The sequence below is a fragment of the Pleurodeles waltl genome, chromosome 11, assembly GCF_031143425.1.
Source record: "Pleurodeles waltl isolate 20211129_DDA chromosome 11, aPleWal1.hap1.20221129, whole genome shotgun sequence".
In the NCBI taxonomy this organism is placed as follows: domain Eukaryota; kingdom Metazoa; phylum Chordata; class Amphibia; order Caudata; family Salamandridae; genus Pleurodeles; species Pleurodeles waltl.
In genome coordinates, this window is record NC_090450.1 from 394,553,988 (window position 1) to 394,842,345 (window position 288,358).

Sequence of the window (288,358 nt, forward strand, 5' to 3'; positions counted from 1 at the left end):
GATCAGGAAAGTGGGGATCTTTCAATCTAGCCACATCCTCCGCCACTGCTTCTCTAGGAACTCTTGCCTGTTCCACCACAATAAGGCTCTCTATCACTGACTCCTGAAATTGAATGAATTTCATCCTTGACTCAGGGGAACAATCCTTGAACACAATAAAAGCATTAAAAGTTGTCAAATGAAATAAATGGATAGCCAACATTTTATACCACACGTAAGACTTGCGAAGAGCAGTGTAAGGTTCCAACCTCTGATCTACTCTATCAACACCACCCATGCGCTTATTGTAGTCCAAACTGCACACAGGTTTGTGCACTTCGGCAACCTGACCCCAAACAGTCACAGGGGAAGAACTCTCATCATGGATGGTACTTAGCATGTACACATCCCTCCTGTCTGAAAATGTCAGAGCTAGCAGCTCATCATTCCGCAAGGCACTTCACTGTCCCCTCTCAAGTTTTTTTACAGACAAACTCCCTTGGATAGCCTTTCCGGTTAGAACAGATTGTGCCACAAGCAACAGTGTCCACTCCCAACAACTCCTTGAACTACGGCACTCCAGTGCAGAAATTATCTACGTACAAGTGGTGACCTTTGTTAAACAGTCATCTACCAAGTTCCAACACAATTTTCTTGCTACAACCAGGGGGTCAATACTAGAATCCCTACCAGTGTAGACCCAGAAATTATACACGTATCCTGTTTTTCTTTCTGACAGCATATACAATTTAATTCCATACCGTGCCCTCTTGCTAGGAATGTACTGCTAAAAAACCAAACGCCCCTTGAACAGGACCAAAGACTCGTCCACACTTTGGCGGTCACTGTGAACACTGACGGTCCGGACCGCCATATGATGTTCATGGTGAGACAGCCACAAGTGGAACTCCACTACCGCCAGACCACTGCTGCCAGGAAGCCTGGCGATGGTGGAGTTCCTTATCCGACAGGGCAGCGCTGCTTGTTTTCTATCACCGAAATGTTGGGAAAAGGTGTTTTGTTGGCCAACTTTTGAGGTTTGCTGAGGATTCCGGGTAAGAAAACACTTGGGGATCCACACAAGTCACACCGCCCTGGACTCCCTCAGGTGTCTAGTTTTCAGAAATGTTTGGGTTTGGTAGGTTTTCCTATATGGCTGCTGAGCCCAGGACCAAACATGCAGGTGCCCCCGCAAAAACAGATAGTATTTGATCATTTTGATGTGTCCACATAGTGTTTTGGGGCATTTCCTTTTGCAGGCACTAGGCCTACCCACACAATTGAGGTACCATTTTTATCGGGAGACTTGGGGGAACGCTGGGTGGAAGGAAATTTGTGGCCCCTCTCAGATTCCAGAGCTTTCTGTCACTGAAATGTGAGAAAAAAGTGTTTTTTTCCAAATTTTGAGGTTTGCAAAGGATTCTGGGTAACAGAACCTGGTGAGAACCCCACAAGTCACCACATCTTGGATTCCCCTAGCTGTCTAGTTTTCAAAAATGTACAGGTTTGGTTGGTTTCCCTAGGTGCCAGCTGAGTTAGAGGCCAAAATCCACAGCTAGGCAATTTCCAAAAATGATGTCAGTTTTCAATGTAAAAATGTGATGTGTCCAAGTTCCGTTTCCCGTTGCAGGCATTGGGCCTACCCATGCAAGTGAGGTAACATTTGTATCGGGAGACTTGGGGGAACACAGAATAGCAGAACAAGTGCTATTTCCCCTTGTCTTTCTCTGCATCGTTTCCTTCCAAATGTAAAACAGTGTGTAAAAAAGACATCTATTTGAGAAATGCCCTGCAATTCACATGCTAGTATAGGGGCCCAGGAATTCAGAGATGTGCAAATAACCACTGCTTCTCAACACCTTATCTTGTGCCCATTTCGGAAATACAAAGGTTTCCTTGACACCTATTTTTCAGTCTTTATATTTCACCAAATGAATTGCTGTAACCCATTGCAAGTTGCAGCTCATTTACTGGCTCTGGATACCTAGGGTTCTTGATGAACCTACAAGCCCCATATACCCCACAACCAGTAGAGTCCAGCAAACGTAACAGTATATATTGCTCTAAAAAAATCTGACATTGCAGGAAAAAGTTACTGAGTAAAACGTGGAGAAAAATGGCTGTTTTTTTCACCTCGATTTCAATATTTTTAATTCAGCTGTTTTTTTTCTGTAGGAAACCCTTGTAGGATCTACACAAATGACCCCTTGGTGAATTCAGCATTTTGTCTACGTTTCAGAAATGTTTAGCATTTCAGGATCCAGCATTGGTTTCACACCCATTTCTGTCACTAACTGGATGGAGGCTAAAAGCACAGAAATAGTAAAAATTGGGTATGTCCCAGTAAAATGCCAACATTGTGTTGGAAAATGTGGTTTTCTGATTCAAATCCACCTGTTCCTAAAAGCTGGAAAGATGGTGATTTTAGCACCGCAACCCCTTTGTTGGTGCCATTTTCAGAAGAAAAAAAACCACATGCCTTCTTCTGCAGCCCTTTTTTCGTATTAAAAAAAAAAACGAAATGTTTGCTGTATTTTGGCTAATTTCTTGGTCTCCTTCAGGGGAACCCACAAACTCTGAGTAGGTCTAGAATCCCTAGGATGTTGGTAAAAAAGGACGCAAATTTGGCGTGAGTAGCTTATGTGGACAAAAAGTTGTGAGGGCCTAAGTGCGACATGCCCCATATAGCTAAAAAAAGGCCTGGCTCCTGAGGGGGAAAAGGCCTGGCAGCGAAGGGGTTAAGAGCACCTTTTGCTTGCCCAAGCCCATCTCTTGTTGGGGTCCAACATCAGTATACTGCCTTTCATCACCCAAGATGGCCTCCGGGCCAGTGAAAATGTTACTATTCTTCCTCACTTTGAGCTTGACCATTTTGTCCCGTATGTACAATCTATCAGATGCTTGCGACGGCTGGAATTACTTTTCGATTTTTAATGTTCCCAAAGATCTTTGGATTCTTTGTGGCCTTTGGATTCTTTGTGGCCTGGAAATCTGTCTTTGGGCTACAGAGACTCTATGTGAGACCTGCCAACAGGTGTAGAAAGGCAGAGAGCACCCTGTGAAACTTCTGTGTCTGAGCCACAGCCCTCGCCCCAGGCCCACACCTGAAAAAGCTGCAGAGGACCAGTATGTATTTGTTGGAGTTATCTGAGCCATAGAGACTTTGACACCTCCCATGATTCGGAGCTTCTCTCATTCCTTGGACCTACCACAAAGTTCCTGACCTCCAACTCCCCACCTTGGAGGTCAATACTAAGGGTCCTTCAGAAGTCCTTCAGCTGGGGCAAACAATCACTGAGCCCATCTTACATTTTAACAGTGTTCTCACAAATGATCTCAATTCAGAAGTCAGAAGTGTTGTTATATATGTAATACTTTATTTTGGTTTCCTAAAAACCATAAAAGCGATACACGCATAGTGAACACTATTATTTAGATCTATAAAATAAGCTGCTTTAGATAAAGAAGAATACCCATCAACTAAGAAACAGAATACTATAAAAAACATTAGATGTAACTATTCAATACAGCCATCGCCCATAAAATAAAAATATGTTAAAACTATCGGCTAATACCAGGACTAAAACCATGGCTGCCCCAATTCTCTCCCTGCCAACCTTTGTGTGGGGATTCTCCATGCCCAAGTTAGAACTCTGGCAACAGCAAATATAATATTTTCTGTAGTGTCATATTTAAAAATTCTGCTTGCTACCCCCAGTTGACACATACCTAGTAGTTTTCAGACTAGGATAATCCACCTCCTTCGAGGAATAACATAAATTGGGCAAAAAAGTGGTCTTCTTTTTCTACAGTTGTCGAACAAAGTAGACAGTTCGAGAGTGTGGAACGTTCCTTATTGTATTTACTTGTAAGGTAATACAGGAGCTGGATGCCAAATCATCTCTACTTCATATATAATGTTTTCATTTTGGGGGGCTAATCCTATCCAGATACATTTCAAAACCATGATACCATTTATATAATAAGATTTTTTTCCTGCCCTATTTTTGCTCATTCCATATTTGTCGCATTTTGTAATCCCAGAAAGCTTGTTTCAATTTAGGGTGGATACTTTTCTTTAAGGCAAAAGGTGGTTCCCACACTTCTCCGGTACCCAATTTCCTTACTTAGATGTTTGATTTTGCTCAGCCAAGGGGTTCGAGCATGTGTATCAATTCCAATATACTCAATCATTGCTTCCCTGTATGGGCCCAGTTTCTCCACAGACCACAAATGCACCCAATCGGAGAATTTGAGATGGATGACATGATCTATTCTTTGTAGGGAGAGGACCATACGAAGGGAAATGAGAGGAGTGCTCTGAGGAAGGGTGAACAGTGACCTTAAAAATGTATTTTCAGTAACAGTAAGTGCGGACACGTCAACCCATCCCCAGAGTTCAGTCCCATACCTTGAGAGCAGGGGAAATGGCGCCACTGGAGGTGGACTTATACTTCCTTACTTTAGTGGAAGATTTTTGAAGGAGAGCTGCCCTGCTATTCTCAGCCTGAGGGGCCCAGGACAGATTTGCAGCAAGTCTGACTCATAAGTGTTTTATTAATGCTACAATTTAACATATTATCAGTCATGTAATATGAAAGGGTATAAACTGTGCACGGAGAAGGCGCATACTATAGTTAATGTACTCTGGCTAGCAAGTTGAGAACATTGTGTACGGAGGTGCACAAATTACAGTAATTTAAGGTGTTGTGTAAATTGTGAATGTAAGGTATAGCTTTAGAATTTGAAATGTTTGTGTAGTTTAAGTTTGTAGCGAAAAAATAAAGTTTTCCTAACTATAACTAATGTTTTATACTGAATTTGAATGAGTTTTATTTTGTAATAAAAAAGTGTTTTAAATCGTAGAGTGGAGTGTTGTCGAGTGGAGTCTTGTTAAGTGTACTGTCAGAGTACAGTTGAACAGAGTATAGTGTCATACAGTGGAGTGCCGTGGAGTGGTGTAGAAAGGAGTCAAGTGGCATTGAGTGTATTAACATTGAGCAGAGTGACGTACAGTGATGTGGTGTGGAGTGGAGTGGCATACAATGGGGTGGCATGCAGTGGAATAGCGTAGAGTTGCGTGTTATAGAGTGGAATAGTGTAGAGTTGAGTGGCGTAGAGTAGTGTGAAGTGGCATAGAGTGGAATAAGTGCTGAGAAGACAGAAGTAGAGTGTTTTGGAGTGATGTAGAATGTAATAATGTAGAGTGGAGTGGGATAAAGTGGAGTATTGTAGAATCAAATAGCATAGGCTTGAGTAGGGTAGAGTGAATTTGTATACAGTTGTGTGACATACAGTCAAATATCATAGACTGGAGTGTCATAGAATGGAATACCGTCGTGCGGAGTGGCGTAGAGTAGAGTGACATACAGTGCAATAGCATACACTGGAGTGGCATAGAGGGAGTAGTGTAGCATGGAGTGACATAGAGTGAAGTGGTGAACAGCGCAATAGCATACAGCTGGAATCAAAGGGATAGCAGATTAAGGCCCTCATTATGAACATGGCGGTGGCGGTAGAAACTGCCAATATAGGAGCGGTCCGGACTGCCAAATAATGAACCAAACGAAACTCACGCATCCCGCGCACCAGCCACCGCCAGGAAAGGAGTCCCGCTGACGACGACAGAGACCGCCCACAGGCCGTCGGAAAAGCCCAACCAGCCCATCAAATAATGAACCACCATTCCGCCGCCAGTTCCGGGGCGGGAACCACCGCCACACAAACCAGGCGGAAAAGAAAAAAATAGAAGGAAACACTCACCGGAGCTCAACAAAACGTGCAGGAGCAGGCATGGACAGAGAGCTGCAGATCATGCCAGCCTTGCTCCTTGCCATATATCTACACGACCGAGACCGCAGACGAAGACGATGGCGGTAAGTACGCAAACTACGACACAACAGAGGAAAGGGCAAAGTTACAACCCACCCACACCACCCCCCCAACCCTTCCCAGCAGCAATAGTCAGACACCCCACACCAAGAGGGACGTACCCGACCGAAGGCCACGGCAACTGGGCCATAGGGCATACAATAGCACCACAGGCATAAATTATTTAAACAAACACCAAGGTGGAACTGCGTGCCGCCCAAACACAGGCCACACAGAAACTTTATTCAGTAGCTCACTGAGCTAAATGATGATAACAGGGCCAAAGGCCAGTCCATAAAAAGTCAATTTTCCTTGGCCACAACTGGCCACACCTGACTCCCACAAGTGCTGGGTACTCCACTCAACAGGGCACCATAGGGGGATCCAGGCAGGTTGGAGGGGGGTGGGCTTCTCCTTTGAAGGGGGTGGGGGCTGTTTGGCTCGGGAGGAGCAGGATGCCTTAGTCTCTGAGCAGGCCTTCTTCTTAACTGGAGAAGGGGCACGGGAATGGGAAGGCTGGACCGGGGTGGGCTGCGATGTGGAAATAGCGGAAAGGGCAAGGAGGTGGGCACGTTTCGGGACAAGGCGGGGTGGGCCAGTGGGTTCAAACAGGTCTATACGGGAGAGGAAAAGTTTCTTGGGAGCATTTGGGGTGGGCGTGGATGAGGGCGTGGGAGTGGAGGCAGACGGAGTTGATGTATGGGGTGTAGGTGTGCGTGTAGTGGGTGCAGGTGACTGCTCAGTATGCTGTGGTGTGGTGGATGTCTAACGGGTGGGTGTATTGGTGCGTTTGAGTGTTTTGGGAGGTGGGGGGGTGGACACAGTGGGAGAAGACAGACAGCTAGTGTGGCTGTATGTTGGGTGGGTGTCTCCAAGTCAGGTGAGTGTGCTGCATGTGTCAACTACAGTGGAGGTGGTGAGTGCAGGTGTGGTGTATGGGGTGCATGTATGGTTGTCTGCTATTGTGGTGAGTGCAGGAAGAGGAGCAGTAACAGTGAGTGAAGGTGCAGTGCATGAGGGTGTGCATGTAGAGGGGACAGACAGGGATGCTGAAGAGGCGGGCACACTGGGGAAGTGGACGTTGTTGTGTGTGCAGGTGCCTGTTGGCTGTGTGAATGATTGTGGTGGGAGGTGTGGTGCTTGTGTTTGGAAGAGTGTTTTTTGTGTGTTGATGTGCTTGACTGCATGTCTGAATATGTGCCTTGGACGGGTGAAGGGAGTGGGGTGCTGGAAGAGGTAGAGGAGGTTGGAGGGGGAACGGAATGGCCAGGGAAACTGGCTGCCGTCCAAGAGGAGGCCAGAGCCTGAAAAGATCTCTGTAGGGCAGACACACACCGTGAATGTCATCCAGATAGGCATTAGTCTGCTGCACCTCTGATGCTAGCCCCTGGATGGCATTGACAATGGTTGTCTGCCCTACAGAGATGGTTCTCAGGAGGTCAATAGCCTCCTCTGTGAGGGCAGCAGGGCTGACTGGGGCAGGGGAGGAGGTGCCTGGGGCGAAGGAGATGCCCACCTTTCTGGGTGGGCGGGCACGGCCAACTCAGTGGGGAACAGAAGGGAGGGCGCTGATGGTATGGGTGGTGGCGGAAGATCTCACAGTCGTGACTTGTCCACTAGTGTCCGACACCGCTGGAGGACCCCCATCAGGGGAGGTTTCAGAGTCACTACCCCCTGTGGTAGTAGCCTCCCCCGTGGAAGTCCCCTCGCCCCCCCACCCACTGGTCCCCTGGTCGCCCGTTGTCTCTGCCCCCGAGGATCCGTGGGCCGCTGTCTCCCCACTAGCCGGGGCCTCAGCTCCCTAGCCTGATGTTGATGCTGTACCAGACACACAAAAGAGGACAGGGATGGGGAGACAAAACAGGAGAGACACTTGTAAGTAGCTGAATGCTGATACACAATGGCCAGACATACACCTACCCAGCAGACACACCCAACAGGCAGCACCGTTCACTAGGCCCATGACAATGGCCCTGACTACTGTGCAGTATAGTGACCTACACCCATATCCTGTCATTGCATTGAAGCTGAGGTAGGTAAAACCTGACAGGGACATCCCTACACCCTTTGGGGAGCAGACAGAAGCTGGACACCAGTCAAAATCCCTGCTTTAAGCACCATGAGCCCTATCGCACACACACTCTTCCTTCCAGGCTGAAGTATGAGCTGTGAGTACTCACTCCCTTGTGACTGCTGTGCAGCCTTCAAGCGCCCATCCAGGTCTGGGTACGCCACCGCCAGGATCCTTCACATGAGGGGGGTCAGTGCCCAAAGGGCACACCTACCAAGTAGGGAGGACTTCCCCAGCTGGGCCTCACTGATCTTCCACGCCCAGCACTGCAGGCCCTCCCACCTCATACGACAGTGGGTTCTCCGCCGGTTGTAGACCCCCAGGGTCCGTACCACCGTGGCGATGGCATGCCAATGTGCCCTCTTCTGGTGGGCACTGACCTAGTAGGGAGACACAGAGAAAAAACACAGAGGTCAGGCACCTGCACGATGGCAATAGCTGGTGGATTGTTAGACATAGGACAGACAGTACTCCCAGACATGCAGGACAGTGGCACGCAGCATTCCATGCACCAAGCCCCCTCCTGGCTCACAGGAACACACATCTGTGCAATCCACTCCATCCATCACTCACACAGTGCCCCCCAAACCCGGACTCACCTGTACCTCTGGCCGGCCATAGAGTCTGCCGTACAGGGGCAGGACCCCTTCCACCAGTTTCTCCAGTTCTTCCTGGGTGAAGGCCAGGGCCCTTTCCCCTGCACCACGTGGAACATCCATAGCGAGATGCAGGCCACAGCAGTACACAGAGTGGAGTACTTGTCCGCTCAGGATCAGGGTGTCAAGTGATCACACAATGACGAACGCGCTTACGTTCCGCGGCGAAATGCCCCGTCACCACCGGCGGTGATCATGATACGCCAGGATTCCCCATTGGCATCCATGTTATCCAATGAGGGTGCAGACAGTGGTCAACACCGCCGTACGTTGTGACGTCAACCGCTAGCGGTCCTAGGTCACTTCCACAACGAAGGGGCAGAACTTCATTGGGCAGACATTTTGCCATCACCTACGCATATTGAAATTCAAGTTAGTCACAATGCTGGGCCTACTAGCCACATGAAGCACCTATGTCTCTATCCATAGAGTATATAAGCACACATAATTTACTCCGTTCCCTCTTAGTGATGTCAATGTACATCTGTCAGGTTGCAGTTATTGTACAGACACTACTATGAAGAATGAAGTGAATGTGTTTAGCAAATATGCCGGTGTATGTGTGCACCTGACTCGCAAATATGCCAGTGTATGTGGGCACGTGACTCCTTGTTCTTAACCCTCACAGGTACCGACCCTTGTGGCGAGGAAGGGCACCATCTGTGTACAGACCACTTGTGGATATAGGGACCATGGTGGAGCGTCAGATCATTATCACTTACAGACTCACACGTGCAACTATTCAGGACCTATATGCATTACTGGATCCTGCACTGACTCTCGGAAATCGTAATCAGCATGCCATTCCAACTGAGGTGCAGGTGCTTTCCGCACTCCATTTCCTGGCTACAGGCTCATTTCAAGTGACAGTGGGCATCAGTGCTGGTTTCTCACAGCCAATGTTCAGCCAGGTACTTACAAGATTTGCAATCCTATGTGTGATTCCCCCAAAGTGCTGAACTCCCTGCCATCAAGTCAGACTTCTATGCCTTTGCAAACATTCCCCATGTTATTGGTGCCATTGATGAAGCCCACTTACCCATCAACCCCCCAAGAGTGAGTGAACAGGTTTACAGAAACAGGAAGAACTTTCACTCCATGAACATCCAATTGGTATGTACAGCAGATCAGTACATATCCCATGTGAATGCCATGTTTCCGGGTTCAGTCCATGATTCATTTGTTTTGAGGAACAGTAGTGTGCCACAAAAGATGGAACAACTCCAAGAGGGCAGAGGGTGGATCATAGGTAAGTGTGCCTGTCACTAACTGACACATTGCAGAAAAACAGCCTGTCAGACTAAGGACATTCCAATGACGACTCTGTATTGACCATTTCTCTAGGTGATTCTGGCTATCCAAACTTGCGTTGGCTCCTGACACCAGTGAGGAATCCCAGGACGGATGCAGAGAGGAAATACAATGAGGCCCATGGACGTACTAGGAGGGTGATAGAGCGTACTATAGGTCTCCTGAAGGCTAGATTCGGGTGCCTACATATCTCTGGGGGTTCCCTGACCTATGGGCCTGATAAGGTGTGTAGGACAGTGGTGGCGTGCTGCATGCTGCACAACGTGGCAGTGAGACATTCAATCCCCCTTTTGGAGGTGGAGGTTGCTATAAGTCCTGATCTGTTACCTCAGAGAGGTGAGGAGAGTGATGGGGAGGATGAAGAAGGGGAAGATGTCAATTCCAGAAACCAACTGATACAACTCTACTTCCAATAACTGTCTGTGACTTCAGCCTGTATATGTGGTTAGTGACTAATACTGTAAGCGTGCCATGTCAACTAGGGGGAATTGGTCATGATATGCGAGTCATTGACCTCTTCAGCATAGTACAGACAGACAATATAAGCATTCCCTTCTTGACTATTTTAAAACACACTGTACCACCAGTATGCACACTTTGACAATAAAGTTTATCACTGCCTGTTGCATCATTACTCCACTTTGTTCAACATTGAAGACAGGGGACAGTGTTACAGGTGAGATATATTGTTTATTGGTAGAATACAGTGAAATGTGCTATGTACAGTGATGGAAGTCGTTATGGTTGGGTGTCCTCAAAACCGGCTTGGTGGTAGGCCTGTTTGATATCATAGGTGGATCTTATTTGTAGTTTAGTACATTATTTATCCCTCAGCTAAGTGCAGTTGGTGAATGGGTGGGATGGTTGCTTGGCAGTAGTAGCAGTGTCAATTGTTGGAAGGGGGCTTGTTCTTAGCTGGTTTTCTAGTGCCATATCTTGGCCTGAGACTATGTTTGGGCGCCTGCTGTGGAGCTACTTGGGGTGACATGGTTGGCCCTTGTGATTCCTGGGAGGTTATTTCCTGTGCTGTTTCAGCTGCTTGGTACAACTGTTGCTGGTTGTCCAGGGCTGTTGTGGGGGCCTCTTGTCCGGTGTGGGTGTCTGAGGGTTTGTTGACCAACTGCAGCAGTGCTCCAGCAATGGTGGCCATTGTGGCATTGTGTTCTTTCCACTGCTCCAAGGCCTGTTGGTGGTGTTCCAGCTGCATCCTCTGACTTTGCTCCAGGGCAGTTACAATCTGGGCCACCCTGTGTTGGGTATGTTGGTATACCCCCAATACCTCTGCAATGACATCCTGGGCTGCTGCATCTAGCCGGTGCCCTACCCCCTGAGCCACTGGGGCACTTGACCTTGCCCGGGCCCCCTGTGCCTGTGTCCCCTGCGCAGGTTTTGACGTGCCACTAGTACTGGGGCCCTCGTCTTCCCGCATGTTGGGGGTGGGAGACTGTGGCCTCTGTTGCTGTGTTCCACCTGTTTGTGCCCTGGGTCCACTGGTGTGGGCACGCCTCCCCTGGCCTCCTGGTCTTGACTGGGTGCTAGGGGTGACAGTGTTTTCCTGGGTGGGGCTGCTGCATGGTGAGCATCCAGGGCTGTGTGAGGGGCCTGCCTGCTCATCAGTGTCCATGGATCCTTCACCAGTGTCCTGTGATGTGCCTCTGTCTCCCTGGAATGCTGTGGCAGTCCTAGTCCCCTCCATTAGGGTTGCATGGGTGGTGGTGCCCGTTGGGGGACATAGATATGTTTGGCACATATGCAGGAGGGTTTGAGCTGGGCTATACTGTGCAATTTAGTGCTGGTGTGCCTTACAGTGGCCTTCAGGGGTGCCTTTGTGAGGTGGACATTGCATTTAGTGGCAGTAGTGGGGTTACATTGTGGGGGGGGTTATTATTCTATTGTGGGTACGTGCAGGTGTGGGTGGCTCTGCACAGCGGGAGTGATGTGGGCCTGGTAGTGAGTTGTGGGTGATGCAGGGTGGTGGATGTGGTGGGTAATGGCTGGGAGGGGTGTGGGTCTAGGTTGGTGTGGGTGGGGTGGGGTGGTACATGCATTATAGGTATGGTGTATATGGGGTAAATGTAGACAACTTACCCGAGTCCATTCCTCCAGTGAATCCAGTGAGTCCCTCTAGATGCAAGATGGCAAGTACCTTCTCCTCCCAGTCGGTGTAGTCGGGTGGTGTTGGTGCGGTCCTCCCCCAGTCTTCTGCACTGCGATGTGGTTCCTGGATGCCATGGCCCGGACCTTCCCCCGCAGGTCGTTCCATCTCTTGCGGATGTCATCCCTGGTGCGTGGATGGTGTCCCACTGCATTCACCCTGTTGACAATGGTCTGCCACAGCTCCATTTTCCGGGAGATGGGTGTGTGCTGCACCTCGGAACCAAATATTTGTGGCTCCACTTTTAGGATCTCGTCCACCATGGTCCTTAGCTCCCTTTCGGTGAAGCGTGGATTTTTGGGGGAGGACATGGTGAGGATGGTGGATGGCGTCGGGACTGGGGATGGTGTTTGGGTGCTCCTGTGTGTGTCGCTATGCATGTCCTGTCTGCTGGCGCTCTCTGTCTGGCTCTGGTGCTCTCCGTCTTCTGGTCCTGGTTTCCTTGCAAGGGATTGTGGGGTTTGTGTGGGGGTGTTTTATGGTGTTCTGGATGTGTGTCAGGTGTGTGGGTGCTAAGCCTATCCAATGTGTGCACTGGTTGCTGTTGGGCCCACTTGCCACCCGTGGCGGTCGCAGCCGCCAATGGTTGTCCGGCCTCCACTGTCCGATAAGGTGATTTGTGCAACATTATTTGGAGGGCGGGATGTGGGTGTGCTTGGCGGTGGTGGGGTGGGACGGGATTCCCGTCGACAGGGTCCTGGAGGGAGTGGTGGTGTGGGAATGTTTGGCGGGTTGTTTTTTTTTTTCATTATATGGCGGGTTTCCATTCGCCGGCAGCGGTGGCATACTTGTCACATTTGCAACATGGTGGGCCATTGGATGCAAAAAACGAATACAAAACAAATCCAAATCAAATTAAAAAAGATATTCAAATGTCAAATATGAATGTAATGCCAATGAGGAATATTCATGTATAAAGGTCATATAATGCTTATATGCCTCAAACCTCAATGATACAACAAAACATGGGACTAATATGCCTCAGGCCCTAATGATGCAATAAAACATGATAAACTGAAGGTGCAGTTTAAAACCAAACTCCAAGATTCAGCAGAGCCCTTTCATAGTTGGTGATCAGCTCCAACAGTTCCCAGATTTTGACAGTCTCTTCAGACTGAATCTTGATGAATCACAATGATTGTTGTTGGAAAGACGGGAGGATTGTGTGCTTGGCACAGCTCCAGAAATAGACCATTTTGGGCTATATTTGGATGGAGAGATGAATGGTCACCCCATATCATCTCTGATTGATACTGGAGCTACATGCTCTACTGTGAGAACAGTAGAGGTCCATAAGCTACCCCTCTCATGAAAACAAGTCCAAGTTGTAGGCATCTGCAAAAAAGCAGAGTACAAACACAGTTTCAGCAAAAGTCCTTGTAAAAATAGATTCCATGGAAATTGACTACCAGTTTGTAATATGTGACTCAGGTCCAGTTGATCTATAGGGCAGGGATATACTCTGCAAATTTGTTTAACCTATTGCACTCCAGCTGGTGTGGAACATCAAACACACAATGAGGTTATAGACTTTAAGTAAGCATTAGGAGAAGCAGCAGTTAGGTTGTTCCCAGCCCTAACCAAGGAAAAATTACCTTCTGCCTTAAGATGTACGATGGATGCTGAATACTGGGTCTTTAACAGCAAAAACATTGGCTTGATTAAAAATGTAGAACCAGTAAAAATCTAAGTAAGACCTAATGTAGAGTATTCCGGTTGCTTCAGTACAACTTCGCACCTGAAGCAGTAGCAGGAATCCTTTTGTTCATCGAACCCTTGTTAGAGCAGGGTATTTTGAAGGAAGTGCTAGGGAGTCCTTGAAAGTTACTGTTAGAAATGTGCTCTCTAGTTGGCAGTCAGTTTACACCCTGTCCAAGTAGGAACCCTTACTCTAGTCAAGGTAAGGGAGATACACAGCTCAGATAGTCCCTGCTCACCACATTGGTAGCTTGGTACAATCAGTCAGGCTTATCTTTGAGGCAATGTGTAAAGTACTTGTACAAACACAGACAGTAATGCAGTGAAAACACAACCAAAGGACTCCAGATCAATTTGGAAATATAGCCAATATTGTCTAAATCAAACAAGACCAAAATGACAAAAAGCCAACATACACAAGCAAAGATATGAATTTTTAAAATAAAAAGAGTCTTAATCCATAGAAATCATTAGATGCGTTGTTTTAGCGCAAAAATAATGCTGCATGTGCGAACGTGCGTCAGAAAACCAAGCAATGCGCAGATTCCTTACTCGCAAGTGAGGCCGTCTGTCAATTCTTTCTCCGCTGGGCAAGCAATACGTTGGTTTCCGGACCAGCAGCCTCGGGTCTGTGTGGTGATGTTGAAGATTTTGATGCCCGGGGATGATGCGTGGAAAATACGGATGCACTGCAGCAATGAATCTACGCTGATCTTGCAATGTGTTGATTTTACCAGTGATACATCGATTTATGAGCCGCAGTGCAGGCGCTGCATCAATGTTTCTGCCACTCATACAGCGGTACATTAATTTTCCCCCACAGGTTACCAACCTCCACTTCTAAGGGCCCAGGGACAGGATTTGGCACCACTTAGCATGTCAGACTCTAAGCAGAATAACCCAGACACTGGCAGATGAAGTCTTTGATGTCCCTGAGACTTTGGACAGGGGGCAAGCTCAGTTCAAGCCCCTCTCAGCAGAATAACCCAGTGACTGGCAGATGAAGTCTTTGATGTCCCTGAGACTTTGGACAGGGGGCAAGCTCAGTCCAAGCCCAAGGAGAAACTTCACAAGCAGGATTTCAGAAAGCAAAGTCCAGTCCTTTCTCTCTTAAGGCAGAAGAGGCAGCAGCAGGCCAGCACAGCAATGCTACAGGCTGAGTGGAAGGTTCTCCTAAAGCATCAAGCTCTCCTCCTTGACAAAGGTTCCTCTTGGTTCAGAACTACTCTAAAGTTGTGAGATCAGCAGTCCAATACTTATACTCATTTCTGCCTTTGAAGTAGGCAAACTTCAAAGGAAAGTCTTTGTAGTACACAAGACCCTGCCTCTTTCTTGCCCTGCCTCAGACACACTAGTGGGTCGGAGTCTGTATTGTGTGAGGACAGGCACAGCCCTTTCAAGTGCAGGTGTCAGCTCCTCCCTCTCACTCTAGCCCAGGAAGACTCATCAAGATAGGCAGGACACACCTCAGCTCCCTTTGTGTCACTGTCTACAGTGAATTCACAAACAGCCCAACTGTCAGTCTGACCCAGACGTGTATTCCTCAGCAAGACAGAGGCACAGACATGGACAGGACATGTAAAACACAACAGTACATTTCCCATTTTTCAAATACACTGTACCCTGCCCATGGGATTTCCTAGGGTCTACCTTAGGGGTGACGTACATGTAGTAAAAAGGAAGGTGTGGGCCTGGCAAGTGGGTACACTTGCCAGGTCTAATTGGCAGTGCAAGACTGCTGCACACACAGACATTGCAGTGGAATGCCTGAGACATGTATACAGGACTACTCATATGGGTGGCACAATCAGTGCTGGGTGCCCACTAATAGCATTTGATTTACAGGCCCTGTTCACCTCTAGTGCACTTTACTAGGAACTTACCAGTAAATCAGATATGCCAGTCATGGATAAACCAATCACCAATACAATTTAGACAAAGAGCATAGGCACTTTAGCACTGGTGAGCAGCGGTAAAGTGCCCAAAGTCCTAAAGCCATCAAAAACAAATACGGAAAAATAGGAGGAAGGATGCAAAAAGTTTGGGGATGACCCTGCAGAAAGGGCCAGGTCCAGCAGTCACCAATGATGGGTTTGCAGATCAAATAAGAAATGGAGGACAGTTCAGGACCTCAGAAAGGTGAACCAAATTATGGTTTCATTTTGTCCCATTGCACTGAATCCTGCAGTAATACTTTTCCAAATTCTGGCCCTGATTTAAGAAAAGAGGTGCTGCACCCAGTGCAGCGACACTTTTCTTGCACCCATTAGCACCCCTTGATGGCACCATGTGTGCGCCATATTTAATATACAATGCACCATGGTGGTGGTTAGGGATCTAGCGTCAGATTTTTTTACGCTAGTTCGGAGCATTGCAGGATTTGCTTCAAATATTTTGACGCTAATGCTGCAAAGCCCAATGAGGCCCGTGGTAAATAATGATGTGCCTCCTTGTAACACCTGCTCTGAGCAGGTGTTAAAAGTGCTGAAAACAATGACACAAAGTAATCTTTTAGATTTCTTTGAGCCATTTTTTCGGCCCCCCTAATGGGGGAACACCCCATTTGCATGCATTATGCTTGGCACAGGCATAATGTAGCACAAAGGGTTACAAAGTTGCGCAATGCATACATTGTGCCACTTTTTAAATTTGCCACTGCGATTTTTGCCTTGTTGGGCCACATTAGCATCAAAGGAAATGATGCTAAGATCACTCAAGGATGTGCTAGGGGCTCTTAAATCTGCCCCCATGTATTTCCGAGGGGTTATCGTTCATTGATCTTTGTTGAGTATTCTTTTCCATTCCCCTATATCAGGGTAACCAATTCCATTGAATTTTCTGATTTTGGGGGAAAATCCTTGTGTAATGTTAGCCCCATGTGAGTATAATGAGAGTCCCTCTAGCTGTAATCAGATACTGAAGAAAAATCTGGAGACCTTACTGCTGCCTTGCAGTTCAGTTCTGGTCCAGTGCATTGACAACCCACAGGTGAAGTCAGTAACTTGAGAAACACGTAAGCAGGATTGCTTTGTTGAAAAACCTTGCAGAGGACGGAAACAAGGTATCCCCTACAAAACTACAGCAAAGTCAGAGGGAATTTCTTTACTTGGGACACCACATTGAGAAGTGAGTTAGGAGAGTGTCCCAAGAATGTACCTCCACAGTTTTGAGAATGAATGCTCCCATGGCACAGAAAGAGAAGTCAGGATGCTTCTGGAAATGATAGGTTACTGTGGTCTGTGGATTCCCAACTTTTCCCTAGAAGCAAAGCCCTGTAGAGACTTACACACAATGATGTGACTGATCTGCTACCCTAGGACTAAGAATGCATGAATGACTTCTTAGTGCTCAGAGAAAACCTCTGCCATGCTTCAGCACTGGGAATGCCTGATTGCAAGACTTTTATTTTGTACTACCTCAAGCATACAGGAAGCATACGATCTGTGTTGACACAGACCTATGGGAAAGCAATACGGCCAATGGGTTACTTCTGTGCTTCACTTGATCCAGTGACTGCAGCACTTCCTGAGTGCCTAAAAACCAAAGCCACTGTTGGTGTTAGCATCCAGCAGTCTGAGGGCATAGTAATGGGCTATTCACTTACTATGATGGCACATTTATTGGAGATCTTACACATGCAAACTCAGCACATGACAAGCAGCAGGCTCACTAAATATGAGATAAATGCTTTTGGGAGCATAAAATGTTTTTCTTAGGAGGTACAATTTTTTTTAACTCTGCTACTCTTTTGCCTCTTCTGGAGAGTGGTTCACTTCACTATGCCTTGTTTGCCTGATTGCCTTGTTGTTACCGAGTGGTGCACAAAGTCAAGATATGACATTTGAGATGGTCCTCTGGAAGAGCCCAATTTTACTTTGTTTGTGGACAGCTCTTGTTGAAGAGATGGGCGAGGGATTTTGAAAGCAGCTTAAGCTGTTTTCCCCATTGAAAGTGTGGTGGAAGCCTCCTATTTGTGCAATGTAACATCCACATAGGGGGCTGAACTAATCATACTTACTAGAGCATCCAGTGGTTCCTATAGTTTGAGTAGTCCACCACATCGGGTAGTTGTCATAGTGGGGTTTCCTGACCTCTTCTGCTTCTTCAATCAGGAATCTGAAATGTACCATGGACTTGCTTGAAGCACTGCAGCAATAGCAGTTGTGAAATGTGTAGCGCCCAAGAGTGGGGTGGGATTGTGTTCCTGCCAGAAAACGCTATGCAGGAGAAATGGCTAGGTATTGCACTTTTGAGCCCTGTACATTTAGCCAGAATGGGCAATGAGAAACTGACAATGACACTGTTTCTAACATTACTGAATTCTGTAAATACATATCTGAAGTTGGGAGAGTTACAGAATGAAATGCCAGAACCTGAGAAAGAAAAGTGAGTGAGCACTGGCGGGTAGAGCATCAGAATGAGATTTTGGTTTCATGGGTTGGATGACCTGTTTTACCTGATGCTATTCTGTCCCCAGTGGCCAGGGATTTCCATGGCTCTACCCATGAAGGAAGAGACACCATGGCTCTAACTCTGTAATTACTGGTATGATTCCGATTTCCATGGCATCCCTGAGAATTTGTCTCACAGGTGCATTACTTGCCAGTAGCTAAATGCCGGCAAAAGAACAGTTGTGACCATGAGTCACATAGAGAAGTCCAATTGGCCCTTTCATCACATGCAGTTAGGCTTTATAGAGATGTCCATCTACAATGGACTTCAGTACATTTTTGTATTAGTTTGCCTCTTCTGATGTTGGGTTGAAGAGTACTCATCCAGGAACTGTGATAGCATCATAGTTGACAAATTATTATTGATTCAACTAGTCTACCTTACGTTTTTTTTAGAGTAAGATTCAGGATACTTTTCAAGGATAAGGTAATAAAACTTTTGTGTGTAACTTTAAAGATTGACTAAAGATTCTACTGCAGTTATTGACCAGAAGCATCCGGCATTGTAAAGCAAATCAATGGTGCCCTGAAGTCCAAAATGGGCAAGGTGTGCTCTCTACCTCTTTAAAATGCCAAATGCTCGTCCTCTTGTTCGTATGAACTTTCAAAGCACTATCAATCGAAAGTCTGCACTCCTCTACCCCACCTCTCAACATCCTGATATGGAGACCCATGAGAATTTCATCAGTGCCTTCAGCTTCGCTTGTGGAACATAACTGATGATATGGTTCTTGACTACTGCAAAGGATGAGCTGATGTGGTGCTTTCTGTTTTTTATCAGTTGACTTGGTGACCACATCTTCGAGACAAGAGTTGCATCATGACGTAAGTGCAGGCGGCTGCGTCCAGGTGTAGAACACATCAGGAAAATGTGCCTTGAACCCCGTTGGAGAGGACCCTTTAAAGTCATCCTTATGAGGAAAACTGTTGTTAAGTGTGGCGGATTACTGACTGGATCCATGCATTCCTTGCCAAGAGAGTGAGACAAGTGGGTGAAAAAGTGGTGACAACAGCTGCCAATTTCGAAGAGTCAAACTCAAGCTCAGAACAGATGTTTAGAGGGAGGAGACGATTGAACACAAGACTCCCAAAATCAGACTGTAGCAATTCAACAGAGAATACCAACAAGAATCAGTGAAGCAGCTGAGATTGACAGTGTGCATCAGTAAGAAGACATTGCAAACACTTCAGATGGCAAAGTGCAGGGGGAAGAGAAGTGGCCAAAAAGTGGAGCGAGACTGAGAAAAGTCTTGACTGAAGAAAACATTCCAGAGGGGATTGAGGAAGAACCAAAGCCAACAGAACAGCTTGCTAGTGATAGGGAACAACTAGAAGTCCTTAGACCTAAGAGGAAAAAGGTACCAAATCAAAGATATTCAACACCGGATTGGGCTTCCTTTGTCAAACGCAATTCTGATCTGAGGAGTTATGAAACTGAAACACATGCAAGTGCTTTAGAAGAGTCCCTATGACCAATACTACAGAGCTAAAGATTGAATAATTTGAGTGATGAACTCAGTGGCATACATCCTTATGTTTAAAAATTCCTGTTTTGTTGTGACTCCATAATCAGCTGATATCCTATATGTGTTTGAGTGCAGTGACACTTCTTTTCGGCCTACATATCCAAAATGTTCCAGCCTACCCTGTCTCATAACATTCGATTTTACTGCATTGATAAAACATTAGCGAAGAGTCCATGGAACGCTCAAAAGAAAAATGTGAGCTTCTCCCTACTGTGCTTAAATTACATACAGTTATATGGCCTGCAGTCAACATTCAGTAGATTTGCTAATGTCTGTTTGCTGTTAGTTTGACGGTATGTTTATGGAAGGACTGCTCATGAATAGTGTCTTTTAAGCTTAGAAAATACACCATGGGAGACCCAAGATCTGTTGATGCAGTCTCATGATGACCGCGGAACCAACTGAGGCAACTAAGACCATTCCCAGTAACTGAAGAATGCTTTTTCTTATGAACCAGAGAGCCTTTAGAATTGAAGTACCTCTTCCCATATGCTTAAACCAGCTCCCCTTTTAATTTGGTGGCATTGGATTTTCTGCTTCATATTTGTCCTATGTGCCTACTGTGGGACCCAAGTAAAAAGTTGCCATCTTTGTTACAGTTGTGTATCCTGTGCCTTCCATGCCACCTGAGTCAAGCTACCCTGGCTGATGAGGGGTGATAGCCCAAAACCGGACCCAGGATGCTTATTTCTGGCCTGGCAGTTCAGTCTGGACTGTTCCCAAAGGGAGCAGGGTCAAGATTGATTTGCAAATGGCTGGGTCCAAACTGGAATGGCATGGCAAGCAAAACAACTGATGGATTAATCCCAGGTCTGTGACTTGGGATGAATGTTTGATTTGTTCCACATTATGTCCATCATCTGTTCGTTTTGCACTTGTCGCCCCAAGTTGTCATCTTTGTTACAGTTGTGCAACATTCTCTCCACAGAACCTAGGTCTAAAACACTACAGGTTTTCTCCAAACTTCATGACGGTGCTCTCCATTGAACCCACTCTCTGAAATGTCAACTGAATTCAAGATCTCTGTTCATCCACAAGTAAGAGCAGCAGGACTTCCTCATTTCTGAAAAGCCAGGTATTTATTGCTTACTGAAAATATTGCTCACTTCAAAATCTCTAATAAATAAAGTTTTATAAGAACATTGCTTCTTGCTTAGGGGACAAATAGTTATGAGTTACAAGATGGCTGCAGAGATCATAATACTAGTGACAGAATGAGAGAGAAAATAGGCCAAAGCCCCATTAGTGAATCATATAGCTAAAAATGGGGCCCATGTTTGCAAATCAGGGCAGTTTTTGAACTTGTAAGGATGTTCTGAATAAGTGTTTTGCGAGGGATGAGAGACTGCATGCATTTGTGATTGCTGTTGGTAGTGATTGTGGCAGTATTAGGGGAATCAACAGTAAAACCAACCCACCAGACCATAAAAAGACCCACAAGCGAAAAGGTCCACGTACCGCCCTTTCAGGCAAGCCCTTCTGGCACTGCCAGATTGCCCATTAATTCAGTCCAACCCTGTAAAAAGCACTAAGCTCACTCTGACCTAAGGCTAAGGATTTCTTGGCAATGTAGAAACAGGGAATTAGGAAATAAATAGTTATATGCGTTTTTACACCTAGGAATTCTGAGTAAACAATTTCATGGATCTGCAGCTTTGATAATTTTCCATCAAACTGCACCATTTGAATTTAGAGATTACAAGTGTCATGTCTGAGGAGAATGAACACAATGGCTGATTCAGCTGGTATCAGGTGAATATTTTATACTGACAAAAAAGCTCATTTGTAATGGTTTGTAGTCACACGGTAACGTAATGGGTCCATCCTTTGAAGAGAAATGTTTAGGCCTTGAGAAAATTCCTGTTGCACCTGCATAATCCTAGGTAATTATAGTAATTGAGCATTACGCTTCTTACTCGAAATTCCTGAGATTTTGAAGTAAGAGCCAATATGGCAGAACAGGAGGTTGAAGCCACTGCACAGACTGGGTGACCTGCTCGTGTTTGGAAGAAGTAATGCAGGCTCCCTCTGCACAGTGTCACATGTTTTTTGACCGTCAGTTGTCAGAGACTTTTCTGATTGGCTCAAAGAAAGCTAGCTCCCATTAGCTGCAGCTGTTTCTAGCTCCAGGGAGGAAGACTCTGATTGGTTAAACCATGTACAGCCATGATTGCTGTCCTGGAGTGGGGGTAGGTTTCAAACTGGCACTCTTTTAGGAAAAACAAAGACCTGAATACAACATTACAACATTTTGAAAGCTGCATCAGCATAGGTTTAAGTGAAAAGGTGAGTACATAGGGGTTCAGTGATCTAAGGGGGATGAAAAGGATTACCCTATTGAGACAGGGGTGTTTAGGGTGCCCAGACCATCAAAGGAGTTGGTTAGTAGTGTAAGGACAAGTAAGGGGTTACTTCATGGGGAAAGGTTGTGGAGGGACCTCAATTTCTGTAATAGTTGTCACTCTAAATCCGGTGCATAGCAGTGGCTGTTGGTGGGATATTTAAATGGAGGTGCACAAAAGGCAAAACAAACATTATATATAAAAATAAGTTACACTTATCTTTCATATCTTTCATTGCCGGCCACACGTCCCTGATGTTTAGCAGCACATCCTCGGTGTTGTGTTGCTTGCTCCGGACTCCAGTCCGAGCTCAAGGTCTCACAGACAACAGCTTTTTCCAATCCAGATGCTGCTCTCTTGCTGTTAAGCTGCATGAGTGAAATGTCTGGATTGGCTGGAGCGGGCTGCCTCAATGCTCTGAAAAGCACTGGTGGCCTCTGTATGACAGCTGTACTGGAGTAGTTTGAATTGCGCATGTCGGTTTGGTCATAGCACGGTAGCCAGCCAAACCAACATGCACACTTCAAACTGAAGTGACCACTCCTCACTGCTGCCAATCAGCAGCAGTGACACACTGGCCCTGCCCTCACAGTCTGTTTGTTGATAAAGAGTAAAAAATAAAATAACAATAAAATAATTTTGTTGCTATTTTATTTTCACACTTTCTGTGCAGCAGTGTGGGGGTGCAATGCTCCTCCGTTCCTATGGCGGAACCGCAGCTGGTTAGTTAGCAATATTCCAGAAGGTTCAGTGTCACAAGGGCCCAGGGAAGGAAGAGCTCACTGCACTCTGACTGCTTATTTGCTTTATTATTACTGAAGCAGGGTTATTCGTAGAAGTTTTCTGTTACAAAACCAAGGATTTAGCCTCAATATCCATCCTTTCTGCTCAGCCCCTGAGTCACAGGCTATGGGCTGCACTGAACACCAGGCTCACTCAGCTTTAGACTCTATGCATACCTCCCAAAGTTTGTACCTCCAGGTGTGGTGAGATTTAGAGAGATTCTGGTAGATAGAAGCAGGGTTGGGAGCACACTGCCTAACAACCCAGCAGAGTTCGCCATTCTGTGTTATGGTAAATGTGATACACAATTAGCGCTTACTTCAGATTTGTCTGTAGTTTTTCAACAAAGTTGGTGCAGGTAGTGCAGTATATATCAAGATGCATATGCGTGTTCCTGGATTTCGTCCTTCATCTATAGATGGCAGTGAAATTTAATGTTGGGTTGCTGGAAAAGCTTCCTAAATCTTCACAGGTCACAGTGCCACTCACAGGCACACAGGTGCATCTCCAAAGCTCATCAGCTTGCTGGCTCAGGTGAGCCTTTTAAACAGAATGGGGGGGTCAGGGTACATTGCCTCACAAACCTTCACAGGGACCCTCAGCTGTAAAGACTTTGGCAGCATTTCCAGCAACCTCAGATGAAAGTTTGCTTCTCTCTACAGATGAAGGAAGAACTCCAGAAACATATGCACGTGTCTAGAGACATACAACATTACCTGCACCAACATTGGTAAAAAAATACAGTTATTATTGAAATGAGTGCTAATTTTGTACCACATTTACCATAATGCATTGGGGGAACTGTGCTTGGATGGGAGACAGTCTGCTCCCAAACCTTTCACTTTCTCAAACTGCACACCCTTCGTATACCAAGACCTTTTTTAATTGAATTCTTGCCAAATATCACTATTTTGATTTTGTTTAAGTTGATCTTAATTGCATTGTCATTACAGTATTGTGCCAGGGCTTTGAGAAAACTCTGTAAGCCTACTTCAGTGTGAGCTAGGATAACCATGTCATCTGGTTATTGGAGTATTTGAACCTCCCGATTGACCAACCATGGTGGGCATGATCTGGGGCTGATCAGGTTGCTTTCCAAATCTACCACAAAGAGGTTAAATTACAGGGATGCTAAGATATATCCTAACTTAAGACCTTTATCTATGGGGATTTTCTCTGAAGTGGACCAGTTTGGTGTCAGTTTGATTTTCAACCCAAATCCCACGGGACAGAAAGTCAATTGCTTTCAGTAGTCGAGGACCAATTCCCCAGCTGTGTAATTTGCCCACAGCCTGCCCCTTGGAGCATTGTTGAAGGTGTTAATGAAATCAATAAATGCTGTGTACAGTAACCATGCTTTTGGGCAAACAGCATCCTAAGTTAAACAGGACAAGGTGAGCAAATTGTCCTCATTGTGGCAGTTTCTTTGGAACCATAGGATCAATTATTATTCATAGGCCCACGCTTCTAATTCCTAATTCAGAAGTTGTGCATAACATTTCCCCTGTACATCCATTAACACTATCATTTCATAGCTACTCTGATTGTTGGCACTCCTTGTTATGAATTGGAACCAATCTTGAGTGACTGACTATGCACAAAACTTGCATCCTCCCAGCCATTAAGTGATTGTCTGTTTATAGTTGTTAGAAATGGGTTCTTTGGTTGGCAGTCAAGTTACCCCATGTCCAAGCAAGGACCCTCACTCTAGTCAGGGTAAGTCACACACAATCCAAATTATCCTGTGCCCACCCTCCTGTAGCTTGGCACTGAGCAGTCAGGCTTAACTTAGTAGGCAATGTGTAACGTATTTGTGCAATAAATCATGCAATATCACAGTAGAACACCATAGAAATACACCACAGTTTTTAGAAAAATCTATAATATTTATCTGATAAGATGCACATCAAAATGATCAAGATTCAAAAAGTATACGTTGAGATATCACTGTAAAAAAATTATAGAAAGTGTCTTTAGTCTTTGAAAAAGCAACAAGTGTCTCTTTCAAGCACAAAGCACCTGGTTTGCTTTCAAATCCTCCGCAAGGGACCGCAGAGGAGTTGCGTGGAAAACAGGGAGGTGTGCGTCAACTTTTCCGGTGAACACAGGCGATGAGTCATTGAGTTTTCATGCAGGGCAGGGCGTTGAAGTCCTGGGTGTGCAGGACGAAGTCACAGGGGCTGCGTCCATCCGGTGGACATTGCATGGAAATTTCTGCTCTGCAGCAGGAGCTGCATTGATTCCTCTCAGGAAGTCGGGCTGCGTCGTTCTGATTCGGCTTTGCGTTGATCCAGTGGGCCATGTGTTTAATTTTCTGTCGCAATGCTGGCGCTGTGTTGTTTTCCTCTTCGGGAAGTCGGGCTGTGTCGATCCAGTTTCTCACAGCGATGCAGGCTGTGCGTCGTTTTTTGCAGGCTGTGCGTCAATTTTCGCCACACAAGGAGTTTTTTTGCAGGAATGAAGTATTTTTGGTCCTGAGACTTCAGGGAACAGGAGGCAAGCTCCATCCATGCCCTTGGAGAGCATTTCTCAGCACAGCCAGAGAGCAGCAAGGCAGCAGGGCAACAGCAAGGCAGCAGTCCTTCTCAGAAAAGCAGTCCAAGTGAGTCCTTTGGGCAGCCAGGCAGTTCTTCTTGGCAGGTTGCAGGTTCTGGTTCACGGATTCTTCACTAGTGGTATTTTGTCCATAAGCATCTGAGTTGGTAGGGTTAGAGACCCTGCTTGAATACCCAAATGTGCCTTTGAAGTGGGGAAGACTTCAAAGAGTGGCTTGGAAGTGCACAAGGTCCCCTTTTAGTTCCATCCTGTCTGCCAAGGTCCCAATAGGGGGTGTGGCAGTCCTCTGTGAGAGGGCAGGCTACTGTCCTTTGACATGTAAGTGTCAGGCCCTCCACCCTCCCAACCCAGGAAGACCCATTCAATATGCAGGTGTATGCAAGTGTGACTGAGCAACCTGTGTTTGGGGTTGTCAGAGTGAATGCACAAGGGAGTTTCAACTAAACCTAGCCACATGTGGATTGTAAGGCACAGGAGGATTTAAGTGCAGAGGAAGGCTCACTTTCTAAAAGTGGCATTTCTAAAATAGTAATATTAAATCCAACTTCACCAATCAGCAAGATTTGGTATTAGCATTTTGGCCATACTAAATATGACCTTGTTACTCTTTTCAGATCAGAATCTACCACTCAAACAGTATATGAGGGTAGGCCTATTGTTAACCTATGAAAGGAGCAGGCCTCACAGTAGTATAAAAACAAATTTAGGAGTTTTACACTACCAGGACATATAAACTACACAGGTATATGTCCTGCCTTTTATCTACATAGCACCCTGCCCTATGGGTTACCTAGGGCCTACCTTAGGAGTGACATATATATAGATAAAGGGGAGTTTAAGGCTTGGCAAGTACTTTTAAATGCCAAGTCAAAGTGGCAGTGAAACTGCACACACAGGCCTTGCAATGGCAGGCCTGATGCATTGTTAAGAGGCCACTTATGTGGGTGGCACAATCAGTGCTGCAGGCCCACTAGTAGCACTTAATCTATAGGACCTGGGCACATGTAGTGCACTTTTCTGTGGACTTACAAGTAGATTAAATAAGTCAACTGGGTATACACCAATGTGACCATGTTTTAAGGGAGAGAGCATATGCACTTTAGCACTGGCTAGCAGTGGTGAAGTGCGCAGAGTTCTAAAACCAGCAAAAACAGTGTCCAAAAAGTGTAGGGAGGCAGGTAAAAAGTTAGGGGGGACTACCCTAAGGCTGTCAGGTCTAAAAGTAGTCCTCGCCCTCTTTGGCCAGCAGTAAGCAGACTCCAACACCCCAGTTTCTCAAGGGGCAAAGTAAGAATTTGCTTGAGCACATTTTTCCAATGAGTGACTACCTCATATTGACAACCCTCATTCCCACTAATAATGTTTGGATTCCCAATCCAATGGATAATTGGGTTGATAATAAGTTTTGGACAGTCTTCACCCAAGATTGACACGCCAAAGGCAGAACTCATACCAAGGTGACAGGCTGTCGACCAACCTTCCAACCCTGGTAACAGGTTACAGCAGGCATCATGCCTGAGTGACATGATATGAGCAGGTCTCACAACTAAGTGGCAGACTATGGACAGGCCTTCTACACAACACATAGGGGGTCATTCTGACCGCGGCGGACGGCGGTCGCCGCCCGCCACGCGGTTCCCGCCGAAAGACCGCTCCGCAGTCAAAAGACCACGGCAGTCATTCTGGCTTTCCCACTGGGCTGGCGGGCGACCGCCGAAAGTCCGCCCGCCAGCCCAGCGGGAAACACCCTTCTCACGAGGACGCCGGCTCAGAATTGAGCCGGCGGTGTGGGAAGGTGCGACGGGTGCAGTTGCACCCGTCGCGAATTTCAGTGTCTGCTAGGCAGACACTGAAATTCTTTTTGGGGCCCTCTTACGGGGGCCCCTGCAGTGCCCATGCCATTGGCATGGGCACTGCAGGGGCCCCCAGGGGCCCCTGCAGTGCCCATGCCATTGGCATGGGCACTGCAGGGGCCCCCAGGGGCCCCGCGGCACCCCCTACCGCCATCCTGTTCCCGGAGGGAGAACCGCCAGGAACTGGATGGCGGTAGGGGGTGTCAGAATCCCCATGGCGGCGGAGCGCGCTCCGCCGCCATGGAGGATTCTCAAGGGCAGCGGAAAGTCGGCGGGACACCGCCGACTTTCCGTTTCTGCCCGCGGCTGAACCGCCGCTGTCAGAATGCCCAGCGGTGCACCGCCAGCCTGTTGGCGGTGCTACCGCCGACCTCCGCCATGGCGGTAATTACCGCCAGGGTCAGAATGACCCCCATAGTCTGTAGACAGGCATTGTTCCCTGTACAAGCCTCATACCCTTGTGACAGGCTAGGGATGAAGAAGAGGACTAGGATGAGGAAGAACAAGAGGAGGAGGATGATCAGGAAGAGTAGAACCAAGGGGAAAGAGGACCAGAATTAGATTCAGCTGAACTAGGAGGAGAATGAGGCAAACCATCAAAAGGAGGACCAGGATCCCAGGGAGGACCAGAAATGTCAGGGGGAGGAATCCAGGCAGAAGAGGACCAGAGGGACATTTAAAAAAGACAAGAAAAACCAGCATGAGAAGTAAGAGGATAAGCAAGTCGAGTATTCCTAGGACTAGGAAGATGACCAACAGGTGGACCATAATGGAAGATGCACCCATTGCACAAGAATATAAATCAGCAGCAGTCCTGTTGCTGACTGTATTTCCCCAAGGCCAACCCTGTAGTCTGGTAGTTGAGTCCTCGGGTCTGCCTGGTGGGTTGTGAGATCCCCACATGAGAGTCCTGAGGTCTAACACAGATCCTGAGGTCCAACAGGGGGTGCAGCAGACAACAATAATAAAAGTGTGGGTTATCTTCTGGGCTACAGTAACTAGCTAAAGCAATCTGTATTGCCCCAGGAGCAGACGCAAACAGTAGCAGTCACAGCTGCCCTTGAAGTAGTGTATGGTGACATAGGGACTGAAGATGTTAGCAATGGCAGTATTTGCTGAGATAAGGCCATTATCAAGTATCCATTAAAGCGGGTGCTGGCCAGGAGAAGTTACCAGCTGTTACGGTTGTGGCTGAAGGAGGAGCATAAATGGCAATAACATAAATAGCATAAAGAAAGGCATGCCCTAAAGACTTCAATGTCCAACTATAAGAGTGTGTGTGTAACTGTTTACTGCCATGTGAACAGCAGTCACCAGCAATAGCACTGCATGCTGTTTTTGGGGCAGCAGTCCCCTTCAGCTGTTATGATAACTGTCCTGGGGGCAGCAGTCACCAGCACTGGCAATGGTCCTGGAGGCCGGAGTCTACAGCGATAGTATTATATGCTGCTTTGAGAGCAGTAGTGCGAGCCGTTATTGCAGGTTCTGTCCTAAGAGAAGCAGTTGCCACACTTGGCAGAGGTAACTGCCCTGGGGGCAGTGGTTACCAACTATGGTTGTGATAGCTGCCCTGCAGGCAGTATCACCGACCACATCACTGCATGTTGCCCGGGGCACCAGACACCATTCCTGGTAATGGCCTTGGGGGTAGAAATCATCAGTTATTGTTACAGATCTACCTGGAGCAAAATAGTTACCAATTATGGCGGGGTAACTTCCCTGCTTCTAAGGGCTGCCTTGGAGGCACTAGTCACAAACCATCACTAGGGGGAAGCTGTCACTAATCATTGCACTGCAGGCTGGTCTGCCGACAGCAGTCATCAATCATGGTTGTGGTGACTGCCCAGGGGCAGAAGTCACCAGCTATAGCACGTACCCGGGGGCCAGCAGCCACCAGCCATTATTGCAAGTACTGACTGCCCTTGGGATGGAGTCAACACCCACAACACTGCACGCTGCCGTAGGGGGCTGCAGTCACCAATTATTTTGGGGGTACATGCCCTTGGGGCAGCAATCAACAGCCATAGTACTGCATGCTGCCTTGGGGGCAGCAATCCATACGCACTGCTGAAGGGTCTGCCGAGGGAGCAGCAGTCTCCAGCTTTGGTTGTAGTAATTGCTCTGGAGACAGTGGTTATCAGCCATGGCTGTGGTAGATGCCTCGCCAGTCAGAGCACTGAATGATTCTTTGGGGGCAGTAGTCAGTACCCACTGTTATAGGTTCTGCCCTGGGTGCAGCAGTTACCAACAATAATTATGGTAGTTGTGCTGGGAACAGCACTCACCAGTCATAGTGCTGCATGTTGCCCTGGGGGCAGCAGTCATCAGCCATTGTTATGGTAGCAGCCCTCAGGGCAGGTGTCACTGGGCTTTTCGTTGAATGCTGCCCTTGGGGCACCAGACAACAGCCATTATTGCAGGTTCTCCTGCAAGGGCAGCAGTCTCCAGTCATGGGTGTGATTACAACGTGAGGGCACCAATTATCAGCTGTAGTTGTGGTAACTGGCCTGAGAGCAGCAGTCACGAGCCATACAAGTGCAGGCTCCCTCAGGGGCAGCAGTCACCAGCAATAGCACTGCATGCTGCCTCGGGCCAGCAGTCACCAACCATAGCGGTGGTAACTGCCCTTGGGGCAGCAGTCACCAACCATAGCGGTGGTAACTGCCCTTGGGGCAGCAGACCTCAGTTAATATTACCGGTTCTGCCAAGGGGCAGCAGTCTCCCCTATGGTCGCAGAAAATGTCCTGGATACCCCAGTAACCAACCAAGGTTAGATAGGTGCCCTGGAGGCAGAGGTCACCAGCAATAGCACTGGTTGCTACTGAGAGGCAGCTGTTACCAGCCCCTGTTGCAGGTCCTGTCCTGGGGCAAGTGTCACAGTTACAGAGCTGTGTGCTGCCCAGGGGGGGCACTACTCATTAGGCATTGTTATGTGAGCTTCAATAAGGACAGGGGTCATCATTCAATGTAAAGGTGCTGCTCTTAAATCATAAGTTATTTACAGGCCTGTTGACAGCCCCTGCAGTTGCAAGTGAATGCAAGAAAACAAGCTTTGGAAACGCGAATAGGAATGGCATTAGTCGTTAGACATTAGGCAATTCTTGTTATGTTTTTGAAAATTATTATTCAAGAAGCTGCCAGTCCTTCATCAATCTAAATAAATGGCTAAAGGCAAAAATGTTTTTGGTCTAAAAAAAGCACACATTACCGTAGTACTCCCTAGCACTGAAGGGGTACTTTGTGTGAGGATGTGCTCCTTCTGAAAGGGCAGTATGCCGCAATTCATGGTGCAGTCAGCCAACGGCTAAAGTGGGTTGACGCAGTGCCCCCTGATGTATGCTGGAGGGGATGGGAGAGAAATCGAATGAAACAACCACAGACGAATGAATGACATGTGAATGAAGCCCCCTATAAGTAATTGTGTTACATTTATAATTTTATTAAAATCCAAATGTTTTGGCTAACGCAGACCTAAAAAAGCCGATCATTCTATAGCCTCTTGGCTTTGAGAAAGAAAGACTGCAAGAGAAAGAAAGAACATGAAAAGAATTAAGGGGAAAAAAAGAACTCAAAAGTAAAAGAAAGAGAAAGACAGGCAAAGCGTTACAAGCGCTGCAAATAAAACACAATGAAGGCTGTTTTCTCTGTGAGCAAAGTTTATTAAAGAACCTTTGGTGAAACTGTGCAGATTAAAAGTGTTCTGAAGAATTGTTCGCTTATGAATTCACGTGGTATAATATTGAAGCTTTCGGTTTATGTACTCCATAGGTAGTGAAAAGCGGATAAATTAATACAGAACAGTTTCAAGTGGCTGCAAACTGTTATTCATTGGCTTGAGAAAGAAACTGATAAAGATGTAATGTGCCCTGTACTGTCATCTGGAAGAAAGTGCCCTGCTATCACATCAGGCTCTAAACACAATTGCAGCATTGAAGTAATTACAAAGTACAAACCAAAAACGTGCACTGAAGGGACCTACCGTGTCTGTGGATGTGCTCATTGGGAGAGAGCAAAATGCAGTCACTCAAAGTGGAGTTAACCAGTAACTTTATTAATCTGACCCACTGCCTCCTGCTGTATGCTGTACTGAGTATGAGTGACACAACAGACTAATGGATGAAGAGATGTGGCTGAAAACCCCTTTAAGTAAGTATATTAGACATATAATTTTAGAAAAGTCAAAGGTTCTTGACTAATGCTAAAAAGTGAAACTTCAGTATCTCAGGCCTCAGCCTAATGGCTCAGCATACCTACGTGGCCCAATGACAGAAGGGCTGGGCGAGTTTGCGAGGTTGCGAGGTTGCGAGGTTGAAACAGTCAGTAAGAGACACCAGGCTGCAGCCAATCCGAGCCTGCGGTGCTCCCAGGGCACAACTGAGGGAAAAAGACCCCAGCCCCTACCCTCACAGAGTCAAAGAGTTGGTGTAGGAGGCTGGCCTGGCTTGTAGTGGGTACCAAGGGGTACTTACACTCTGTACCAGGTCCAGTTATCCCTTATTAGTGTAGAAGAGGTGTTTCTAGCAGCTTAGGCTGATAGAAGGTAGCTTTAGCAGAGCAGCTTAGGCTGAACTAGGAGACATGCAAAGCTCCTACTATACCACTGGTGTCATATGCACAATATCATAAGAAAACACAATACACAGATATACTAAAAATAAAGGTACTTTATTTTTATGACAATATGCCAAAAGTATCTCAGTGAGTACCCTCAGTATGAGGATGCCAAATATACACAAGATATATGTACACAATACCAAAAATATGCAGTAATAGCAAAAGGAAGTAATGCAAGCAATGTATATGTTAGACCTGACAGCCTTAGGGTAGTCACCCCTAACTTTTTGCCTGCCTCCCTCCACTTTGTGGATACTGTTTTTGCTGGTTTTTAGACTCTGCGCACTTTACCACTGCTAACCAGTGCTAAAGTGCATATGCTCTCTCTCTGTAAACATGGTAACTTTGGATCATACCTGATTGAACTATTTAATCTACTTATAAGTCCCCAGTAATGTGCACTCCAGGTGCCTAGGGCATATAGATTAAATGCTACTAGTGGACCTGCAGCACGGATTGTGCCACCCACTTAAGTAGCCCCTTTTCCTTGTCTCAGGCCTACCATTGCTAGGCCTGGGTGTGCAGTTTCACTGCCACCTCGACTTGGCATTTAAAAGTACTTGCCAAGCCTAGAACTCCCCTTTTTCTGCATATAAGTCACCCTTAATGTGTGCCCTGGGTATCCCCTAGAGCAGGGTGCGGTGTAGGTAAAAGGCAGGACATGTACCGGTGTAGTTATATGTCCTGGTAGTGTAAAACTCCTAAATTCGTTTTTGCACTACTGGGAGACCTGCTCCCTTCATAGGCTAACATTGGGGCTGCCCTCATACACTGTTGAAGTGGCAGCTGCTGATCTGAAAGGAGCAGGGAGGTCATATTTAGTATGGCCAGAGTGGTAATACAAAATCCTACTGACTGGTGAAGTCGGATTTAATATTACTATTCTAGAAATGCCACTTTTAGAAAGTGAGCATTTCTTTGCACTTAAATCCTTCTGTGCCTTACAATCCACGTCTGGCTAGGTTTAGTTGACAGCTCCTTGTGCATTCACTCAGACACACCCCAAACACAGGGTACTCAGCCTCACTTGCATACATCTGCATTTTGAATGGGTCTTCCTGGGCTTGGAGGGTGGAGGGCCTGCCCTCACACAAAGGACTGCCACACCCCCTACTGGGACCCTGGCAGACAGGATTGAACTGAAAGGGGACCTGGTGCACTTCTTAGCCACTCTTTGAAGTCTCCCCCACTTCAAAGGCACATTTGGGTATAAAACAGGGCCTCTGCCCTACCTCATCAGACACTTGCTGGAGAAGAAACCGGAACCAGAAACTACATCCTGCCAAGAAGAACTGCCTGGCTGCTCAAAGGACTCACCTGTCTGCTTTCTACAAAGGACTGCTGTCTTGCTGTTGCCCTGCTGCCTTGCTGAACTCTTGTCTGGCTGTGAAAGTGCTCTCCAAGGGCTTGGATAGAGCTTGCCTCCTGTTCCTTGAAGTCTCAGGACCAAAAAGACTTCTTCCTTTCACTTGGACGCTCCGTGCGCCGAAAATTTCGACGCACAGCTTGTTTCGCGGCAAGAAAAACGCCGCACACCGACGCTGATCGACGCGACGCCCTCGGGACGATCGAGACTTCGACGCACAACCTCGCAAGGACAAAGCCGCCCGACTTTCCAGGAGAAATCGACGCGACGCCTACCGTGAGTGCGAAACTTTGACGCACGGCCTCGCAAGGACAACGCCGCCCGACTTCCAAGGAGAAATCGACGCGACGCCTGCCGTGAGACCAAACTTTCGACGCACGGCCTCGCAAGGACAACGCCGCCCGACTTCCAAGGAGAAATCGACGCGACGCCTACCGTGAGATCGAAACTTCGACGCGCAGCCCCGCAGAACGACGCGCAGCCGGAAAACAAGCAGGAGAATCCACGCACAGACCCGGGACATCTGGTAATCCCCGCGATCCACAAAAAAGAGACTGTCTGCGCGCCGGAAAACGACGCCCGACTTCCCCGCGTGGAAAAGAACGACGCACGTCTTTGTGTGCTGAGGAGAAATCGACGCACACACCCTTTTTCCACGCATCCCTTTTCCTGTGGCCCTCTGAGGAGATTTTCCACCAGAAACCAGGTACTTTGTGCTTGAAAGACACTGTATTGCATTCTAAAGACTTAAGACACTTTATATCACCTCCCTGTGATATTTCTACAATTTTCCATTGCAACGTTATTCTTTTTGACCTACAATTATCCTGATAAATATTATATATTTTTCTAAACACTGTGTGGTGTATTTTTGTGGTGCTATATGGTGGTATTGTATGATTTATTGCACAAATACTTTACACATTGCCTTCTAAGTTAAGCCTGACTGCTCGTGCCAAGCTACCAGAGGGTGGGCACAGGATAATCTTGGATAGTGTGTGACTTACCCTGACTAGAGTGAGGGCTTTTGCTTGGACAGGAGGTAACCTGACTGCCAACCAAAAACCCCATTTCTAACATTGGTGATCAGCGGTGAGGATAGGACTTGTATTTGTGCAGTGACATACAGTAGCTAAGTATCTCACTACCTACCCACAGTTGAAGGTCAACTTGGTTTTTATCTCTTTTTGAAAATCCGTTTTTTTTTCCTGACAATTTTCAAAAACTAAATCCTCACTCAACATGTCTCTGACTGGGTCTCAGACAGGGGACTTTGACCTAGTCCAGTTGGATACATACACGGTCAAACAACTAAGAGGATTCTGCAGGGCATTGAGGGTACCCACCCAAGGGGCCTCCAGAAAGGAGGACTTTCAAGTGGCGCTGAGGGCCTGGGCAGAAGCCCATTTAGAGGATGATGAGGAAGGGGAGCCAGAAAATGGCCCCTCAGAAGGATTTTCACTATCTATGGATGGTGTTACCACTGCAATTGTGCACCCTTCCAGACCAGGGAGCAGTGTCTCCATGCAAAGCCTGACCGCAGAGGAAAGGAGAGAGGAAAGGGAGTTCCAATTGCAAATGGCAAAACTGAAAATTGAGGCGCAACAGGAGGAGAGGAGGGCAGAAAGAGAAGCTAAACAAGCTGAGGCTGAAAGAGCAGCCAAACAGATTGAAGCTGAAAGGACAGCCAAACAGATTCAAGCAGAAGCTGAAAGGGCAGCCAAACAAGCAGAAGCTGAAAGAGCAGCCAAACAAGTGGAAGCTGAAAGAGCTTTGGCTGAAAAGAAACTATTGTTGGCTCATGAACTGAGTCTCAAGGAGCTGGAGATCAAGGCAAGACAGTCTGAATCCAGCAATAATGGTGGCAGCATACAGACAGGACCTGCTGGAGAAAAGAAGGTTTGTATACCCAAAAATGTGGTGCCCAGTTTTGTGGTGGGAGATGACATAGATAAATGGTTAGCCGCTTATGAAGTTGCACTAAGGGCTCATGAGGTTCCTGAAGGGCAATGGGGGGTAGCTATGTGGGGTTATGTGCCGCCATTGGGGAGGGACACACTTCTCACATTGGATCCACCGGATCAAAACACATACCCACTCCAGAAAGCCACTTTACTTGCCAAGTTTGGGCTGACCCCTGAGGGATACCGTCAGAGGTTCAGGGACAGCACCAAACAAACCACACAAACATGGGTAGATTTCTTTGATTTCTCTAGTAAGGCACTGAATGGATGGGTGCGGGGCAACAAAGTAGCAGATTATAAAAGTTTATATGACTTGATCCTGAGAGAGCATATGCTTAATGTTACTTATACAGATTTGTGCCAGCACCTAGTGGATAGTAAGCTGACTGATCCCAGGAAGCTTGCTGAGGAGGCGGACCTCTGGGTTAGCACCAGAGTGTCCAAAAAGGTACCTGGGGGGGACTCCCACAAAGGTGGTCAGGGTTCCCAACAGAAGAAAGAGGGGGGAGATAAACTTACAGATAAGGAACTCTCTAAAGGCCCCCAAAAGAATTCCCAGGGAGGGGGTGGCAACCCTTCCTTTTCCAAATTTGGGAGAAAGCCAGGGACATTTGACAAGTCAGGAAAATCTAGCCCCAAATGCATGGAATGTTACCAATATGGTCACTACAAAGGCGATCCTCAGTGCCCCAAGAGGGCACCGTCCACTACCGGACAGGCACCTGGGTTGACTAGTGTAGCACTCGGGGGGGAGATGGACCCAACTAGCTTTGGGGAACAGGTAGAGATTTCCCTAGTGTCCCTGGGAGAAGGAGAAATGGTGCCCAAGGCCCACATGCCTAGAAATACTTCCAAGTACCGGCAGTGGGTCACCATTGATGGGCAGAGGGTGGAGGCTCTGCGTGACACAGGAGCCAGTATGACTACTATCAAGAGTCAGCTGGTGTCAGCAGAGCAGATAATGCCTAATACATTCCACCAGGTCAGAGTAGCTGACAATCGCGAGAGTCACCTACCGGTGGCTCTGGTTCCCTTTGAGTGGGGGGGGGTCTCTGGTACTCTGAAAGTAGCTGTGAGTCCTGCCATGCCTGTAGATTGTCTGTTAGGCAATGACCTTGAGCACACTGCTTGGAAAGAAGTGGAGCTCAGGTCTCACCTGGAGATGTTAGGGTTACCTGAGTGGGTCTGCATGACCACACGGTCCATGGCTGACCGAGAGGGAAGTCAAGGGCATCTGGAGCCTGGAACGATGGCCCAGAGAGCTGCCAGGAGGAGGGACCAGGGGTGCGGGAAACCGGCCCCCGCTGTTCCCACAGTGGCTGACGGGGCTCCTGAGGAGGAGGCTTCCGAGCCAACTGGGGAAGACATCGCCGCCCTAGGTGACTTACCTGAGCTTGCTGGTTGGCAAGTTGAGGGTGGACCCACCAGGGAGGACTTCTGCAAGGCGCAGAAAGAATGTCCCACTCTAGAAGGTTTGAGGAAACAAGCCTCAAACCAAGCAGCCGGCGACGCCTCTGGCGATCACCACCTATATTGGGAGAATGATCTCCTTTACAGTGAGCCTAAGGTTCCGGGCTTTGGGGCAGCACGTGTGCTGGTGGTCCCCCAATGTTACCGAACCTTCCTACTGGGTCTGGCTCACGACATTCCCCTGGCAGGACATTTGGGGCAGGGCAAGACCTTTAACAGGCTTGTCACCCACTTTTATTGGCCCAAAATGAGGACACACTCAGACAAGTTCTGCAGATCCTGTCCTACCTGCCAGGCCAGTGGTAAAGCAGGAAAAAGGGTTAAAACCCCCCTGATTCCACTTCCTGTCGTTGGCACCCCCTTTGAAAGGGTGGGCATCGACATTGTTGGCCCCTTGGACCCCAAAACTGCCTTAGGCAACAGGTTCATCCTGGTTTTGGTGGACCATGCCACCCGTTACCCAGAGGCAATCCCTCTAAGGACAGTAACTGCACCGGTGGTGGCCAGAACCCTGATGGGGATATTTACCCGTGTGGGGTTCCCAAGGAAATAGTGTCTGACAGAGGCACTAACTTCATGTCCGCATACATGAAGTCGCTGTGGGATGCGTGTGGTGTAACTTACAAGTTCACCACACCCTATCACCCCCAGACGAACGGTCTTGTGGAGAGATTCAACAAGACCCTGAAAGGCATGATTGGTGGCCTTCCTGAGGCCATGAGGCGTAAGTGGGACGTCCTCTTACCATGCCTTCTCTTTGCTTACAGAGAGGTCCCCCAGAGAGGGGTAGGGTTCAGTCCCTTTGAACTTCTCTATGGGTACCCTGTCAGGGGACCCTTAAGCATTGTCCAGGAGGGATTGGAGAAAGCTCCAAAGGCACCCCCTCAGGATGTGGTCAGCTATATGTTGGCCCTCCGCAACCAGATGACCCGCTTCTGGAAAGAAGCCCAAGATAACCTTGAGGCCAGTCAAGAGGTGATGAAACAATGGTATGACCAGAAGGCCACCCTGGTAGAGTTTCAACCTGGAGACAAAGTGTGGGTAATGGAGCCAGTAGAGCCCCGAGCTCTCCAGGACCGCTGGTCTGGCCCATTTGAAATAAAGGAGCGGAAAGGGGAGGCCACTTACCTAGTGGACCTCAAAACCCCTAGGAATCCCCTAAGGGTGCTCCATGTGAACCGACTAAAAGCTCATTGTGAGAGGTCGGAGATCAACATGCTTCTGGTCACAGATGAAGGAACGGAAGAGGAGAGTGAACCTCTCCCCGACCTCCTCTCTGCCCAAGAAGGTGATGGGTCAGTAAGCGGGGTCATTCTGTCTGGCACCCTGACTCTAAATCAGAAAGGAGACTGTTATGAGCTGTTGGAGCAGTTCTCCCCCCTGTTCTCCCTTACTCCTGGGCTGACCCACCTCTGTGTTCATGATATTGACACCGGTGACAGTCTCCCTGTGAAAAACAAAATTTACAGGTTGTCGGATAAGGTGAAGGCCAGCATCAAGGAGGAGGTCTCCAAGATGTTGACTCTAGGGGTCATTGAGAAATCCAGTAGTCCCTGGGCCAGCCCAGTGGTATTGGTCCCTAAGGCTACTGCCCCAGGTGCGAAGCCAGAGCTCCGGTTCTGTGTGGACTACCGGGGTCTCAACTCAGTCACCCGGACTGATGCTCACCCCATCCCCCGAGCTGATGAGCTCGTGGACAGGCTAGGCGCTGCCAAGTTCCTGAGTACGTTTGATCTTACTTCAGGGTACTGGCAGATCGGCCTAACTGAGGGGGCCAAGGAAAGATCCGCATTTTCAACCCCGGATGGCCATTACCAGTTCCGGGTGATGCCGTTTGGGTTGAAAAATGCCCCCGCTACCTTCCAACGGTTGGTTAACGGGGTCCTAGCTGGCAAGGATGCCTTCTGTGCAGCCTACCTGGATGACATAGCTGTCTACAGTTCCAGCTGGGAGGAACACCTGCTTCACCTCAAGGAGGTGCTTCAGGCCCTGCAACAGGCAGGCCTGACCATCAAGGCCAGTAAGTGCCAGATTGGGCAGGGTTCCGTGGTGTACTTAGGACACCTAGTGGGTGGTGGCAAGGTGCAGCCACTCCAGGCCAAGATTGAAACTATCAAGGCCTGGCAACCACCCCGAACACAGACGGAGGTGAGAGCCTTTCTAGGCCTCACAGGATACTACCGCCGATTTGTCAAGGGCTATGGTACCATTGCAACACCCTTGACAGAACTCACTTCCAAGAAGCAACCTAGGTTGGTGAATTGGACAGAGGCTTGTCAGAAAGCCTTTGACGCCCTGAAGGAAGCCATGTGCACGGCCCCCGTGCTCAAGGCCCCTGACTACTCCCAGGAATTTATCGTGCAGACAGACGCTTCAGAGCATGGCATAGGGGCAGTTCTAGCACAGCTAAATGAGGAGGGCCGAGATCAACCGGTAGTCTTTATTAGCAGAAGACTATTACCACGGGAACAGAGGTGGAGTGCTATTGAAAGAGAAGCTTTTGCTGTGGTCTGGGCACTGAAGAAGCTGAGACCCTACCTGTTTGGGACTCACTTCCTAGTTCAGACAGACCACAGGCCCCTCAGATGGCTCATGCAGATGAGGGGTGAGAATCCAAAACTCTTGAGGTGGTCCATTTCCCTACAGGGGATGGACTTTACGGTGGAACATCGCCCAGGGGTTGACCACGCCAATGCTGATGGTCTCTCCAGGTACTTCCGCCTTAGCGATGAGAGCTCCCAAGAGGTCGGGTAGCTCTCCCCACTTTCAGCTGGGGGGGACACATGTTAGACCTGACAGCCTTAGGGTAGTCACCCCTAACTTTTTGCCTGCCTCCCTCCACTTTGTGGATACTGTTTTTGCTGGTTTTTAGACTCTGCGCACTTTACCACTGCTAACCAGTGCTAAAGTGCATATGCTCTCTCTCTGTAAACATGGTAACTTTGGATCATACCTGATTGAACTATTTAATCTACTTATAAGTCCCCAGTAATGTGCACTCCAGGTGCCTAGGGCATATAGATTAAATGCTACTAGTGGACCTGCAGCACGGATTGTGCCACCCACTTAAGTAGCCCCTTTTCCTTGTCTCAGGCCTACCATTGCTAGGCCTGGGTGTGCAGTTTCACTGCCACCTCGACTTGGCATTTAAAAGTACTTGCCAAGCCTAGAACTCCCCTTTTTCTGCATATAAGTCACCCTTAATGTGTGCCCTGGGTATCCCCTAGAGCAGGGTGCGGTGTAGGTAAAAGGCAGGACATGTACCGGTGTAGTTATATGTCCTGGTAGTGTAAAACTCCTAAATTCGTTTTTGCACTACTGGGAGACCTGCTCCCTTCATAGGCTAACATTGGGGCTGCCCTCATACACTGTTGAAGTGGCAGCTGCTGATCTGAAAGGAGCAGGGAGGTCATATTTAGTATGGCCAGAGTGGTAATACAAAATCCTACTGACTGGTGAAGTCGGATTTAATATTACTATTCTAGAAATGCCACTTTTAGAAAGTGAGCATTTCTTTGCACTTAAATCCTTCTGTGCCTTACAATCCACGTCTGGCTAGGTTTAGTTGACAGCTCCTTGTGCATTCACTCAGACACACCCCAAACACAGGGTACTCAGCCTCACTTGCATACATCTGCATTTTGAATGGGTCTTCCTGGGCTGGGAGGGTGGAGGGCCTGCCCTCACACAAAGGACTGCCACACCCCCTACTGGGACCCTGGCAGACAGGATTGAACTGAAAGGGGACCTGGTGCACTTCTTAGCCACTCTTTGAAGTCTCCCCCACTTCAAAGGCACATTTGGGTATAAAACAGGGCCTCTGCCCTACCTCATCAGACACTTGCTGGAGAAGAAACCGGAACCAGAAACTACATCCTGCCAAGAAGAACTGCCTGGCTGCTCAAAGGACTCACCTGTCTGCTTTCTACAAAGGACTGCTGTCTTGCTGTTGCCCTGCTGCCTTGCTGAACTCTTGTCTGGCTGTGAAAGTGCTCTCCAAGGGCTTGGATAGAGCTTGCCTCCTGTTCCTTGAAGTCTCAGGACCAAAAAGACTTCTTCCTTTCAGTTGGACGCTCCGTGCGCCGAAAATTTCGACGCACAGCTTGTTTCGCGGCAAGAAAAACGCCGCACACCGACGCTGATCGACGCGACGCCCTCGGGACGATCGAGACTTCGACGCACAACCTCGCAAGGACAAAGCCGCCCGACTTTCCAGGAGAAATCGACGCAACGCCTACCGTGAGTGCGAAACTTTGACGCACGGCCTCGCAAGGACAACGCCGCCCGACTTCCAAGGAGAAATCGACGCGACGCCTGCCGTGAGACCAAACTTTCGACGCACGGCCTCGCAAGGACAACGCCGCCCGACTTCCAAGGAGAAATCGACGCGACGCCTACCGTGAGATCGAAACTTCGACGCGCAGCCCCGCAGAACGACGCGCAGCCGGAAAACAAGCAGGAGAATCCACGCACAGACCCGGGACATCTGGTAATCCCCGCGATCCACAAAAAAGAGACTGTCTGCGCGCCGGAAAACGACGCCCGACTTCCCCGCGTGGAAAAGAACGACGCACGTCTTTGTGTGCTGAGGAGAAATCGACGCACACACCCTTTTTCCACGCATCCCTTTTCCTGTGGCCCTCTGAGGAGATTTTCCACCAGAAACCAGGTACTTTGTGCTTGAAAGACACTGTATTGCATTCTAAAGACTTAAGACACTTTATATCACCTCCCTGTGATATTTCTACAATTTTCCATTGCAACGTTATTCTTTTTGACCTACAATTATCCTGATAAATATTATATATTTTTCTAAACACTGTGTGGTGTATTTTTGTGGTGCTATATGGTGGTATTGTATGATTTATTGCACAAATACTTTACACATTGCCTTCTAAGTTAAGCCTGACTGCTCGTGCCAAGCTACCAGAGGGTGGGCACAGGATAATCTTGGATAGTGTGTGACTTACCCTGACTAGAGTGAGGGCTTTTGCTTGGACAGGAGGTAACCTGACTGCCAACCAAAAACCCCATTTCTAACAGTATAGTTACAGTAGATTGCAATAGGAGCACATAGGTACAGGGGCAACACAAACCATATACTCCAAAAGTGGAATACGAACCACGAATGGACCCCAAACCTATGTGAGCTTGTAGAGGGTCGCTGGGACTGTAAGAAAACAGTGAGGGTTAGAAAAATAGCCCACCCCAAGACCCTGAAACGTAGGTGTAAAGTGCACCTATATTCCCCAGAGAGCACAGAAGTCGTGATAGGGGAATTCTGCAAGGAAGACCAACACCAGCAATGCAACCAAAGTGGATTTCCGGACGAGAGTACCTGTGGAACAAGGGGACCAAGTCCAAGAGTCGCGACAAAGTCGAGATTGGGCAGATGCCCAGGAAATGCCAGCTGAGGGTGCAAAGAAGCTGCCACCGGATGGTAGAAGCTGTGGATTCTGCAAGAACGAAGAGGGCTAGAAACTTCCCCTTTGGAGGATGGATGTCCCACGTCGTGAAGAAGCTTGCAGAGGTGTTCCCACGCAGAAAGACCACAAACAAGCCTTGCTAGCTACAAGGGTCGCGGTTAGGGTTTTTGGATGCTGCTGTGGCCCAGGAGGGACCAGGATGTCGCCACTTGGATGAGGAGACAGAAGGGGCGCCCAGCAAGTCAGGGAGCCCTCACAGAAGCAGGCAGCACCCGCAGAAGTGCCGGAACAGGCACTACGAAGAGGAGTGAACTGGAGCTCACCCGAAGACACAAAAGGGAGTCCCACGACACCGGAGGACAACTCAGGAGGTTGTGCACTGAAGGTTAGAGTGTCGGAGACCCAGGCTTGGCTGTGCACGAAGGAAATCCTGGAAGAGTGCACAGGAGTCGGAGCAGCTGCAAATCACGCGGTATCCAGCAATGCAGTCTAGCGTGGGGAGGCAAGGACTTACCTCCACCAAACTCGGACTGAAGAGTCACTGGACTGTGGGAGTCACTTGGACAGAGTTGCTGAGTTCCAGTGACCACGCTCGTCGTGCTGAGAGGGGACCCAGAGGACTGGTGATGCAGTCTTTTGTTGCCTGCGGTTGCAGGGGGAAGATTCCGTCGACCCACAGAAGATTTCTTCAGAGCTCCTGGTGCAAGAAGGAGGCAGGCTACCCCCAGAGCATGCACCACAAGGAAAACAGTTGAGAAGGCGGCAGGATCAGCGATACAAGGTTGCAGTAGTCGTCTTTGCTACTTTGTTGCGGTTTTGCAGGCGTCCTGAGCAGTCAGCGGTTGATCCTTTGGCAGAAGGTGAAGAGAGAGATGCAGAGGAACTCTGATGAGCTCTTGCATTCGTGATCTAAAGAATTCCCCACAGCAGAGACCCCAAATAGCCAGAAAAGGAGGTTTGGCTACCTAGGAAGGAGGATAGGCTAGCAACACAGGTAAGAGCCTATCAGGAGGAGTCTCTGACGTCACCTGCTGGCACTGGCCACTCAGAGCAGTCCAGTGTGTCAGCAGCACCTCTGTTTCCAAGATGGCAGCGGTCTGGAGCACACTGGAGGGGCTCTGGTCACCTTCCCTGGGAGGTGCAGGTCAGGGGAGTGGTCACTGTCCAGTTTTGCGCCAGAGCAGGGTTGGGGGGGATCCCTGAACCGGTGTAGACTGGCTTATGCAGAGATGGGCACCATCTGTGCCCATCAAAGCATTTCCAGAGGCTGGGGGAGGCTACTCCTCCCAGCACTGACACCTTTTTCCAAAGGAAGAGGGTGTAACACCCTCTCTCTGAGGAAGTCCTTTGTTCTGCCTTCCTGGGCCAAGCCCGGCTGGACCCCAGGAGGGCAGAAACCTTTTCTGAGGGGTTGGCAGCAGCAGCAGCTGCAGTGAAACCCCGGGAAAGGCAGTTTGGCAGTACCCGGGTCTGTGCTAGAGACCCGGGGGATCATGGAATTGTCTCCCCAATGCCAGGATGGCATTGGGGTGACAATTCCATGATCTTAGACATGTTACATGGCCATGTTCGGAGTTACCATTGTGACGCTGTACATAGGTAGTGACCTATGTACAGTGCACGCGTGTAATGGTGTCCCCGCACTCACAAAGTCCGGGGAATTTGCCCTGAACGATGTGGGGGCGCCTTGGCTAGTGCCAGGGTGCCCACACACTAAGTAACTTAGCACTCAACCTTTACCAGGTAAAGGTTAGACATATAGGTGACTTATAAGTTACTTAAGTGCAGTGGTAAATGGCTGTGAAATAACGTGGACGTTATTTGACTCAGGCTGCAGTGGCAGGCCTGTGTAAGAATTGTCAGAGCTCCCTATGGATGGCAAAAGAAATGCTGAAGCCCATAGGGATCTCCTGGAACCCCAATACCCTGGGTACCTCAGTACCATATACTAGGGAATTATAAGGGTGTTCCAGTATGCCAATGTGAATTGGTGAAATTGGTCACTAGCCTGTTAGTGACAATTTGGAAAGCAGAGAGAGCATAACCACTGAGGTTCTGGTTAGCAGAGCCTCAGTGAGACAGTTAGTCATCACACAGGGAACACATACAGGGCACACTTATGAGCAACATATATACAGTGAAATATGGGGGTAACATGCCAGGCAAGATGGTACTTTCCACCAGTTGGCAGGTCTATTTTATATTCTCAACTTTAACAAAATGTGTCTGAGAATAAATCATGATTTTAAACTTTAATATAATGTGTTAAATATATGAGCTTTTTGCTTCCAGGGACACAGCAATGCCGCCCCCAGTGTCAGTGGAATGTGTCCCTTGGATGGAATGCTCACAGCTGCGTCACAAAGGCGCCATGGCATTAGCCTCAAAACACATTCTGTTGTGAGGTCACCAGCTTCCTGCACACACTGAAGCCTCCCAGGGGGATGACGTCACAAGTGACATCACAATGGCTGCAGTTTTTGAAAGCGCTCAGAAGCAGCAGTTAGTTCTTGGCTTTTCCTGAGCGGAGCTGGTCAGGAGAGGCGACTCTTGTGGCTGGTGACCGGTTATTTCTGTTTCACGTAAGTTTTATGACCCTTGTCTTTCCTTTTCTGTGTCTTTTGAGTTGTAGGGTGAACTCCTACTTTTAGTCTTATTTTGATTTTGATTTCGCCTTCATTCCATCTCTTTCAGCTTTAAATCTCTAAAAGCAATAACCAAACCAGAGCAAAAGTAAGAGAACTCGACAGATAGTGCGAGGAGGAGAGACAGGAAGGAAAGAGTGGGGTGGTCCCACGTGTGGGGCGGTCCCACATGTGGGGCCCACGACTGAGTACAGAAGAGGAGCAGGCCAGTCAGAGCATGTGAGTGGAGGGTTTACTAGAAGCTGGTTAGTGCTTGGAGGGGAGAGGGTGTTGTTAGAAAGAGAGATGTGGCCGGTCTTTTGGTAAGTCAGGCGGATTCTCAATTAATCATAATTGCTATAGAAAAATAATATGGAAAAATAAACCAATATTAATCCACACAGTACAAATGTGTATCGTAGATATTCTTCCACATACTGAGAAAATGATACTCTCAAATTGTTGTCAAGCAGTATCTGTAGATGTTAAAAACATGGCCACTCTATACACAGAGAGTGACTAAAACATTGTGCATAAACGAACTAAGCGAGGGTGTTAGACAGCTGTGTTAGGGCCATCGAGACTGGAGACCGATTACATCTCCACTGCAGATCTTTTCACAGGGGAATAGAGATCTATCTCCGTTGAACAACTGGCGCTCGTGCACCGGAAGGCCCATTGCACGGGCCAACACTTACACCACACAACCACCTCTCTTACAAAAACTATAGGTGGCTATACATAACTGAAAATTGCACTATCGAACTCCTGCAAAGCAGAAAGTCTCATGTTAGTAAACAAGTTTGTAATAATTAGATACCGCGTGTCAGAAGTATTGCGAATCACGCAGAACTAAACTCAAAACGAGAAAAAAATCAACAGAAACGGAGAGAGCCTCACAACAATAAAATATTTAGAAGTAACCAGGTGCCTTATACCGAAAGTATCGTTGTTCCCGCAACCTTAAACTCAGGGGAAAAGTCAATCAACAGTAATTGAGAAACCTCTCACCCGGAAAGGCCGAGCGAGGAGAAAAGTCCTTCTATATCCAGCTAATACGCGTCCGAAGACAGGCCGGCAGACATACATTAAATACCGTCAGGAGCAGGATCCTCATTTCTGGAGTATCCGGGGTGCCGCCAACCTCTGAAAGGAGAGGGACGGGGTAGCGAAGGTACAAATGAATGCTCGAACGGGAAACGTCCAATCAAAAAACAGTAGGGGCAGGACTACCGCGTCAGCTCATGGTTCTGTTCTATGTCCTGCTGCGCCAACTTTTTTATTACAGTAATAGTGAAAGGTAGAAAATGAATCTCTAATATTGTAATAAAAATTGAGCATAAAAGGAGGCTGAGGCCTGAAGTTGGTAATGCGAGTCATAACTGTGTTTTTGGCACCAATTATTCCACTTCTGGGCCAGGGGTCGCAAAGGGCAAGCAAGGGGTCACAGGTGTGACCCCTAAGTGACGTCCATGCACCTGCCTGGTTGCCATAGTACCAGGGGACGACTGCAATTTGCTTGGCTGCACTCAGCACCGCCATCGCCAAGACTTTTGCCCCTTGGCTTGAGGGACGTACTTGTTTCGGCAGAATCACCAGTTCTAGGGTGACAGCCACAGTCGGGCCCCTACCCGCATCTGCTCGGAAACTGGGCCTGGTACTCTGAAAACTGGGTCTGACAGGAGACACATGTGGGACAGGACAGGTGAGGGATGAAGCCCAGAGGAGGTGACAGAGCACATTAGGTAATGATGGCAATAAAAACACAGAAACACAGCAAAGAAGAGGTCAGACGGGGCTGCGGGTGGACGGAGACTAGAACTGGGACAGGACTACTGGAGGGGGCAAGAGAAGACGGCATGAAACCAGGAAAGGGCCACAGGGGAGGCAACACTGCAGGAGAAAGATGGGACAGTGGGGTGTGATGGGACAGTGGGGTGTGATGGGACAGTAGGGTCTGATGGGACAGTAGGGTGTGATGGGACAGTGGGGTGTGATGGGACAGTAGGGTGTGGTGTGAGGGGACAGTGGGTGTGATGGACAGTGGGGTGTGATGGGACAGTAGAGTGTGATGGACAGTGGGGTGGGGTGTGATGGGACAGTAGGGTGGGGTGTGATGGGACAGTAGGGTGTGATGGGACAGTAGGGTGTCGTGTGATGGGACCGCAGGGTGTGATGGGACAGTGGGGTGTGGTGTGATGGGACCGCAGGGTGTGATGGGACAGTGTGGTGTGGTGTGATGTGACAGTGGGTGTGATGGGACAGTGGTGTGTGATGGGATAGTAGGGTGTGGTGTGATGGGACCGCAGGGTGTGATGGGACAGTAGGGTGTGATGGACAGTGGTGTGTGATGGGACAGTAGGGTGTGGTGTGATGGGACCGCAGGGTGTGATGGGACAGTAGGGTGTGATGGGACAGTGGGGTGTGGTGTGATGGGACAGTAGGGTGTGATGGGACAGTAGGGTGTGATGGGACAGTGGGGTTGTGGGGGCGGGGGGAGTCAGAGATGAACCATGAAAGAGGAGACGTGGGACAGCGGAGGGGCATCCAGTGGTGATCAGGGCTGCGGAGGACCAGAGCTGAGCTAGATGAGAGGGGGGCGAGAGGCAAGAAAGGGCTGATGGCGGGAACCAGCCCCAGAGACCAGGATCTGTGGGTAGAGGAGGCGAGGCACAGAGGCAGAGGTGGTGCCTGGAAGGAGGGGCTCAGAGGTGAGGAGAGGAGAAACAGCAGGGACGGGGGCTACAGTGACACGGGACAGGGTAGAGGGGCTAGAGGGGCTAGAGGGGAGAAAGGGCAGCAGGAAGTGGGGGTTCAGAAGGAAGACAGAGCAGTGCGGGGTCATAGACTAGAGGGGCAGATGAGAAGGGGCAGATGTGTGGCCGGGCAGCAGAGGGAGAGGTGCTGGAGTTGTGCGGGGCAGTCACGGGGAGAGGAGAAGAGGTTAGATGAGGCCACAGTCGGAGGCCAAAGGAGACACCAGGCGATGGCCGAGATGGACACGAAGTGGCATAAAGGTCGGGGGTCTGGCGACTAGCAGGGGGCGGGGGGGGGGGGCGAGAAGAAATACTGCATTATCGGGAAATTCACCATCAAAACATATCTGAATCCGAATTCGAGGATGTAGAAGACACTGACGACAGCACCACCGCCGATCCCAGACCACAGCACAACCCCACCAGGTGATCAGAGATGCCCCAAACCCCCCGAGACTCATTGCAGGAATGTGATTCACTAGAAGGATGAGAAATCTCATGGGCCATCGAGGGGAGATGTGATGGCGCCAGCTGAAAGACACTAAGTGCTCCACCTGATCAGAGGACACAGCAACAAAGGACAGCAAACAAGCGGGGGACAAATGTCAAGGTGGGGTGGACCCCGAGAGGAAGGGTGAAGGCACAATAGAGGAAAGGCGGTGGTACGATAAGGGGTGGGCACGAACTGCACATGGAAAACTGTATTCTGAAGATCTCAGAGTGACGTCCCCATACCTGCTCAGTCTGGTGTTCAAGGTATCAGAGGTGGGGCATTGAGGGGACCACACCGGTGTGATGGTGTAGCAGGGGGAGTGGTAAAGAGGTGCGATGGGACAGGGGACAGAGGGGAGAAGGGACAGTGAGGCAGACGAGGGCCAGAGGCAGCAGGGCACAAGTCGGGGTACACGTGGGTGGGCAGCATTCACCCACTAATTTCACAGCGAAGATGCCGCCCACTGCTAAGAAGTTGGCCAGTGCTTAATTTGTGCTTGTTATTTTCCGGTGCTGAGCACCGGCTCTTATTTTTTAGGGCCGGCGCTTATTCTTCTGCCTCAAGCCTTTGCTGCGAGCAAAAGAGACATATGGCAAAGACGAGGAAGAGAAAAACCAAAAAGCGTCAGAAAGGTAGAAAGCAGAAAGCTGCAAGAGTGAGCTGAAGGGGCAGGGAGTGGCTTTAAATGGACTGAAGAGGCTTCAGGATTACGCTGCCTCAGTATTCCGTGTTCGCACATTTAAGTGCAGCAGCCACGTGTTTAACAGGAGGGCTTTGGGCACCGGCACGTTTTTATTTACAAATTAAGCACAGGTTGGGGCTCAGTAAAATAATTGTCCAGGTGTAATTTGCAGACGCCGGACCCAACAGCATCTGCACCTTGTCTGTTTTCCCTTCACAACAGCAACGTACTGGCAGGAAGGGGGCGCCCATGTTTAAAATTCCAGCTGGGCCCAAGCCAAAGATGGCATTTAATGGGCCATAAGCTCTGCTGCTGTTTCAGAGTGATCCTGGATGGGAGCTACCGGGACCTCACACATAGGTGCCACTGCAATTTAGAGGAAACAGAGGCACAGGATATCTTTTCACAAGTAGTTCAAGAAGCTGCGATTTGGAGGCAAGCTTTTGACTTTGTTCAATTGCTGTGCATATCCATGTGCATGCACCTTTAGAATATGCAATGCATTCCACTGGACCAGTATTTACACACACACCCCAAAAATTTAAATAGCACTATTTTTTTACATTATCTTTCTTACATACCTACTCATCCCACCGAGAGTGTCTGGCTGCTTTACTTCACGCACACACACACTTTAAATTATCAATAAATCATACAAGTATGTAATTCAATGTGTAGAATGTAATTGTAATTATATTTATATAATAATGCTTACTACTCCTGACAAGGCGTCAATGTGCTTTTCAGGGAGTAGCACGCTCCTGTGGAACCCCAAAAGGATTAGTGGTGGATTGGTATGGGGAAATATCACAATGTTACAGACTGTAAGGATCACAATTTGAACGAGTCACGTCATTCATAGACCATTGGGCTATATTAGAAGGGTTGCAATTTATGAACTGCAGGTAACACAAGGATCTGTGTTAAATTCAGTAACCCACTTACCTTTTTACATAAAATAAAAATCTGTCATCTGCATTTACAAGGTATGCTTTGCAAAAAACACATGAACGCTATACGCTGCTTTGAGTCAAAACTGTGACTTGACAAACTTTGATCTCTCCAGCAAGTGCATTAACCACCAGAGTTATCTTACCATTACTATTATGCCATTAGATTTACCGGACACACAGATCTCTGCGAACCCAACAAGATATTTTAAAATGTAGTCTTTGCCACCAATTAAGCCAGAATTGATTTACTGTCATGTTTCTTCTTGTTGCCATTTTTGTTGTAGCAGTTTAAAAAAAAAAAGTTGAATGTTAGACTCCATTCCATGACTCTGCCACTTGTGATTCTACCCCGTTCCATTGCCACATCTTGATCCCAAACATATGGGTTTCCAAATTAAAGATTTTCAAACTCCAGCTCTGCTGTAAGAATTGCTCGCACAGCAGTCGCAAAGCTGCAAAGCCGTTTCAGCAGCGGGACGTAGCTTCAGGGGATGGAGTGGGGTACTCCTTTCATTTGTTTTTAGTCAGATCTTGGCCTGATAGTAAAAGTGGGATCCACCGTGCGCTGCAACAGTGACAACAGTGACCTCAAATTACTATAGACCGAGTATTGATGGGCGAGTCACTATATTAAAAGGGACAGCTGAGCAAAAGGTCTGGCTTGGCTCTTGGAGCCCAGCATGAGCAGAGCCATGAAAATATTTGCCATGTAAATAAAGCAATATAAAATTGTGACAAAGTTGCCTCAAAATTTCAAAACAGTGCATTTTTGTAACATGTGGATGCTTTTCACCTTCATATTCAGATTAGATTAATTAAGTTCTTAACAGTAATAGTTTAAAAACTTGAACTTAGACATATTGAGGCATCCCCACATGCTGATAATGCCATTAGTGAAATCACACTGAAGTTTACGAAAAAGTGATGGATGGAATGAATGCTTGTGGGTATTCTGGTGGTACAGATTACAGGGAGAGCTATCCTTTGGGTGGATTAGTGAATGTGAGTTTGGTTTACCTATAGTTCTGCCGAGAATAAGAACAAGATAAATATCTGCTACTAGTTGTGGGTGACAACCTTTTGGGGGCAGTGTGTGTGCCTAGCTTGCAGCACTTAGTGGTTTATCTACTGTAGGTAGTGAGACACCAAATGTCATCCCAATGTGAGATGTTATTTCCTTTAGACAGGGAACTCAAGTCACAGGCTTAAGTAGTGATCAGCTTTCATTTGTTGCATCTTGTGGGGGACTCAAATGTACTCATGACATACCTTCTAAAGATATGTGCGAGGTCTTAAGTTTTGACGTCACTTCTTATGATATCACTTCCTCTGAGGTTATGGGTTGTGATGCCACTTCCTGTAATGTCATGCTCGATGTAGCAGGACCAGAGGTGACACAGAAGAGCGGGGGAATGGTGAGACAGGGCTGGTGATGGGTGAGGGGCTAGAGGTGAGGCAGGACTACTAGGACCAGTGTGCAAAACCCGCCTCAGACCTATTGGAGGAGCAGGGCCAGTAACAAGATGGAGCTGTAGGGGCCTGGGAGTACATGGAGGGGTGGGGGTCAGAGGAGTGACAGGGCAGTGGTTGGAGGGTGGATAGGATAGGAAGCAGGGGAGGGGCCCTCACATGATATAGGACAACACTGGAGGTGCCTAGAACTGAGAGGGAGCAGCAGGAGTGGACAAGAGTTGTGATTGGGCATCAGATGTAGGAAGGCTACATAGAAATGGAGACAGTGTAAAGAGGGGCCCGAGGTGAGACGGGCAAAAGGGTGAGTGGGGTCAGAGGTTTGACAGGTCTGTGGGTGTGCTGATCAGACAAGGCGGAAGGCTATGATGGGTGGGCAATAGAGGTGTGACAGGACTATCGGGCAAAAAGGGACCAGCGATGGAAAGGGGCAGTGGGGGAGGGGCACAAAGGTGAAATGGGTGGGAGAAGCTGGCAGGAAGGGAGGACAGTGGGGGAGAGGGCACTCATTGGTGACCAAGGTCTGGAGAATTTCTGAGGTGAGAGAAGGCAATGGTGGGAGGGGCCTAGATGGGGGTGTAAGATACGAGGGGAAAAGAGGGCAGAGGAGACACAGCACTATGGAGGCGGGGGCAAAGGTGTGATAGTCCCGCTGGGGCAGGTATTCAAGAGGTGACCTAAGGGGAGGGGTCTCAGAGTTTTGATTGGTCATTAAGGGGTGGGGGCCCAGGTGAAATTGGACAGTGGGGAGATGGGGACACCGGTGACAGGACAGAATTTGGAAGTGTCTAGACATGAGAGGGCAGGAGGAGGAGGAGGAGCACAAGATACAGAGTGCTCTTGGGGGGCAACACCAGTGGGGAGAAGGTGCTGCTATAGGAGTGGGGCAGGGGGAGGTGGACTAAAGGAGACAAGGGATGGAGGGACCAGAAGCTAGATGGGACAGAAGTGTGACGGGGCTCCAGGTGGATCAGTGCCTGAGGTGACATGGGACTGTGAGTGGAGGGGTCGGAGGCGACACAGGCAGGGGATGGACTGGGAAAGAGTTCAGAAGAGGCTTCAGGTGGAACACAAGCACTAAGGAGCAGATGCCACAATGGGGAGCTAGACGTGAGAAGGGACAGTGGTTGGATGGTGAACAGGACTGGTATGGAAAGGTGGAGAGGGGGCTAAGAGAGGAGGTAGGACAGAGCGGCCATGGTGGGGTGGATGCCAGTCAAGACAAGGTGCCAGTCCTTTTCCTTCTTGCCAGTGCAGGCTTGGAGTCACACCCACCTCAAGCTTCATAGCATCAGCAAGGAACATCTATTCTGCAAATGGAGTAGTTGTGGGCTGTGTGCGACATAAATTATATTCATTCATGCATTCAATTATTCATTCATTCATTCAGTGAGAGGTTAAGACCAGAAGTGAAACAGGACCGTGTTGTGGGGGGGGGGCAAATATGAGAAAGGTTATTAGAGGGAGTGGGCCAGAGGGGGCATGGGGCAGTAGAGAAATGGTAGCCAGTGGTGACCTAGGGCAGTGGTGGATAACTATGAGACATGACAGCAAGGTAATGGGGAATCTAGAGGTGAGACAGTACTATGGGGGAAGGGTAGATAGAGCAAGGTAGGGGCTACTGGGAAGGGGGCAGAGGTGACATACGGAGGGAGCTAGAACTTAGACAACACAGCGAGGGAGAGGGAACAGTCACAAGATGGGTCACCAAGCGGGGACAGATTTGAGGGGAACCAGGAGATACACTGAGAGGAGCGGGGGAAAGTGGAGACATTCGATGTCGGACACTGGGGAAGGGAGAACACATTTGAGACAGAACTCCAGAGCAAGAGGAGCGATGGGGCAAAGGGAGGTGGAAGCAAAAGGTAAAATGGGACAGTGGGGAAATGCAGTGAGGATGTGGATTGGGGCTGCAGTGGGACAGGGTCCAGAGGAAAAACAGGGCTACAGGCACCAGAGGTGAGACAAGGCACGGTGCACAATCACAGGTGACACAGCACAGCAGGGGGCCAAGGAGAGGCAGATCAACAGAGCCGTGGGCTCTAGCAACGAGATGGGGTGAGAGGGGAAGGGCCACACTAGACACAGTGCTCCAGGGGAGGAGTCAGAGTGGGAGGGTGAAGGGGGCAAGAAGTGGGACAGAACAGAAGGATTAGGGTGGCAGAAGCAAGGCAGGAGCTAGGAAAAAGATCCAAGATGTGAAATGGGAGAGCAGGAAGAGCCTGAAGTTGAGACAGTGCAGCGAGGGCTGGTGGGGGGTCAGACATGAGGTGACGCTGTGAGTGAGGTGGAGCCAGTGGTGGGGTGGGACAGCAGAGCAAGGGGTCCAGAGATGATGCAGGACGGCATGCAAGGAGATCGGATTGGTGGCAGCGTGCAGCATGGGTAGGGGCTGCAGGTAACAGGACAGTCGAACCGCCCAGAGAATAGATCATCCTATGTGAGAGACGCCCCAAGAAGAAGCAGTGTAAGAGGGAGAGGGGCCGGAGGTACGACAGGGTTACTGGTAGGGCAGGACTAGAGGTGAGAAGGGGTTGAGAGGGGCCAAAAGTTAAATGGGACAATGGGGAGGGGCCAGGTGTGAGAAGTGAAAGCGGAAGGAGGGGTCAGATGTGAGATGGTGCAGTGGGTGGGGGGACCAGATGTGAGCTGTGACTTCCAGGGGAGGGGACAGAGGTTGATACAACAGTGGTTGCAAAGGGTGGTAGAAGTGACGCAGCCCACAGGGATGGGCCCAACATGAGATGAGACAGTGGGTAGAATGGAGCTGAGCTGGGAGAGGCTTCAGAGGGACAGTCACACCTCCCCCTGCAGGAACTGTAACACCTAGCAGTGAGCCTCAAAGGCTCAGGCTTCGTGTTACAATGCCCCAGGGCACTCGAGCTAGTGGAGATGCCCGCCCTCTAGACACAGCCCCCACGTTTGGCGGCAAGTGCAGAGGAGATAATGAGAAAAACAGGGAGGAGTCACTGGCCAGTCAGGACAGCCCCTAAGGTGTCCTGAGCTGAGGTGACTCTGACTTTTAGAAATCCTCCATCTTGCAGATGGAGGATTCCCCCAATAGGGATAGGGATGTGCCCCCCTCCCCTCAGGGAGGATGCACAAAGTGGGCGTAGCCACCCTCAGGGCTAGTAGCCATTGGCTACTAACCCCCCAGACCTAAGCACACCCCTAAATTGAGTATTTAGGGGCCCCCAGAACCTAGGAAACTAGATTCCTGCAACCTAAGACGAAGAAGGACTGCTGAGCTGAAAAACCTGCAGAGAAGACGGAGACACCAACTGCTTTGGCCCCAACTCTACCGGCCTGTCTCCCCACTTCAAAAGAACTGCTCCAGCGACGCGTTCCACAGGGTCCAGCAACCTCTGAAGCCTCAGAGGACTACCCTGCATCTAAAAGGACCAAGAACTCCCGAGGGCAGCGACTCTGCTCCAAGGAAGAAGCATCTTTGCAACAAAGAAGCAACTTTGAAAGAACACACGTTTCCTGTCGGAAGCGTGAGACTTTGCACTCTGCACCCGACGCCCCCGGCTCGACTTGTGGAGAACAAACACTACAGGGAGGACTCCCCGGCAACTGCGAGCCCGTCAGTAGCCAGAGTTGACCCCCCTGAGCCCCCACAGCGACGCCTGCAGAGGGAATCCAAAGGCTCCCCCTGGCCGCGACTGCCTGCTTCAAAGACCCGACGCCTGGTAAGGACACTGCACCCGCAGCCCCCAGGACCTGAAGGATCCGACCTCCAGTGCAGGAGCGACCCTCAGGTGGCCCTATCCCTTGCCCAGGTGGTGGCTACCCCGAGGAGCCCCCCCTTTGCCTGCCTGCATCGCTGAAGAGACACCTTGGTCTCCAATTGAAACCTATTGGAAACCTGACACCTGTTTGCACACTGCACCTGGCCGCCCCCGTGCCGCTGAGGGTGTACTTTTTGTGCTGACTTGTGTCCCCCCCGGTGCCCTACAAAACCCCCCTAGTCTGCTCTCCGAAGACGCGGGTACTTACCTGCTGGCAGACTGGAACCGGGGCACCCCCTTCTCCATTGAAGCCTATGCGTTTTGGGCACCACTTTGACCTCTGCACCTGACCGGCCCTGAGCTGCTGGTGTGGTAACTTTGGGCTTGCTCTGAACCCCCAATGGTGGGCTACCTTGGACCCAACTTTGAACCCTTTTACACATGGAAACAACCACAAATGATGAACGGAATGCGGAACTTATCAAACATTCACCCCCAGTCACAGATCTGGGTTTAATCCGTCAATTCTTTTGCTCACCATGCCACCCTAGTTTGAACCCAGCCATATGCAAATCAGTCTTGACCCTGTTCCCCATGGGAACAGTCCAGCGTGAACTGCCAAGCCAGGTCGTCCCTGAACCAGAAACAAGCATTCTGGGACCAGTTTCAGGGTATCACCCTTCATCAGCCAGGCTAGCTTGAATCCAGTGTTACAGTGAGCCTGGGACCCACGTCTGGGCATATCCGGCGCACTTATGGCGATAGAAGCAAAGAAACATAAATGAAGGGTCACAGCTTTACAGTTCTTTGGAGACAGTCCGATTCCCACAGCACATTAAATAGTGGCAACTCCTCCTGCCATTTGGGGTTGCTGCAGTATTTCCAAATGAGGCACGCGCCTTTACCGCATGGGAGGCAGGGTCGCTGAAATGGTGCCTCACAGGCTTCACTCTCCCTGCATGGCAATTAGTTCATGGCTATGTTTAGGATGCCCTCTCCTGGCATATGAGGCTTGCTGACTTGGATTTGCCCATGTCCATTTACCAAATTGGTGCAGCAGGCCTCTACTCACACCTCACACCAGGAGTCCTCTTAATAGGGCTCCCCACTGGACCTTGCTCCCTTCCACACTCTCCTCTTCCTCGCAGGGCACACTAGTGTTGGAAAATAGACACTGGTGCTCCAGAGCAGGTAGTCTCGGTTTCCCAGAGTGGCGTCCGCTCACCCACCAGGAATACTAGCAGGCCTTAACCCCTTAGTCCTGGTATCAGGCAGAAGTCATGCAGAGCTATCCCTCCTGACACAGCCCCTTTGGCTGCTTGGCGGATGGCCAATTCTTGGGGTCTCAACCTCCTGTTCTTATAGCCATTTCCAGACACCAAATGTATTTTAGAGTCTGGGTCTATATAGGTTTATGGTGGGGTTCTGCTTCCTTTGAAGTGTACACTTCTCCTCTCCCTCTTCCTCTTAAAATGCCTTTTGTCATAGCAGGAGAGATTCTGAAGCTGATGGTCTCACAACACAGGCCAAGAAAGTGACTAGAATTCACATCTTGATGTCAGCCACAGTAATATGTGCATCAAAATGTTAATCCCGGGCTCCCAGCCCTACTCTTTACGATTTCCATATTACACAAATCTTCCTGAGATGTGTGCATGCAGCTTTCCTCAGTGAAGCAAAGAGGACCCTTTGAAGTGAAGGGACGTCTCTCTCTCCCTTCTCCAGTGTGCCCCACCGAGCTCACAAGAATCCAGCTATACACACACCTGTCTGGGGGATTCCTCTGCCTCCTCATGTTTTCATCAGGCAGGCTTGGGCTTCTCAAAATTGATCCCAGGGTCCTCCCTGTAATATACTATTACAGGCACAATTGCAGTCTGTGTATGCACAAGGCATTCACAAAGTCCAGCACTGTTACCTTGATGTATTGTGCCACCTCATGCACATATACATTTTACACACACACTCACTCTGCACACACTGCTCTGTACTGTAACCTTTCTGCATTGTGTCACTTGCAGGTACACATACAGTCAGCATGCACATTCCCCTTGAAGGCGCTGCACAACACTACACTCATCATGTATTTACTCCTCGCAAGTATACGTACACCTCGTACTAGCGCTCACCATGCATGCACCGCCTAGCTTTACATCTGTCATGCACTTCTTGCAGGTTCACATATACCCAGTGCATGTCTTCATCATGCGTGCACTGCACAGCAATACATCTCTCATGTATTGTACTTACCCCTGGTACACATACACCCAGAATGAGCACTCACTTCAAGGGACTGCTATAACTCTCTACTGTACAATACCTGGGCACACATACAAGCCACCTCTCCTGCACTGCGAAGCACTTCACATCTAACTGATGTAGACCTAGGGTGAGTTAAATACACAGCAGCAAAACTTTAAAAAGTTGAGTGATCCCTTGGGCGCCACTCTAGTGACACAGGTTAAAAAGGACCTATTCACTTTACACCGTATGCTGCCACCTTTGCTCTTGTGCTGCTTAACTCCTGGTGAAGGTAGTGTCCTTCCACCACTTTTAGGGTAGAGCTTTGGGCGCCACTTGTGGTCCAACAAGACCACAATCCATGAGACGAGCATATGTCATGGCTCACACGCACAATCCATGTTAGCCTATGAAAACAAAAACCAGCATAAGGGATGCAGACAATAGTACAGTGGGGCACTCAGGAAGGGTGAACAGGTCCATAACCATGCAGAGGACTTTTCCATCCCAACACCTGGACCTCTCCTGTCCCTTGCTCAGGCTATGTGGTCAACCCACTGACCTGCAAAGAGGGGTGCCCCAACTCTGCAACAGGCAATGCAGGGTGGGAGGAGAAGTGACACACCACACATCACATGAAGGAATCCCAACCTTTGGGGCCATGTGTCCTCACCAGCAGCAACAAAGGGACTTCTGAACACAGATGCCAACTGATAGAGACAAAAGCGCGGCTCAGCTTGGTCACCATGCCTGAACTGAGATCTTAATCAGATGCAAAAGCATGGGGAGCCAGGCTGATCCTCTGGACACATGTGCTCCTGTGTGGAGGCGGCAAAACCTTTTGCAGGTTAGAGGCCAAGGACCATGGCTGGCCCGAGCAGAAGCAGACACCTAAGACCTGTGCATTCAGACAGTTCTGCGAAACTACAGAAGTATGCTACTGATCCAGGCATACCTCTTTCAGACAGTGAAGCTTGATCATCTGCTTGGTGCTCTGCAAGGTCCTCTGTGGACCCCTATTTAGGCTGATCTGAGGGCCTCACTAAACTATCCAATTATTAGTAGCTATGGGAAGTGCATACAAACTGCAGTGACTTCATCAATGAGAGCTTATAACCCCCACACACTGGGAATTCTTCAGTCACGAGAAATAATTGTAATCCTCAAGCCCCTATCATGAATGGGGGTCAACAGGATACCCAGACCTGTCTGTTAAGGGTAGACTTGTGTTAATCCATCCAATTAAGGCATTGCAGAGCCCTAACATGTAAGAGCATCATAAACCTATTGTTGCGTGATTACATATGGCTAAATGCCTCTTGTCCCTCTAAGACTTTCAACGTCAACCACTTTGGGGTCGCATAACTTGTTAGCCTGGAGGATTCTCACTTGTTATCGGAATTAACCAGACACATTTTTCCACCATCTATGAACAGCCATGCACACCTCCCACAGAACTGAGAAAGAAACACTAATCTGCTAACACTTCTATGTGCAAGTGTAGGAAAGTACCATCTTGCCTGGCATGTTACCCCCATATTTCACTGTATATATGTTGTTTTAGTTGTATGTGTCACTGGGACCCAGCCAGCCAGGGCCCCAGTGCTCATAAGTGTGCCCTGTATGTGTTACCTGTGTTATGACTAACTGTCTCACTGAGGCTCTGCTAACCAGAACCTCAGTGGTTATGCTCTCATTTCTTTCCAAATTGTCACTAACAGGCTAGTGACCAATTTCACCAATTTACATTGGCATGCTGGAACACCCTTATAATTCCCTAGTATATGGTATTGAGGTACCCAGGGTATTGGGGTTCCAGGAGATCCCTATGGACTGCAGCATTTATTTTCCCACCCATAGGGAGCTCTGACAATTCTTACACAGGCCTGCCATTGCCGCCTGAGTGAAATAACGTCCACGTTATTTCACAGCCATTTACCACTGCACTTAAGTAACTTATAAGTCACCTATATGTCTAACCTTTACCTGGTAAAGGTTGGGTGCAAAGTTACTTTGGTGGTCATTACGACCCTGGCGGATTACTTCCGCCAGGGCCGCGGGACGCGGTGGCACCGCCGACAGGCCGGCGGTGCCCCGCGTGGCATTCTGACCGCGGCGGCTTAGCCGCGGTCAGAGAAGGGAAACCGGCGGTCTCCCGCCGGTTTCCCGCTGCCCCCAAGGAATCCTCAAAGACGGCGCAGCTTGCTGCGCCGGCTTGGGGATTCCGACTCCCCCTCCCGCCATCCAGTTCCTGGCGGTTCTCCCGCCGGGAACCGGATGGCGGGAGGGGGAGTCGCGGGGCCCCCGTAAGAGGGCCCCAAAATGTATTTCACTGTCTGCCTTGCAGACAGTGAAATACGCGACGGGTGCAACAGCACCCGTCGCACCTTCCCACTCCGCCGGCTCGATTACGAGCCGGCTTCATGGTGGGAAGGTCGTTTTCCCCTGGGCTGGCGGGCGGCCTTTCGGCGGCCGCCCGCCAGCCCAGGGGAAAACTTGGAATACCCTCCGCGGTCTCTGGACCGCGGAGCGGTATTCCTGACGCGCAACATTGACGGGCGGCCTCCGCCGCCCGTCAATGTTGGAATGAGGGCCTTAGTGTGTGGGCACCCTGGCACTAGCCAAGGTGCCCCCACATTGTTCAGGGCAAATTCCCCGGACTTTGTGAGTGCGGGGACACCATTTCACGCGTGCACTATACATAGGTCACCACCTATGTATAGCTTCACAATGGTAACTCCGAATATGGCCATGTAACATGTCTATGATCATGGAATTGCGCCCTCAATGCCATCCTAGCATTGTTGGCACAATCCCATGATCCCCCGGGTCTCTAGCACAGACCCAGGTACCGCCAAACTGCCTTTCCCGGGGTTTCACTGCAGCTGATGCTGCTGCCAACCCCTCAGACAGGTTTCTGCCCTCCTGGGGTCTAGCCAGGCCTGGCCCAGGAAGGCAGAACAAAGGACTTCCTCAGAGAGAGGGTGTTACACCCTCTCCCTTTGGAAAAAGGTGTCAGGGCTGGGGAGGAGTAGCCTCCCCCAGCCTCTGGAAATGCTTTGATGGGCACCGATGGTGCCCATCTCTGCATAAGCCAGTCTGCATTGGTTCAGGGATCCCCCAGCCCTGCTCTGGCGCGAAACTGGACAAAGGAAAGGGGAGTGACCACTCCCCTGACCTGCACCTCCCCTGGGAGGTGCCCAGAGCTCCTCCAGTGTGCTCCAGACCTCTGCCATCTTGGAAACAGAGGTGCTGCTGGCACATTGGACTGCTCTGAGTGGCCAGTGCCAGCAGGTGACGTCAGAGACTCCTTCTGATAGGCTCCTTCAGGTGTTGCTAGCCTATCCTCTCTCCTAGGTAGCCAAACCCTCTTTTCTGGCTATTTAGGGTCTCTGCTTTTCGGAATTCCTTAGATAACGAATGCAAGAGCTCATCAGAGTTCCTCTGCATCTCTCTCTTCACCTTCTGCCAAGGAATCGACTGCTGACCGCGCTGGAAGCCTGCAAAACTGCAACAAAGTAGCAAAGACGACTACTGCGACCTTGTAACGCTGATCCTGCCGCCTTCTCGACTGTTTTCCTGGTGGTGCATGCTGTGGGGGTAGTCTGCCTCCTCTCTGCCCTAGAAGCTCCGAAGAAATCTCCCGTGGGTCGACGGAATCTTCCCCCTGCAACCGCAGGCACCAAAGAACTGCATCACCGGTCCTCTGGGTCTCCTCTCAGCATGACGAGCGAGGTCCCTTGAACTCAGCAACTCTGTACAAGTGACTCCCACAGTCCAGTGACTCTTCAGTCCAAGTTTGGTGGAGGTAAGTCCTTGCCTCCCCACACTAGACTGCTTTGTTGGGAACCGCATGTTTTGCAGCTACTCCGGCTCCTGTGCACTTTTCCAGGATTTCCTTTGTGCACAGCCAAGCCTGGGTCCACGGCACTATAACCTGCACTGCACTACCTCCTGAGTTGTCCTCCGGCGGCGTGGGACTCTCTTGTGCAACTTCAGGTGAGCATCATTTCACTTCACTTCGTAGTGCCTGTTCTGGCACTTCTCCGGGAGCTGCTTGCTTCTGAGTGGGTTCCTTGTCTTGCTGGACACCCCTTCTGTTTCCTCACGTAATTGGTGACATCCTGGTCCCTCCTGGGCCACAGCAGCATCCAAAAACCCTAACTGTGACCCTTGCAGCTAGCAAGGCTTGTTTGCAGTCTTTCTGTGGGAAAACACTTCTGCACAACTCTTCACGACGTGGGACATCCATCCTCCAAAGGGGAAGTTTCTAGCCCTTGTCGTTCTTGCAGAATCCTTAGCTTCTACCATCCGGTGGAAGCTTCTTTTCACCCACAGCTGGCATTTCCTGGGCATCTGCCCACTCCCGACTTGATCGTGACTTTTGGACTTGGTCCCCTTGTTCCACAGGTACTCTCGTCTGGAAATCCATCGTTGTTGCATTGCTGGTGTTGGTCTTTCCTGCAGAATTCCCCTATCACGACTTCTGTGCTCTTTGGGGAACTTAGGTGCACTTTGCACCCACTTTTCAGGGTCTTGGGGTGGGCTATTTTTCTAACCCTCACTGTTTTCTTACAGACCCAGCGACCCTCTACAAGGTCACATAGGTTTGGGGTCCATTCGTGGTTCGCATTCCACTTCTAGAGTATATGGTTTGTGTTGCCCCTATCCCTATGTGCACCTATTGCATCCTATTGTGACTATACATTGTTTGCACTGTTTTATATTGCTATTACTGCATATTTTGGTATTGTGTACATATATCTTGTGTATATTTGCTATCCTCATACTGAGGGTACTCACTGAGATACTTTGGCATATTGTCATAAAAATAAAGTACCTTTATTTTTAGTATATCTGTGTATTGTGTTTTCTTATGATATTGTGCAAGTGACACTAGTGGTACTGTAGGAGCTTCACTCGTCTCCTAGTTCAGCCTAAGCTGCTCTGCTAAGCTACCTTTTCTATCAGCCTAAGCTGCTAGACACCCCTCTATACTAATAAGGGATACCTGGCCCTGGTGCAAGGTGTAAGTACCTCTTGGTACCCACTACAAGCCAGTCCAGCCTCCTACAGCAAGCTCCAGGAAGCTGCTTGATGGGTCACAAATATAAGACCACTGGATTTCTTTGTTGTAGGAGGCTGGCCTGGTTTATAGTGGGTACCTGATGGTACTTATACCTTGTGCCATGTCCAGTTATCCCTTATTAGTAGATTAGTAGTGTTCTAGCAGCTTGGGCTCATAGAGGTAGCTGTAGCAGAGCAGCTTAGGCTGGACTAGGAGACATGCAAATCTCCTACTATGCCACTTAGATCATATAGGTACTATATCATAAGAAACACAATACTCAGGGTTACTAAAAATAAAGGTACTTTATTTTAGTGACAATTTGCCAAAAATATCTCAGAGGATTTACTCCCTTAGGAGGTAAGTAAAATACACAAAATATACACACAAACCAAAATCAGGTAAGTAAACAGTTAGAAAAATAGTGCAAACACTGTAGAATAAAGTAGGATGCAATAGGCCTAGAGGCAACACAAACCATATACCCTGAAAGTGGAATGCAAACCACAAATGGACCCCTAGGCTAGCGTAGTGTGTAGAGGGTCACTGGGAGTGTAATAAAACACTAAGGGTGTCCAAGATACCTGTAGGAAGCTGGCTCTGTATGCACTATTTCAAAGTAAGGAATAGTATGCAAAGAGTCCAAGGGTTCCCCTTAGAGGTAAGATAGTGGCAAAAAGAGATAATTCTAATGCTCTATTTTGTGGTAGTGTGGTCGAGCAGTAGGCTTATCAGAAGGCAGTGTTAAGCATTTGTTGTACACACACAGGCAATAAATGAGGAACACACACTCAAAGACAATTCCAGGCCAATAGGTTTTTGTATAGAAAAATATATTTTCTTAGTTTATTTTAAGAACCTATTAAGTAAGTTGACAACAGAACAAAACCAAACGACTACCGCACATTCCTATATTTGAGAGTATGGTTGTGGTGCTCAAACATTCTAAACACGTCCGTTGTCAAACGTGTGTATAGGTACAGGAAAAACCTGTGCCAACAAGTTAATATTAATTAAAAAAAGAATGGAGCACACAGGGCATCAATTAATATATCAAACAAATTGCAACATTTTTGACCCAATAAATGTATAAAAGTGACAAATAATATGTACCTATCAAGGTGATATCAATATAGTGCCTAATCAATTTGACAGATTGTCAATGAGACTCATGATTGAATGATTGAATATATCATAAATGTAAGATTTAATGTGAACGTAGAAAAATATAGAAAATATTAAGAATAGAAAGGAGAACAGTGTCACAATTGACAATCAAAATATTCAGTGGTACATGACCTATTTGTAAATCAAATGTAATCACCAACAAAAAATTGTCACATCAACCAATAAGTACTGAATCCCCTCTTTGGAGAAAAAATATACAGATCTCATATAGTAGTGAGATGAGCAAAAGATGTCCATTCCAAAGAAATAACTGAAAGATGATGTCTTCATCCAGTTTGAGGAAGGAAGCTGAGATTCATCCGTATTCAGCCCCAAATTGAAAAGGAGTAATAGAGTTCATCCGTATTCAGCCAATAATAAAGTTCATCTGTATTCAGCCAGGCTATTACTCCTTTTCAATTTGGGGCTGAATACGGATGAATCTCAGCTTCCTTCCTCAAACTGGATGAAGACATCATCTTTCAGTTATTTCTTTGGAATGGACATCTTTTGCTCATCTCACTACTATATGAGATCTGTATATTTTTTCTCCAAAGAGGGGATTCAGTACTTATTGGTTGATGTGACAATTTTTTGTTGGTGATTACATTTGATTTACAAATAGGTCATGTACCACTGAATATTTTGATTGTCAATTGTGACACTGTTCTCCTTTCTATTCTTAATATTTTCTATATTTTTCTACGTTCACATTAAATCTTACATTTATGATATATTCAATCATTCAATCATGAGTCTCATTGACAATCTGTCAAATTGATTAGGCACTATATTGATATCACCTTGATAGGTACATATTATTTGTCACTTTTATACATTTATTGGGTCAAAAATGTTGCAATTTGTTTGATATATTAATTGATGCCCTGTGTGCTCCATTCTTTTTTTAATTATTATTTTAAGAACCACAGGTTCAAGGTTTACAAGTAATGCTTTGAATGAAAGGTACTTCACTTAGGAACTTTAGGAACTTTGAATTAGCAAAATAGCATATACAGTTTTCACATAAATGACACATAGCTATTTTAAAACTAGACATAGTGCAATTTTCAACAGTTCCTGGGGGAGGTAAGTGTTTGTTAGTTTTTGCAGGTAAGTAAACCACCTACGGGGTTCAAGTTTGGGTCCGAGGTAGCCCACCGTTGGGGGTTCAGAGCAACCCCAAAGTTACCACACCAGCAGCTCAGGGCTGGTCAGGTGCAGAGGTCAAAGTGGTGCCCAAAACGCATAGGCTTCAATGGAGAAGGGGGTGCCCTAGTTCCAGTCTGCCAGCAGGTAAGTACCCGCGTCTTCGGAGGGCAGACCAGGGGGAGTTTTGTAGGGCACCGGGGGGAACACAAGTTAGCACAGAAAGTACACCCTCAGCGGCACGGGGGCGGCCGGGTGCAGTGTGCAAACAAGGGTCGGGTTTGCCATAGAAATCAATGGGAGACCAAGGGTTCTCTTCAGCGATGCAGGCAGGCAAGGGGGGGGGCTCCTCGGGGTAGCCACCACCTGGGCAAGGGAGAGGGCCACCTGTGGGTAGCTCCTGCACTGGAGGTCGGATCCTTCAGGTCCTGGGGGCTGCAGATGCAGAGTCTTTACCAGGTGTCGGGTCTTCGGAGTAGGCAGTCGCGGTCAGGGGGAGCCTCGGGATTCCCTCTGCAGGCGTCGCTGTGGGGGCTCAGGGGGGTCAACTCTGGCTACTCACGGTCTCGTAGTCGCCGGGGAGTCCTCCCTGGGGTGTTTGTTCTCTACAAGTCGAGCCGGGGGCATCGGGTGCAGAGTGCAAAGTCTCACGCTTCCGGCGGGAAACGTGTGTTGTTTCAAAGTTGCTTCTTTGTTGCAAAGTTGCAGTCTTTGGGGAACAGAGCCGCTGTCCTTGGGAGTTCTTGGTCCTTCTAGATGCAGGGTAGTCCTCTGAGGCTTCAGAGGTTGCTGGACCCTGGGAACGCGTTGCTGGAGCAGTGTCTTTAGAAGTGGGGAGACAGGCCGGTAGAGCTGGGGCCAAAGCAGTTGGTGTCTCCATCTTCTCTGCAGGGTTTCAGTTCAGCAGTCCTCTTCTTCTTAGGTTGCAGGAATCTTCATTACTAGGTTCTGGGGAGTTCTTAAATACTAAATTTAAGGGTGTGTTTAGGTCTGGGGGGTTAGTAGCCAATGGCTACTAGCCCTGAGGGTGGCTACACCCTCTTTGTGCCTCCTCCCTGAGGGGAGGGGGCCACATTCCTATACCTATTGGGGGAATCCTCCATCTGCAAGATGGAGGATTTCTAAAAGTCAGAGTCACCTCAGCTCAGGACACCTTAGGGGCTGTACTGACTGGCCGGTGACTCCTCCTTGTTTTTCTCATTATCTCCTCTGGCCTTGCCGCCAAAAGTGGGGCCGTGGCCGGAGGGGGCGGGCAACTCCACTAGCTGGAGTGCCGTGGGGTGCTGTAACAAAGGGTGTGAGCCTTTGAGGCTCACCGCCAGGTGTTACAGTTCCTGCAGGGGGAGGTGTGAAGCACCTCCACCCAGTACAGGCTTTGTTACTAGCCACAGAGTGACAAAGGCACTCTCCCCGTGTGGCCAGCAACATCTCTGGTGTGTGGCAGGCTGCTAAAACCAGTCAGCCTACACAGGTAGTTGGTTAAGGTTTCAGGGGGCACCTCTAAGGTGCCCTCTGGGGTCTGTGTTACAATAAAATGTACACTGGCAATAGTGTGCATTTATTGTGCTGAGAGGTTTGATACCAAACTTCACAGTTTTCAGTGTCGCCATTATGGTGCTGTGGAGTTCGTGCATGACAGACTCCCAGACCATATACTCTTATGGCTACCCTGTACTTACAATGTCTAAGGTTTTGCTTAGACACTGTAGGGGCATGGTGCTCATGCACTTATGCCCTCACCTATGGTATAGTGCACCCTGCCTTAGGGCTGTAAGGCCTGCTAGAGGGGTGACTTATCTATACTTCATAGGGATTGTGAGGTTGGCATGGCACCCTGAGGGGAGTGCCATGTCGAATTAGTCGTTTTATCCCCACTAGCACCCACAAGCTGGCAAGCAGCGTGTCTGTGCTGAGTGAGGGGTCCCCAGGGTGGCATAAGACATGCTGCAGCCCTTAGAGACCTTCCCTGGCATCAGGGCCCTTGGTACCAGGGGTACCAGTTACAAGGGACTTACCTGGATGCCAGGGTGTGCCAATTGTGGAAACAAAGGTACAGGTTAGGGAAAGAACACTGGTGCTGGGGCCTGGTTAGCAGGCCTCAGCACACTTTCAAATCATAACTTAGCATCAGCAAAGGCAAAAAGTCAGGGGGTAACCATGCTAAGGAGGCATTTCCTTACACAACCCCTCCCCAAACGAAAGAGGATGAGACTAACCTTTCCCAAGAGAGTCTTATTTTTCTAAGTGGAAGAACCTGGAAAGGCCATCTGCATTGGCATGGGCAGTCCCAGGTCTGTGTTCCACTATAAAGTCCATTCCCTGTAGGGAGATGGACCACCTCAACAGTTTTGGATTTTCACCTTTCATTTGCATCAGCCATCTGAGAGGTCTGTGGTCAGTCTGAACTACAAAGTGAGTACCAAAGAGGTATGGTCTCAGCTTCTTCGGGGACCATACCACAGCAAAGGCCTCCCTCTCAATGGCACTCCAACGCTGCTCCCTGGGGAGTAACCTCCTGCTAATGAAAGCAACAGGCTGGTCAAGGCCATCATCATTTGTTTGGGACAAAACTGCCCCTATCCCATGTTCAGAGGCATCTGTCTGCACAATGAACTGCTTGGAGTAATCTGGAGCTTTGAGAACTGGTGCTGTGCACATTGCTTGTTTCAGGGTGTCAAAGGCCTGTTGGCATTCTACAGTCCAGTTTACTTTCTTGGGCATTTTCTTGGAGGTAAGTTCTGTGAGGGCTGTCACTATAGATAAATATCCCTTCACAAACCTCCTGTAGTACCCAGTCAAGCCAAGGAATGCCCTGACTTGAGTCTGGGTTTTTGGAGCTGCCCAGTCCAGAATAGCCTGGATCTTAGGCTGGAGTGGCTGAACTTGGCCTCCACCTACAAGGTGACCCAAGTCAACCACAGTTCCCTGCCCTATCTGGCATTTGGATGCCTTGATAGAGAGGCCTGCTGCTTGCAGAGCCCTCAAAACCTTCTTCAGGTGGACCAGGTGATCCTGTCAGCTGGAGCTAAAGAAAGCAATATCGTCAAGATAAGCTGCACTCAAGGACTCCGAGCCAGCAAGGACTTGATTCACCAACCTTTGGAAGGTGGCAGGGGCATTCTTTAAACCAAAGGGCATAACAGTGAACTGATAATGCCCATCAGGTGTGGAGAATGCTGTCTTTTCTTTTGCTCCTGGTGCCATTGTGATTTGCCAGTACCCTGCTGTTAAGTCAAAGGTACTTAAGAATTTGGCAGCAACTAGTTTTTCTAACAATTCATCTGCCCTTGGAATGGGATGGGCATCTGTCTTGGTGACAGGATTAAGTCCTCTGTAGTCCACACAAAACCTCATCTCTCTCTTTCCATCTTTGGTGTGAGGTTTGGGGACTAAGACCACTGGGCTAGCTCAGGGACTGTCAGAGTGCTCAATGACTCCCAATTCCAGCATCTTGTAGACTTCCAACTTGATGCTTTCCTTAACTTGGTCAGACTGTCTGAAAATTGTGTTTTTGACAGGCATGCTGTCTCCTGTGTCCACATCATGGGTACACAGGTGTGTCTGACCAGGAGTTAGGGAAAAGAGCTCAGCAAACTGTTGCAGGACCTTCCTACAGTCAGATTGCTGTTGGCCAGAGAGGGTGTCTGAGTAGATCACTCCATCAACTGAGCCATCTTTAGGGTCTGTGGAGAGGAGATCAGGGAGAGGTTCACTCTCTGCTTCCTGGTCCTCATCTGTTACCATCAACAGATTCACATCTGCCCTATCATGGAAGAGTTTTAGGCGGTTCACATGGATCACCCTTTTGGGGGTCCTGCTAGTGCCTAGGTCTACCAGGTAGGTGACCTGACTCTTCTTTTCTAGCACTGGTAAGGGCCACTCCATCTGTCCTGAAGTGCCCTGGGAGCCACAGGCTCCAGAACCCAGACTTTCTGCCCTGGCTGAAATTCAACCATTGCAGCCTTTTGGTCATACCAAAACTTCTGGAGCTGTTGGCTGGCCTCAAGGTTTTTACTTGCCTTCTCCATATACTCTGCCATCCTTGAACGTAGGCCAAGTACGTAGTCCACTATATCTTCCTTAGGCTCATGAAGAGGTCTCTCCCAGCCTTCTTTCACAAGAGCTAGTGGTCCCCTTACAGGATGGCCAAACAGAAGTTCAAAGGGGTAAAACCCTACTCCCTTCTGAGGCACCTCTCTGTAAGCGAAAAGCAGACATGGCAAGAGGACATCCCATCTCCTTTTGAGTTTTTCAGGGAGCCCCATGATCATGCCTTTCAACAAGACCATTGGTTTGTGGATGGTATGGTGAATTTGTAAGTCACCCCACACTCATTCCACATATGTTTCAGGTATGCTGACATAAAGTTGGTACCTCTGTCAGACACCACCTCCTTAGGAAAACCCACTCTGGTAAAAATACCAATGAGTGCCTTGGCTACTGCAGGGGCAGTAGTCGACCTAAGGGGAATTGCTTCAGGGTATCTAGTAGCATGATCCACTACTACTAGTATGTATTGGTTCCCTGAGGCTGTGGGAGGTTCAAGTAGACCCACTATGTCCACACCCACTCGTTCAAAGGGGATCCCCACCACTGGAAGTGGAATGAGTGGGGCCTTTGGGTGTCCACCTGTCTGACCACTGGCTTGACAGGTGGCACAGGAGACACAAAACTCCTTCACCTTCTGGGACATGTTGGGCCAATAGAAGTGGTTGACTAACCTCTCCCACGTCTTGGTCTGTCCCAAATGCCCAGCAAGAGGAATGTCATAAGCTCAGGTTAGAATGAACTCCCTAAACTCCTGAGGCACTACCACTCTCCTAGTGGCACCAGGTTTGGGATCTCTTGCCTCAGTGTAAAGGAGTCCATCTTCCCAATAGACTCTATGTGTTCCTGTTATTTTTCCTTTGGTCTCTTCAGCAGCTTGCTGCCTAAGGCCTTCAAGAGAGTGACAGGTTTCTTGCCCCTTACACAACTGTTCCCTTGATGGTCCCCCTGGGCCTAGGAGCTCAACCTGATAAGGTTCTAACTCCAGAGGCTCAGTTCCCTCAGAGGGCAGAACTTCTTCCTGAGAAGAGAGGTTCTCTTTTTCTTGCTGTGTTAAAGCTGGTTCCCCAGTCTTCTTTCCTTTTCTCTTGGAGGGTTGGGCCCTTTTTCCAGGCTCCAACACCACTTATTCACCCTGAGCCTTGCACTGTGCCCTTGTCTTGACACACACCAGTTCAGGGATACCCAGCATGGCTGCATGGGTCTTTAGTTCTACTTCAGCCCATGCTGAGGACTTCAGGTCATTTCCAAGCAAACAGTCTACAGGGATATTTGAGGAGACCACCACCTGTTTCAGGCCATTGACCCCTCCCCACTCTAAAGTTACCATAGCCATGGGATGTACTTTAGTCTGATTGTCAGCGTTGGTGACTGGATAAGTTTGTCCAGCCAGGTATTGACCAGGGGAAACCAGTTTCTCTGTCACCATGGTGACACTGGCACCTGTATCCCTCAGGCCTTCTACACTTTGCCCATTAATTAAGAGTTGCTGGCTGTATTTTTGCATATTAGGGGGCGAGGCAGCCAGTGTGGCTAAATCCACCCCACCCTCAGAGACTAATGTAGTTTCAGTGTGAAACCTGATTTGCTCTGGGCACACTGTTGATCCCACCTGGAGACTGGCTATTCCAGTGTTAGCTGGAGTAGATTTAGAAGCGGAACCTTTCTTGGGACAGGCCTTGTCTCCAGTTTGGTGTCCTGGCTGATTACAGCTACGACACCAGGCCTTTTTGGGATCAAAGTTTTTACCCTTGTACCCAAAATTGGATTGTGAAGAGGCTCTGGGCTCACCCTACTGAGCAGGTTGTTGGGGCCCTGTAGAAGACTCTTTACTATTTTTCCCTTTGGATGTCTCAACACTCTTCCCCTGGGGAGGCTTTGTGAGCCCTTTCTTTTGGTCACCCCCTGTGGAAGTCTTGGTCACCCTAGTCTTGACCCAATATTCCGCCTTCTTTCCCAATTCTTGGGGAGAAATTGGTCCGAGGTCTACCAGATGCTGATGCAGTTTATCATTGAAACAATTACTTAACAGGTGTTCTTTCACAAATAAATTCTACAGCCCATCATAATCATTTACACTACTGCCTTGAATCCAACCATCCAGTGTTTTTACTGAGTAGTCAACAAATTCAACCCAGGTCTGGCTCGAGGATTTCTGATGGATACAACTACCTGTGTATTTCTTACCTTATGAATTCGTTCCTTGCGCCAGCATCCGATGGAAAGTCTTCTTCCTAGCTGTCTACGTCGACGAGGACGTCATAATGGCAGGACTCCACGTGACTCCGTCTGATGTCAACGTGCCAATAAGAGGTCCTCGTTGGCGTACTGACGTCAGTTTTTCCTTTTTCCGTGCCTTCGACGCCAACGGTTTTTCTTCCTGGCTCGTAGATAACTGTAACGATTTTTGGAGGTTACAATGTCGCCTCCGAAGAAGTCCGGTTTCAAGCCGTGTAGAGAAGGGGGGTCGAATGTCAGTGACCGACCCCCACTCGGACTGTATTTGGTGCCTTAGTTCGGAACATGATGTGGAAGGTTGCTCTTTGTGTCAGAGCATGAATCTAAAAGCTCTGAAGGAGCGCGAGGTGAAGCTCTTCTTAGCTAAAGCAAAGAAGAAGGGCCATAAAAAGGTTTCCTCCCATGCTTCTCCCAAGAAGCATAAGAAGCGGCGTCATCATGACTCTCTGCGCCGTTCGGAGTGGGGCCGATCGAGGAGCCGATCGAGGTCGAGGTCGAGGTCTCGTTCTTCACGATGGCAGAGGACATGGGAGATGAGTCCTACTGTTACGCCTCAGCAGGAGAGTCCAGAGTTGTCACCGGCGCCTTCAGTTTTTGAGGTCACTCAATGTAGCCCTCACTTTTCGCCAGCGCCAAGGGATCCTGATGTTCAGCAGACATCTGAACAACAGTACCCGGCTTTCCCGACTCCAGGGACGGATCCAGCCGCATTTTTGAACACGATGTATGCTGTCTTTCAATCCATGGCCCCTGCTGGTGCACCGGCGAGTCCCAGGGGGCCATTGGCATTCAATTTGGGCTCACCGGCATTCTTGCCCTTCTGCCCTACAGAGACTGGCGGTTCGGTGCCTAGGGTCTCCCCTGGCAGGAGTCCTCCACCTGTGACTGTGGATCTGCCTGCACGTCAACCGACTCCTTCTCCGCGCCATCCGGCATCGTTGTTGTCTCCATCCAGACCGGCTCCATCACCTTCCGGCCAGTCGACTTCGAGAAGGTCATCAGCCGACTTTGTGTCGGCGCCGGCACTGGCGCCGGATGAGCCTAAGAGCCTTCCTGGTCCTGTTCGGGGTTCGAGATCATCGGCGTCGATGGATTCTTTGTCGACGCCGGCCCTGGAAACACATCTTAGATCTCGGAGGAAGGCATTGAGACTTCTGGAGGAGGAGGAATACAGACAGCTTGAGGAAGGCGAGATCGAGCCTTCTGATGACTTCCAGGGTCTTGCCACTGCAAGTGGTTTGGATACTTCCCCGGAGTGGGACATTGCGTCTCCGGGGGAGTTTACTGAAGAGGCCGCTTCCTTCCATGCAGTGGTGAGAAAGGCAGCTGAGTATCTGGATATGCCGTTGTCTGTGGCAGAAGTAAAAACTAACCTGCTCACAGAGGTACTTCATCCCTCTTCCTCCAGTGCTGACCTTTTGCTGCCTTTCAATGAGGCTTTGACTGACCCTATTTTGGACCTGTGGAAAAAGCCAGTGACATCTCCTGCTGTGAACAGAACAGTGGCGAGGAGACATAGAAGCCCCAGGAGATCTGTTTTTGTTCTGTCTCGTCACCCGACTCCGGAGAGCTTGGTAGTTCAGGCGTCATGTTCTGCATAGACTGCCCCTGGAACATTCCCTGGAGTTCCGACTGATAGGGAATCCAAGAGGATGGAGATCCCTTCAAAGAAGATTTTTTCATCTTGCAGCATGGCCCTTAAAGCTACTAATTTCACCTGTGTGCTAGGCAGATACATCCATGCCCTAATAGACTCTGCTAAGGAAATGGCGAGGGATCTGCCACAGGAGATGCAGAAATCATTTGGGTCCCTTTTCTTGGATGCTCAAGCTGCTGCACAGCAGATTATACAATCTGGCCTGCATACCTCGGATTCCATTGCCAGGGCCATGGGAACATCAGTGGCTACAAGGAGGCATGCCTGGTTAAGGTCCTCTGGTTTCTCATCAGACGTACAATCCACCTTAATGGACCTTCCGTTTGACGGGGAAAAGCTGTTTGGGGACAAAGCAGACTCTGCCCTTGAACGGTTTAAGGACTGTCGGGCTACAGCTAAATCCCTGGGATTACAGACCTCTTCTACAACGCCTTATAGACCTTTACGTAGGTTTCGAGGGTTTATTCGAGGCTCTGCCTTTCGAAGGTCACAGTCTTACGCCCAGCAACCTGCCAATCCGCCCTATCGTACCTTTAGAGGGCGGGGTAGGGGCAGGGCTAGAGGTCCAGCCCAGCAGCTCTCTTCTTCTTCATCCTCCTCTGGTGGACAACAGCAGAAGCAGCCCTAGTTTTCCCCACTTCATCATCCATACTTCTCCTGTGGGGGAAGATTGAGTCTTTTTCTGCAGAAATGGAGGTCAATTACAACAGACTCGTGGGTGCTAGGAATTGTAGAAAAGGGCTATGCTCTCCCCTTTCAGGAGTTCCCTCCTCCCTTTACCCCCGTTCCCTCCTTTTGTTCAGAAGACCATCTTCTGTTGTTGCAACAGGAGGTTGTCACCATGTTGTCAAAGGGCGTATAGAGTTGGTGCCATTGCAGGAAAGGGGTCAGGGGTGTTATTCAAGATATTTCCTGATTCCCAAAGTGGACGGTTGGTTGCAGCCGATCCTAGACTTGAGGATTTTGAATTTGTTCCTCAAGCAGGAAAAATTCAAAATGCTGACCCTAGAGCAGGTGCTATTGGCGTTGAACGAAGGAGACTGGATGGTGTCTGTCAACTTGCAGGACGCGTACTTTCATGTTCCCATAATCAAGTCGCACAGGAAGTATCTCCGTTTTGTGGTCGGATTGCAACACTACCAGTTTGCTGTCCTTCCTTTTGGACTTATTTCAGCACCTCGGGTTTTCACGAAGGTGATGTCAGTTTTGCAGCACATCTCAGAAGGAAGGAGGTAGCAATCTTTCCCTACCTGGACGATTGGTTGATCAAAGCCAAGTCTCCAGAGCTTGTGTTGTCTCATCTGCGAATGACAACCCAGTTGTTGTTCGATCTGGGTTTTTCTGTAAATGTGCCCATATCTCACCTAGAGCCCTCTCAACGCCTCCTGTTCATAGGGGCAGTACTGGACACGACAATGTTTCGGCCTTACCCCCCGCCTCAGCGGGTTCGGGACATTCAGGCGCTGATTCCGTTGTTTCAAATTGGAGCGGCAGTTCCAGTCCTCAAGGTCTTACTCCTGCTAGGTCTGTTTGCTTCTTGCATTCTGTTGGTCACTCATGCTCGCTGGCATATGAGGGCTCTTCAGTGGTGCCTCCGCAGACGGTGGTTCCAGCACAAGGGGGATCTCAGGGATTCAATAAAGATCTCCAAGGACGCTTTAGCGGATCTGCTTTGGTGGGCAGAGGACGGCAACCTTTCCCAAGGAAAACCGTTTTCACTGCCTCCTCCAGTGGCCACAGTGATTTCGAATGCTTCAGGACAATCAGATTTGCTTAATAGCAAATCATTTGGCCGGGGTGCTGAATGTACGAGCGGAGGGTCTCAGTAGTCACTTCTCAATAGATCACGAGTGGCGTCTCCATCCGGATCTAGTCCTCCACATCTTCGGGATGTGGGGTGCTCCTCAGGTGGATTTATTCGCCACTCGGGAGAACGCGCATTGCCCGTTATTCGGCAGCCTCCAGTATCCGATGCAAGGGGCGTTGGGGGACGCGTTGCAGATGTCCTGGAGCGGCCAGTTGCTTTACGCGTTTCCTTCCATACCCTTGATTCCTCGAGTTCTGAGGAAAATTCGTCAAGACCGGGCCCGAGTCATCTTGGTGGCTCCGGACTGGCTGAGAAGGGTATGGTATACAGACCTGCTTCAACTCTCTCAGTGCCCTCCGCTCCGTCTCCCTCTCAGGGCAGACCTCCTCTCACAATCGCAGGGGCAGGTTCTACACCCCCACCTCCAGAGCCTGCACCTTCATGCCTGGAGATTGAACGGGGCAACCTGAGTTCCTTTTCTCTCCCTCCGGATGTAGTGGATGTTATTCTCTCATCCAGGCGACACTCCACTAAATCTATTTATGCCGGTAGGTGGGCAAAATTTGTGCTTTGGTGTGGAGAGAACCAAAAAGATCCCTTAAAAGCCCACCCTTCAGATGTACTTTTGTTTGCTCTTAGTTTGGCAAAGAAAGGCTGTGCGATAGCTACAGTTAAGGGCTATTTGGTGGCTCTGTCGGCGTTTCTTTGCCTTCCGGACCAGCCGTCTTTATTTAAGTCTCCAATTGTAAGGAGACTTATAGGTTCCTTAAGGGTTTGGTGAATAGATTTCCTCCTACTCCCTTTCATATGCCTCAGTGGGACTTAAATCTTGTTTTGACATTCTTAAGGGTTCGCCTTTCGAGCCCATGCATTCATGTCCATTAAGATATTTAGGCGGTCATTACAACCTCGGCGGTAAAAGGCGCTTACCGCCGGTCAGAAGACCGCCATGGCCGCGGTAAACTGCCACAATCATTCTGACCCGCAACAGGCAAACCGCCAAAATACCGACATCCACAAAAGTCCGCCACACCAACGGCCAGTGATAAACTGGCGATGACCAAACCTCCACCGTCACGCCAACAGAAATACGCCCATGCCATTACGACCCACGAATCCACGCAGCGGTCTTTCATTCCATTGGCGGTACACACCGCTGCGCTCAATATACACACACGCTTACAAAACACAGCCACATTGGACAATTTGAAATACACACACCTGATACACATACACCCACCCCTCCCACACACTCAATACAATATAAAACACACACCCACATCACCCACAAACCCCTACGACCACAAATTCAGAAAGAAGGCCAGAGAGAGACACCACCAGCTAGTACAACAGCATTCACAGGCACATAACACCATCACCCACACAACATCCACGCACAAAACACCACACACCACCACACTCACCACACTCATCACCACAAACACCACCCCATACCTCATCCACACCACCCCATGGCACCGCAAAGACACCCCAGGTTTTCAGACGCTGAACTCAGGGCCATGGTGGAGGAAATAGTTCGGGTAGAGCCACAGCTCTTCGGGACACAGGTGCAGCACACCACCATTGCCAGGAAGATGGAGCTATGGAACAGAATAGTGGACAGGGTCAACGCTGTGGGACAGCATCCAAGAAATCGGGACGACATCAGGAAGCGGTGGAACGACCTACGTGGGAAGGTGCGTTCCATGGTATCCAGGCACAACATCGCGGTGCAGCGGACTGGCGGCGGACCCCCACCTCAACCCCCAGAATTTACAACATGGGAGGAGCAGGTCTTGGCGATCCTGCATCCTGAGGGCCTCGCAGGAGTAGGCGGAGGAATGGACTCTGGTAAGTCAAATCTCAACTACTTCATCCCCCCCACCCACCAGCATGCCAACTCATACCCCCACCCTCCCCCCCACCCCCATCACACATCCTCCTTGCTAATGTCTCACCATCACAACCCACCCATCCCAACACCAAGCCCTGCATGCGACCACAAACCATGGACACCCATCACCTAAGCATGCCCACTGCACATACCCATCCCCCCCAAACCACCATCACAACAGCCCCCACAAGGGAATGCTAGCACTGGGGTACACGGGCACCCACCCATTGCACGCTATGGCACACACAGAAGCAATAACCATACTCTTATACCCCTGCAGGACCCGAATGCCACGACACCGCACAAGAGGGTCCAGAAATGTCCATTCCACCCCCAGAAGAGGCCCACAGTGATGACAGCAGCTCTGTCTCCCTGGACCTAGATGACCAGCCCGGCCCATCGGGGACCTCGGGACAGTCCGTTCCCCTCAGACAGCCACAGGCCACAGCAGACCTACCCCCCTCTGGGAACACCAGCACAGCACCCACCCAGCGGGCCCATACCTCTGTCCCCAGAACACGTCAATCAGCGGTGTGTCCACCACTACAGGGCACCCAGGTTAACCCACCACCCCAACAACAACAGGGACCTGGGGGCAGTGGTAGTGGGCACACGGTCCAGGGGACAGAGGCCCAGGGGAACTGGGAGGGCTGCTGTGCGACAGGGGGGACAGGCCCAGGGAACCCACTCTCCACGAGGCACTATCCTCCATCATGGGAGCATACCACCGCTCCCAGGAGACGATGGCGACGGTCCTGGCCAGGTTCCAGGAGATCCAGCTTCTGCAGGAGGAACAGTACATGGGGTTCAGGGAGGAACTAAGAAACATCAGTTCCGCAATGGGCACCATCGTAGTGGCTCTCAATCAGATAGTCACCACATTGCGGGACCATGTGGCACCACAAAGGGCCCCTGTCACTAGCATGGACCAAGAACAGCCTACCACCTCCGCCGGCGCTAGTGGACAGGAGGCCCCGACACAAGACCAACAGGCCACCAGAACCCCACCCCCTGCAGAAGGAGAACCACCCCGCAAGCGGGCCCTGAGATCCAGGAAGAAGACAGAGTAAGATGCCAAGACCCCCGCCAGGAAAGGATACCTCCCTGATTGTCATCCCACAGTCCTACATTGTCACCCTGTCCAATCTTAAACTGCCCCTGCTCCACTTTCCACAGGCATATGGACAATGCACCTGTGAGACTGATAATCTGGACTCTGCCATGGACATTCCTCCACCATCACCCCTCACCGAATTGCAACCACTTACCAATTTTGAGCACTTTAATAAACACACTTATTGCACAAAACAATCTGGAGTATGGCTGTAATTTTGAACAAATGTATTAGACATAACCGTGCCAAAATGTTCAGTTACATTGTGATGACAACATACCACTGTCACACAGTTGTAGTCCATGGGAAAACAAAGCAGATGTCACGCAGTGGGGCCCACATCTCTGAAATTGGAAGGGAAAGTCACAACTCAGTTACCAAACACTGGGGGAAAAGGTCAGACAGTAGAGAGGTAGTAGTCTTTAAGTAAATGTAAAATGCCAGTGTTGATTCTTACCTGTGTGTCATTGAAAATACTGCTGTATTACTGTGTTCCTGTTGTCTATGTCGTCCTCTTCGTCTTCCTCCTCTTCACTCTCCGCAGGCTCCACAGCTGCTGCAACACCACCATCTGGACCATCCTCCTGCAGGAAAGGCACCTGGCGTCGCAAAGCCAGGTTGTGAAGCATAAAGCAGGCCACGATGATCTGGCACACCTTCTTTGGTGAGTACATTAGGGATCCACCTGTCATATGGAGGCACCTAAACCTGGCCTTCAGGAGGCCGAAGGTCCGCTCGATCACCCTCCTAGTACGCCCATGGGCCTCATTGTACTGTTCCTCTGCCCTTGTCCTGGGATTCCTCACTGGGGTCAGTAGCCACGACAGGTTGGGGTAACCAGAGTCACCAATTAGCCACACACAGTGCCTCTGGAGTTGACCCATCACATAAGGCATGCTGCTATTTCGCATGATGTACGCGTCATGCACTGACCCAGGGAACTTGGCATTTACATTGGAGATGTACTGGTCAGCCAAACAGACCATCTGGACATTCATGGAATGATAACTTTTTCTGTTCCTGTACACCTGTTCACTCCTGCTGGGGGGGACCAAAGCCACATGTGTCCCATCAATGGCACCAATGATGTTGGGAATATGTCCAAGGGCATAGAAATCACCCTTCACTGTAGGCAAATCCCCCACCTCGTGGAAAACGATGTAGCTTCGCATGTATTTCAGCAGGGCAGACAACACTCTGGACAACACCTTGGAAAACATAGGCTGAGACATCCCTGATGAAATGGCCACTGTTGTTTGAAATGACCCACTTGCTAAGAAATGGAGTACTGACAGAACCTGCACTAGAGGTGGGATCCCTGTGGGTTGGCGGATGGGTGACATCAGGTCTGACTCCAGCTGGGCACACAGTTCCTGTATAGTGGCTTGGTCAAGCCTGTATCTCAGTATGACATGTCTTTCTTCCATTGTCGACAGGTCCACCAGCCGTCTGTACACGGGAAGATTCCTCCATCTCCTCGCATTTCCCAGCGGACGGTGCCTATGTAGGACAACAGCGAGCACAGAGTCAATCAACTCACAGGTACGTTCCCACAGCTTGCACATAACACGATTCCCAATGCATTGTATGGCTTGTATGAGTGTCGATGCAAGGCCTAGGTATGTGTGACGCAGTAGAAATTAAGCCATGTGGGCCCTTGAAATGGCGGCTGCCTGACCTGTGAAGTGCGACAGTGGGATGTGAGGTCAATGCACTGGTGTGGCACACCGTGGCGGTAGGCGGTCGAAGACCGTGGCGCAAAGCCGCATTGGTTAACATTGATCCCTATGGGTTTTAGGAGCCAATGACTATGTGCGCCGGCGGTCGCGGTACGCCATTTTCTATCTGCTTAATCACTCGATACCTGATCTTCGACAGGAGAGGACCTACACTGCAAGTGCTGCTGTGACCTCGGTCTGGAAGAGACAATGGCTCATGCGACTGGGGAAAGGGCCCCTGCCTTCACTGTGGAGGAGTTGGAGAAACTTGTGGATGGGGTCCTCCCCCAGTATGCGCTACTCTACGGTCCTCCAGACCAACAGGTAAGTACACTGGGACCATGCTTTGTGGGCAATGCCTGTGTTGAGTGGGGTGGATGAAAGATGGTGGGGAGGGGAGCGATTGAGGCATGCATCAAACGACAGATGAGAGCATGTGCCACATGGCAAGGGTGGGGATGGGGGGGCCACTCACATCGAGTATGCAGAAGGTGATGACAATTTTTCTCTCCCTGTACATGTCACATAGGTCAGCGCCCACCAGAAAGTCGCTAAGGACGTCCGGACCCTGGGGGTCCACAACAGACGGGGCACCCACTTCTCCAATTATCCATCAATTGTCTTTGTCCATCAATTGTCATCCATCAATTGTCAATTGTCTCAGTCATGGGCCAAATGGTGCTGGCCAGGACAATCATGCTTCCTATGGTACCTGAGCTTGTTGCTGATCTAGATCCCAAGCCCCTATTTGAGGGAATTAGACATTTTGCTAATCACCCTGACCTAACTCCAGAAAGAGAAAGCTTGAGAGGTAATTATTGTGGTACTTCATTTGAAGGATGAAATTATACAATTGTTATGAACAACATTGTAGGCTACAAGGAGAAACGGCTGCAAGACAGAATTATGCAGTCTATACAGATTCATTACACTATGATCAGGACCAATGACCTTGATCTGATAGAGACTTCTAGCTGCAGCTTCTTTACCCTAGAATTCCCTGGCGTCAGCTTCGAATCCGGAGTTTTTTCTGAGCAGTACCCTGCGCGCGCACCGTCAGACTGCATCGTTCGGATCCGTGTGCGTCGACCAGCTCTGCGTGTGTCGTCAGCGTCGTTGGAGCCGTCTATGACATCACGGTTGTCTATATAGATGCCATCTCGGCGCGTGTACGTCAGTTCTTTTCCTTCCGCGCCGGTTAAGTGCAGTTTTGGAAGAGCTACCCTGCTTCGACGGTTTGTCTACGCTTTTTTGGCTGTTTGGAGTCATGTCTTCGAGAAAGACAGGATTCAAGCCGTGTGGTGCATGTCATCGCACCATGTCGGTGACGGACCCGCACCGAGTTTGTCTTTGGTGCCTGGACAAGGACCACAAATCCACCTGGTGCTCCGATTGTCGGGCCATGGCGCCGAAGGCCTTGAGGGAGAGATCCCTTAAGATTCTTGCGGCACGACATTCGTCTTTGGTTGGCGCGACTCCGCGGAGGTCACGGTCTCGCAGTAGGAGGAGGTCGCGGCACCGCTTCCGGAGCCCCAAGTCCTCTTCCTCGCATTCAAGGTCATTGGAAGGTAAGAGGCACAAGAAGAAGAAGAAGTCCAAGCAGACTTCGTCTTCGCCACGCCCGTCGACTGACGAGGCGTCTAGGGAACGTCGAGGTTCTGAGCGCGGTTCTGCGGAGCCGTCGCCAGGGTCGACTCTGCGTCTTCCCCCCTTTCCGGGGACCGGATTGACCCCCGCTCAAATAAAAGAATTCTACGAGGCCATGCGTCTCGTTTTTGAGCGGGCTGTACCCTCGGGTGGGTCTTCGGGCCCTGCGGGGTCAGCAGGGTCCCCTTCGGATTCGACGCCAGCGGCTTCGGCCTCAGCGTCGTTGGGGACCTCAGGATCCGATAACGGATCTGGACCGGTGCCGGTCTCTCACAGTCGACCTCCTTCGGCGCCGGGTCCGACATTGACGATTCCGCCACCGGCGCCCACCGGTGGCAGTCCCATCCTTATTCCGGATGATCCGGAGCCGGAGCGACGTCGTACGACGTTGACTCCGACTTCGACGGAGCCAGTTCGGCCCAGATCATTGTCTGATACTCTCACCCAGGCTGTAAAGGATGGGAGAGATGCAGCCAAGTTTACAATCCGGTGTGGCTTGGACATGACCAACTCGCTGGGCAGAGCGATTTCATCATCAGTGGCCCTACATCGCCACGCCTGGCTACGTTCTACTGGTTTTTCAGGGGATGTCCAGTCCAGCTTGTTGGACATGCCCTTAGATGGCTCTCGCCTTTTTGGCGAAAAGGCAGACTCCGCGCTTGAGAGGTTCAAGGATTCTCGAGCCACGGCCAGATCCTTGGGCCTTTAAACACAGCAGTCTGTCTTTCGCCGCTTCCGAGCTTTCGGGAGGGGCATGGTACCACGCCAGCCACAGTTTAGCCACCGTCCTCAGGCTTCACAGCATCCCGGAAGAGGACGTGGTCATGGTACCATCAGACCCAGAGGGTCTGGCCAGAGGTCTGCCACCACACAGCCCCCCTCCACTGCGCCCAAGTCCTCCTAGTGTGGTTCTGTGGGATCATGTCCATCCAGTTGGAGGGAGGATTCGTTTTCATCTCCCTCACTGGCTTTCCATCACCATGGACAAGTGGGTCCTGCAGATCATACGGAAGGGCTACTCCTTTCCCTTTCAGTCTTTTCCTCCTTCTATCCCTCCGACAAAGGAATGGCTGATGGAGGACCATCTGGCTTTGCTCAGTGAGGAAGTTACAGCTCTCTTGGCCAAGGGAGCCATAGAAAGAGTCCCGATATCAGAAGTAGGCAGTGGTTGTTATTCCCGCTACTTTCTGATTCCCAAAAAGAATAAAGGCCTTCACCCTATTTTGGATTTAAGGGACGTCAATCTCTTCCTCAAGAAGGAGAAATTCAAGATGCTCACTCTTGCTCAGGTTTTGCCTGCCCTGGACCAAGGGGACTGGATGGTAGCGTTGGATTTGCAGGATGCATATTTCCATATTCCTATCCTGCCAAGCCACAGGTGTTACCTGCAGTTCAAGGTGGGCCACAAGCACTTTCAGTTTACTGTGCTTCCTTTCGGTCTCACCAGTGCCCCTCGGGTGTTCACAAAGGTGATGGCGGTGGTGGCAGCTCATTTGCGCAGGTCAGGGATTTCAGTCTTCCCCTGCCTGGACGATTGGCTGTTGAAGGCTCCTACGCCCCAGGCTCTCGTCACCCACCTCCAGACGACGGCGGACCTCTTGCATTCGCTGGGGTTCACTATAAATGTGCCGAAGTCACACCTGACTCCCTCTCAGAAGCTATCTTTCATTGGAGCTGTTCTGGACACAGTGCAGTATCGGGCTTATCCGCCCGATCAGCGGGTTCAGGATATTCAGGTTAGGATTCCGATGTTTCGGCCTCTATCCTGGATGTCATTGAGACACTCTGAGGCTGCTGGGACTCATGGCTTCCTGCATCCTGTTGGTCAAGCATGCCAGATGGAGCATGAGGGCTCTGCAGTGGGACCTGAAGTTTCAATGGGCACGGCATCAGGGAAATCTTTCCGACGTGGTTCAGATCTCGGAGAGGAGTGCGGAAGATCTGCAGTGGTGGTTAGTGAACTGCGAGTGGGTCAAGGGCAGACCCCTCTCCCTTCCCCAACCAGATCTAACGGTAGTGACAGATGCGTCCCTTTTGGGATGGGGCGGCCATCTGGGGGAGGTGGAGATCAGAGGTCACTGGTCTCTGGCGGAATCCGGGCTCCACATCAACTTGTTGGAGCTTTGGGTGATCTGGCTAGCATTAAAAGCATTTCTTCCTGTTGTGAAAGGGAAGGTGGTGCAGGTGTTCATTGACAACACTACTGCAATGTGGTACTGCAACAAGCAGAGTGGTGTGGGGCCGTGGACCCTTTGTCAAGAGGCTTTACGCCTCTGGACATGGCTGGAACAGCAGGGCATGACCCTGGTGGTTCAACACCCGGCAGGTTCTCTGAACGCCAGAGCAGACGAACTCAGCCGAAAATGCTTAGAGGATCACGAATGGTGTCTCCATCCGGAGGTGGCGCAAGGACTCTTTCAGCAGTTGGGAGAGCCTTGGTTAGATCTGTTCGCCTCCGCAGAGAACGCACAATGTCAGCAGTTTTGCGCGTTGGAGTTTCCAAGGGGGCTATCGCTAGGCGACGCTTTTCGTCGTGAGTGGAGTTCAGGCCTCCTGTACGCTTTTCCGCCTATACTACTTCTGCCCAGAGTGCTCAAGAAAATCAAGAACGACAGGGCCCAAGTAATCCTTGTGGCTCCGGATTGGGCACGGAGAGTTTGGTATCCAGAGCTTCTCAAAATGAGCAGCGGTCCTCCAATCAGGCTGCCTCTTCGGGAGGATCTTCTGTTGCAGCAGCAGGGGAAGGTTCTCCACCCAAACCTGTCAACTCTGCGCCTTCATGTGTGGAGATTGAGTGGTGACAGTTGATGGTTTATGACCTCCCTCCCGAGGTCTGTGATGTCATTCTGGCAGCCAGGCGTCCCTCTACTAAGTCGATCTACGCCTGCTGTTGGAAACGTTTTGTTTCTTATTGTTCAGAGAGGTCTATTGATCCTCTTTCTTCTTCTCTGTCTAACATCCTTTTGTTTATTTTGTCTCTCGCCCAGCAGGGTTCCTCCTTGGGGACTCTCAAGGGCTATCTTGCAGCCTTATCAGCTTTTCTTCAGTTGCCTGATCAACCATCTCTGTTTAAATCACCTATAGTACAGGTTTTTGAAAGGGCTTGTACATCTGTTCCCGCCTGTGCCTTTCGTTATGCCCCAGTGGGATCCTAATTTGGTTCTTACCTTCCTTAGTTATGCAAGGGCTCGAAAGGAGCACACATGTCTTCTCCGGCTGCTCACTATTAAGACAGCCTTTTTGGTGGCAATTACATCTGCCAGGAGAGTGAGTGAGCTGCAGGGTTTATCTTCTAAGCCACCTTATCTCATGATATATCCTGACAAGGTGGTGTTAAGAACTCGTGCCTCTTTCCGCCCCAAGGTGGTGACCCCTTTCCATCTGGGTCAAAATATCACCCTGCTCACCTTCTTTGCACCACCGCATCCCTCCAAGGAAGAGGAGCGTCTCCATCGACTGGACCCAAAAAGAGCGTTATCGTTCTACCTTGACCGCACTAAAGAGTTCCGGGTGGACGACCAACTCTTTGTGGGGTACGTTGGTGCAAAGAAGGGTCGGGCAGTGCAGAAACGATCCATTTCGCATTGGGTCGTTCTCTATATAATAATATGCTACGCTTTGGCGAAGAAGCAGCCTCCCGAGGGCTTCAGAGCTCATTCTACTAGGGGGAAAGCTGCTACCACTGCGTTAGCACGTGGCGTACCGGTGGTGGATATCTGTCAGGCTGCAATGTGGGCTTCTTTGCACACGTTTGTGAAACACTACTGCCTGGATAGCCAGGTGAGAAGAGAGGGACATTTTGCCCGTTCTGTCTTGCAGGACTTCCTAGTATAAAAAATAAAAAAATCTCCTTCAGACCCACTTCAGCTAGAAGTCTCTATCAGATGAACAAGTTACTTACCTTCGGTAACGAGGTATCTGGTAGAGACTCTATCTAGCTGCAGATTCCTTACACCCGCCCAAGCCTCCCCGCTCTGGGGAAATTTTTTCTCATGTGGATATGTGTATATATATGTATATATGTTTCTATGTGTACATATGTATACTTTTGATTTTGGCAACTTTTGCCTTTCTTATAGGCATGAAAGTGTTTTTACTCCAAACAGTCAAAGAGGTTAAATGTGTATTGGTTGGTTCTTCCATGACTCTGCGCTTCTGGCGCGGGAAGTTGTGGAAAAGAACTGACGTACGCGCGCCGAGACGGCGTCTATATAGACAACCGTGATGTCATAGACGGCTCCAACAACGCTGACGATGCACGCGAAGCTGGTCGACGCAGCCGGATCCGAACGACGCCGTCCGACGGCGCGCACGCAGGGTACTTCTCAGAAAAAACTCCAGATTCAAAGCTGACGGCAGGGAATTCTAAGGTAAGGAATCTGCAGCTAGATAGAGTCTCTACCAGATACCTCGTTACCGAAGGTAAGTAACTTGTTCTTCTAGTGCTCTAGGCTGTGGCCAAATGTATCTTATTTTGTGTCAAACCTCAGACATCACCACTGTTTCAAGGACTGTGATGTAAGGAATTACAGGCTGCTCGGAACAGAGAAACGTTTTCCTTTTACAAACCTTTTTTCAGTATACTGACATTTTATTAAATATTGGGACTTTCTAAAAATAAGTTGTCCAAAAAATATCTTGTTTCCTGAAAACTTTGTAATCTTCAGCACTCTAGTGATGTGTGAAATCAAGTCATATTTTTCTCCAGAAAATTGGCTAAATTCCATGAATCCTTCACAAAATGGTGCTATTGTAGTGAAATGCCATCATCATTATTATAATTTTTATTTAGAATTAAAACATCTTTAAAAACACATCATCAAATTATATTTGAATTAGGACCAAGTACAGTCATCATCAGTTCATATATACAAGTCTAAAGCCAATGATAAAATATGAACATTTTAAACAGTGAGTTCATCAATTCTCCATCCAGATAAATGTAGCTAAAGTACAGGTTCCCTTCTCTTTACATCAAGTATGAGTGTATAAGATATCTGCAATAAATGTGTGAATTTTCCATCCAGATAAATTGCCCTCTCAATCACATCTTGTATGAGTATTCTAAGAGATCTGCAATATTATTATTATATAGCATTTGTAAAGCGCACTGTGACCAATTCTGTTATCCTGGCACTATCGCACAGCTAATTCAGTATGGGAAGTACCTCAATAAGCCACTAATTATCAGAATTTTGGAAAAAGCCAGATTTTAAAGCTTTTCTAAATTTAAACATATCTGTGTGCAGCCTTGAGGACTCTGGAAGCGTATTCCACAATCGAGCAGCAGCAATAGAAAAGCTCAGCCTCCTTGTCGAGTCTTGTAGATAGATCCTGGGTACCTGCACCAAGCTACCCATAGTAAATCACAGATGTCTACTAGGAACATACTGTTTTAGTCTGTGCCACCACAACAAGGGGACCACCCCGTGAAGCGCTTTAAACACAATACAGAAGGACTTGAACTGAATCCTCTGCTCCACTGGAAGCCAAGGAAGCTCCCTAAGAGCGAGGGAGGTTGATGATCTTGTATGCAGATTAAGGCCCTCATTACAACCCTGGCAGTCGGTGTTAAAGCGGCGGTGAAACCGCCAACAGGCTGGCAGAGAAAAAAATTGGATTACGACCGTGGCGGAGACCGCCAACATAGACAGCCACTTTAACACTCCGACCGCCACGGCGGTACAAACAAACAACTCGGCGGACACCACCAACAGACAGGCGGGAGACAATGTACCGGCCACCCTATCACAACAGGCCTATCCGCCACCTTTTACGGGGCGGAATCAACGCAAATAAAAACATGGCGGAAACAGTACACAGAAGAAAAAACACTCACCTCTCCACACCTCACGAGGAACCAGGACACCATGGAGCCCGAATTGCACATACTGCCGGCGATGGTCTTCCTGCTCCTCTATCAGGAGCTCCAACGACGGTAGCGACGACCACGGTGAGTACTGCACCTACAACACAGGGGAGGGGAGAGGAAAAAGAGAGTGACACACACACGCAACACACAACACCCCCACCCTCACCCACAACACCATACACACAAACACATGCTGCAGCATTACATATACACCCACCCAACCCCCTGGAAGAACACAAGGACAAAAGGAAATGATTTGAACTAATGTAATCATGTGAAATATCATTATCAAAATGCAAAATCCAGTATACACAATTATGTACACCAAATACACAAGTCCGGATAGTGCACCAATCATTGTCCGTGGACCACTGGGCCCGCACTAGATACCTCACTCCAAACAGAGAGAACACTGGGGGCATCACATAGAAAATATACAGGCACCTCAGGGGGAGGGGGGACACCTCAGCCTGATGAACGCACGACGCCACTGCTCCACAAGGGGTTTCCATGCCCACAGTTTGGTCCTGGGGAGTGCAAAGCCACAGACTCTCAAGTCTTTCCAGTGGGTGGTTTGCCCACTGCTTTATCCTGGGGAGTGCAAAGCCACAGTCTCTCAAGACCTTCCAGTGGGTGGTTTACCCACTGCTTTATCCTGGGGAGTGCAAAGCCACAGTCTCTCAAGTCTTTCCAGTGGGTGGGTTGCCCACTGCTTTATCCTGGGAAGTGCAAAGCCACAGTCTCTCAAGTCTTTCCAGTGGGTGGGTTGCCCACTGCTGCATCCTGGGGAGTGCAAAGCCACAGTCTCTCTAGTGGATAACAGTCTCCACTGGTTCTGGAGGGGGCATGGTGCCCAGAGTGCTTCATCCTGCCAAGGACTGAGGTAGTGGATGTGATACTCCACTGGTTCTGGAGGGGGCATGGTGCACAGAGTGCTTCATCCTGCCAAGGACTGAGGTAGTGGATGTATCTCTCCACTGGTTCTTGAGGGGTCATGGTGCCCAGAGTGCTTCATCCTGCCAAGGACTGAGGTAGTGGATGTGATACTCCACTGGTTCTGGAAGGGGCAAGGTGCCCAGAGTGCTTCATCCTACCAAGGACTGAGGTATTGGATGTATCTCTCCACTGGTTCTGGAGGGGGCTTGGTGCCCAGAGTGTTCCACATGCAGTGTGGCTAGAACAATACACTCGCCTGGGTGTGTGTGCCATGAGATTGCTGAGGTAAAGGTAGCATGATACACCATGGAGGCAGCGACATACCCCACACTGCTGTGGCTTTGCATTCTATATGCAGGTGTCAACTGTGATGACAGTGATGCTTTGTGGAAGCTGCCCAGGGTCCTGGAACTCACCACCAGCCTCGGACGACTGACCACTGGGGATGATAGCCATGACAGCAGTGGTGCCACTGTCTGAGGACGTCGCGGGGCCACTGGCGGTGCTTGCGGCGGTGTCAGTGGTGGTGGTGCTTGTGGCGGTGTCAGTTGCGGCGGTGCTTGCGGCGGGGTCTGTGGCGGCGGTGCTGGCTGCGGGGTCTGTGGCAGTGGATTTGGCGGCGGGGTCTGTGGCGGCGGTGCTGGCTGCAGGGTCTGTGGCGGCGGTGCTGGCGGCGGTGCTGGCGGCGGGGTCTGTGGCAGCGGTGCTGGCTGCGGAGTCTGTGGCGGCGGTGCTGGCGGCGGGGTCTGTGGTGGTGCAGGTGGCGGTGTTCTCCGCCGTACAGGTTGGCGTCGACGTGGACAGAAGGCGTGACACTGGTCCCTCAGTCGGTGCCACCATGCCCTCTCCTGACCTGCCCTTCAGTTTTTGGCCCTTCCCCACCTTTGATGGTGGCGCAGCTGTCTTGCCACTATCACCTTTCGTTTTCCCTGACCCCTTGGTGGCAGGTGTTTTTGGCTTCTACCTCTGGGGTGTGGGCACCTTTTTCACCTTGGCAGGGGGCGGAATGTCCTTGCCCTTGCTCCGTGGCACACTGGCAGCCCTGATGGTTGGTGCACTCCATGATCCTGCAGTTGCTGGCACCACTGTGTCTGGGGATGTGGTGGCTGAGGTGCTGGGCTGGGACCTGGAAAGCCTGGCCCTAGGGGAAGGACGGGGGGGAGGTGTAGGGAAGAGGTCAATGTTAGCCAGTAAAAGTTTTTTAGACACACTGGGACGGGTAGATGGAGGGGATTTGGGAGTGGAGGTAGAGGTAGTGGTTGTAGGAGGTGTTCGTCGGGTGAAGGTGCATGGGCCGGAGGCTGTTGTGAGGTGGATGGCTGTTGGGTGGGTGTGTGCCTGCGTTTGTGTACTTTGGGAAGAGGGCTCACAGACACACTGGGACAGGACACTGGGGATGTGTGAATGGTAGTGGGGGTGGTGAGTGCACGTAAGCGGTGTGTGGTGATGGGCGTGCTGGTGATGGAGGTAGTGGCTCAGGATATAGTGCATGCAGGTATGAGTGGAGACGAGACTGGGAGGGAGGAGGGAGACGTGTAGGAAGGGGACACAGTGGAGGCAGTGGATGTTGGTATGGGTGCATGGGTATGATGCTTGTGTGAGTGCCTGTGAGATGTGTGGTGCTTATGTTTGCCTGGGCCACTCTTATGTGTTGATGTGTGTGCATGCTGGTCTGATGGTGTGCTTGGGATAGGCTGAGGTACAGGGGATTGGGTCTGGGTGGAGGAGGGGGGAGGCTGGACACAGGGACAATGGCTGCCATCAGTGCTGAGGCCAGAGCCTGAAATGCTCTCTGTTGGGCTGCCTGGCCAGAATAATGCCCTCCAGGTATGCATTTGTTTGTTGCAAATGCCTCTCAACATCCTGGATGGCATTCAGAATGGTAGACTGCCCAACAGTGAGGGATCTCAGGAGGTCAATAGCCTCCTCACTGAGGGCAGCAGAGTTGACTGGGGCAGGGCCTGAGGTGCCTGGGACAAAGGAGATGCCCACCCTCATGGGTGAGCGGGCACGGGATATACGCTGAGGGGCTGCTGGGAGGGGGGTGCCGGTAGGGGTGGTGGCAGCTGTACCTGTTGATGCGGTGGGCACAGAGGTGCCCGCCACCGCAAGGGAGCTCCCATCAGAGGAGGAGTCGCTGTCGCTGATCTCTGCTCCTGTCCCCGCCGTGGAGCTCCCCTCGCCCTCCGTCCCACTGGTGGTTTCAGACTCAGTTGTTTTGCCCTCCAGGGCCAAGTGGGATGCAGCTCCCTCCTGCTCCGGTGGCAATGCTACCCCGCCTGATGATGCTACTGCACACAAGAACAGGGAGACCACAAAAGGGGGGAAGACAGGAGAAAGACATGTTCAGTGCATGCAACACCACTACCATTGGCCCTCTGCACTACGCCATGCACTTACAGTTCCTAGATTAATCACATGCCCATGGGGTACAAGGCCTAAGCCCGATTGCTGCACACCACACCTGGAAGTCACAGGAGCCTGACTAGGTGTAGATGGCAATAACCACTAGTGGGGTTGGGGTGCCACAGACCCTGCCTCATAAGGGACCTTGCCTACCAAGATCGCCCTGGCCTAGGGGAACCCACTGCCCACCTCCCCCACCCAGACACCTCATAATGCGTGCAGAGTCAGCTGAATGAGAGTGTACTCACCCACTTGTCGCTGCTGTGATGCCCTCAAGCGCCCATCCAACTCTGGATACGCCGCCCCCAGGATCAGGAACATCAGGGGGGTCATGGTGCGACGGGCACCCCTCCCACATTGGGAGGCCATCTCCAGCTGGGCCTCCGCCATCTTCTTGCTCCACGGCGCAGCTCCTCCCATCTTTTACGGCAGTTGGTGCTCTGTCTGTGGTGGACCCCCAGGGTCTGGACGTCCTTGGTGATGGAACGCCAAATAGCCTTCTTCTGGTGGGCACTGACATAGAGGAATAGTACAGGGGGAAAGGAAAATCATTACCCGTCCGGACTGTCATACCCATTGACCCACGTTTCCACCCTTGCCTGACGCACATACACTCACCGTCTGCACATGCAGGCCTCAACCCCCCCATTTATCTTCCATCCACACCACTCCAAACAGGCATTGCCTATGCAGCATGCTCACAGTGTACTCACCTGTTTGTCTGGAGGACCGCACAGGTGTGTGTACTGGGGGAGGACCTCATCCACTAGTTTCCCCAACTCCTCCGAAGTGAAGGCAGGGGCCCTTTCCACAGACACATGAGCCATCGTCGCTTCCAGACACAGGTCACAGCAACACTTGCAGTGTAGGTGCTCTCCTGTTGAAGGTCAGGTATCAAGTGAATGAATAGACAGAAAATGGCGGTCAAGTCTGCAGCTGTGCGTACCGTCACCGCCAGCGTACATCGTCATTGGCTCCTCGGACCCATAGGGTCCCATGTTAACCAGTGTTGGATTGCGCCGGGTTCTTTGACCGCCCACTGCGACGGTGTACAATGCCAGCGCAGTTACCTCATATCCCCTTGTCCCACCTTAGAAGTCAGGCAGCCGCCATTTCAGGGGGACACATGGCATTAATATTAACTTTGTCACACCAATGTAGGCCTTGAATACACACAGTTACAGGCACATTGCGGATTAATAAATGCTTGCAAATGACATTTAGTGATGCCTCAGTGTTGGCTGACTCTCTGCTCGCTGTTCTTGTCCATAGGGCACGTCTGCTAGGGCAGGTGATGAGATGGCGGCATCCTCCGGTGTACAGACGGCTGGTGGACCTGTCGACAATGGAAGAGAGACACATAATAGTCATCTACAGACTTGATTGTGCAACAATGCATGAACTGTGTGCTCAGTTGGAGCCAGACCTGATGTGAGCTATCCGCCATCCCACAGGAATCCCCCCTCTAGTGCAGGCCCTGTCAAGTGGTTCCTTTCAAACAACAGTGGCCATTGCATCAGGGATGTCCCAGCCAATGTTCTCTAACGTGTTGTCCAGAGTGTTGTCTGCCCTGCTGAAACACATGCTCAGCTACATCGTGTTCGCTCAGGTGGAGAATTTGCCCACAGTGAAAGGTGAGTTCTATGCCCTGTTACATATCCCCAACATTATTTGTGCTATTGATGGGACACATATGGCCTTGGTACCCCCCGCAGGAGTGAACAGGTGTACAGAAACCATTCTATGAATGTGCAGACGGTGTGTTTGGCAGACCAGTACATCTCCCATGTTAATGCCAAATTTCCTGGCTCAGTGCATGACGCTTACATTTTGAGGAATGGCAGCATCCCTTATGTGATGGGGCAACTCCAGAGGCACCGTGTGTGGCTAATAGGTGAGGACAAGGACCCTATACAGTGTGAATAGGTGTCTGGATATGGGGTTGTCCCTACGGGTAGTGTGTGTCTAACAGTTGTCCCTCCATATTTGTCCATGGCAGAGTCCAGTCTATTTGTTTCACAGGTGCATTGTCCAAAAGTGCATAGGAAGTGGAGCAATGGCAGTTGAAGGATGAACAGGGTGACAAAGTGGGACAGAAGGTGACATTCAGGGGGGTCTCATTTCCTGGCGGGGGTCTTGGCAATGTTCTCTGTCTTGTTCCTGGATCTCAGGGACCATTTGCGGGGTGGTTCTCCATCTGCAGGGGGTGGGGTGCTGGTGTCGTGTTCCTGTGGAAGTGCCTCCTGTCCACTAGCGCCGGCGGAGGTGGAGGGCTGTTCATCATCCAGGCTAGTGTCAGGGGCCCCTTGTTGTGCCACATTGTCCCTCCTGGTTTTGACAAGGTCTTGCAGCACCCCTGCAATGGTGAGCAGGGTGTTGTTTTTGGACTTCAGGTCCTCCCTGATCCCCAGATAGTGTTCCTCCTGCAGCCGCTGGGTCTCCTAAAACTTGGCCAGTGCCATTGCCATAGTCTCCTGGGTATGATGGTAAGCTCCAATGATGTTGGAGAGGACCTCGTGGAGAGTGGGTTCCCTGGGCGTGTCCTCCCCCTGTCTCACAGCAGTCCTCCCAGCTTCCCTGTTTTCCTGTGCCTCTGTCCCCTGAACTGTGTGCCCACTGCCACTGTCCCCAGGTCCCTGATTTTCTTGGGTTGGTGCGTTTGCCTGAGTTCCCCGTAGTGGTGGACACACTGCTGATTGACGTGTCATGGGGACAGAGGGATGGGCCCGCTGGGTAGGTGCTGTGCTGGTGTTTACTGAGGGGGAGGCTCTGTGGGGCTTGTGACAGTGTCAGGGGAACCGACTGTCCTGAGGTCCCTGATGGGCCGGGCTGGTCATCTTGATCCGGTTGTGCAGAGCTGCTGTCATCACTGTGGGTCTCTTCTGTGGGGGGACTGGATATGTCTGGTACCTCCTGTCCAGTGACGTTGGGTTGGGGTCCTGCAGGGGTGTAAAGGCATGATTATTGCATCTGTGTGTGCCATCGTGTGCAATGGGTGAGTGACCCTGTACTCCATTGCTTGCATTCTTGGCTTGGTCCTTGTGTGATATTTGGTTTGGGGTCTGTGTGGGTATCTGTAGTGGACATGCTTTGGTGATGGGTGTCCATGCTTTGGTGTTGCATGCAGGTATTGGTATTGGGATAGGTGGGTTGTGATAGTGGGGCATATGTGAGATGTTGGAGTGATGGGGGTGAGGGTGGGAGTATGTGATGGCATGCAGGTAGGGTGGGGGGGATGAGGTAGTAAAGATTTGACTTACCAGAGTCCAGTCCTCCTGCTACTCCTGCGAGGCCCTCAGGATGCAGTATTATCCAGACCTGCTCCTCCCATGTTGTTAGTTGTGGGGGAGGAGGTGGGGGTCCACTGCCAGTCCTCTGTACAGCAATCTGGTGTCTTGAGACCACAGAACGCACCTTCCCCCGTAGATCGTTCCACCTCTTCCTGATGTTATCCCTAGTTCTTGGATGCTGTCCCACTGCGTTGACCCTGTTGACAATTCTGCACCATAGCTCCATCTAGACCGCAAAGCAAGGCAAAACATACACAAGCCACTTTATTTACCTGTTTTTTCATGAGAGATCTGGGCACCAAAAATGATGCCCACATTCGGCACCTCTTCCGAGGGGCACATTTTCCCTTCCACTGGAAGGGGCCAAAGCTTTTGAGGGAGTGCCAGCTGAATCTTATTGGATAAACAGTAGAGAACCTCTGTTTTGTCTCCATTTTGTTTTAGGGAGTTTGCATTCATCCAGTGTATAATGTCAGAAATACACTCCTAGAAGAAAGGTATCGCATCCTGCTGATTTTTACTACAGGAAAGGATCAGCTGCGTGCCATCTGCATAATTAATTACTGAGATATTATGCGCTGTGATCAAGGATATCAAGGGCTGCATATAGATATTAAATAGAGCCGGACTAAGTGCAGGTCGTTGAGGTAATTCATGCCGAATGAGTTGTAAGTCAGAACGAAAAGGAGGCAAAGCCACTGCCTAGCTGCAATAAATGTATCAATTCCCCATCCAGATAAATTGGGCTATAGCACAATTTCCCTTCTTGCTCACTTCTTGTATGAGCAATCTAGGATATTTGCAATAAATTTGTCTATTCCCCATCCAGGTGAATTGAGCTATAACACAGGTTCCGTTCTTGCTTATTAATTGTATGAGTATTTTAAGATATCTACAATGAATTTGTCAATTTCACACCCAGATAAATCGAGCTATAACAGAAGTTCCCTTTTCTCTCACTTCTTGTATAAGTATTTTAAGATATCTGCAATGAATGTGTCAATTCCCCATCCAGATAAATTCAGCTATAACACAGGTTCCCTTCTCTCTCACCTCTTGTATGAGTATTCTAATATTTCTACAATCAATTTGTTAATTCCCAGTCCAGGATACATTCTGCTATAGTACAGGTTTCCCTTCTTTGGAAGTTAAAAATGTTTACTTTGTAAACGATTACTCCAGGGCTGGATCTCAAAATTCTCCGCACTTCTTCAAACTGTCTAGGCCCTGATAGCCGGCATACAGGTAAAATCCATTCCCATCATGGGGCGATATATGCATTACAGAAAAAACACAAAATGTGCAACCAACTCAGTCTCTGTTCTGCACACTGGACAGCTGTTACTAGCATAGCATATATGATAAAGACTTCTAGCTGCAGATTACTTACCTTTAGAATTTCCTGATGTCACCTTGGAATCTGGAATTTTTGCTGAGCAGTATCGCGTGCGCTCCATTGGGTGGCATTGTTCATATCCGTGTGGCATTGTTGGAGCCGTCGGTGACGTTGCGGTTGCCTATAAAGGCACCACTCCTGCGCGCGTGCATCAGTTCTTTTCCTTCTGCACCAGGTAAGCGCAGATCTGGAATTGAGCTACCCTCTGTCTTTTTTGACAGGCCTTTTTCAACCTTTTTGTCGAATCTTTTTGAAGTCTGTGCAGGGTGACTTTGAGGAAGACGGGGTTTAAGCCATGTGAGCCTGCCATTGCGCCATGTCAATGATTGACCTCCCACCAGATATGTCTCTGGTGCATAGACCGAGACCATGACTCGAATTTGTGTTCTGACTGCCGGGCCATGGCCCCAAAAGCTTTGAGAGAGCGATCTCTGCATCTCATGGTGGCCCGGCAGTCGACATCTGTTGGCACGATTCCTAGGAGGTCACGGTCCCGATTGAGGAGGAGGTCGTGGGACTGCTCCTGGAGCCCCAAGCCTCTTCTTTGCACTCAAGGTCCTCCAGCCACTCAGGGAAGAGGCACAGTAAGAAGTCCTAGCAGACTTCGCTTCACCCGTCGACCGACCAGGTGACTCAGGAATGTTGACGTTCCAGGCACGGTTCCGCAGAACTGATGCAAGGGTGGACTTCGAGCCTCCACCCCTTTTCGGGAGCCGGAGCGCCCCCGCTCAACTCAAAGAGTTTTACGAGGCCAAGCGTCTTGTAATTGAATGGACTGCTCAGCCGGTGCGCCTTCAGCCCCTTGTGGGGTCGGCAGGGGCCCCATCAGATTCTACGCTGGCAGCTTCGGCACCAATGAGGTCTTTTGGATCCCAAACCAGATCCGGAACCCCATTGTGTGCACATACTTGGCCTCCTCCGGCTTCCTTCCTGACATCCCTGCACCACTGGTGCACACCGGTGGTGCTAGACCCATTTTGATACCTGATGGTACATACAGAGCGGGATTCTGACTTTCATGGCGCCGACAGGGGCCAGATCATTGCCTGAGTCTTACTATGATCAACCAGGCACAGGTGAGGAAAGGGAGAGGTCTCATAATCCTAAAGAGTACGGTTTGGAGAAAATTGACTGGTATGAGCAACTAGGAGAAGCCAGTGGACTGGACACCTCTCCAGATACTGGCATGCTCTCAGCTCCTACGATGGCTACGGAGGAGGGAGCTTTGTATGCTATGGTGGTGCGTAGGGCAGCTGAGGTCTTGGACCTGGATTTGCCTTTGGGTCCAGTCAGGACTAACCTCCTGATTGAGGTGCTTCAGCCAGGGTTTCTACATCGGAACCAATGTTACCCTTTAATGAAGCCATCACTGATGTCCTGCTGGGGGCATGGTCCAAACCCAACAGAGGGTCTCCTGTAAATAGGACAATTGGTCGCCGCCATCACTCAGCTCCAAATGATCCTAGCCTCCTCACCCAAAACCCCACCCGGTAGAGCTTGGTGGTCCAGGCCTCCACTTCCCATGGTGCCTTCCCTTCCGCTCCACTGCATAGGGAATCCAAGAGGCTGATTCAGCTTGGGAAGAAAATGTTTTCTTTCTCCAGCCTGGCACTAAGGTCTGTAAATACCTCATGCCTATTCGGCCATTTTCCCCATACTTTTTCTAATACGGTGCCACAAGTGCTGCCCCAGCTCCCGGAGGACGTGATGGACACTCTCTCACCAGCTGTCAAAGATGGGAGAGATGCAGCAAAGTTTACATTAAGGTGTGGTTTGGACAAAACTGACTCATTGGTTAGGGCAAATTCATTGATGGTGGTCCTTTGTCGCCATTCCTGGCTGCGTACAACTGGCTTTTCAGGTGATGTCCAGGCATACCTTATGGACATGCCCTTTGATGGCTCATGCCTATTCAGTGAAAAGGCAGATTCGGTGTTAGAGCGCTTCAAGGATTCTCGAAGTACGGCCAGGTCCTTGTGCCTCTCTGCACCACTTACCAGCAGTCTCCTTGTCACCCCTTTCGAGGCTTTGGAAGGGTTGGGGTACCAGACCAGCCACTGTGTCCTCCGTCACGTCAATATCCTGTGTGAGAACGAGGTTGTGGTACCTTTAGACCCAGATGGTCTAGCCAGAAGTTGTCCACCACCCAGCACCCCTTCTCCACAGCGCCCAAGTCCTCCTAGTATGATTCTGAAAGACCACACATGTCCAGTTGGAAGGAGGATTCAATTTCATCTCCCTCACTGGCGATCCATGACTTCGGACAAATGGGTCTTGCAGATCATACAGAAGGGCTATTCCCTCCCCTTCCAGTCTTTCCCTCCTTCTGTGCCTCCATTAAAAGAACGGCTGATGGAGGGTCACTTAATCTTGCACAGCGAGGAAGTTACGGCTCTCTTGGCCAAGGGAGCTACAGAAAGGGTCCTGATGTCAGAAGTAGGCATAAAAAGTATTGTGATACACTGTTCCAGGAGGAAAAAATGAAATGAAAACACACAAGAGGGTCCTCAATTGTAGGAGCAATTAACCTCACACATCCAAAGGATGTCATGCTTCATCATTGGTACAGCTCCTCGTCAGACCGGCGCTGCAATGTCTGACGGGCTCCACCTCAATTGGGGGGGCTCTTTGCCGGAGATCTTTTATGATGATGGTGCCATGCCCCAGAGTTGAGTGGGGGGAGGACAGAGTGTGTAGGAGATCAAAAAAGTGAAAGAGATAAAATTGGCTCTCACAACCCCCAATGGTTAAATACTTTATTGAGCCAGTTGGAAGGTAGGGACCAAGATTAAAAACGTGAAGTCAGACGAGTGAAGTAGAAACAATGATCAATCACTCTAATGAGATCTATGAATCAACGGGAGGCTTTTACACAATTTGCGAACCAACCCTTTTCATCGGTCAACATGTTTCGCATCCTAGTGGCCCATACGGGTCCATTGATGCTTCGTCAGGACCAAAATTGACTTGCTATATCTCCTAGTCAAGCAGAACTAATGTGTCTTCTAAATCGGAGTACCAGTAATTACAGGTAACTACACAGATCTATATAGAACAGGTATCAAATTACTTACATAAGTCAGGTAAATATGTTTCCTAACTAGAGCCCTGAAAATGAAACAAATCAATTAATTATTGAACAGTGTAACGCAAGACATCCACAGAAGACATGAAAACGTGAAGTAGTGAGACAAAGTGTCCGTGGTGGCAAATGACAAAAGTGCACATAAATATGTAAAAAAGAGCTTACCACCCGCATTAGGGAAAAGTGCTCCATAGGACTATGTGGACCAATGGTCGACCACAATTGCAAGTCTAAATGGAGAAACACACCCAAATAGGCAGGAAAACATAATGTTCATTGCGAGTCGTAGTAAGGATAAGTCTGATTAAACCATTTCAACAAATATTTTTCAATCGAAAAAATCAGGGACAAATAAATTCGGAAAAATCAATGCTGGCTCATGCTGATCATGCTCAGTCAATACACACTTATTTACAATTATTTACAATAGCGAGGATACCCTAGATCTCGGAAATTGCAAAACTATTCTTCTCAAGTATATGTAGATCAATGTAAAAATATATATAGTAATGTCATGGGACTAATGTGGCCAAAAAATATATATATCCACGAATATCAGACTCCCATATACCGGCTGCGTGCTGGTCAAATCGCCGGTAATTGTAAGTTAATTAGAAAAGAGTGACTCTCGAGTGAGAGAAAGCTGCCTGAAAACCGGCAGATCTAATCACAAATGTGACGCGTTCGGTAACAAGAGCTTAGTCAAAGAGAGAAAATTGCCGTCATTGACGGTACAGAGAATAAGTATAAAAGTTAATGAATTGTGTGTTATTAGCCCGTAAAGGTCGTGAGATACAACTAATAGCTAGTGAGAAAGGCAGTTATTTACACAAACGTGACGCGTTAGGTCACAACAGCAATGAAACCGAAAGAATTGCCGTCATTAACGATGCAAAGGACTTGTCTAAAAGTTGATGGGAAATACACTCGTAGCCCGTAAAAAATCAGTCCGCACTTACTACAAATGCTGCCGTGACCGGTAAGTAAACCTGCCCGTGTCCGCGAGTCCTGCATGTTACCATGGCGATGGCAACCGGGAATCTTAAATCATTCAGCCCGGAAAAGAGACTACGTGAAATCACGTGGAGGACGCGTGACCGTGCGTCCCAGCAAGTAGTGGAAATAAACAGAGGACCATAGTAACAAGACCCGAGGGGGCATAGAACTAGAAAAAGTGTAAAAGAGCAAACGTTTCTTAGTAAAGAAACGAAATGAATGTCAGATATGACAGGCTAGGGCACTTTAGCCTGTTTGATATAGAGATGCAAAAAATACAAAGAACGGGCATAATGGCCCAGATCAAGTCTAAATATCAAATATGTCGGGTTAATAAACCAGTATCTAATAGAAAGTGGCGGACAAGTCTGGATAATGCTAAACACTACAGTAGACACGGATATTGACCATGCTGATGGTTAGCTATGTGGTAGGAAAAGGAGGTAGTTGTTACAACTTAACAAGTAAAACTGGTCCAGGGAATGGCATCATTGAGTCCTTGAATATGGGTACGGAGTTTGAACACCCATCGTTGTTCTAGCTTAAAAAGGGAATTAGCAGTCCTGTGTGGATCTATCTGGAGGACCACCCACCACAATTCATCTGGGCTGTGTGCGATATCAAGGAAATGTTGGGCCAATTTGGTGGTGACACGGCGACATCTGATATTGCTACGATGTTCATTTATCCTAAGTTTAACTGGTCTGGTAGTCATTCCTATATACTGGAGCTCACATGGGCAGGTAATCATGTACACACAGTTCTTAGTATTGCAGTTAGTATGTTTGTCCAATCGCCAAATCCCGCTATGTTCGAAGTTAATAGACTTTAACTGTTTAGTGAACGTGCAAACATTACAGTGACCACAGGGAAAATGACCAGTCACTGGAGGGATGCCCCAAAGGGGTTGTTGACGTGATTGTTCAAGAGCTGGACGCGGTCTGGTGTGTACCAATAGGTCTCTAATATTGGTGTTACGTTTAAAAGCGAATAGAGGCTTGGGGATTTGTTTACCTCCACTGCATAAGATAGCCCATCTCTTATTCACGATTTTCTTAACAGAGTTAGAAAGAGGGGTAAAGGTTGATACACAAGTAAGCTTGGTGTCTGAGGGGCGTGGTGTATTGGATAACAGGATATCTCTGTTATGGGATTTCGCCCGCTTGTATGCGGTTTTGACCACAGTATGGGGATAGTGGCGTTTGTCGAGTTTATTAGATAAGTCATCTGCTTGAAGTTCAAACATATGTGAGGAACTGCAGTTACGTCGAAGGCGTAGAAACTGGCCAAAGGGTAAATTATTTCTAAGTGCCTTCGGATGATAGCTCTCATATAATAGGAGACTATTGCGGTCAGTGGTTTTCTGATAGGTGTGGGTGTACAGTTTTCCATCCTGTATACAAATCATGAGATCCAGGAAGGGGATCTGTGTCTCGGAAACAGATGATGTAAATTTCAGAAAAGGGTTCAATGAATTGACCCATGTAATAAACAGTTGTGTATCTGTCAGAGTGCCATGCCAGATGATCAGAATGTCATCAATATATCTCCGCCACAGTTTGATGTTAGTTTGAAACGGATTTGTGTCTGATAAGATAAACTGTGTCTCAAAATCAAACATGTAGAGACAGGCTAAGCTCGGGGCGAAAGTACTGCCCATCGATGTACCGCGGGTCTGGTGAAATAACAGATCTTCAAATTGAAAAATGTTTTCTTTCAAAGCAAGAGAGGCACAATGCATAATGAAATGGACTGGAGAGGTGAGAGGTTGATTAACCGCTACCAGCGCTGATTCAACAACTTGTAGGGTATCTTCTTGTGGGATGTTGGTGTAAAGAGCTTCAACATCTAAAGTTATAAGTGCATGAACCTGCACGGTCGAGTTGATATGCTCTACCAGGTTCAAAACGTCCTTGGTATCTTTCAGATAAGTAGTGGATGATTGGACAATAGGTTGAAGGAATTTGTCACAGAAGGTAGACAAAGGTTCGAGAATGGAACCTATGCCAGAGACTATTGGGCGGCCTGGTGGAGGTATTTTACCCTTGTGTATTTTAGGTAGGCAGTAAAAGTAGGGAGTGCGCGGATGTGGAGTGTCCAAAAATTCTGCCTCCCTTTTTGAAATCCATAGATTAGATACAGCCTCCTCTACCATACTGCGTATTTCTTTCTGAAGTCTCTCAGTGGGATCAATATTGATCTGAGTGTAATATGAGGAATCCTCCAGAAGGCGTAGACACTCACGTCTATAGTCAACTGAATTCAGAATCACTGTGGCTCCTCCTTTGTCAGCAGGTTTGATGACGATACTAGTGTCCGATGATAATGTTTTCAGGACGTTCCTCTCCTCATTAGAGGTGTTAGAAAAGGTCCGTTTGGGTTGAAGAGAAGATAGGTCACTCAGAACCGCTTGTTCGAAAGCTAATAGCTCACACGGCATAGATGTGGTTGGTGGCACAAATTTAGAAGGTTTTTTGAGACCAGTATCGGTCAGTTGATTGGTATCGGGCTTATCTTGAAAGAAAAGTTGTAGTCTAATCTTTCTAAAGAAGTGGGATAGTTCACAATGAAGGCGGAAAGAGTCTTCTTGAGGTGTGGGTAGAAATCCGAGTCCTTTATTCAGGACTGATAGTTCAATGGAAGAAAGGGGTCTGGACGAAAGGTTGACCACTAAATTCGATTCGGAAGATTCTTCCCTTGGCTGCGTGTTACCATCTGTTGTTCGTCCTGGGCCCAATGGACCCGCCTGCCTCTTCCTCTCCTTCTGCCTCTTCCTCTGCCCCGGCCGCGGCCTAAAAAAGGCACATATGGGAACATCGGGCGTGGTTGGTAGAAGGGGAAGGGTTGTTGCCAGGCTAGGGGTTGTCCAGGTGGGTATTGTGGATAGTGGTACAATGGGTGGGAACCTTCTTCATCCGTGTTCCACCCCTCTGATGAGGAACTATTACTATATTTACGTGGTTTTTTCAATGATGTGGAGGATTCATCTGACGAGATGGAGCGTGTGTCAGTAGTGAAATCATCCATAATATAGGGATAAATCTTCTCACGACTAAATCTAGAAATATCCTTTTGCAACTTCGTGATCTTTTGTTGGGTCAAGAACTCCTTAGTTTCGTTGAGTTCCGCATTGATTTCGGCTAGACGGCTCTTGAAGGCAGTTATTGAGATCGAAGTCTTCAGTGCACCCTCGATGAGGGAAATCTGGACCAGAATGGAGTCTGCTAGGCGCTTAGATGTATTAATAATCAGCACCAGCCAATCACGTGTGCATTTCCATGCTATTTGGGCCCAGTCTTTTCTGAAGGCTAGATCTTGGAGAAAAATCCTCGGCATGTTGGAGACAAGTAGGCCATTAGGGGCTATATTTGCTCTGAGATATTCGGTCATAATAGTACCGTGTAAGACGGTTTTCACAAGGTCACGTTTAAGCGTGGACAACTTGTCCCACTCTTCTTTGGTAGGGCCAGAAGGTCCTGCATTACCATTCCCCAAAATCGAGGGAGTCTGCAAAATGGCAGAGACAATGTCCTCATCAAAACTCAGCCCCTGGAAAGAATCCATCGCGGGGTGTTATGATGGGACAGAGGAAGGAAAAATCCCACAGCTAAACTGCGGGGTGTTATGGTCCAGTGTATGTCCCCAGATAAAGCTGGGGACATACACTGGACCATAACACCCCTCTATCCCTCTTTTTGTGGTCTTACTAGTACAGCAGTTTAGCTGTGGGATTTTTCCTTCCTCTGTCCCATCATAACACCCCGCGATGGATTCTTTCCAGGGGCTGAGTTTTGATGAGGACATTGTCTCTGCCATTTTGCAGACTCCCTCGATTTTGGGGAATGGTAATGCAGGACCTTCTGGCCCTACCAAAGAAGAGTGGGACAAGTTGTCCACGCTTAAACGTGACCTTGTGAAAACCGTCTTACACGGTACTATTATGACCGAATATCTCAGAGCAAATATAGCCCCTAATGGCCTACTTGTCTCCAACATGCCGAGGATTTTTCTCCAAGATCTAGCCTTCAGAAAAGACTGGGCCCAAATAGCATGGAAATGCACACGTGATTGGCTGGTGCTGATTATTAATACATCTAAGCGCCTAGCAGACTCCATTCTGGTCCAGATTTCCCTCATCGAGGGTGCACTGAAGACTTCGATCTCAATAACTGCCTTCAAGAGCCGTCTAGCCGAAATCAATGCGGAACTCAACGAAACTAAGGAGTTCTTGACCCAACAAAAGATCACGAAGTTGCAAAAGGATATTTCTAGATTTAGTCGTGAGAAGATTTATCCCTATATTATGGATGATTTCACTACTGACACACGCTCCATCTCGTCAGATGAATCCTCCACATCATTGAAAAAACCACGTAAATATAGTAATAGTTCCTCATCAGAGGGGTGGAACACGGATGAAGAAGGTTCCCACCCATTCTACCACTATCCACAATACCCACCTGGACAACCCCTAGCCTGGCAACAACCCTTCCCCTTCTACCAACCACGCCCGAAGTTCCCATATGTGCCTTTTTTAGGCCGCGGCCGGGGCAGAGGAAGAGGCAGAAGGAGAGGAAGAGGCAGGCGGGTCCATTGGGCCCAGGACGAACAACAGATGGTAACACGCAGCCAAGGGAAGAATCTTCCGAATCGAATTTAGTGGTCAACCTTTCGTCCAGACCCCTTTCTTCCATTGAACTATCAGTCCTGAATAAAGGACTCGGATTTGTACCCACACCTCAAGAAGACTCTTTCCGCCTTCATTGTGAACTATCCCACTTCTTTAGAAAGATTAGACTACAACTTTTCTTTCAAGATAAACCCGATACCAATCAACTGACCGATACTGGTCTCAAAAAACCTTCTAAATTTGTGCCACCAACCACATCTATGCCGTGTGAGCTATTAGCTTTTGAACAAGCGGTTCTGAGTGACCTATCTTCTCTTCAACCCAAACGGACCTTTTCTAACACCTCTAATGAGGAGAGGAACGTCCTGAAAACATTATCATCGGACACTAGTATCGTCATCAAACCTGCTGACAAAGGAGGAGCCACAGTGATTCTGAATTCAGTTGACTATAGACGTGAGTGTCTACGCCTTCTGGAGGATTCCTCATATTACACTCAGATCAATATTGATCCCACTGAGAGACTTCAGAAAGAAATACGCAGTATGGTAGAGGAGGCTGTATCTAATCTATGGATTTCAAAAAGGGAGGCAGAATTTTGGGACACTCCACATCCGCGCACTCCCTACTTTTACTGCCTACCTAAAATACACAAGGGTAAAATACCTCCACCAGGCCGCCCAATAGTCTCTGGCATAGGTTCCATTCTCGAACCTTTGTCTACCTTCTGTGACAAATTCCTTCAACCTATTGTCCAATCATCCACTACTTATCTGAAAGATACCAAGGACGTTTTGAACCTGGTAGAGCATATCAACTCGACCGTGCAGGTTCATGCACTTATAACTTTAGATGTTGAAGCTCTTTACACCAACATCCCACAAGAAGATACCCTACAAGTTGTTGAATCAGCGCTGGTAGCGGTTAATCAACCTCTCACCTCTCCAGTCCATTTCATTATGCATTGTGCCTCTCTTGCTTTGAAAGAAAACTTTTTTCAATTTGAAGATCTGTTATTTCACCAGACCCGCGGTACATCGATGGGCAGTACTTTCGCCCCGAGCTTAGCCTGTCTCTACATGTTTGATTTTGAGACACAGTTTATCTTATCAGACACAAATCCGTTTCAAACTAACATCAAACTGTGGCGGAGATATATTGATGACATTCTGATCATCTGGCATGGCACTCTGACAGATACACAACTGTTTATTACATGGGTCAATTCATTGAACCCTTTTCTGAAATTTACATCATCTGTTTCCGAGACACAGATCCCCTTCCTGGATCTCATGATTTGTATACAGGATGGAAAACTGTACACCCACACCTATCAGAAAACCACTGACCGCAATAGTCTCCTATTATATGAGAGCTATCATCCGAAGGCACTTAGAAATAATTTACCCTTTGGCCAGTTTCTACGCCTTCGACGTAACTGCAGTTCCTCACATATGTTTGAACTTCAAGCAGATGACTTATCTAATAAACTCGACAAACGCCACTATCCCCATACTGTGGTCAAAACCGCATACAAGCGGGCGAAATCCCATAACAGAGATATCCTGTTATCCAATACACCACGCCCCTCAGACACCAAGCTTACTTGTGTATCAACCTTTACCCCTCTTTCTAACTCTGTTAAGAAAATCGTGAATAAGAGATGGGCTATCTTATGCAGTGGAGGTAAACAAATCCCCAAGCCTCTATTCGCTTTTAAACGTAACACCAATATTAGAGACCTATTGGTACACACCAGACCGCGTCCAGCTCTTGAACAATCACGTCAACAACCCCTTTGGGGCATCCCTCCAGTGACTGGTCATTTTCCCTGTGGTCACTGTAATGTTTGCACGTTCACTAAACAGTTAAAGTCTATTAACTTCGAACATAGCGGGATTTGGCGATTGGACAAACATACTAACTGCAATACTAAGAACTGTGTGTACATGATTACCTGCCCATGTGAGCTCCAGTATATAGGAATGACTACCAGACCAGTTAAACTTAGGATAAATGAACATCGTAGCAATATCAGATGTCGCCGTGTCACCACCAAATTGGCCCAACATTTCCTTGATATCGCACACAGCCCAGATGACTTGTGGTGGGTGGTCCTCCAGATAGATCCACACAGGACTGCTAATTCCCTTTTTAAGCTAGAACAACGATGGGTGTTCAAACTCCGTACCCATATTCAAGGACTCAATGATGCCATTCCCTGGACCAGTTTTACTTGTTAAGTTGTAACAACTACCTCCTTTTCCTACCACATAGCTAACCATCAGCATGGTCAATATCCGTGTCTACTGTAGTGTTTAGCATTATCCAGACTTGTCCGCCACTTTCTACTAGATACTGGTTTATTAACCCGACATATTTGATATTTAGACTTGATCTGGGCCATTATGCCCGTTCTTTGTATTTTTTGCATCTCTATATCAAACAGGCTAAAGTGCCCTAGCCTGTCATATCTGACATTCATTTCGTTTCTTTACTAAGAAACGTTTGCTCTTTTACACTTTTTCTAGTTCTATGCCCCCTCGGGTCTTGTTACTATGGTCCTCTGTTTATTTCCACTACTTGCTGGGACGCACGGTCACGCGTCCTCCACGTGATTTCACGTAGTCTCTTTTCCGGGCTGAATGATTTAAGATTCCCGGTTGCCATCGCCATGGTAACATGCAGGACTCGCGGACACGGGCAGGTTTACTTACCGGTCACGGCAGCATTTGTAGTAAGTGCGGACTGATTTTTTACGGGCTACGAGTGTATTTCCCATCAACTTTTAGACAAGTCCTTTGCATCGTTAATGACGGCAATTCTTTCGGTTTCATTGCTGTTGTGACCTAACGCGTCACGTTTGTGTAAATAACTGCCTTTCTCACTAGCTATTAGTTGTATCTCACGACCTTTACGGGCTAATAACACACAATTCATTAACTTTTATACTTATTCTCTGTACCGTCAATGACGGCAATTTTCTCTCTTTGACTAAGCTCTTGTTACCGAACGCGTCACATTTGTGATTAGATCTGCCGGTTTTCAGGCAGCTTTCTCTCACTCGAGAGTCACTCTTTTCTAATTAACTTACAATTACCGGCGATTTGACCAGCACGCAGCCGGTATATGGGAGTCTGATATTCGTGGATATATATATTTTTTGGCCACATTAGTCCCATGACATTACTATATATATTTTTACATTGATCTACATATACTTGAGAAGAATAGTTTTGCAATTTCCGAGATCTAGGGTATCCTCGCTATTGTAAATAATTGTAAATAAGTGTGTATTGACTGAGCATGATCAGCATGAGCCAGCATTGATTTTTCCGAATTTATTTGTCCCTGATTTTTTCGATTGAAAAATATTTGTTGAAATGGTTTAATCAGACTTATCCTTACTACGACTCGCAATGAACATTATGTTTTCCTGCCTATTTGGGTGTGTTTCTCCATTTAGACTTGCAATTGTGGTCGACCATTGGTCCACGTAGTCCTATGGAGCACTTTTCCCTAATGCGGGTGGTAAGCTCTTTTTTACATATTTATGTGCACTTTTGTCATTTGCCACCACGGACACTTTGTCTTACTACTTCACGTTTTCATGTCTTCTGTGGATGTCTTGCGTTACACTGTTCAATAATTAATTGATTTGTTTCATTTTCAGGGCTCTAGTTAGGAAACATATTTACCTGACTTATGTAAGTAATTTGATACCTGTTCTATATAGATCTGTGTAGTTACCTGTAATTACTGGTACTCCGATTTAGAAGACACATTAGTTCTGCTTGACTAGGAGATATAGCAAGTCAATTTTGGTCCTGACGAAGCATCAATGGACCCGTATGGGCCACTAGGATGCGAAACATGTTGACCGATGAAAAGGGTTGGTTCGCAAATTGTGTAAAAACCTCCCGTTGATTCATAGATCTCATTAGAGTGATTGATCATTGTTTCTACTTCACTCGTCTGACTTCACGTTTTTAATCTTGGTCCCTACCTTCCAACTGGCTCAATAAAGTATTTAACCATTGGGGGTTGTGAGAGCCAATTTTATCTCTTTCACTTTTTTGATCTCCTACACACTCTGTCCTCCCCCCACTCAACTCTGGGGCATGGCACCATCATCATAAAAGATCTCCGGCAAAGAGCCCCCCCAATTGGGGTGGAGCCCGTCAGACATTGCAGCGCCGGTCTGACGAGGAGCTGTACCAATGATGAAGCATGACATCCTTTGGATGTGTGAGGTTAATTGCTCCTACAATTGAGGACCCTCTTGTGTGTTTTCATTTCATTTTTTCCTCCTGGAACAGTGTATCACAATACTTTTTATAGCTTTATCTGGGGACATACACTGGACCATAACACCCCTCTATCCCTCTTTTTGTGGTCAGAAGTAGGCAGTGTTTGTTATTCACGCTACTTTTTGATTCCCAAAAAGAACAAGGGTATTCACTCTAATCTGGATTTACAAGATGCCAATCTCTTCCTCAAACAGGAGAAATTCAAGATGCTCACTCTTGCTCAGGTCTTGTCTGCCCTAGACTTAGGAGACTGGATGGTAGCGCTGGACTTGCAGGATGCGTATTTTGACATCCCCATCCTGCTTGCCCACACGCACTACTTGCGGTTCAAGGTGGGTCACAATCAATTTCAGTTTATTGTGCTCCCCTTTGGTCTCACCAGTGCCTCTTGGGTGTTCACAAAAGTGATGTCAGTGGTAGCAGCTCATCTGTGCAGGTTAGGGATTTCAGTCTTCCCCTACCTCGTTGACCGGCTGTTGAAGGCTCCTATGCCCCAGGCTCTAGTGACCCACCTTCAGACTATGGCAAACCTCCTGAATTTGCTGGGGTTCACTATAAACATACCAAAGTCACTCCTGACTCCCGCTCAGAAGCTCCCTTTCGTTGGAGCTGTTCTGGACACAGTGCAGTTTCGAGCTTAGCATCCCGAGCAGCGAGTCCAGGATATTCAGGTTATGATACAGATGTTTCGGCCTCTATCCTGGATTTCAGGAAGACAGACTCTGAGGCTGTTGGGCCTCATGGCCTCCTGTATCCTGTTACTCAAGCATGCCAGATGGCATATGAGGGCTCTGCAGTGGGACCTGAAGTTCAAGTAGGCACAGCATCAGGGGAAAACTCACCAACACGGTTCAGAAGTACGATTGGGTCAGAGGCAGACTCTTCTCCCTTCCCCAATCAGATCTCACAGTAGTTACAGATGTGTCACCTCTGGGACAGAGCGGCCATCTGGGAGAGGTGGAGATCAGAGGCTTCTGGTCACTGGCAGAATCCGGATTCCATATCAATTTACTGGAGCTTCGGGCGATCACACTGGCATTAAAAGCATTTCTTCCTGTTGTAAATGGGAAGATAGTGCAGGTGTTCACAGACAACACTACCACAAAGTGGTACTGCAACAAGCAAGGCGGTGTCGGGTCGTGGACCCTTTGTCAAGAGGCTATGCGTCTCTGGACATGGCTAGAACAGTAGGGCAACACTGGTGGTTCAACACCTGGCAGGTCCTCTGAACGCCAGGACAGGCAAACTGAGCCTTCGGTGCCTAGCGGATCACAAGTGGTGTCTCCACCCAAAAGTGGCAAAAGGACTCTTTCAGCAGTGGAGAGAGCCTTAGTTTGATTAGTTCGTCCCCAGCAGAGAACGCTCAATGTCAGCAATATTGTGCATTGAAGTTTACAAAGCGGCAATCGCTCAACGACGCTTTTCGACATGGGTGGAGTTCAGGCCTCCTATACGCATTTCCGCCCATAACACTTCTGCCCAGAGTTCTCAAGAAGATCAGAAATGACTGGGCCCAATTAATCCTAGTGCCTCTAGTATCCCGAGCTTCTGAAAATGACCATTAATCCTCTGATCAGACTGCCCTTTCCGGAGAATCTTCTAGTGCACCAGTAGGGGAAAGTTCTCCATCCAAACCTGTCAACTCTGCATTTGCATGTGTGGAGATTGAGCTGCAACAGTTGACGGCCTTTGACCTTCCTTCCAAAGTCTGTAAAGTTATTTTGCTAGCCAGGCGTCCCTCCACTAAAACGATATACGCCTGCCGTGGGAAAACGCTTTATATATTATTGTGCAGAAAGATCTATTGATCCTATTTCTGTTCTCTTTCTGATATCCTTCTCTTTATACTATCCCTTGCCCAGCAGGGTTCTGCCTTTGGCACTCTCAAAGGCTATCTTTCCGCCTTATTGGCGTCCCTTCGGCTGCCTGATCAGCCTTCACTTTCCAAGTCTTCTATTGTATGTAGATTTCTTAAAGGGCTTCTACAAGTGTGTCCCCCTACGCCCTTTGTTATGCCTCAATGGGACATAAATCTGGTTCTCACATTTCTCGTGTGCTCCCTTTGAGCCCTTACACAACTGTCCCCTCCCGCTGCTCACCATCAACACAGCCTTCTTAGTGGCAATAACGTCTGATGGATACAACTACCTGTGGATTCCTCACCGTATGAATTCTCCTAATGCTCGAGCATTCGATGTAAAATTTTCTTCCTAACTCTCCACATCGACGAGGACGTCACAATTGCACAGCTCCGCAAGCAACTCAGTCTGACGTCACTGTGGCAATAAGAGGTCCTCGTCGGCGTGCTGACGTCAGTTCTCTTTTTTCCGTGCCTGCGACACTAACGATTTTCTCCTAGCTCTCGAGGAGTTACTATTCCAAAGGTGCCTATTTTGTCTCTGGTTACAATGTCTCCTCCTAGAAAGTCAGAGCTTAAACCTTGTTGGGAGTGCGGGGGTCGTATGTCGGTCACGGACCTTCACGATGACTGCTTATGGTGCTTAAGTTCAGAGCATGACGTGGAGGAGTGTGTCTCCTGCCAAAGGATGAATCCAAAGGTGCTGAAGGAGAGAGAAGCCAAACTCTTTCTGGCTAAGGCGAAGAAAGGGCACAGAAGTCATCGGAGATTGTCTTCGCATAACACTTCGAAGAAGCATAAGAGGCGGCACCGACACTAGCCGGCGTTGTGTGACGTGGGAGGTTAGTCCTTCGGTGAATCCACTGCCTCAAAGCCCTCAGGCTTCTCCGGCGCCATCGGTCTTCAAGGTGGTTGCACCACAAGAGAGTCCTCGCTTTTCGCCTGGGGTTCAGAATTATGATGCCCAGCCGGCGCAAGGGCTGCAGGAAGATCAGCAGTATCCTGCCTTCCCTGCTCCGGGAGCGGATCCGGACGCATTTTTGTATGCCATGTTCAACATGTTTAATGCTATGGCCCCTGCTGGTGCACTGGCTTGTCCCATGGGTCCCTTGGCATTCTCAAAGGCTCGCCGGCTCCATATAAGTGAGCGCCATTCATGCCTTTTTATCCGGCTGAGGGTGCTGGCTCGGCGCTGATAACAGTGCCTCATAGGCCTACGGTGCCGATGACATTGCCTTATAGGCCTGCGGTGCCGGTGACGTTGCCTCATACACAGTTGACGCCGACGACAGAACCTCTTGTGTCCACGGCGCCCATGGGATCAGCTCTGGCACTGGATGGGTCCGGATTGGATCTTAGTGTGTCTCTTTCTTCTCCTGGTCCATTTCTATCGGTCCTGAAGCCGGTGTCGTCGACGTCAGCTAACTCTATGTCGACGCTGAGATTGGAGGCCAGGTTGAGGTCGCGGAGAAGAGCACTGAGGCTCATAGAAAAACAGGAGTACCAGAGGCAGAAGCTGTAGGAAGGAGATATTGCTAAGCCCTTGAGGCAATATCAGGGCCTGGGCTCAGCCAGTGGACTAGACACTTCCCCTGAGAGGGATCTTTCGTCTCCAGGGGACTTTACAGAGGAAGCGTCCTCCATCCTGTGGTCAGGAAGGCAGCAAATTACCTAGACTTTCCATTGTGTGCTGCTTAGGTTAAAATGAACATTTTGACCGAGGTCCGGCATCCTTCTTCAGCTTCAGCAGAACCCTTGCTTCCATTTAATGATGCTCTTACGCACCGAACAAGGAAAGCAGCCCTAGTTTTCTATCCATCTTAGGTCATGCTTCTCCTGTAGGGAGCAGGATATTTCATTTTCTCCACAAGTGGGAGTTAACCACATCGGACTCCTGGGTTCTAAATATTGTGAGGAAAGGACATGCCCTTCCTTTTTGGGAGTTTCCACCTCCCATCCCTCCCCATCCTTCGTTTTTTTTCAGAAGACCATCTCCTGTTGTTGCAGCAGGAGGTTCAAATTCTGTTATCAAAAGGTGCAGTGAAGTTGGTTCCAGAGCAGGAAAGGGGTCATGGTTGTTATTCAAGATATTTCCTGATCCCCAAGAAGGATGGCCGATTGAGACCTATCCGGGATCTGAGGATTTTGAATTAGTTCCTCAAGCAGGAGAAATTCAAGATGCTGACTCTAGCGCAGGTGCTTCTGGAGCTGAACAAAGAGGACTGGATGGTGTGTATCGACTTGCAGGATGCTTACTTTCATATCCCTATTCTCAAGTCGCACAGGAGTAACTCCAGTTTGTGGTGGGGTCGCAACACTACCAGTTTGCGGTCCTTTCTTTAGGTCTTACTTCAGCACCTCGAGTCTATACAAAGGGGATGACGGTGGTTGCGGCAAGTCTCAGGAGGAAGGGAATATCGGTATTCCCTTACCTGGATGACTGGTTGATCAAAGCCAAGTCTCCAGAGTGCGTGTTGCATCACCTGCAAGTGACAACTCAGTTGTTGTTCAGTCTCAGCTTTTTGGTAAATGTGCCCAAGTCTCACCTGGAGCCCACTCAGCGCCTCCTGTTCATAGGGGCAGTTCTGGACACAACATTGAATCAGGCCTATCCTCCGCCTCAGTGGATTCAGGACATTCAGGCGTTGATTCCAATGTTTCAAACTGGAGCGGTTGTTCCAGTCCTCAAGGTCCTGCACCTGCTGGGTCTGTTCGCTTCTTGCATTCTGTTGGTCACTCATGCATGCTGGCACATAAGGGCTCTTCAGTGGTGCCTCCGCTGGTAGTGGTTTCAGCACAAATGGGATATCGAGGAATCAAAAATGATCTCCAGGTATGCTGCAGCGGATCTATGATGGTGGGCTGTGGATGGCAACCTTTCCCAAGGAAGGCCGTTTTCACTACCGCCTCCGGTGGCTACGGTCATAACGGATGCTTTCACTCTAGGGTGGGGAGCTCATCTGGGGGACCTGGAGATCAAAGTTTTTGGTCCCCAGTGGAACAGACTTTTCATATCAATCTGTTAGAATTGCGGGAGATACGTCTGACTCTCAAAGGCCTTCCTCCCGTCCCTTTGCGGTCAGTCAGTTCAGGTCTTGACGGACAACACTACTGCGATGTGGTACATCAACAAGCAGGTAGGAGTAGGGTCATACCTTCTCTGCAGAGAGGCTTTGCGGCTCTGGTCCTGGGCTTAGGACCATTGGATTTGCTTGGTAGCAAATCAACTGGCTGGAGTTCTCAACATATGTGTGGACAGTCTCAGTCTGCATTTCTCGGCCGATCACGAATGGCGTCTCCATCTGGACCTGGTCCTTCACATCTTTTGGATGTGGGGTTTTGCGCATGTAGACCTATTTGCCACTTGGGAGAACGCGCGCTGCCCGTCGTTCTGCAGCCTCCAGTATCCGGTGCAAGGAACTTTGGGGGACGCATTTCAGATGTCTTGGTGCGACCAATTGCTTTACACGTTTCCCCCCCAAACCTTTGATTCCTAGGGTTCTGAGGAAGATTCGTCAAGATCGGGCTCAAGTCTTTTTAATAGCTCCGGATTTGGCGAGAAGGGTGTGGTGTACGGACCTTCTCCAACTCTCACTGTGCCCTCCACTCCGTCTCCCTTACAGGGCAGATCTCCTCTCGTAGTCGCAGGGGCAGGTTCTACACCCCCACCTCCAGAGCCTGCACCTACATGCCTGGAGATTGAACGGGGCAATCTGAGTTCTTTCTCTATCCCACCAGAGGTAGTGTATGTTATTTTATCGGCCAGGCGACAGTCCACTAAGACTGTTTATGCCGGCAGGTGGGCAAAATTTGTGGCTTGGTGTGGAGAGAAACAAATTGATCCCTTGAGAGCCCATCTGTCTGATGTTCTGTGTTTCCTTTAACTTTAGCGCAGAACGGTTGTGCAGTTGCGACTGTCAAAGGCTATTTGTCGGCTCTGTCAGCCTTTCTTTGCCTCCCGGATCAACATTCCTTGTTCAAATCACCTTTTTTAATGGATTCACGTTTGAACCTATGCATTCTTGTTCTTTAAGATTGTTGGTCTTTACGACAGTTTTCCTTATAGCTATTACGTCTGCTAGGCGCGAGAGTGATCTTCAGGCTCTTAGTGTCAAACCTCCCTTCACATCATTCTATGCTGACAAGTGGTTTTGAAAACCAGGGAGGCTTTCCTTCCTAACGTTGTCACTCGTTTCCATATGGGGCAGTCTATTACTCTTTCATCTTTCTACCCTCCTCCTCATCCTTCAAAAGAGGAAGAAAGACTCCATTGCTTAGACCCCAGAAGGGCAATCAATTTCTATATTGAGAGAACAAAGGACTTTCGGTTGGATGACCAACTCTTCGTTGGATATGTGGGCAAGATGAAAGGCAGAGCTGTCCATAAAAGAACCATATCCAGGTGGGTCATTCTTTGCATTAAGATCTGTTATTCGTTAGCAAAGAAGATTCCCCCTGAGGGTATTAGAGCTCATTCACTATTCAGCCTCACACAATTCCAGCCCCCACAGTTCCACTCCATACAATTCCCCATCACACAGTTATACATCACATTACACACTTCAATTACAAGCCACACAATTGCACCTTATTCAATTTCACATCTCACCATTCCATGCTACACAATTTCTCTCCATGTCACTTAATTCCCCTCCATGGCACATAATTCCACTCCATGCCACATAATTCCACTCAATGGCACATAATACCACTTCATATAATTCTACTCCATCCCACATAATTCCACTCCGAGCCACATAATTTCACTGTACTCCATGCCACGATTCCACTTCACTCAGTGAAATGTAATTCGATGCCACAAAGTTCCATGCCATTCCACACAAATCGATAAGACATAATTCTACTCCATGCCACACTGTGCCACATAATTCTACATCACACCATCTAATAGTGCTCCACATAATTACACTCACTCCATGTCACATAATTCAACTCAAAGCAACACAATTCCATGCCACAAAATCCCACACCTCATAATTCTAATCCACACCAAGCACACACAATGCTACGCCATAATATATAATTTTACATGATACCACATAATTTCACTCCACGTAATATAGTTTGACTCCATGTCACATAGTTCTAATACACTCCATGACACACAATTTATCTCCACATAATTCTACTCCCATTCATGCCAAACAACTGCATCCGACTCAACCCAGCACAATTTCCTGCAGCACAATTCCATACCACATTATTTTCCTCCACACCACATAATTTCATCCAAGACCACCCCACATAATTCCTCTCAAAAACAGACAGCATAATTCCACATCTTCTCACATACTTCAATCCACTTCACGCCACATCATTCCATTCTACACAATTGCTCTCTTAGTCACACAAATACACTACACACCATGCAATTCCACGTCTCACAATTGCACTCCATGCAACACAATTCCTGCCCACACAACTCCAAAACACAACATGTAATTCCACACCATGCTGCATAATCCTATTCCATGGCATGTAAAACTGAGCTGCAAAATTCCACTCCACTCCATTGCACATAACGACTCCACTACACATAATTCTACTCTCTGCCACATCCTTTCTCTCTGTGCCACATAACTCCACTCCACATCACATAATTCCTCTCTACTCCACAAAACACAATTCCAGGCCACACCATTCAATTCCAACACGATTCCACTGCACACCTCATAACTAATCTGCTCACCACATTATTCTGTGCCATGCCAACTACTTCCACACCATGCCACATAATCGACACCATACCACACAATTCATCACTACCCAATGGCACTCCATGCCACACAATTTCACATCTCGCAATTCAACTTCATGCCACACAATTCCACTTCTCAAAATTCCATCCCACGCCACACAATTCCATCCCACTCAACACAATTCTATGCCACATAATTCCAGTCCTCGCCTCTTAATTCCACTCCATATATCTGTAATATTCCAGGCCACATGATTCCACTCCAAGCCACTTAATTCCACTCCACATAATGCCACGCAGCTCAATGCCATGCAATTTCACACCAGAAATCCACACAACACCAAATCATGTCAGTCCATCCCACAATACAAAATTCACTACACTTTATGCCACACAATTCCACTTTAGCCTACTTAATTTCACTCCACCTAAAACCACACAAGTTCATGCTAGAAATCTTAGCCATGCCACATAATTTCAGCCCACTGTACAAGACATAATGTCATTCTATGCCACGCCATTCCACACAACCCACAAATTCCAGTCCATACCACATAATTCACTGCACTCCATGCCATATAATTCCACTCCCCGTAATTCCACTGTATGCCACACCACATAATTCCCTCCATGCTGTATAAAACAAGCTGGCTCCGCATAACACAGCTCAGCACAACACAATTTCACACCATGTCATACAGTTCCACAGAACATGGTCCTACTCTGTGCAGCCCAACTCCACACCTCTCAATGCTGCATAGTTCCCCTCCAGTACACATAACTCCACTCCTCGGAATTTCTATCTGTGCCACATCATTCCACTCCACATCACTCAGTTGCAGGGCACACATTTATTCTTTGCCACCTTGCCACAATTTAATGCCACATAATTCCACACCATGTCAGATAATTCCACTCTTCACCACATGATAGACCTATATGGAACATATTTACTTTCCACGTTACACAATTAAGTCCATGCCACACAATCCTACTCGTACCACACAATTCCACATCCCACAGTTCCACCCCTCCACAAAAGTCCACTCCACAGAAAATAATTCCACACCACATAATTTAGCCCCACTCCACATGATTCCACACCACATAATTTAACTACTTGTGACATAATTTCACTCCACATATTTTCAGTCAAGTCTATGCCACATAAAGCCACTCTGTGCCACACAATTCCATGCCACACAAACCTGTCCCACATCATTTCACTTCACAATGCATTATCCCACCCCACATAACTCAACACAATTCTATGCAATGCAATTCCACACCAGATTTCCATGCCACATAATTTCAGCACAAGCCACACCACATAATTCCATGCCATGCCACACAATTTCACACAATGTCATACAGTTCCACAGAACATAGTCCTACTCTGTGTGGCCCAACTCCACACCTCTCAATGCTGCATAGTTCCCCTCCACTACACATAACTCAACTCCTCAGAATTTCTATCTGTGCCACATCATTCCACTCCACATCACACAGTTGCAGGGCACACAGTTATTCCTTGCCACTCTGTGCCACAATTCCATGCCACACAAACCTGTCCCACATCATTTCACTTCACAATGCATTATCCCACCCCACATAACTCAACACAATTCTATGCAATGCAATTCCACACCAGATTTCCATGCCACATAATTTCAGCACAAGCCACACCACATAATTCCATGCCATGCCACATAATTCCGCACCAGGTATTTTCACTCCTTTTACAGAATTCCACTCTGTTCCTCATAATTGCACTATACTCCAATGCATATAAGTGCACTCCATATAGTTCCATTCCAGTCAATCCAGCACAATTCCACCACACATCACACAATTCTACACCACAAAATTCCATGCCACACCATAAAATTATATATCATGTCATTCAGCCTCGCATAAATCTACTCCATACATTTGCACTTCACTTCTCACAGTTGCACTCTACTCCACACTTTCACACCACACAATTCCAAACCATGCCTCACAATTCGAGGATACACCATGCTACATTATTTTACTTCTATAAATATAAATTCCCCACACTCCATACAATGTCAATCTGCACCACGTAATTCCACTGTACCACATAGTTCCACTTGGTACCACATAATTCCATTACGCTACATATAATTCTACTCCACTACACATCATTCCACTCCACTCAAAACAACACAATTGCCTGCTTCACAATTCCTTGCCCATGGCTCTCAAATTCATAACACACCAATAATTCCATATATCCCACATAATTCCAAGCCACACCACTTAGTAAAATGCCATAACTCCTAATTACAACCCATTGGCACATAATGCCAATCCATGCCACATAATTCATATACACACAGTTGCAATCCACACAAACAATTAAACTTCACCAAATTCAATGCCACGCACCACAATTCTATTTCATATAATTTTACTCCAGGCCTCATAGTTCCTCTCCAATACACATAATTGCAATCTACACATTTCCACTCCACGACATGTAATTTGACTCCACGCCACATATTTCCACTCAACTGCACACCACATAATTTCACTCTACGTAGTGCAACACAGTTGCTGGGACACAGTTCCACACCATGCCATATAAATCCCCTTCATACTACAGAATTGCATGCCATGCCACCTAATTTCACCCCATCCCACAAAATTCTAGTCAACATAACATAATTCAAATGCACACAATTGCACTCCTCACCACAAAATTCCACTCGTCAACACATAATTCTAGCCATCCCTCACAATCCCATGCCACACAATTCTACTCCATTCTATACAACATAATTCCACATTGAATAATTCTACACCATGTCATATAATGCACTCCACCCAGTGGCAATGCATATCATACAATTGCACTTCTCATTCCACAATTGTGCTCCAGGTGACACAATTGCACTCCATGCTACACAATCTCAGTCAATGGCTCTCAATTCCACACCATTCAACACTTTTCCATGCCACATAATTTAACTACGCATGACATTATTCCACACTACCCTCATAGATACAGATTTAAGAGCACCGAGCGCCTCCTTGTGCCCCATTAAAGTAATGTTTTCATACTAATGTGGCCCAACGAGGCCATAAGTGCTGTTCCAAATATACAAAGTGGCGCAATGCATGCATTGCACCACTTTGTAGCCCTTAACGCTGCAATATGCCTGCGCCAGGCCTTATGTATACAAAATGGGCATTCCCCAGTTAGGGACGCTGAAAAAATGGAGCAAAATAATCTAAGATATTTATTTGCGTCACTTTTGGGGCACTTTTTATACCTGCTCAGAGCAGGTGTTAAAATGAGGCACACCATTGTTTACAATTAGTCTCAATGGGCTTTGCAGGATTAGTGTCAATACAATTTACACCAATCCTGCAAAGCTCCGAGCTAGCGCTAGATCCTAACTTCCGGCATGGTGCGCAGTATACTAGATTCGGTGCACACATAGTGGCGTTCGGGGAGCACTAAGGGGCGCAAGAAAAGTGGCTGTGCACTGGGTGCAGCAACACTTTTCTTCAATCTGTCTAGTAGTTCTACTTTGCATAGTCCCAATCCAGTCCACATCACATAATTCCATTCCCCTACCTTCAGTGTCCCACAATTAAATGCCGCACATTTTCACTTCATGCCACATAATTACGCAAAACGAAACATCTCCCAATTTCATATGGCACAATTCCGTGCCACACAGATCCACAACAGAATTCCGCAGCAGATACTTCCATTTAATTTAAGTCCTCACCCTACCACAGAATCCCACACCATGCCACAAAATTCCAATGCACACCATGCTGCAGTCCCATGCCACACTGCACAATTCCATGCCATTTATTTCTACTTCATGCCACATAATTCTATTTCACACCATGCCACATAGTTCTAAACCATACAATTGCACTCCAAATCACAAAACTGCACTCCACTTCATTCTACACTGCACAATTGGACTCCACGCCACACAATTGCACGGTGCACAATTCTAAGCCATGCCAAATAATTTTTTTACATGGTACATAATTGCACTCCATTCACATCCAGTCCACTGCATGCCACTCAATCCCTCTCCATTAACCATAATTCCACTCAGCGCCACATAATTCCATCTCTGTTACATTATTCCATTCTGTCACATAATTCCACTACATACCACATAATTCCACTCTATAACACAACTCCACTCCTTTCAATGCAACACAATTACATAGTACACATTCACACCACATGCCACATAATTCCATCGCACACCACAGCTTCACTCCAATCTATAAAATTCATTTCCACATACTTCCACTCCACGTCATACAATTGCACTCCACGTCACACATTTGCACTCTATGCCACACAACTCCTCTCCACGCCACACAATTTCACGTCTCACAATTTGACTTAAGGCCACACAATTCTAGAGCTCATAATTCCACTCCACACTACATAATTCCTCTCCTTGCCACATATTTCCACTCCACCACATACAACTTACTTCTACTCCACTCAACGCAACACAATTGTTCTCCGCAAAATTCCACTCTACACCACACGGTTGCACACCCACTTTAGAATTACACTCTATGGAACATACTTCCACTACATAATTCCATGGAATGTCACCTAATTCGATTCCACACAATTGCCCTCCAAACCACAGAATCCCACGCCATTCCATATAATTCCATGCAATTTCATGTCTGACAATTCCATGACATACAATTCCACGCCTAGCAACATTATTCCACCAACATATTATAGCTTACCATTGGTTAGCTTCAGTGTCGCTCTCATTCTCATTGTTACTGTTCATTATAGCATGCATGTGCCATGCCGCCATCTCGCGTTTGCCTCCGCCACCCCTCTCCACCCTCCCTGAGCACTGACCAAGTACTTATGTTTTTTTCACTGCTCCTGTTTCTGGAGCTATGTTTTATGGGGTTCAAGCACTCCGTATGAGTGCTTGTGATTTCAGACCGTCTCCCATAGCCCCATCCATTTGTTCCTTTTCCTCCTGCCAGCCCATCCGTGTTGCTTCTTTTCCCTTCTGCATGCCCCCTATACGTGTTATTTCTTCCACCCCACATGCCACAGTTTCACTCCATGTCGCATTGTTCTACTACACTACATGACACACAATTCAACTCCACATAATTCTACTATGATTCATGCCAAACAACTGCATCACACTCATCCCAGCACAATTTCCTACAGCACAATTCCATACCACATTATTTTCCTCCACACCACATAATTCCATCCAAGACCAACCCACATAATTCCTCTCAAAACTTCACAACATAATGCCACATCTTCTCACATAATTCAATCCACTTCACGCCACATCATTCCATTCTACACAATTGCACTCCTCGTCACACAAATACACTACACACCATGCAATTCCAAGTCTCACAATTGCACACAATTCCTGCCCACACAACTCCAAAACACAACATCTAATTCCACGCCATGCCATAATTCTATTCAATGGCATGTAAATCTGAGGTGTAAAAATTCCACTCCACTCCATTGCGCAAAAACAACTCCAAGACACATAATTCTACTCTCTGCCACATCATCTCACTCAGCGCCACATAATTCCACTGCTCATCACATAATTCCTCTCTACTCCAAGACACACAATTCCAGGCCACACCACCCAATTCCAACACATGATTCCACTCCACACCTCATAACTAAGCTGCTCACCACATTGTTCTGTGCCATGCCAACTACTTCCACACCATGCCACATAATCGACTCCATACCACACAATTCATCACTACCAAATTGCACTCGATGCCACACAATTTCACATCTCACAATTCAACTTCATGCCACACAATTCCATGCCATGCTACAATTCCATGCCGTGTTCCACTCCATGGCACACAATTGAGTGCCATGTTCATAATTCCTCGCCACATAGTTCTACTCCCTCACAGGACACATCATTCCATGCCACACCACATAATTTAACACCATGTCAAATACTTCCACTTCACACAATGCCACTCCACATCAAAAAGTTGCTCTCAACATTACACAATTCCAGTTGAGGTCACACCTTTGCACTCCACACCACACATTCCCACTTCTCACAATTCCATCCCCCCCACACAATTCTACCACACGCAACACAATTCTATGCCACATAATTACAGTCCTCACCTCTTAATTCCACTCCATATTTCCGTTCTATTCCAGGCCACATTATTCCACTCCAAGCCACTTAATTCCACTCCACATAATGCCACACAGCTCAATGCCATGCAATTTCACACCAGAAATCCACAAAACACCTCACCATTTCAGTCCATCCTGCAATACATAATGCCACTCCATGCCACATAATTCACTACACTTTATGCCACACAATTCCACTCCAGCCCACTTAATTTCACTCACCCTAATACCACACAAATTCGTGCTAGAAATCCAAGCCATGCCACATAATTTCAGCCCACTGTACAAGACATAATGTCATTCTATGCCACATAATTCCACACAATTCACTAATTCACATAATTTGCTGCACTCCATGTCATATAATTCCTCTCCTCGTAATTCCACTCTATGCCACACCACATAATTCCCTCCATGCTGTATAAAACAAGCTGACTTCGCATAACATAGCTCAGCACAATACAATTTCACACCATGTCATGCAGTTCCACAGAACATCGTCCTACTCTGGGTGGCACAATTCCACACCTCTCAATGCTGCATAGTTCCCCTCCAGTACACATAACTCCACTCCTCGGAATTTCTATCTGTGCCACATCATTCCACTCCACATCACACAGTTACACGTCGCACAGTAATTCTTTGCCACCTTGCCACAATTTCATGCCAGATAATTCCACACCATGTCAGATAATTCCACTGTTCTCCACATGATAGACCTATATGGAACATATTTACTTTCCACATTACACAATTAAGTCCATGCCACACAATTCTACTCGTACCACACAATTCCAAGCCACACCACTTAGTAAAATGCCATAACTCCTAATTACAACCCATTGGCACATAATGCCAATCCATGCCACATAATTCATATCTACACAGTTGCATTCCACACAAACAATTAAACTTCACCAAATTCAATGCCATGCACAACAATTCTATGTCATATAATTTTACTCCAGGCCTCATAGTTCCTCTCCAATACACATAATTGCAATCTACACATTTCACTCCACGACATGTAATTTTACTCAATGCCACATCTTTCCACTCAACTGCACACCACATAATTTCACTCTACGTAGTGCAACACAGTTGCTGGGACACAGTTCCACACCATGCCATATAAATCCCCTTCATACTACAGAATTGCATGGATGCCACCTAATTTCACCCCACCCCACAAAATTCTAGTCAACACAACATAATTCAAATGCACACAATTGCACTCCTCACCACAAAATTCCACTTGTCAACACATCATTCTACTCCATCCCTCACAATCCCATGCCACACAATTCTACTCCATTATATACAACATAATTCCACATTGAATACTTCTACACCATGTCATATAATGCACTCCACCCAGTGGCAATGCATATCATACAATTGCACTTCTCATTCCACAATTGTGCTCCAGGTGACACAATTGCACTCCATGCTACACAATCTCAGTCGATGGCACTCAATTCCACACCATTCAACACTATTCTATGCCATATAATTTAACTACGCATGACATTATTCCACACTACCCTCATAGATACTGATTTAAGAGCACCGAGCGCCTCCTTGTGCTCCATTAAAGTAATGTTTTCATACTAATGTGGCCCAACGAGGCCATAAGTGCTGTGCCAAATATACAAAGTGGCGCAATGCATGCATTGCACCACTTTGTAGCCCTTTACGCTGCAATATGCCTGCACCAGGCCTTATGTATACAAAATGGGCATTCCCCAGTTAGGGACGCTGAAAAAATGGTGCAAAATAATCAAAGATATTTCCTTGCGCCATTTTTTGGGCACTTTTTATATCTGCCCCAAGCAGGTGTTAAAATGAGGCACACCATTGTTTACAATTAGTCTCAATGGGCTTTGCAGGATTAGTGTCAATACAATTTACACTAATCCTGCAAAGCTCCGAACTAGCGCTAGATCCTAACTTCCGGCATGGTGCGCTGTATACTAGATTCGGTGCACACATAGTGGCGTTAGGGGAGCACTAAGGGGCGCAAGAAAAGTGTCTCCGCACTGGGTGCAGCAACACTTTTCTTCAATCTGTCTAATAGTTCTACTTCGCATAGTCCCAATCCAGTCCACATCACATAATTCCATTCCTCTCCCTTCAGTGTCCCACAATTACATGCCACACATTTTCAATTCATGCCACATAATTACACAAGACGAAACACCACACAATTTCATATGGCGCAATTCCGTGCCACACAGATCCACAACAGAATTCCGCAGCAGATACTTCCATTTAATTAAAGTCCTCACCCTACCACAGAATCCCACACCATGCCACATAATTCCAATGCACCCCATGCTGCAGTCCCATGCCACACTGCACAATTCCATGCCATTTATTTCTACTTCATGCCACATAATTCTATTTCACACCATGCCATATAGTTCTAAACCATACAATTGCACTCCAAATCACATAACTGCACTCCACTTCATTCTACACCGCACAATTGCACTCCACGCCACACAATTGCACGGTGCACAATTCCAAGCCATGCCAAATAATTCCTTTACATGGTACATAATTGCACACTATTCACATCCAGTCCACTGAATGCCACTCAATCCCTCTCCATTAACCATAATTCCACTCAGCGCCACATAATTCCATCTCTGTTACATAATTCCATTCTGTCACATAATTCCACTACATAGCACATAATTCCACTCTATAACACAACTCCACTCCTTTCAATGCAACATAATTACATAGTACACATTCACACCACATGCCACATAATTCCATCGCACCCCACAGCTTAACTCCAATCTATATAATTCATTTCCACATACTTTCACTCCACGTCATACAATTGCACTCCACGTCACACTGAGAGAGCGTAGTTTTTATATTACACATTATGGACGTGAAATGCTTATATATATATTAACAATGCAGTGTTAGTAATTAATAATAGAAATGTATTAATAAACGTGGAGAAATATTCACTTGTGTAAACTAATGTCGAAAAGAAGAAATAGTCATTATTACTATTAGAACCGCATTGATTAGAATTCGTACATCTTAAGTTAGCATGAGTCGCGAACTAGCTGTGTAACTCTCATTTTAAAGCGTATTTTTCTGTTTCTCCAGTATGCTGACTTGCAAACGACCATGACCCAGCGATTGTTCTTTTCTTTACTTAGTTGTAACATGTTGAAAATCTCCCATCCGCATGCTAGTAGCTTTATTATGAATTTTATAGGCTTTGCAACAAACATGGACACTTTCAAGGACAATAAAGCGAGGAGAAGAGAACTCTTGGCCCAAGACGTGTGACAAAGTGGTGAAGTAACCCCGGATATGCCACCTACGAAAAACGTCAATTATAAAGACCAATTGGGATATGAGTAGATATCGAGAAATGGCAAATGAATTACTTAATGTATAATTTGATTGGTTACCAATAGTGGGGTGTAGTGACTGACCAATAGAATCTTGGGGGAATGTATCACGCAAAAGGGGATAAAAACCCATGACACAGGAGACGAGACGCATTAGGTAGGGAATGATATTGAATGCATCCAGAAACTCTGTCACTCTATTTGGTGACTTGAGACTTAGAAAACTATTCTTGTCCATAGATTGCCCCGTTAACTTTCCCCCTTAAGGGGAAAGTTTCCCTTGCCTTTAATTAGATAGGCTGACGGTGATTCTAACTGATGTCCTGAAGACAAAGACTGATCCTGTATGCTGACCTGACCAGAGGAGGGTAATAATAATATCACTAATGAAATCTATTTTGCCTTTTCTTTCTAGGTACCAACTGCTGTGTATATTTTGAATAGAGATCTTAGCTAGATGTTTTCCAAATTGATGTTCTAAATTGTTTTACATGAAGCCCCACATGTTAATGCTAATTCGAGGTTAGATGAGGTATTCATTTGACTGACGGAACTGACATGACTGACATATAGCCATGCTGAACTGTGACCTATGAATTATTATGCACTGTGATCTATTCTTATTGATGCATCTATCTTATGTTTCTGATCATTGAATTATTGAAAGCTTATCGTAGTTGTCACTTTGTGATTATGCTTCTATGCTTCTTGGTTTTGAGACTAATGCGTTTATTATTAGATTGTAATCAATAGGGAATAAATTCACAAAATCATCCTTTAAGGTGTGGTTATTTGTGTCAGAATCTAACGATTGTACTGAAGGTTTACTTATGGTTAATGCGAAATATATTTTAATGATAACTTTTCACAATGTTATTGATTTATTGATTAGTTTATTGATTGGTTATCTCGTCTTACGGAGACTCATCACTGAGCCCAAAGATTCATCGACCTAAAACGAGTCCCGATGTGTATAAATTAACATAGACGGACGCGTTATCAGTTCTGGTAGCAGAGCGACGGTTTGGCCCTTGGGGGCCCTAGGATGGAGTTTTTATTGTTAATTTTGTTTTCTGTGATAATGAAGTTTGTTAAGATGATGAGTGGCTAGGTTCGCCATGGCTTTCCTGGGATCTCGGAACCTGCCCAGATGAGTTGGGAATGATCTCGGCGTCATAGTATGCGTGGTTAGGGTCTTTTGCGCTTATTAAATCTTATTCATCCTTGCAGATGATTGTGAAAATTTGTGTGCTTAGAATAAATAAGTGTTAATTAGAAGGAGTGGGCGTACTCCGCAGTATGAGAGTAGGGAAGTCGGCGTACTTCATGTGAATGCAGCACTTATTGTTCAAAATTATCCACGTGGTTGGTTATTGTATACGGGCCTATTGAGGTTTAAGACTCCGGAGATTGATGAGGAATATGGTTTATGTTGTAATCTGTGCAGTTTAATAGGTCAATCGGGCGTGATTGACAAGTCAAGTTCGAGACATAATGTATGTATGAAACCTTCGATGGAGATTTGACGAGTTCTAAAGTGCACTAGAAGGAGTCATTGACAAGTCGAGAGTAGTATTCGCGGGTTGAATTCTGCTTGCGTATGAGGGAACTGAGAAGGAGAGAGTAGCGGCCGAGGCTTTAAGTGAAATCTCTGTAAAGTTCTGAAGCGAATGTGTTACCCTTCCTGTAGTAAACCGACAGATTTGTATTGTTATTTTAAAGTGTCTGCAATAAATCGCATTAGTTTGTATGAGTTATACGAGTTGGTGAGAGGTGGACAAGCCGCAAGACTTTGTCAGCTGCAGTGTGTGAGTGTGATGTCAGTGGTGCCGCTCTGAGATAGGTCAGATGTTAAGAGGAGTCGCGCACGGATTGGCTGCCGTCCGTGAGAGGCAATAAGTTGAGAAAAGGGTAGGCGAAGAGTGTCCTGGGAATTAAGCCGTTTTCTGATCAAATACAAAATAAAAAAGGTTTCAAAATGAATTTTGTTAAGGCATTCAAAAGCGCTTTGAAGGGAGATGTGTACATTGTCGCAACCGATGGGGAACCTACACCACCCGAGGGTACTCCAGCTTATACAGTTATGGAGGAAAAGGGTGTTGCACCTTGTTTATGGATGAAACAATGGCGTAAATTGACAGAAAAAGAGGGGTGTTTAGCGTTTCCAGAACATGGGACATTCAACCCAAAGGTATTAGAAAACTTGAGGTGGATGTTAAGTATGCAGAAACCACCTCCGAGACCGGCACAATATGAGGCTTTGGCGATATGGGACCTGATGGCTCTTAAACATAGGCAAGAAAGATTTCACAGAAGACAGAAAAGGGCAGAAAAATCTTATGCAGAAGCTAGATGGGACAATGGGAATAAAATGTGGAGACGGGGAATAGTAGATGGGTTAAAGCTGTTTCCAGCGATAACGCAGGAAGAAGAGACACAGGGAAAGAAAGCTTCTTGCAAAACTAATAAAGATTCAGACAAGGCTAAAGAGCATAAAAGGTCCTGGGAAGAAGAGGATGATTCAGAGGATGAGGAGTTTATGGAAAGATTGTTACATGATCGTCCACCACCTTATGCAGTGAGCGACGATGCTCCAAGTACTAGCTTGGATCCTGGGAACCAGACGCAGGGAAAGGGAATTACTGATACAGTACAGACTAGCGATACAGCCTTGATACAGAATGGTGACAGTGTACCCACTGCACCAGACGTACCGATACAGTTGCAGCCTCCACCGCAGATAAAAATAATTTATCCTGATGTTCCAGTGCTTGAGACTACTACGAACTTGGTAGTGCCGCCAGAACCGATATAGACAAAGCCAAGACTGATCCAGATTGAGTCAACCCCGAAGTTAGTGTCTCAACCGCCACAGCTGATACCTGGGTATAACCCTGTAGCAGGACCTCCATTAGTACCTGTACCTGGTACATTAGAACAGACCTATGGTGTTGCAGCTCCTAGAAGTTTGGGACCAGGTCAGACACCTGCCGCCATATCACTACCTATTACTGTTGGTCCTCCAGTGCCGTTATACGCACAAGAGAAAATAGGGACATGCGAACAAGGGATCATGACTCATGAAGCGATAAGAGGAGGGCCTATAGGGACCCCACAAATAATGCCTCCTGGAGAACAATTAAACGAACAGCCGAGACCCTTAATGGATCTTAGTCCAATAGGGGCACCTCTGGAAGCAATGCGACAAGCAGGGTTGGGAGTATTGACTCCCCAAACTATGAGTACGAATACCTCTCACACACCAATGATACATGCAGGGAACATTTCGCTGCAGGGGTTTACAGTACAGCAATTAAATGAGTGGTTAGAGAAAACTTGTGCTTCACAGAGGACTACAGTAACCGCAATTGAGCCTGAAAAAGAAAAACAGGATGAATACCTGAATCTTGTACGATTAGGAGCAGAAGCTGCCGAACTGGTGGAAGGGACTATGGGAGTAAATAGGATAGAATCATACACTGAGGCAGAACTAAGATACTTATGTCCCAAGATTACCAAAGAAGTGGGAAAAATACATCAGAGATTAGCAAATCTGGCAGACAAATATAACATCGATATTGGAAATACTAAACATTTAAAGAGAAGTTACAGGTTAGATTTTGATACTAAAGATTTTGAACATATGAGATCTACAGGCATGAAAACACACTTGAAAGAATTGCTGCAAAGTGCACAAATCTGGGGAGCTCTAGAAAAATGGGAAGGCCGTTGTGCAAAGAAAAGAGACAAAGGGAAAAAGGATAGCCCAGGGTCTATTGAAACAACGACCACACCCAATTGGGATGCGGTAAAAATCCTGCCCATGAGAGAAACAGCTGGTGGTGTTTTAGTACATGTGCCTTGGTCCAGGGGAGATATTTTGTCCTTTACAAATGACTACTCGAGGTTAAGAGAAAAAACGATCGAGTGGTATCAACAGACAGATAGATTTGTGAAACTTGCAAAGTGTCTTTGGGAAGACTTAAATACCTTATTTGAGATCATTGTTCCGCCGGATTTGTGGCTTGAGTGCAAGAGAGGGGTAGATTGGCCCACGAAGGAACCGGCAAGAGATAAGGTGACCGGAGCACCTTCTGAAGAGGTGATGAAATATTATCATAAGGTTATTGAGTTTTTGAAACAAAAGGTGTCGCCGAAAGTGACCGATTGACAGAAAATCGACCGGACTTCGCAAGAGGTTAAGGAATCAATACATGCCTATTATGAGAGATTGTTGAAGGCATTTAAACATTACAGAGGTACTGAAACGATCGAACCAAAAGACATGAATCATCTTGTGTTCAGGTTTGTCGAAGGGCTGAGACCAGAGGTCGGCCAGATGATTAAGAATCATCTGATTTGTTGGCAAGCTAAACCGATTGATGAGGTGTTGCAGTATGCAAAATACTGTAGTGATGAAATTTAGTTGAAGCAGAAAAAGCTGAAGGAGAAAGTGATGGTGATGAAGATAAGAGCTGCACAGGCTGGAATTCAGGGAAATGGTGTTCGGCAAATGATGCAGCAGCAACCGCAAATGAACGGTGTGTTTCAGGCACAGCCAAGGGGTAGAGGTCGAGGTTTTGTGAATCGTAATATGGACTTGAATAATGTCGTCGTTCAGAATGACGGGCAGGCAATGAGAAGAATGTCACCATGCCATGCATGCGAGGGCGTGGGGCATTGGAAACGGGATTGTCCAAATATGGTGCATGATGGTACAGTTCAGCAGAGCCTTAATGTTGGTACACAACAAAACCCACGGGGTCCAAGAATGAGACATCACAAACCGAACTTACAGAATAATTCGATGCAAATGCCAGGGGTACAACCTATGCAACAGATGTTAATGCCGCGTTTTCAAAACGTGACAGTACAACCGATGCAACAGCAGATCCCTATGGTGCCTAGACAGCAAATGCAGTTACCCCTAGCTCCGATGGGACAGCAACAGGTGACGCTTCCTCAGCAGGTCACAGGTCAAGTAACAAGTCAAAGTAATACTGTACAACAATTCCCATTGCGAGGTGAAAATGATATGAATGAAGAATGGTCAGACGATAGCTCAGACAGTGAAGAGTGCAGGCTTGCAGCCTCGTTAGAGGTAGATCAGAGAGGCCCATATGTAGAGGGAAAGGTAATGGGCTATAAGGTTTCATTTTTAGTCGACACAGGAGCTACACGCTCTACAGTCCGTAGTGTGGAAGTGCCAAGACTACCTCTATCAGGGCGCACCATACGAGTGGTTGGTGTGGCTAACCAGTATCTGACAAATCCCATCACTGACCCAGTACAGGTTGAAATTGGGAATTTCCAAGGCCTGCATAGGTTTGTTGTGTGTGATTCTAGTCCAGTGTCCCTACTGGGAAGGGACTTGCTGTGTAAGACTAAATGTTCAATTACCTGTTCCAATGATGGAATAGAAGTCCAGACAAACAGTGATGATGAGGGAGATGAGGGGCAGTTCATAGAAGGAGGAGAGAGGAGAGACGAGTGCAGATTACCCTCTAATTACTTTATTTCCAGTGTTCACTCTAATCAACTTACCTGCTGACCTACAAGGGTCTGTAACAGAAAGAGTGTGGGACTTGACAGGAAAAGAGGTTGGATTAATTAAAGGGGTTGAACCAGTCAAGGTGAAAATAAGACCAGATGCAGTGTTACCACAAGTACCACAATATCACATGACTCAGGATATACTAATTGAAGTGACACAGATAATTGTAGATTTTCTCAGACAGGGAGTTTTGAAAGAAGTTTTGAGCAGTCCATGTAACTCACCTATTATGGGTTTGAGGAAACCCTGTGGGAAGGTTCGAATTGTGCAGGATTTGAGAAAAATAAATTAAATTGTGATAAAATGTTGCCCTGTGGTACCTAACCCAGCGGTAATAATGTTCCAAGTTCCTTGTGATGCTGAATGGTTTACTGTAGTAGACCTATCACAGGCATTTTTCTCAATACCTCTTAATGAAGATAGCCAATTTTTGTTCAGTTTCAAATTCCTGGATAAGGTGTACAGTTGGTGCAGAATTCCTCAAGGGTTTTCTGAGTCACCATCCATCTTCAATCAGATATTGAAGAAAGATCTGGAACCTCTTGTACTGCCTTTTAATTCAACTCTTGTGCAGTACATAGATGATTTGTTAATTGCATCCAAAACCAGAGACAGTTGTAAATACAATACCATTGCATTGTTGAACCATTTGGGAAAGAATGGGCATAAGGTGTCACCTAAGAAGTTACAATATTGTCAGAAAGAAGTAAAATATTTGGGACATTTAATTGAGAAAGGGTCCCGAAGGATATCAAAGGAGAGACTAACAGCTGTCTTACAGATGAATCCCCCAACAACAAAGAGAGATGTCAGGATGTTTTTGGGAATGGTGGGTTATTGCTGCCAGTGGATATCCAACTTCTCAATCATTGCAAAGCCCTTGATAAAATTAACAGGAAAGGATGTCAAAGATGAACCATATACAATCACTTTGACAAAAGAAGAACTTGAGTCATTCTTAGAACTGAAAGAATGCATGTGCACATCACCAGCATTGGGAATGCCCGATTATGAGAAACCCTTTCTGTTGTTTTGTCATGAACGTGATGCTTGTTCTTTGTCTGTTTTAACACAGGTCCACGGAGATGCAAATCGCCCTGTAGCATATTTTTCAGCTACTTTGGACCCTGTCGCAGCAGCCTTACCGGATTGTTTGCGAGCAGTCGCAGCAGTTGGACAAAGCCTTTCACAATGTGAGGGCATAGTCATGGGATACCCTTTGACAGTACTGGTCCCTCATTCTGTTGAAATCTTGTTGACGAGAACAAAAACGCAACACATGACAAATGCACGACTTACCAAATATGAGACAATTATTTTGGGGTCACCAAATGTTACACTAAAAAGATGCATGGTACTAAACCCGGCAACTCTACTTCCCAATGAGAATTCAGAAATCAAAGATGGGGAAGACTTTGAGCATGATTGTCTTGAGGTGACTGAACTCTGTACCAAACCTCGTCCAGACATACAGGATACCCAGTTAAAAGAAAATGACTGCATTATGTTCGTAGATGGGTCCTGTTTAAGAGATTCAACTGGGACATTGAGAGCTGGTTACGCAGTGTGTACTATATCTGGCATAGTCGAAGCCTCTTGGCTCGAAAAAGTATTTTCTGCACAAGTGGCAGAATTAATAGCTCTCACAAAAGCCTGCCATGCTGCTGTAAATTTGAAAGTCACAATCTATACTGACAGCAGATATGGTTTTGGAATTGTACATGATTTCGGCCAACTATGGTCACAGAGGGGTTTTATGACTTCCTCTGGTTCACCAGTGAAAAATGGAGAACAAATAAGAGATTTGTTACATGCAATTCAGTTACCTCTTGAAATTGCCGTGGTAAAGTGCAGTGCTCACACCGGATCACAAGATTTTGTGTCATTGGGGAATGGTTACGCAGATCAGGTTGCAAGATTTTGTGCATTGAACTGTATATCATTTAAAGAACAGTGGGAATTGCTACCACAACCTGAGAACGACACAACCTTGAGTCTAGCATTACGAGTAGTTGATACTTTGGATGAATTAAAGACACTACAAAGTCGTGCTAGCAAAGAAGAAAAACGTTCCTGGCAGAAAATGCAGTGTGTACAAAGAGCAGATGATATATGGGTCTCAGATGAAGGAAAGTTGGTTTTACCAAATAGTCTTCTATCACAATTTGCCCGATTATATCATGGGCAAGCACATTTAGGAAGAGATGCCATGATTAGGTCCTTTAAAATCGATTGGTTTAATCCAAAATTCAGACATGCCGCAGAAATTACTTGTCACAGGTGCATCATCTGTCAGCAGATGAATGCTGGAAAAGGAACAGTAGTAACTTTGAGCCACATTGGAAGGGCTGGTGGTCCATTTAATAAGATACAAATGGATTTCATTGAAATGCCTGTTTGTGGAGGATTGAAGTACGTATTGGTAATTGTGTGTGTTTTCAGTCATTGGATTGAGGCCTACCCTACAGGTAGAAATGACAGTCTCACAGTTGCAAAACTACTACTCAGAGAGTTGATACCAAGATTTGGGTTTCCGGTTTCTATAGAATCAGATAGGGGAAGACACTTCGACAATGAGGTGATCAAACTTCTGTGTGCAGCACTTAACATCGAACAGAAGCTGCACTGTAGCTATCGCCCTGAAGCATCAGGACTGGTTGAACAAATGAATGGTACCTTAAAATCAAGAATAGCGAAAATGTGTGCAGCAACAAACATGAAGTGGCCAGATGCGTTACCATTAGTACTGATGTCCATGAGAAACACACCAGATAAGAAAACGGGACTGTCCCCCCATGAAATCCTCATGGGTAGAGCAATGAGGTTACCAGCGGTACCTGCGAATGCACTAGTAAATGTTACAGATGATATAGTGTTGGATTACTGCAAAAGTTTGGCTGATGTGATTCGCTCTTTCTCTCACCAGGTGGAAGCTAACACATTGCCACCAATCGGTGAACCAGGACATTCTTTGCAAGCTGGCGATTGGGTGGTTGTCAAGAAGCACGTGAGGAAATCGTGTCTTGAATACGCTGGAAGGGGCCATATCAAGTAATACTGACTACCACAACTGCTGTGAAGTGTGCCGGAATTCCCAACTGGATACATGCCAGTCACACAAAGAGGGTAACGTGTCCTGTCGAGGAAGAACTTGAAGAATCCGGTACAGTAACTTCAGGTGGAGAGGTTACAGAGACAGAGATCAGCCAAGAAAGGTCTGAGATTACAGGTGAGCCCACGGAGGACAGCCTTGTCCCTCAAACTAACAGTGAGGTCGAGAGAGGTGACAGAGTGCCTATCTCAGTTGAGGCAACAGGAGAACTAAGACAAGGAGAGGTTCTCCCAGAAGCAGACAAATACATTTCTGAGCCTGAATACAGTATAGGACCAGAAGACAACAGAGAAGGAGAAATCATAGATTCAAATCAAAACGGATCAGAATCTTCTGAATCGGTTGCAGGTCCGTCAAGAGAAAACAACATATTGCAAGAGGAGGGTGCTGTTCAGCGTCCTGAAAGAAAACCCTGAAGCAAAATGCACAGAGATGATAACTGGCCAGACAGGCAGCACTTTAAAATAAAAGAAATAACAAATGAAACAATAGTAGAAGAAAGCGATACCTCACAGGTAGATGATCTGAGTGAAGGGGAACAGCAAGGTGAACGAAGATTAAAAAGAAAAAGAATAGCAAACAGAAGATACACAGGTCCTGAATGGGCATATGCTACAACTTCTGAATGGAAACAAGAATTCTTAGCATTCTGCTTTGATCGAGAAGTGCCAGTCCAATATTACGGTACCTGAAGGTAAACTACAAAGGAAGACCTTGATGAAAAATTATAATCGTGAAAAATAAAAGAAAGAGACTGTATAATCTTACCGGAAAGAGACAATTAAACCTGGATTTGAAAACAAAAAAACGAATTACGACAAGCTGCTAACCTGAATTGACGAAAAGGGTCCTGGAGTGAGTGAAGACGCTGTAAATACGCAGAAAAGTCTGTCATCTTGAGTTGATTATTGATCTTCTATTCTGATTCTATACAAACATGGTTTATAGTAGCAAAGGAAGTAAGGTGTGTGATTGGTTAGGATTTATGGTAGGTGTTGTATGTGCAATAATGATTGTAGGAGTGATTGTAGGAATGCCGTGGAAAGAGAGAGAAACTATTAATGCAACTTCCAAACCTGAGACTACTACTACTGCTAATAAATTATCGCCATGGGAGAAATTTGAACAAGATGCTAGACATTTGCATGAGGGAACTAATACAAAAGGGGAACTTTCTACTAATGTCTTCTATCGCTTATTAAATGAGTATGTGGAAACTATGGATGCGAAAGATTGTTATGTGTGTACTAAAATTCCTTCATCTGTGCAGGAAGGAGTTACTTATCACAGCCTCCCTCTTACTTATGGAATTAGCTGTAGCTTGCTATTAACAAGATTCTATAATCAAGAGCATGTGCAATACTTCTATTCAAATCTGGATGTTGTGTTTTCTTTTGTACCTGTGATTGAGTTTTTGAATAAGTTAGCTAAAGAACATGATATTAAAATAGTTAGAGCCGACACTTACATTTGGGACTGCTTATGCACATCGCAATCACCTAACTTGCTTACTGTCTTCTGTAGAGAAAAGCTTTTTAGATCACACAGATGATAGACGCAAAGCATTAAAAGAAAGGTTAGAAAAAGGCTTAGAAAAACGTACTTATGCAAATGATTATACTTACACAGCCATTAAAACACAAGGCAAATTAGCTATAGATGCATTACACGTAGGTAGGCTATGTATATATAGGCCAAAATCTGATCAAGACAATTTATTTGTAGGTACGAGTGAATGTAGGCATGTGTTTTTGTTTCAGAGTAAATGGACCTTCATGTTAAATGAACAAGACCCAGCGATTCCTGGAATCTATTACATCTGTGGGTTAAATGCATATTACCGTCTCCCAAAGGGATGGTATGGGACATGTTATTTGGGAAAAGTTTTCCCAAAGATATACCAGATTGATGACTTAAAACAAATACCTAAATCTTCTGAAATACAACATACTAGACAAAAACGAGAATCAGTGGCGGCTGTCATTGGTGACATATTTGGAGCTATAATCCCATCAGTTGGGGTTATCTTGAATTCCATGAAAATTCAAAAGTTGTCTACTATCGTGGATAACATGCTGACAAATTTTACAGGAGCAATACTATTGATGGATACTGAACTTGCTGCAGAAAGAGCTATGACTCTTCAAAATCGACTTGCTTTAGACATTCTTTTAGCAAGGAGTGGGGGTGTGTGCAAAATGCTTAATGAGCGTCACTGCTGCTCATTTATACCTAACAATAGTAAAAAGATTAGAAGTATGCTTACTAACCTTACTAAAGATAGTACAGATTTGAAAGATTTGAAAGAACCTGGGGTTTGGGAGAAATTAGGAAAAGGAATTGCCCGAGTGGGAATCTGGTTTACCAACATTTGGAATGGAGTACTTCCAAAATAATGATAGGCCTATTAATTGTTTTGGTTTGTCTATTAGGATTATGGGGAGCATGCAAAATCAATGACAAAATTAAAAGAAACTTGACAAAAAGAGCTAGACAAAATGAAGAAAGTGAAAGAGAGAAAATATTCAATGAAATATGGGAAAGTTCACATAAAGGGCAAGATGTTGAAATGCGTATTATGCGCAAGGTGAAAAATTAAAAGTCAAAGATTGTGTGATGACGAGCGTCATCAGAGGAGGGACTGAGAGAGCGTAGTTTTTATATTACACATTATAGACGTGAAATGCTTATATATATATTAACAATGCAGTGTTCATAATTAATAATTGAAATGCATTAATAAACGTGGAGAAATATTCACTTGTGTAAACTAATGTCAAATAGAAGAAATAGTCATTATTACTATTAGAACCACATTCATTAGAATTCGTACATCTTAAGTTAGCATGAGTCGCGAACTAGCTGTGTAACTCTCATTTTAAAGCATATTTTTCTGTTTCTCCAGTGTGCTGACTTGCAAACGACCATGACCCAGCGATTGTTCTTTTCTTTACTTAGTTGTAACATGTTGAAAATCTCCCATCTGCATGCTAGTAGCTTTATTATGAATTTTATAGGCTTTGCAACAAACATGGACACTTTCAAGGACAATAAAGCGAGGAGAAGAGAACTCTTGACCCGAGACGTGTGACAAAGTGTTGAAGTAACCCCGGATATGCCACCTACAAAAAACGTCAATTATAAAGACAAATTGGGATATGAGTAGATATCGAGAAATGGCAAATGCATTACTTAATGTATAATTTGATTGGTTACCAATAGTGGGGTGTAGTGACTGACCAATAGAATCTTGGGGGAATGTATCACGCAAAAGGGGATAAAAACCCATGACACAGGAGACGAGACACATTAGGTAGGGAATGATATTGAATGCATCCAGAAACTCTGTCACTCTATTTGGTGACTTGAGACTTAGAAAACTATTCTTGTCCATAGATTGCCCAGTTAACTTTCCCCTTTAAGTGGAAGGTTTCCCTTGCCTTTAATTAGATAGGCTGACGGTGATGGCCTGGAGACGAAGACTGATCCTGTATGCTGACCTGACCAGAGGAGGGTAATAATATCACTAATTAAATCTATTTTGCCTTTTCTTTCTAGGTACCAACTGCTGTGTATATTTTGAATAGAGATCTTAGCTAGATGTTTTCAAAATTGATGTTCTAAATTGTTTTACATGAAGCCCCACATGTTAATGCTAATTCGAGGTTAGATGAGGTATTCATTTGACTGACGGAACTGACATGACTGACATATAGCCATGCTGAACTGTGACCTATGAATTATTATGCACTGTGATCTATTCTTATTGATGCATCTATCGTATGTTTCGGATCATTGAATTATTGAAAGCTTATCGTAGTTGTCACTTTGTGATTATGCTTCTATGCTTCTTGGTTTTGAGACTAATGCGTTTATTATTAGATTGTAACCAATAGGGAATAAATTCACAAAATCATCCTTAAAGGTGTGGTTATTTATGTCCGAATCTAACGATTGTACTGAAGGTTTACTTATGGCTAATGCGAAATATATTTTAATGATAACTTTTCACAATGTTATTGATTTATTGATTAGTTTATTGTTTGGTTATCTCGTCTTACGGAGACTCATCACTGGGCCCAAAGATTCATCGACCTAAAACGAGTCCAGATGTGTATAAATTAACATAGACGGACGCGTTATCAACACATTTGCACTCTATCGCACAGAACTCCTCTCCACGCCACACAATTTCATGTCTCACAATTTAACTTCACGCCACACAATTCTAGAGCTCATAATTCCACTCCACACTACATAATTCCTCTCCTTGTCACATATTTCCACTCCACCACATGCAACATACTTCCACTCCACTCAACGCAACACAATTGTACTCCACAGAATTCCACGCTACACCACACAGCTCCACACCAACTTCATAATTACACTCTATGGAACATACTTCCACTACATAATTCCATGGAATGTCACCTAATTCGACTCCACACAATTGCCCTCCAAACCACAGAATCCCACGTCATACCATATAATGCCATGCAATTTCATGTCTGACAATTCCATGCCATACAATTCCATGCCTAGCCACATTATTTCACCAATATATGATAGCTTACCATTGGTTAGCTTCAGTGTCGCTCTCATTCTCATTGTTACTGTTCATTATAGCATGCATGTGCCATGCCATAATCTCGCCTTTGCCTCCGCCACCCCCTCCTAACCCCCCGGATCACTGACCAAGCACTTATGTTTTTTCACTGCTCCTGTTTCTGAAGCTATGTTTTTTGGGTTCACGCACTCCGGATGAGTGATTGTGATTTCAGACCGTCTCCAATCGCCCAATCCATTTATTCCTTTTCCTCCTGCCCGCCCATCCGTGTTGCTTCTTTTGCCTTCTGCACGCCCCCTACACGTGTTATTTCTTCCACCCCACATGCCACAGTTTCACTCCATGTCGCATAGTTCTACTACACTCCATGACACACAATTCAACTCCACATAATTCTACTCTGATTCATGCCAAACAACTGTATCACCCTCATCCCAGCACAATTTCCTACAGCACAATTCAATACCACATTTTTTTCCTCCACACCACATAATTCTATCCAAGACCACCCCACATAATTCCTCTCAAAACTACACAACATAATGCCACATCTTCTCACATAATTCAATCCACTTCACGCCACATCATTCCATTCTACACAATTGCACTCCTAGTCACACAAATACACTACACACCATGCAATTCCACATCTCACAATTGCACACAATTCCTGCCCACACAACTCCAAAACACAACATCTAATTCCACGCCATGCCGCATAATTCTATTCCATGGCATGTAAATCTGAGGTGCAAAATTCCACTCCACTCCATTGCGCAAAACAACTCCAAGACACATAATTCTACTCTCTGCCACATCATCTCACTCAGCGCCACATAATTTCACTCCACATCACATCATTCCTCTCTACTCCAAGACACACAATTCCAGGCCACACCACTCAATTCCAACACATGATTCCACTACACACCTCATAACATGGCTGCTCACCACATTGTTCTGTGCCATGCCAACTACTTCCACACCATGCCACATAATCGACTCCATACCACACAATACATCACTACCCAACTGCACTCCATGCCACACAATTTCACATCTCACAATTCAACTTCATGCCACACAATTCCATGCCATGCTACAATTCCATGCCGTTTTCCACTCCATGGCACACAATTGAGTGCCATGTTCATAATTCTACGCCACAAAGTTCAACTCCCTCACAGGACACATAATTCCATGCCACACCACATAATTTAACACCATGTCAAATACTTCCACTTCACACAATGCCACTCCACATCAAAAAGTTGCTCTCAACATTACACAATTCCAGTTGAGGTCACACCTTTGCACTCCACACCACACATTCCCAATTCTCACATTCCATCCCCGCCACACAATTCTACCACACGCAACACAATTCTATGCCACATAATTACAGTCCTCGCCTCTTAATTCCACTCCATATTTCCGTTCTATTCCAGGCCACATGATTCCACTCCAAGCCACTTAATTCCATTCCACATAATGCCACACAGCTCAATGCCATGCAATTTCACACCAGAAATCCACACAACACCTCACCATTTCAGTCCCTCCTGCTATACATAATGCCACTCCATGCCACATAATTCACTACACTTTATGCCACACAATTCCACTCCAGCCCACTTAATTTCACTCAACCTAATACCACACAAATTCGTGCTAGAAATCCAAGCCATGCCACATAATTTCAGCCCACTGTACAAGACATAATGTCATTCTATGCCACATAAGTCCACACAATTCACTAATTCACATAATTCACTGCACTCCATGCCATATAATTCCACTCCTCGTAATTCCACTCTATGCCACACCACATAAATCCCTCCATGCTGTATAAAACAAGCTGACTCTGCATAACATAGCTCAGCACAACACAATTTCACACCATGTCATGCAGTTCCACAGAACATAGTCCTACTCTGTGTGGCACAATTCCACACCTCTCAATGCTGCATAGTTCCCCTCCAGTACACATAACTCCACTCCTCGGAATTTCTATCTGTGCCACATCATTCCACTCCACATCATACAGTTACAGGACACACAGTTATTCTTTGCCACCTTGCCACAATTTCATGCCACATAATTCCACACCATGTCAGATAATTCCACTCTTCTCCACATGATAGACCTATATGGAATATATTTACTTTCCACGTTACACAATTAAGTCCATGCCACACAATTCTACTCGTACCACACAATTCCAAATCCCACAGTTCCACCCCCTCCACAAAAGTCCACTCCACAGAAAATAATTCCACACCACATAATTTAGTCCCACTCCACATGATTCCACACCACATATTTCAACTACTTGTGACATAATTTCACTCCACATAATTTCAGTCAAGTCTCTGCCACATAAAGCCACTCTGTGCCACACAATTCCATGACACACAAACTTGTGCTACATCATCACACTCCACAATGCATAATTCCACCCCACATAACTCAACACAATTCTAGGCAATGCAATTCCACACCAGATTTCAATGCCACATAATTTCAGCACAAGCCACACCACATAATTCCATGCCATGCCAAATAATTCCACACCAGGTATTTTTTACTCATTTTACAGAATTCCACTCTGTTCCTCATAATTACACTATACTCCAATGCATATAAGTGCACTCCATATAATTCCATTCCAGTCAATCCAGCACAATTCCACCAGACATCACACAATTCTACATCACAAAATTAAATGCCACACCATAAAATTATATATCATGTCATTTAGCCTCACATAAATCTACTCCATACATTTGAACTTCACTTCTCACAGTTGCACTCTACTCCACACTTCCACACCACACAATTCCAAACCATGCCTCACAATTCGGGGATACACAATGCTACATTATTTCACTTCACTAAATATAAATCCCCCACACTCCATACAATTTCAATCTGCACCACATAATTCCACTGTACCACATAGTTCCACTCGGTACCACATAATTCCATTACGCTACATATAATTCTACTCCACTCCACTACACATCATTCCACTCCACTCAAAACAATACAATTACCTGCTTCACAATTCCTTGCCCATGGCTCTCAAATTCATAACACACCAATAATTCCATCTATCCCACATAATTCCAAGCCACACCACTTAGTAAAATGCCGTAACTCCTAATTACAACCCATTGGCACATAATGCCAATCCATGCCACATAATTCATATCCACACAGTTGCATTCCACACAAACAATTCAACTTCACCAAATTCAATGCCACGCACCACAATTCATTGTCATATAATTTTACTCCAGGCCACATAGTTCATCTCCACTACACGTAATTGCAATCTACACATTTCCACTCCACGACATGTAATTTGACTCCACGCCACATATTTCCACTCAACTGCACACCACATAATTTCACTCTACGTAGTGCAACACAGTTCCTGGGACACAGTTCCACACCATGCCATATAAATCCCCTTCATACTACAGAATTGCATGCCATGCCACCTAATTTCACCCCACCCCACAAAATTCTAGTCAACACAACATAATTCAAATGCACACAATTGCACTCCTCACCACAAAATTCCACTCGTCAACACATAATTCTACTCCATCCCTCACAATCCCATGCCACACAATTCTACTCCATTCTATACAACATAATTCCACATTGAAGAATTCTACACCATGTCATATAATGCACTCCACCCAGTGGCAATGCATATCATACAATTGCACTTCTCATTCCTCAATTGTGCTCCCGGTGACACAATTGCACTCCATGCTACACAATCTCAGTACATGGCACTCAATTCCACACCATTCAACACTATTCCATGCCACAGAATTTAACTACGCATGACATTATTCCACACTACCCTCATAGATACAGATTTAAGAGTAATTTTAGTGTAATGTTTTCACACTAATGTGGCCCAACGAGGCCATAAGTGCTGAGCCAAATATACAGAGTGGCGCAATGCATGCATTGCACCACTTTGTAGCCCTTTACGCTGCAATATGCCTGGCCAGGCCTTATGTATACAAAATGGGCATTCCCCAGTTAGGGACGCTGAAAAAATGGCGCAAAATAATCTAAGATATTTCTTTGCGTCATATTTTGGGCACTTTTTATACCTGCTCAGAGCAGGTGTTAAAATGAGGCACACCATTGTTTACAATTAGTCTCAATGGGCTTTGCAGGATTAGTGTCAATACAATTTACACCAATCAATAATTCCTTTACATGGTACATAATTGCACACCATTCACATCCAGTCCACTGCATGCCACTCAATCCCTCTCCATTAACCATAATTCCACTCAGCGCCACATAATTCCATCTCTGTTACATAATTCCATTCTGTCACATAATTCCACTACATACCACATAATTCCACTCTATAACACAACTCCACTCCTTTCAATGCAACACAATTACATGGTACACATTCACACCACATGCCACATAATTCCATCGCACACCACAGCTTCACTCCAATCTATAAAATTAATTTCCACATACTTTCACTCCACGTCATACAATTGCACTCCACGTCACACATTTGCACTCTATGCCACACAACTCCTCTACACGCCACACAATTTCACGTCTCACAATTTGACTTCACGCCACACAATTCTAGAGCTCATAATTCCACTCCACACTACATAATTCCTCTCCTTGTCACATATTTCCACTCCACCACATGCAACATACTTCCACTCCACTTAATGCAACACAATTGTACTCCACAGAATTCCACGCTACACCACACAGCTCCACACCCACTTCATAATTACACTCTATGGAACATACTTCCACTACATAATTCCATGGAATGTCACCTAATTCGACTCCACACAATTGCCCTCCAAACCACAGAATCCCACGTCATACCATATATAATGCCATGCAATTTCATGTCTGACAATTCCATGCCATACAATTCCATGCCTAGCAACATTATTTCACCAATATATGATAGCTTACCATTGGTTAGCTTCAGTGTTGCTCTCATTCTCATTGTTACTGTTCATTATAGCATGCATGTGCCATGCCATAATCTCTCCTTTGCCTCCGCCACCCCCTCCTAACCCCCCGGATCACTGACCAAGCACTTATGTTTTTTAACTGCTCCTGTTTCTGGAGCTATGTTTTTTGGGTTCACGCACTCCGGATGAGTGTTTGTGATTTCAGACCGTCTCCCATCGCCCAATCCATTTATTCCTTTTTCTCCTGCCCGCCCATCCGTGTTTCTTCTTTTCCCTTCTGCACGCCCCCTACATGTGTTATTTCTTCCACCCCACATGCCACAGTTTCACTCCATGTCGCATAGTTCTACTACACTCCATGACACACAATTCAACTCCACATAATTCTACTCTGATTCATGCCAAACAACTGTATCACCCTCATCCCAGCACAATTTCCTACAGCACAATTCAATATCACATTATTTTCCTCCACACCACATAATTCCATCCAAGACCACCCCACATAATTCCTCTCAAAACTACACAACATAATGCCACATCTTCTCACATAATTCAATCCACTTCACGCCACATCATTCCATTCTACACAATTGCACTCCTAGTGATACAAATACACTACACACCATGCAATTCCACATCTCACAATTGCACACAATTCCTGCCCACACAACTCCAAAACACAACATCTAATTCCAGGCCATGCCGCATAATTCTATTCCATGGCATGTAAATCTGAGGTGCAAAATTCCACTCCACTCCATTGCGCAAAACAACTCCAAGACACATAATTCTACTCTCTGCCACATCATCTCACTCAGCGCCACATAATTTCACTCCACATCACATCATTCCTCTCTACTCCAAGACACACAATTCCACGCCACACCACTCAATTCCAACACATGATTCCACTACACACCTCATAACTTAGCTGCTCACCACATTGTTCTGTGCCATGCCAACTACTTCCACACCATGCCACATAATCGACTCCATACCACACAATACATCACTACCCAACTGCACTCCATGCCACACAATTTCACATCTCACAATTCAACTTCATGCCACACAATTCCATGCCATGCTACAATTCCATGCCGTTTTCCACTCCATGACACACAATTGAGTGCCATGTTCATAATTCTACGCCACAAAGTTCAACTCCCTCACGGGACACACAATTCCATGCCACACCACATAATTTAACACCATGTCAAATACTTCCACTTCACACAATGCCACTCCACATCAAAAAGTTGCTCTCAACATTCTCACAATTCCATCCCCGCCACACAATTCCACCACACGCGACACAATTCTATGCTACATAATTACAGTCCTCGCCTCTTAATTCCACTCCATATTTCCGTTCTATTCCAGGCCACATGATTCCACTCCAAGCCACTAAATTCCATTCCACATAATTCCACACAGCTCAATGCCATGCAATTTCACACTAGAAATCCACACAACACCTCACCATTTCAGTCCATCCTGCAATACATAATGCCACTCCATGCCACATAATTCACTATACTTTATGCCACACAATTCCACTCCAGCCCACTTAATTTCACTGAACCTAATACCACACAAATTTGTGCTAGAAATCCAAGCCATGCCACATAATTTCAGCCCACTGTACAAGACATAATGTCATTCTATGCCACATAAGTCCACACAATTCACTAATTCACATAATTCACTGCACTCCATGCCATATAATTTCACTCCTCGTAATTCCACTCTATGCCACACCACATAATTCCCTCCATGCTGTATAAAACAAGCTGACTCCGCATAACATAGCTCAGCACAACACAATTTCACACCATGTCATGCAGTTCAACAGAACATAGTCCTACTCTGTGTGGCACAATTCCACACCTCTCAATGCTGCATAGTTCCCCTCCAGTACACATAACTCCACTCCTCGGAATTTCTATCTGTGCCACATCATTCCACTCCACATCATACAGTTAAAGGACACACAGTTATTCTTTGCCACCTTGCCACAATTTCATGCCACATAATTCCACACCATGTCAGATAATTCCACTCTTCTCCACATGATAGACCTATATGGAACATATTTACTTTCCATGTTACACAATTAAGTCCATGCCACACAATTCTACTCGTACCACACAATTCCACATCCCACAGTTCCACCCCTCCACAAAAGTCCACTCCACAGAAAATAATTCCACACCACATAATTTAGTCCCACTCCACATGATTCCACACCACATAATTCAACTACTTGTGACATAATTTCACTCCAAATAATTTCAGTCAAGTCTCTGCCACATAAAGCCACTCTGTGCCACACAATTCCATGCCACACAAACTTGTGCCACATCATCACACTCCACAATGCATAATTCCACCCCACATAACTCAACACAATTCTAGGCAATGCAATTCCACACCAGATTTCAATGCCACATAATTTCAGCACAAGCCACACCACATAATTACATGCCATGCCAAATAATTCCACACCAGGTATTTTTTACTCATTTTACAGAATTCCACTCTGTTCCTCATAATTACACTATACTCCAATGCATATAAGTGCACTCCATATAATTCCATTCCAGTCAATCCAGCACAATTCCACCAGACATCACACAATTCTACATCACAAAATTCCATGCCACACTATAAAATTATATATCATGTCATTCAGCCTCGCATAAATCTAGTCCATACATTTGAACTTCACTTCTCACAGTTGCACTCTACTCCACACTTTCACACCACACAATTCCAAACCATGCCTCACAATTCGGGGATACACGATGCTACATTATTTCACTTCACTAAATATAAATCCCCCACACTCCATACAATTTCAATCTGCACCACATAATTCCACTGTGCCACACAGTTCCACTCAGTACCACATAATTCCATTACGCTACATATAATTCTACTCCACTCCACTACACATCATTCCACTCCACTCAAAACAATACAATTACCTGCTTCACAATTCCTTGCCCATGGCTCTCAAATTCATAACACACCAATAATTCCATCTATCCCACATAATTCCAAGCCACACCACTTAGTAAAATGACGTAACTCCTAATTACAACTCATTGGCACATAATGCCAATCCATGCCACATAATTCATATCCACACAGTTGCATTCCACACAAACAATTCAACTTCACCAAATTCAATGCCACGCACCACAATTCTATGTCATATACTTTTACTCCAGGCCACATAGTTCATCTCCACTACACGTAATTGCAATCTACACATTTCCACTCCACGACATGTAATTTGACTCCACGCCACATATTTCCACTCAACTGCTCACCACATAATTTCACTCTACGTAGTGCAACACAGTTCCTGGGACACAGTTCCACACCATGCCATATAAATCCCCTTCATACTACAGAATTGCATGCCATGCCACCTAATTTCACCCCACCCCACAAAATTCTAGTCAACACAACATAATTCAAATGCACACAATTGCACTCCTCACCACAAAATTCCACTCGTCAACACATAATTCTACTCCATCCCTCACAATCCCATGCCACACAATTCTACTCCATTCTATACAACATAATTCCACATTGAAGAATTCTACACCATTTCATATAATGCACTCCACCCAGTGGCAATGCATATCATACAATTGCACTTCTCATTCCACAATTGTGCTCCAGGTGACACAATTGCACTCCATGCTACACAATCTCAGTACATGGCACTCAATTCCACACCATTCAACACTATTCCATGACACAGAATTTAACTACTCATGACATTATTCCACACTACCCTCATAGATACAGATTTAAGAGCACCGAGTGCCTCCTTGTGCCCCATTAAAGTAATGTTTTCACACTAATGTGGCCCAACAAGGCCATAAGTGCTGAGCCAAATGTACAGAGTGGCGCAATGCATGCATTGCACCACTTTGTAGCCCTTTACGCTGCAATATGCCTGGCTAGGCCTTATGTATACAAAATGGGCATTCCCCAGTTAGGGACGCTGAAAAAATGGCGCAAAATAATCTAAGATATTTCTTTGCGTCATATTTTGGGCACTTTTTATACCTGCTCAGAGCAGGTGTTAAAATGAGGCACACCATTGTTTACAATTAGTCTCAATGGGCTTTGCAGGATTAGTGTCAATACAATTTACACCAATCAATAATTCCTTTACATGGTACATAATTGCACACCATTCACATCCAGTCCACTGCATGCCACTCAATCCCTCTCCATTAACCATAATTCCACTCAGCGCCACATAATTCCATCTCTGTTACATAATTCCATTCTGTCACATAATTCCACTACATACCACATAATTCCACTATATAACACAACTCCACTCCTTTCAATGCAACACAATTACATAGTACACATTCACACCACATGCCACATAATTCCATCGCACACCACAGCTTCACTCCAATCTATAAAATTAATTTCCACATACTTTCACTCCACGTCATACAATTGCACTCCACGTCAAACATTTGCACTCTATGCCACACAACTCCTCTCCACGCCACACAATTTCACGTCTCACAATTTGACTTCACGCCACACAATTCTAGAGCTCATAATTCCACTCCACACTACATAATTCCTCTCCTTGCCACATATTTCCACTCCACCACATGCAACATACTTCTACTCCACTCAACGCAACACAATTGTACTCCGCAAAATTCCACGCTACACCACACAGTTCCACACCCACATTATAATTACACTCTATGTAACATACTTCCACTACATAATTCCATGTAATGTCACCTAATTCGATTCCACACAATTGCCCTCCAAACCACAGAATCCCACGTCATTCCATATAATGCCATGCAATTTCATGTCTGACAATTCCATGACATACAATTCCACGCCTAGCAAAATTATTCCACCAACATATGACAGCTTACCATTGGTTAGCTTCAGTGTTGCTCTCAACCTCATTGTTACTGTTCATTATAGCATGCATGTGCCATGCCGCCATCTCACGTTTGCCTCCGCCACCCCCCTCCACCCCACCGGAGCACTGACCAAGTACTTATGTTTTTTTCACTGCTCCTGTTTCTGGAGCTATGTTTTTTGGGTTCAAGCACTCCGTATGAGTGCTTGTGATTTCAGACCGTCTCCCATAGCCCCATCCATTTGTTCCTATTCCTCCTGCCCGCCCATCTGTGTTGCTTCTTTTCCCTTCTCCACGCCCCCTAGACGTGTTATTTCTTCCACCCCACATGCCACAGTTTCACTCCATGTCGCATAGTTCTACTACACTACATGACACACAATTCAACTCCACATAATTCTACTATGATTCATGCCAAACAACTGCATCACACTCATCCCAGCACAATTTCCTACAGCACAATTCCATACCACATTATTTTCCTCCACACCACATAATTCCATCCAAGACCAACCCACATAATTCCTCTCAAAACTACACAACATAATGCCACATCTTCTCACATAATTCAATCCACTTCACGCCACATCATTCCATTCTACACAATTGCACTCCTAGTCACACAAATACACTACACACCATGCAATTCCAAATCTCACAATTGCACACAATTCCTGCCCACACAACTCCAAAACACAACATCTAATTCCACGCCATGCCATAATTCTAATCAATGGCATGTAAATCTGAGGTGTAAAATTCCACTCCACTCCATTGCGCAAAACAACTCCAAGACACATAATTCTACTCTCTGCCACATCATCTCACTCAGCGCCACATAATTCCACTGCACATCACATAATTCCTCTCTACTCCAAGACACACAATTCCAGGCCACACCACTCAATTCCAACACATGATTCCACTCCACACCTCATAACTAAGCTGCTCACCACTTTGTTCTGTGCCATGCCAACTACTTCCACACCATGCCACATAATCGACTCTATACCGCACAATTCATCACTACCCAATTGCACTCGATGCCACACAATTTCACATCTCACAATTCAACTTCATGCCACACAATTCCATGCCATGCTACAATTCCATGCCGTGTTCCACTCCATGGCACACAATTGAGCACCACATAATTCCTTCCATGCTGTATAAAACAAGCTGACTCTGCATAACACAGCTCAGCACAACACAACTTCAACCCATGTCATACAGTTCCACAGAACATAGTCCTACTATGTGTGGCACAATACCACAACTCTCAATGCTGCATAGTTCCCCTCCAGTACACATAACTCCACTCCTCGGAATTTCTATCTGTGCCACATCATTCCACTCCACATCACACAGTTGCAGGGCACACAGTTATTCTTTGCCACCTTGCCACAATTTCATGCCACATAATTCCACACCATGTCAGTAACTCCACTCTTCTCCACATGATAGACCTATATGGAACATATTTACTTCCCACGTTACACAATTAAGCCCATGCTGCACAATTCTACTTGTACCAGACAATTCCACATCCCACAGTTCTACCCCCTCCACAAAAGTCCAATCCACAGAAAATAATTCCACACCACATAATTTAGCCCCACTCCACATGATTCCACACCACATAATTCAACTACTTGTGACATCATGTCACTCCACATATTTTCAGTCAAGTCTATGCCACATAAAGCCACTCTGTGCCACACAATTCTATGCCACACAAACCTGTGCCACATCATTACACTCCACAATGCATAATTCCACCCTACATAACTCAACACTATTCTATGGAATGCATTTTCACACTAGATGTCCATGCCACATAATTTAAGCACAAGCCACAGCACATAATTCCATGCCATGCCACATAATTCCTCTCAAAACTACACAACATAATGCCACATCTTCTCACATAATTCAATCCACTTCATGCCACATCATTCCATTTTACACAATTGCACTCCTAGTCACACAAATACACTACACACCATGCAATTTCGCGTCTCACAAATGCACACAATTCCTGCCCACCCAACTCCAAAACACAACATCTAATTCCACGCCATGCCGCATGATTCTATTCCATGGCATGTAAATCTGAGGTGCAAAATTCCACTCCATTCCATTGTGCAAAACAACTCCAAGACACATAATTGTACTCTCTGCCACATCATCTCACTCAGCGCCACATAATTTCACTCCACATCACATAATTCCTATCTACTCCAAGACACACAACTCCAGGACACACCACTCAATTCCAACACATGATTCCACTGCACACCTCATAACTTAGCTGCTCACCACATTGTTCTGTGCCATGCCAACTACTTCCACACCATGCCACAGAATCGACTCCATACCACACAATTCATAACTACCCTCTTGCACTCCATGCCACACCATTTCACATCTCACAATTCAATTTCATGCCGCACAATTCCATGCCATGCTACAATTCCATGCCGTTTTCCACTCCATGGCACACAATTGAGTGCCATGTTCATAATTCCACGCCACATAGTTCTACTCCCTCACAGGACACATAATTCCATGGCACACCACATAATTTAACACCATGTCAAATACTTCCACTTCACACAATGCCACTCCACATCAAAAAGTTGCTCTCAACATTACACAATTCCAGTTAAGGTCACACCTTTGCACCCCACACCACACATTCCCATTTCTCACAATTCCATCCCGCGCCACACAACTCCACCCCACGCAACACAATTCTATGCCACATAATTACAGTCCTCGCCTGTTAATTCCACTCCATATTTCCGTTCTATTCCAGGCCACATGATTCCACTCCAAGCCACTTAATTCCACTCCACATAATGCCACACAGCTCAATGCCATGCAATTTCACAACAGAAATCCACACAACACCACATCATTTCAGTCCATCCTACAATACATAATGCCACTCCATGCCACATAATTCAATACACTTTATGACACACAATTCCACTCCAGCCCACTTAATTTCACTCCACCTAATACCACACAAATCTGTGCTAGAAATCCAAGCCATGCCACATAATTTCAGCCCACTGTACAAGACATAATGCCATTCTATGCCACCTAATTCCACAAACCCACAACATTCCAGTCCATGCCACATAATTCACTGCACTCCATGCCATATAATTCCACTCCTCGTAATTCCACTGTATGCCACACCACATAATTCCCTCCATGCTGTATAAAACAAGCTGACTCCGCACAACACAGCTCAGCACAACACAATTTCACACTATGTCATACATTTCCACAGAACATAGTCCTACTCTGTGTGGCCCAACTCCACACCTCTCAATGCTGCATAGTTCCCCTCCAGTACACATAACTCAACTCCTCGGAATTTCTCTCTGTGCCACATCATTCCACTCCACATCACACAGTTGCAGGGGCACACAGTTATTCTTTGCCACCTTGCCACAATTTAATGCCACATAATTCCACACCATGTCAGATAATACCACTCTTCTCCACATGATAGACCTATATGGAACATATTTACTTTCCACGTTACACAATTAAGTCCATGCCACACAATCCTACTCGTACCACACAATTCCACATCCCACAGTTCCACCATTCCACAAAAGTCCACTCCACAGAAAATAATTCCACACCACATAATTTAGCCCCACTCCACATGATTCCGCACCACATAATTTAACTACTTGTGACATCATTTCACTCCACATATTTTCAGTCAAGTCTATGCCACATAAAGCCACTCTGTGCCACACAATTCCATGCCACACAGACCTTTGCCACATCATTACACTTCACAATGCATTATTCCACCCCACATAGCTCAACACAATTCTATGCAATGCAATTCCACACCAGATTTCCATGCCACATAATGGCAGCACAAGCCAGACCACATAATTCCATGCCATGCCACATAATTCTGCACCAGGTATTTTTACTCCTTTTACAGAATTCCACTCTGTTCCTCATAATTACCCTATACTCCAATGCATATAAGTGCACTCCATATAATTCCATTCCAGTCAATCCAGCACAATTCCACCACACATCACACAATACTACACCACAAAATTCCATGCCACACCATAAAATGATATATCATGTCATTCAGCCTCGCATAAATCTACTCCATACATTTGCACTTCACTTCTCACAGTTGCACTCTACTCCACACTTTCACACCACACAATTCCAAACCATGCCTCACAATTCGAGGATACACCATGCTACATTATTTCACTTCAATAAATATAAATTCCCCACACTCCATACAATGTCAATCTGCACCACGTAATTCCACTGTACCACATAGTTCCACTCGGTACCACATAATTCCATTACGCTACATATAATTCTACTCCACTCCACCACACATCATTCCACTCCACTCAAAACAACACAATTACCTGCTTCACAATTCCTTGCCCATGGCTCTCAAATTCATAACACACCAATAATTCCATCTATCCCACATAATTCCAAGCCACACCACTTAGTAAAATGCCATAACTCCTAATTACAACCCATTGGCACATAATGCCAAGCCATGCCACATAATTCCTATCCACACAGTTGCATTCCACACAAACAATTCAACTTCACCAAATTCAATGCCATGCACCACAATTCTATGTCATATAATTTTACTCCAGGCCTCATAGTTCCTCTCCAATACACATAATTGCAATCTACACATTTCCACTCCACGACATGTAATTGTACTCAACGCCACATATTTCCACTCAACTGCACACCACATAATTTCACTCTACGTAGTGCAACACTGTTGCTGGGACACAGTTCCACACCATGCCATATAAATCCCCTTCATACTACAGAATTGCATGCCATGCCACCTAATTTCACCCCATCCCACAAAATTCTAGTCAACACAACATAATTCAAATGCACACAATTGCACTCCTCACCACAAAATTCCACTCGTCAACACATCATTCTACTCCATCCCTCACAATCCCATGCCACACAATTCTACTCCATTCTATACAACATAATTCCACATTGAATACTTCTACACCATGTCATATAATGCACTCCACCCAGTGGCAATGCATATCATACAATTGCACTTCTCATTCCACAATTGTGCTCCAGGTAACAGAATTGCACTCCATGCTACACAATCTCAGTCAATGGCACTCAATTCCACACCATTCAACACTATTCTATGACACATAATTTAACTACGCATGACATTATTCCACACTACCCTCATAGATACAGATTTAAGAGCACTGAGCGCCTCCTTGTGCTACATTAAAGTAATGTTTTCATACTAATGTGGCCCAACGAGGCCATAAGTGCTGTGCCAAATACACAAAGTGGCGCAATGCATGCATTGCACCACTTTGTAGCCCTTTACGCTGCAATATGCCTGCACCAGGCCTTATGTATACAAAATGGGCATTCCCCAGTTAGGGACGCTGAAAAAATGGCGCAAAATAATCTAAGATATTTCTTTGCTTCATTTTTTGGGCACTTTTTATATCTGCTCAGAGCAGGTGTTAAAATGAGGCACAACATTGTTTACAATTAGTCTCAATGGGCTTTGCAGGATTAGTGTCAATACAATTTACACTAATCCTGCAAAGCTCCGAACTAGCGCTAGATCCTAACTTCTGGCATGGTGCGCTGTATACTAGATTCGGTGCACACATAGTGGCGTTAGGGGAGCACTAAGGGGCGCAAGAAAATTGGCTCTGCACTGGGTGCACCAACACTTTTCTTCAATCTGTCTAGTAGTTCTACTTCGCATATTCCCAATCCAGTCCACATCACATAATTCCATTCCTCTCCCTTCAGTGTCCCACAATTACATGCCACACATTTTCACTTCATGCCACATAATTACACAAGACTAAACACCACACAATTTCATATGGCGCAATTCCGTGCCACACAGATCCACAACAGAATTCCGCAGCAGATACTTCCATTTAATTTAAGTCCTCATCCTACCACAGAATCCCACGCCATGCCACATAATTCCAATGCACCCCATGCTGCAGTCCCATACCACACTGCACAATTCCATGCCATTTATTTCTACTTCATGCCACATAATTCTATTTCACACCATGCCACATAGTTCTAAACCATACAATTGCACTCCAAATCACACAACTGCACTCCACTTCATTCTACACCGCACAATTGCACTCCACGCCACACAATTGCACGGTGCACAATTCCAAGCCATGCCAAATAATTTCTTTACATGGTACATAATTGCACACTATTCACATCCAGTCCACTGAATGCCACTCAATCCCTCTCCATTAACCATAATTCCACTCAGCGCCACATAATTCCATCTCTGTTACATAATTCCATTCTGTCACATAATGCCACTACATACCACATAATTCCACTCTATAACACAACTCCACTCCTTTCAATGCAACATAATTACATAGTACACATTCACACCACATGCCACATAATTCCATAGCACCCCACAGCTTAACTCCAATCTATATAATTAATTTCCACATACTTTCACTCCACGTCATACAATTGCACTCCACGTCACACATTTGCACTCTATGCCACATAACTCCTCTCCACGCCACACAATTTCATGTCTCACAATTTGACTTCACGCCACACAATTCTAGAACTCATAATTCCACTCCACACTACATAATTCCTCTCCTTGTCACATATTTCCACTCCACCACATGCAACATACTTCCACTCCACTCAACGCAACACAATTGTACTCCACAGAATTCCACGCTACACCACACAGCTCCACACCCACTTCATAATTACACTCTATGGAACATACTTCCACTACATAATTCCATGGAATGTCACCTAATTCGACTCCACACAATTGCCCTCCAAACCACAGAATCCCACGTCATACCATATAATGCCATGCAATTTCATGTCTGACAATTCCATGCCATACAATTCCATGCCTAGCAACATTATTTCACCAATATATGATAGCTTACCATTGGTTAGCTTCAGTGTCGCTCTCCTTCTCATTGTTACTGTTCATTATAGCATGCATGTGCCATGCTGTAATATCGCCTTTGCCTCCGCCACCCCCTCCCACCCCCCCGGATCACTGACCAAGCACTTATGTTTTTTCACTGCTCCTGTTTCTGGAGCTATGTTTTTTGGGTTCACGCACTCCGGATGAGTGTTTGTGATTTCAGACCGTCTCCCATCGCCCCATCCATTTGTTCCTTTTCCTCCTGCCCGCCCATCCGTGTTGCTTCTTTTCCCTTCTGCACGCCCCCTACACGTGTTATTTCTTCCACCCCACATGCCACAGTTTCACTCCATGTCGCATAGTTCTACTACACTGCATGACACACAATTCAACTCCACATAATTCTACTCTGATTCATGCCAAACAACTGTATCACCCTCATCCCAGCACAATTTCCTACAGCACAATTCAATACCACATTATTTTCCTCAACACCACATAATTCCATCCAAGACCACCCCACATAATTCCTCTCAAAACTACACAACATAATGCCACATCTTCTCACATAATTCAATCCACTTCACGCCACATCATTCCATTCTACACAATTGCACTCCTAGTCACACAAATACACTACACACCATGCAATTCCACATCTCACAATTGCACACAATTCCTGCCCACACAACTCCAAAACACAACATCTAATTACAGGCCATGCCACATAATTCTATTCCATGGCATGTAAATCTGAGGTGCAAAATTCCACTCCACTCCATTGCGCAAAACAACTCCAAGACACATAATTCTACTCTCTGCCACATCATCTCACTCAGCGCCACATAATTTCACTCCACATCACATCATTCCTCTCTACTCCAAGACACACAATTCCAGGCCACACCACTTAATTCCAACACATGATTCCACTACACACCTCATAACTTAGCTGCTCACCACATTGTTCTGTGCCATGCCAACTACTTCCACACCATGCCACATAATCGACTCCATACCACACAATACATCACTACCCATTTGCACTCCATGCCACACAATTTCACATCTCACAATTCAACTTCCTGCCACACAATTCCATGCCATGCTACAATTCCATGCCGTTTTCCACTCCATGGCACACAATTGAGTGCCATGATCATAATTCCACGCCATATAGTTCTACTCCCTCACAGGACACATAATTCCATGCCACACCACATAATTTAACACCATGTCAAATACTTCCACTTCACACAATGCCACTCCACATCAAAAAGTTGCTCTCAACATTACACAATTCCAGTTGAGGTCACACCTTTGCACTCCACACCACACATTCCCAATTCTCACAATTCCATCCCCGCCACACAATTCTACCACACGCAACACAATTCTATGCCACATAATTACAGTCCTCGCCTCTTAATTCCACTCCATATTTCCGCTCTATTCCAGGCCACATGATTCCACTCCAAGTCACTTAATGCCACTCCACATAATGCCACACAGCTCAATGCCATGCAATTTCACACCAGAAATCCACACAACACCTCACCATTTCAGTCCATCCTGCAATACATAATGCCACTCCATGCCACATAATTCACTACACTTTATGCCACACAATTCCACTCCAGCCCACTTAATTTCACTCAACCTAATACCACACAAATTTGTGCTAGAAATCCAATCCATGCCACATAATTTCAGCCCCCTGTACAAGATATAATGTCATTCTATGCCACATAATTCCACACAATTCACTAATTCACATAATTCACTGCACTCCATGCCATATAATTCCACTCCTCGTAATTCCACTCTATGCCACACCACGTAATTCCCTCCATGCTGTATAAAACAAGCTGACTCCGCATAACATAGTTCAGCACAACACAATTTCACACCATGTCATGCAGTTCCACAGAACATAGTCCTACTCTGTGTGGCACAATTCCACACATCTCAATGCTGCATAGTTCCCCTCCAGTACACATAACTCCACTCCTCAGAATTTCTATCTGTGCCACATCATTCCACTCCACATCACACAGTTACAGGGCACACAGTTATTCTTTGCCACCTTGCCGCAATTTCATGCCACATAATTCCACACCATGTCAGATAATTCCACTCTTCTCCACATGATAGACCTATATGGAACATATTTACTTTCCAAGTTACACAATTAAGTCCATGCCACACAATTCTACTCATACCACACAATTCCACATCCCACAGTTCCACCCCCTCCACAAAAGTCCACTCCACAGAAAATAATTCCACACCACATAATTTAGTCCCACTCCACATGATTCCACACCACATAATTCAACTACTTGTGACATAATTTCACTCCACATAATTTCAGTCAAGTCTCTGCCACATAAAGCCACTCTGTGCCACACAATTCTATGCCACACAAACTTGTGCCACATCATCACACTCCACAATGCATAATTCCACCCCACATAACTCAACACAATTCTAGGCAATGCAATTCCACACCAGATTTCAATGCCACATAATTTCAGCACAAGCCACACCACATAATTACATGCCATGCCAAATAATTCCACACCAGGTATTTTTTACTCATTTTACAGAATTCCACTCTGTTCCTCATAATTACACTATACTCCAATGCATATAAGTGCACTCCATATAATTCCATTCCAGTCAATCCAGCACAATTCCACCAGACATCACACAATTCTACATCACAAAATTCCATGCCACACCATAAAATTATATATCATGTCATTCAGCCTCGCATAAATCTACTCCATACATTTGAACTTCACTTCTCACAGTTGCACTCTACTCCACACTTTCACACCACACAATTCCAAACCATGCCTCACAATTCCAGGATACACAATGCTACATTATTTCACTTCACTAAATATAAATTCCCCACACTCCATACAATTTCAATCTGCACCACATAATTCCACTGTACCACATAGTTCCACTCGGAACCACATAATTCCATTACGCTACATATAATTCTACTCCACTCCACTACACATCATTCCACTCCACTCAAAACAACACAATTACCTGCTTCACAATTCCTTGCCCATGGCTCTCAAATTCATATCACACCAATAATTCCATCTATCCCACATAATTCCAAGCCACACCACTTAGTAAAATGCCGTAACTCCTAATTACAACCCATTGGCACATAATGCCAATCCATGCCACATAATTCATATCCACACAGTTGCATTCCACTCAAATAATTCAACTTCACCAAATTCAATGCCACGCACCACAATTCTATGTCATATAATTTTACTCCAGGCCACATAGTTTATCTCCACTACACGTAATTGCAATCTACACATTTCCACTCCACGACATGTAATTTGACTCCACGCCACATATTTCCACTCAACTGCACACCACATAATTTCACTCTACATAGTGCAACACAGTTGCTGGGACACAGTTCCACACCATGCCATATAAATCCCCTTCATACTACAGAATTGTATGCCATGCCACCTAATTTCACCCCATCCCACAAAATTCTAGTCAACACAACATAATTCAAATGCACACAATTGCACTCCTCACCACAAAATTCCACTCGTCAACAAATAATTCTACTCCATCCCTCACAATCCCATGCCACACAATTCTACTCCATTCTATACAACATAATTCCACATTGAATACTTCTACACCATGTCATATAATGCACTCCACAAAGTGGCAATGCACATCATACAATTGCACTTCTCATTCCACAATTGTGCTCCAGGTGACACAATTGCACTCCATGCTACACAATCTCAGTCAATGGCACTCAATTCCACACCATTCAACACTATTCTATGCCACTTAATTTAACTACGCATGACATTATTCCACACTACTCTCATAGATACAGATTTAAGAGCACCGAGCGCCTCCTTTTGCTCCAATAAAGTAATGTTTTCATACTAATGGGGCCCAACGAGGCCATAAGTGCTGTGCCAAATATACAAAGTGGCGCAATGCATGCATTGCACCACTTTGTAGCCCTTTACGCTGCAATATGCCTGCACCAGGCCTTATGTATACAAAATGGGCATTCCCCAGTTAGGGACGCTGAAAAAATGGCGCAAAATAATCTAAGATATTTCTTTGCGTCATTTTTTGGGCACTTTTTTATATCTGCTCAGAGCAGGTGTTAAAATGAGGCACACCATTGTTTACAATTAGTCTCAATGGGCTTTGCAGGATTAGTGTCAATACAATTTACACTAATCCTGCAAAGCTCCTAACTAGCGCTAGATCCTAACTTCCGGCATGGTGCGCTGTATACTAGATTCGGTGAACACATAGTGGCGTTAGGGGAGCACTAAGGGGCGCAAGAAAAGTGTCTCTGCACTGGGTGCAGCAACACTTTTCTTCAATCTGTCTAGTAGTTCTACTTCGCATAGTCCCAATCTAGTCCACATCACATAATTCCATTCCTCTCCCTTCAGTGTCCCACAATTACATGCCACACATTTTCACTTCATGCCACATAATTACACAAGACGAAACACCACACAATTTCATATGGCGCAATTCTGTGCCACACAGATCCACAACAGAATTCCGCAGCAGATACTTCCATTTAATTTAAGTCCTCACCCTACCACAGAATCCCACACCATGCCACATAATTCCAATGCACCCCATGCTGCAGTCCCATGCCACACTGTACAATTCCATGCCATTTATTTCTACTTCATGCCACATAATTCTATTTCACACCATGCCACATAGTTCTAAACCTTACAATTGCACTCCAAATCACACAACTGCACTCCACTTCATTCTACACCGCAGAATTGCACTCCACGCCACACAATTGCACGGTGCACAATTCCAAGCCATGCCAAATAATTCCTTTACATGGTACATAATTGCACACTATTCACATCCAGTCCACTGAATGCCACTCAATCCCTCTCCATTAACCATAATTCCACTCAGCGCCACATAATTCCATCTCTGTTACATAATTCCATTCTGTCACATAATTCCACTACATACCACATAATTCCACTCTATAACACAACTCCACTCCTTTCAATGCAACATAATTACATAGTACACATTCACACCACATAATTCCATCGCACCCCACAACTTAACTCCAATCTATATAATTCATTTCCACATACACGTCATACAATTGCACTCCACATCACACATTTGCACTCTATGCCACAGAACTCCTCTCCACGCCACACAATTTCATGTCTCACAATTTGACTTCACGCCACACAATTCTAGAGCTCATAATTCCCCTCCACACTACATAATTACTCTCCTTGTCACATATTTCCACTCCACCACATGCAACATACTTCCACTCCACTCAACGCAACACAATTGTACTCCACAGAATTCCACGCTACACCACACAGCTCCACACCCACTTCATAATTACACTCTATGGAACATACTTCCACTACATAATTCCATGGAATGTCACCTAATTCGACTCCACACAATTTCCCTCCAAACCACAGAATCCCACGTCATAACATATAATGCCATGCAATTTCATGTCTGACAATTCCATGCCATACAATTCCATGCCTAGCAACATTATTTCACCAATATATGATAGCTTACCATTGGTTAGCTTCAGTGTCGCTCTCATTCTCATTGTTACTGTTCATTATAGCATGCATGTGCCATGCCGTAATCTCGCCTTTGCCTCCGCCACCCCCTCCTAACCCCCCGGATCACTGACCAAGCACTTATGTTTTTTCACTGCTCCTGTTTCTGGAGCTATGTTTTTTGGGTTCACGCACTCCGGATGAGTGTTTGTGATTTAAGACCGTCTCCCATAGCCCCATCCATTTGTTCCATTTCCTCCTACCCGCCCATCCGTGTTGCTTCTTTTCCCTTCTGCACGCCCACTACACGTGTTATTTCTTCCACCCCACATGCCACAGTTTCACTCCATGTCGCATAGTTCTACTACACTCCATGACACACAATTCAACTCCACATAATTCTACTCTGATTCATGCCAAACAACTGTATCACCCTCATCCCAGCACAATTTCCTACAGCACAATTCAATACCACATTATTTTCCTCTACACCACATAATTCCATCCAAGAGCACCCCACATAATTCGTCTCAAAACTACACAACATAATGCCACATCTTCTCACATAATTCAATCCACTTCACGCCACATCATTCCATTCTACACAATTGCACTCATAGTCACACAAATACACTACACACCATGCAATTCCACATCTCACAATTGCACACAATTCCTGCCCAAACAACTCCAAAACAAAACATCTAATTACAGGCCATGCCGCATAATTCTATTCCATGGCATGTAAATCTGAGGTGCAAAATTCTACTCCACTCCATTGTGCAAAACAACTCCAAGACACATAATTCTACTCTCTGCCACATCATCTCACTCAGCGCCACATAATTTCACTCCACATCACATCTTTCCTCTCTACTCCAAGACACACAATTCCAGGCCACACCACTCAATTCCAACACATGATTCCACTGCACACCTCATAACTTAGCTGCTCACCACATTGTTCTGTGCCATGCCAACTACTTCCACACCATGCCACATAATCGACTCCATACCACACAATACATCACTACCCAACTGCACTCCATGCCACACAATTTCACATCTCACAATTCAACTTCATGCCACACAATTCCATGCCATGCTACAATTCCATGCCGTTTTCCACTCCATGAAACACAATTGAGTGCCATGTTCATAATTCCACGCCACATAGTTCAACTCCATCACAGGACACATAATTCCATGCCACACCACATAATTTAACACCATGTCAAATACTTCCACTTCACACAATGCCACTCCACATCAAAAAGTTGCTCTCAACATTTCACAATTCCAATTGAGGTCACACCTTTGCACTCCACACCACACATTCCCAATTCTCACAATTCCATCCCCGCCACACATTCTACCACACGCAACACAATTCTATGCCACATAATTACTTTTCTCGCCTCTTAATTCCACTCCATATTTCCGTTCTATTCCAGGCCACATGATTCCACTCCAAGCCACTTAATTCCACTCCACATAATGCCACACAGCTCAATGCCATGCAATTTCACACCAGAAATCCACACAACACCTCACCATTTCAGTCCATCCTGCAATACATAATGCCACTCCATGCCACATAATTCACTACACTTTATGCCACACAATTCCACTCCAGCCCACTTAATTTCACTCAACCTAATACCACACAAATTCGTGCTAGAAATCCAAGCCATGCCACATAATTTCAGCCCACTGTACAAGACATAATGTCATTCTATGCCACATAATTTCACACAATTCACTAATTCACATAATTCACTGCACTCCATGCCATATAATTCCACTCCTCGTAATTCCACTCTATGCCACACCACATAATTCCCTCCATGCTGTATAAAACAAGCTGACTCCGCATAACATAGCTCAGCACAACACAATTTCACACCATGTCATGCAGTTCCACAGAACATAGTCCTACTCTGAGTGGCACAATTCCACACCTCTCAATGGTGCATAGTTCTCCTCCAGTACACATAACTCCACTCCTCGGAATTTCTATCTGTGCCACATCATTCCACTCCACATCACACAGTTACAGGGCACACAGTTATTCTTTGCCACCTTGCCACAATTTCATGCCACATAATTCCACACCATGTCAGATAATTTCACTCTTCTCCACATGATAGACCTATATGGAACATATTTACTTTCCACGTTACACAATTAAGTCCATGCCACACAATTCTACTCGTACCACACAATTCCACATCCCAAAGTTCCACCCCCTCCACAAAAGTCCACTCCACAGAATATAATTCCACACCACATAATTTAGTCCCACTCCACATGATTCCACACCACATAATTCAACTACTTGTGACATAATTTCACTCCACATAATTTCAGTCAAGTCTCTGCCACATAAAGCCACTCTGTGCCACACAATTCCATGCCATACAAACTTGTGCCACATCATCACACTCCACAATGCATAATTCCACCCCACATAACTCAACACAATTCTAGGCAATGCAATTCCACACCAGATTTCAATGCCACATAATTTCAGCACAAGCCACACCACATAATTACATGCCATGCCAAATAATTCCACACCAGGTATTTTTTACTCATTTTACAGAATTCCACTCTGTTCCTCATAATTACACTATACTCCAATGCATATAAGTGCACTCCATATAATTCCATTCCAGTCAATCCAGCACAATTCCACCAGACATCACACAATTCTACATCACAAAATTCCATGCCACACCATAAAATTATATATCATGTCATTCAGCCTCACATAAATCTACTCCATACATTTGAACTTCACTTCTCACAGTTGCTATCTACTCCACACTTTCACACCACACAATTCCAAACCATGCCTCACAATTCCAGGATACACAATGCTACATTATTTCACTTCACTAAATATAAATTCCCCACACTCCATACAATTTCAATCTGCACCACATAATTCCACTGTACCACATAGTTCCACTCGGAACCACATAATTCCATTACGCTACATATAATTCTACTCCACTCCACTACACATCATTCCACTCCACTCAAAACAACACAATTACCTGCTTCACAATTCCTTGCCCATGGCTCTCAAATTCATAACACACCAATAATTCCATCTGTCCCACATAATTCCAAGCCACACCACTTAGTAAAATGCCGTAACTCCTAATTACAACCCATTGGCACATAATGCCAATCCATGCCACATAATTCATATCCACACAGTTGCATGCCACACAAACAATTCAACTTCACCAAATTCAATGCCACGCACCATAATTCTATGTCATATAATTTTACTCCAGGCCACATAGTTCATCTCCACTACACGTAATTGCAATCTACACATTTCCACTCCACGACATGTAATTTGACTCCACGCCACATATTTCCACTCAACTGCACACCACATAATTTCACTCTACATAGTGCAACACAGTTGCTGGGACACAGTTCCACACCATGCCATATAAATCCCCTTCATACTACAGAATTGCATGCCATGCCACCTAATTTCACCCCATCCCACAAAATTCTAGTCAACACAACATAATTCAAATGCACACAATTGCACTCCTCACCACAAAATTCCACTCGTCAACAAATAATTCTACTCCATCCCTCACAATCCCATGCCACACAATTCTACTCCATTCTATACAACATAATTCCACATTGAATACTTCTACACCATGTCATATAATGCACTCCACCCAGTGGCAATGCACATCATACAATTGCACTTCTCATTCCACAATTGTGCTCCAGGTGACACAATTGCACTCCATGCTACACAATCTCAGTCAATGGCACTCAATTCCACACCATTCAACACTATTCTATGCCACTTAATCTAACTACGCATGACATTATTCCACACTACCCTCATAGATACAGATTTAAGAGCACAGAGCGCCTCCTTTTGCTCCAATAAAGTAATGTTTTCATACTAATGTGGCCCAACGAGGCCATAAGTGCTGTGCCAAATATACTAAGTGGCGCAATGCATGCATTGCACCACTTTTTAGCCCTTTACGCTGCAATATGCCTGCACCAGGCCTTATGTATACAAAATGGGCATTCCCCAGTTAGGGACGCTGAAAAAATGGCGCAAAATAATCTAAGATATTTCTTTGCGTCATTTTTTGGGCACTTTTTTATATCTGCTCAGAGCAGGTGTTAAAATGAGGCACCATTGTTTACAATTAGTCTCAATGGGCTTTGCAGGATTAGTTCAATACAATTGACACTAATCCTGCAAAGCTCCTAACTAGCGCTAGATCCTAACTTCCGGCATGGTGCGCTGTATACTAGATTCGGTGAACACATAGTGGCGTTAGGGGAGCACTAAGGGGCGCAAGAAAAGTGGCTCTGCACTGGGTGCAGCAACACTTTTCTTCAATCTGTCTAGTAGTTCTACTTCGCATAGTCCCTATCCAGTCCACATCACATAATTCCATTCCTCTCCCTTCAGGGTCCCACAATTACATGCCACACATTTTCACTTCATGCCACATAATTACACAAGACGAAACACCACACAATTTCATATGGCGCAATTCCGTGCCACACAGATCCACAACAGAATTCCGCAGCAGATACTTCCATTTAATTTAAGTCCTCACCCTACCACAGAATCCCACACCATGCCACATAATTCCAGTGCACCCCATGCTGCAGTCCCATGCCACACTGCACAATGCCATGCCATTTATTTCTACTTCATGCCACATAATTCTATTTCACACCATGCCACATAGTTCTAAACCATACAATTGCACTCCAAATCACACAACTGCACTCCACTTCATTCTACACCGCACAATTGCACTCCACGCCACACAATTGCACGGTGCACAATTCCAAGCCATGCCAAATAATTCCTTTACATGGTACATAATTGCACACCATTCACATCCAGTCCACTGCATGCCACTCAATCCCTCTCCATTAACCATAATTCCACTCAGCGCCACATAATTCCGTCTCTGTTACATAATTCCATTATGTCACATAATTCCACTACATACCACATAAATCCACTCTATAACACAACTCCACTCCTTTCAATGCAACACAATTACATAGCACACATTCACACCACATGCCACATAATTCCATCGCACGCCACAGCTTCCCTCCAATCTATATAATTAATTTCCACATACTTTCACTCCACGTCATACAATTGAACTCCACGTCACACATTTGCACTCTATGCCACAGAACTCCTCTCCACGCCACACAATTTCATGTCTCACAATTTGACTTCACGCCACACAATTCTAGAGCTCATAATTCCACTCCACACCACATAATTCCTCTCCTTGCCACATATTTCCACTCCACCACATGCAACATACTTCCACTCCACTCAACGCAACACAATTGTACTCCGCAGAATTACACGCTACACCACACAGTTCCACACCCACTTTCTAATAACACTCTACGGAACATACTTCCACTACATAATTCCATGTTTTGTCACCTAATTCGACTCCACACAATTTCCCTCCAAACCACAGAATCCCACATCATTCCATTTAATGCCATGCAATTTCATGTCTGACAATTCCATGCCATACAATTCCACGCCTTGCAACATTATTCCACCAATATATGATAGCTTACCATTGGTTAGCTTCAGTGACGCTCTCATTCTCATTGTTACTGTTCATTATAGCATGCATGTGCCATGCCGTAATCTCGCGTTTGCCTCAGCCACCCCCACCCCGATCACTGACCAGGTACTTATGTTTTTTCACTGCTCCTGTTTCTGGAGCTATGTTTTTTGGGTTCAAGCGCTCCGTATGAGTGCTTGTGATTTCAGACCATCTCCCATAGCCCCATCCATGTGTTCCTTTTCCTCCTGCCCACCCATCCGTGTTGGTTCTTTTCCCTTCTACACGCCCCCTACACATGTTATTTCTTCCACCCCACATGCCACAGTTTCACTCCATGTTGCATAGTTCTACTACACTCCATGACACACAATTCAACTCCACATAATTCTACTCTGATTTATGCCAAACAACTGTATGACCATCATCCCAGCACAATTTCCTGCAGCACAATTCAATACCACATTATTTTCCTCCACACCACATAATTCCATCCAAGACCACCCCAAATAATTCCTCTCAAAACCACAATATAATGCCACATCTCACATAATTCAATCCACTTCACGCCACATCATTCCATTCTACACAATTGCAATCCTAGTCACACAAATACACTACATACCATGCAATTCCACGTCTCACAATTGCACACAATTCCTGCCCACACAACTCCAAAACACAACATCTAATTCCATGCCATGACGCATAATTCTATTCCATGGCATGTAAATCTGAGGTGCAAAATTCCACTCCACTCCATTGCGCAAAACAACTCCAAGACACATATTTCTACTCTCTGCCACATCATCTCACTCAGCGCCACATAATTTCACTCCACATCACATAATTCCTCTCTACTCCAAGACACACAATTCCAGGCCACACCACTCAATTCCAACACATGATTCCACTGCACACCTCATAACTTAGCTGCTCACCACATTGTTCTGTGCCATGCCAACTACCTCCACACCATGCCACATAATCGACTCCATACCACACAATTCATCACTACTCAATTGCATTCCATGCCACACAATTTCACATCACACAATTCAACTTCATGCCACACAATTACATGCCATGCTACAATTCCACGCCGTTTTCCACTCCATGGCACACAATTGAGTGCCATGTTCATAATACCACGCCACATAGCTCTACTCCCTCACAGGACACATAATTCCATGCCACACCACATAATTTAACAGCATGTCAAATACTTCCACTTCACACAGTGCCACTCCACATCAAAAAGTTGCTCTCAACATTACACAATTCCAGTTGAGGTCACACCTTTGCACTCCACACCACACATTCCCACTTCTCACAATTCCATCCCCCGCCACACAATTCCACCCCACGCAACACAATTCTATGCCACATAATTTCAGTCCTCGCCTCTTAATTCCACTCCATATTTCCGTTCTATTCCAAGCCACATGATTCCACTCCAAGCCACTTAATTCCACTCCACATAATGCCACACAGCTCAATGCCATGCCATTTCACACCAGAAATCCACACAACACCACATAATTTCAGTCCATCCTACAATACATAATGCCACTCCATGCCACATAATTCACTGAACTTTATGCCACACAATTCCACTCCAGCCCACTTAATTTCACTCCACCTAATACCACACAAATTTGTGCTAGAAATCCAAGCCATGCCACATAATTTCAGCCCACTGTACAAGACATAATGTAATTCTATGCCACATAATTCCACACAACCCACAACATTCCAGCCCATGGCACATAATTCACCGCACTCCATGCCATATAATTCCACTCGTAATTCCACTCTATGCCACACCACATAATTCCCTCCATGCTGTATAAAACAAGCTGACTCAGCACAACACAATTTCACACCATGTCATACAGTTCCACAGAACATAGTCCGACTCTGTGTGGCACAATTCCACACCTCTCAAAGCTGCATAGTTCCACTCCAGTACACATAACTCCACTCCTCAGAATTTCTATCTGTGCCACATCATTCTACTCCACATCACACAGTTGCAGGGTACACAGTTATTCTTTGCCACCTTGCCACAATTTAATTCCACATAATTCCACACCATGTCAGATAATTCCACTCTTCTCCACATGATAGACCTATATGGAACATTTTTATTTTCCATGTTACACAATTAAGTCCATGCAACACAATCCTACTCGTACCACACAATTTCACATCCCACAGTTCCACCCCTCCACAAAAGTCCACTCCACAGAAAATAATTTCACACCACATAATTTAGCCCCACTCCACTTGATTCCACACCACATAATTCAACTACTTGTGACATCATTTCACTCCACATATTTTCAGTCAAGTCTATGCCACATAAAGTCACTCTGTGCCACACAATTCCATGCCACACAAACCTGTGCCACATCATTACACATCACAATGCATAATTCCACCCCACATAACTCAACACAATTCTATGCAATGCAATTCTACACCAGATGTCCATGCCACATAATTTCAGCACAAGCCACACCACATAATTCCATGCCATGCCACATAATTCCACACCAGGTATTTTTACTCCTTTTACAGAATTCCACTCTGTTCCTCATAATTACACTATACTCCAATGCATATAAGTGCATTCCATAGAATTCCAATCCAGTCAATCCAACACAATTCCACCGCACATCACACAATTCTACACCACAAAATTCCATGCCACACCATAAAATTATATATCATGTCATTCAGACTTGCATACATCTACTCCATACATTTGCACTTCACTTCTCACAGTTGCACTCTACTCCACACTTTCACACCACACAAGTCCAAACCATGCCTCACAATTCGAGGATACACCATGCTACATTATTTCACTTCAATAAATATAAATTCCCCACACTCCATACAATTTCAATCTGCACCACGTAATTCCACTGGACCACATAGTTCCACTCAGTACCACATAATTCCATTACGCTACATATAATTCAACTCCACTCCACTACACATCATTCCACTCCACTCAAAACAACACAATTGCCTGCTTCCCAATTCCTTGCCCATGGCTCTCAAATTCATAACACACCAATAATTCCATCTATCCCACATAATTCTAAGCCACACCACTTAGTAAAATGCCATAACTCCTAATTACAACCCATTGGCACATAATGCCAATCCACGCCACATAATTCATATCCACACAGTTGCATTACACACAAACAATTCAACTTCACCAAATTCAATGCCACGTACCACAATTCTATGTCATATAATTTTACTCCAGGCCACATAGTTCCTCTCCACCACACATAATTGCAATCTACACATTTCCACTCCACGACATGTAATTTGACTCCACGCCACATATTTCCACTCAACTGCACACCACATAATTTCACTCTACGTAGTGAAACACAGTTGCTGGGACACAGTTCCACACCATGCCATATAAATCCCCTTCATACTACAGAATTGCATGGATGCCACTTAATTTCACCCCACCCCACAACATTCTAGTCAACACAACATAATTCAAATGCACACAATTGCACTCCTCACAACAAACTTCCACTCATCAACACATAATTCTACTCCATCCCTCACAATCCCATGCCACACAATTCTACTCCATTCTATACAACATAATTCCACATTGAATAATTCTACACCATGTCATATAATGCACTCCACCCAGTGGCAATGCATATCATACAATTGCACTTCTCATTCCACAATTGTGCTCCAGGTGACACAATTGCACTCAATGCTACACAATCTCAGTCCATGGCACTCAATTCCACACCATTCAACACTATTCTATGCCACATAATTTAACTACGCATGACATTATTCCACACTACCCTCATAGATACAGATTTAAGAGCACCGAGCGCCTCCTTGTGCCCTATTAAAGTAATGTTTTCATACTAATGTGTGGCCCAATGAGGCCATAAGTGCTGTGCCAAATATACAAAGTGGCGCAATGCATGCATTGCACCACTTTGTAGCCCTTTACGCTGCAATAAGCCTGCGCCAGGCCTTATGTATACAAAATGGGCATTCCCCAGTTAGGGACGCTGAAAAAATGGCGCAAAATAATCTAAGATATTTCTTTGCGTCATTTTTTGGGCACTTTTTATACCTGCTCAGAGCAGGTGTTAAAATGAGGCACACCATTGTTTACAATTAGTCTCAATGGGCTTTGCAGGATTAGTGTCAACACAATTTACACTAATCCTGCAAAGCTCCGAACTAGCGCTAGATCCTAACTTCCGGCATGGTGTGCTGTATATTAGATTAGGTGCACACATAGTGGCGTTAGGGGAGCACTAAGGGGCGCAAGAAAAGTGGCTTTGCACTGGGTGCAGCAACACTTCTTCAATCTGTCTAGTAGTTCTACTTCGCATAGTCCCAATCCAGTCCACATCACATAATTCCATTACTCTCCCTTCAGTGTCCCACAATTACATGCCAAACATTTTCACTTCATGCCACATATTACACAAAACAAAACACCTCCCAATTTCACAGATACTTCGGTTTAATTTAAGTCCTCATCCGACCACAGAATCCCACACCATGCCACATAATTCCAATGCACCCCATGCTGCAGTCCCATGCCACAGTGCACAATTCCATGCCATTTATTTCTACTCCATGCCACATAATTATATTTCACACCATGCCACATAGTTCTAAACCATACAATTGCACTCCAAATCACACAACTGCACTCCACTTCATTCTACACCGCACAATTGCACTCCACGCCACACAATTGCACGGTGCACAATTCCAAGCCATGCCAAATAATTCCTTTACATGGTACATAATTGCACACCATTCACATCCAGTCCACTGCATGCCACTCAATCCCTCTCTATTAACCATAATTCCACTCAGCGCCACATAATTCCATCTCTGTTACATAATTCCATTCCGTCACATAATTCCACTACATACCACTTAATTCCACTCTATAACACAACTCCACTCCTTTCAATGCAACACAATTACATAGTACACATTCACACCACATGCCACATAATTCCATCGCACGCCACAGCTTCACTCCAATCTATATAATTAATTTCCACATACTTTCACTCCACGTCATACAATTGCACTCCACGTCACACATTTGCACTCTATGCCACAGAACTCCTCTCCACGCCACACAATTTCACGTCTCACAATTTGACTTCACGCCACACAATTTTAGAGCTCATAATTCCACTCCACACTACATAATTCTTCTCCTTGCCACATATTTCCACTCCACCACATGCAACATACTTCCACTCCACTCAACGCAACACAATTGTACTCCGCAGAATTCCACACTACACCACACAGTTCCACACCCAATTTATAATTACACTCTATGGAACATACTTCCACTACATAATTCCATGGAACGTCACCGAATTCGACTCCATGCAATTGCCCTCCAAACCACAGAATCCCACGTCATTACATATAATGCCATGCAATTTCATGTCTGACAATTCCATGCCATACAATCCCACGCCTAGCAACATTATTCCACAAATATATGATAGCTTACCATTGGTTAGCTTCAGTGTTGCTCTCATTCTCATTGTTACTGTTCATTTTAGCACGCATGTGCCATGCGTAAACTCGCGTTTGCCTCCGCCACACCCCTCCATCCCCCCGGATCACTGACCAAGTACTTATGTTTTTTCACTGCTCCTGTTTCTGGAGCTATGGTTTTTGGGTTCAAGCACTCCGGATGAGTGCTTGTGATTTCAGACCGTCTCCCATAGCCCCATCCATTTGTTCCTTTTCCTCCTGCCCGCCCATCCATGTTGCTTCTTTTCCCTTCTGCACGCCCCCTACATGTGTTATTTCTTCCACCCCACATGCCACAGTTTCACTCCATGTCGCATAGTTCTACTACACTCCATGACACACAATTCAACTCCACATAATTCTACTCTGATTCATGCCAAACAACTGCATCCCACTCAACCCAGCACAATTCCCTGCAGCACAATTCCATACCACATTATGTTCCTCCACACCACATAATTCCATCCAAGACCACCCCACATAATTCCTCTCAAAACTACACAACATAATGCCACATCTTCTCACATGATTCAATCCACTTCAAACCACATCATTCCATTCTACACATTTGCACTCCTAGTCACACAAATAAACTACACACCATGCAATTCCACATCTCACAACTGCACTCCATGCCACACAATTCCTGCCCACACAACTCCAACACACAACATGTAATCCCACGCCATCCCGCATAATTCTATTCCATGGCATGGAAATCTGAGCTGCAAAATTTCACTCCACTCCATTGCGCATAACTCTTCCACTTCACATAATTCTACACTCTGCCACATCATTTCACTCTATGCCACATGATTCCACTCCACATCACATAATTCCTCTCTACTCCAAGACACACAATTCCAGGCCACACCACTCAATTCCAACACATGATTCCACTACACACCTCATAACTAAGAAGCTCATCACATTGTTCTGTACCATGCCAACTAATTCCACACCATGCCACATAATCAACTCCATACCACACAATTCATCAGTACCCAATTGCACTCCACGCCACACAATTTCACATCTCACAATTCAACTTCATGCCACACAATTCCATGCCATGCAACAATTCTATGCCGTGTTCCACTCCATGGCACACAATTGTGTGCCATGTTTCATAATTCCATGCCACATAGTTCCAGTCCCTCACAGGACACATGCTAGACAATTCTATGCCCCATAATTCCAGTCCTTGCCTCTTAATTCACTCCATATTTCTGTTCTATTCCAGGCCACATAATTCCACTCCAAGCCACTTAATTCCACTCCACATAATGTCCCACAGCTCAATGCCATGCAATTTCACACCAGAAATCCACACAACACCACATAATTTCAGTCTATCCCACAAGACATAACTCCATTCCATGCCACATAATCCATTTCATCCCACATAATTCCACTCCATGCCACATAATTCACTACACTTCATGCCACACAATTCCACTCCAGCCCACTTCATTTCACTCCACCTAATACCACACAAATTAATGCCAGAAATCCAAGCCACGCCACGTAATTTCAGCCCATTTGACAAGACATGATTCCATTCTATGCCACGTAATTCCACACAACCCACAACATTCCACTCCATGACACATAATTCACTGCACTCAATGCCATATAATTCCACTCCTCGTAATTCCACTTTATGCCACACCACATAATTCCCTCCATTCTGTATAAAACAAGCCGACTCCGCATAACACAGTCCTGCCCAGCACAATTTCACACCATGTCATACAGTTCCACAGAACATAGTCCTACTCTGTGTGACACAATCCCACACCTCTCAATGCTGCATAGTTCCACGCCAGTACACATAAATCCACTCCACGGAGTTCCAATCTGTTCCACATCATTCCACTCCACATCACACAGTTGCAGGACACACAGTTATTCTTTGCCACCTTGACACAATTTAATGCCACATAATTCCACACCACATCACATAATTCCACTCTTCTCTACATTATAGACCTATATGGAACGCAATTACTTTCCACATTACAAAATTGCACTCCATGCAACACAATTCTACTCCATACCACACAATTCCACATCCCAGTTCCACCCCTCCACAAAAGTCCAGTCCACAGAACATAATTCCCACCACATAATTTAGCCCCACTCCAGATGATTCCACACCACATAATTCAACTAATTGTGACATAATTTCACTCCACATATTTTCAGTCCAGTCCATGCCACATAAAGCCTCTCTGTGCCGCACAATTCCATGCCACACAAACCCATTTCACATCATTACACTCCACAATGCATAATTCCATCCCACTGAACTCCACACAATTCTACGCAATGCAATTCCACACCAGAATACCATGTCACATAATTTCAGCATAAGCCACACCACATAATTCCATGCCATGCCACATAATTCCGCACCAGGTATTTTTACTCATTATACAGAATTCCACTCTGTTCCTCATAATTACGGTATACTCAAATGCATACAAGGGCACTCCATAATATTCCATTCCAGCCAATCCAGCACAATTCCACCACACATCACACAATTTACACCACAAAATTCCATGTCACACCATAAAATTATATATCATGTCACTCAGCCTCGCATAAATCTACTCCATACATTTGCATTTCACTTCTCACAGTTGCACTCTACTGCACACTTTCACTCCACACAATTCCAAACCATGCCTCACAATTCGAGGATACACCATACTACATATTTTCACTTCACTAAACATAAATCCACTACACTCCACATAATTTCAATCTGCACCACATCATTACACTGTACCACATAATTCCACGCTGTACCACATAATTCCCACACACTACAAATAATTCTACTCCACTCCACTACACATCATTCCACTCCACTCAAAACAACACAATTGCCTGCTTCACAATTCGTTGCCAACGGCTCTCAAATTCATGCCACACCAAAAATTCCATCTATCCCACATAATTCCAGACCACACCACTTAGTAAAATGCCGTGACACCTAATTACAGCCAATTGGCACATAATGCCACTCCACGCCACATAATTCCTATCCTCACAGTTGCATTCCACTTAAACAATTCAACTTCACCAAATTCAATGCCACACACCACAATTCTATGTCATATAGTTTTACTCCAGGCCACATAATTCCTCTCCACTACACATAATTGCAATCTACACATTTCCACCCCACGACATTTAATTTGACTCCACGCCACATATTTCCACTCAACTGCACACCACATAATTTCACTCTATGTAGTGCAAAACAGTTGCTGGGACACAGTTCCACACCATGCCATACAAGTCCCCTCCACACTACAGAATTTCATGCCATGCCACCTAATTTCACCCTACCCCACAAAATTCTAGTCAACACAACATAATTCAACTGCACACAGATGCACTCCTCGCCACAAAATTCCACTCCTCAACACATAATTCTACAACATCCCTCACAATCCCATGCCACGCAATTCTACTCCATTCTATATAACATAATTCCACATTGAATAATTCTAGAACATGTCACATAATGCACTCCATCCAATTGCAATTCATATGATACAATTGCACTTCTCATTCCACAATTGTGCTCCGGGTGACACAATTGCGCTCCTTGCTACACAATTACACATCTCACAATTCCAGTCCATGGTACTCAATTCTACATCATTCAACACTATTCCAAGCCACATATTTGAACTCCACACCACATACTTCCACACTACACTCATAGATGCAGATTTAAGAGCACCTAGCTCCTCCTTGTGCCACATTGTCTTGAGGTGTTTTCTGAAGAGCAGGAGGTTCTGATTCTTGTGGAGGTTGGTGGGGAGGGAATTCCAGGTTTTGGGGGCGAGGTAGGAGAAGGATCTGCCTCCCGTGGTGGCGCGTTGGATGCAGGGGACTGTGGCGAGTGCGAGGTCGGCAGAGAGGAGGTGGCGAGTGGGAGTGCGGAAGTTCACTCTTTCATTGAGGTAGGTTGGTCCAGTGTTGTGGAGGGATTTGTGTGCGTGGATGAGGTTTTTGATGGTGATCCTCTTGTCGATCGGAAGCCAGTGAAGGGATCTGAGGTGTGAGGAGATTTGTTCATGGCTTGGGAGGTCCAGGATGAGGCTGGCCGCTGCGTTCTGGATTCTCTGGAGTTTTTGCTTGAGCTTGACTGTGGTGCCGGCGTAGAGGGCGTTTTCGTAGTCTAGCCTGCTGCTGATGAGTGCAAGGGTGACGTTCTTCATGGTCTCTATGGGAATCCATTTGAAGGTTTTTCGCAGCATGCAGAGGGTGTTGAAACAGGAGGAGGTGATGGCGTTGATTTGCTGGGTCATGGAGAGGGAAGAATCCAAGATGATGCCGAGGTTGCGTGCGTGGGTTGCAGGCGTTGGTAGGGATCCTAGGGCAGTGGGCCACCAGGAGTTGTCCCATATAGTTTTGTTGGGGCCGAAGATGATGATTTCGGTTTTGTTGGAGTTTAGCTTGAGGTGGTTAGCTGTCATCCATTTGGCGGTGTCAAGGAGTCTGGCGTGGAGGTTGGTTTAGGCGGTGGTAGGGTTTCGGGTGAGGGAGATGACGAGCTGGGTGTCGTCTGCGTAGGATATGATGGTGATTCCGTGTGGCCAGAGGATGTTGGTGATCGGGCCATGTAAATGTTGAAAAGGGTGGGGCTCAGGGAGGACCCTTGGGGGACTCCGCAGATGATCTTGGTGGCTGGAGAGTGGAAGGGAGGGAGGCGGTCTTTCTGGGTTCTTTCAGTGAGGAAGGAGGCAAGCCAGTCTAGGCCCCTGTGTCGAATACCTGCGTTGTGGAGGTGTCTGCGGAGTATTTGGTGGCAGACAGTATCGAAGGCAGCGGATAGGTCCAGGAGGATGAGTGCGACGGTCTCGCCCTTGTCGACTCTGGTTCTGATGTTGTCAGTACATGCGATGAGGGCGGTCTCAGTGCTGTGGTTCTTGCGGAATCCAGACTGGGAAACGTCGAGTGCGTTGCTTTCCTCTAGGAAGTGAGACAGTCACAATTCCACACCAAGCAATAAAATTCCAAGAGCATACACACCGCTGGCCACGTCATGGTGCTTTTTTACCTTCTCCTGACCCGCCCTCCACTCCCTCCCTTGTTGTGTTGCTTGCCTGTCCCCCATGTTGATTTGCTTATCCCTCCTCTAGACAAAAAAGCACTATGACGCGGCCAGCACTGGCAGCATAGTAAGGCTTTATTCTCAGACTTTCAGTCTTGCTGAACAGTAGCTGTGATGCTATACAACATGGCTAAAAAATCACTTGACAAAGCCAATAGCTGTCGCATTACCGAGACCTTTTGGCCTTGCTAGTGCTTGTTTAAGAAAGAGTTGAATAATCAACAATCTTCCATTCCCTCACCTACACTTCTTGTTAAGATATTGTTTTCTCCTGAATTAAAATTGTCTCTGTCAGGATCATCTTCTCCTTCTGGAGGTAACAAAGTTCTTCCCGTATTTGGGAGGAGACAGTTGTCCATCCATGGCATTCCTTGCCATTGGAGCATCAGCAGAACAAGTCTTGTGTTGATGGTCTCTTCATCCTGCAGCTATGATGGAGTTCACCTAGGATTCAGCACAGGTCTTTCCGAGAACACTTTCCGAGGGAGGCAATCACCACGCTTGCTCCAGTGTGGCACTAGGCTCAGCACCAAAAACAATCTTTGAACTTATGCCGACTTTTTTGTCCACTTTCTGCCGTTTTAATTTCCTCACAAGAATTTTAAGAATTGTAGTCTGGAACATCGAGAAGGGAATATCATTAGATTTTTAAAACGTGCCAAAGTATTGAGTACAATACTGTAAAAAGGTTGTATAGCCCCATCGGTGTACCTTCAAGATACACATATCTTCAGGGTATAGAGTTAGGGGTATAAAATCAATACATAATCACCTCTTGCTATTCATGTTCTCCATCTTATGGATACAATTGTATAATACAAGAATGTTCCCTGCTCGACATTCAGGACCCAAACCAATGGTAAGACCCATCTGGGAGGGACAGTGATTAACAGGCATCATCCATGTCTACTTCAGTCATCACAGGTGCATAGTGGACATTGAGCCACAGCCGGTGTCTGCTCATTACCAGGTTCCCAGAGGCATCACTCGCAAGAGAATTATAAAGTTAGCTTAGTGGTGAAGATGGTGCCCGTAAAACATGCACCTGATCTTAATATTCACTCTATATTGTAATTGTATTTATATAGCGCTCACTACCCCTGACGAGGCGTCGAAGCGCTTTGTATCGCCTCCAACCGATAGGCGCATGAAGATAACTGAGGGGAGTTCACAGCTTTATGAAAGATATAAAGGATGACATTGTCATACATCCGTAATAGTAAACAAGCGACTCTGACTGCACAGCATTAGAGCTTAACATCTTAAATGGGTAAATCTGTACCCTCGTCCCATTAAAATATAGAATAACAAAAAATAAAATATTATTTTAACAGGCAATATAACACAAGTACATTGTTTTTGGTACTCTGTGGTTCATGCATTGGCACTTTGTTGACATTCTGTGGTATTGAGAGCAGGTGAAGAGGCAGAGATGATGTTTAAGACGTCATTTCCTCCTGACATTTGCAACAACTCCAGGCGGAAGTGCTGACTTCTTTTCACATTGTAGTGCAGATTTTACCCGCTGGAAATGAGTTTTTTTGTAAAGTAAATCATGTTTTGTTTCACGATGACAGAATGCTTTTCTAATACATGTTTGTTTTTTACAGGTTGGAAGTAACAGTTCCGGCCTTCACTTTACACGTCTTTTAGCAGATCCTAAAAGAATTGAAATCCCTTCTTTTTTATTTAAAACTATTTTAGAGTGAAACATTTTTAACTATTCTCATCCACTATAATACTGGTAATATTGAAAACAGCACTGAGCAGGATTTAAGGGACAAGGAATGAAGAGGGAATATATTGATAAATGTACACATAGCACATTCTTGCGTGCAAGGTTGTGGAAGAGGTTTACAGTGCACGTAATGCCGCTTTCTTTGGGGCGCCTTCTCTAAAGATCTGCCTTGAAACGAACATTGTACAGCTGGATAACTTTCGGATTAGTGATTATCTAGTGAGGTGCCTGATAGCCCCACTTTTCAGCAGTATATTGCCCCTGTTTTCTCGGTGATGTTCCCATGATGCACTTCGGGGCAGTGTCATCTTAAGACATGTATCTTGCAAATGTGTAAAGGCTGATCTCTGCTATTCTGAACTGTCCCTTAGTGACTCTAAAGGACTGAAGAGCCCGAGCCTCGGGGACGTTATAGAAAGTGCAGCAGGTGCAGTGACGCCGGGTCTCTGGGCTTGTAAGCCACCGACTGGACGCCAAAAGTAGCTGTTTTGGGGCCATATTTAGTCAATGGCACCTCTGCTGCGCCAGTGCTTGGAGCCAGAGTCATCAGCAGGGATAGGACATGGCGGTCATACCTTCAAATAGCCTGAATATTATTATTATGTTTACAGTACAATTTAGAAATAATATTTTAACTCTGTGTTTTCTTTTGCTTAGGATGCAGTAAGAAAGGCCCATAAAACATCGATTCAATAATCTGTTAAAAAAAGAGTTATACCTGTCATGCATCTCAAATCCTCAAAAAGCATAACAACATAAAACGGATGCCATTGTACAACCACATGTTATGTACATTAATGTAAATGTTCATTGAGGGGGCAATTAAACTAATGTGTGTTTTACTCTATTTTTCAGCTGACAGAGGCCTGTTTGATTTACCAGACGCAGGACGGAGCTGGAGTGAAGGGGAGCGACTATCTGCAGGGGGTGTCAGATCTAGTGGGGGGGTTTCAGCAGGAGAAGGAGGGCCAGGGAGAAAGTGTGGGGGAAGATGCCGCCAAGGTGACCACTGAATTTAAGTGGACAGCGCGGGGCCTGTCTGTCTGTCAGTACAGAAAGGATGGTCGCACAGAATCTGTGTTTACCCCGGGTCTGGTGACTATGACATTATACACCGGAAGTACGATCATCACGGCGGTGATGACAGACAAGAATGTCGCTTTCAATGTGTCGCCTCAGGATGGCTCAAACTTTCACCAGTTTCCTTGGAGCGCACCCCTGGAGCCGGGGTGGGAGAGTAGTTATGGTGTAGAGAAGTGGGGGTGGGCCCCAGATTATGTTACGCAGCCACAGGGCAGTAAGAGTGGAGGCGAGCAGGAGGGGAGGGGTACAGAGTGTAGGTGCCAGCAGGGGTGGGGGGAAGGAGAAAGTACAGGACAGCAGGCAGGCGGGGGGGGTGGGCAGCCAGGGGGCGAATGAGGCTGAAGGAGGGTGGAAGCAGCAGTGGGACTGGGAGGGGGTGGGTGGCGCGGATCAGGGGTTTTGGGGTGCAGGAGAGACAGAATCCCCTGGAGAGGCAGAAGAGGCAGGACAGAGGTGGGGGGCAGGAGGGGTCAGCCAGGGACCGTGTTCAGGAGAGGAAGGGTCAAGGCAGCACTGGGACTGGCAGGGGCTGAGCGGTGGGGAGCAGAGGGGCCCGGGTTTCGGAGACCCCAGGCACCAGTGGGGCTGGTATGATGAAGAGATTCAGCGGCTGTGGGGAGAGTGCGGAGGGGAGACAGGGCCACATGGGGGCACTGGAGGGGTCAGCCAGGGCTGGAGCTCAGCAGAAGAAAGAGTCTGGCAATGGGACTGTGAGAAGCTGAGTGCGGGGTGGCAGCAGGAGGGACTGACCAGGAAGGGCCCCAAGGAGGGAGGCGTAGAGGGTCAGTGAAGCAAAGAGGAGGAGGGGAAGCAGGAGTAGGAACAGCACCTGGAGGTTGAGGAGGGACAGTTCAGTGAAGGCGAGGGAGCTGGAGTCAAGAGACAGTCTAGTGAAGGTGAGGGAGCTGGGCTGGAAGGACAGTCTAGTGAAGATGAGGGAACTGGAGTAGAGGTAGAGTCTAGTGAAAGTGAGAGTGCTGGTCTGGAGGGACAGTCTAGTGAAGGTGAGGGAACTGGAGTGGAGGGAGAGTCTAGTGAAGGTGAGAGTGCTGGTCTGGAGGGACAGTCTAGTGAAGGTGAGGGATCTGGAGTGGAGGGAGAGTCTAGTGAAGGTGAGGGAACTGGAGTGGAGGGAGAGTCTAGTGACGGTGAGGGAGGTGGGTTGGAAGGACAGTCTAGTCAAGGTGAGGGAGTTGGAGAGGAGGAACATTCTAGTGAAGGCAAGGGGGCTGGAGAGGAGGGAGATTCTAGTGAAGGTGAGAGTGCTGGTCTGGAGGGACAGTCTAGTGAAGGTGACGGAACTGGAGTGGAGGGAGAGTCTAGTGAAGGTGAGGGAACTCGAGTGGAGGGAGAGTCTAGTGAAGGTGAGGGAGCTGGAGAGGAGGGAGATTCTAGTGAAGGCGAGGGAACTGGATTGGAGGGAGAGTCTAGTGAAGGTGAGAGTGCTGGTCTGGAGGGACAGTCTAGTGAAGGTGAGGGAATTGGAGTGGAGGGAGAGTCTAGTGAAGGCGAGAGTGCTGGTCTGGAGGGACAGTCTAGTGAAGGTGAGGGAAATGGAGTGGAGGGAGAGTCTAGTGAAGGTGAGGGAACTGGAGTGGAGGGAGAGTCTAGTGACGGTGAGGGAGCTGGGCTGGAAGGGCAGTCTAGTGAAGGTGAGGGAGTTGGAGAGGAGGAACATTCTAGTGAAGGCGAGGGAGCTGTAGAGGAGGGAGATTCTAGTGAAGGTGAGAGTGCTGGTCTGGAGGGACAGTCTAGTGAAGGTGAGGGAACTGGAGTGGAGGGAGAGTCTAGTGAAGGTGAGGGAGCTGGAGTGGAGGGAGAGTCTAGTGAAGGTGAGAGTGCTGGTCTGGAGGGACAGTCTAGTGAAGGTGAGAAGATTGGCGTGGAGGGAGAGTGTAGTGAAGGTGAGGGAACTGGAGTGGAGGGAGAGTCTAGTGAAGGTGAGAGTGCTGGTCTGGAGGGACAGTCTAGTGAAGGTGAGGGAACTGGAGTGGAGGGAGAGTGTAGTGAAGGTGAGGGAACTGGAGTGGAGGGAGAGTCTAGTGAAGGTGAGAGTGCTGGTCTGGAGGGACAGTCTAGTGAAGGTGAGGGAACTGGAGTGGAGGGAGAGTCTAGTGAAGGTGAGGGAGCTGGAGTGGAGGGAGAGTCTAGTGAAGGTGAGAGTGCAGGTCTGGAGGGGCAGTCTAGTGAAGGTGAGGGAACTGGAGTGGAGGGAGAGTCTAGTGAAGGTGAGGGAACTGGAGTGGAGGGAGAGTTTAGTGAAGGTGAGGGAGCTGGAGTGGAGGGAGAGTCTAGTGAAGGTGAGGGAACTGGAGTGGGGGGGAGGGTCTAGTGACGGTGAGGGAGCTGGAGTAGATGGAGAGTTTACTGAAGGTGAGGGAGCTGGTCTGGAGGGACAGTCTAGTGAAGGTGAGGGAACTGGAGTGGAGGGAGAGTCTAGTGAAGGTGAGGGAACTGGAGTGGAGGGAGAGTTTAGTGAAGGTGAGGGAGCTGGAGTGGAGGGAGAGTCTAGTGAAGGTGAGGGAACTGGAGTGGAGGGAGGGTCTAGTGACGGTGAGGGAGCTGGAGTAGATGGAGAGTCTAGTGAAGGTGAGGGAGCTGGTCTGGAGGGACAGTCTAGTGAAGGTGAGGGAACTGGAATGGAAGGAGAGTCTAGTGAAGGTGAAAGTGATGGTCTGGAGGATCAGTCTAGTGAAGGTGAAGCAGCTGGAGTGGAGGGACAGTCTAGTGAAGGGGAAGGAGTTGGTCTGGAGGGACAGTCTAGTGAAGGTGAGGGTGCAGCAGTGGAGGGACAGTCTACTGAAGGTGAGGGAGCAGCATTGGGTTCAGTCCATTGATGGTGCGGGAGCTGCATTGGAGGGACAATCTAGTGAAGGTGAGGGTGCTGGAGTGAAAGGAAAGTCTATTGAAGGCGAGGGAGCTGGAGTACATGGACAGTCTCGTGAAGGTGAGAGTGCTGGGCTGGAGGGACTGTCTCGTGAAGGTGAGAGAGTTGGTCTTGAGGGACAGTCTAGCGAAGGTGAGGGAGCTGGAATGGCCGGACAGTCTAGTGAAGGGGAGAGTGTTGGTCTGGAGGGACAGTCTAGTGAAGGTGAGGGAGTTGGAGTAGAGGGACAGCCTAGTGAAGGTGAGAGAGTTGGAGTAGAGGGACAGTCTAGTGAAGGTGATGGAGGTGGAGAGGAGGAACAGGCTAGTGAAGGGGAGGAAGCTGGGCAGGAGGCACAGTCTAGTGAAGGTGAGGATGATGGGCTGGAGGAACAGTCTAGTGATAGTGAGGAAGCTGGAGAGGAGGAACAGGCTAGTGAAGGTGAGGGAGCTGGAGTGGAAGGACATTCTATTGAAGGTGAGAGAGATGGAATGGAGGGACAGTCTTGTGAAGGTGAGGGCGTTGGGCTGGAAGGACAGTCTAGTGAAGGTGAGGGTGCTGGAGTGGAGGGACAGTCTTGTGAATGTGGGGGAGCTGGAGAGGAGGGACAGTGTAGTGAAGATGAGGGAGCTGGGCTGGAGAGACAGTCTAGTGAAGGTGAGGGAGCTGGGGTAGAGGCAGAGTCTAGTGAAGGTAAGGGAGCTGGAGTGGAGGGACAGTCTTGTGAAGGTGAGGGAGCTGGAGTGGAGGGACAGTCTTGTGAAGGTGAGGGATATGGGCTGGAGAGGTGTTATAGTGAAGGTGAGAGAGATGGGCTGGAGGGACAGTCTAGTGAATGTGAGGGTGCTGGAGTGGAGGGGCAGTCTAGCAAAGGTGAGGGAGATGAAGTGGAGGGAAAGTCTATTGAAGGTGAGGGAGCTGGAGTGGAGAGACAGTCTAGTGAAGGTGAGAGTACTGGTCTGGAGGGACAGTCTAGTAAAGGTGAGGGATCTCGAGTGGAGGGACAGTCTAGTGAAGGTGAGGGAGCTGGATTGGAGGGACAGCCTAGTGAAGGTGAGGGAGTTGGAGTGGAGAGACAGTCTAGTGAAGGTGAGGGAGCTGGATTGGAGGGACAGTTTTGTGAAGGTGAGGGAGATGGGCTGGAGGGACAGTCTAGTGAAGGTGACGGAGCTCAACTGGAGGGACAGTCTAGTGAAGGTGATGGAGCTGGGCAGGAAGGACAATCTAGTGAAGGTGAGAGAGCTGGAATGGAGGGACGGTCTTGTGAAGGTGAGGGAGATGGGCTGGAGGAGCATTATAGTGAAGGTGAGAGAGATGGGCTGGAGGGACAGTCTAGTGAATGGGAGGGAGCTGGATTGGAGGGACAGTTTAGTGAAGATGAGGGAGTTGGAGTGGACGGAAAGTCTAGTGAAGGTGAGGGAGTTGAAGTGGAGAGACAATCTAGTGAAGATGAGAGTGCTGGTCTGGAGGGACAGTCTAGCGTAGGTGCAGGAGCTGGTGTGGAGGGACAGCCTAGTGTAGGTGAGGGAGCTGGAGTGGAGGGACAGTCTAGTGCAGGTGAGAGTGCTGGTCTGGAGGGACAGCCTAGTGTAGGTGAGGGAGCTGGAGTGGAGGGGCAGTCTAGTGCAGGTGAGAGTGCTGGTCTGGAGGGACAGCCTAGTGTAGGTGCGGGAGCTGGTGTGGAGGGACAGTCTAGTGTAGGTGCGGGAGCTGGTGTGGAGGGACAGTCTGGTGAGGGTGAGAGAGTTTGGCTGCAGAATAAGCAGGTGAAGGCGTTAGAGGAGGAGGGCCTGGTGGGTCTGGGCGATGAGGAGACACTACAGCGCCAATTCACAGATGACTGCACTGAGGTAAAATATTTCTTGTAAATATAGGATGATTTGTAAACGCACGCACACAGTGTGTGGAATAGTTGCAGCATCTCAAGGTAATATTCCCTTCTAACAGACCAAATACATGTAGAGACATGTACTGAGTGTGGAATAATACAGGAATAGCTGAGTCCTCACTCTGTGTGTCCACCTGAAGCTCAGAATATGCTAGAAGGGAGGAATAATCAGCTAACAATGAGAACTGATTAAAGCTGTCAGTCAGTCAGTCAGTTACGTGTTCAGTCACTGATCAGTGACCTTTCCTCTGAGTTTTCAAACAACTGCATATGTGGAACATGTCAAACGAATGAGAAATCCATCCATGTGAGCATGTAGTGAACCCCCACCCCCTCCATGATCCTTTGCATACCACAGCAACTTCTGACATTGGTTAAACAAAGGCCATCACAGCAGAGTCAGACCATAACCAAAAGTAGTTACAGCCTCTGCCAATGAGCAACACCGGCGTTTACCTTTAAAAAATGACTTGTCTTTAGATATGTGCGTATCCAGTCACATTACGAACATATTTGTCAGGTTTCTGAAAGCATCACATATATTCATATAGAGCGTGTTCTGATTGGCTAAGAGGTAGCCTTTGTTATGTAATCTTATTATTCTGCCACTTGAGTCACTTAAGGATAGGGAACATTTTGGTTCACTTTTTCTGTTTTTTCCAATTTAATGCCAGAGAGGTTTAGTCTCTTAAGAGTGATATTAGCAAAAAGTAAACCCCTCCCCCACCCCAGAAGAGTGTACTTGGAGGCATTGTCAGATCGAAGACACCCATAGTCTCTGTGCTCATTATTTACTGGTCCCCGCATCCTTCCGGTAATCTGCACGAGGACAGGTCGTCTACGTCAGAGGTCAGCGGGGGCGTTGAAGTATGCGTGGATGTCAGTGTGCATGGAAGTGCATTCCACCCTCGTCCAGGCTCCAGCATCCTATTTCTGTAGCCTCAGTGTTCATCACTCTACAGCAGGGGATGGATTTACAATGAAGATGTCTTTTTCACCTTTTCTACTCAAGGTTTTTACGTTTTATTTTAGCTTCCAATGCCGCTCTTCTTTCATGTGGACTACGAGTACTTAAAACCACTAACTGAATAGGATGCAATTATTGAAATATTCAATAAAATAATATATTTCTGTTCACATGAAAGCTTAGATGCAGAATTTTCTCCAATGAAGCATGTTTCTTTTACTTTTCTTTGTCCCAGCCTGAATTGGATGTGAGCGACTCATGGTTTCTGTCAGAGACTCTGCATAGCCTTAGATTTCTGCGGGTCGCTCTTTTATTTCAGCTTGTTTGTACCACCAAAAGTATCTAACCTTGGGGAACCCTCTTCAAGGTCATAAGCATGTGTCTAAAACCCTCTTTGTGTTTATAATCCGAGTCTCCCCATCAGTTTCTGGTTGAGATGGATGCTTGCTGTGCTACAGACGTTTCTCCAGCGTGGGATACTTCACACGTGGTTGCCAGAGCAACCATGGAGAATGATCAAGCAAGGATGAGTTAGGAGTTGGAGTGCGTCACCGGGATTGTAAAACTCTCACCTTATATACTAAATAACAGCTCGTTCTGTTGTTCATCTCGCTGTAAGTGTGGTACCTCAGATCTATCACTGTAGTGGTTTCACGCAGAGTCTTCAGGTAAAATCCACAGCTGTGTTTTGAACCTTGGGATTTGGGTGCACCGATCAGTGCCAAGAGTTGAGCAAGACACAATAATGGAACTCTGTGGGAGTCAGTGGTTGCTCTGGCAGGGGGGAGGTAGTGGGGACTGACATTAACATCATTCAGGGCCGATTCACAAAGGTAGACTTAGTCCTGAAGTGTAATTGAAATCTGAAGTCTAACTTTAGACCTGAAGCCCAAACTTAGACTTCAGATCTAGCCTATACTTTAGGTCTAGCATTAAACTTAAGGTCTAACATGGACTTCAGGTCTAAAGTTGGATTTCAAGTCTAAATGTAAGGGTAGGTTTGTTTGTAAATCACAATTTGTATTGTTTACTTTACAGCATCTTGCACCTGAGGCTCTGGAAGAAGGTAATGGCTGTATCTTCTAGAATTCTTTATATTTGTTATTGAAACAAGCATTCTTTGGGACACGTAGGACCATCCTTGCTATACTAAGGTCCCCCTTGGAAGAAAAAAGTGAAGTCTGCCTACCACCCATCAACTTAAACAGGGCATAACCATTCACATTTATATAACCAACAGCAGGATATAATTGATTATCTAATAGACAATATAAAGTCCTTGAACTGTGCATATTTCATAGAAATTGTTCTTTATTGTCACAGATGAATGTTCTGTTTGAGAAATGCATTGTCCCAGATCAGTTTCCAATTTGGCATGGTTCTTCTTACAAAATAATACATGACAACCTGGATTCTTCATACAGAGTAATTGTTAACAGCCAACACATGTTTTGTGAAAAATCGCTTCTTCGGGGCTCACTTATGAATACAAATAGAACTATCTTGAGGGCCTAGCTTGAATTTCTTTATCTCCCTTGACAAGGGTATCTGATCCGACTGCTTCAGTATAAAATTACTCTGTATGAAGAATCATGCTCGCCCTGTAATATATTGTAATAAGGATCAGGTCAAATTGGAAATTCATCTGTGACAATGAAAAGACATTTCTCCACCTAACTGGGCTTTGTAGGACTAGCGGTGATAGCCGTGTAAATCAGTGAGGGTCAAGCCATTTTACCAATCTCCTTCAAGGAGACATAACTACTAGTCTTGCTTGTCTAAAAGATTGAGTCAGTCTCCGTTTACTGTGATATTTTTTCTCTTTCTGTCTGTAGTTGCCGGTCGTCTCTCTTTCTCTTTCCTCATTCTTCTCTTCCTCTCTCTATTTTACTCTGTCCTATTGCCTCTCTGTCCCCCTTTTGTAGCTCTCCTGCTCTTTCTCTCTTTTTATATCCCTTTCCTTTCTCTACCCAACCAAATGCTCTCTAAGTCTATTGTATTTATTTTCTTGTGTAGGCAATGGGAAGCAGACTTATGCAACGGTTTCGTAAGTATGCCTGATAACCTTCTGAACTGTTGATGCTGGTGAAAGTGTAAGAGGGTGAACTGACTGCCACCACTTACCAGCACTCACTCTTTTTAGCTTTCACACCCTGTGTGTCACCACCAAGTTCTCTTTGAGCTATATCCCATGTCACACCTCTCACGTGCAGTGCTGGAGCTGTAGTACAGAAAATCAGAGTAGAAAACAGAAGGGGTCCCTGACTAGATAAGGAGAAAAATTGAGGGAGCAACACTCTGAAGGCGACACATGCGTCTCTCCTACTGTATTCACAATATATCACATCAATAGTTGCTCTACATATTTTTAGAAAAAAATGTTATTTTATTCAACAGATAACTACTTCATTATACAGTTTCCAAGCAGAAAAAAGCAAAAATTCCCTAAGCTAACCTGAAATAAAAACAAAGCACATCAACATACTTAAGACAAGACAATAATAAAGAAAAACTCCAATTAGGGACCGACAAACACAAACCCACAATAGCAACAGACCAACATACAACAACAAATATCACATAATGATAACCACACCTATATATCAAGCAAAGAGTTCATTACTCATAATTTATCACAGAAAATGGCAAATCCATGTTCTATACCAAAACTACAGTTGTCAGTCTTTTGTCCAACTACTAATAGGGGCACATTCAGTGCCAGCAGATGATTATTAATTTCGAGCGCTGCAGCCCTTTCGTGCGCCACTTGGTGATCCTCGAGATTCGCGTACTAGTGATTATTGAAATAGTTGTCCATAGTGAACACTGTAACTCTTTCATGGGCCACTTAGAGATCCTCCAAGATCATGGTAGGCAACATAGACTTCTTACTGTCACTCAGTAACCTTTCGCCAACTCTTGGCCGTTGCCTAGCCGTTGCCATTGGCGACGCGCATTTCGGCTATTGTGGCTTTGTTGGCCCTTAATTGGAGTATTTCTAGATTATTGTCTTGTCTTATGTATGTTGATATGCTTTGTTTTTATTTCTAGTTAGCTTAGGGAACGTTTGCTTTTTTTCTGCTTGGAAACTGTATAATGAAGTATGTATATGTTGAATAAAATAATATTTTTTTCTAAAAATATTTATAGCAACTGTTGATGTGATGTGATATATTGTGAATACAGTGGGAGAGATACATGTGTCGTGTTCAGAGTATAGAAAATCAGATGCAATTAAAATGCAGGTTATATTAGAGATTAGGGCCTTGTTTATAATTTCATAGACACGATACTCTGTCACAAAAGTGGTGTATGTCCCTCCACTCCACTGCAAATGTATTAGAGGCACTTGTAATTCAGCAGATGGGATATCTTCCACGGTTTCACAGAGTAACAGTCCACCAAACTCTAATTAATACCAAAATTATTTATTTTACTTACTTTATTTTGGGGTTCTGTGGCTTGTGCAAACTGTTCCATCCACAATGCTTTGCAGGTGAGCAATATATAGTAGTTTGGGCTTGTATAATATATAGTTCTCAATGGAGTCAAGTAAAAACAGTTCAATGAATTGGAAGGGGTACCACTTAATGGTGATAGGGCCAGCTGAGATAAGGTTCCGAAAGAAGCGTCCCATCAGGCAGGTGAGATAGTTACTTTTGAGCGTTTGTCTATTGTATTCAGCACTGTGCAAAGGGGTACAAGGTAGTGACATTAGTATATAACATTGTAGCAGGACCTCAGTCCCCCATTGTGTTAATCGAGCATCATTCATGAGCACTGACTTGAGAAACATTATAAAAAGCACAAAAAGAGAAAGTCTAGATGCTCCCTTGCTCAGAAGTGGAATCTTATTATTTCTGCGATATGAGAGATGGCGCCCTGCACCCTGGTACTCAGTGGTTAGTACTGTTCTCACCTGAGCAGTGAGAGAGGTATGACAGGAGGAACTTCCTTAACTACTGGATTTCATTTATATAGGGAGTGTACTCTTTGAGAAAGGTGTGTGTGTCTGTGTGTGTTTCTGATGTATACATCTACCTGTGGATTGCTCACCTTTTGAATACCCCCAATGCGCCACCAGAAAAAGCGTTACGAAGGTGAGAAAATTGTTTGTTGGTATAAGCAAAGCCAAAGTTGAATAAAAACTGCAGCTTCTTTTCACATGTTTTGTTTTATAGATCCAGGGAGACGCTGGCCAGAAGAAAATGGTGGCACAGGTATACAACTAATGTGTTAATTAGTATATATTTTAACTGAAAAGAGAAAATGGCGTAACAAACTAGGAGTTTCTTAATTCCTTGAATATAAGTGAGCACAGACACCAGGATATTATGAAGCACACAAACATACACACAAGAACACAAAAACAGACATGGGGCCTGAGTCACAAAGGTAAACTTACTTTTGTGTAAGTTTAAATATTTTTTGGTATTCACAAACTACGAGTCAATGTTAAGTTTCTGCTGTGGAGAGTCTGCAGTTGGGGCAGAGAACTTCACACATAAAAATTGAGGATAGGCCTATCTTTTTATTTGCAGAGCTCTCCCCCCAACTGTTGAGTTTTTGCAGTTGTAAACTTACTAATAGGCCAGGCCTATATTTTTATGTGTGTAGTTCTCTGCTCTGACTGCGGATCCTCCGCAGTCCTAAATTTAGTATTAACTTGTAGTTCGTGACTACCAAAACATGTAACTTACACAAAAGTTTGTTTACCTTTGTGAATCAGGCTCCATGTTTTCTTGTATACTTATTGAGCTTTAGCAGGACCTCTCACAGCAGTGATGTTCGTGGCATCCCAAGAGTGGAAATAACGGAGTTACTTTCTGGGTAGCTACTTTAGGACAACACATGGAATATGGTGGTTGAGTTGTGCTGTGCAGGACAAACAGTCATGTATGCTATGTAAATGTACATACGGAATGGCAGTGAAGGAGGGTCATTTTGAGTCCTTAAGAAAAGGGGGTGTATTTTTATTTATCCACTGAGCTCCACTAGGAGGTCATACACACACCTGCAAACACAAATATACTACCACTCATTGTGCTGTGGTCTGTGCACATAAGAAGCATCTGCTAAAAATAAATAGGTTCATTTTTATAAAGGGACTGTGTATTATAGACTTTTTAAGACCTCTAGTTAATACATGTCACCCATGACGAGTACAGTTCAGTGACACACTGGGTTTTATCTAAGTCATACTTTTCTTTTTCGCTTTACAGATTCTTTTGTTGTTGTTTCCACAAGAAGAAATAGGTGTTAATTGGTAGTGGTGCCTTCAGGTGCGTACCTTTCTTGATTTCCACCCTGGAATGATTTAACCATGAGCTGTAGATGTGAGTGATACCCAATCAGTTTCTGACCGTTTCACACAAACCATCAAGTGAAAATGATGGATTTCCCATTTTGCGGTTTTGTGCATCAGTGCTGTTCCTGTACCACTCCTCTAAGAAGATCATAAATTCTCCAGGTACTAGCTTCACCATGTCATACCTGCTCAAAAAAACCTGTTGTGTCACAAGCTCTTATTTTTCAATAACTGCTTGGTTTGTGTGTGGAACCTGTGCAGGTGTGGAGCATCATCTTTGTGATAGCCCAATTGTGGCACCACAGACAACTGTGTCTACTTTAGTCCTATTGTGTTACCGAGGTTCCTTTCTCTGCACTATGACCCCCTGATCCTGCTATTGCTATGTCAAAAAGCACACAGATACTTGTTAACCTTGTGGTGCTTAATGTCCTAGGGCTTGTGTACTTTGACAGGTAAGCAAAAAAGCAAGAAGCATTTTCTCAGAAGTGGTCCCAACTGAGCCTGACTTTGCAGACGTCCCTTCATATATTTTAGTCTATGGTTTCTTTATCTTGATCAAACAGAGAACAGCCTTCTACAAGGGTCATACACGTGGATTTAAATCCTCTTGGTTAGCATGAACCCTGTGACCCAGTGGATGAAGAAGCTATTGAGAAATTGTCATATCTTGTTGTCTAATTAAACATCAGAAAAGTCTGCTTCAGTGAACCACTAAAAAGGAAACTTATGAGCAACAAGAGAACCACACTTTGAAGTACTATCTTGTGCATAAACACAGGATTAATGACTTAGGGCCTCATTTCAACCTTGGCGGTCTTTAAGCAAGACCGCCGAGGTACCGCTGTGCTGAAGACCGCCAGTGCAGGTGGTTTTCCGCACAGCGTATCATGACTGCTGGCAGCCCTCCACCCTTTTTCGGACAGAGAGCCGCCAGCAGCCATACTGGCGGTCGGTGGGGAAGTGGAGGCTGCTCCACCTCCACCGCCACGTCATCAGAACACCGCCCACCGAATCACGTCCCATGATTTGGTGTGGCGGTGTTCAGGTGACGGGGAGCTGGCGGAGGATGATCACGGAGGATCACCGGACCAGGTAAGGTGATCGTCCATTAGGGGAGGGGGGTGGGGGTGTTGTGTGCGTGCATGAGGGTGTGAGTGTGTAGAGGGTGTGTGTGAGTGTGTGTATGCATGTGGGGGGTGTGTTGTGTGTTTGGAAAATGTGTGCGTGTCTGTGTGTATGTGTGCGTGTATGTGAAGTTATAGTGTAAGTGTGCGTGTAGGGGGTGTGTGTGTCAATGTGGGGGGGGTGGGGAGGGGGGTCCAACCACCTTTGGGGGTGGCATGGGGGTCGTGGGTTTGGGGGGAGGACACTGGGGAGGGGGAGAGGGGCGGGGGAGGCCCCTGTCAGTGCCAGGGAACAAACCCCCTGGCACTGATAGTGCCTACCGCCATGGATTTTGTGGCGATACAGAACCCCAAGAACTCCAGGGAGGTATGCGGGGTCGTGATGCTGCCGGCAGTGTAGTAACGGCCGCCGAACTGGAGACCGAAGCCTCCAGCCCAGCGGTCATTACCACCCTGGCGGTCGGAGTGGAGAAGTGGCGGTTTTTCATGGCTGTCACCGCCATGCTTGTAATCCCAATTGTTTTACCGCCGGCTTGTTTGTGGTATTACCGCCACTTCTCCACTGACCGCCAGGGTTGTAATGAGGGCCTTAGGCTTTACTGCTACTGATCCACCTAAAGCGTAGGGGGCTTTAAGTCTTGCTAGGTACATTATAAGGTATATCCCCTCCTCAGCAAGTAAGACTGTCATGTCTAGCTACCTAGAATGTTGTGGGTGAGACATGCAATCAAAGAACTATTTCCAGCCATTCCTATAGACGGAGAGCCTGATGAAGCAACAGTGATTTGTTTAGGATTACAGACTGACTAACAAAAGAGTACTTTTCCAATTGGTCTTTCTTGAAGTTTGGTAATATACAATGGGAAGGCAATATTTTGAGACATTTAGTAGCCTGACAACACTAAAGAATGCAACCTTTTGTCATTAAATATGTGAGCATTTGGAGTGCACTGTGATCTCGGGTATCCATGTACACTGGCGTGAAGTAAGGGTGAGTTGGCCTGATATGTGCAATACGTTTCTCTGTGTGAGAGGGCCGCCCTCAGCCATAAGAAGTCTGAGTTCGGACCGATGGCCATGACCAGTGTATTGACTCCAAGCTCTGTGTGCCAACTGCCCGAACAGCCCCAGGCCACAAGCCCTGACCAGCAGTCCTTCAGGGTGGCCGCCTGTCCGGGTCAGGCTCCGATGTAAGCAGTATCAAATCCCATCCAGTGATTTGGTTGGCCGAGCCCGTCTGTACTACCAGTCTAGCGGTGGACTTCGTTCTGTCATGCCGCCAGAGGAGACTGAATATCAAAGGCATTACCAAGGGTTTCAACTTACACAACAACTTAGAAAACCTGCCTGATCAGGTCTCTTAGACAAAGATGCTGCCATATTACATATTTGGACACAAAAGCATAGTGGCTCTTTGAGACACCAACCAAGAATGGTGAATATTCAATGCACCAAATTGGGTTACTGGTTTAGGGGGGTGAAACCCTACTCAAGCAGTAACCACAATCTTTGTCAGGGTGAAGTCACAGACAAACCCCAAGTTAACCTGTGCTCAACCATCTGGTAGCTTCGCACAAGAGCAGTCAGACTTAACTTAGAGGCAACGTGTAAAGTATTTATGCAGCACGTCAAACAGTAATAAAGTCAAATACAACACAAGAAAAATCCCACACAAATTACAAAAATAGAGTAAAACTTAATAAACAATTTAAGATCAAAATAACAAAAATCCAATCAGTAGAACCGGAGATATGCAATTGTAAAGATTTTAGTGAATTTAGCCCCAAAAAGCACTGAACCAAAACTGTGGTTATCTGATCGTACCTGGCTGGGACAAAGTCATATGTTCAGGCCAACTGAAATGGAGCGTGGGCCAGCTGCAGGGACCCAGTTATGCCTGCAAAACAAAGTAGCTTAAATCCTGGATGCAGAGCGTTGCGAGGCCTTGTGCCGAGGATGCATAGCACAGCCGAAACGATGTGAGGTCCTGGTATGTAGACGCATCGAGCATCGTCTCTTCCAAGGAGCTTCAAGGCGAGGACCTCCATCATCATCAAGGGGGCTATTGACCAGGGGGTTTGTGATGTGAGGGCCTGCGTTGACAATATGTTGCGCTGCGGGGCTTCTGATGCAGAGTCCTGCATTGGCGTCAAGGATGCCATCGAAGAGGGGCTTACAATCTGAGGACCAGCACCAATGATGCTTCACTCACCGGCTCTGGTGCAGACTTTTCCAAAGGCAATGTGTCTGTTCCATTGGGAGCAAAGCTGGGCTGACAGAGCACCTTCAGGCTCACTTCCAATGGTCCAGAACTCAGGAGGCACCACTTGGGAGGGTATCACTCACAGCAGGCACAGTCCAGGTGTGGTGTTCAAAGTGGCTGGAGCCTTCTCTCCCCGAGGCGGTGGTCAGGAGGCCAGCCAACTTTCCAACTTGGCGGTCATGGGTTCAAGAAGCAGGTCAAGTCCTTTGTGCAGGCAGCACGGCAGTAGATCGGAAGTCCTTGTTGCAGAGCAACACAACAGGCCTCCTTCTGAGTTCCCCCATAGGTCCAGATGTGTACTGAAGAGCTGGGTCTAACAGTCTAATATTTTTACCTGGTGCCCACTTTGAAGTAGGAGAAGGTTTTGGAGGTTTCCACCCTCCCGCCCCCCACCCCAAGGGGTAAGGCATCCCCTTACTCCTTACCCTGACCCCAGCTTGACTTGGTTCACAAAAGACCAGTGTCAAAACCTTTCTGAAAATGCTCCAGAAGAGCCTTTTTAATGTGCAAGCCTGATAGGTAACAGTTCTTCCCTTTCATCAACCCAGAGTGGCCTATCCTACCAATACGTATCTTCTCTTCGTCTCACTCTCAGGGAGCAATACGCAGGGACCAAATGCCAGTTGCAACTAGTCATTAGCTGTGACCCAGGGACAGGCTTCTGCCACCAAATGGATAGGCCAAGAAAATGCCAAATTTTGAAAAAGTGACATTTAAGTATTGTGGCTAAAAATGAAACTTTACTATTAAAGTGGACTTTTAATTACAATTCTTTAGAAGCCAAGTTTGATATTCCCACCTGCTGCCAATTGTTAGTTATCTCTTATTAAATGTAATAAGTTGATCCAATGTTATCCTTAACCACTTCGCTGCCAGGCCTTTTCCCCCTCCTGTGCCAGGCCTTTTTTTGCCTATTTGGGGCAGTTTGCGCTTAGGCCCTCATAACTTTTTGTCCACATAAGCTAACCAAGCCAAATTTGCGTCCTTTTTTTCCAACATCCTAGCGATTCTAAAGGTACCCAGACTTTGTGGGTTCCCCTGAAGGAGGCCAAGAAATTGGCCAAAATACAGTGAAAATTTCGTTTTTTTCAAAAAAATTGGAAAAAGGGGCTGCAGAAGAAGGCTTGTGGTTTTTCCCCTGAAAATGGCATCAACAAAGGGTTTGCGGTGCTAAACTCAGCAGCTTCCCAGCTTTCAGGAACAGGAAGACTTGAATCCGAAAACCCAATTTTTCAACACAATTTTGGCATTTTACTGGGGCATACCCCATTTGTGCAATTTTTTGTGCTTTCAGCCTCCTTCCAGTCAGTGACCGGAATGGTCATGAAACCAATGCTGGATCCCAGAAACCTAAACATTTCTGAAAAGTAGACAAAATTCTGAATTCAGCAAGGGGTCATTTGTGTAGATCCTACAAGGGTTTCCTACAGAAAATAACAGCTGAAAAAGAAAAATATTGAAATTGAGGTGAAAAAAACATAAATTTTTCTATACTTTTTACTCTGTAACTTTTCCCTGCAATGTCAGATTATCGAAAGCAATATACCGTTACGTCTGCTGGACTCCTCTGGTTGCGGGGATATATAGGGTTTGTAGGTTCATCAAGAACCCGAGGAACCCAGAGCCAATAAATGAGCTGCACCCTGCAGTGCGTTTTCATTCTATACCGGGTATACAGTAATTCATTTGCTGAAATATAAGGAGTAAAAAATAGCTATCAAGAAAACCTTTGCATTTCCAAAAAGGGCACAAGATAAGGTGTTGAGGAGCAGTGGTTATTTGCACATCTCTGAATTCCGGGGTGACCATAGTAGCACGTGAATTACATGGAATTTCTCAAATAGATGTCTTTTTTACACACACCCCTATATTTGGAAGGAATAAATGTAGAGAAAGACAAGGGGCAATAACACTTGTTTTGCTATTCTATGTTCCCCCAAGTCTCCCGATAAAAATGATACCTCACTTGTTTGGGTAGGCCTAGCGCCCACGACAGGATATGCCCCAAAACACAACGTGGACATATCACAGAAAACAGAGCTGTTTTTAGCAAAGTGACTACCTGTAGATTTTGGCCTCTAGCTCAGCCGGCACCTAGGGAAACCTACCAAACCTGTGCATTTCTGAAAACTAGAGACCTAGGGGAATCCAAGGAGGGGTGACTTGTGTGGCTCGGACCAGGTTCTGTTACCCAGAATCCTTTGCAAACCTCAAAATTTGGCTAAAAAAACACATGTTCCTCACATTTCTGTGGCAGAAAGTTCTGGAATCTGAGAGGAGCGACAAATTTCCTTCCACCCAGCATTCCCCCATGTCTCCCGATAAAAATGATACCTCACTTGTGTGGGTAGGCCTAGCGCCCGCGACAGGGTATGCCCCAAAACACAACCTGGACACATCACAGAAAACAGAGCTGTTTTTAGCATAGTGACTACCTGTAGATTTTGGCCTCTAGCTCAGCCGCCACCTAGGGAAACCTACCAAACCTGTACATTTCTGAAAACTAGAGACCTAGGGGAATCCAAGGAGGGGTGACTTGTGTGGCTCGGACCAGGTTCGGTTACCCAGAATCCTTTGCAAACCTCAAAATTTGGCTAAAAAAAAACATGTTCCTCACATTTCTGTGGCAGAAAGTTCTGGAATCTGAGAGGAGCCACAAATTTCCTTCCACCTAGCGTTCCCCCACGTGTCCCGATAAAAATGATACCTCACTTGTGTGGGTAGGCCTAGCGCCCGCGACAGGGTATGCCCCAAAACACAACGTGGACATATCACAGAAAACAGAGCTGTTTTTAGCAAAGTGACTACCTGTAGATTTGGGCCTCTAGCTCAGCCGCCACCCAGGGAAACCTACCAAACCTGTGCATTTCTGAAAACTAGAGACCTAGGGGGATCCAAGGAGGGGTGACTTGCGGGGCTCGGACCAGGTTCTGTTACCCAGAATCCTTTGCAAACCTCCAAATTTGGCTAAAAAAACACATGTTCCACACATTTCTGTGGCAGAAAGTTCTGGAATATGAGAGGAGCTACAAATTTCCTTCCACCCAGTGTTTCCCCAAGTCTCCCGATAAAAATGATACCTCACTTGCGTGGGTAGGCCTAGCGCCGGCGACAGGAAACACCCCAAAGCACAACGTGGACACATCCTAAATTTTGGAAAAAAACAGAGGTGTTTTTTGCGAAGTGCCTACCTGTAGATTTTGGCCTCTAGCTCAGCCGGCACCTAGGGAAACCTACCAAACCTGTGCATTTCTGAAAACTAGAGACCTAGGGGAATCCAAGGAGGGGTGACTTGCGGGGCTCGGACCAGGTTCTGTTACCCAGAATCCTTTGCAAACCTCAAAATTTGGCTAAAAAAACACATGTTCCTCACATTTCTGTGGCAGAAAGTTCTGGAATCTGAGAGGAGCTACAAATTTCCTTCCACCCAGCGTTCCCCCACGTCTCCCGATAAAAATGATACCTCACTTGCGTGGGTAGGCCTAGCGCCCGCGACAGGATATGCCCCAAAACACAACGTGGACATATCACAGAAAACAGAGCTGTTTTTAGCAAAGTGACTACCTGTAGATTTTGGCCTCTAGCTCAGCCGCCACCTAGGGAAACCTACCAAACCTGTGCATTTCTGAAAACTAGAGACCTAGGGGGATCCAAGGAGGGGTGACTTGCGGGGCTCGGACCAGGTTCTGTTACCCAGAATCCTTTGCAAACCTCAAAATTTGGCTAAAAAAACACATGTTCCTCACATTTCTGTGGCAGAAAGTTCTGGAATCTGAGAGGAGCTACAAATTTCCTTCCACCCAGCGTTCCCCCACGTCTCCCGATAAAAATGATACCTCACTTGTGTGGGTAGGCCTAGCGCCCGCGACAGGATATGCCCCAAAACACAACGTGGACATATCACAGAAAACAGAGCTGTTTTTAGCAAAGTGACTACCTGTAGATTTTGGCCTCTAGCTCAGCCGCCACCTAGGGAAACCTACCAAACCTGTGCATTTCTGAAAACTAGAGACCTAGGGGGATCCAAGGAGGGGTGACTTGCGGGGCTCGGACCAGGTTCTGTTACCCAGAATCCTTTGCAAACCTCAAAATTTGCCTAAAAAAACACATGTTCCTCACATTTCTGTGGCAGAAAGTTCTGGAATCTGAGAGGAGCCACAAATTTCCTTCCACCCAGCGTTCCCCCACGTCTCCCGATAAAAATGATACCTCACTTGTGTGGGTAGGCCTAGCGCCCGCGACAGGATATGCCCCAAAACACAACGTGGACATATCACAGAAAACAGAGCTGTTTTTAGCAAAGTGACTACCTGTAGATTTTGGCCTCTAGCTCAGCCGCCACCTAGGGAAACCTACCAAACCTGTGCATTTCTGAAAACTAGAGACCTAGGGGGATCCAAGGAGGGGTGACTTGCGGGGCTCGGACCAGGTTCTGTTACCCAGAATCCTTTGCAAACCTCAAAATTTGGCTAAAAAAACACATGTCCCTCACATTTCTGTGGCAGAAAGTTCTGGAATCTGAGAGGAGCTACAAATTTCCTTCCACCCAGCGTTCCCCCAAGTCTCCCGATAAAAATGATACCTCACGTGCGTGGGTAGGCCTAGCGCCGGCGACAGGAAACACCCCAAAGCGCAACGTGGACACATCCTAAATTTTGGAAAAAAACAGAGGTGTTTTTTGCGAAGTGCCTACCTGTAGATTTTGGCCTCTAGCTCAGCCGGCACCTAGGGAAACCTACCAAACCTGTGCATTTCTGAAAACTAGAGACCTAGGGGAATCCAAGGAGGGGTGACTTGCGGGGCTCGGACCAGGTTCTGTTACCCAGAATCCTTTGCAAACCTCAAAATTTGGCTAAAATAACACATGTTCCTCACATTTCTGTGGCAGAAAGTTCTGGAATCTGAGAGGAGCTACAAATTTCCTTCCACCCAGCGTTCCCCCACGTCTCCCGATAAAAATGATACCTCACTTGTGTGGGTAGGCCTAGCGCCCGCGACAGGATATGCCCCAAAACACAACGTGGACATATCACAGAAAACAGAGCTGTTTTTAGCAAAGTGACTACCTGTAGATTTTGGCCTCTAGCTCAGCCACCACCTAGGGAAACCTACCAAACCTGTGCATTTCTGAAAACTAGAGACCTAGGGAGATCCAAGGAGGGGTGACTTGCGGGGCTCGGACCAGGTTCTGTTACCCAGAATCCTTTGCAAACCTCAAAATTTGGCTAAAAAAACACATGTTCCTCACATTTCTGTGGCAGAAAGTTCTGGAATCTGAGAGGAGCTACAAATTTCCTTCCACCCAGCGTTCCCCCAAGTCTCCCGATAAAAATGATACCTCACGTGCGTGGGTAGGCCTAGCGCCGGCGACAGGAAACACCCCAAAGCGCAACGTGGACACATCCTAAATTTTGGAAAAAAACAGAGGTGTTTTTTGCGAAGTGCCTACCTGTAGATTTTGGCCTCTAGCTCAGCCGGCACCTAGGGAAACCTACCAAACCTGTGCATTTCTGAAAACTAGAGACCTAGGGGAATCCAAGGAGGGGTGACTTGCGGGGCTCGGACCAGGTTCTGTTACCCAGAATCCTTTGCAAACCTCAAAATTTGGCTAAAATAACACATGTTCCTCACATTTCTGTGGCAGAAAGTTCTGGAATCTGAGAGGAGCTACAAATTTCCTTCCACCCAGCGTTCCCCCACGTCTCCCGATAAAAATGATACCTCACTTGTGTGGGTAGGCCTAGCGCCCGCGACAGGATATGCCCCAAAACACAACGTGGACATATCACAGAAAACAGAGCTGTTTTTAGCAAAGTGACTACCTGTAGATTTTGGCCTCTAGCTCAGCCACCACCTAGGGAAACCTACCAAACCTGTGCATTTCTGAAAACTAGAGACCTAGGGAGATCCAAGGAGGGGTGACTTGCGGGGCTCGGACCAGGTTCTGTTACCCAGAATCCTTTGCAAACCTCAAAATTTGGCTAAAAAAACACATGTTCCTCACATTTCTGCGGCAGAAAGTTCTGGAATCTGAGAGGAGCCACAAATTTCCTTCCACCCAGTGTTCCCCCACGTCTCCCGATAAAAATGATACCTCACTTGTGTGGGTAGGCCTATCTCCCGCGACAGGATATGCCCCAAAACTCAACGTGGACATATCACAGAAAACAGAGCCTTTTTTTAGCAAAGTGACTACCTGTAGATTTTGGCCTCTAGCTCAGCCGCCACCTAGGGAAACCTACCAAACCTGTGCATTTCTGAAAACTAGAGACCTAGGGGAATCCAAGGAGGGGTGACTTGCGGGGCTCGGACCAGGTTCTGTTACCCAGAATCCTTTGCAAACCTCAAAATTTGGCTAAAATAACACATGTTCCTCACATTTCTGTGGCAGAAAGTTCTGGAATCTGAGAGGAGCTACAAATTTCCTTCCACCCAGCGTTCCCCCACGTCTCCCGATAAAAATGATACCTCACTTGTGTGGGTAGGCCTAGCGCCCGCGACAGGATATGCCCCAAAACACAACGTGGACATATCACAGAAAACAGAGCTGTTTTTAGCAAAGTGACTACCTGTAGATTTTGGCCTCTAGCTCAGCCGCCACCTAGGGAAACCTACCAAACCTGTACATTTCTGAAAACTAGAGACCTAGGGAGATCCAAGGAGGGGTGACTTGCGGGGCTCGGACCAGGTTCTGTTACCCAGAATCCTTTGCAAACCTCAAAATTTGGCTAAAAAAACACATGTTCCTCACATTTCTGTGGCAGAAAGTTCTGGAATCTGAGAGGAGCCACAAATTTCCTTCCACCCAGTGTTCCCCCACGTCTCCCGATAAAAATGATACCTCACTTGTGTGGGTAGGCCTAGCTCCTGCGACAGGATATGCCCCAAAACACAACGTGGACATATCACAGAAAACAGAGCTGTTTTTAGCAAAGTGACTACCTGTAGATTTTGGCCTCTAGCTCAGCCGCCACCTAGGGAAACCTACCAAACCTGTACATTTCTGAAAACTAGAGACCTAGGGGGATCCAAGGAGGGGTGACTTGCGGGGCTCGGACCAGGTTCTGTTACCCAGAATCCTTTGCAAACCTCAAAATTTGGCTAAAAAAACACATGTTCCTCACATTTCTGTGGCAGAAAGTTCATGGAATCTGAGAGGAGCTACAAATTTCCTTCCACCCAGCGTTCCCCCAAGTCTCCCGATAAAAATGATACCTCACTTGCGTGGGTAGGCCTAGCGCCTGCGACAGGAAACACCCCAAAGCGCAACGTGGACACATCCACAATTTTGGGAGAAAACAGTGCCTACCTGCGGATTTTGGCCTGTAGCTCACCCGGCGCCTAGGGAAACCTACCAAACCAGTGCATTTCTGAAAACTAGAGACCTAGGGGAATCCAAGGAGGGGTGACTTGCGGGGCTCGGACCAGGTTCTGTTACCCAGAATCCTTTGCAAACCTCAAAATTTGGCTAAAAAAACACATGTTCCTCACATTTCTGTGGCAGAAAGTTCTGGAATCTGATAGGAGCCACAAATTTCCTTCCACCCAGCGTTCCCCCAAGTCTCCCGATAAAAATGATACCTCACTTGTGTGGGTGGCCCAGGTGCCTGCAACATAATAAGGCCCAAAACCTGAAGGGATAGAAGGGATAGCACAGCAAGTTTATAAGGGCATATTCTTTTATACATCTTTAGACGGACTCTGCTTTGGGGACCCACATAAGTGAGGTGTCATTTTACTTGGGAGACTGAGGGGAAAACTGGGGAGTAGGAATTTTGTGCTGGAGCGGTGATCCTACTAAGAAAAATCAGGAAAATATGCTTTTTTATGCAAATTGTGAGGTTTACAGAGGAGTCTGGGTAAGAAAATGTTGGGGGAGCCACACAAGCCACACCTCCCTAGACTCCTTGGGGTGCCTAGTTTTAAAAAGTTTCTGGGTTTTGTAGGTTTCCCTACATGACGGCCGCACCCAGGACCAAAAACATAGGTGGGCCCTCCCCCCCAAACACAGGTATTTTTGGAATATATCACTTTGATGTGTGCACATACGTCCGTGATGTGCCAAACACTAAAATTGTGAAAAGAAACACACTTAGGTTATGTGAAGAAGACCCCTCACCCACCAACCAAGTTGGTGGCATGCTTCATCATCGGGGTCCCACCTGAGGCACCTAGCGTGTCTCAAGTGTGCTGCGACGCCTGATTACAGCGGAGCAGGTTTTGTCATTTGTACCACACATACTGGTTGGATTTGGCACGAGGGTGAGTGATGGTTCAGTAGATCAAATTTTATTAACAAGAGATTTCACAAAAGTGAAATGCACTGGTAATAACTGAAAGGCCAAAAAACTGAACCAATGACTCACAGCTCGTGAGCTGTAAAGCCACGACAAGGCACCAACCGCTTTACAGTCCATTCACACACCTTTCATACATGACATGCACTAGACCATTCACGCCGCCAGCCACGGGCCCAGCACATTACACGACTCGCATCCACAGACAGCGCCAGTCAAGGGCCCATCACTTTCATACGCCCACATGCCTGATACAGCAATCACACCAGCTGATGAGTGTGTGGACTGGCGTTTGGCCGGCACTGCCAGCCAAGCGCCACCCCACCCACACCACCAGCCAAGCGCCACCCCACACACACCGCCAGCCCAGCGCCACCCCACACACACCGCCAGCCAAGCGCCACCACACACACACCGCCAGCCAAGCGCCACCCCACACACACCGCCAGCCAAGCGCCACCCCACACACACCGCCAGCCAAGCGCCACCACACCCACGCCGCCAGCCAAGCGCCACTCTACACATGCCATCCCCTTTTTTTTGTTTTTAAACAACAAAGAAACCACTATTAGTACAAAACTACAAACACAAAAGCTCTAACTGAATACATGACTAATGCCAACCGTGAAACCGAACATATAAAAATATAAAACACCAGTTTACGCTCACGGAATTTCCCAATAATTCTTCTGTGTGTGGTAGCTCCTGAAACAGCCACCCACACACAGCCCAGGCTTTGAAGGACAATCAGGGCAGTACATCCTAGTCTCCTTCCTGATACCTCTTCGAGCACAGACTCTACATCTCTTAGCAGGAAAGTTTTTTTTGGCCGTGGGAGGAATGTGCTCAGCAAAGTGACGATCTTTCAATCTAGCCACATCCTCCACCACTGCTTCTCTAGGAACTCTTGCCTGTTCCAGCACAACAAGGCTAGCTATGATAGACTCCTGAAATTTCACAAATGTCATCCTTGACTCTGGAGAACTATCCTTAAACACAACAAAAGCATTAAAAGTTGCCAAGTGGAACAAGTGAAGCGCTAACTTCTTATACCACACATAAGACTTACGAGCAGCAGTGTAAGGTTCTAACCTCTGATCTACTCTATCAACACCACCCATGTGCTTATTATAGTCTAAGATGCACACAGGTTTGCGCACTTCGGCAACCTGACCCCAAACAGCCACAGGTGAAGTACTCTCATCATGGATGGTGCTTAGCATGTATACATCCCTCTTGTCTACAAATTTCAGAGCTAGCAGCTCATCATTCCGCAAGGCACTGCACTGTCCCTTCTCAAGTTTTTTACAGACAAGCTCTTTTGGATAGCCTTTCCGATTAGAGTGGATTGTGCCACAAGCAACAGTGTCCACTCTGAACAACTCCTTGAACAACCGAACTCCAGTGTAGAAGTTATCTACATATAAATGGTGACCTTTGTTAAACAGTCGTCTACCAAGTTCCCACACAATTTTCTCACTAACTCCAAAAGTGGGAGGACAACCAGGGGGGTCAATATTGGAATCCCTACCAGTGTAGACCCGGAAATTATAAACATATCCTGTACTACTTTCTGACAGCATATACAATTTAATTCCATACCGTGCCCTCTTGCTAGGAATGTACTGCCTAAAAACCAAACGACCCTTGAACAGGACCAAAGACTCATCTACAGATATTTCTTTCCCTGGAACATAGATCTCTGAAAACCGATCTACCAAATGATCAAGGACAGGTCTAATCTTAAAAAGACGGTCAGAATCAGGATGATCTCGTGGCAAGGCTAAAGCATTATCTACAAAATGCAACATCCGAAGAAGAAGCTCATACCGGTTACGACTCATGATGGCAGGAAATATAGCAGTTGCCATCAAGGGACTAGTAGACCAATATGAAGACAGCGACGGCTTCCTTATCAGCCCCATCAAAAAAGTTAAACCCAAGAACTTTTTCAACTCTTCCAGATTTGTGGGAATCCACCGGCTAGCTCTAGAGTGTGGCCTAAGTCTGGCAGCGTTGTCCCTCAAAAACTGCTCTGCATACAAATTAGTCTGCTCAACAATCTCTTCCAAAAATATATCGTCCATAAACAACTCAAAAAAGTTGACGGGCAAAAAGTTTTCCGTATTAACTCGACACCCTGGAAAACCAGTAAACGCAGGCAACTGTGGCTGCTCCATGTTTGGTGCAACCCATGCGTCAGGTCTTCCAATGGGAAGCCTTTCAGCCGCTGGCTCCTGCACCATTGGCACATCACTGTCCTCCTCTAAAACAGGCCCTTCATCAGCACTGAGAGTGGCTTCATCATCAGATGATTCATCTCTGACAGAAAATTCACTTCCAGAATCCTGCACTTCCTCCTCTGCCTCAGATGCAGAGTCAGTCTCATATTCATGGTCAGAAGATGACTCAAAAAGCACACTAACAACCTGCTGAGCGGTCATCCTACGGCTGGCCATGATCCTTCCTACTAAAATTAACTGGACAAATACACCACCAACAACCAGCACTGTGTAAGATAAGTAACAAAGTATAGGTTTATCACTAAGAATTATAAACTCAAAAACTATACTGCTCACTTGCCTGAAAAAGCTTGACTCACCAGCAACTACTCTGCACAGCCATAGCAATCACCAACGATATCCCACTAAAAAGAGAAAAAAAAAAGCAAATTAGACATAAGACAACACAATAATCATTGTGCATAACTCTAAGAACAATTTCACACACAATCCTGCATTCAGTACACCACCTACAAACATGTCATTCATGCATTGCAACAATACTCACTTGGAGTAAATTTATTTACTTACCTAAAACATGCAACTACGCAAACCGCAGGACAACTACTGCCAAAACTGCAACAAGCCACAGCAAAGTCAGCAAAAGCTTTGAACTAAAACAAAAAGGAGAAAAACTGTTATTATCATAAAAGTAAATACTTCGCCAGTTGACAAACACTCCGCCACTAACCATTTTTTCATTTTCCCGTGTCTAGTCTTCTCTGCTTGGGGGAAGATGGGCCTAAAAAAAAATAGGCCAATCTACCCCCAAGGGGAGGGGGCAAAAATTGCCCAGATTACATTGCACCCTTTGGGGGGGGGCGACCCTTGCCCAAGGTGCCACACCCCCACACAAAGCACACACACACATACATAGTATCCCTGGCGCTATGGGGATTCTGCCCCCCTTGGGGACAGAAAGGCCTAAAAAATAGGCATATCTGCCCCCTAGGGGGGCAGAACTGCCCAAAAATACATGTGGGCCCCTGGGGGCGACCCTTGCCCAAGGGGCCACCCCCCAACACAAAAAATAAAAATCAACAATAAAATCCCTGGTGTCTAGTGGCTTTCTGCCCCCCTTGGGGGCAGATCGGCCTAAAAATAGGGCCAATCTGCCCCCAAGGGGGGCAGAAACAACAATAAATACATTGCGCCCCTGGGGGGAGCGACCCTTGCCCAAGGGGCCACCCCCCAACACAAAGCACACATACATACATACTATTTCTGGCGCTATTGGGATTCTGCCCCCCTTGGGGGCAGAAAGGCCTAAAAAAAATAGGCCTCTCTGCCCCCAAGGGGGGCAGAACTGCCCAAAAATACATGAGGGCCCCTGGGAGCGACCCTTGCCCAAGGGGCCGCCCCCCAACACAAAAAATACAAATCAACAATAAAATCCCTGGTGTCTAGTGGCTTTCTGCCCCCCTTGGGGGCAGATCGGCCTAAAAATAGGGCCAATCTGCCCCCAGGGGGGGCAGAAACGACGTAAAATACATGTGCCCCCAAAGGGGAGCGACCCTTGCCCAAGGGGCCGCCCCCCAACACAAAAAATACACAGCAACAATAAAATCCCTGGTGTCTAGTGGCTTTCTGCCCCCCTTGGGGGCAGATCGGCCTAAAAATAGGGCCAATCTGCCCCCAGGGGGGGCAGAAACGACGTAAAATGCATGTGCCCCCAAAGGGGAGCGACCCTTGCCCAAGGGGTCGCTCCCCTACACTAATATTCACACACACACACACACATACAGAAATCCCTGGTGTCTAGTGGGCATTCCTGCTGCCCGATCGCATCGCGATCGGGCAGCAGGAATGCTCAAAGAGACATCGAGGGAAAGGAAAACCCTTTCCTTTCCCTCGATGCCTCTCTGAGAGCACCCCCACCCCGCAGGAAGGTGAAATACTCACCTTCTCCCTTGACGCGCTGGAAGCAAATGGCTTCCAGCGCGTCATTCCCCCTTTCCATGAAATCAGCGCGCGATCGCGCGCTGACGTCATGGGGGGGGGCGGGGGGGGTGGGCGTGAAAGGGGAAGGGATTCCCCTTTCAGCCCTGGCCTGGGGGTGTTGGGGGGCGGCCCTCGGGGGAAGCGCTAGCGCTTCCCCCGACTGCCAGTCCCTGGACGTAATGGTTACGTCCATGGCGCCACACGGGCGCTGCCATGGACGTAACCATTACGTCCGTGGCGGGGAAGGGGTTAAAGAGAGGTAGGCCTCAAAGCAGTTATTTGACTATCAAAACATGTAAAATCTAAAAGAACATGTCAAAACTTTCAAGTATATTGCAATTTGCCCTCTGGGTTATTTAGGATCTACCATAGAAGTGTCTTCCATGTAATAAAACAGAACAGAGGGGAGGGTTGCGCCTGGCAAGAGTTATATTTTGCCAAGTTGAAAAGGAAGTTTTAAATTGCATGCACAGGCTACAATGGCAGACCTGAGACCTGTTTTAAGAACTACTTAAGTGGGTGGTACAATCAGTGCTGCAAACCCACTACTACCTTTTAATTTACTGGCCCTGGGTGAATATACTACCAATTTACTAGGGATATCCAAGTAAATTAAATATGTCAATAGGATGTAAGCCAATGTTATAATATTTAAAGGAGAGAGAACAAGCACCATAGCACAGGTTAGCAGTGGTAAAGTATGCAAAATTTTAACGCCAGCTAAAAAAGTGAGCAAAAACAGAAGGCTGTACAACAAAAAAGTTTGGGTAAATCCACATCAAGGATGTCAGGATCAACAGCAACTTTTTGGAGGAGGCAAACTGGTGTCAGTTCCCTGCCCCTAGTGAAAATGTTTACTGCAATCCTAAAAGGCAAGCTGGGCTCATCTTCAGTGAAAGACAGAGCTGCATTTTATATCTCTCATCTATGCTCTGTCTCCAATTCAAACATTGGAGAAAATGCATTTATTATTTTATTGGGTGGACTATGCTGTCATAGACATGGTACATCAATATAGTGGACTCATTAAAACCCAGACTGTAGTTGTTCATATAATGTGTGTCACTTAACATTACTTTGTGTTTAAGTGTTTTCAGGTCATTTTGTGGTTTCTATCTCTCGATCTAATTATATGTACCTTTTGTGGTTTTTTTATTCAACAGGCTATAGATGGTTGTCATCAGCAGTGGAGAATTTGTTAAATGCCTAACTGATCAGAGGAATCAGATTTTTAACATATACGAATAGATACATTTTCATTTCTGTATTATGCATTTAGTTAATGTTTAGTTTACAATAGTTTTTAATAGTATTTCCTTCTGTATGCATTAGGTCACTAATAGAATAGAGTAATAGGAATAAAATTTTGAGAATATAAAAACCCAAGAAGCAGGAAAAGCAGCGCTACATGCTATCCACCTTCAAATTCAGGGATAGTATGAAAAATTTATATTTGAAGGGGGTGTTTGCTGAGCGCTTCCTCACCATTCTTAAGAACATAACAAATAACTAAAAACTATAGTGAATAAAGTGTGATTTTAGTATTCTATGAAATTTTTCTAAATATATTTCTGCTGTTTTCAAAGCAAGTCAATACTTGCAATTCTATTTAGGAATGTTAAAATAAACATAAATAGGTACCTTAATTTGCTTATCTTTATCCGAATTTCACTAAACTGGAACTTTCAAGCAAGTTTAATGTACTGACATTTAACTAAAATAAATAGGAAGACATTTTGAAAGTAACAAAAAATTTGTGTATGTCTAGGTTAGGTGATGGGAGGACAGAGCTCTGGGGGATCAAAATGTTAGGGTTTCACCATGTAATTAGATGAAACAATGGTCCTGATGTCATTGAGACTTATAGTCCCCAAAATAACATATAGCCTATCAACTGTAATGATTATGTAGGCTGTACCCTAACCTTTCTCAATATTTCTGATTATGGTGGGTGATCTCACTATATAAGAAATAAATATTTCCACCTAATCGCCATACATTTTGGAAACATTATCTTTGTAAGTCCATAAAATACCAGCTTAACATAGAATTATCTTCACCGGATTCCTTCTTATAGTCATAAAAGGTAGAATATCTCTTCACCCGTGCGAGATCCTAGAACGCAAATTTAAAGACAATATACCAGGTTTATCCCATTCAAGAAGAACTAGGGTAAGGTTATCAAAATATATTTGAGAGTTCCCCTCACCCACAACGTTTTGTGGCATTCTTAATCCTCTGCAACATTTTGTGTGTTTAAGCATCATTTTGAATGATTTTTCAAAACAGATGCTTAATTATGCATGTTTCGAACTCTTTCAGTTCATGGATCTTGTACATGTGAATATACATATATTTACAGTTCTAAATCAGGCCCAAAGTTTGTTAACCAAACTATTTTGAAAATAACAAAAACATTCTTTGCATGTTTGCTAACGTAAGTGCTTAGCGATAATTCAACCTAACATTTGTGAAAGGCATTTTGGTGACACTGTAAAAAACATCAACATAAAAATATATAAAACTTTGATTTAATGTTTCATAAAATAAAATCTAGTAATTGGCAAAATGGAACAGAACAACTTAAGTGCATTTACAATTAGATTAAAACATGATTTTGATGCTTTATTGTCTTTACAGTTTTAAGCAAAGCTTGCTAGCAAAATGAAATAACTGTCTTAAATGTAGACAAATATTTGTATTGTATCTCTTCAAAGTGTGCACTAAGTTGGTCTTGATTTAAATAAACTTTACATTAAATTTATAATATTTCTGTCTCTGTGTTTCTCTGTTACTATCAAAGGTTTGTTATCCTAAAGCGAGGCTGTGAACATTGTAAGTAGGTTTTGGAGGTCAACATCCCCATGGCAGGAAACATAGGCCCTCATTCTGACCCTGGCGGTCGGTGATAAAGCGGCGGCCAAGCCGCCAACAGGCCGGCGGTCTAAAATATGCAATTCTGACCCTGGCGGGAACCGCCAACACAGCCCGCCAACTTAACACTCCGCCCGCCACAGCGGTACAAACAAACAGCGCGGCGGTTCCCGCCAACAGCCAGGCGGCAGACAATGTACCGCCCACCCTATTACGACCCACCAATCTGCCCCCTTTTCCGGGGCGGGAGCACCGCCGATAAGAACACGGCGGAAACAGACTACGAACAGGAAAACGCTCACCTCTACGCACTCCACGCGAGATTTCGGCAGCATGGAACCAGAGTTGCAGGTCATCCCCGCACTCCTATTCCTGCTCATATACCAGGAGCACGCCCGGCGGCGCGGAAGACATCGGTGAGTACTGCACCTACGACACAGGGGAGGGAAAAGATTACCGGCACACACCCACCCACCCACACCCACTACAACACACACATCAATGCATTCCCACAGATCACTGTCACAACCCACAAACCACCCCCCTCCGAAATAATGCAAAGACCAAAAGAAGAGATCATAAACGGGCAGATATATTGAAATATGGACACCAGTAATCCCAATAAATAAATAAACTATATACAAAATATATACAGCTACTAAATGTAGTCCAACCACTGTCCGTGGATCACAGGGTTCCTGTGCAAAGGGGCAAGGCCCAGTCCCACGACAAGAACTCCACGGAGAGAACACTGCAGGGGCATCAGAAAGAAAATCGGACAGGCACCTCAGGGGGAAGGGAAGGGGGGGCACCTCAGCCACTTGAGTACACGACGCCAGATCCACGAGGGGACTCCATGACCACTGGGCCATCCTGGGGAGAGCAAAGCCACAGTCCAAACAGTCCATACAGTGGGTGGCCTGCCCACTGGGCCATCCTGGGGAGAGCAAAGCCACAGTCCATACAGTCCATACAGTGGGTGGCCTGCCCACTGGGCCATCCTGGGGAGAGCAAAGCCACAGTCCATACAGTCCATACAGTGGGTGGCCTGGCCACTGGGCCATCCTGGGGAGAGCAAAGCCACAGTCCATACAGTCCATACAGTGGGTGGCCTGCCCACTGGGCCATCCTGGAGAGAGCAAAGCCACAGTCCATACAGTCCATACAGTGGGTGGCCTGCCCACTGGGCCATCCTGGGGAGAGCAAAGCCACAGTCCAAACAGTCCATACAGTGGGTGGCCTGCCCACTGGGCCATCCTGGGGAGAGCAAACCAACAGTCCAAACAGTCCATACAGTGGGTGGCCTGCCCACTGGGCCATCCTGGGGAGAGCAAAGCCACAGTCCATACAGTCCATAACAGACCCCACTGCCACTGGAGGAGGCAAGTTGGCCAGAGGACATCCTGCAGCCCTGCCCGAGATAGATCCTGCCCTGCCACGTCTGCCAAAGGGCCAGCGGTTCTTGCCTTGAAGGGCCCAGTTCAGCGGTTCTTGAGACGGCGGGGCCCAGTTCAGCGGTTCTTGAGACGGCGGGGCCCAGGTCAGCGCTACTTGCCTTGAAGGGCCCAGTTCAGCGGTTCTTGAGACGGCGGGGCCCAGTTCAGCGGTCCTTGCCCTGAAGGGCCCAGTTCAGCGGTTCTTGAGACGGCGGGGCCCAGCGGAGCGGTGCGTGAGACGGCGGGGCCCAGCGGAGCGGTTCTTGAGACGGCGGGGCCCAGCGGAGCGGTGCTTGAGACGGCGGGGCCCAGGTCAGCGCTACTTGCCTTGAAGGGCCCAGTTCAGCGGTTCTTGAGACGGCGGGGCCCAGTTCAGCGGTTCTTGAGACGGTGGGGCCCAGGTCAGCGCTACTTGCCTTGAAGGGCCCAGTTCAGCGGTTCTTGAGACGGCGGGGCCCAGTTCAGCGGTTCTTGAGACGGCGGGGCCCAGTTCAGCGGTTCTTGAGACGGCGGGGCCCAGTTCAGCGGTTCTTGAGACGGCGGGGCCCAGTTCAGCCGTTCTTGAGACGGCGGGGCCCAGTTCAGCGGTTCTTGAGACGGCGGGGCCGAGTTCAGCGGTTCTTGAGACGGCGGGGCCCAGTTCAGCGGTTCTTGAGACGGCGGGGCCCAGGTCAGCGCTACTTGCCTTGAAGGGCCCAGTTCAGCGGTTCTTGAGACGGCGGGGCCCAGTTCAGCGGTTCTTGAGACGGCGGGGCCCAGTTCAGCGGTTCTTGAGACGGCGGGGCCCAGTTCAGCGGTCCTTGCCCTGAAGGGCCCAGTTCAGTGGTTCTTGAGACGGCGGGGCCCAGGTCAGCGCTACTTGCCTTGAAGGGCCCAGTTCAGCGGTTCTTGAGACGGCGGGGCCCAGTTCAGCGGTTCTTGAGACGGTGGGGCCCAGGTCAGCGCTACTTGCCTTGAAGGGCCCAGTTCAGCGGTCCTTGAGACGGCGGGCCCAGTTCAGCGGTCCTTGCCCTGAAGGGCCCCGTTCAGCGGTTCTTGAGACGGCGGGGCCCAGGTCAGCGCTACTTGCCTTGAAGGGCCCAGTTCAGCGGTTCTTCAGACGGCGGGGCCCAGTTCAGCGGTTCTTGAGACGGCGGGGCCCAGTTCAGCGGTTCTTGAGACGGCGGGGCCCAGGTCAGCGCTACTTGCCTTGAAGGGCCCAGTTCAGCGGTTCTTGAGACGGCGGGGCCCAGTTCAGCGGTTCTTGAGACGGCGGGGCCCAGTTCAGCGGTTCTTGAGACGGCGTGGCCCAGTTCAGCGGTCCTTGCCCTGAAGGGCCCAGTTCAGCGGTTCTTGAGACGGCGGAGCCCAGCGGAGCGGTGCGTGAGACGGCGGGGCCCAGCGGAGCGGTTCTTGAGACGGCGGGGCCCAGCGGAGCGGTGCTTGAGACGGCGGGGCCCAGTTCAGCGGTTCTTGAGACGGCGGGCCCAGTTCAGCGGTCCTTGCCTTGAAGGGCCCAGTTCAGCGGTTCTTGAGATGGCGGCCGGTCTATGGCCAACTGCTAATTGCCTGGTGGTGCCCTCCTGGGCAGCGGGGATGGTGCTCCTTCACTGCCCACCTGGGCTGTGGGTGGTGGGGCCCTCCTGGCCAGCTGGGCTGGGTCCTCCCTGGGCAGCGGCTATGGGGGTGGTGGGCTCTCCCGGGGCAGCTGTGCCGGTTCCTCCCGGGGCAGCGGCTATGGGGGTTGTGGGCTCCTCCTGGGCAGCAGGCCTGCTGCCTGACCTCTCCGACTTGCTGCCCTTGCCCTCCTTAGTCGTGGGCCTGTGTCCCTTTCCTCCCTTTGGAGCTGTGGCTGGTGACTGTCTCTGGGTGGTGTCCGGGGGGGATGTAGAAGGCGGGCTCCTGCGGCGCCCCTTCCGCCTTCTGCTCCTCTTCCCAGGGGGTGGGCTGGCTGTCCCCTTGCTGCTGGGCGAAGATCCAGACATGCGGGCTGGCGGGCTCCAATACCCCTGCACCCTTGTCAAGGGGGCTGCAGGGCTGGTGGTGGCTGAGGTGCTCTTCTTACCCCGACGAGAAGGAGGGGGGGGCTCAGGGTCAGGAAAGAAGTTAGTAGTGGCGAGGAAGAGCTTCTTGGGACAATGGAGAGTGGTAGGTACAGTGGGAATGGGAGTGGAGGGAGAGGATGTGGTTGTAGGTGAGTCACGTTTGCTGTCTTTGGGTGCAGGTGCAGGAGGGATAGGCTGTCGTGAGGTGGATGGCTGTTGGGTGGGTGGGTGGCTGCGTTTGTGTGGTGTGGAAGAGGGGGTGACAGACACAGTGGGAGAGGACACAGGGGACGTGTAAATGGCAGTGGGGGTGGTGACTGCACGTGTGCGGACTGGAGTGGAGGGTGTGCTGGTGATGGAAACACTGGCTGATGGTGAGGTGAATGGAGGTGTGAGTGTAGACGTCACAGGGAGGGAGGAGGGAGACGAGGAGGTGGGGGTCACAGAGGTGGTAGTGACTGTTGGCATGTCTGCATCGGAATGTTGCGTGTGTGAATGTCTGCGTGATCTGTGGTGCTTATGTTTGGATGAGCTTCTCTTGGGTGTTGAGGTGTGTGCAGGCTGGTCTGATGGTGTGGGTGGGACAGGCAGAGGAACAGGAGACTGGGAGGAGGGAGTTAGTAGAGGCAGGCAGGAGACAGGGACAATGGCTGCCGTCAGTGCTGAGGCCAGAGCCTGGAACGATCGCTGATGGGCAGCCTGACCCGAATGAATGCCCTCCAGGTACGCATTGCTGCGATGAACCTCCCTCTCCACCCCCTGGATGGCATTCAAAAGGGTAGTCTGCCCAACAATGAGCGTTCGGAGGAGGTCAATGACCTCCTCACTGAGGGCAGCGGGGGTAACAGGGGCAGGGCCTGAGGTGCCTGGGGCGAAGGAGATGCCCGGCTTCCTGGCAGAGCAGGCACGGGGCGAACGCTGAGGGGCTGCTGGGAGGGCGGAGATGGTGCGCTGGGTGGCGGCTGTACCTGTAATGGCGGGGGGCACGGATGGTGCCACCCCCGCAAGGGAGCCCCCTTCCGAGGACGTGTCCGTGTCGCTGCAGGGTCCAGTCGTCCCCGTCGTGGAGCTCCCCTCGCCCTCCGTCTCACTGGTCCAGTCTGACTCTGTGGCATGGCCCTCCTGGGCCATGTGAGATGCAGCTCCCTCCTGCCCCGATGCCACTTCTCCTCCGCCTGATGATGCTGATGCACACAAGCACAGAAAGACAAACAAAAAGGGGGGGGGAGAGAGAAATAAAGGGATATTGAGTACATGGATCTCCGGTACAGTTAGCGGACATGACAGACACAGATGCCCCCTGCACTAAGTTGCGCACTTGGGGTCCGCTACGCATTCCGTGGAACATGCCCTACACGCCTAGAGTTGACAACTGCACCCATGGATGACACGGCCCAGGGATGGCTGTACTGACACACTACTGAGGGTGGTGGCTGGGGACACAGGGGCTTACGGGGGTGCCCAGCCTACAGATATCGCCCTGGCCTAGGGGGACCCCCAGCCATCCTCCCCCAACCAGACACCTCCACTGCGCGACAACAGAGTAGATAATGCTTGTACTCACCCCCTTGTGTCTGCTGTGCTGCCCTCACGCGCCCATCCAATTCAGGGTAGGCCACCGCCAGGATCTGGAACATCAGGGGGCTCAGTTGACGGCAGGCACCCCGCCTACGTTGGGAGGCCAACCCCAGCAGAGACTCGGCGGTCTTCTTGGTCCCGCGGCGGATGTCCTCCCACCTCTTGCGGCAGTGGGTGCCCCGTCGATGGTGGACCCCCAGGGTCCGGACTTCCTTGGCGATGGCACGCCAAATCCCGATCTTCTCATGGGCGCGGACCTATGTGACGCGTACAGGGAGGGAGAAATACCACGTTCAAGTTTGTCAGCATTTTCATTTCCAGTGGCCCAACGCCCCCCATCCCCGCCAGGCCCCCCGGCAGGCCCAACATGCCCCCCATCCCCGTCAGGCCCCCCGCCAGGCCCCCCGCCAGGCCCAACATGCCCCCCATCCCCGCCATGCCCCCCGCCAGGCCCCCCGCCAGGCCCAACATGCCCCCCATCCCCGCCATGCCCCCCGCCAGGCCCAACATGCGCCCCATCCCCGCCATGCCCCCCGCCATGCCCCCCGCCATGCCCCCCGCCATGCCCCCCGCCAGGCCCCCCGCCAGGCCCAACATGCCCCCCATCCCCGCCATGCCCCCCGCCAGGCCCCCGCCAGGCCCAACATGCCCCCCATCCCCCCCGCCAGGCCCCCCGCCAGGCCCAACATGCCCCCCATCCCCGCCATGCCCCCCGCCAGGCCCAACATGCCCCCCATCCCCGCCATGCCCCCGCCAGGCCCAACATGCCCCCCATCCCCACCATGCCCCCCGCCAGGCCCCCGCCAGGCCCAACATGCCCCCCATCCCCGCCATGCCCCCCGCCAGGCCCAACATGCCCCTCATCCCCGCCATGCCCCCCGCCAGGCCCAACATGCCCCCCATCCCCGCCATGCCCCCCGCCAGGCCCCCCGCCAGGCCCAACATGCCCCCCATCCCCGCCATGCCCCCCGCCAGGCCCCCCGCCAGGCCCAACATGCCCCCCATCCCCGCCATGCCCCCGCCAGGCCCAACATGCCCCCCATCCCCGCCATGCCCCCCGCCAGGCCCCCCGCCAGGCCCAACATGCCCCCCATCCCCGCCATGCCCCCCGCCAGCCCCAACATGCCCCCCATCCCCGCCATGCCCCCCGCCAGGCCCAACATGCCCCCCATCCCCGCCAGGCCCCCCGCCAGGCCCCCAAGCCAGCCAGTATCCCCAAATCCAGATTGAATTAAACTCACTTGTTGGTCTGGAGGACCGTAGAGTAGCGCATACTGGGGGAGGACCCCATTCACGAGTTTCTCCAACTCCTCTCCAGTGAAGGCAGGGGCCCTTTCCCCAGGTGCAGCAGCCATTGTCCCTTCCAGACCGAGGTCACAGCAACACTTGCAGTATAGGTCCTCTCCTGTGAAAGTTCAAGTCGCAAGTGGATAATTAGATAGAAAATGGCGGTCACGTCCGCGGCGGTGCGTACCGCGGCGGTGCGTCCCGCCACCGCCGGCGCCCTTCGCCATTGGCTCCTGAAACCCATAGGCTTCAATGTTAACCAATGCGGCTTTGCGCCGCGGTCTTCGCCCGCCGCCCGCCGCGGTGTGCCACGCCAGCGCATTGACCTCACATCCCATTGTCACACTTCACAGGTCAGGCAGCCGCCATTTCCAGGGCCCACATGGCTCAAATTCAACTGCGTCACACAGGCCTAGGCCTTGCATAGCCACTCAGACACGCCATTCACTGCATAGAGAATCGTATACTGTGCTAGCTGTGAGTACGTACCTGTGGGTTGCTTGACTGTGTGCTCCATGTTGTCCTTCCTAGGCACCGTCCGCTGGGTTGGGCGAGGAGACGGATGAATCCTCCCGTGTACCGACCGCTGGTGGACCTGTCGACAATGGAAGAACGCCACATTATCCTGACCTACCGTCTTAACCGTGCCACTATCCATGAACTGTGTGCCCAGCTGGAGCCCGACCTGATGTCCCCCATCCGCCAACCCACAGGGATTCCCCCTCTGGTGCAGGTCATGTCAGTACTCCATTTCTTGGCAAGTGGGTCATTTCAGACAACCGTGGGAATTGCTTCTGGGATGTCTCAGCCCATGTTTTCGAAGGTGTTATCCAGAGTGTTGTCTGCCCTGATGAAATCCGTGAGGAGCTACATCATTTTCCCTGAGGTGGGCGAATTGGCTACAGTGAAGGGTGATTTCTACACCCTTGGACATATTCCCAACGTAATTGGTGCCATTGATGGGACCCATGTGGCTTTGGTTCCCCCAAGAGACAGGGAGCAGGTGTACAGGAACAGAAAAAGTTACCATTCAATGAACATCCAGGTGGTGTGTTTGGCTGACCAGTACATCTCGCATGTAAATGCCAAATTCCCAGGGTCAGTGCATGACGCCTACATCCTAAGGAATAGCAGCATCCCTTACGTGATGGAACAGCTACAGAGACACCGTGTATGGCTAGTGGGGGACTCTGGGTACCCCAACATGTCGTGGCTACTGACCCCAGTAAGGAATCCCCGGACCAGGGCAGAGGAACGGTACAATGAGGCCCATGGGCGTACTAGGAGGGTGATCGAACGCACCTTTGGCCTCCTAAAGGCCAGGTTTAGGTGCCTGCATATGACAGGTGAATCCCTAATGTACTCACCTAAGAAGGTGTGTCACACCATCGTGGCCTGCTGCATGCTTCACAACCTGGCTTTGCGCCGCCAGGTGCCTTTCCTGCAGGAGGATGGTCGAGACAGTGGTGTTGTGGCAGCGGTGGAACCTGAGGAGAGTGACGAGGAGGAAGACGACGGGGCTGAAACAGACAACAGGGACAGAATCATTGAACAGTACTTCCAATAGGACACAGGTAACATTTCAAAGATAATTTAGTAAATGTGAACTACTCTCCAGCATCTCTGCTGCCTGTCTATTTGCCCCAGTGTATGATGACTGAGTTTTGGCTTTTCCCTCCCTATTTCAGATCTGGGGTCCCCACTACGAGTCCTGTGCTTCGTTTCCCCATGGACTACAGCTTTGTGGCAGCTGTTTGTTGACTTCACCATGTACAAGGACATATTTGCACTGTCATGTCAATTACAATCTATTGAAATCACAGCCAGACTCCAGATATTTTGGTGCAAAATAGGTGTTTATTGAAGTGCTCAAAATGGGATGGGTGGTTTCAAGTGGGTGGGGGCTATGGTGAAGGAATGTCCATGGCAGAGTCCAGAGTAACAGTCACACAGGTGCATTGTCCAGAGGCCTGTGGAGAGATGGAGCATGGGCAGTTCAAAGATGGACAGGGTGACAATGTGGGACAGTGGGATGACATCAGGTGGTATCCATTGCTGGCGGGGGTCTTGACATCCTACTCTGTCTTCTTGCGAGATCTCAGGGCCCTCTTGCGGGGTGGTTCTTCTCCTGCAGGAGGTGGGGGTCTGGTGGGCTGCTGCTGTGCGGGGGCCTCCTGTCCACTAGCGCCGGCGGAGGTGGTTGGCTGTTCTTGTTCCAGGCTAGTGGCAGGGGCCCTTGGGTGTTGTTCAGTGTCCGCCCTGGTGTTTACGAGGTCCTGCAGCAGCCCTACCATGGTAACCAGGGTGGTGTTGATGGCTCTGATGTCCTCCCTGTACCCCCGATAGTGTTCCTCCTGCAGTGCCTGGATCTCCTGGAACCGGGCCAGTACCGTCGCCATCGTCTCCTGGGAGCGGTTGTATGCTCCCATGATGGTGGTGAGGACCTCGTGGAGAGTGGGTTCCCTGGGCCTCTCCTCCCCCCCCTGTCGCACAGCTGCCCTCCGAGTTCCCCTGTTTCCCTGGGCCTCTGCCCCCTGGCCGGTGTGCCCACTACCACTGCCCCCAGGTCCCTGTTGTTGTTGGGGTGGTGGGTTATCCTGGGTGCCCTGTAGTGGTAGACACACCGCAGATTGACGCGCCCTGGAGACAGAGGCATGGGCCCGCTGGGTGGGAGCTGTGCTGGTGTTCCCAGAGGGGTTAGGGTCTGTAGTGGCCTGTGCCTGTGTGAGGGGAACCGACTGTCCAGAGGTCCCCGATGGTCCGGGCTGGTCATCGGTGTCCAGATCGACAGAGCTGCTGTCATCGCTGACGGCCTCTTGGGTGGGGGGTGTGGATAATTCTGGCCCCTCCGCCGCGGTGTGTTGACGGTCGGGTCCTGCAGGGGTATAGAGGTATGGTTATAGTTTCAATGTGTGGCATATGGGTGTATCTGTGGGTTCTCGTGTCCCCAAGTGCTTGCATTCGTGTGTGGGGGCTTTGGTGAGGGTGGCTTGTGGGGGGGATGTGTATATGCATTGGGCATGCTTTGGTGATGGGTGTCCATGCTTAGTGGACGCATGCAGGCCTAGGTTTTGGGATGTGTGGGTTGTGATGGTGAGACATTGGCGGGGAATAGGTGTGCTGGGGGTGGGGGTGAGGATGGTGGTGGGGGTGAGGGTGGGGGTGAGGATGGGGGTGGGGGTGAGGGTGGGGTTCGAGGATGGGGGTGAGGGTTGGGGTCTGATTTGGCATGCAGGTGGGGGGGAAGCAGTATTGAAGCTTCAACTTACCAGTATCCATTCCTCCGCCGACTCCTGCGAGGCCGTCAGGATGCAGGATGTTCAAGACTTCCTCCTCCCATGATGTGAATTGTGGGGGTTGAGGTGGGGGTCCTCCGCCAGTCTTCTGCACGGCGATGTTGTGCCTGGATACCATGGAACGCACCTTCCCCCGTAGGTCGTTCCATCGCTTCCTGATGTCTTCCCGATTTCTGGGGTGCTGTCCCACTGCGTTCACCCTGTCGACAATCCTCTGCCATAGCTCCGTCCTCCGGGCAATGCTAGTGTATTGTATCTGTGTGCCGAACAGCTGGGGCTCTACCCGAACGATTTCCTCCACCATGACCCTGAGTTCTTCGTCTGTGAAGCGGGGTTGTCTTTGGGGTGCCATGGGGTGGTGTGTATGATGTGTGGGGTGGAGTATGTGTATTTAAGTGAGTTGAGTGTGGTGGTGTGTGTTGTTTTGTGTGTGGATAGTGTGTGGGTGATGGTGTTGAGTGGCTGTGGATGTTATTTTTTGGATGCTGGTGTCTCGCTCTTGCCTTCTTTACGAATTTTTTAGCGTAGGGGTTTGTGGGTGATGTGGGTGTGTGTTTTATATTGTATTGTGTGTGTGGGAGTGGTGTGTGTATGTGTATCAGGTGTGTGGGATTCAAATCGTCCAATGTGGCTGGGTTTTGTTCGTTTGTGTGTATTCTGACCGCGGCGGTGTGTCCCGCCAATGGAATACCGCGTTTGAATGACCGCCGCGTGGATTCGTGGGTCGTAATGGCATGGGCGTATTTCTGTTGGCGTGACGGTGGAGGTTTTGTCACCTCCACCTTTCCGCCGACCGCTGGTCTGGCGGTCTGTTGTGGCGGTCGGATTTTCGGAGGTTTGCCTTCTGCGGGTCAGAATGACCGTGGCGGGTTTCCGCGACCGCGGCGGGATTATGGAGGATTTCTGACCGGCGGTAGGCGCCTTTTACCGCCGAGGTCAGAATGACCACCATAATCTTCACTTTTGTCAATTTTATGGTAGAATAATACAATACTTGCTTTTGAAGCCACAGGTGGCTGTTTAGGGAATATGCTTACAAATACATCTGATCGAATATATAGAATGATAAAGAAACTCTTGATAGTTGCTCTTTACCTTTCTTGTGGCCAAGTGTGGCACAGTGGTTACAGCGGCAGACCCTGATGCAGAGATCTGGCCCTGGACCAGGGCTCAATTCCTGCCTCGTGGGTCTTGAGCTCAATTCCCTTGGACCAGATAATTCCTGCCACGGAGCCTAATTTAATTAATGGGTCCCACTCTGTAACTCTGGGCAATAGCTTGCTTAATCTCTACAATGGCCCTGACAGCACTTGGATGTCTGGCTTCACCCTGGGGGTTGCCCAGGGGTGGGTGCCTCACAGGGAAAAGCCAGGAGGGGTTCCACAGCGGTATGCATACAGCACCTTCAGACCCTAATGGGCGAGTAGTGCGCTATATAAGTGCGAAGTTTACATTTTACATTAAATGCTATCATTGAGATAGATTGAAGGGCACAATAAAATATGGAACAGAAATGTATTCCATACATTCCTGAGGTTTGTCTCTCATATTCCCATAAGACTTGGGTGTAAGACCTTTATGGTAAGAGAATATTGGGTACTAAATATTGTGCTATAAACATATTAATGAGCGCTGTATCAATAACTTACTATATCTAACTCCACATACATGTACATTGACAATATATTAATCTTCAAGGTATATAAATGGTGAGCTACTTTGCTGTCGATCATGGGTGTTAACAAAACCCGTGGCAGTATTTTCTGCTCAACTGAAGGGAGAACAAGGTATATATCTCACATCAGTATAGATTCAGAAGAGCAATTGTATGAAGCCCTTTAAGCAGATAGTTCACTCCCCAGACCATAAACCTCTTTCCAGACCTTTAGGGTCTCATTTCTGCTTTGATGGTCATTATCTTCCCTATGAGGGGAAGAAGCAAACAAACTAGAAAGTCAGTACGTTGTTCCCTTGCAGGAAAACAGCTCCCAGGAAGGCAGGTTATCACAGGAAGAAGACAGATGAAAAGGTATCCTTAATTTCATACTGCCATATCTGCAAGGTACGTTGATGTGGCCTAGAGAATGGTAAATTTATGCTTATATTTACCATGATGATATAGTGGTAGTTGATATTATAGAGTCCATCTATTATCAGGATGATATTAAAAACTGGATAATACATCAGCTACCTGCTTAGCAATGGCCTTCGGCCCAGTGCCCAGCTCCTTTCATGCTTACCTGCATATGGTTCAGATGTTTTCAGTTGTTTATCACCTGTTTTATGACAATAAATCCCTTGTTTATGCAGAGCTGAGGGTACTTCACAGCATTTAAAATAAGCCAAATCGTAACTAGGTTGCTTCCATTAAACGCTGTTATAGATCAGAATTAAACACACTTGAAAACTCTACTCAGCCACATTGGTTGAGTAAGCTGATACCATTCTGAAATGTATTTAAACCTTCAACTCTGCTGATATAATAAATATTAATTAATGTTACTGGCACGTATCTTTGCAAATCAGCCAATTGATTAAATTGCTGTTATTCCTCACAGAATGTGAGGGGAATTGCTGATGGAGTGCTCTTGCATAGACACACAGTCAATAAATGGGGAACACACACTCAAAGACAATTCCAGGTCAATAGGTTTTTATATAGAAAAATATATTTTCTTAGTTTATTTTAAGAACCACAGGTTCAAGATTTACAATCAATACTTCAAATGAAAGGTACTTCACTTAGGTATCGTAGGAACTTTGAATCAGCAAAATAGCATGTACAGTTTTGGCAAAAATGGAAATAAGCTATTTTAAAACTAGACAGTGCAAATTTCAACAGTTCCTGGGGGAGGTAACTATTTGTTAGTTTTGCAGGTAAGTAAACCACCTACAGGGTTCAAAGTTGGGTCCAAGGTAGCCCACCGTTGGGGGTTCAGGGCATCCCAAAGTTACCACACCAGCAGCTCAGGGCCGGTCAGGTGCAGAGGTCAAAGTGGTGCCCAAAACGCATAGGCTTCAATGGAGAAGGGGGTGCCCCTGTTCCAGTATGCCAGCAGGTAAGTACCCGCTACTTCGGAGGGAAGACCAGGGGGGTTTTGTAGGGCACCGGGGGGGGACACAAGTCAGCACAAAAAGTACACCCTCAGCGGCACGGGGGCGGCCATGTGCAGAGTGCAAACAGGCGTTGGGTTTGCAATAGGATTCAATGGGAGACCCAGGGGTCTCTTCAGCGAAGCAGGCAGGCAAAGGGGGGCTCCTTGGGGTAGCCACCACCTGGGCAAGGGAGAGGGCCACCTGGGGGTCGCTTCTGCACTGGAGGTCGGATCCTTCAGGTCCTGGGGGCTGCGGGTGCAGTGTCTTTACCAGGCATCGGGTTCTTTGAAGCAGGCAGTCGCGATCAGGGGGAGCCTCTGGATTCCCTCTGCAGGCGTCGCTGGGGGCGGCTCAGGGGGGTCAACTCTGGCTACTCACAGGGTCGCAGTAGCCGGGGAGTCCTCCCTGTAGTGTTTCTCTGCAGGTCGAGCCGGGGGCATCGGGTGCAGAGTGTACACTGCACGGGCATAGTGCTCATGCACCTATGCCCTCACCTGTGGTATAGTGCACCCTGCCTTAGGGCTGTAAGGCCTGCTAGAGAGGTGACTTACTGATGACACAGGCAGTGTGAGGTTGGCATGGCACCCTGAGGGGAGTGTCATGTCAGCTTAGTCATTTTCTCCCCACCAGCAGACACAAGCTGGCTAGCAGTGTGTCTGTGCTGAGTGAGGGATCCCTATGGTGGCATAAGACATGCTGCAGCCCTTAGAGACCTTTCCTGGCATCAGGGCCCTTGGTACCAGGGGTACCAGTTACAAGGGGCTTACCTAGGTGCCAAGGTTATGCCAATTGTGGAGACAATGGTACATTTTAGGTGAAAGAACACTGGTGCTGGGGCCTGGTTATCAGGGTCCCAGCACACTTCTCAGTCAAGTCAGCATCAGTATCAGGCAAAAAGTGGGGGGGGAAATTGCAACTGGGAGCCATTTCCTTACAATTACCGAAGGTGCAAAACTATCACAGTTCGAAATTGCAGTGAGTTGTCACTAATGCTGAAAGTTGCTGCTTCTGTAATTGATGGTTGCGGAGTCATGCGCAGATCCGCTTTCTAAAGGAACTGTAGAGCATAGGAGGCTGATTACGTAGGGCAAGAACCTCCACCTTAATTCCTGCCTCTTAGTTTATTGTTCAGTTTGCAGTAACTGAACTTTTTAGAGCTTCCAACCCTCGCTCTGAGTGATGGTCAGGAAAAATTAGAGTCCTTCAAAAGACACATGTGCTAGTTCGCATTTGCATGCTATCACAGTTTTAACGGGGCTCACCAGATTTCAGTCCCAACCCTCAGTGACCTTCAACACTGTGAGGCCATGGGTTTCATAAACCTGTCAGTAAGCCAGGGTACACCACACATTTCAGAACTCATCACAGGGTGGGGTTGGACAAGCAAGCTTCCTTAGTCCCACTCTATCCTGAGAGGAGATGGGAAGTGTGCGAAATGCAAACTAGCCTGATACAAGAGGATATTTTGCACAAGTGCTTCATTACGGGGAAAACCTGGACTATGGGCTACAATATACACCTCCGTAGAATCAATATTAGAACATAATATATATTGTGCGCACAATGTGAAACTCTCACCCCTACAAAAAAAGAGTTGTGACAACTTAAAGTATGTGGATCACCCCCGCGTAGCCTTTTCATACCAGTATAACACATTAAAACATCATATAGCAAATTGGTGTATGCCACTTGTAATCAATCGACCAAAATACCCCCTCCCCCCAACAAGGGACAGCAGAATTCGACATACAAACGCTTGAGGTATCAGAGATATGAAAGATATGACTGAGCATTTTCAAAATGTTTACAAGGACGGCAGAAAGCAGATTGGTTACAGCACTCTTGGAAACAGTCTTTTGCCACTACGGCTGTAATGCGCATTGTGCCAGCAGGCTTCAATCAGCACCACCACCCGTGCATTTAAGTAGAGTTTATCACCATAACCCCACTGGCTCAACAACTTTTGACATCCCTCCAATCTAGAAGGGTGCTCCCATCAAATGATAGGGCAACGTATAGCGAATTGGCCCGCCTATGTATCTGAACAATGGCGTAGCCCCCAATGTTCCAACCAGGCATTTAGGGCTAGATAGTCCAAGGCCATCGGAAGGTAAACCATCCTCTCTCGGCAGCCTATTGCCCAAAAAATCACACTCCGTTAAGGGGTCAGTCCAGCCAAGAGTCCATACTCTTTCCACAGGGCAAGGAGCTACCCGGCGGAACCCTCCCTCCCCCCAACAGCACTGGGCATGATCGAGTATGGCCCCCAAAATGGTCTGGATAAATAACTCTTGGCCCCTGATGGACAAATGCACTCCATCAGGAAGGAATAACTTGGGTCTCGTTACATGGATCAAGTTGTGCCGGACCGTGCCCATCGATGAACCAGCTAGGATTCTTTGTATTGAACGATTCAACTTTCTCACCAAATCATTGATTGCCCTGGTGGACACCCCTCCAGGCCGCACCCAATCATGGGATAATCTCGGACTACAGCATGGCTGCTGCCGGTAGCCGAATCTGCACCCTTGACAGGGTGGAGAAGAGAGCCTCCCAACCCCCGCCTACCCAATGGCACCATATTGTTGCTTCCCACATGGATGATGATTATGTCAGGAGGGGGACCCTTCCTTCATTCAGGGCCCTCTCAAGATTGTGAAATAAATCTCTTAACTTGAGGCCTCCAATACCCGCCCAATGATGCTGGAACCCTACCTCCCACTGGGCCTTCTCCAGACCAGAGTCAGTGAAATATTGGGACGCTCTTTGACTGAAGGAGCATGTGCACCAACACACATGAATTGTACAGCGCCCAACAGTGCCCGAGGACTGGAACAGAGGGTAAAAAAGGAACCTAGGCATTAGAGAAGCCTAAACCAAATGGAGGCACACATAGCATTGCGATTTCCACCTGCCAACCCTCTCGATGGCGTCCCCCGATAGGCCTAGTGAGAAGGCGTGGCTGAATAGACTAAGGCCCATATTTATACTTTGTTAATGCCGCATTTGTGCCTCTTTTAGACGCAAAAGTGGCACAAACTTACAAAATACAATTGTATTTTGTACGTTTGCGCCGCTTTTGCATAAAAAAATGATGCAAATGCGGCGCTTAAAAAGTATAACTATAGGCCTAAGTTCATAGGGAGGTCAGCATACCCATTTCAAAACTCCCACAATTTGTGCCAGCCTCGCTGCATCAATAGGTCTCCTGGCGTCTTCCTTGGGGGGGGGCATACATTCCCAACCCATGATAGCCCTCCTCACCCTAGGATCTTTGGTCGGGTCTGTCACCCCTTTGAGCCCAGCAAAGAAGGCAAATGCAGACAGCTGTCTCCGTACTAGGTACAGAGACTTGCCACCCTCTCTTTGCTTCACCAGGAACTTTAGGATGCCCTGCACCTCTGCCGCAACAGGGGATTCAAAGGAGGCATTGTATATTTGCCAAGCCGACTCATGCGTACCTTTGGTTTTGTGTGCCAAGGATGATGTGATCAAGTCAGAGGCGATGAGGCACCATGCTTCCATAACTCCTGAGGGAAGAATGGCATTGTCTCGTCTGCTTGTGCCGACAGTTCTCTGAACTCTGCCAACTTGGAATGAAACAAGGCATCAGCCCCTGCGTTATTACCCCCCGGGACATGCTTTGCTGAGAAGAACACATTATGCGTTAAGCAACTGCGGACAAGGGCCTTAAGCAAGAGTAACACAAATGGACACTTTGCACTCTGATTATTTATTGCCATGACTGCCGACAAGCTGTCTGAACAGAATACTATCCTGCTGTTGGCCAAAGTGTCTCCTCAGATCTGCACCGCTACAATAATAAGGAAAAGCTCTAGGAAGGTAAAGTTTTGGATGAGCCCAGAGGCCCTTCATTCTTCTAGCCAATGCTGCATGCACCATCTTGTGCCATATATTGCCCCAAAACCCATGCTGCCCGCTGTATCAGTGAACAGGGCCAGCTCAGTGCTGGACCGCAGCAGCTGTTGCTATAGGAGGGTGCCATTGATGTTATCCAGAAAGCATTTCCAGGTCCTCAATTCCTCCCTGACCTCAAAGGACAGTCTGGTGGGGTGATGCTTGGCCTGAAGGCCTGCCATAACCCTGAAGACATCCTTTGAAAAGGCTCTCCCCATAGGAATCACCCGTAATGCAAAATTCAACTGCCCAATCAACACTTCCAACTGGCGCAAGGCGACCTTCCTGCCCACTAGACAAGTCTGAATGGATGCTTTCAATGCCATAACCTTGTCAGCTGGGAGCCTGCACACACTAGCCACTGACTCAATTTCAATACCCAGAAATGTTATCCGCATAGAGGGGCCCTCCATCTTGTCAGCTACCACTGGCACCCCCAGGGCTTGGGCCAACTGTTGGAAGCCCACCAGGGCCTTCTCACACTATGTAGAGCCTAAGGGTCCCATTAACCGAAAGTCATCCAGATAGTGCACTTGCTTTCGGGGTGCCCCTGGGACCTACAGAAGTAGCAAATGTGTTTATATTTGTATGCTGGCCCGTTACTGCATTCCTTTTTTATATATTGCCACTGTGCAAGTATATTGTCCCTCTAACTTTTATCAGACCAAAAGGGCTTCCAAGTGATTGACCCATAGGGGGACATGGTGAATTTGGGGTGCTACAGATTATTCTCCCTTTGATCCTAATCCATTTCTGGCATGACCGCCTTCATCCGACTAAACTTAACTTCGTATAGGAGCCAGGAGGAACCCTGAAATTCTGAGGCTGCTCTAGTAATAAGTGTAAGGAAATACCTCCTTGGCATGGTTACCCCCTGACTTTTTGCCTTTGCTGATGCCAAGTTATGATTTGAAAGTGTGCTGAGGCCTGCTAACCAGGCCCCAGCACCAGTGTTCTCCCCTAACCTGTACCTTTGTCACCACAATTGGCACACCCTGGCATCCAGGTAAGTCCCTTGTAAATGGTACCCCTGGTACCAAGGGCCCTGATGCTAGGGAAGGTCTCTAAGGGCTGCAGCATGTCTTATGCCACCCTGGGGACCCCTCACTCAGCACATACACACTGCTTGCCAGCTTGTGTGTGCTGGTGGGGAGAAAATGACTAAGTCGACATGGCACTCCCCTTAGGGTGCCATGCCAACCTCACACTGCCTATGGCATAGACAAGTCACCCCTTTAGCAGGCCTTACAGCCCTAAGACAGGGTGCACTATACCACAGGTGAGGGCATAGGTGCATGAGCACTATGCACCTACAGTGTCTAAGCAAAACCTTAGACATTGTAAGTGCAGAGTAGCCATAAGAGTATATGGTCTGGGAGTCTGTCATACACGAACTCCACAGCACAATAATGGCTACACTGGAAACTGGGAAGTTTGGTGTCAAACTTCTCAGCACAATAAATGCACATTGATGCCAGTGTACATTTTATTGTGAAATACACCCAGAGGGCATCTTAGAGATGCCCCCTGAAAACATACCCGACTTCCAGTGTGGGCTAACTAGTTTTGCCAGCCTGCCACACACCAGACATATTGCTGCCCACATGGGGAGAGTGCCTTTGTCACTCTGTGGCTAGTAACAAAGCCTGTACTGGGTGGAGGTGCTTCTCACCTTCCCCTGCAGCAACTGTAACACCTGGCGGTGAGCCTCAAAGGCTCACCCCCTTTTTTACAGCACCACAGGGCATCCCAGCTAGAGGAGATGTCCCCCCCCCCCCCCTCTAGCCACTACCCCACTTTTGGCGGCAAGGCCGGAGGAGATAATGAGAAAAACAAGGAGGAGTCACTGGCCAGTCAGGACAACCCCTAAGGTGTCCTAAGCTGAGGTGACACTGACTTTTAGAAATCCTCCATCTTGCAGATGGAGGATTCCCCCCAATAGGATTAGGGATGTGCCCCCCTCCCCTCAGGGAGGAGGTACAAAGAGGGTGTAGCCACCCTCAGGGCTAGTAGCCAATCGAGTATTTAAGGGATCCCCAGAACCTAGCAAGATAGATTCCTGCAACCTGAAGACGAAGAAGGACTGCTGACCTGAAGACCTGCAGAGAAGACGGAGACACCAACTGCTTTGGCCCCAGCCCTACCGGCCTGTCTCCCCACTTCAAGAAAAACTGCAACAGTGACGCGTCCCCCAGGGTCCAGCGACCTCTGAAGCCACAGAGGACCCCTGCATCTAAAAGGACCAAGAAACTCCAGAGAACAGCGGCCCTGTTCCACAAAGACTGCAACTTTGCAACAAAGAAGCAACTTTTAAAGACCACACATTTCCCGCTGGAAGCGTGAGACTTTCTACTCTGCACCCGACGCCCCCGGCTCGACCTGCGGAAAACTAACTCTACAGGGAGGACTCCCTGGCGACTGCGAGCCCGTGAGTAGCCAGAGTTGACCTCCCTGAGCCCCCACAAAGACGTCTGCAGAGGGAATCCAGAGGCTCCCCCTGACCACGACTGCCTACTTCAAATAACCCGATGCCTGGGAAAGACACTGCACCCGCAGCCCGCAGCCCTCTTCCTAGCCCAGGTGGTGGCTACCCCGAGGAGCCCCCCCCTTGCCTGCCTGCAGAACTGAAGAGACCCTCGGGTCTCCCATTGAATCCTATTGCAAACTCAACGCCTGTTTGCACTCTGCACCAGGCCGCCCCTGTGCCACTGAGTGTGTACTTTTGGTGCCTGCTTGTGTTCCCCCCCCGGTGCCCTACAAAACGCCCCTGGTCTGCCCTCCGAAGTCACGGGTACTTACCTGCTGGCTGACTGGAACCGAGGCACCCCTATTTCCATTGAAGCCTATGTGTTTTGGGCACCACTTTGACCTCTGCACCTGACCGGCCCTGAGCTGCTGGTGTGGTAACTTTGTGGTTGCCTTGAACCCCCAACGGTGGGCTACCTTGGACCCAACTTTGAATCCTGCAAGTGCTTTACTTACCTGTGAACCTAAAAAATACTTACCTCCCCCAGGAACTGTTGATTTTTGCACTGTGTCCATTTTTAAAATAGCTTATTGCCATTTTTGCCAAAAGTGTACATACTATTGTGATGATTCAAAGTTCCTAAGATACCTGTGTGAAATACCTTTCATTTAAAGTATTGTTTGTAAATCTTGAACCTGTGGTTCTTAAAATAAAGTAAGAAAAGTTATTTGTCTATGTAAACACCTTTTGGCCTGGAATTGTCTGAGTGTGTGTTCCTCATTAATTGCCTGTGTGTATACAACAAATGCTTAACACTACCCTCTGATAAGCCTAGTGCTCGGCCACACTACCACAAAATAGAGCATTAGAATGATCTCTTTTTGCCACTATCTTACCTCTAAGGGGAACCCTTGGACTCTGTGCATGCTATTTCTTACTTTGAAATAGTACATACAGAGTCAACTTCCTACATTGGTGGATAGGCAGTGGGGTACAAGATTTTGCTTTTGCTGGACTACTCAGCCATTACCTGATCACACGACTACATTCCAAAAATTGTCATTAGAAACTGATTTTTGAAATTTGAGCTATTTTTCAAAATTCCTGCTAGGGCCTTCTGTTAGTCCCTGTTAGCATTTCTTTTAGAGTTTAAAAGTTTTGTAAAAGTTTGAATTAAGTTCTAGAGATAGTTTTAGATTCTTAAAACGTATTCCAACTTTTAGAAACAAAATGTCTGCTGTAGAAGAGATGGTGGTGGAACTCAACCTCACCCCTTACCTGCATCTTAGGATGTCAGAGTTAAGGTCTCTCTGCAAAATCAAAAAGATAAAAACTGGTTCAAACCCTACCAAAGTACAGCTCCAGGAGCTCTTGGCAGAGTTTGCGAGAGACAACCCCTCTGAAGAGATCCTTACAGAGGGGGAAGCTAGTAAAGTGGAGGATGATTTCCCCCCTCCACTCCTAGTTAGGGAAACCAGGGTTTCTCCAACCCCGACTCCACAAGTGATAGTGAGGGATGCTGTTTCTCCCACAGGGGAGTCCAGCAACTCTGGAAGCATTGAGGGCAGCCTCAATGAAGATGACCTCCTGTTAGCCAGGATGGCCAAAATATTGGCTTTGGAGAGACAGCTCCTAGCCCTAGAAAGGGAAAGACAAGAGATGGGCTTAGGTGCCATCAATGGTGGCAGCAATTTAAATAGGGTCAGAGATTCTCCTGACATGCTAAAAGTCCCCAAAGGGATTGTAACTAAATATGAAGATGTTGATGACATCACCAAATGGTTCACAGCTTTTGAGAGGGCTTGTGCAACCAGAAAAGTAAACAGATCTCCCTGGGGTGCTCTCCTTTGGGAAATGTTCACTGGAAAGTGTAGGGATAGACTCCTCACACTCTCTGGAAAAGATGCTGAATCCTATGACCTCATGAAGGCTACCCTGATTGAGGGCTTTGGATTCTCAACTGAGGAGTACAGGATTAGGTTCAGGGGGGCTCATAAATCATCGAGCCAGACCTGGGTTGAATTTGTTGACTTCTCAGTCAAAACACTGGATAGTTGGATTAATGGCTGTGGTGTAAATGATTATGATGGGCAGTACAATCTGTTTATGAAAGAACACCTTTTAAGTAATTGTTTCAATGATAAACTGCATCAGCATCTGGTAGACCTAGGACCAATTTCTCCCCAAGAATTGGGAAAGAAGGCGAACCATTGGGTCAAGACTAGGGTGACCAAGACTTCCACAGGGGGTGACCAAAAGAAAGGGGTCACAAAGACTCCCCAGGGGAAGAGCGTTGAGACATCCAATGGTAAAAGTAAAGAGTCTTCTACAGGGCCCCAAAAACCTGCTCAGGAGGGAGGGTCCAAAGCCTCGTCACAATCCAATTTTGGGTACAAGGGTAAAAACTTTGATCCCAGAAAGGCCTGGAGTCGTAGCTGTAATCAGCAGGGACACCAAACTGGAGACAATGCCTGTCCCAAGAAAGGTTCCACTTCAAACCCTACTCCAGTTAACACTGGAATAGCCAGTCTCCAGGGGGGATCAACATTGTGCCCAGAGCAAATCAGGGTTCACACTGAAGGTACATTAGTCTCTGAGGGTGGGGTGGACTTAGCCACACTGGCTGTCTGGCTCCCTAATATGCAAAAATACAGGCAGCAACTCCTAATTAATCGGACTAGTGTAGAGGGTCTGAGGGATACAGGTGCCATTGTCACAATGGTGACAGACAAACTGGTTTCCCCAGGACAATACCTGACTGGACAAACTTATCCAGTCACCAACGCTGACAATCAGACTAAAGTACATCCCATGGCTATGGTAATGTTAGAATGAAACAGGTGGTAGTCTCCTCAAATATCCTTGTAGACTGTTTGCTTGGAAATGACCTGGAGTCCTCAGCATGGGCTGAGGTAGAACTCAAAACCCACGCAGCCATGCTGGGTATCCCTGAACTGGTGTGCGTCAAGACAAGGGCACAGTGCAAGGCTCAGGGTGAAAAAGTGGTGTTGGAGCCTGGAATAATGGCCCAACCCTCCAAGAGAAAAGGAAAGAAGACTGGGGAACCAGCTTCAACACAACAAAAGAAAAAGAACCTCTCTTCCCAGTAAGAAGTTCTGCCCTCTGAGGGAACTGAGCCCATGGAGTTGGAACCTTATCAGGTTGAACTCTTAGGCCCAGGGGGACCCACAAGGGAACAGTTGTGTAAGGGGCAAGAAACCTGCCCCTCTCTTGAAGGCCTTAGGCAGCAAGCTGCTGAAGAGACCAAAGGAAAAAATCACTGGAACACATAGGCCCATATTTTTACTTTTTGACGCAAAACTGCGCCGGCGCAGTTTTGCGTCAAAACTTTTACCGCCGGCTAATGCCATTTTGGTGCACCGTGCCGGCGTCATATTTATACTTTGACCCATGGCAGCGCAAACCACAGGTGGGAGTCATTATTTTTGACGCACACCACAGCGTCAAGTCGTAAAGCAAAATGACGTTAACGCAGCGGACATGACTGTGGATCAATTTATGACCCCGCAAACCGGATATGCGCCGTTTTTTGACGCAATAGCGTTAAAAAAAAACGCAAACGCCGCCATTACACCAGAGGAGAGCCAAAATGGATCCCAGATGTCACTACAGACCCGAGGAAAATGACAGCAGACCAGGAACCAGCCAGGATGACCCACACAAGAACCAGGACACTTTTAAGAAGAAAAGAAAGTGTCGCTTTAGTGCAGAGGTGCAGGAAATTCTGGTTAAAGAGGTGACGGAACACCAGCACCAACTGTTTGTCACATCAAAGTTGCCAATCAGTAGGAGAGAGGCAATATGGCAACAAATTGTCAACAAGATTAACAGTGTGGCTGAAGTACTCAGAACTGTCATCGAGTGCAAGAAACGCTGGCATGACTGCAAGCGCAGGACCAAGGAAAAGATGGCCAGGAACAGGAAGGCAGCACTGCAGACTGGAGGGGGGAGTCCAGCACACCAGGAGGCCCCGGACCACATGGAGGAGATGGTCGCAGCCGTCATCCCTGAGGAGATCGTCACAGGGATTCAAGGATAGGACAGCGCAGACTACCAGGAGACAACGCACATGCAGGGTAAGTCGCATGGGGAATTATAATGCAATAATGTCAACTGTGAGCAGGGGGGGATACCGACCACCAAATGCATGGAAGTCATCTAATACACGGAGCGGCATGGGTAAAGGGGCACGGCATGGGGGCATGGCCCGTTCTGAGAAGACCTGGGGCACACCATTACACAACACCAACAACAGTCCCATAGGGGCAGGCTGTCATGCCAACAATGGAGCAAAGGGAAAGCCACGCCAGGAGGGAAGGCCACAACGTCAAACTGACATCCCGGCACACGTCAGCCACCATACCGCCTACATTAACTAGGGCCCTCTTAACAACCTCTAGCCATACCGACAACTGGAATGTAACTGCGACAACAGTTGCCACTACCACCTCTGCTCTGTGTGTAGCTCAAGTAGCCAATGGCAGTAACTTCCCCATGGATCATACACACCTAAATTAGGGGGTGAGGATGACAACTTCATCAATCCCCAGAAACAAGACAAGGGCCCCAGTACTCTCAAATGTCAATGCCCATAGTTGTCACAAACATCAGCCAATATAACCAACAATAGGAGCTACACAGCACTAAGGACACACCCATGCTGCATATGTCTGGGTCCATCCTGTGCCTGGGTAACAATGCAACATCCCAAATGTCATACTGCTCAGACAACAGCATTGAGGGGGGGACACATGTAACTGGTCACTGAAATACACCTGCACAGTCAGAGGAGGAAATAGGACACTGATACGATTATCAGGGCAATCCAAAGTAACACACATTCCCCAACATCAGCAGGACACATTACCAATGTCAACATCCATATCAGATCATAACATTGCCATGCATAGGATATGCCACATGTCAATTACATTTAAGTGGATGTGAAAGATCAGAGATTGGGGCAGGTCCGGATTGTTAAGTGTGCTGCCAGGACCATCAGTACACCCACAGCCAGTCAAAAGGTCTCACCACGAGAATGGATGTAGACTGAGGCTTGAGTAGGAAAAGAAGGTGGCAAATCTCGATTTGGCATAAACCAACACCTAGAGGCGATAAGGCTGACAAGTCTGATAACTCGATAATATACATGTGACATACAGGTGGGCCATAGGCCTGGAAGAATGCCCATCTGAAGGACTGGAGAAATTAACACAAAACAAGATCACAAAGTGAATTCATCAAAAGGCAGGCACGTCACATCAAAATTGCCACAACACAGACACACTAATTGTACCCTGTTTTATTGCAGAAGAAGATGGATCTCCTGCGGATATGCCTGTCCCAGATTTCCCTGATGACATGGATGACGAACCGATAAACATTCCCCAGGAGACTATCCAAAAGGTCCTGGACACCCTCCAGACCCCACCTTTAGTCACAAGGAGGAGCACAGAACAAGCAGCCATCGCAGAGGATCCACCCACCACCCCAATTGTAAGACCTGCCAGCTCCAATACAGCTGAGGACTCAGACGACACTGGCTCCAGCTTTGAGAGAACTGTAGTTGGAGTACAGCGGGAGCTGGCCAAGGAGGTGCAGGTGGGGATGCAAAATATGGCAGCCAGCCTTGAGGGGATACGTTCGTGCATGTCATCTGCTGATCAGGCAGCAGCTATGCAAGCCCCAACATCTATACTGCAAGGACTACAAGAAACTGTCAAGGAATTTACCACTGCAGTAAGGGAGTTGCCACAACACCTCGCACCCCAAACCTTCCAGTGCATGCACAAATGCAATCATGACCCCCTCAGGGCAGACCTGGCTGCCTACCATCGTGATGTGGCTGCTATTCTCAAGAACCAGCAGACCCTCCTTGCTGCAGTACTGCCCTTAAGACCTTCACAGGGAGCAGCGACCAGGATGTCTGACTCCATGTCTTCTAACACTGAGGTGTGTGTTGCCCCTTCACAACCAACAACAATTACAAGGACAGAGGAGACAACACACACATCAGAAGAAGAAGACATGGAACAGATCACATTCACAAGGAAAATGACCCGGAAGCACTAGTCCCTGCCACATGGCCCACATTTACCAAGGTCCTGCGCTTTGTATCTTCCAAGTCTTGCAACAACTTTACTCAAACACTGTTCTGCAAACCACTGTATGTCTTGTCACCCAGCCCAGTGATTGTCTCTCTCCTACTCATTGGCAAATCCTGTCCCTCTGCACTGTCTGAAACATCAACCCCAGCATGTCAAAAGCATTTCCGTAACCCCTTGTGTAGGATCACAATGTAAGATGTCACTATAATGGACTCACAATCATGGACAATGTACAGATAGCACTACAGCACTTTTCAATAAATAGCACTTACACAACAAATCTGTCTCTGGGTAATGTGACATATCAACTGTGCAGTAGATAACTGAAATGTGCCTACTGTCAAATTACGTAGCTTGTCAATACAACCGTCCTGATAATATGTAGTCAGAGAATTCTGCACAGTGCCCATGATTGCATCATACTCTGCCCATCCTGAGGGACAAATCTGATGAAGTGAGAAACCATACACCATCATGCTGTGTTGGACAGAAGCATGCTTCCTCAGGGGATAACTAAGTCATGAAATAGTGCCCGGAAAATGTTGTCAACATGCAAAAATAACACAAATAACATGCCACACAAATCTAAGTAAACACTACAAAAACTGCATAAATGAAGGTGTCCGAGTTAACATACAAATAGGTAATCATGCCGAACTGTGTCACAAATGATGTATGAGGGTCATGAAGACAAGAATACAAGATTGCCAATGAGAACTCATCTTATAAGGGTGTGCATGATCATCACACTGCAGTCAGACCTAAAACTGTTTCCCCAATACCAAGTCTGGAATCACTGTTTATGACTTTGAAAACACACTTATCAACAGAAACACATTGTCATCCATATTCACTGTGATTGGTGGTTGCAACGAAGGGTTGAAACTTTGCAAGGTAGCTCTGGGCTAGCTGCCAATCGTACAGCTCAGTTGGGATTTGTTTGTAGCATAGGACACAGATGTTATACTACAAAATTGATGTACACTGAATCCAAACCCACGATCAAGTACCATTCAACACATACTATTAAGGGTTAACCAAATATTTATTAAATGCTAATCACAAATGAGGAAACTGAGGGAAAAATCTTACCTACCCTAATCTACCCTGACTACTCATTACCCACAACTGTCCCTAACTAACCTAAGCTACACTTACTTATCACATGTAACGAAACGTTCTAAACATCTACCCCCCACCCCCCTTATGAGACGGGACATATGGAGGACAACACATACTAACCTAAACACATACTATAGTATCCTATACAAATATATGTTTTTTAGTTTTTTTTTTGTGTAATTTTGTTTTTGTTTTTTGGGATTTGTTTTTTAAACAAACAAGAACACCAACATAGCCCGCCACCCACCCACCCACACATGTAATAAGTAAAAATAGAAACAATCAGGACCCCCCACCCACTAACACTAACTAAACTAACAGCCTATACTAACCTAACACTAAGCCCCCTAAGCACACTAACTATAAGAACAAGGAAAGAGGAGGGAGGGGAGGGAATCATGTCCATATCAAAAAGTCTAGAGGTTGGCCTTCCGGAGGGTCCTCTTAATGGACTTAACACGCCAGTTAATGTGGCGCACATCCTGGCTCAGGTGGCTCAACTTGCGCAGCACTTTGTCCATCTTACGGTCCATTTGGTTGAAGGCTGCAGGGTCAACAGATGGAGCAGTGGCAGTCTGGGTACCGGTGGAGGAGGTCTGTGTGGGTGTGGTGCCAGGCCTAGTGGGCTGTCCTGCACCGGTGGCAATGCTGGGGCCTGGAAGTCCAGCAGATGTCGGACCAACAGTGGCAGCTGTGGGTGGGGCCACCTGGCTCAGATTGGTGGTTGTGCTGGCGGTGGCTGTGGTGGGCAAAGTAGGCCCACCCTGTGGGAAGGCTCTCCATGCGCTGGAGGCCCCTTCATGGCGACATCGCCGGGCCATCCTTCGGAACCCTGACTCCACCAGAAGGATGTGCTGGTATCGCATGGCCCGGCGCTGAAATTCACGGACCTGGTCTGGAGTCATGTTAGCAGCTGTGAAGACAAATGCAGATATTCTACATTAGTAACTGCATTGTGTGAAATGGCACAGGAAGTTAATCAGACAATACATCTACTGTACTTGTAACAGCTCATATCACAATACAGATCATTGAATGTCCCTGAGGAAGTGCATGGCAAGCCAGACTACAAAGGTCACATCACACATAGCACATCCATAACCTACAAGATGGGTAACAACTGGCTTTGACTTGCAATCTGAGTTCTGGCAGTTATCAGCTAAGAATCATGCTGCATATCCTCCGCCAAGACCTGGGCTACAAATGTCAGTGTAACGGAAAGCAAAACTAAAGCCACATGGTCTGCAAGTTGTAAAAGGACATGTATGGGTAACATACTGGTAGCATCAGTACTAGGTACCCCATTCACAAACCCATGCCCGTGTTTGAGGGGGGGTGGATAAACAACTATAATTTGCCAACAACATGTACACCGAGGAGTGTATAGAAAACTCCACACATTTTTGTCTCTACAGACCCACCACAGGTAAGGTCTATCAACAATTAGGAGTCAGCAAACCCTAGAGCACTCATAGGGCCACACATGTCAGGAAATGCAGAACTTGGTACACAACATATACCTCCTGGGAGGCCTGACTTACATCAGACACAGAGTTGCTAGAACACCCATGATCATGAATTGCATGCACACCTAGGCCATTGCACTCAAGTTCAACATACTTGCAGCACTCCATGTGGAAGTACATGCTGCTAGGAGGTTCTACCTACTGTTTCATAATTACGTAGGTAAATAGGGAAGCAGATGTCTATTGGAAAGCAATTTGCTATACCAATCTTAGAGAATGAGGGTCTGACAGGCTGACTTAATCGGAGCTGACTTCCAGTGCGACTCTTGGTGATACAAGTGTCATCCACATGACTAACCCCTGTACTCACAGTGGGGCCTACAGGAATGGCCTACAATCCCTACATGATACCACTGGAGACGCATTGGTCAACTCAAAACATGTGAGAAACTGAATTCCCACTCATGGAACAAGAGAAAAGCTTGCCCAACGCATCACACCTTGCTATGAGTCCAACTCACACAAGTCCATAACCAGCAAACACAACACATAACAGAACTATCAACACTTACTGGAGTGGTCGGGGTCCTCAAATGTTGCCACCTCTCCCACAGTGTAGGGTGCCGGTCTACCTGTAATGTATGGAAGGAAGAAATGTGCTCAAAATCTGTGCACAGCGCAACAATTTCATAAACATACACAATGTGTAGGCTGAATAAGGAACTGGCAGCCATTCAGACATGACGGTACTGCATCTGATATATCACGGCCAACATGTACACAGCATGGGTCTCCTGTGACAGTTACACACATATCTGCACACATACATTGGCCCTAACTATCATGTGGTTGAAAACATGCCCCGTAATTGGTGAGCAGAAAAAAAATATGGAGTGTAATCGTCTCTTCATGTGCATCCAAGAGAGACATCCAAAGTCTGATTACTTGAGGACTGCATTACCAGTCAAACATGCCTTGTGGCCATGACACACTAATGACACATAGGTCCAATGTACAGAGGGAGGGGCAGGGACTTTTGTACGCCATCCTGTTACAGTTTATTCAATTGATGTGGCCCAGCTATGGTGATTTGCACCAACCATGGAGATGTGAAGCCATGTGCATACACTTGGACTGCCATCCATATTTGGAATGTGGCACAACTAACTCCAGCAAACATTCTAAGATGTTAGCTGAGGGCACCTTACACCTTTTCACAATGTTTTCAAATCCGGATCTGACATGTATCCAAAAAGATCAAGGAACACAATAATCCCACACATTCATAGTACTTCCATGAACGCTTTCCTTCCACACTCACCAGACTCACATGAGACATACGTCTGAGCCACTTTGCTATTATCAATTGACGTGAAGGCAGCACTCATTTTCTGCATCATGTAGTGATTCTAAAGTCAGTCTAGCAATTGCGTCAACAAAGTTGGCCTAAATGTTGGTACATCTGTACTTCTCTGTCAATAGTACCCTATATAGACATCATTGGCTCCTATTTTGTTTGCTTTTCTGACAAAAAGGCCGCACCAATTTCCTTCATGGAAAAGTAACCCGTAAATTTGCTGAGCACGTGCTACCTGACAGCTAGCAATTGTCATCCTTGCCATAGTGCATCAATTTTCCCATTATATTTCCCCAGCATTACACACAGTCAGCAAGTTAGCTGGCAGACATTGTACTAATCCCCTTATGTCACTACAGAGCATTTAATCGTGCACATTAACATGATCGTACTCACCAACAGTGCCACCAATCATGATTCCCAGGTGGTCCAAGAGATCCTGCTCCCTGGTGATGAGGTCAGCCCACCGGTGCTTCAGCTGGTGGTCACTCCCCTGGCTGGCACACACACGCTGCAGGTAATACAGCACCTTTCCCCATCGGATTCTGCGCACCTCTGTTGGATACCCCTGTATCACCCTGCCTGGATCATGAGCGGCAAGAAATGCAACACAAGCCAGATGAACCCCCCCCCAACCCCTCTCGCCCCATCCTGCCAAGCCGTGGCCTAGCAGACATACTTGGAAGTGAAAGGGAATAGGGGTAAAAGAAATAGAAAGGGGAAAAGGGGGAAAGTAGGGGTACAAAGACAGATGAAAAATAAACTTAACCACTAAAAGAGCCCAACTATCCCCAAACTAACACTACCCACAACAGACTCCCACAAACAACAAAAACACAAGATAAATGCACAAATGTAGACAAAACACGTAGTACAGTATACAGCAACAATATGTATTTCACATATTGACAATACAGATAGCACACAGGACAAAAAAGCACAAAATCTCAGGACAACACTCTCTACACAGTCACACAGTCTAGAAGAATCACAGCCTGCAAAGTGAAAGTGAAAGTACACCCACTGTACATGATCTGTAAACAGGATATCCTATTACATCACTTCCTGAATAAAATGTCCACCCTTTTTCACGTTAAGCGTCAGATTTTTTTCATGTATACAGTTTGTGCGTCATTTTTTTTTATGCACAGGAGTGAAAATTAGCCTGCATCCACATATTAGTACATGGCCTGTACAAATGTCTGGATGCGGGCTAAGTTTCACTCCTGTGCGTAAAAAAAAATGACATAAATACAGTTTTGGTAGACAAAAAATGACACATAACGCTACAAACGTCAAAATTACAGTGCATTAACTGGTTTTGGGCAATTTTTCTTGTTTTTGGGTTATGTTACATTTGGGACACATCAGAGATAGGCTGATTGAAGACAGTATGGTGTTGATGGTGTATGTTCACATGTGTGACATCATACTGCAGCGGACCATGATCCGCTACTCCCTTCACAGTATTTTTACGGTTGGCTGACGCAATAGTTGGTCATAAGTGTGGCCTACATATATGTGTTGCAGAAATTGTGCATGTTTGGCATAAGGAGAGGATAGCAATGTGACACACATATGTACAATACCTAAATGCTTTTGGCTCTAAGTGTGTGCTTTGGCAACTAATGTATTTGTTGACCAAGTGTGTGTATCACATGAAGCATATTTGTACATATGCTTGTATGAATGTGACATCCATGTGTCCAATCCTTAGATGCAAGTCATTGTGGAAATGAGCGAGGGCATGTGTTAGTCATACATGTAACAACACCCGTAAATTGGACTTCCAAAATTTAGGGTCAAGTAGACACTACATGTGATATAGCATGCACCAGATGGCTGGCAGAAGCTTGTTCATGTGAATGGTCCACATTTTCTACATCCTATGTCCTAGAGTATTAGTAAGAGCTTCCTAGGCACTAGTTGGTGAATCCCACAGTGAGTCATACACATGCATTGAGGAAGTGGGTACCATGTTGTTTGCACAGACAGACAAGGGTGAATCTCAAATGTATGATGACACCACAGTTGAGGCCATAGAAGTGAGCCCCAACTATCAAGTGGCTGTGGTGGACCAGCATACTGTACAAGACAGCACGTGTCCATATATTTCCAGTGATCAATTGCACATAGGTGTCTTATTCATGTGTGTGGTCCAATGATGATCCTGTATATTGTTTGGGGTGTAATTTGTTACAGTTCGGTCCAGGACTCATCATGAGTCAGTGGCAGCTATTCCTGTGTCTACTGAGTATCCTTGGTTGATCAATGTGAGTAAAGTGGATGTGGACATATGAACCAACATTTGGATGGTCCCACCCTGTCACTAAAGACGTGTAATGAGACAGTCAACAGGGCAACCTTGGTGTGCTGAGTGAGATAATTTCTCAGGTGTCATGTTCCGGCAGGTGTCATTACAACATTTGTACACAGGTTGGCCTCTGCACTTCCCACTGCATCTGGGAACATCATAGCCTCTATGCTGATTATTCTCTCAGCTATTCACCACACACAGCCCATAACTATGTTGTGAGCACTGTGATTCTGTGTGTGAACTGTCATGGTCCTGATATTTGTGTATTTTTCATGGACATTATCAGAGGTTGCTGGTTGTGCTGAAAGCCCTGTACCCAATCCCTGCCTACGGCCCTAGGACACTGTCACACTTTGTCATTCATGCATAAATGCAACCCAGACAAGGGCTGGGCCATGAATTTTGCTTTCCCAGAGGACTTAACTCAAATGGTACTGTTAAAAGGCAGATGATGCTATACAATGTATTTGCGTATGCATTGAAAAAGCCCATGCCCAATACCCCCTGATGAATGAGAGGTTTGCTAACGCAAGTGTGGTACATATGTAGACACAGGGATACTTTAGTGTGACGCACAGACAGTTGCTAGTCAGGCTGACAGAATGCAAGGTGATTCAGGATCCAGCTACTTGACAAGTTACATAATCAGTGGTCTGACTAAGACTGTTTGGAGGACAAACTAGAGAGCTGACATGTCAAACTGTGTATGTCCTGTGTTTTTGAAGGTGACAAATGAACCCAATGGCTGTGTTACACGGCTTAATTAGTATCAATGCTTAACAGTGTATTTGACATAATGGCAACTCCTATGCTGTTCCAGGCATCAGCAGGGGCAGTGCTTTTTGAAATGGGTGGTGTGCATGGAGGTGATCACAGGTGTGGGCTGCATCTGTTTCTCATCCAGTCCTGTAGGTGAGACTTGCATTCTGAGGGCCAAAAGACATTTTCACAAGCGGAAGCAATCTACATGTGCTAACAGGGCTTTGAAACTAGAAGACAGTGTATAAATTAACCTGATGTCCATGCAGTCAGATATTCTATGACAATGGCATACCATAGGAAAGGGGGTAGCACACTGGTTTGCTAATGTTGGTCTGTGTGTGTAGAGGAGGGAATTTCAGGGTACACATTTTAGTATTCCAGGCACCTCTTCCGACAGGTGGGTTGTGACCAGGTGCATGGGTGTGTCAGGAGTTAGGAAATGGGCTGACATGTACATGGAATGTCATGTGTGCAATGCTGCTCATATGTGTGGCACTTGTGTTGTCTATGTTCTGCTTCTATGGGACTCTGGTCACAGATATTCCTTGCAAATATTGGATGCAGTTGGACTTACTGCTGTCAAGGGTCTGGTCAAGCATTCCTGTTACTGATGCCAAAGCACATTGACTGCCTCATGTATGAGGCTTGTTTTCCCCTTATTGAGTGATGGTGTCTTAGTTGTGTGCCATATGCTGCGTTGGATCTTGATTTCAACATGTATGTGTGAAATAGTTGTGGTCCTCTGCTATTGGCCCTCAAAGGAGAAATGTACATGATATATGCCATTAACCCCTTCGCTGCCAGGCCTTTTCCCCCTCCTGTGCCGAGCCTTTTTTTGGCTATCTGGGCCAGTTCGCGCTTAGGCCCTCATAACTTTGTTCACATAAGCTACCCACACCAAATTTGCGTCCTTTTCTTCCAACATCCTAGGGATTCTAGAGGTACCCAGACTTTGTGGGTTCCCCAGAAGGAGGCCAAGATGTTAGCCAAAATACAGTGAAAATTTTCTTTTTTTCAAACAAATGGGAAAAAGGGGCTGCAGAAGAAGGCTTGTGGTTTTTTCCCTGAAAAGGGCATCAACCAAAGGTTTGCGGTGCTAAAATCACCAGCTTCCCAGCTTTCAGGAACAGGCAGACTTGAATCAGAAAACCCAATTTTTCAACACAATATTGGCATTTTACTGGGACATACCCCATTTTAAAAAAAAATTGTGCTTTCAGCCACCTTCCAGTCAGTGACAGAAATGGGCAAGAAACCAATGCTGGATCCCAGAAACCGCAACATTTCTGAAAAGTAGACAACATTTTGAATTCAGCAAGGGGTAATTTGTGTAGAAACAGAAAATAACAACTGAAAAAGAAAAATATTGAAATTGAGGTGAAAAAAACATCAATTTTTCTCTACATTTTACTCTAACTTTTTCCTGCAATGTCAGATTTTCAAAAGCAATATACCGTTACGTCTGCTGGACTCTTCTGGTTGCGGGGATATATAGGGCTTCTAGGTTCATCAAGAACCCTAGGTACCCAGAGCCAATAAATGAGCTGCACCCTGCAGTGCGTTTTCATTCTATACCGGGTATACAGCAATTAATTTGCTGAAATATAAAGAGTGAAAAATAGCTATCAAGAAAACCTTTGTATTTCCAAAAAGGGCACAAGATAAGGTGTTGAGGAGCAGTGGTTATTTGCACATCTCTGAATTCCGGGGTGACCATACTAGCATGTGAATTACAGGGCATTTCTCAAATAGATGTCTTTTTTACACACCCTCTTATATTTGGAAGAAAAAAATGTAGAGAAAGACAAGGGGCAATAACACTTGTTTTGCTAATCTATGTTCCCCCAAGTCTCTCGATAAAAATTATACCTCACTTGTGTGGGTAGGCCTGGCGCCCACGACAGGAAACGCCACAAAATGCAACGTGGACACATCACATTTTTTTTTTTTTTTTTAAAAGGTGTTTTTTGCAAAGTGCCTACCTGTAGATTTTGGCCTCTAGCTCAGCCGGCAACTAGGGAAACCTACCAAACCTGTGCATTTTTGAAAACTAGACACCTAGGGGAATCCAAGATGGGGTGACTTGTGGGGCTCTGACCAGGTTATGTTACCTAGAATCCTTTGCAAACCTTAAAATTTGGCTAAAAAAAAAAACACATTTTCCTCACATTTCAGTGACAGAAAGTTCTGGAATCTGAGAGGAGCCACACATTTCCTTCCACCCAGCGTTCCCCCAAGTCTGCAGATTAAAAAGATACCTCACTTGTGTGGGTAGTCCTAGTGCTGGCGACAGGAAATGTCCCAAAACTTGTAGAGATAGAGGGGATAGCACAGCGAGTTTATAAGGACATATTCTTCTTTTATACATCTTTAGACTGACTCTGCTTTGGGGACCCACATAAGTGAGGTGTCATTTTACTTGGGAGACTGAGGGGAACACTAGGGAGTAAGAATTTTGTGCTGGAGCGGTGATCCTACTAGGAAAAGTCAGGAAAATATGCTTTTTTAAGCAAATTTTGAGGTTTACAGAGGAGTCTGGGTAAGAAAATGTTGGGGGATCCACGCAAGCCACACCTCCCTGGACTCCTTGGGGTGTCTAGTTTTAAAAAATGTCTGGGTTTGGTAGGTTTCCCTAGATGAAGGCCGCACCCAGGACCAAAAACATAGGTGCCCCCTCCCCCCCAAACACAGGTAGTTTTGTAATATATCATTTTGATGTGTCCACATACGTCTGTGATGTGCCAAACACTAAAATTGTGAAAAGAAACGCACTTAGGTTATGTGAAAAAGACCCCTCACCAACCAACCAAGTTGGGGGCATGCTTCATCATCGGGGTCCCACCCGAGGCACCTAGCGTGTCACAGGTGTGCTGCGACGCCTGATTACAGCGGAGCAGGTTTTGTCATTTTTACCACACATACTGGTTGGATTTGGCACAAGGGTGAGTGATAGTTCAGTGTATCAAATTTTATTAACAAGAGATTTCACAAAAATGAAATGCACTGTTAACTGAAAGGCAAAAAACGGAACCAAAGACTCACAGCTCGTGAGCTGTAAAGCCGCGACAAGGCACCAACCGCTTTACAGTCCATTCACACACCTTTAATACATGACACGCACAAGACCATTCACACCGCCAGCCACGGGCCCAGCACATTACAACACTCACATCGACAGACAGCGCCCAGTCAAGGGCCCATCACTTACATACGCCCACATGCCTGATACAACAATCACACCAGCTGATGGGAGTGTGTGGACTGGTGTTTGGCTGGCAGTGTGTTGCAGTAGACAACAGCAAGTCAATATGTACACTCTCAGCCAAGACCCACTCCACACACAATGGCATTTTTTTTTTTTTTTTAAACAGAGGAACCCCTAACTAAGTAGAAAGAATTACAAAACTACAAACACAAAAGCTCTAACTAAGTACATGACAGAAATGCTAACCATGAAACTGAACACATGAAAATACAAAATAGACATGAGTTTACACTCATGGTTGTTCCCAGAAATTCTTCTGGGTGTGGTAATTCTTAAAACAACCACCCACACACAGCCCAGGCTTTGAAGGACAATCTGGGCAGTACATTTGAGTCTCCCTCCGGATACCTCTTCGAAAACACACTCTACATTTCTTAGCTGGAAAGTCTTTTTTGGGTGTGGGAGGAATGTGCTCATCAAAGAGGCGATCTTTCAATCTAGCCACATCCTCCACCACTGCTTCTCTAGGAACTCTGGCCTGTTCCACCACAATAAGGCTCCCTATCACTGACTCCTGAAATTTCACAAATGTCATCTTTGACTCTGGAGACCTATCCCTAAACACAATAAAAGCATTAAAGGTTGCTAAGTGGAAGAGGTGAATTGCTAACTTCTTATACCAAACGTAAGACTTACAAATAGCAGTATAAGGTTCCAACCTCTGATCAACTCTATCTACACCTCCCATGTGCTTATTATAATCTAAAATGCACACAGGTTTGCGCACTTCAGCAACCTGGCCCCAAACAGTCACGGGGGAAGTACTCTCATCATGGATGGTACTTAGCATGTAGACATCTCTCTTGTCTGAAAATTTCAAAGCTAACAGCTCATCATTCCGCAAGGCACAGCACTGTCCCCTCTCAAGTTTTTTTTTTACAAACAAGCTCCCTTGGATAGCCTTTGCGGTTACAACGAATTGTGCCACAAGCAACAGTGTCCACTTTAAACAATTCCTTGAACAACTGCACTCCAGTGTAGAAGTTATCTACATACAAATGGTGACCTTTGTTGAACAGTCGTCTACCAAGATCCCACACAATTTTCTCAGTAACTCCAAAAGTGGGAGGACAACCAGGGGGGTCAATATTGGAATCCCTACCAGTATAGACACGGAAACTATACACATATCCTGTACTACTTTCAGACAGCATATACAATTTAATTCCATATCGTGCTATTGCTAGGAATGTACTGCCTAAAAACCAAACGACCCTTGAAGAGGACCAAAGACTTGTCCACACTTATCTCTTTGCCTGGAACATAGACCTCCGAAAACCGATCTACAAAATGATCAAGGACAGGCCTAATCTTAAAAAGATGGTCGGAATCTGGGTGAACTCGTGGCAAGGCTAATGAATTGTCAACAAAATGCAGCATCCTAAGAAGAAGCAAATACCGATTATGACTCCTGGTCGCAGGAAATATAGCTGTTGCCATCAAGTGACTAGTAGACCAATAAAAAGCCAGTGACGGCTTCCTTATCAACCCCATCAAAAAAGTCAAACCCAAAAACCTTTTAATCTCCTCCAAATTTGTGGGAATCCACTGGGCAGCTCTAGAGTGTGGCCTAAGTCTAGCAGCGTTGTCCCTCAAATGCTGCTCCGCATACAAATTAGTCTGCTCAACAATCTCTTCCAAAAACACATCATCCATGAATAACTCAAAGAAATTGACATGCAAAAAGTTCTCTGTATTGGCGCTACACCCCGGGAGACCAGTAAAGGCAGGCAACTCTGGCTGCTCCATGTTTGGGGCAACCCAGAGATCAGGTCTTATAGCGGGAAACCTTTCAGCCCCAGGTTGCTGCACTAATGGCACATCAGTGTCCTCTAAAACAGGCCCTTCATCTGCACTGAGTGTGGCTTCCTCATCAAAAGATTCCCTTCCAACAGAAACATCACTGCCAGAATCTCTCACTTCCTCCTCTGCCTCAGATGCAGAGGCCGTCTCATAATCATGATCAGACAATGACTCAAAAAGCATACCAACCACCTGCTGAGCGGTCATCCTGCGGCTAGCCATGATCTTTTCTACTAAAATTAACTGGACAAATTCACCACCAACAACCAGCACTGTGTAAGATAAGTAACAAAATGTAACTTTGTTAGTAAGAGTTATAAACTCAAAAACTAAACCGCTCACTTGCCTGAAAAAGCTTGATTCACCAGCAACTACTCTGCACAGACACAGCAATCACCAATGATATCCCACTAAAAAGAAAGAAAGAAAGAAAGGCAAATTAGAAATAAGACAAAGTAAATATAATTGTGCACAAATCTAAGGACAATTTCACACACAATCCTGCATTTAGTACACCCCCTACAAACATGTCATTCATGCATGGCAACAATACTCCTTTGGAGTAAATTGTTTTTACTTACCTAAAACATGCAACTGTGCAAACCGCAGGTCAACCACCGCCAAAACCGCAAGGAGCCAAAGCAAATAAGCAAAAGCTTTGCATTAGAACAAAAAGGAGGAAAACATTTTTTATCACAAATGCAAATACTTCATCAGTTGACAAACACCCCACCATCAAACATTTAGAAATTGGTGCCAAAGTGGATTCTGTCATAGGGGCCGATGGGCCTACAAACAAAATAGGCTTATCTGCCCCAAGGAGGGCAGAAAATACCTTTAGTAGTGTGTCTCCATGGAGAGCGACCCTTGCCCAAGGGGACAGCCCCCAAACAAAAAAAACAAAACACACACAACACTATCCCTGGTGCCTAAGTGGCTTCTGCTCCCCTTGGGGGCAGATGGACCTATAAAAAAATAGGCCGATCTTCCCCCAAGGGGGGGCAGAAAAGGCCAACAGTTCTATGCCCCCTTGGGGGGGGCGCCCCTTGCCCAAGGGGGCACCCCCCCATATAAATACACAAAAATAAAAACATCCCTGGCGTTCCAGTGGTTTCTACCCCCCTTGGGGGCAGATCAGCCTAAAACCCTTTCCTTTCCCCTGGTGCCTCTTTTTGCAAACCCCCCCACCCATCGGGAAGAGAAACTCACCTCTTCCTCCCTCGCCGCACAGGAAGCAAATGACTTCCTGTGCGACGGGCACCCTGTAATGAAGTCAGCGCGCGACTGCGCGCTGACGTCATTATGGGGTGTGGGGGGGTTGGGGGTGGAAGGGGAAGGGCTTCCCCTTCCATCCCTGCCTTTGGGGGGGTGGGCGGAAGCACACAGAGGGAGTGAGCGCTCCCTCTGGGCTGTGTGCCGAGGACGTAATGGTTACGTCCTCTGCACAGCAACACTGTGCCACAGGATGTAACCATTCCGTCCGCAGCACAGAACCGGTTAAGAGTGTGTGTGTATGTGACCATTGTATGTTAGGCATCACATTAGCTCTGTGATGTTCTGTGTCCCTCTCAGTATATCAGCAATGCTCCATGAGGCAACACTCTTATTCTGATAAGTAGAGATGAAGGTGTGCAAAAAGGAATAGCCAGACCATTATATGGTGATTAGAATAGGTATTTATTTAAATTTGTTAACTAAAGTGGTGAAGGTGATCATAATCAAAAGAAATTGTTGACGATCTGTTGCCACCTGCGTATACCAGTGGCCGGGTTCTGTAGTTCCCCCCTCATGTTGCAGGCCAGCATCCTCTTCTTCCTCCTCTTCAGGCATGTGTGGCTCTGGTTCCAGGAGGGGAATGTTCCTTTTGATGCAAATGTTGTGCAATATTGCACATGTTAGGATGATCTTACATACCATCTCCGGGGAATATAGGAGGCTACCACCAGTGATGTCGAGGCACCGGCACCTTGACTTGAGGATGCCAAAGGACCTCTCGACAATGCTGCGTGTCCTATGTGCATCGTTGTAGGCACGCTCTGCAGCAGTACTTGGGTTGCTAAATGGTGTCATAATCCATGGCTGGATGCCATACCCCTGATCAGCTGCAAGATATAATGATTGGGATCATGTTGCTGTAGCTGGCACTATTGAAATGACCTTTCATGGCAGTAGTTGTCTTGTGTTGTCTGTGACTCTTTTGTGTAATAATGTAGCATCCTATGCCTGTAGGATGTACCATCTGCATTGTGTTGTTTCCTTGGCTGAACGAGTGTGTCTGCTAACCGTTAGTCAGCAGTATGTTTTGGGATTTGCAGTACAGTGTGCCCTCCCTAGCATTGTGACTTGTGATACAGGTGTCCGTGTGTCTTCACTGGGAGTGAGATGATAGTTCCATACACAGTTATAATTGACAGTGTTGTTAACACGTTCATATCAATGTACCCTGGACATCCCATACCTTTACACTTAGGCAATGGATTAATGTAAAGGTCATTGGGACACTTACATTTTGCAAGGTGACATTTGGGCAACCCACTCCACACGTTGTGATCTTTGACGTCTTAACATTAGGCTGTACAGTAATTTCCGATGTGTGACAGGTTCAATGGTGACCTAAGAAACATGGCTAGCGATGTCACGACCTCAGTATGTTCCTGTTCACATGTTGCTGTTGTGGTGTATGTCCTAGAGGGTTGCTGTGCAGTGTGTATATAAGTAGGTTCTTGTACTTACCAACAAGTAGTCCATTGCCATACGATCCATCCTGGAAGTGTTCATTGATGGCGCAGTGACGGAAGATGAATGAGTCATGTACACTCCCAGGATATTTAGCCACGATGTTGGTGATAAATCCCTGGTGATCGACTATGGCCTGCACGTTGATGGAATGTGTGTGCTTCCTTTTGCGGTAGAGGTGTTCAGTTGCAGCAGGTGGCACAAGGCGTACATGTGTGCAGTCGATTGCACCAAGGACGTGTGAGAAGCCACTGATGAGGTAGAACCCCTGTTTTGTTTCCTGCTGCTTCTGCAGTGTGGTAGGGAAGCAGATGTGGCAGGGTGTCAGTCCAATGATGGCATCCAGTACTTTGGGCAAAAAGGCAGAGAATGATGGTTGTGATATTCCGGCAACCAGGGCAACAGTTGTTTGGAAAGAGCCACTTGCCAGCATATGAAGTACGGAAAGCAGATTGGTTTCTGTTGGGATGGTGCGGGTTGTCACCAAAGTGGGGGGCAGCAGCGGTTCAATGTAGCGCAGCAGCTGCTGAATGGCCTGCCAGTTCAACCGGTACCTCTGGATGATGTCGTGTTCCCTGAGGCCCTAAAGGGTGGTTCTCGGGCGGAATATCCTCTCCTGCCTTCTGCGCTACCTTTGGGGTCCCTGCTGGTGTTGTTGTAGCTGCTGTTGTTGCTGCTGGGCTCTGCGTCTGCGTGCACGCTGGATTAGAATGACCTCCATGGCTCCCTGTTGCTGCTCTGCTGCTTGTTCTGTGTGTTCTGATTAAATACAGGTGTGTTTGCCCCATTTTAACGCCTGCCCTGACCCAGGCTATCATTTTGACGCAAATCGGGCTGTGCATCATTTTCTGGCTCCGCCTCCCGGCCGTGCGTCATTTTTGCCCGAAAGCATAAATACGATGCACGGCCGTTTAAACCATTTTTTGGACGGGAACGCCTACCTGGCATATAATTAAGGCAAGGCGGGTTGCCGCACCCAAAAAATAATGCACACGGCGGGATTTTGTCATCCGCGGGCTCGGGCAAAGTTTAAATACAGGGCAACGTTTGCACGTAAAAACAAATTGATGCACAATCGGCGCAGACGGAGTATAAATATGCCCCATAGGGTCTATTGGGAAGATGGACTCGTCTACACTGAGGCAAGAGATTCCAAACCTGGTGGCACTAGGAGAGTGGTAGTGCCTCAGGAGTTTAGGAAGTTCATTCTGACCTTAGCCCATGACATTCCACTTGCTGGGCATTTGGGACAAACCAAGACTTGGGAGAGGTTAGTCAACCATTTCTATTGTCCTAACATGTCCCAGAAAGTAAAGGGGTTTTGTGTCTCCTGTGCCACCTGTCAAGCCAGTGGTAAGACAGGTGGACACCCAAAGGCCCCCCTCATTCCACTTCCAGTTGTGGGGGGGTCCCCTTTGAAAGAGTGGGTGTGGACATAGTGGGTCCACTTAAACCTCCCACAGCCTTAGGGAACCATTATATCCTAGTGGTAGTGGATCATGCCACTAGGTACCCTGAAGCAATTCCCCTTAGGTCCACTACTGCCCCTGCAGTAGCTAGAGCACTCATAGGTATTTTTACCTGAGTGGGATTTCCTAAGGAGGTGGTGTCTGACAGGGGCACCGACTTCATGTCAGCATACCTGAAAAACATATGTGGAATGAGTGTGGGGTGACTTACAAAATCACCACACAATACCATCCACAAACCAATGGTCTTGTAGAAAAATTTAACAAGACATTGAAAGGCATGATCATGGGGCTCCCTGAAAAGCTCAAAAGGAGATGGGATGTCGTCTTGTCATATCTGCTTTTCGCCTACAGAGAGGTGCTGCAGAAGGTAGTAGGGTTTTCCCCCTTCTAACCTCTGTTTGGCCTTCCTGTCAGGGGACCACTAGTTCTTGTAAAATAAGGCTGGGAGAGACCTCTTCATGAGCCTAAGCAAGATATAGTGGAGTATGTACTAGGCCTACGTTCCAGGATGGCAGAGTACACGGAAAAGGCAAATAAAAACCTTGAGGCCAGCCAACAACTCAAGAAGATGTGGTATGACCAAAAGGCTGCTATGGTTGAATTTCAGCCATGGCAGAAAGTCTGGGTTCTGGAGCCTGTGGCTCCCAGGGCACTTCAGGACGGATGGGGTGGCCCTTACCCAGTGCTAGAGAGAAAGAGTCAGGTCACCTACCTGGTAGACCTAGGCACTAGAAGGACCACCAAAAGGGTGATCCATGTGAACCGCCTCAAACTCTTTCATGACAGGGCAGATGTGAATCTGTTGATGGTGACAGATGAGGACCAGGAAGCTGAGAGTGAATCTCTCCCTGATCTCCTCTCCACTGACCCTAAAGATGGCTCAGTAGATGGAGTGATCTATTCAGACACCCTCTCTGGCCAACAGCAAGCTGACTGTAGGAAAGTCCTACAACAGTTTGCTGAGCTCTTTTCCCTAACCCCTGGTCAGACACACCTGTGTACCCATGATGTAGACACAGGAGACAGCATGCCTGTCAAAAACAAAATTTTCAGACAGTCTGACCAAGTTAAGGAAAGCATCAAAGTGGAAGTCCACAAATGCTATCAGGGACTAACACAAGGCCCTAGCAGGACTTTTAAAAATTTAGAAAAATAGCTCAAATTTCATAAATCAGTTTCTAATGACAACTTTTAGAATTTTAGTCGTGTGATCAGGTATTGGCTGAGTAGTCCAGCAAATGCAAAGTCTTGTACCCCATTGCTGATCCACCAATGTAGGAAGTTGGCTCTGTATGTACTATTTCAAAGTAAGAAATAGCATGCACAGAGTCCAAGGGTTCCCCTTAGACGTAAGATAGTGGCAAAAATAGATAATTCTAATGCTCTATTTTGTTGTAGTGTGGTCAAGCAGTAGGCTTATCATAGGGTAGTGTTAAGCATTTGTTGTACACACACAGGCAATAAATGAGGAACACACACTCAAAGACATTTCCAGGCCAATAGGTTTTTATATAGAAAAATATATTTTATTAGTTTATTTTAAGAACCACAGGTTCAAGATTTACAAACAATACTTTAAATGAAAGGTATTTCACTCAGGTATCTTATGAACTTTGAATTATCACAATAGCATGTACGGTTTTGGAAACAATGGCAATAAGCTATATTAAAAATGGACACTGCAAAAATTAACAGTTCCTGGGGGAGGTAAGAATTTATTAGTTTCACAGCTAAGTAAAGCACTTACAGGGTTCAAAGTTGGGTCCAAGGTAGCCCACCGTTGGGGGTTCAAGGCAACCCCAAAGTTACCACACCAGCAGCTCAAGGCTGGTGAGGTGCAGAGGTCAAAGTGGTGCCCAAAACACATAGGCTTCAATGGAAATAGGGGTGCCCCGGTTCCAGTCTGCCAGCAGGTAAGTACCTGCGACTTCGGAGGGCAGACCAGGGGGGTTTTGAAGGGCACCAGGGGGGACACAAGCAGGCACAGAAAGTACACCCTCAGCGGCACAGGGGCGGCCGGGTGCAGAGTGCAAACAGGCATTGGGTTTCCAATAGGATTCAAAGGGGAGACCCGGGGGTCTCTTCAGCGATGCAGGAAGGCAAGGGGGGGGCTCCTCAGATAGCCATCACATGGGCTACGAAGAGGGCTACCTGGGGGTCGCTCCTGCACTGGAGTTCGGTTCCTTCAGGTCCTAGGGGCTGCGGGTGCAGTGTGTTTTCCAGGCGTCAGGTTCCTTGAAGCAGGCAGTCACGGTCAGGGGGAGCCTACGGATTCCCTCTGCAGGCGTCGGTGTGGGGCTCAGGGGGGTCAACTCTGGCTACTCACGGGCTTGCAGTCGCAGGGGAGTCCTCCCTGTAGAGTTACTTTTCCGCAGCTCGAGCCGGGGTGTCGGGTGCAGAGTGGAAAGTCTCACGCTTCCGGCGGGAAACATGTGGTCTTTAAAGGTTGCTTCTTTGTTGCAAAGTTGCGGTTTCTGGTGAACAAGGCCACTGTCCTCGGGATCTTCTTGGTCCTTTTAGACGCAGGGTAGTCCTTAGGTTTCAGAGGTTGCTGGACCCTGGGGGACGCGTCGCTGTTGCAGTTTTTCTTGAAGTGGGGAGGCAGGCCGGTAGGGCTGGGGCCAAAGCAGTTGGGGTCTCCGTCGTCTCTGCAGGGCTTCAGGTCAGCAGTACTTCTTCATCTTCAGGTTGCAGGAATCTATCTTCCTAGGTTCTGGGGCCCCCTAAATACTCAATTTAGGGGTGTGTTTAGATCCGGGGAGATATTAGCAAATGGCTACCAGCCCTGAGGGTGGGTACACCCTCTTTCTGCCTCCTCCCAGTGGGGAGGGGGTCACATCCCTAATCCTTTTGGGGGAATCCTCCATCTTCAAGATGGAGGATTTCTATAAGCCAGAGTCACCTCAGCTCAGAACACCTTAGGGGCTGTCCTGACTGGGGAGTGACTCCTCCTTGTTTTTCTCATTATCTCCTAAAGCCTTGCTGCCAAAAGTGGGGGCAGTGGCCGGAGGGGCGGGCATCTCCACTAGCTGGGATGCCCTGTGGCGCTGTAACAAAGGGGGTGAGCCTTTGAGGCTCACCACCAGGTGTTACAGTTCCTGCAGGGGGAGGTGAGAAGCACCTCCACCCAGTACAGGTTTTGTTCCTGGCCACAGAGTGACAAAGGCACTCTCCCCATGTGGCCAGCAACATGTCTGGTGTGTGGCAGGCTGGCAAAACTAGTTAGCCCACACTGGACGTCGGGTATGTTTTCAGGGGGCATCTCTAAGATGCCCTCTGGGTGTATTTTTACAGTAAAGTGCACACTGGCATCAGTGTGCATTTATTGTGCTGAAAAGTTTGATACCAAACTTCACAGTTTTCAGTGTAGCCATTATGGTGCTGTGGAGTTCGTGTATGACAGACTCCCAGACCATATACTCTTCTGGCTACCCTGCACTTACAATGTCTAAGGTTTTGCTTATACACTGTAGGGGCATAGTGCTCATGCACTTATGCCCTTACCTATGGTATAGTGCACCCTGCCTTAGGGCTGTAAGCCCTACTAGAGGGGTGACTTATCTATGCCATAGGCAGTGTGAGGTTGGCATGGCACCCTGAGGGGAGTGCCATGTCGACTTAGTCATCTTGTCCCCACCAGCACACACAAGCTGGCAAGCAGTGTGTCTGTGCTGAGTGAGATGTCTCCAGGGTGGCATAAGATATGCTGCAGCCCTTAGAGACCTTCCCTGGCATCAGGGCCCTTAGGGGCTTACCTGGATGCCAGGGTGTGCCAATTGTGGAAACAAAGGTACAGGTTAGGGAAAGAAAACTGGTTCTGGGGCCTGGTTAGCAGGCCTCAGCACACTTTCAAATCATAACTTGGCATCAGCAAAGGCAAAAAGTCAGGGGGTAACCATGCCAAGGAGGCATTTCCTTACACAACCCCCTCCCCCCCCAAACGAAAGAGGATGAGACTAACCTTTCCCAAGAGAGTCTTCATGTTCTTAGTGGAAGTACCTGGAAAGGCCAACTGCATTGGCATGGGCAGTCCCAGGTCTGTGTTCCACTATAAAGTCCATTCCCTGTAGGGAGATGGACCACCTCAACAGTTTTGGATTTTCACCTTTCATTTGCACTAGCCATCTGAGAGGTCTGTGGTCAGTCTGAACTACAAAGTGAGTACCAAATAGGTATGGTCTCAGCTTCTTCAGGGACCAAACCACAGCAAAGGCCTCCCTCTCAATGGCACTCCAACGCTGCTCCCTGGAGAGTAACCTCCTGCTAATGAAAGCAACAGGCTGGTCAAGGCCAAAATCATTTGTTTGGGACAAAACTGCCCCTATCCCATGTTCAGAGGCATCAGTCAGCACAATGAACTGCTTGGAGTAATCTGGAGCTTTGAGAACTGGTACTGTGCGCATTGCTTGTTTCAGGGTGTCGAAGGCCTGTTGGCATTCTACAGTCCAGTTTACCTTCTTGGGCATTTTCTTGGAGGTAAGTTCTCTGAGGGCTGTCACTATAGATCCATATCCCTTCACAAACCTCCTGTAGTACCCAGTCAAGCCAAGGAATGCCCTGAATTGAGTCTGGGTTTTTGGAGCTGCCCAGTCCAGAATAGTCTGGATCTTGGGCTGGAGTGGCTGAACTTGGCCTCCACCTACAAGGTTTCCCAAGTAAACCACAGTTCCCTGCCCTATCTGACATTTGGATGCCTTGATAGAGAGGCCTGCTGCTTGCAGGGCCTTCAAAACCTTCTTCAGGTGGACCAGGTGATCCTGCCAGCTGGAGCTAAAGACAGCAATATCGTCAAGATAAGCTGCACTAAAGGACTCCAAGCCAGCGAGGACTTGATTCACCAACCTTTGGAAGGTGGCAGGGGCATTCTTTAAACCGAAGGGCATCACAGTGAACTGATAGTGCCCATCAGGTGTGGAGAATGCTGTCTTTTCTTTTGCTCCTGGTGCCATTTTGATTTGTCAGTACCCTGCTGTCAAGTCAAAGGTAATTAAGTATTTGTCAGCACCTAGTTTGTCAATCAATTCATCTGCCCTTGGAATATGGATGGGCATCTGTCTTGGTGACAGAATTACGTCCTCTGTAGTCCACACAAAACCTCATCTCTCTCTTACCATCTTTGGTGTGAGGTTTGGGGACTAAGACCACTGGGCTTGCCCAGGGTCTGTGAGAGTGCTCAATGACTACAAATTCCAGCATCTTGTGGACTTCCACTTTGATGCTTTCCTTAACTTGGTCAGACTGTCTGAAAATGTTGTTCTTGATAGGCATGCTGTCTCCTGTGTTCACATCATGGGTACACAGGTGTGTCTGACCAGGGGTTAGGGTAAAGAGCTCAGCAAACTGTTGTAAGAGTTTCCCACAGTCAGCTTGCTGTTAGCCAGAGAGGGTGTCTGAATAGATCACTCCATCAACTGAGCCATCTTTAGGGTCTGTGGAGAGGAGATCAGGGAGAGGTTCACTCTCAGCTTCCCGATCCTCATCTGTTACCATCAACAGATTCACATCTGCCCTGTCATGGAAGAGTTTGAAGCGGTTCACATGGATCACCCTTTTGGGGGTCCTGCTAGTGCCTAGGTCTACCAGGTAGGTGACCTGACTCTTCTTCTCTAGCAGTGGGTAAGGGCCACTCCATCTGTCCTGAAGTGCCCTGGGAGCCACAGGTTCCAGAACCCAGACTTTCTGCCCTGGCTGAAACTCATCCATAGCAGCCTTTTGGTCATACCACATCTTCTGGAGTTGTTGGCTGGCCTCAAGGTTTTTACTTGCCTGTTCCATATACTCTGCCACCCTTGAACGTAGGCCTAGTACATAGTCCACTATATCTTCTTTAGGCGCATGAAGAGGTCTCTGTCAGCCTTCTTTTACAAGAGTTAGTGGTCCCCTTACAGGATGGCCAAACAGAAGTTCCAAGGGGGAAAACCCTACTCCCTTCTGAGGCACCTCTCTGTAGGCGAAAAGCAGACATGGCAAGAGGACATCCCATCTCCTTTTGAGTTTTTCAGGGAGCCCCATGATCATGCCTTTAAATGTCTTGTTAAATCTTTCTACAAGACCATTGGTTTGTGGATGGTATGGTGTGGTGAATATGTAAGTCACCCCACACTCATTCCACATATGTTTCAGGTATGCTGACATGAAGTTGGTACCTCTGTCAGACACCACCTCCTTAGGAAATCCCACTCTGGTAAAAATACCAATGAGTGCTTTGACTACTGCAGGGGCAGTAGTCGACCTAAGGGGAATTGCTTCAGGGTATCTAGTAGCATGATCCACTACTACTAGTATGTATTGGTTCCCTGAGGCTGTGAGAGGTTCAAGTGGACTCACTATGTCCACACCCACTCTTTCAAAGGGGACCCCCACCACTGGAAGTGGAATGAGGGGGGCCTTTGGGTGTCCACCTGTCTTACCACTGGCTTGACAGGTGGCACAGGAGACACAAAACTACTTGACCTTCTGGGACATGTTGGGCCAATAGAAGTGGTTGACTAATCTCTCCCACGTCTTGGTCTGTCCCAAATGCCCAGCAAGAGGAATATCATAAGGTCAGAATGTTCTCCCTAAACTGCTGAGGCACTACCACTCCCCTAGTGGCACCAGGTTTGGGATCTCTTGCCTCAGTGTAAAGGAGTCCTTCTTCCCAATAGACTAGGGGGGTGATTCCAAGTTTGGCTGGCGGCGGGCGCCGCCAGCCAAACGGGAACCGCCAGAATACCGCTGCGCGGTCAAAAGACCGCCACGGTTATTCTGAGTTTCCCGCTGGGCGGGCGGGCGACCACCAGAAGGCCGCCCGCCCGCCCAGCGGGAAACCCCTTCCCACGAGGATGCCGGCTCCGAATGGAGCCGGCGGAGTGGGAAGGGTGCGACGGGTGCAGATGCACCCGTCGCGATTTTCAGTGTCTGCTATGCAGACACTGAAAATCTTAGTGGGGCCCTGTTAGGGGGCCCCTGCAGTGCCCATGCCATTGGCATGGGCACTGCAGGGGCCCCCAGGGGCCCCACGACACCCGTTACCGCCAGCCAGGTTCTGGCGGTCAAAACCGCCAGAACCAGGCTGGCGGTAAGGGGGTCGGAATCCCCATGGCGGCGCTGCCTGCAGCACCGTCATGGAGGATTCCTCAGGGCAGCGGGAAACCGGCGGGACACCGCCAGTTTTCCGTTTTTGACCGCGGCTGTACCGCCGCGTTCAGAATGCCCTGGGATGCACCGCCAGCCTGTTGGCGGTGCATCCGCGGTCCCCTACCCTGGCGGTCTTGGACCGCCAGGGTAGGAATGACCCCCTATGTGTTCCTGTTATTTTTCCTTTGGACTCTTCAGCAGCTTGCTGCCTAAGGCCTTCAAGAGAGGGACAGGTTTCTTGCCCCTTACACAACCGTTCCCTTGAGGGTCCCCCTGGGCCTAGGAGCTCAACCTGATCAGGTTCTAACTCCATGGGCTCATTTCCCTCAGAGGGCAGAACTTCTTCCTGGGAAGAGAGGTTCTCTTTCTCTTGTTGTGTTGAAGCTGGTTCCCCAGTCTTCTTTCTTTTTCTCTTGGAGGGTTGGGCCCTTTTTCCAGGCTCCAACACCACTTTTTCACCCTGAGCTTTGCACTGTGCCCTTGTCTTGACACACACCAGTTCAGGGATACCCAGCATGGCTGCATGGGTTTTGAGTTCTACCTCAGCCCATGCAGAGGACTCCAGGTCATTTCCAAGCAAACAGTCTACAGGGATATTTGAGGAGACCACCACCTGTTTCAGGCCATTGACCCCTCCCCACTCTAAAGTTACCATAGCCATGGGATGTACTTTAGTCTGATTTTTAGCGTTGGTGACTGGATAAGTTTGTCCAGCCAGGTATTGACCAGGGGAAACCAGTTTCTCTGTCACCATGGTGACACTGGCACCTGTATCCCTCAGGCCTTCTACACTTGTCCCATTAATTAAGAGTTGCTGCCTGTATTTTTGCATATTAGGGGGCCAGGCAGTCAGTGTGGCTAAATCCACCCCACCCTCAGAGACTAATATACCTTCAGTGTGATCCCTGATTTGATCTGGGCGTACCGTTGATCTCACTTGGAGACTGGCCATTCCAGTGTGAGCTGGAGTAGAGTTAGAAGTGGAACCTTTCTTGGGACAGGCCTTGTCTCCAGTTTGGTGTCCTTGATGATTACAGCTACGACACCAGCCCTTTTTGGGATCAAAGGTTTTACCCTTGTACCCAAAATTGGTTTGTGAAGAGGCTCTGGACCCTCCCTCCTGAGCATGTTTTTGGGGCCCTGTAGAAGACTCTTTACTTTTTTCCTTGGATGTCTCAACACTCTTCCCCTGGGGAGAATTTGTAACCCCTTTCTTTTGGTCACCCCCTGTGGAAGTCTTGGTCACCCTAGTCTTGACCCAATGGTCCACCTTCTTTCCCAATTCTTGGGGAGAAATTGGTCCTAGGTCTACCAGATGCTGATGCAGTTTATCATTGAAACAATTACTTAACAGGTGTTCTTTCACAAATAAAGTGTACAGCCCATCATAATCATTTACACCACTGCCTTGAATCCAACCATCCAGTGTTTTTACTGAGTAGTCAACAAAATCAACCCAGGTCTGGCTCGAGGATTTTTGAGCCCCCCTAAACCTAATTCTATACTCCTCAGTGGAGAATCCAAAGCCCTCAATCAGGGTAGCCTTCATGAGATCATAGGATTCTGCATCTTTTCCGGAGAGTGTGAGGAGTCTATCCCTACACTTTCCAGTGAACATTTCCCAAAGGAGAGCACCCCAGTGAGATCTCTTTACTTTTCTGGTTCCACAAGCCCTCTCAAAAGCTGTGAACTATTTGGTGATGTCATCACCATCTTCATATTTAGTTACAATCCCTTTGGGGATTTTCAACATTTCAGGAGAATCTCTGACCCTATTTATGTTGCTGCCACCATTGATGGGACCTAGGCCCATCTCTTGTCTTTCCCTTTCTATGGCTAGGATCTGCCTTTCTAAAGCCAATCTTTTGACCATCCTGGCTAACTGGATGTCATCTTCATTGAGGCTGCCCTCAATGCTTCCAGAGTTGCTGGACTCTTCTGTGAGAGAAGCAGCATCTCTGACTATCACTTGTGGAGACACGGTTTGAGGGACCCTGTTCTCCCTAACTAGGAGTGGGGGTGGGAAATCCTCCACATCACTAGCTTCCCCCTCTGGGAAGGTATCCTCAGAGGGGTTGTTCTTAGCAAACTCTACCAAAAGCTCCTGGAGCTGTACTTTGGTAGGGTTTGAACCAGTTTTAATCTTTTTGATTTTGCAGAGAGACCTTAACTCTGACATCCTAAGATGCAGGTAAGGGGTAAGGTTGAGTTCCACCACAATCTCTTCTGCAGCAGACATTATGTTTCTAAAAGTTGGAATACTTTTTAAGAATCTAAAACTATCTCTAGAACTTAATTCAAACTTTCACAAAACATTTAAACTCTAAAAGAAATGCTAACAGGGACTAACACAAGGCCCTAGCAGGACTATTAAAAATTTAGAAAAATAGCTCCAATTTTCAAAAATCAGTTTCTAATGACAATTTTGGGAATTTAGTCGTGTGATCAGGTATTGGCTGAGTAGTCCAGCAAATGCAAAGTCTTGTACCCCACCGCTGATCCACCAATGTAGGAAGTTGGCTCTGTATGTACTATTTCAAAGTAAGAAACAGTATGCACAGAGTCCAAGGGTTCCCCTTAGAGGTAAGATAGTGGCAGAAAGAGATAATTCTAATGCTCTATTTTGTGGTAGTGTAGTCGAGCAGTAGGCTTATCAGAGGGTAGTGTTAAGCATTTGTTGTACACACACAAGCAATAAATGAGGAACACACACTCAAAGACAATTCCAGGCCAATAGGTTTTTATATAGAAAAATATATTTTCTTAGTTTATTTTAAGAACCACAGGTTCAAGATTTACAAACAATACTTTAAATGAGAGGTATTTCACTTAGGAACTTTAGGAACTTTGAATTAGCAAAATAGCATATACAGTCTTCACACACATGGCAATAAGCTATTTTAAAGCTAGACACCGCAATTTTCAACTGTTCCTGGGGGAGGTAAGTGTTTGTTAGTTTTGCAGGTAAGTGAACCACCTACAGGGCTCAAAGTTGAGTCCAAGGTAGCCCACCATTGGGGGTTCAGGGCAACCCCAAAGTTACCACACCAGCAGCTCAGGGCCGGTCAGGTGCAGAGGTCAAAGTTGTGCCCAAAAGTAATAGGCTTCAATGGCGAAGGGGGTGCCCCGGTTCCAGCCTGCCAGCAGGTAAGTACCTGAATCTTCGGAAAGCAGACCAGGGGGGTTTTGTAGGGCACAGGGGGGGGGGGGACACAAGTCAGCACAAAAAGTACACCCTCAGCGGCATGGGGCGGTCGGGTACAGTGTGCAAACAGGCGTCGGGTTTGCAATGGAGTTCAAAGGGAGACCTAGGGGTCTCTTCAGCGATGCAGGCAGGCAAGGGGGGGGCTCCTCGGGGTAGCCACCACCTGGGCAAGGTAGAGGGCCACCTGGGGGGTCGCTCCTGCACTGGAGGTTGGATCCTTCAGGTCCTGGGGGCTGCGGGTGCAGTGTCCTTACCAGGCGTTCCGGTTCTTGGAAGCAGGCAGTCGTGGTCAGGGGGAGCCTCTGGATTCCCTCTGCAGGTGTCGCTGTGGGGGATCAGGGGGGTCAACTCAGGCTACTCACTGGCTCGCAGTCGCTGGGGAGTCCTCCCTGTAGTGTTGGTTCTCCACAAGTCGAGCCGGGGGCTTCGGGTGCAGAGTGCAAAGTCTCACGCTTCCGGCGGGAAACATGTGTTCTTTAAAAGTTGCTTCTTTGTTGTATAGATGTTTCTTCTTTGGAGCAGAGCCGCTGTCCTCTGGAGTTCTTGGTCCTTATAGATGCAAGGTAGTCCTGAGGCTTCAGAGGTCGCTGGACCCTGTGGAACGCGTTGCTGTTGCAGTTTTTCTTGAAGTGGGGAGATGGGCCGGTAGGGCTGGGGCCAATGCAGTTGATGTCTCCGTCTTCTCTGCAGGATTTTCAGCTCAGCAGTCCTTCTTCGTCTTAGGTTTCAGGAATCTAGTTACCTAGGTTCTGGGAGCCCCTAAATACTCGATTTAGGGGTGTGTTTAGGTCTGGAGAGTTAGTAGCCAATGGCTACTAGCCCTGAGGGTGGCTACACCCTCTTTGTGCCTCCTCCCGGTGGGGAGGGGGTCACATCCCTAATCCTATTGGGGGGAATCCTCCATCTGCAAGATGGAAGATTTCTAAAAGTCAGAGTCACCTCAGTTCAGGACACCTTAGGGGCTGTCCTGACTCTGGAGTGACTACTCCTTGTTTTTATCATTATCTCCTTCGGCCTTGCCGCCAAAGTGGGGCCGTGGTCGGAGGGGGCGGGCATCCCCACTAGCTGGGATGCCATGTGGCGCTGTAACAAAGGGGGTGAGAGTTGACCCCCCTTAGCTCCCCCAGCGATGCCTGCAGAGGGAATCTAGAGGCTCCCCCTGACCGCGACTGCCTGCTTCTAAGAACCCGACGCCTGGGAAACACACTGCACCCGCAGCCCCCAGGACCTCAAGGATCCGACCTGCAGTGCAGGAGCGACCCCAAGGTGGCCCTCTCCCTTGCCCAGGTGGTGGCTACCCCGAGGAGGCCCTCCCTCTTTGCCTGCCTGCTTCGCTGAAGAGACCCCTGGGTCTCCCATTGAAACCTACGCAAACCTGATGCGTGTTTGCACTCTGCACCCAGCCCCCCCTGTGCCGCTGAGGGTGTACTTTTTGTGCTGACTTGTGTCCCCCCCGGTGCCCTACAAAACGCCCCTGGTCTGCCCTCCGAAGTAGCGGGTACTTACTTGCAGGCAGACTGGAACTGGGACACCCCCTTCTCCATTGATGCCTATGCGTTTTGTGCTCCACTTTGACCTCTGCACCTGACCAGCCCTGAGCTGCTGGTGTGGTAACTTTGGGGTTGCCCTGAACCCCTACCGGTGGGCTACCTTGGACCCAACTTTGAACCCTGTAAGTGCTTTACTTACCTGAAAACTAACAAATATTTACCTCCCCCAGGAACTGTTGAATGTTGCACTGTGTCCAATTTTAAAATAGCTTATTGCCATTTTTGCCAAAACTGTACATGCTATTGTGATGATTCAAAGTTCCTGAGATACCTGAGTGAAATACCTTTCATTTGAAGTATTGTTTGTAAATCTTGAACCTGTGGTTCTTAAAATAAACTAAGAAAATATATTTTTCTATATAAAAACCTATTGGCCTGGAATTGTCTTTGAGTGTGTGTTCCTCATTTATTGCTTGTGTGTGTACAACAAATGCTTAACACTACCCTCTGACAAGCCTACTGCTCGACCACACTACCACAAAATAGAGCATTAGAATTATTTTTTTTGCCACTATCTTACCTCTAAGGGGAACCCTTGGACTCTGTGCATGCTATTTCTTACTTTGAAATAGTACATACAGAGCCAACTTCCTACATTGGTGGATCAGCGGTGGGGTACAAGACTTTGCATTTGCTGGACTACTCAACCAATACCTGATCACACAACTAAATTCCAAAAATTGCCATTAGAAACTGATTTTTGAAATTTGAGCTATTTTTCTACTTTTTTAATAGTCCTGCTAGGGCCTTTGGTTAGTCCCTATTAGCATGTCTTTTAGAGTTCAAGCTTTTTGTAAGAGTTTGAATTAAGTTCTAGAGATAGTTTTAGATTCTTAAAAAGTGTTCCAACTTTTAGAAACAAAATGTCTACTACAGAAGAGATAGTGATGGAACTCAACCTCACCCCTTACCTGCATCTTAGGATGTCAGAGTTAAGGTCTCCCTGCAAAATCAAAAAGATAAAGACTGGTTCAAACCCTACCAAAGTACAGCTCCAGGAGCTCTTGGCAGAGTTTGCTAAAAACAACCCCTCTGATGATGCCCTCACAGAGGGGGACACTAGTGACTTGGTGGAACTCCCACCTCCAGTCCTAGATAGGGAGACCAGGGATTCTCCAACCCTGACTCCACAAGTGATAGTCAGAGATGCTCCTTATCTCACAGGAGAGTCCAGCAACTCTGGAAGCATCGAGTGCAGTCTCAATGAAGATGACCTCCTGCTAGCCAGGATGGCCAAAAGATTGGCTTTGGACAGACAGATCCTAGCCATAGAAAGGGAAAGACAAGAGATGGGCTTAGGTCCCATCAATGGTGGCAGCAATTATAATAGTGTCAGAGATTCTCCTGACATGCTAAAAATCCCCAAAGGGATTGTAACTAAATATGAAGACGGTGATGACATCACCAAATGGTTCACAGCTTTTGAGAGGGCTTGTGCAACCAGAAAAGTAAACAGATCTCACTGGGGTGCTCTCCTTTGGGAAATGTTCACTGGAAAGTGTAGGAATAGACTCCTCACACTCTCTGGAAAAGATGCAGAATCCTATTACCTCATGAAGGCCACCATGATTGAGGGCTGAGGAGAACTGAGGAGTACAGGATTAGGTTTAGGGGGGCTCAAAAATCCTCGAGCCAGATCTGGGTTGATTTTGTTGACTTCTCAGTCAAAACACTGGATGGTTGGATTAATGGCAGTGGTGTAAATGATTATGATGGGCTGTACAATCTGTTTATGAAAGAACACCTTTTAAGTAATTGTTTCTTTGATAAACTGCATCAGCATCTAGTAGACCTAGGTCCAATTTCTCCCCAAGAATTGGGAAAGAAGGCGGACCATTGGGTCAAGACTAGGGTGACCAAGACTTCCACAGGGAGTGACCAAAGGAAAGGGGTCACAAAGACTCCCCAGGGGAAGAGTGTTGAGACATCCAAGGTTAAAAGTAAAGAGTCTTCTACAGGGTCCCAAAAATCTGCTCAGGAGGGAGGGTCCAAAGCCTCTTCACAATCCAATTTTGGGTACAAGGGTAAAGACTTTGATCCCAAAAAGGCCTGGTGTTGTAGCTGTAATCAGCAGACACCAAACTGGAGACAAGGCATGTCCCAAGAAAGGTTCCACTTCTACTACTACTCCAGTTAGCACTGGAATAGCCAGTCTCCAGGTGGGATCAACAGTGTGCCCAGAGCAAATTCAGGGTTCACACTGAAGCTACATTAGTTTCTGAGGGTGGGGTGGACTTAGCCACACTGGCTGCCTGGCCGCCTAATATGCAAAAATATAGGCAGCAGCTCTTATTTAATGGGACTAGTGTAGAAGGCCTGAGGGATACAGGTGCCAGTGTCACCATGGTGACAGAGAAACTGGTTTCCCCTGGTCAATACCTGGCTGGACAAACTTATCCAGTCACCAACGCTGACAATCAGACTAAAGTACATCCCATGGCTATGGTAACTTTAGAGTGGGGAGGGGTCAATGGCCTGAAACAGGTGGTGGTCTCCTCAAATATCCCTGTAGACTGTTTGCTTGGAAAAAAACTGGAGTCCTCAGCATGGGCTGAGGTAGAACTCACAACCCATGCAGCCATGCTGGGTATCCCTGAACTGGTGTGTGTCAAGACAAGGGCACAGCGCAAAGCTCAGGGTGAAAAAGTGGTGTTGGAGCCTGGAATAATGGCCCAACCCTCCAAGAGGAAAGGAAAGAAGACTGGGGAACCAGCTTCAACACAACAAAAGAAAGGGAACCTCTCTTTCCAGGAAGAAGTTCTGCCCTCTGAGAGAACTGAGCCCATGGAGTTGGAACCTTATCAGGTTCAACTTTAAGGCCCAGGGGGACCCACAAGGGAACAGCTGTGTAAGGGGCAAGAAACATGTCCCTCTTTTGAAGGCCTTAGGCAGCAAGCTGCTGAAGAGACCAAAGGAAAAATCACTGGAACAAATAGAGTCTATTGGGAAGATGGACTCCTCTACACTGAGGCAAGAGATCCCAAACCTGGTGCCGCTAGGAGAGTGGTAGTGCCTCAGGAGTTTAGGAAGTTCATTCTGACCTTAGCTCATAATATTCCACTTACAGGGAATTTGTGACAGACCAAGACTTGGGAGAGGTTAGTCAACCATTTCTATTGGCCCAACATGTCCCAGAAAGTAAAGGAGTCTTGTGTCTCCTGTGCCACCTGTCAAGCCAGTGGTAAGACAGTTGGACACCCAAAGCCCCCCCTCATTCCACTTACAGTGGTAGGGGTCCCCTTTGAAAGAGTGGGTGTGGACATACTGGTTCCACTTGAACCTCCCACAGCCTCAGGGAACCAGTATATCCTAGTGGTAGTGGATCATGCCACTTGGTACCCTGAAGCAATTCCCATTAGGTCCACTACTGCCCCTGCAGTAGCTAAAGCACTCATTTGTATCTTTACCAGAGTGGGATTTCCTAAGGAGGTGGTGTCTGACAGGGGTATCAACTTTATGTCAGCATACCTGAAGCATATGTGTAATGAGTGTGGGGTGACTTACAAATTCATCACACCATACCTTCCATAAACCAATGGTCTTGTAGAAAGATTTAACATGACATTGAAAGGCATGATCATGGGGCTCCCTGAAAAGCTCAAAAGGAGATGGGATGTCCTCTTGCCATGTCTGCTTTTCTCCTAGAGAGGTGCCTCAGAAGGGAGTAGGGTTTCCCCCTTTGAACTTCTGTTTGGCCATCCTGTCAGGGGACCACTAGCTCTTGTAAAAGAAGGCTGGGAGAGACCTCTTCATGAGCCTAAACAAGATATAGTGGACTATGTACTAGACCGACGTTCCAGGATGGCAGAGTACATGGAAAAGGCAAGTAAAAACCTTGAGGCCAGCCAACAGCTCCAGAAGATGTGGTATGACCAAAAGGCTGCTATGGCTGAATTTCAGCCAGGGCAGAAAGTCTGGGTTCTGGAGCCTGTGGCTCCCAGGGCACTTCAGGACAGATGGAGTGGCCCTTACCCACTGCTAGAGAGAAAGAGTCAGGTCACCTACCTGGCAGTCCTGGGCACTAGCAGGACCCCCAAAAGGGTGATCCATGTGAACCGCCTCAAACTCTTTCATGACAGGGCAGATGTGAACCTCTTCATGGTGACAGATGAGGACCAGGAAGCTGAGAGTGAACCTCTCCCTGATCTCCTCTCCACAGACCCTAAAGATGGCTCAGTTGATGGAGTGATCTATTCAGACACCCTCTCTGGCCAACAGCAATCTGACTGTAGGAAAGTCCTACAATAGTTTGCTGAGCTCTTTTCCTTAACCCCTAGTTAGGCACACATGTGGACCCATGATGTGGACACAGAAGACAGCATGCCTGTCAAAAACTAAATATTCAGACAGTCTGACCAAGTAAAGGAAAGCATCAAAGTGGAAGTCCACAAGATGCTGGAATTGGGAGTCATTGGGCACTCTGACAGCCCCTGGGCTAGCCCAGTGGTCTTAGTCCCCAAACCTCACACCAAAGATGGAAAGAGAGGGATGAGGTTTTGTGTGGACTACAGAGGACTTAATTCTGTCACCAAGACAGATGCCCATCCCATTCCAAGGGCAGATGAATTAATTGACAAACTAGGTGCTGCCAGATTCTTAAGTACCTTTGACTTGACAGCAGGGTACTGGCAAATCAAAATGGCACCAGGAACAAAAGAAAAGACAGCATTCTCTACACCTGATGGGCATTATGAGTTTACGGTTATGCCCTTTGGCTTAAAGAATGCCCCTGCCACCTTCCAAAGGTTGGTGAATCAAGTCCTTGCTGGCTTGGAGTCCTTTATTGCAGCTTATCTTGACGATATTGCGGTCTTTAGCTCCAGCTGGCAGATTCACCTGGTCCACCTGAAGAAGGTTTTGAAGGCCCTGCAAGCAGCAGGCCTCTCTATCAAGGCATCCAATTGTCAGATAGGGCAGGGAACTGTGGTTTACGTGGGACACCTTGTACGTGAAGGCCAAGTTAAGCCACTCCAACCCAAGATCCAGACTATTCTGGACTGGGTAGCTCCAAAAACCCAGACTCAAGTCAGGGCATTCCTTGGCTTGACTGGGTACTGCAGGAGGTTTGTGAAGGGATATGGATCAATAATGACACCCCTCACAAAACTTACCTCCAAGAAAATGCCTAAGAAGGTAAACTGGACTATAGAATGCCAACAGGCCTTTGACACCCTGAAACAAGCTATGTGCACAGCACCAGTTCTAAAAGTTCCAGATTACTCCAAGCAGTTCATTGTGCAGAGAGATGCCTCTGAACATGGGATAGGGGCAGTTTTGTCCCAAACAAATGATGATGGCCTTGACCAGCCTGTTGCTTTCATTAGCAGGAGGTTAAACCCCAGGGAACAGCGTTGGAGTGCCATTGAGAGGGAGGCCTTTGCTGCGGTTTGGTCCCTGAAGAAGCTGAGACTATACCTCTTTGGTACTCACTTTGTAGTTCAAACTGACCACAGACCTCTCAGATGGCTAATGCAAATGAAAGATGAAAATCCAAAACTGTTGAGGTGGTCCATCTCCCTACAGGGAATGGACTTTATAGTGGAACACAGACCTGGGACTGCCCATGCAAATGCAGATGGCCTTTCCAGGTTCTTCCACTTAGAAAATGAAGAATCTCTTGGGAAAGGTTAGTCTCATCCTCTTTCGTTTGGGTGGGGGGGGGGGTTGTGTAATGAAATGCCTCCTTGGCATGGTTACCCCCTGACTTTTTGCCTTTGCTGATGCCAAGTTATGATTTGAAAGTGTGCTGAGGCCTGCTGACCAGGCCCCAGTACCAGTGTTCTTTCCCTAACCTGTACCTTTGTCTCCACAATTGGCACACCCTTGCATCCTGATGCCAGGGAAGGTCCCTAAGGGCTGCAGCATGTCTTATGCCACCCTGGGGACCACTCACTCAGCACAGACACACTGCGTGCCAGCTTGGGTGTGCTGGTGGGGAGAAAATGACTAAGTCGACATGGCACTCCCCTCAGGGTGCCATGCCAACCTCACACTGCCTGTGGCATAGACAAGTCACCCCTCAAGCAGGCCTTACAGTCGTAAGGCAGGGTGCACTATACCACAGACGAGGGCATAGGTGCATGAGCACTATGCCTCTACAGTGTCTAAGCAAAATCTTAGACATTGTGAGTGCAGGGTAGCCATAAGAGTATATCGTCTGGGAGTCTGTCATACACGAACTCCACAGCACCATAATGACTACACTGAAAAATGGGAAGTTTGGTATCAAACTTCTCAGCACAATAAATGCACACTGATGCCAGTGTACATTTTATTGTGAAATACACCCAGAGGGCATCTTAGAGATGTCACCTGAAAAAACACATCCGACTTCCAGTGTGGGCTGACTAGTTTTTCCAGCCTGCCACACACAAGACATGTTGCTGGCCACATGGGGAGAGTGCCTTTGTCACTCTGTGGCTACTAACAAAGCCTGTACTGGGTGGAGGTGCTTCTCACCTCCCCCTGCAGGAACTGTAACACCTGGCGGTGAGCCTCAAAGGCTCACCCCCTTTGTTACAGCGCCACAGGGCATCCCAGCTAGTGGAGATGCCCGTCTCTTCCGGCCACGGCCCCACTTTTGTCGGCAAGGCCGGAGGAGATAATGCAAAAAAACAAGGAGGAGTCACTGGCCAGTCAGGACAGCCTCTAAAGTGTCCTGAGCTGAGGTGACTGACTTTTATAAATCCTCCATCTTGCAGATGGAGTATTCCCCCAATAGGATTAGCAATGTTCCCCCCTCCCCTCAGGGAGGAGGCACAAAGAGGGTGTAGCCACCCTCAGGGCTAGTAGCCATTGGCTACTAACCCTCCAGACCTAAACACACCCCTAAATTGAGTATTTAGCTGCACCCAGAACCTAGGAAGATAGATTCCTGCAACCTGAAGATGAAGAAGGACTGTTGACCTGAAGCCCTGCAGAGAAGACGGAGACACCAACTGCTTTGGAGCCAGCCCTACTGGCCTGTCTCCCCACTTAAAGAAAAACTGCAACAGCGACACGTCCCCTGGGTCCAGCGACCTCTGAAGCCTCAGAGGACTACCCTGCATCTAAAAGGACCAAGAACTCCAGAGGACAGTGGCCCAGTTCCAAAAAGACTGCAACTTTGCAACAAAGAAGCAACTTTTAAAGCCCACACGTCTCCCGCCGGAAGCGTGAGACTTTCCACTCTACACCAGACACCCCCGGCTCGACCTGCAGAGAACCAACACTACAAGGAGGACTCCACGGCGACTGTGACCCTGTGAGTAGCCAGAGTTGACCCCCCTGACCACCCCAGCGATGCCTGCAGAGAGAATCCAGAGGCTCCCCCTGACCGCGACTGCCTGCTTCTAGGAACCCGACACCTGGGAAACACACTGCACCCGCAGCCCCAAACGAGGGGTGCCCAAAACGCATAGGCTTCAATGGAGAAGGGGGTGCCCCGGTTCCAGTCTGCCAGCAAGTAAGTACCTGCTACTTCGGAGAGCAGACCAGGGGGGTTTTGTGTGTTGCACCGGGGGGGGGGACACAAGTCAGCACAAAAAGTACACCCTCAGCGGCACGGGGGCGGCCGGGTGCAGCGTGCAAACAGCTGTCGGGTTTGCACTGGAGTTCAATTGGAGACCCAGGGGTCTCTTCAACAAAGCAGGCAGGCAAGGGGGGGGGGCTCCTTGGAGCAGCCATCACCTGGGCAAGGGAGAGGGCCACCTGGCGGTCGCTTCTGGACTGGAGGGGGCTCAGGGGTTCAAATCTGGCTACTCACAGGGTCGCAGTTGCCCGGGAGTCCTCCCTGTAGTGTTGTTTCTCCGCAGGTCGAGCCGGGGGCGTCGGGTGCAGAGTGGAAAGTCTCACGCTTCCGGCGGGAAACGTAGAGTCCTTTTAAAGTTGTTGCTTTGTTGCAAGTTGTAGTTTCTTTGGAACAGGGCCGCTGTCCTCGGGAGTTCCTGGTCCTTTTTAGATGCAGTGTAGTCCTCTGAGGCATCAGAGGTCGCTGGACCCTGGGGGACGCGTCGTTGTTGCAGTTTTTCTTGAAGTGGGGAGACAGGCTGGTAGGGCTGGGGCCGAAGCAGTTGGTGTTTCCGTCATCTCTGCAGGGCAGCAGTCCTTCTTCGTCTTAGGTTGCAGGAATCTATCTTACTAGGTTCTGGAGGCCCCTAAATACTCAATTTAGGGGTGTGTTTAGATATGAGGGGTTGTAGCCAATGGCTACTAGCCATGATGGTGGCTATACCCTCTTTGTGCCTCCTCCATGAGGGGAGGGAGGCACATCCCTAATCCTATTGGGGGAATCCTCCATCTGCAAGATGGAGGATTTCTAAAAGTCAGAGTCATCTCAGCTCAGGACACCTTAGGGGTTGTCCTGACTGGCCAGTGACTCCTCCTTGTTTTTCTCATTTTCTCCTCTGGCCTTGCTGCCAAAAGTGGGGCCGTGGCCGGAGGGGGCGGGAATCTCCACTAGCTGGAATGTCCTGTGGCGCTGTAATAAAGGGGTGAGCCTTTGAGGCTCACCGCCAGGTGTTACAGTTCCTGCTGGGGGAGGTGAGAAACACCTCCACCCAATACAGGCTTTGTTACTAGCCACAGAGTGACAAAAGCACTCTCCCCATGAGGCCAGCAACATGTCCGGTGTGTGACAGGCTGGCAAAACTAGTCAGCCCACCCTGGAAGTCGGGTATTTTTTCAGGGCGCATCTCTAAGACGCCCTCTGGGTGTATTTCGCAATACAAAGTACACTGGCATCAGTGTGTATTTATTGCGTTGAGAAGTTTGATACCAAACTTCCCAGTTTTCAGTGTAGCCATTATGGTGCTGTGGAGTTCATGTATTGGAGACTCCCAGACCATATACTCTTATGGCTACTCTGCACTTACAATGTTTTGCTTAGACACTGTAGGAGCATAGTGCTCATGCACCTATGCCCTCACATGTGGCATAGTGCACCCTGCCTTAGGGCTGTAAGGCCAGCTAGAGGGGTGACTTAGCTATGCCATAGGCAGTGTGAGGCTGGCATGGCACCCTGAGGGGAGTGCCATGTCGACTTAGTCATTTTGTCCCCACCAGCACACACAAGCTGGCAAGCAGCGTGTCTGTGCTGAGTGAGGGGTCCCCAGGGTGGCTTAAGATATGCTGCAGCCCTTAGAGATCTTCCCTGGCATCAGGGCCCTTGGTACCAGGGGTACCAATTACAAGGGGCTTACCTGGATGCCAGGGTGTGCCAATTGTGGAAACAAAGGTACAGGTTAGGGAAAGAAAACTGGTGCTGGGGCCTGGTTAGCAGGCCTCAGCACACTTTCAAATCATAACTTGGCATCAGCAAAGGAAAAAAGTCAGGGGGTAACCATGCCAAGGAGGCATTTCCTTACACAACGCCCCCCCCAACCAAACGAAATAGGATGAGACTAACTTTTCCCAAGAGAGTCTTCATTTTCTAAGTGGAAGAACCTGGAAAGGCCATCTGCATTGGCATGGGCAGTCCCAGGTCTGTGTTCCACTATAAAGTCCATTCTCTGTAGGGAGATGGACCACCTCAACAGTTTTGGATTTTCACCTTTCATTTGCATTAGCCATCTGAGAGGTCTGTGGTCAGTCTGAACTACAAAGTGAGTACCAAAGAGGTATGGTCTCAGCTTCTTCAGGGACCAAACCACAGCAAAGGCCTCCCTTTCAATGGCACTCCAACGCTGCTCCCTGGGGAGTAACCTCCTGCTAATGAAAGCAACAGGCTGGTCAAGGTGATCATCATTTGTTTGGGACAAAACTGCCCCTATCCCATGTTCAGAGGCATCAGTCTGCACAATGAACTGCTTGGAGTAATCTGGAGCTTTGAGAACTGGTACTGTGCGCATTGCTTGTTTCAGGGTGTCGAAGGCCTGTTGGCATTCTACCATCCAGTTTACCTTCTTGGGCATTTTCTTGGAGGTAAGTTCTGTGAGGGCTGTCACTATAGATCCATATCCCTTCACAAATCTCCTGTAGTACCCAGTCAAGCCAAGGAATGCCCTGAATTGAGTCTGGGTTTTTGGAGCTACCCAGTCCAGAATAGTCTGGATCTTGGGCTGGAGTGGCTGAACTTGGCCTCCACCTACAAGGTGTCCCAAGTAAACCACAGTTCCCTGCCCTATCTGACATTTGGATGCCTTGATAGAGAGGCCTGCTGCTTGCAGGGCCTTCAAACCCTTCTTCAGGTGGACCAAGTGATCCTGCCAGCTGGAGCTAAAGACAGCAATATCGTCAAGATAAGCTGCACTAAAGAACTCCAAGCCAGCAAGGACGTGATTCACCAACCTTTGGAAGGTGGCAGGGGCATTCTTTAAACCAAAGGGCATCACAGTGAACTGATAGTGCCCATCAGGTGTGGAGAATGCTGTCTTTTCTTTTGCTCCTGGAGCCATTTTGATTTGCCAGTATCCTGCTGTCAAGTCAAAGGTAATTAAGTATTTGGCAGCACCTAGTTTGTCAATCAATTTATCTGCCCTTGGAATGGGCATCTGTCTTGGTGACAGAATTAAGTCCTCTGTAGTCCACACAGAACCTCATCTCTCTCTTTCTATCTTTGGTGTGAGGTTTGGGGACTAAGACCACTGGGCAAGCCCAGGGGCTGTCAGAGTACTCAATGACTCCCAATTCCAGCATCTTGTGGACTTCCACCTTGATGCTTTCCTTAACTTGGTCAGACTGTCTGAAAATTTTGTTTTTGACAGGCATGCTGTCTCCTGTGTCCACATCATGGGTACACAGGTGTGTCTGACCAGGGGTTAGGGAAAAGAGCTCAGCAAACTGTTGCAGGACCTTTCTACAGTAATTTTGCTGTTGGCCAGAGAGGGTGTCTGAATAGGTCACTCCATCAACTGAGCCATCTTTAGGGTCTGTGGAGAGGAGATCAGGGAGAGGTTCACTCTCAGCTTCCTGGTCCTCATCTGTTACCATCAACAGATTCACATCTGCCCTGTCATGGAAGAGTCTGAAGCGGTTCACATGGTTCACCCTTTTGTGGGTCCTGCTAGTGCCTAGGTCTACCAGGTAGGTGACCTGACTCTTCTTCTCTAGCACTGGGTAAGGGCCACTCCATCTGTCCTGAAGTGCCCTGGGAGCCACAGGTTCCAGAACCCAGACTTTCTGCCCTGGCTGAAATTCAGCCACAGCAGCCTTTTGGGCATACCACATCTTCTGGAGTTGTTGGCTGGCCTCAAGGTTTTTACTTGCCTTTTCCATATACTCTGCCACCCTTGAACGTAGGCCTAGTACATAGTCCACTATATCTTGTTTAGGCGCATGAATAGGTCTCTCCCAGCCTTCTTTTACAAGAGCTAGTGGTCCCCTTACAGGATGGCCAAACAGAAGTTCAAAGGGGGAAAACCCTACTCCCTTCTGAGGCACCTTTCTGTAGGCGAAAAGCAGACATGGCAAGAGGACATCCCATCTCCTTTTGAGTTTTTCAGGGAGCCCCATGATCATGCCTTTAAATGTCTTGTTAAATCTTTCTACAAGACCATTGGTTTGTGGATGGTATGGTGTGGTGAATTTGTAAGTCACCCCACACTCATTCCACATATGTTTCAGGTATGCTGACCTGAAGTTGGCACCTCTGTCAGACACCACCTCCTTAGGAAATCCCACTCTGGTAAAAATACCAATGAGTGCTTTGGCTACATGCAGGGGCAGTAGTCGACCTAAGGGGAATTGCTTCAGGGTATCTAGTAGCATGATCCACCACTAATAGTATGTATTGGTTCCCTGAGGCTGTGAGAGGTTCAAGTGGACTCACTATGTCCACACCCACTCTTTCAAAGGGGACCCCCACCACTGGAAGTGGAATGAGGGGGGCCTTTGGGTGTCCACCTGTCTTACCACTGGCTTGACAGGTGGCACAGGAGACACAAAACTACTTGACCTTCTGGGACATGTTGGGCCAATAAAAGTGGTTGACTAATCTCTCCCACGTCTTGGTCTGTCCCAAATGCCCAGCAAGAGGAATATCATAAGGTCAGAATGAATTCCCTAAACTGCTGAGGCACTACCACTCCCCTAGTGGCATCAGGTTTGGGATCTCTTGCCTCAGTGTAAAGGAGTCCTTCTTCCCAATAGACTATGTGTTCCTGTTATTTTTCCTTTGGACTCTTCAGCAGCTTGCTGCTTAAGGCCTTCAAGAGAGGGACGGGTTTCTTGCTCCTTAAACAACTGTTCCCTTGAGGGTCCCCCTGGGCCAAGGAGCTCAACCTGATCAGGTTCTAACTCCATGGGCTCATTTCCCTCAGAGGGCAGAACTTCTTCCTGGGAAGAGATGTTTTCTTTCGTTTGTTGTGTTGAAGCTGGTTCCCCAGTCTTCTTTCTTTTTCTCTTGGAGGATTGGGCCCTTTTTCCAGGCTCCAACACCACTTTTTCACCCTGAGCTTTGCACTCTGCCCTTCTCTTGACACACAGCAGTTCAGAGATACCCAGCATGGCTGCATGGGTTTTGAGTTCTACCTCAGCCCATGCAGAGGACTCCAGGTCATTTCCAAGCAAACAGTCTACAGGGATATTTGAGGAGACCACCACCTGTTTCAGGCCATTGACCCCTCCACACTCCAAAGTTACCATAGCCATGGGATGTACTTTCGTCTGATTGTCAGCGTTGGTGACTGGATAAGTTTGTCCAGCCAGGTATTGACCAGGGGAAACCAGTTTCTCTGTCACCATGGTGACACTGGCACCTGTATCCCTCAGGCCTTCTACACGTGTCCCAATAATTAAGAGTTGCTGCCTGTATTTTTGCATATTAGGGGGCCAGGCAGTCAGTGTGGCTAAATCCACCCCACCCTCAGAGACTAATGTACCTTCAGTGTGATCCCTGATTTGATTTGGGCATACTGTTGACCTCACTTGGAGACTGACCATTCCAGTGTTAGCTGGAGTAGAGTTAGAAGTGGAACCTTTCTTGGGACAGGCCTGGTCTCTAGTTTGGTGTCCTTGCTGATTACAGCTACGACACCAGCCCTTTTTGGGATCAAAGTTTTTACCCTTGTACCCAAAATTGGATTGTGAAGAGGCTCTGGACCCTCCCTCCTGAGCATGTTTTTGGGGCCCTGTAGAAGACTCTTTACTTTTTCCCTTGGATGTCTCAACACTCTTCCCCTGGGGAGAATTTGTGACCCCTTTCTTTTGGTCACCCCCTGTGGAAGTCTCGGTCACCCTAGTCTTGACCCAATGGTCCGCCTTCTTTCCCAATTCTTGGGGAGAAATTGGTCCTAGGTCTACCAGATGCTGATGCAGTTTATCATTGAAACAATTACTTAACAGGTGTTCTTTCACAAATAAATTGTACAGCCCATCATAATCATTTACACCACTGCCTTGAATCCAACCATCCAGTGTTTTTACTGAGTAGTGAACAAAATCAACCCAGGTCTGGCTCGAGGATTTTTGAGCCCCACTAAACCTAATTCTATACTCCTCAGTGAAGAATCCAAAGCCCTCAATCAGGGTAGCCTTCATGAGGTCACAGGATTCTGCATCTTTTCCAGAGAGGGTGAGGAGTCTATCCCTACACTTTCCAGTGAACATTTCCCAAAGGAGAGCACCCCAGTGAGATCTGTTTACTTTTCTGGTTGCACAAGCCCTCTCAAAAGCTGTGAACCATTTGGTGATGTCATCACCATCTTCATATTTAGTTACAATCCCTTTGGGGATTTTCAACATGTCAGGAGAATCTCTGACCCTATTTATGTTGCTGCCACCATTGATGGACCTAAGCCCATCTCTTGTCTTTCCCTTTCTATGGCTAGGATCTGCCTTTCCAAAGCCAATCTTTTGACCATCCTGGCTAACTGGAGGTCATCTTCATTGAGACTGCCCTCAATGCTTCCAGAGTTGCTGGACTCTCCTGTGAGAGAAGCAGCATCTCTGACTATCACTTGTGGAGACAGGGTTTGAGGCACCCTGTTCTCCCTAACTAGGAGTGGGGGTGGGAAATCCTCCATATCACTAACTTCCCCCTCTGGGAAGGTATCCTCAGAGGGGTTGTTCTTAGCAAACTCTACCAAAAGCTCCTGGACCTGTAGTTTGGTAGGGTTTGAACCAGTTTTAATCTTTTTGATTTTGCAGATAGACCTGAACTCTGACATCCTAAGATGCAGGTAAGGGGTAAGGTTGAGCTCCACCACAATCTCTTCTGCAGCAGACATTATGTTTCTAAAAGTTGGAATACTTTTTAAGAATCTAAAACTATCTCTAGAACTTAATACAAACTTTCACAAAACGTTTAAACTCTAAAAGAAATGCTAACAGGGACAAACACAAGGACCTAGCAGGACTAATACAAATTTAGAAAAATAGCATAAATTTCAAAAATCAGTTTCTAATGACAATTTTTGGAATTTAGTCGTGTGATCAGGTATTGGCTGAGTAGTCCAGCAAATGCAAAGTCTTGTACCCCACCGCTGATCCACCAATGTAGGAAGTTGGCACTGTGTGTACTATTTCAAAGTAAGAAATAGCATGCACAGAGTCCAAGGGTTCCCCTTAGAGGTAAGATAGTGGCAGAAAGAGATAATTCTAATGCTCTATTTTGTGGTAGTGTGGTCGAGCAGTAGTCTTATCAGAGGGTAGTGTTAAGCATTTGTTGTACACACACAAGCAATAAATGAGGAACACACACTCAAAGACAATTCCAGGCCAATAGGTTTTTATATAGAAAAATATATTTTCTTAGTTTATTTTAAGAACCACAGGTTCAAGATTAACAAACAATACTTTAAATGAAAGGTATTTCACTTAGGAACTTTAAATTAGCAAAATAGCATATACAGTTTTCACACAAATGGCAATAAGCTATTTTAAAACTAGACAGTGCAATTTTCAACAGTTCCTGGGGGAGGTAAGTGTTTGTTAGTTTTGCAGGTAAGTAAACCACCTACAGAGCTCAAAGTTGGGTCCAAGGTAGCCCACCGTTGGGGGTTCAGGGCAACCCCAAAGTTACCACACCAGCAGCTCAGGGCCGGTCAGGTGCAGAGGTCAAAGTGGTGCCCAAAAGGAATAGGCTTCAATGGCGAAGGGGGTGCCCCGGTTCCAGCCTGCCAGCAGGTAAGTACCCGAATCTTCGGAGAGCAGACCAGGGGGGGTTTGTGGGGCACCGGGGGGGGACACAAGTAAGCACAAAAAGTACACCCTCAGCGGCATGGGGCGGTCGGGTACAGTGTGCAAACAGGCGTTGGGTTTGCAATGGAGTTCAAAGGGAGACCTAGGGGTCTCTTCAGCGATGCAGGCAATCAAGGGGGGGGGGGGGGCTCCTCGGGGTAGCCACCACCTGGGCAAGGGAGAGGGCCACCTGGGGTCGCTCCTGCACTGGAGGTCGGATCCTTCAGGTCCTGGGGTCTGCGGGTGCAGTGTCCTTACCAGGCGTTCCGGTTCTTGGAAGCAGGCAGTCGTGGTCAGGGGGAGCCTCTGGATTCCCTCTGCAGGCGTCGCTGTGGGGGATCAGAGGGGTTAACTCTGGCTACTCACTGGCTCGCAGTCGCTGGGGAGTCCTCCCTGTAGTGTTGGATCTCCACAAGTCGAGCCAGGCGGGAAACGTGTGTTCTTTAAAAGTTGCTTCTTTGTTGTAAAGATGTTTCTTCTTTGGAGCAGAGCCGCTGTCCTCTGGAGTTCTTGGTCCTTATAGATGCAGGGTAGTCCTGAGGCTTCAGAGGTCGCTGGACCCTGTGGAATGCGTTGCTGTTGCAGTTTTTCTTAAAGTGGGGAGACAGGCCGGTAGGGCTGGGGCCAAAACAATTGATGTCTCCGTCTTCTCTGCAGGATTTTCAGCTCAGCAGTCCTTCTTCGTCTTAGGTTTCAGGAATCTAGTTACCTAGGTTCTGGGAACCCCTAAATACTCGATTTAGGGGTGTGTTTAGATCTGGAGGGTTAGTAGCCAATGGCTACTAGCCCTGAGGGTGGCTACACCCTCTTTGTGCCTCCTCCCGGTGGGGAGGGGGTCACATCCCTAATCCTATTGGGGGAATCCTCCATCTGCAAGATGGAAGATTTCTAAAAGTCAGAGTCACCTCAGCTCAGGACACCTTAGGGGCTGTCCTGACTCTGGAGTGACTCCTACTTGTTTTTCTCATTATCTCCTCTGGCCTTATTGCCAAAAGTGGGGCCGTGGTCGGAGGTGGCGGGCATCTCCACTAGCTGGGATGCCATGTGCCGCTGTAACAAAGGGGGTGAGAGTTGATCACCCTTAGCTCCCCCAGCGACGCCTGCAGAGGGAATCTAGAGTCTCCCCCTGACCGCGACTGCCTGCTTCTAAGGACCCGACGCCTGGTAAGGACACTGCTTCCGCAGCCCCCAGGACCTGAAGGATCCGCCCTCCAGTGCAGGAGCGACCCCCAGGTGGCCCTCTCCCTTGCCCAGGTGGTGGCTACCCCGAGGAGCCCCCTACTTGCCTGCATCGCTGAAGAGACCCCTAGGTCTCCGATTGGACTACATTGCAACCCGACGCCTGTTTGCATACTGCACCCGGCCGCCCCCGTGCCGCTGAGGGTGTACTTTTTGTGCTGACTTGTGTCCCCCCCCCCAGTGCCCTACAAAACCCCCCTGGTCTACTCTCCGAAGACGCAGGTACTTACCTGCTGGCAGACTGGAACCGGGGCACCCCATTCTCCATTAAAGCCAATGCGTTTTGGGCACCACTTTGACCTCTGCACCTGACCGGCCCTGAGCTGCTGGTGTGGTAACTATGGGGTTGCCCTGAACCCCCAATGGTGGGCTACCTTGGACCCAACTTTGTACCCTGTAGGTGGTTTACTTACCTGCAAAACTAACAAACACTTACCTACCCCAGAAACAGTTGAAAATTGCACTGGGCCCAGTTTTAAAATAGCTTATTGCCATTTGTGTGACAACTGTATATGCTATTTTGCTAATTCAAAGTTCCTAAAGTTCCTAAGTGAAATACCTTTCATTTAAAGTATTGTTTGTAAATCTTGAACCTGTGGTTCTGAAAATAAACTAAGAAAATATATTTTTCTATATAAAAACCTATTGGCCTGGAATTGTCTTTGAGTGTGTGTTCCTCATTTATTGCCTGTGTGTGTACAACAAATGCTTAACACTACCCTCTGATAAGCCTACTGCTCGACCACACTACCACAAAATAGAGCATTAGAATTATCTCTTTTTGCCACTATCTTACCTCTAAGGGGAACCCTTGGACTCTGTGCATGCTATTTCTTACTTTGAAATAGTACATACAGAGCCAACTTCCTACAGTGGGTCTTTGGTGAGCGAGAGGATGAGCTGGGTGTCGTCGGCGCAGGTAAGAATGTTGAGGTTGTGTTGATGGGCTACTTGTGCAAGGGGGGCCATGTAGATGTTGAACAGCGTCGGGCTGAGGGATGAGCCTTGGGGGACGCCGCACATGATGTCGGTGCCTTCCGAGCGGAAGGGGGGGGGTGGACTCTCTGGGTCCTGCCGGAGAGGAATGAGATGATCCAGTTGAGGGCTTTTCCTTGGATTCCGATTTCGTGGAGGCGTGTTTTTAGGGTGCGGTGGCAGACTGTCGAAGGCGGAAGATAGGTCCACGAGGATGAGGGCTGATGTTTCGCCGTTGTCCATTTGACGTCTGATGTCGTCTGTGGCTGCGAGAAGGGCGATTTCAGTGCTGTGGTTTCGCCTGAAGCCAGATTGGGAGGGAGCCAGGATGTTGTTGTCTTCGAGGTGGCTGGTTAGTTGTGTGCTGACTATTTCTTCAATCACCTTCGCTGGGAAGGGGAGTAGGGAGATCGGTCAGAAGTTTTTGAGGTCGTTGGGGTCTGTTTTGGGCTTCCTGAGGAGGGCTCGGATTTTGGCGTGCTTCCAACTTTACGGGAAGGTCGCTGTTTCGAAGGAGATGTTGATGACCTTCCGTAGTTGGGGGGGGGCGCGATGGTGGAATCGGCCTTGTATACGTGGTGGGGCAGGGGTCTGACTGAGATCCTGAGTGGATGGAGTTCATGATCTTGCATGTCTGTGTCGTTGACGTTGGTCCAGGAGGTCAGGCGGTTTGCACAGGTGGAGCTTTCAGGGGTGGGGTCTGGCGTCGGAGTGGAGTTGAAGCTGTCTTGGATGTCGGTGATCTTTCGGTGGAAGAAGGTGGACAGTGCGTTGCAGAGTTCTTGGGATGGAGGGATGTCGATGACGTTGGCGCTGGGGTTGGAGAGTTCTTTTACGATGCTGAAGAGCTCTTTGCTGTCATGTGCATTGTCCAGGCGGTCTTTGAAGTGGGATCGTTTGGCTTGTCTGATGAGTTGGTGGTGTCTGCGGGTGGCGTCCTTGTGGGCTGTGAGGCTGTCAGGTGTGCGTTTGAGGAGCCATTCCTTTTTTAGTTTGACAGTCGCGCTTGGAGTTTAGGAGCTCGTCAGTGAACCAGGCGGTTTTTCTTCTGGCTTGGTTGTTGGTGGGTTTCTTGAGTGGCGCGAGGATGTTGGCGCAATTGTTGATCCACAGAGTGAGGTTGTGGGCAGCGGTGTCTGGGTTGGAGGATGGGTTCTGGGCGAGGGTGTTGGTAAGCTGGTCTTCTGTAATTTTGCCCCAGCATCAGCGGGGTGGTTGTTGGGTGCGATGGTGCTCGGTGTGTTTCTTGTAGGTGAAGTGGATGTGGTGGTGGTCGGTCAATTGGAGTACGGTGGTGTGGTTGAAGGTGACGTGGGTGCTTGAGGAGAAGATGGGAGCAAGCGTGTGGCCGGCGATGTGGGTTGGTGTGTTTACTAGTTGTCTGAGTCTGTGGTTTGTGAGGTTGTCGATCAGAGTAGTAGAGTTGGTGTCGTCGTTCTCCAGCTGGAAATTTAGGTCCCCGCAGAGGATGTAATCCGTTGATTTGAGTGTGTGGGCGCTGGTGAGGTCGGCGATGGATTCGCTGAAGGGTGCTCGTGGTCCAGGAGGTGTGTAGATGAGCGTTCCTCTGAGAGTGGTGTTGGGGTCGGTGTGGATGCGGAAGTGTAGGTGTTCGCCGGTCTTGAGGGTGTCGTCAGTGTGGCTGTGGACCTTGAGGGTGGATTTGTGGGCGATGGCTATTCCTCCTCCGATTCAGTTGATGCGGTCCTTTTGGATGATCTTGTAGCCATTTGGGATGGCTATTGCGATGCCGGGTGCCGAGAAGTCGTTCCACCAGGTCTCGGTCAGGAAGGCTACGTCTGGGGCGGTGGAGTCGAGTAGGTCCCAGAGCTTGATGGCGTGCTTCCGTGCGGAGTGGGTGTTGAGGAGTATGCAGTGGAGGTGGTTTGTTCCGGTCTTTGTAGGTTTCCTTGTTCTGTCGCAGGTGAATTTGCAGGCGCAGCAGGAGAAGGGTCCGTTGGTGTTCATCAGTGAGGACTGGAAGAATGCTGTGATGTGGCCGATGTGGAGATGAGATGAGTCTAGATGAGATGAGTTGAGATAAAATAAGATGAGATGAGATTCTCACCTGTTGAGTAGAGATTAGATGAGATGAGTCGAGATGAGATAAGATGAGATTCTTACCTATTGAGTACAGTCGAGATGAGTTGAGATGAGTTGACATGAGTCGAAATGAGATGAGTCGAGAATCCGACCTGTTGAGAAGTCAAGAGGAGTTGAGATTCCTACCTGTCGAGTAGAGTTGAGATGAGTCAAGATGAGATGAGGCGAGATGAGATTCTTACCTGTTGAGTAGAGTCGAGTCGAGTCGAGGTGAGATGAGTCGAGTCGAGTCGAGATTCCTACCTGTCGAATAGTAGAGATGAGATCAGTCGAGTAGAGTCAAGATAAGTTGAGTTGAGATTCTTACCTGTTGAGTAGAGTCGAGACGAGTCGAGGTGAGATGAGTCGAGATGAGATGAGATTCTTACCTGTTGAGTAGAGTCGAGACGAGTCGAGGTGAGATGAGTAGAGTCGAGACGAGTCAAGGTGAGATGAGTCGAGGTGAGATGAGTCGAGGTGAGATGAGTCGAGGTGAGATTCCTACCTGTCGAATAGTAGAGATGAGATCAGTCGAGTAGAGTCAAGATAAGTTGAGTTGAGATTCTTACCTGTTGAGTAGAGTTGAGTCGAGGTGAGATGAGATGAGTCGAGATGAGATTCCTACCTGTCGAATAGTAGAGATGAGATCAGTCGAGTAGAGTCAAGATAAGTTGAGTTGAGATTCTTACCTGTCGAGTTGAGTCGAGGTGAGATGAGTCGAGGTGAGATGAGGTGAGATGAGTCGAGGTGAGATGAAATTCCTACCTGTCGAGTAGAGTCGAGATGAGTCGAAATGAGATGAGTCGAGATTCCGACCTGTTGAGTAGTCAAGAGGAGTTGAGATTCCTACCTGTCGGGTAGAGTTGAGATGAGTCAAGATGAGATGAGTCGAGATGAGATGAGTCGAGATGAGATTCTTACCTGTTGAGTAGAGTCGAATCGAGGTGAGATGAGTCAAGGTGAGATGAGTCGAGGTGAGATGAGTCGAGTCGAGATTCCTACCTGTCGAATAGTAGAGATGAGATCAGTCGAGTAGAGTCAAGATGAGTCGAAGTGAGATTCTCACCTGTTGAGTAGAGTCGAGTTGAGATGAGATGAGATGAGTCGAGATGAGATTCTTACCTGTTGAGTAGAGTCGAGTCAAGGTGAGATGAGTCGAGGTGAGATGAGTCGAGTCGAGATTCCTACCTGTCGAATAGTAGAGATGAGATCAGTCGAGTAGAGTCAAGATAAGTTGAGTTGAGATTCTTACCTGTTGAGTTGAGTTGAGGTGAGATGAGATGAGTCGAGATGAGATGAGTCGAGGTGAGATGAGGTGAGATGAGTCGAGGTGAGATGAGTCGAGGTGAGATGAGTCGAGGTGAGATTCCTACCTGTCGAATAGTAGAGATGAGATCAGTCGAGTAGAGTCAAGATAAGTTGAGTTGAGATTCTTACCTGTTGAGTAGAGTCGAGGTGAGATGAGTCGAGGTGAGATGAGATGAGGTGAGATGAGTTGAGGTGAGATGAGTCGAGATTCCTACCTATTGAATAGTAGATGATGAGATCAGTTGAGTAGAGTCAAGATAAGCTGAGTTGAGATTCTTACCTGTTGAGCAGAGTTGAGACGAGTCGAGGTGAGAGGAGTCGGGGTGAGATGAGGTGAGATGAGTCGAGGTGAGATGAGTCGAGGTGAGAGTCCTACCTGTCGAATAGTAGAGATGAGATCAGTCGAGTAGAATCAAGATAAGTTGAGTTGAGATTCTTACCTGTTGAGTAGAGTTGTGTCGAGGTGAGGTGAGATGAGTCGAGGTGAGATGAGTCGAGGTGAGATGAGTCGAGGTGAGATGAGTCGAGATGAGATTCCTACCTGTCGAATAGTAGAGATGAGATCAGTCGAGTAGAGTCAAGATAAGCTGAGTTGAGATTCTTACCTGTTGAGCAGAGTTGAGACGAGTCGAGTTGAGACGAGTCGAGGTGAGATGAGTCGAGGTGAGAAGAGTCGAGGTGAGAAGAGTCGAGGTGAGAAGAGTCGAGGTGAGATGAGTCGAGGTGAGATTCCTACCTGTCGAATAGTAGAAATGAGATCAGTCGAGTAGAATCAAGATAAGTTGAGTTGAGATTCTTACCTGTTGAGTAGAGTTGTGTCGAGGTGAGATGAGATGAGTCGAGGTGAGATGAGTCGAGGTGAGATGAGTCGAGGTGAGATGAGTCGAGGTGAGATGAGTCGAGATGAGATGAGTCGAGATGAGATTCCTACCTGTCGAATAGTAGAAATGAGATCAGTCGAGTAGTGTCAAGATAAGTTGAGATGAGATTCTTACCTGTTGAGTAGAGTTGAGTCGAGATGAGATGAGTCGAGGTGAGATGAGTCGAGGTGAGATGAGTCGAGATGACATTCCTACCTGTCGAATAGTAGAGATGAGATCAGTCGAGTAGAGTCAAGATAAGTTGAGTTGAGATTCTTACCTGTTGAGTAGAGTCGAGGTGAGATGAGTCGAGGTGAGATGAGATGAGTCGAGGTGAGATGAGTCGAGATTCCTACCTGTCGAATAGTAGAGATGAGATCAATCGAGTAGAGTCAAGATAAGCTGAGTAGAGATTCTGACCTGTTGAGTAGAGTTGAGAGGAGTCGAGGTGAGATGAGTCGAGGTGAGATGAGTCGAGGTGAGATTCCTACCTGTCGAATAGTAGAGATGAGATCAGTCGAGTAGAGTCAAGATAAGTTGAGTTGAGATTCTTACCTGTTGAGTAGAGTTGAGTCGAGGTGAGATGAGATGAGTCGAGATGAGATTCCTACCTGTCGAATAGTAGAGATGAGATCAGTCGAGTAGAGTCAAGTTGAGTTGAGATTCTTACCTGTTGAGTTGAGTTGAGGTGAGATGAGATGAGTCGAGGTGAGATGAGTCGAGGTGAGATGAGTCGAGGTGAGATGAAATTCCTACCTGTCGAGTAGAGTCGAGATGAGTCGAAATGAGATGAGTCGAGATTCCGACCTGTTGAGTAGTCAAGAGGAGTTGAGATTCCTACCTGTCGGGTAGAGTTGAGATGAGTCGAGATGAGATGAGTCGAGATGAGATGAGTCGAGATGAGATTCTTACCTGTTGAGTAGAGTCGAATCGAGGTGAGATGAGTCAAGGTGAGATGAGTAGAGGTGAGATGAGTCGAGTCGAGATTCCTACCTGTCGAATAGTAGAGATGAGATCAGTCGGGTAGAGTCAAGATGAGTCGAGGTGAGATTCTCACCTGTTGAGTAGAGTCGAGTTGAGATGAGATGAGATGAGTCGAGATGAGATTCTTACCTGTTGAGTAGAGTCGAGTCAAGGTGAGATGAGTCGAGGTGAGATGAGTCGAGGTGAGATGAGTCGAGTCGAGTCGAGATTCCTACCTGTCGAATAGTAGAGATGAGATCAGTCGAGTAGAGTCAAGATAAGTTGAGTTGAGATTCTTACCTGTTGAGCTGAGATGAGTCGAGATGAGATGAGTCGAGGTGAGATGAGGTGAGATGAGTCGAGGTGAGATGAGTCGAGGTGAGATTCCTACCTGTCGAATAGTAGAGATGAGATCAGTCGAGTAGAGTCAAGATAAGTTGAGTTGAGATTCTTAACTGTTGAGTAGAGTCGAGGTGAGATGAGTCGAGGTGAGATGAGTCGAGGTGAGATGAGTCGAGATTCCTACCTGTCGAATAGTAGAGATGAGATCAGTCGAGTAGAGTCAAGATAAGTTGAGTTGAGATTCTTACCTGTTGAGTTGAGTTGAGGTGAGATGAGATGAGATGAGTCGAGGTGAGATGAGGTGAGATGAGTCGAGGTGAGATGAGTCGAGGTGAGATGAAATTCCTACCTGTCGAGTAGAGTCGAGATGAGTCGAGATGAGTCGAAATGAGATGAGTCGAGATTCCGACCTGTTGAGTAGTCAAGAGGAGTTGAGATTCCTACCTGTCGGGTAGAGTTGAGATGAGTCGAGATGAGATGAGTCGAGATGAGATGAGTCGAGATGAGATTCTTACCTGTTGAGTAGAGTCGAATCGAGGTGAGATGAGTCAAGGTGAGATGAGTAGAGGTGAGATGAGTCGAGTCGAGATTCCTACCTGTCGAATAGTAGAGATGAGATCAGTCGGGTAGAGTCAAGATGAGTCGAGGTGAGATTCTCACCTGTTGAGTAGAGTCGAGTTGAGATGAGATGAGATGAGATGAGTCGAGATGAGATTCTTACCTGTTGAGTAGAGTCGAGTCAAGGTGAGATGAGTCGAGGTGAGATGAGTCGAGGTGAGATGAGTCGAGTCGAGATTCCTACCTGTCGAATAGTAGAGATGAGATCAGTCGAGTAGAGTCAAGATAAGTTGAGTTGAGATTCTTACCTGTTGAGCTGAGATGAGTCGAGATGAGATGAGTCGAGGTGAGATGAGGTGAGATGAGTCGAGGTGAGATGAGTCGAGGTGAGATTCCTACCTGTCGAATAGTAGAGATGAGATCAGACGAGTAGAGTCAAGATAAGTTGAGTTGAGATTCTTAACTGTTGAGTAGAGTCGAGGTGAGATGAGTCGAGGTGAGATGAGTCGAGGTGAGATGAGTCGAGATTCCTACCTGTCGAATAGTAGAGATGAGATCAGTCGAGTAGAGTCAAGATATGCTGAGTTGAGATTCTTACCTGTTGAGCAGAGTTGAGACGAGTCGAGGTGAGAGGAGGTGAGATGAGTCGAGGTGAGATGAGTCGAGGTGAGATGAGTCGAGGTGAGATTCCTACCTGTCGAATAGTAGAGATGAGATCAGTCGAGTAGAATCAAGATAAGTTGAGTTGAGATTCTTACCTGTTGAGTAGAGTTGTGTCGAGGTGAGATGAGATGAGTCGAGGTGAGATGAGTCGAGGTGAGATGAGTCGAGATGAGATGAGATTCCTACCTGTCGAATAGTAGAAATGAGATCAGTCGAGTAGAGTCAAGATAAGTTGAGATGAGATTCTTACCTGTTGAGTAGAGTTGAGTCGAGGTGAGATGAGATGAGTCGAGGTGAGATGAGGTGAGATGAGGTGAGATGAGTTGAGGTGAGATGAGTTGAGATGAGATTCCTACCTGTCGAATAGTAGAGATGAGATCAGTCGAGTAGAGTCAAGATAAGTTGAGTTGAGATTCTTACCTGTTGAGTAGAGTCGAGGTGAGATGAGGTGAGATGAGTCGAGGTGAGATGAGTCGAGATTCCTACCTGTCGAATAGTAGAGATGAGATCAATCGAGTAGAGTCAAGATAAGCTGAGTTGAGATTCTGTCCTGTTGAGTAGAGTTGAGAGGAGTCGAGGTGAGATGAGTCGAGGTGAGATGATTCGAGGTGAGATGAGTCGAGGTGAGATTCCTACCTGTCGAATAGTAGAGATGAGATCAGTCGAGTAGAGTCAAGATAAGTTGAGTTGAGATTCTTACCTGTTGAGTAGAGTTGAGTCGAGGTGAGATGAGATGAGTCGAGATGAGATTCCTACCTGTCGAATAGTAGAGATGAGATCAGTCGAGTAGAGTCAAGATAAGTTGAGTTGAGATTCTTACCTGTTGAGTTGAGTTGAGGTGAGATGAGATGAGTCGAGGTGAGATGAGTCGAGGTGAGATGAGTCGAGGTGGGATGAGTCGAGGTGAGATGAGTCGAGGTGAGATGAAATTCCTACCTGTCGAGAAGAGTCGAGATGAGTCGAGATGAGTCGAGATGAGTCGAAATGAGATGAGTCGAGATTCCGACCTGTTGAGTAGTCAAGAGGAGTTGAGATTCCTACCTGTCGGGTAGAGTTGAGAAGAGTCAAGATGAGATGAGTCGAGATGAGGAGTCGAGATGAGATGAGTCGAGATGAGATTCTTACCTGTTGAGCAGAGTCGAATCGAGGTGAGATGAGTCGAGGTGAGATGAGTCGAGGTGAGATGAGTCGAGGTGAGATTCCTACCTGTCGAATAGTAGAGATGAGATCAGTCGAGTAGAATCAAGATAAGTTGAGTTGAAATTCTTACCTGTTGAGTAGAGTTGTGTCGAGGTGAGATGAGATGAGATGAGTCGAGGTGAGATGAGTCGAGGTGAGATGAGTCGAGATGAGATTCCTACCTGTCGAATAGTAGAAATGAGATCAGTCGAGTAGAGTCAAGATAAGTTGAGATGAGATTCTTACCTGTTGAGTAGAGTTGAGTCGAGATGAGATGAGTCGAG